Source organism: Drosophila serrata, unplaced genomic scaffold, assembly GCF_035046125.1.
Source record: "Drosophila serrata isolate PLE 108 unplaced genomic scaffold, ASM3504612v1 contig_276, whole genome shotgun sequence".
Taxonomy (NCBI): domain Eukaryota; kingdom Metazoa; phylum Arthropoda; class Insecta; order Diptera; family Drosophilidae; genus Drosophila; species Drosophila serrata.
In genome coordinates this window covers 4,738,377-4,994,838 of record NW_028257174.1, presented here as the reverse complement: position 1 = coordinate 4,994,838, position 256,462 = coordinate 4,738,377, and the positions used below count along the sequence as shown (strand labels likewise).

Here is a 256,462-nt window from a genome sequence, read left to right as displayed (position 1 = left end):
TAAGCAATAATTTAATTTTTTGTTAAAGGTTTGAAAAAATCCTATTTTTTTGGGGTTGTCATTTTAGGAACTTGTAAGTAAAGTATAAACAAATCCTATTGATCTCATATTTATAGACCTCTGTAAAGTTCTATAATATATTAATACTTAACTAACATAAACATAACTATTTTGTGTAGTTTTGTAATGTAAATTTTAATCAATATTAAATATATTTAAAATATTTGATATTCCCTATAATGAGTACTTTAATTACTAGAATTCACAAATGAAAGGCGATTAATTATTATTTTTTTTAACTCTAACTTGATTTCCGACGAAATCCAAATCAAAATCCGAATTAAAAACCAACAAATTTTAGTCCTAAACTCATTAGCTGCCCGACCCGAATCAAGTAGCGACAGGACGTGACCCCCGAGGTTGATTGGGATTATGATTATGATCCAATTTGTGACTGGGAAAAGCGGCGAATGCTAATCAACTGCCAATTAGCTGCCTGTTCTGCACAGTTTTTCCCCCCAAAATCCAAAGGATTCAGCGGATTCTCCAAGGAGGGCATTATGCAGGAGCCTCAATGGATGCAAATTCAATTTACGGCAAAAGGGTCGTCCTTTGCCGAGTGTGTGTGTGGAAAAGTCATAACTTTTTTAGGCCTTTTTTCAGGGAAATTTTGTCTGCTTTATGCTGATTACATTATTATCTATAATATATAAGATGCTAACAATAAAGGACTCCCTTTAACCGGGTTCTTGTAAATCTGAAATATTAATCTTAAATCATATTTAAAAAAAGAGTTTTATAAACAATACAAAGCACTCAATGGATTCATTCAACTTTTGGTAAGTAGAATGACCGTTGGCCATCCATCAGAGTTTGCCTCGATTCGCCAAATCCTTCCGTTCGGATTCATCTCCCTCCCCGCAACCATTTTCCGGATCTTATAAATCTCCATGGCTGTCGAATTAAGCACTCCTCTTTTATCCGATATTGTTGGCCATAATTTCTGGAAACTTTGCCATCCTGTCAATTAGAAGCAGTCAGCAATTGCAGTTATCTCCGAGTCCTGCCGCCCGACGCCCGCTTTTCCCCTTTTTCCTGCCACTGGACAAACTCATTTCACAGTAAATTAAAAGAAACTGTTAGCGGTGGCATTTGCAGTTGCACAAACCGGGCTAGTAGGGGGGAGGGGATGGAGGGGGATTGGCGGAAAAGGCTGAACTGAAAACCGGAAAATCGGAAAATCGGGTCAGATCGAAGGGCATTCGGAGACGCTGGACTTGGCATATGTTTATATTCCCTTTAACTGAAAAACTCTTTAGCAGTGAAAACAAAAATGGTTAGGAGAAGAGCAAAAATTAAGCCCAGCTTTAACTGATGTAATAAAATTTAACAATATTATTATATATTTTTATTAATTCAATATATTTAGGCTTATTTAAGTGAAACAATTGGGCTCACAAAGGTCTTTAATACTGAATAAATCAAGATCTGCTTGATATATCTAACCAAAAAAGCATATAATTAATTAAATAACGATAATAAACATTTTTTTGGTATCTAAAAACATCAATAAAAATGTTTTCTATAATTTTACCAACTCCTTTATCGTAATAAATTGCTTTAAAATACTAGTATTAAGGCTACCTAAATGAATATTATAAAATAGAATAAGTTTATTATTTTTACACATTTTCTCTAGTGCAAACTTGCGGTTTCCCCTCTCTTTCTCTTACACTCTCCCTCTCTATCTCTGTGTACAGTCCTGCCTGTGCATATATGTATATGCTATGTATATTCCCCACTGGCATAAATAATTCAGAAAACAAAAGCCAGGCGACAGCTGAAATACGAGCGGCAAAAAAGGACACCCAGGGCATTTTAACCATGTCCTTGCGGGAGTCCCTCCTTGGCAGCATCTACCTTCTGCTCCTGCCCCTGTTCCTGCTCCTGTTCCTGCTCCTCCATACCCTCCAACCCCCTCTCTTTTTCTCCTGTGCAAACTCTGCCCTGTCCTGACAAATGACAAATGCAGTCGACTTAATTACGGCAACGCAATCCCAGCAATCTCGGGCAGAACTTCAGTGTCCATTCCTCCCTACAGCATCCTTCCCCTTCCCCTCCCCCCTGCTACTGGCCATCATCAACAGGTTTTGGCATCCGCTTTCACTTTCAGGCCCAGGTGGAAAAAAAAGGAACTGCTGGTGGGATGGAAATGGAAATGGACGCTGGGAGGTGCAAGTGGAAGTGGACGTTGGCCACGTGTTGCATCTTGCATTTCCATTGGTTGCAGGACGCCTCTGACTAATTGCTGCTTGTTAGCAGGGCCCAGAAAAGGGGTAATTGCGGAAAATTGAGACTGGAAAGCAACCGAAGCGGCACCTGGAGGCCATGTTCCATGTTCTATTCGGCCTTGCACCATGGCATTCGATTTCTGACTATTGCCACAGAGCACCTTTCACTCTAAGAAATTGGTGGGGGGAAAATCTCTTCAAGAAAATCATGGAAAATGGTTTCCGGAATAGAAATATCAAGAGGAAGCGTTATACAACAATATGGCAATCAATGTTATATGGAAAGCATTATAAATTTCAATAAACCAACTTTAATAAATCAATAAAAATATCGCTACTCTATGAGTTTATTATTATTATTATTATTACCCAAAGATGTCACAATTATCGATACTTTCAGCATTGAATGGGTTAAATAAATGTTTCATAAATATTAAGTTGTTCATATAATTGGCCTTTAGATTCTTTAATTTAATAATTTCCCAAGAATCTTGCTAATATAATTTTCTTTCACATTTATTTAGCTATTTCTTTAAAATCCCTCTTCGAAACAAGGCATGATTTTCTCCCAGTGCATCACAAAGGCGACGAAACACGACGCCAAAGTTGCACCTTTACGCATCCAAATTACAGAGTTCCCCTCCAAAACTCAATCCCCGCAAGAACTTCCCTTTTCTGTGATTTTCCGGTTAATCAAAGACCGACTTTTGATTTGAATTACAGGAAAATGATCCTATGATTGTAGGCAGAAAACCTTAGGGGGAGGGGGGAAAACTAAGAGATTAGAAGGACTAAGGACAAGGGCTTGCTTTAAAAATCAATATACAGAGAGAGTGCCTTACAGCCTGTTGACTTCTGTCAACTGACCGCAGAAGTAATGGGCGAAAAGGTCACGCCCCACGGAGCGATGACCATCCCCATTTCTATTATTTTCTGTTTCTGTTTCTGTTTTTGTTTTTGCCATAGTAATGGATATACTGTCGCCGCAGCTGGAGCTGTGATGGTAAACAAAATGTATTCTAATTACGGAGCAGCAGCAGCAGCTGCAGTGAGTGTCCTTGGGCCACATTTCAAGCACATGGCAGTGGCAGTGGCAGTGGCAGTGGCACTCCCCATCAATTGGCATCCTGCAGCTTATTTATTTACGACGCACTAGCGTCACTTCACTTCAGGTGTCCGTGTTCCCCCAGTAACCTGTCCTGGCGGTATTCCATATCCCTGTATCCCTGTATCCTGTCCCTCTGGTTGTGTGGCTTTTCAAGTATCTCATCTTAAAAAAGGGAAATGCTTTTATCCTAGTTGGGGTTTGCCCTCAGAATATATATTTTTCTAGTTTTAATTAATAAATAAATTGCAAAATATATATTTTCCATGGTTTATATAATAAATAAACTCTAATAAACTCAATCTTCTCTCAAATAAAATGTTAATTTTAACGAAATAAATCTTTAAAAGGGAAGTGCTTTTATCCTAGTTAGGTTTTGCCTTGAGTATATATGTTTTACCTGGTTTAATTAATAAATAAATTGCAAAATATATATTTTCCATGGTTTATATAATAAATAAACTCTAATAAACTCAATCTTCTCTCAAATAAAATGTTAATTTTAATGAAATATATCTATAAAAGGAAAATGCTTTTATCCTAGTTAGGTTTTGCCTTGAGTATATATATTTTACTGGGTTTAATAAATAAATAAATAGTAAATATATATTTTTCTAGTTTTATATAGTTAATAACCCTTAATTTTCTGGCAAATTAAAAGTTCAGTTTAATGAGTTATATTTTTAAAAGAAAGTTAACTCAATGTCCTCCCGTCCCTTTCTCACCTTCTCCCTTTTTTTTATATCCTTGGGCCAGCCATAACTTTTGGTTTAATGCAGTACCGAATAAAATAAAAAAAAAAAAAAAACAAGAAAATCGAGAAAAGATTATCAGAATTAAGGTGTTGGCGTTGGGGCTTCAGGATAATGAAGATGAGTGCCTGGTGGTGCATGTTGGATTTTTTTTTATGACATGGCATCGGGTGGCGCCATAAAGCGGCAAGGACAACGGATGCGGATGCAGGATGCCAAGGATTCAAGGAGCTGCTCCTTTGACAATTTCGCTTCGGTTCTTCATGTTGAAATATTTAAGGGACTCGTGAATTTGCTCAATAAAAATTCAACTTACTTGCCACTTACGACACACACACGCACACTCGCACTCACACACACTCACTCAACCGGCAACATGGCGCATACGTAATGCGTATACGTAATGTCTGGATTGCAGGCAGCGCCGAAAAGTATGCTATAAATTTCGCAAAAATTCACCAGCACCGCCCGCTGTAATTATGGCCGCCACGCCCACAAAAATGGGCCCTATATGAAGGCGGGGGCGTGGCCAAAAAGGGGTGGGGAAATGGGGGCGTGGCCTGGCAGCTATCGTTTTGATCGAAATGAGTTAAATTCCATTTTCCCCCCAGCATGTGTGTGGCTATGTGTGTGAGTATGCAAATATCTCTCCCTCTATTTTCCGGACTTTTTGCCTCCGAGAAATGTGACCGCATTTTGTTGCTCAACTTGGTCCCCATCTCTATCTCTTTCCCTCCCTCTCTTGCTGTCTCCCTTTGTGTGTCTCGGGGCGACATTAAATCAATAGACAAAGACATTAAAGGGAATATTCAACAGATTGTTGAAGCGTTTGCCCGCTCGACAGCGTTTCATTTTTGTTTTTTTTTATGGTCACATAAACATATATATTATATGTATTATCCTGCGGAAAGTGAATACTGTTCACAAAAATTATTATTGAATTTTTTTATACAAGTACATTCTTATGTACATGTAAACATTTTGTTGATGTTTTCCCAAAGCTTTTGACATTTTCATGATTTCCTTTCTATAGTTTGATGTTTCGTTTTATCACAGATACATTTTCCATAGTTTCTTTGACAATAAATAATATACAATAATATCCTTGACTGCATTCCATTTAAAAAATGCATATTAAAATACAAAAAATGATTGTGCATAAAAGGGCTGAAAATATTCTCCTTGAATATTTGCAAAACTCAAATAAATGAGTCGTCCTTGCTCTGAGAGCTTCATTACCACTGCATATGTAAACAGATACAAATATATATGGAAAAATAAGAACATTTATATACATGTGTGTGTATATATATTCATCCTGTGCCTTTATTGAATAAGTTGCAGAGGCGCTGTCTTGGGGAATCCCCTTTTGCAAAGGGATTACTTCAAAACGAAGCTAAAAAATGCATTAAACATTTCTTAGAAAATCTTAAAATACATATACAAATTCCCCCTTCTTTATATAATTTTATATATTTATAACAAATTATGATTACACCTCTGTGCACATTACATATCATTGCTGAATAAGTTTCCAATGATTTCATTGTTCTCCCTTTTTTTGGGCGAAATCACTTAAAGTTCTGGGCTTCAGCGGGGACTCGGCGCAGCCATTAGGGTCAAGGCTATAGCCAGACATGACCCCTGACCCCCTGATCCTTGAACCCTGTTCTCTGTCCCCAAAAATATGGTGTGTGCTTGAGTGCGTTAGTCCAAAGGCGAAACACAAAACGCTTCTTAATTTCCTGCTTCGAAATTAATGCCAATGATTTGTTTGTGGGGCTACCCTCAACACAGAAAAAAAACAAGAGCTGGGACCCCAACTGATGGCCCGGCAATTATCCCTGCTCCTTTTTATGAGTGTGTGTGTGTGTGTGTGTGTGTGTATGTGAGGCATTTCCTCGGTTTGTTTAGCCACCTGCCAGGCAGGTAGGCACCAAACAGCAACAAAAACAATTAACATGCCCCCTTCATTAGCATGAAAAATTAACCTAGAAGGGGGGTTTCCCCCGAAAATAAAGCATACCGTTCACATGGAGAAATATTTAATATTATATATAATAATATACAAAAAATATAGTATTATATATACTAATAAATATATTAAAGGGTGCCTGATTTATTTGGGATCTTAAAAAAAATATTTATAATCGTACTTAAAATTTAATTTCTAAATACTATACAGCTTTTACGACACGTTTTCGATATTTTTTGCAAGTACTATTTCATTTTCTTACTTTTTAAAAAATAGATTAGTATTTAAGCAAAAACTCGATCGAATCTTTAAGCATGTTTGATACTTTTAGTCACTTTTAGCCTATCAATTGACCATTGTCTAACACTAGCTCGAAAAACTAGGCATAAACAAATATTAGGACCTTTTTAAGCACGAAAATAATTAAGAAATTCTTTAATTTTTTATACTATTTATTGATAAATACCTCTGGTAAATAATCCAAGAATGGCATTACTTATTTTATATTCTAGGTTTCAATATGAAACTCTAGAAGCGTATAAATCATAAGAAAATCTATCACTCTTCTATCGTAAATAATACTACAAATATTATGGAAGAACTGAAGAATATTAAAGAACTGCAAGGAATATTATTAATTTTATGTATTTTATTACCCCACTATTCGTTCAGTGCAACTATATAAACTGGACAAAAGGAAGAAAAAAAGGTAGTACAAGGAAAAAGGGGGCCAAAATGTGAGTAGGCTCTGGAATTCCAGTCGCAGTTCGACGCAATTTGAGGTCCCTCAATGACAATGCCATTGAATAGGTCCGGGCACGTAGCACCTGGACAGGTGGAAATGGTGTGGAGTTTTTAGTGGAGGTCGGAGGCCATCCAAAAGCACCAAAATGCGTGCGTGGCCACAAACGCTGGCTTAACATTTATTATGGACACCATCGCCTTTTTGTTTTGGCCAACGGTTTATTTTCCTCCAATCGCCGCATTGCTGAGTGATTGAGCATTTGATTGCTCCTCGCATGTAAATTGAGAAAAAAAAAATAATGATAATAAAAAGGACACACACACAAGCACACACAAAAGAGCCAGCCAAAGGATCAAGGAACATGGCTAAAACTGAGCAGAAAACGACTCTCAAATTGGTTGTCAAAGGCACTGGCCAAAAATTAAAATTGGAATGTATTTAAAATATTAAAATAATACATTTTCAGTAGGAATTTGTTTCAGGCTTAATTTGATATGTCTAATTTATATAAATAAATATACATTTCAAATATATATTTATGAAGTAAATATAAATTTCTTTACTCGCTGTGTGTATGTTTAAAAATTAAAATCCATTTGGACAGACTCAATCCAAGCAGAAACATCAAATTAACTTGTAAATTGAAATTTGTTTCACGGAAAACTGCCTTCGCACATTATTTAAATATTAAAATCCAATTCGGAACGATCAATCAAAGTAACCAAAATTAACTTGAAGCCAATGATTTGGAAATTAAAAATACTATTTTAAACGCTCAATCAAGATGGGAAAAAATCCAATTTACTTTTTGATCAAAGTTTCTATTTATATTTAAGACTATCTTTGGCTTTGAGAAACTATTTTAGGTAGCGCCAAAAATCACTAGAAGTATTAAGCCCCTTCAATGCAATTTTTTAATTACTGAATTCATTGTAAATTTATTGTTTTAAGTAAATTTTCTAGCACAATTTTGAACACCTTTTTAGGGTTAGTAGTTTCCCCTAATTTCACTAATAGTTCCATCTAAAATCCCACATTAATCCCTGCTCACGCAGCTTAAGCACAGAGGGTTTTTCCGACCACTTTTCACGGTGGATTAAGATAGCAAGTTTCGGAATATGGAATATGGCAATGGGACTGCCATTGGGACTAGAAAACAAATTAATTCCAATTCCAAAATCCAATCGAAACGCAGCGCACGCACATAACAACAACAAAAATCGCAACAAAATGAATCAAAACACAAAGAAGGGGCGGAAAAAAGGAGGATGCGGCATGTTGCAAGTTCAAGGTCACAAAGTGTTAAAGCCCCAACACCGCAACAACAGTGCACTACAGGGAGCTGCCACATATTTATATAAATATATTGTATATGAATATGTCTTTATATATAAGATGTATACACAAAGGCAGGCTAGAGACACGTTCGCCAGGGAGGAGCCAAGTCGAGAATTCTCTAATCCTCAGCACTTATTCACACGGATAGATCCCAATGACCATATGGCATTGATTTAAAGCCATATATTGGATCGATAATTAATATTAATCCTACCTATATATAACTCAGTGCCTGTCCCTCTCGCTCTCTCTCATTACCCCTATGGATCGGCATGTCCCTCACTCTCCCTCACTGTGCATCTCTAGAGAAACCGCTTACGCTCTATCTCTCTCTGCCTCACTCTGGAGGTACCGCTTGCTCTGTCGCTCTCACGTTCTCTCTTCTCTTGCCTCGCAGCCTATAAATAGCGGGCTCTGCCGCCTTGCGCACCTCATTCAGCCCGTGGCGTCTCCAGTGTTAACATCTAGAGTGATAGTGATAGTGCCTCCTCTTCGACTCGAAACTTATGACGTGGCCCATGGACAACATCTGGATGACGAGGAAGAAGCTTGACTTGAAGGCAACGGAAGCAATTAAGCAATGATGACAACGGATAGCCACGTGTCCTCCACTGGGGTAAGTCTTTACCATGACATATCATATTATTAACATAGATACTAATTAAGTGATTAAGCCTATGTTAAAAATCAACTGTGCAGATAGCTATGCATTTATTATCCCATTATTTCCATGGATCCCATTACTTTATATTAATTTAATGTGCCCAAGTTAATTATATTATAATAATTATATCCAAACTAATTATTAATTCTTCACGAATATTGAGTTTTTATCCTTATGATACTTTCAAAACTGACCCTGACTTTGGTACTATAATTCTGTATTATAATTTCAATCAGAAGCTTAAAACTCAGGGAAGGAGTCATTTCCGACCACATAAATCATATATATTCTTGATCAGCATGAACAGCCGAATCGATCTGGCCATGTCCGGAAAAAAAAATAATTTTTTTTTTAATTTTTTCACTTTTTTTTGGCAAAATATTATAAATTTAAATTGTTAAAATTTGAGAAAAATTTAAATATTTGTAATTTTAAAACTTAGTATGCAGATTTGTTGGCCTAACAAAAACTAACACAGAAATGCTTTCCGAGTTGAAATTAAGACATTTTTGACTTAGTTATGATATTTTGAAAAACTGTGATTTACCCAAAAAATTAGCATATAAAAATATCGATTTAAAATAATTAGAATAAAAATATTTAAGATTTTTTGGTAGGTATAACTAATGGCTGTCAAAAGTTATATATTTATATATTTACAATCAAAATCCTAATCAATAAAAAGTAAAATATTGGGGAATAACAGTGCACATATATATATATATATATATATATATAAAGGTAGGCTAGAGACACGGTCGCCAGGGAGGAGCCAAGTCGAGAAATCTCTAATCCTTAGCACTCAGTCACACAGATAGATCCTAATGACCATATGGCATTGATTTAAAACTATATGTCATATCGATAATAAATATAAAACCTATGTATATAGTTGGAGGGAAAAATATCAATGTTTCGGTCATAAAAATCTATGTTTCTCAAGCTCTAATGTATTATCCATACATTATACAGAAATTTGCATATTCTATCATAATAAGGTACATTTTTCCAGCTCTAATACCACTTTTCTGCTTGTTTTTGCAATATTTATTATTATTTATTAGATAATTTAATTGTGCATTTATTTAATTATTATTTACTTATTTGTTTTCCATACAAGTCCCTTAAATTCTATTCTACTGAAAATTAAATTTTGAAACGATATCCTTCTCTAAATTTGAATTGAAATCAATGCGTGTAACAATTTTAAATGATTTTAATCTAGGAATCAATTATTGTTAATGAATTGTTTCAAATACACTGAGTATTCTGTATTAATTTATGTCGTACTCCTTAATTGTCTTGGAATACCTATTTCTGTCACCTTTTTGAAGTGATTTTAAGTCGACTTTCTTTCTACTTCTTAAATTGCCCAATATTCCCGTGTCCAAAGTGCTACCCTGTCAGGAGACACTCGAAATGCAAACAGTTTCCTTCCAGAATTGGGGAATGGGCCAAGGTGGGCGGGGATAGCCGCGATAATGAAACACAAACTCTCGACTCAAAAGCCCAAAACTGAAACTGACAATCAAGTGAAATGTGCACGAAAATGGGAGGGCGACATTGGGGCGTTGGGTGTTGGTCAGTGGGGGCGTGGCTGAGATGGTGTGTGTGTGAGCTCAAGCAAACAAAAGTGTCGAAACAGAGACAGAGAAAGCCGCAACAAATGGCGGGGAGTATGAGTGCCAATAAATACGTACACAGTGAGAAATGCAAGGAATTTACTTTATTTTTGTATATGAAAATGTGCTTGAAACATATATTTCAAAAGAAAAGTCTTGTCGGGTTCTAAAATCCGGAAAAATAGGTGTCTCAGGTAATGAAAAACTTCTAAATAGTAGTTTTAAGCTCCTTTTCTTATGGACTTTAAATCTCTCATGTATTATGTATACATTATCTATTATATTATTATAAAAACAATGAAAGGTGTACCATTCTTCTTTCAGTACATAGCCAAAACAGCCATGGACAATTGAGAGACACGAGACAGGAGACTGGACAAAACTGAATCGAGGACTCGGAAAACCAAGTACCAGTAAAGGGGAGAAGGATGAAGAGGAGTAGGGGGAGCAGCGTGGATCCGAGGACGTGGGCAATCAAATTTCCACCAAGGCAACATAACACATAAAAAGCCAAGTGTTTGATGTCCTTTGTCCATTGTTGCCCGTCGACGTCGACCCATTTTTCGACCTGTCCGAAAAGTTGGTCCACTAGTTAAGGTTTATGCGGGGCAAATCAAGCAAAGAAACTTATAAAGTAATATAAAATATAGTACTGAATAAATTTCCCATAATTATTAAGGAGAAAAAACAACTAAATATTCAATAATTCATATTTCAAAGCTAAGAAAATAAAGAAAGTTGGTGAATTAATGAGACAATAGGTTCGGAAAGCAGAAGTTTATATGTCTTGCACTTCGCAATTGAATTATAAGATCGAATCTTTAGCTTAAAATATTCCCAGTTTTATATGACAATTTTTTCGACAAATACAAGTTTAAAAAATGCAAAACTCAGCCAAAAATGCATTAATTTTAATTCGGAAAGCTGTAATATGTTACTTTTTTATTGGTTAATAAATCTGCATACTCAGTTTATGATGTAAAAAAATTAAAATTTTTGTCGAAAATTTTAACGATGTGACCCCTTAAAAAATTTGAAAAAAATCGTAAAAAATTTTTTTCTCCGTGAGATGGCTAGATTGACTCGCCTGTTGATGCTGATCAAGAATATATATGATTTATAGGGTCGCAAATGATTCCTTCACTGCTTAACAAGCTTTTAACTAAATTTATAGTACCCATGAGGTACTTAGATTCCTTTATTAACACATTTATGCTTTAATTTTGTTATTTTTATTTATAAATTCCGTATTAATCAATAAATTAACATCATGAGTAGGCATAATTCCACTGAAATACCGAGTTATTTATAAACAAAACGCCTGAAAAGCAACCAACTCTCCATAGCTTCCTGTCATTAAGCTATTTGTATCAAAAGAAGTATAATTAAGCAATTTACTTCATATACATACATATGACTATGTGAAATATATACATATATATTTTTTTGCTGAATATTTAGTTGCATAAACCCAATTGAGGGCGAAGGACAACTGGACACGTATGCTTGGGATCCTGGGAGCCTGAAGGCTAGTCATTCTGCGTCGCAAAATACTATTTCACCCCCTGCCAGGAATGGAGTTCATTGCCGCCGCCTGTGTCTGCCTCCCTGCCTCCCTGCCTCCCTCCCCCTTTTCTCCGCCTGTCATTCGCTGCTTCATATTTCTTCATTGCCATAATGAAGACCAAAAACAGGAGGAAAAATCCCCCAATTCCAAAAAGGGAAAACTGTACAAAACAGGCCAAGTAACACGTAAATTAATCGCAATGGCAAAAGTTATTTGTTGCCTTTTCAGGGAAATGTCTCTTTCTCTGTCTCATCTAAATACTGTGTGAAAATGTATAAAACAAGAAAAACTAACTTTGCACAACGAAATGTTAATGCTCTTGCAAATTGTATTTTGAAAATGCATCATTGAGAATGCATTAAGAACTATCAGGAGACATATTTATATACATAAAATAATAAATTAATTTTGATTGAATTCAAAATATTATTACAAAACCGTTTAAAAATAAGAATTATATCTTAAATATTAATAGCCTGTAAGGGTATACTATTACTAGTAATACTATTATATAGTAAAATAAGGCTTGAAACAGATAATATTTACTTAATTTCCCCTTGCATTTAGTTATTATCATTATTTTTAATTTTTTTAATACACAAACTTAAAAATTGGCAAGAAAAACAAAAGGTAAACAACGGCAGCTTCCCCACTTGCCAAATGCTAAGAGTAAACAACCCCAAGAGAGGATCGTACTCTTTAAGCCGCTCTGCAATAAGGAGGCAATCTCAGCGAAATAGAGGATGCGGCTATGCCGCCATTATCAGCTGCTTTGGCCATTTGAATTTGTATCTGAAGGATTTTCTTGTATCTTATATTCCTAATTGGGTGAAATTAAGAATTAAAAAATAGAAAAATTAAAAAGAAACCAACTAAGAATAATTAATTACCTAGAAAATATTTAGAAACAAAATTACAACAAAATACTTCAAACAATTTTTGCTTTTGAAAAAAATAACCAGAAAAAGTTAGCTAAAGTTTATAATATTAGGATTTCTTTAATTTAATTATATGGAAAATTATTATGAACAGGATATGCCTTGGTTGAACTTCAACTTAAGTAACTTTAAAACTCGTTTTTAATATCGATTAAATTATTTTTTATTATATTTTTACTTTATATTAATTAATCAACCGATTTCCTTATAAAATCAATGAACAAAAGACCCGTAAAAATTAAAGGCATTAAGGATAATACGAACTATAGCCAAAAAAGTTTCTTTAATTGGTGGTAAGCCGGCAGCCTATGGCCCAAACCCCCATTAGCCAGGCCAAGAGGGCTATTTCCCCGTTTAATGTATTAAAATCGAATTAGTGTGTCGGAATAGGCCAAGAAATGAGCCGATTTAACCACTAGCCTGACCAGGAAAGGACATCTGCTGTTGGCCAGCCTCAAGCACCAAGGACAAAAGTCCATCTTCAGTCTGTTTCCCTCGATTAATTTCTATTTCGTGAGTGTGTTTATCCTGCCAAAACTATGATTTCAATCTGTTACGTTTCGATATGAAAACTTTATATTATATATAGTACATAAAATATATATAGTATATAGTGTTTACATTCAAAGCAGTTGCGAGTGGCCAATGGCTAGGAAATGAAATTATAACACGCAATTTGAGTGAAACAAATAGGCTGGGGAAATATCGTCCTGGGATGGCGATAAATTCAATTATCTGGCCGAGGATAAACAGATATACTATATATACAGATATTTATCCTTAGATGGCGGCAATGGCCTGCGGTTGGCTCCAAATTAATTTTCAAGTGGCCAACGCCCCCTCCAAAAAAAGAAAGACAAAAAGCTTGGGCGAAAAATCAAAGTCAACTTGCCCGGGGTAATCCCAGGGCCAAGGGGAGGGTGGAAAAGTGCCAGGAAAAACAGTGAGAAATAGAGAACCGACCAAAAAACAAAAACAAAAAAGAAGCTGACAATTTAATTTGCGAGTGGGACGAGTCCCCAGCCTCGAGAATGCGTCACAGGACGAAGGACAATGACCCCGGTGTCCCAGTGTCCGGATGTAACCGATACCAAGGATTTGTCTCAGTCCAAGTTCCATTTTCACTCTCAATCCCACTTTCCCTATCCTGTCCTTAAGGAGTCGCAACCAAAACACACTTTTGCCACAAAAATCTGCCAAAATATGCCATCATCCCAAAGCTCCGAAGAGTTTAATTGGAAAATTATTTGCAGGCACTCAGAGAAAATTTTGGGTATTTTTAATAGAAATTTATTTTAAAGGGAATCTTAAAATTTAATTTAAGTTTTGTATTCTTTTTGAAATATTTAAATGTAAATAAATAATAAATCCAAAACCAAAAGATACCAACAAAACATTAATTATTATTTTAATAATAATTTAAAATTTAAGTAATTTAATAATATTATAAAGTTAAAGTTTGCAATAATTTCCGAAAGTATTTAACTCTGTGCCTCTCCCTCCCTCTCCCTCTCATTACCCCTATGGATCGGCATGTCCCTCACTCTCCCTCACTGTGCATCTCTAGAGAAACCGCTTACGCTCTATCTCTCTCTGCCTCACTCTGGAGGCACTGCTTGCTCTCTCGCTCTCACGTTCTCTCTTCTCTTGCCTCGCAGCCTATAAATAGCGGGCTCTGCCGCCTTGCGCACCTCATTCAGTCCGTGGCGTCTCCAGTGTTAACATCTAGAGTGATAGTGATAGTGCCTCCTCTTCGACTCGATACTTATGACGTGGCCCACGCACAACATTTGTATGATCAGGAAGAAGCTTGACTTGAAGGCACCGGAAGCAATTAAGCAATGATGACAACGGATAGCCACGTGTCCTCCACTGGGGTAAGTGTTTACCATGACATATCATATTATTAACATAGATACTAATTAAGTGATTAGGCCTATGTTTAAAATCATCTGTGCAGCTAGCTATGCATTTATTTTCCCATTATTTCCATGGATCCCATTACTTTATATTAATTTAATGTGCCCAAGTTAATTATATTATAATAATTATAGCCAAACTAATTATTAATTCTTCACGAATATTGAGTTTTTATCCTTATGATACTTTCAAAACTGACCCTGACTTTGGTACTATAATTTTGTATTATAATTTTAATCACAAGCTTTAAAATCAGTGAAGAAGTCATTTCCGACCACATAAATCATATATATTCTTGATCAGCATGAACAGCCGAATCGATCTGGCCTTGTCCGGAAGAAATAATTTTTTTTTTAATTTTTTGCACTTTTTTTTGGCAAAATATTATAAATTTAAATTGTTAAAATTTGAGAAAAATTTAAATATTTGTAATTTTAAAACTTAGTATGCAGATTTGTTGGCCTGACAAAAACTAACACAGAAATGCTTTCCGAGTTGAAATTAAGGCATTTTCCAGTTAGTTATGATATTTTGAAAATCTTTGATTTACCCAAAAAATGAGCATTTAATAATATCGATTTAATATACTTAGAATACACAAATTATAACTTAAGAGGTGCGTACAAAGACCAAATAGCCAATGACAGTCAAAAGTCATATATATTTCTATATGCAATCGAAATCCTAATCGATAAAGAGTAAAATATTGGGGAACAAAGTCAAACAATATACTTCACAAACACTTTGCATTCACTTTTTTAACACCTGCCACTGTTTTCCCGACGTAGTTTTCCGGATTTTCCATTTTTTCCGACGATCCCGAGCGCAGAGACGCTTTAGAATAATCCCTAAAATATAGCTTTTATTGTTTATAACTTTTCGCCGAGTGCCAGGACAAAGCAAGGTAAGCTTAATTGGAAAAGCAGAATCACCTTAAAAGTCACCTCGAATCACCTCGAATCCTTAACAGCATTGTGCGAGGATCCGGCAAACGTCCTGTTTCCATTGACTTTCTACACTCCTCCCCTCCCCCTCCCCGAAGGAGACGGCAAATTATCCGGTTTCCTGCAAATGGGAAATGGGGGGAAAGGGAGGCGGGGAAGGAAAAGTGTGTGGAAATGGAGCCCATTGAATGGCATCCGTAAGCGGCAACAAAGGCGTCTCTTTGGCATCTCCGTCATCATTGTCGGTGTCTATCGCTGTCATTCTCATTATTATCCCGATGCCCATTCGTATTTATCCAGCTGCCCCTCAGGTGTGACCTTGATGGTCATTATTGGGATTTTCCACCTGCTGGTCAATCGGCCAAAGTGCAGCACATGGGACATATGTATCCCCCCATTAGTGGCCGTCATAGCCTACTTTTCAGCTGATGCGAGATTCCAGGAAACGGATATCCTGCGACATGAACTTACTTTGCTGATTTTAAGTGGAATTTTTTACAAGCAGAAAATTAATGAGTGTGGGAGGGTTTCCTAATAATTATTTATATCAAAACAGATTCAATTGCATTAATAACCCTTTATTTAGCGGCACAAATCTAATTAAACCACATTGAAAGTATATTTAAAATATAATAATAATAAATCCAGTAGAATTATGCATAGAACATTCTATAATTGCCAAGTCAAGGGGCATGCTTCAAGTGCATTCAAGTATTTATACGGATATTAATGATTAATCCGCATAATCGGTTCTCACAAGTGCCACTCTGTAAATCCTGCACACCTGTGCATCCGTCGGGCGTTTCACACCCAATTAGATTGATGGGGTCAAAAGGAGCCTGAACTCATAGTTCCTACCCCCCCTACCCCCCTACCCTATTCCTGTTCTTGTCACCACCCTTAACCCTTCAGTAGAGAGTTCAATGCGATTATGAGGAGCGAAAAATAATGATGATGATGATGATGGGGGTCAGGCGAGGACAACCCCTTTGGAAGGTACAAGGAATGGCTAACAATTTCTGACATTTTGATTTATAAATTCTCCCAAGGAACCCCCCCCCCTCCTCTCTCTCCAGTCTCAAGCTTTTCCTTTTGCTCCTGTGGCACAAAGTGAAATTTAGGTGGAAAAACCGTGTGGGGAAAACTGCCGAAATTGCTCCATCGAACTCTGGGGATAACAAAGAGCAGAAGCTATGAGTTCAACGGCATTAAATGTTATTACACACTCGAGACTCTGTGTGTGTTTGGGCCATGTGAGCCAGCTTCCAAGAATCTGGCTTCTATATAATCCTGTAATAGCGGAAAGCATCAAACTTAATCTGAGCCAAGGGGTATTAAGTTTCTTAATATAATGTTTCTTAACGAGATTTACGCTCTCAAATTAGTTTTTCTACATAAATCTTTTCAAATTGATTTTAGTTATAAAGAAACATATTTAATACATTTTAATATCATATCGAAATAATCTAAATAATTCGTATAGAGTTTAAAAAAATCATTTTAAAAAGGTCTACAAGTACGCAACGATATTTTTATATATATCATAAATATTTTTATAAATATAAATATGGAAATAGTGTAGATATGTCAATATTCTTATAAAATCTTCGCTCTTAATCTTCAATTCAAAATGTTGCACACTTTCAGGCGCCGCTTTAAATAGCAAGTCCTTCGAAGTCCTACAGCCGAAATCCCACTGAATGAAAACTTGGTAAATATTTTTGTTTTTCACATGTGTACGTGTGTCTATATATAAATATATATCTTAATTTCCGTTTTAATGAACTGCACTTTATGGTCACGTATTCGGTGAACCAATTGCTCATTGTTCGCGGCACCAGGACACCAGGCGGCGCCACCTCCGCCGCAACGACTACCAATGCCATGCGGTAGATGGCGGCGACGCCGTCACTCAATCAAGCCACAATTGCCGAGTGTTTTGATTAAACGTTTCGCTTTAATTGCTCCATCATCATGGTTGATATATATATCTGTGTGTGTGTTGTGCAGTGTATGTGTGTATTTGTATGATGTTTTTGTCCCATGACCCCACGGCTTACTGGTGCAGTGACGCGAACCCGCAAAGCCAATGAACTTTGGCATGCCACGGGGAATATATCAGGATGACTTTAACTACATATAGTCAGGAGTATAATGAAGATAATGATGACATGACCATTAGCTACAGAATTGTACGTTTTTAGTTGATTGATTTGGTAAAGGAATGAAATAGGATTGTATACAAAGTGTGAGTAAGGATCACAATTCTTTAAATTGATTTGTATTTTTATTTATTAAATCACAAGATAATAGTTTATTTTAGTTAAAAATTGCCAAGAAAAACAAAGATAAACAAAGCCAGCTTCCCCAGTTGCCAAATTCTAAAAGTTAAAAAACCCAAGAGAGGATCGTACTCTTTAAGCTGCTCTCTCTCTCTCTCGCTCTTAGATTCCACATGCACCGGCAAAAACAACCAAAGTCAGTAACGGCACTTGTTACGGTTTACCTCAAAACAAAAAAAATACTCGAGGAGAAAATGCGCGCGCAGAAACAGCGCACGATGAGGATAAGCCAAAAAAGAATATACGTTTGTTTCACTCACTCGCTTGCATTGCTTGCATTGTTGTTGCTAAAAGATCCCAACGGCGACCGAGCTGGATGAAAGCACACGAAAAACAGCAAAAAATTAGCCTCCTAATATTATAAAGGTAAAGCACACTCTTTTATGCCTAAACACACACTTAAATACATAAACGCACTTATGTATTCACACACTTGTGTCCATTTGCTGCACCACACAAAAAAAAAAAGCAACAAAAAGCCGCCATGATCTTGGCTGTGTAAGAAAAAACGTTTTTGGGGCTGTTCCCCCACTTCCCCCCACTTGCCTCCACTTGCCGGACTTCACAAACACTTTGCATTCACTTTTTTAACACCTGCCACTGTTTTCCCGACGTAGTTTTCCGGATTTTCCATTTTTTCCGACGATCCCGAGCGCAGAGACGCTTGCGCGCTTTTTTTTCGATTGCTTTTGCCTTCGTCCGTTATGTTATGTTAACACTCCTGGAATTTAACAGCCGCATGTTACACTAACATTTCGTCTCTTTGGCATCTCCACCTTTGGAGATCTTTGGCGCCACCTCTGCCGCAACGACTACCAATGCCATGCGGTAGGTGGCGGCGGCGCCGTCACTCAATCAAGCCACAATTGCCGAGTGTTTTGATTAAACGTTTCGCTTTAATTGCTCCATCATCATGGTTGATATATATATCTGTGTGTGTGTTGTGCAGTGTATGTGTGTATTTGTATGATGTTTTTGTCCCATGACCCCACGGCTTACTGGTGCAGTGACGCGAACCCGCAAAGCCAATGAACTTTGGCATGCCACGGGGAATATATCAGGATGACTTTAACTACATATAGTCAGGAGTATAATGAAGATAATGATGACATGACCATTAGCTACAGAATTGTACGTTTTTAGTTGATTGATTTGGTAAAGGAATGAAATAGGATTGTATACAAAGTGTGAGTAAGGATCACAATTCTTTAAATTGATTTGTATTTTTATTTATTAAATCACAAGATAATAGTTTATTTTAGTTAAAAATTGCCAAGAAAAACAAAGATAAACAAAGCCAGCTTCCCCAGTTGCCAAATTCTAAAAGTTAAAAAACCCAAGAGAGGATCGTACTCTTTAAGCTGCTCTCTCTCTCTCTCGCTCTTAGATTCCACATGCACCGGCAAAAACAACCAAAGTCAGTAACGGCACTTGTTACGGTTTACCTCAAAACAAAAAAAATACTCGAGGAGAAAATGCGCGCGCAGAAACAGCGCACGATGAGGATAAGCCAAAAAAGAATATACGTTTGTTTCACTCACTCGCTTGCATTGCTTGCATTGTTGTTGCTGAAAGATCCCAACGGCGACAGAGCTGGATGAAAGCACACGAAAAACAGCAAAAAATTAGCCTCCTAATATTATAAAGGTAAAGCACACTCTTTTATGCCTAAACACACACTTAAATACATAAACGCACTTATGTATTCACACACTTGTGTCCATTTGCTGCACCACAAAAAAAAAAAGCAACAAAAAGCCGCCATGATCTTGGCTGTGTAAGAAAAAACGTTTTTGGAGCTGTTCCCCCACTTCCCCCCACTTGCCTCCACTTGCCGGACTTCACAAACACTCTGCATTCACTTTTTTAACACCTGCCACTGTTTTCCCGACGTAGTTTTCCGGATTTTCCATTTTTTCCGACGATCCCGAGCGCAGAGACGCTTGCGCGCTTTTTTTTCGATTGCTTTTGCCTTCGTCCGTTATGTTATGTTAACACTCCTGGAATTTAACAGCCGCATGTTACACTAACATTTCGTCTCTTTGGCATCTCCACCTTTGGAGATCTTTGGCGCCACCTCTGCCGCAACGACTACCAATGCCATGCGGTAGGTGGCGGCGGCGCCGTCACTCAATCAAGCCACAATTGCCGAGTGTTTTGATTAAACGTTTCGCTTTAATTGCTCCATCATGGTTGATATATATATCTGTGTGTATGTGTGTGTGTTGTGCAGTGTATGTGTGTATTTGTATGATGTTTTTGTCCCATGACCCCACGGCTTACTGGTGCAGTGACGCGAACCCGCAAAGCCAATGAACTTTGGCATGCCACGGGGAATACATCAGGAGGACTTTAACTACATATAGTCAGGAATATAATGAAGATAATGATGACATGACCATTAGCTACAGAATTGTACGTTTTTAGTTGATTGATTTGGTAAAGGAATGAAATAGGATTGTATACAAAGTGTGAGTAAGGATCACAATTCTTTAAATTGATTTGATTTATTAAATCACAAGATAATAGTTTATTTTAGTTAAAAATTGCCAAGAAAAACAAAGATAAACAAAGCCAGCTTCCCCAGTTGCCAAATTCTAAGAGTTAAAAAACCCAAGAGAGGATCGTACTCTTTAAGCCGCTCCCCCTCTCTCGCTCTTAGATTCCACATGCACCGGCAAAAGCAACCAAAGTCAGTAACGGCACTTGTTACGGTTTACCTCAAAACAAAAAAAAAATACTCGAGGAGAAAATGCGCGCGCAGAAACAGCGCACGATGAGGATAAGCCAAAAAAGAATATACGTTTGTTTCACTCACTCGCTTGCATTGCTTGCATTGTTGTTGCTGAAAGATCCCAACGGCGACAGAGCTGGATGAAAGCACACGAAAAACAGCAAAAAATTAGCCTCCTAATATTATAAAGGTAAAGCACACTCTTTTATGCCTAAACACACACTTAAATACATAAACGCACTTATGTATTCACACACTTGTGTCCATTTGCTGCACCACAAAAAAAAAAAGCAACAAAAAGCCGCCATGATCTTGGCTGTGTAAGAAAAAACGTTTTTGGAGCTGTTCCCCCACTTCCCCCCACTTGCCTCCACTTGCCGGACTTCACAAACACTCTGCATTCACTTTTTTAACACCTGCCACTGTTTTCCCGACGTAGTTTTCCGGATTTTCCATTTTTTCCGACGATCCCGAGCGCAGAGACGCTTGCGCGCTTTTTTTTCGATTGCTTTTGCCTTCGTCCGTTATGTTATGTTAACACTCCTGGAATTTAACAGCCGCATGTTACACTAACATTTCGTCTCTTTGGCATCTCCACCTTTGGAGATCTTTGGCGCCACCTCTGCCGCAACGACTACCAATGCCATGCGGTAGGTGGCGGCGGCGCCGTCACTCAATCAAGCCACAATTGCCGAGTGTTTTGATTAAACGTTTCGCTTTAATTGCTCCATCATGGTTGATATATATATCTGTGTGTATGTGTGTGTGTTGTGCAGTGTATGTGTGTATTTGTATGATGTTTTGGTCCCATGACCCCACGGCTTACTGGTGCAGTGACGCGAACCTGCAAAGCCAATGAGTAAATCATATATATTCTTGATCAGCATAAACAGCCGAGTCGATCTAGCCATGTCCGGTAAAAATATAAAATTTTTTGAAATTTTTTCGAAATTTTATAAGGGGTTACATCGATAAAAATTTCCAAAAGATGTAAAAAAATTTAAAAATTTAAATTTTAAATGGAGTATGCAGATTTTTTAAACGGACAAAAACTAGCAAGGAACCGTTTTCCGAATTGAAATTAACACATTTTTGACTGAGTTATGATTTTTTGAAAATCTATAATTTACCCAAAAAAGGAGCATATAAAAACTTTGATTTAATATACCCAGAACTGATGTATTACCATAACTTTAAAATAAAATAATAAATGTATTAAAGGGAATACCCTCAATATCTGCCAGCTGTTTTTCCCTGAGCGGAATTCCAGAGTTTATAGCCAGGGATCTCCTCCCTATCCTGCCCCCACCTGTTCTCCTGAATCCCCTCATCCACAGCGATAACTCCCCTAAAGCCACATAGTATGCACAACCTCAAAACCCCATGAAATATACTGATTATTATTTATCACAGTGCATACAAAAACAAGAGCCCAGATATGCATGCAAAGTAATCATAATCATGTGAAGTCGCCGACCAAATACTCTATTAAATTGAATATAATTTTATAGAGTTTAATTTAAATACACAAAATTAATGCGGGGTAGAAGTTCTGGCTAATTAAAGAAGTTCCTTTCATTTAAATTTCATAAATTCTCCCTTTCCATATTAACTATATATATATAATTGAAATAACATCATTCACCAGCTAAGTGACTCCTTGGCAGGGCGTTATACCTTCACAAAGACAAAGAAGGGAGTATAAAACAAATCCCCAGCAGTCGGAGCACCAGACCTCACACTCTCAAGCTGCTGACAGACATCATTATCTAGAGTAAAAAGCTTCCTAAATTAAATTCAAATTAAAATTAAATTAAAAGAGACCTCGACCATGCCACGTCCTGTGCTACTCATTCACGGTGGAGCCGGCGACATTCCGGAATCGCGCATCATCGGCAAGTTCCTGGGCATCAAGCAGGCCCTCCGCTCCGCCTGGCATTTGCTGCAGCCGGAGGAGAATGGCGGCGCCGGTGGTAGCGCCTTGGATGCCGTGGAGGCAGCGGTGCGCAGCATGGAGCTGGACGAGAACTTTAATGCTGGCTACGGCTCCTGCCTGAACACCAACGGCCAGGTGGAGATGGAGGCCAGCCTCATGGAGGGTCGTGATTTGCGAGCCGGCTGTATCACCCTGCTACGTGATGTGATGCATCCCATTACGGTGGCTCGACGACTCATGGAGAAGCAGCGGCACACCTTCCTGGGCGGCGATGACGCTCAAGAGCTAGCCCTGGCCACAGGCAGTGAGCGTTTGCAGCCGGGAGCCCTTGTCACGGACGGTGCTCGCTATACGCTCAAGGAGTTCCAGGAGCAGGTGGCCCAGGGCAGGGATCCCTTCTTTGCACGCACAGAAATGGCCGCCAGAGAGGAGAAGACCGCAGCTCCAGCTCCAGAACCAGTTGCAGTGCCAGTTCCCAAAACCGATCCCAGTGGCGAGACCGTGGGTGCCGTGGCAATGGATGCACAGGGCCATATTGTGGCTGGCACCTCCACAGGCGGCATCACTGGCAAGTGGCCGGGTCGCATTGGAGACACACCCATTTTGGGCAGCGGCACCTATGCGGATAATGGACGTGGTGGTGTCTCAACGACAGGACACGGCGAGACCATCATGCGTTACAATCTGGCACAACGCATCCTGGCAGCCATCGAGTACAAGGGACTCTCCGCCCAGGCCGCAGTGGATCAGGAGTGCCGGGAGATGACCAAGCGACTGGGAGGCACCGGCGGTGCCATTGTGGTAGGCCATGACGGTGATCTGGGCATCGGCTTCACCTCTCAGCGCATGGCCTGGGGCTATGTCCAGGATGGCACCATATTCTATGGCATCGAGGGAAAGGTGGTGCACCAGGAGCCTTTTGAGGTCCAGGCTTAACTTGGTGGTAAGATCACAAAATTTCTATAAAAGCAAATACAAGAATTTTAAATTATGCGGCTCAATAAATACAGTTTTCTGTTAAGTAACTTACATTTCGTATTAAAACATCATTATTATTGGAAAAAAAGTACCTCTTTCAATTTCTCTAACTTATAGCAAACTTTGATATATTTACAATATTTTCTAAAAAAAATTACACTAGAACACCAACAAGATTAGGTCTAAAGCTTAGCTAAAGAGAGCTATTGGGCTTTGTTCGTCATTCCCTTAATTTCTTGATTTATATACAAAACAAATTCATAGTAATAGAGCAAGAAGTGGGGGCTTTGTTTTTGGTATTTCCCATATAACTCAAATACTTAAATATATACAAGAAAAAAAACATGCTTACATTAAAATTCGATCTCAAATTTGCTCAAATAGCTCAGAACTGTTACAACGTACACATATATGAATGGCTTGATGCCTTAGGGTTCCCCATAAAGCTTCGGTGGTTATCCCGGATTTTCATAGACATGTAACGCGCGATATCGACTATATACCTGAAGGTGCATATATTACAACAGTCTTGCAGTAATTGAACGATCTATGAGCCTATCTAGGCGATTCCTGACCTATTTACAGTATTGCCAACAAGGAAGCCTAAAAATAGGAAATCAAATTGCTAATGAGTTACTTTTTAGTTTGCGATCACCGATCAACGCTTTGGGATCAAGGATTAGCTGCCACTGGCTCCCTTGGGTGCCACATCCCGCTGCGACTCGTGGGCCTCTGTGAGGCCATAGCAGTGCTTGGCGGCTGGGTCGCGATATTTGTTCTCGTGCGCCACGGAGTGCGAGTTGGTGCGGCACTTGACAAGGCACAGCTCGAAATGGTCCTTTACGCTGGCGAAGATATACTTGGGCGTGTTGGGCGACCGTAGGACTCGCTCCAGCAGCGGCTGCTGGCCGGGATGGAGGCAGCACGAGACGCAGTACTCGTACAGACCGCAGCAGTGTGTAGTGGCATTGCAGGTGCGGCAGCTGTAGTAGCCGATATTGGGCAGCTCTGTGTTGCAGCAACCGTTGGGCAGCACCTCCTGCCTTCGGCATACGAAACCCCGCTCGTCGGCCAGCAGGCGATGGCCTTGCACCGAGTTCCGGCAGTGCGCCTCCGGAGTGCCGCGTGTACGATTAAGCTGCTCCTCCGGGGCCAGAAGCTGCTGCGTCCACAGCAGCGGCCGTGTACGCTGCACCATATACTCATCGCAGTGCAGACACGCAAAGGTGTCCTGTGACGAGAGAGATAGCACTTTAAGCTACCAACTATTGCGGCAACCATTCACTTACCTGGTCAAAGAGGTGCCCGAATCCGGTGATGAGCAGCAGCACCACCAGCACAATGTACACGATGCGGCGTCTGAATAGGCGGGAGAGGGCGGCTGGCCACATACTGGCCACCAGCTAGCGCTCCATCACAGCCACCGGCGGCGGGAATCCCTCACAACAGACGACGAGCCAGCAGTCATGGAAATGGGTGTTAATTCGCTTCCAAACTCTGGCTGCTCCCTCACAGCGCTCCCATTGGCCATACGGAGCTCGGGCATTGGATGCAGTGGCTCCTCCAGATGTGTTTCAGTGGCTTATCCTGCAACAAGGGCGTATCCTCTTAAACTTAAACGGAATTGCGAGTAAATTTCGTTAATTGCTTCTTTTGTTTTGCTGCAGGTCATAGAGGTGGCACTCGAGCTGTTATCGATTTCTTCTCTTTCTGCGATAATCAAAACAAATGCATAAGATTGTTAATTTATTGAACCGAATTTATTTGCAATCGAATATTAATTACATAAAATATGCAGTTTCTTACCTTTTCAAACTTGCGTTCCAAGAATTCGTTTGCTTCTCGTTCGATTATTTATGTTATCGATGTACCCACTGAAAACTTTACAACCAATTAACTTGAACTTACTTTTTGCTTGTGATTTCTTTTCACTTCGTTGCCTCCTTAGCACTCCGTAAGTAAGCTCAGTAAGCTCAGTTATTCCAGTTACAATTCTCTCAAGACAAGGCCTAGCTTTTTAGACATAAGTTTACCATCACGATAGTTTCGAATTCAACCATCGATCACATTACTGTCGACGTCGAGCTCTTCCACCTCTAACACTCTGCTGGGCAAGTTGAACCTGGCCAAAAAGCGGGCCATTTTAGCCGGACAGACGGAAGAGCGCCAACGCGACTACCACTAGTTGCTCGCACCCGACGCCACAACCCCTGCCAGCTGTGCCCAGTTAGCTCCGGTCGTAGAGCACCTTCCAGCACAGCAGCCGCTCCACGTGTCCCGATCCGAGCCGATCTATTGGAGGAGAAAGCGCCATCAACAATCAGCGATGCAGGTGCAGGGGCTTCTCCTAGTATTGGCACTGCTGCCAACACTGGCCCTCGGCCTGCTGGAGGGATTGTACTGCGGCAAGGAGAACTGCTACGATGTGCTGGGCGTTACCAGGGAGTCCTCCAAGTCGGAGATCGGCAAGGCCTACCGCCAGCTGGCCAGGCGCTATCATCCGGACTTGCATCGCGGCGAGGAGGCTAAGGCAACGGCGGAGACACAGTTTAAGCTGGTGGCCACCGCCTACGAGATCCTGAGGGACGAGGAGTCGCGCACGGACTACGACTACATGCTGGACAATCCGGATGCGTACTATGCGCATTACTATCGCTACTACCGTCGCCGCGTGGCCCCCAAGGTGGACGTGCGCGTTGTCATCGTGGTGGTGCTCACCATTGTCTCCGTGATCCAGTATTATTCCGGCTGGCAGCGTTACGATTCTGCCATCAAGTACTTCGCCACGGTGCCCAAGTACAGGAATCAGGCGCTGGACATAGCACGCGACGAGATCCAGGAGCGCATCCAGAAGAAGGGCAAGAACCGCATGTCGAAGACGGATCAACGCGAGGAGCTGGAACGCATCATCCGTCGGGTGATCGAGGAGAAGATGGACGTCAAGGGCGGCTACGCGAAGCCAACGCTCTGGGATGTCCTGTGGGTGCAGCTCATTATCTGCCCATACACGATACTCTCGTTCATCGTGTGGCATGCCCAGTGGTTCTGGCGCTATACGGTGTTGAAGCAGCCCTATGGCCGCGAGCAGAAGCTTCATCTTATACGCCGGAACCTGGGCATGGGCCAGCATCAGTTCGAGGCGCAGGAGGATAAGCTAATCGAGGAGTATCTGCATCTTGAGCTGTGGAAGCGTGACAATTTCGTGGCCTGGAAGGCGGAACAGGATGAAGAGATGAAGAAGAAGCTGGCGGAGAATCCGCGCTACAAGGCCTACCGGCGCTACATGAAGAACCATGGCCCCGGGCGCATCACCTTCGAGGATTAGGCAGCTAGCTGTTGTGAGTGTGAATGCGTTCAAGTTTTATTGTTCCATGTGGAGTTCTGGATGCAATTCCTTAGCCTCGCCCCTACCGTCTAAATTTTAATCATAATATTTAATATACACATATATATTTTTTGTACACCGACTTAAATATGAGAGAATATGTAAATGCCCCGGCATCCCCCAGCCGTAGGGCGAATCGTTGACCCCGTGCCGGAGTGCTCCGCCGAAACCGGTTCAAGAACGTGGCCAATCTCGGCGGTTCACTCCGCCACAGTGGTCGCCGGCTACCATGGACTATAAATCACCCTAGAACAATTGCCCCAAACTAAATAGTGTGTGTGTATATGCGTGCGTACAAAGAGCGAAATACTAACACATGATACTTGACTAACCCGAGCCTGTAATAAACTAGATAGAATTTACATGTCGTCGCTTCCAGTCTTCTTAATGGGGTCTCCACTGTGACCCCCAATTTGCACAGTTGGTTTTTGGTGAAGCCAAAAATTCGATTTCGTGGCATTAAGCTGGAGACCTCGCTGTTGCCAGCAGCATCTCTTCGTTCTTGTTCTATTTACACAGTTTGCTTGGAAACACAATTCGGAATTTTTATGAGGGGAACTCTTAACTTATAGCTAAGCTTGTCTCTGTACGTGCCTGCCGGAAGGTAAGGTGAGACAAAAGTCGGCCTTGAAGAGCCAGCTTATCTCAATGGAAAGTGATAATACCTGCAGGTTTTATTATAAATTATAAACAAATCTATTTGAGACTGAATAATCAGTTTAGTCTGCAAATATATATATTTATATTTACATTTAAAAATATTTTAAGCCGGGTGTAAGGCTTGAGCCACTAATAGGGAGTACGTTTCTATTTTATAAAGCTTTTTAGAAAGATATATATAGATATCTCCCTAATCAGCGGCTAGATCTAAGCAGCGTACGATTCAGGTACCATAATATCTCTCTCTTATTACATGCTGATATGGGAATTCATTTCTAAAGGCATGCCTTTTACACAAGGAATCTATAATAAGACTTTTATCCAAATATCTTTTCAATTTATTTACAAAGATTGCGGGGGCCTAGAATTCTAAGATCCTAAGCACATTAACTAGCATCTAACACCTACAGGGTGTGGGGGGTGGGGTTTGGTTTTAGTGTTTAGTATAGTGGAGAGACTCGTGTAAGGGGTAATACTAGTCGATCAGATATTTAGATTCGTCGTCGAACTCCTCCGAATCGAGCAGGTCGCCCACCAGCTCCTTGACGGATCGCACACTCTGGTAGCCATCGACGTCATCAAAGTCTGGCTGCGGCGGATACGATTCGTGATGATTGGTGTCCTCCGTCGCCTCCGCTTCCTCGTTCTCATCCACAACGGCCCGGCCGTCGTCATCGTCCTCCTCGTTGAACATAAAGTCATTAGTGACAATGCATTCCTCGAGGACCTTATTCTGCTCGCCCAGCACTACGGAGTCCAGGGAGAAGGTGTCCGGCTTGCGTCCGGACAGACGCAGACTGCCAGCGCCAGCGCTGAAGCCAGATCCCATTGCTTCTCCATCTTCTTCAGTTAACTCAGCAGATCCCGAGCCACGGTGCTGGTCCATATGCGCCGACAGGTAACTTTTCTTGGTGAATCCCTTGTCGCACTTAGTGCACTGAAATTGCTTCTTCCCGGTGTGTGTGCGTCGATGAACGGATAGGACATGGGCGTAGGCGAATCCCTTGTGGCACACCTCGCACACATACGGCCGCTCGCCGGTGTGGATCCGCTCGTGCTTCTTGCTGCTGCCAAAGTCCGAGAAGCGGCGCTCACAGAACTTGCAGCCGTAAGGCTTCTGGCCGGTGTGGACGCGCATGTGACGACGCAGCTCCACGTTCGAGATGAACGCCTTCTGGCACACCTCGCACGGATACGGCCGCTCGTTGTTATGGCGTCGCATATGGGCATTCAGGGCGTGCTGGTACTTGTACGTGTTCCCGCACACGTCACAGATCTTCGGCGAGCGCTCTGACTGACGGCGCTTCGAGCTGGTCACCACCACCGGCTGGAAATCCTTATCTAGGTCGGAACTTGCATCTCTCCCACTGTCTTGCTTGACAATGGGCGAAACGCGGCGATAGGTACGCTTTCTCAGCTTGCTGGTTGCCTGGGCAGGTGGTGGTGGCGGCGGTGGTGGCAGCGACTGCGTGGGCAGCTCTTCCTCCATTATCGGTGTCTCTATTTCGTACAGGTGCTCCGGCGTCTGGTCGTTATCCCAGGGTGCCAGGGCTAACAGCTTGTCTTCCGCCTCCTCGTCACTGGAGGCGAGACTTTCTGGTCTCATTTTGATGGGATCGGTCCCATCGAGATCTGCTAGCGACAGGACCATGGCTTCATCCGGCAACAGGGTGACGGCGTCCGCCGTCGGCACCGCCGGCACAGTCTCTTCCTGCGATTCTTCTTCATCCACCTCCTCTACTATTTCCTGGTAGTATGAGGACTCGGCGGCCGTGGCCAGTGTACTGCACAGCGTGTCGCCGGACGCGCCAAGGGGTTCCATCTCAAGGCGCTTGATCTTTAGCGTGGCTGGCAGGCGCACCTGGTGCTGCTCCAGTTCCATCTTTAGCTGCATCTGCTGCTGCTGCTGGAACAGTTTCTCCACAGCGGCGCACTTCTCCCGGAAGCGATAGGCAACCGTTAGCTCGATGTAGCACTGCTGGCAGATCTTGTCCGGCCAACCCTCCATATGTGTGTAGGCGCGGCACTCCAGCTTTAGGCCGGTGCAGCTACGGATCTTCTCCAGAATGACCATGTTTGGCGGCTCCAGGTCGTGGCTGTAAACAGAGGTGCTGCCGAGCTCCTCCGTTAGGCAGACCAAGCAGGCCAGACCCAGGTCCACGACCCGCGACTCCAGGTTGTTTGGCATTGCTCGGATCAGGGGCTGAAGGACTAGCTCCTTGCTTCCTCAAGCTTTTGCCAGTTTCCGCAGAAGACGCAGACGACCAGATAAAAATCAACAACTTGTGTTTTTCTTTGCGTTAGAGATGGGCGTTGCTTGTTTTTCGGTACCTGCCCCTCACGCGCTGCAATCGCAACTATCGGCTCGATCGTATTAGAAGTGTTTTAAAGTTCATATTCAAAGATTACCACAAACATGAACACCACAGACAAAATGTTTATTATTTAGAGATATTTAAAAATGGTAATATATAGTTCTTTTAAGAAGGGAAGCTGGAATATTTGCAATATCGATAAGAGAATATCGATGTCCGGAATGGCTCTGTCAAAAACATCGATAGGGCGATAAAGACATCGGTGGTTTGACAGCTTTTATCGAACTCGTTTTAATAATTTCTGCGGATAAGACCTGATTTTCTTTTGATTTCCCATATCTTTAAATATGGATCCATCTAGTCAATTGGACCAGGTTAGTCAGCACCTTTTAGACTTCTTCACCGTGCCGGCTGGCAGCGATGCACTGCCCCCGCTACGCGTGCGCCACTTCGGTGACACCATTCGCTACAACATCTTGGGTCTGACCGATAATGGAGACCTCAGCGTTTGCGCCAACGCTCGATTCTGGCAGACCGTTGTTGCCAAGCAGAGACGCCAGCTTCGCAGCGGCACGGATGACCTGCTGCCGGAGAACGAGGAGCTCCAGTCACTGATCGAGAACGCCGCCAAGTGGCGCTTTCCCCTCAAGGATGCCACTTCGTTGTCTACTGGGCGCTACACCCTGAGCTTTCAGCGACTTCCAATCATTGAATTCGTCCTTAAGAATGTGCTGTCTCAGGGCGGTGATTATGGACGGCGCCGCAAGACTGAGCAGTCGCCCACATTGACCTTGGTTCTTGAGAACGCTGGTGAAGGAGCAGGCGGGCTGCGCCACTACCGCTTGCAGGTAATCTATGATATTGTGCGTCGCCTGGTTGAGTACTCGCCTTGGCATCTGGTCGATTCAAAGGATGCGAAGAAGGACACACTCCATGTCCATGTAGAGCTTCAGAAATGCACCCAACAGGCGCTAAAAGATCACGTCTGCCTGGTCGCTGGACCCGTAGTGGAGCCCGTACAGAAGACGGGCACGAAGCTGGCCCTGGACAGTTATTTGGAGTGAGTATGGACAAGATACAACATGTTTAGCTCCTCTTGCCATCAATAATATCATCCCGCTCATTCACACTTTGCTTCCTCTCTTTCTTTTTTGCTGGCAGGCTGCGCACTACGCACATGCGCCAAGTGGCCATGCACCGCAATGGAATTCGTCCCTCGGGCATCAGCAACATGGATACCTTGATGAAGCGTTTGGGGGCAGCTGCCGTCATTGTGGACCTGATCAGTGTGCGCCACCAAAGCGCAGTCACTCTGGTGCGTAATGGACTGGGAAGCTCCAAGGGCGCTTCGTACATACTGTACAATTCGGCGCGCTTGGAGACTCTGCTGCGCACCTTTGACGACAAGGTGAAGGCCAACGTGTATGATCCATTGCCGCCACTGGAGGCGATTGATTTCAGCATTTTGGAGGACGATGTGAGCTTGCCGGTATTCCTTTTAAATTTATTTCTAAATTCATGTTCTCCTCTTACTCCTAGTTGGATTGGCAGCTAATTTACGGGTATTTGCTGCCCTTCCCCGATGTACTCGAATCCCTGCTGGAGCAACTGCCGCAGGGCTCCTGCGGTATCCACAAGTTTGTGCGCTACATTGAGAATCTGGCCGGCGTCACCAGTCGCTACTACCGCCACAAGAAGGTACTCGTCCAGAAGCGCGAACAACTGTCACCAATCCTGTACGCCAGAGTCTATCTCATCATGACCGTGCGCCAGGTCCTTAATGTGGTGCTGGCCGTGCTGGGCATCCAGCCAGTTGACTACATCTAAATGAGAGATGCTCGATCCTGCTCTTAGCTTGTAATTGACTCGTAATGAACCGAATACTGTCGATCAGTATGAGGGGGTTACAGAAACATGAATGAAACCAATGTGATCTAATGACTAAGAATTTATATAACAACTCACCCCAGTTAAAAAAGAAGGCCATCAATGTAAACTGGAGTTTTTATGTGTTTTTAACACGGATCTCTTCTGCAAACTCCTGGCCTTCAAGAACTTCAACCTTTGCTAAATAAATACCCTTACTATTTAAACATAAATATAATCAATGTGTGAATATATAACTAGAAAAGTATTTTTTGGGAGAAACAAAAAGAATATTTAGTTTCGGCCTCCCTATTTTGAATTTCTGTTTATTTTAACGATATGTGGAAACTGCTGGCAAGTTGACAGTCCACTATTGTAACTATCGAAACCAAAACACCGATGCATTCATTTTGTACAAACATGAATATAACAAAGCTTAATACGTTCCTACATGCAAATTAGTACACTCTTCCATTTAATATTTTAACTGTTTTAATTTATTTACCTACGATATTGGAAATTTTAAAAATATCGCCCTCCAGCGGTAGTATCGATACGTTTACGATGTTTTGAAAACAATATCCCATCATCGATAGTATCGATAGTGTTTCGATGTTGCCAGCTAATACACAGTTTTCTCGAGTAATTTTCCAAGTGCGTTTAAAATAAATAAATCCTGCTTTAAAGCAGACTCAATATCTTTGACGTGGTAAGTACGCGCAATTGAAGGTTGTGTGCTTAAAAACAAGAAGTAGTTGTGGCTGTGACTGAAAGCGAAGAAAACATGTAGAAAATATGGAAGGCTAGGGCAAACAAGCAGGTCGCGGGGGTGGGAGGGGCAAGTGTGCGTGTGTATGTGTGGTAAGCTGCCTGCCGTTGTGAGTGCGAGAGTGTGAGTTCGTTGGAGCTGGATACATACAAACGGCATTTTTATGTATTCCCCCAAATCGTAAGCTTGTTTTACTGCTTGCTGAAAGGTAAACAATGCCGCAGACAGGAAATCGTGTTTGTTCGAATTAAAGGCTCATTACCGGGAGCCCAGACTAGACACTTTATCTAATCTTTGGCTGCAGAATCCTTGCCTCTGCCTCGGTTATTGTGTGTGTATGCACTCTGCGCAGCAACCGCTGCATTTGTGTGCACTCGACTCTTTCTCTCCCTCGCACTCGAACTCACGCTGACCCGCTCTCCCTCTCTCGCGCTGGCGGTGTTGCAAGTGCCAGTGCTTCGTTCTCGTTCTTATGCTTCCTATGCTCATTCGCTCTGTTACGTTTTAGCTGTTCGGTCGCATTTTCCGCTGCGCCTTTTCCGAAGCTGCAAGTGAAGCACACAGCAATTGTTTTCTTTTTTTTTTTGTATTTGTAAAAGTGTATTAAGACGAAAGAAGTGCCAAGCATAGTAATTAAATCACTCAAGGTTCGTGGCTGGAGTCTTAGCCAGGTAGAGAGACACCGCCGACATACATTTCTACCTGCGTCTAGATATCTCTTTCTCTCCTTTTAAGTGCGAGTGTGTGTGTGCTGTGAATGTGTGTGTATTTGTTTGGTATACGCAGCATATTTCGTGTTATGCTGCGGCATCCCAAAGCGGAAATGAGAAGTTTAAAGTTGAACAAGGAAAAGAAAAGCAAATAAAATCTGTGACTAGTCAGCGATTACCAGCTAGTCTGTGAGATATCTAAAAAAAAAAATGGCGCTTCGCTTTGCCCGAACTCCGTTATGTTTTACCATACATAGTTTCTTCGTTCTCTCACACCAACACACGAACGGCGTTAACTGTTAAGCAAATTACTCATTTATGTACCCTCTGTCTCTTTCTTGCAGGTGTGGTGTAAAGCGCCTTAATCACCAAGATGAGTTACATGCCAGCCCAGAATCGGACAAGTAAGTATACTCCCACTCCAACTAAGCAACTAACAGTACTCCCCCGTCCCCCGCCCCGTATTGGATTTCACTTCCAAGAAGACTTGGCATCCATTTTGCACTCTAAACGGGAATAGCGGATGGAAAAATACTTTTACGTCAAACACAAGTTTCCAGTTGAATTCAGTGTGGGGTTTCGGCTTACCGCTCTCAAATACACACACGACTTGGAGAAATTATAAACAAAATCAAGCCATGAAATGTTGACAAAAAGGATAATATTCAGATATAGTAATATTTAAAAACATAACACTGGATAAAGATGTATTTCTGAGTTATCCAGTGCGAGCTGTATAAATTATGTGGGAGATATATTACAACAATCTCCCTTTTGAATGATAATTGAAAAGGGCGGATTTGTTTGACAAATACTGCGACATCAATTATGGCCTTTGTATTGTGTCATTTGTTCTCAGTTTCTTACCCCTGCTGGTAAATGTTAGGTATTTAGGGTAACTATCATCCATCATCCACCCTGAAGGAATAATTGATGAACATTTATGTATGTACATCCACTTCTTGCAAGGTCTGCCCACATTTACATACTTGTTAATGCCCGAGCATACGCCACTTGGATGATCTTTTTTACAGCCACCACCAACAAGCGAAGGCCAAGGGGGAAACGGACTCAAAACCATATCCTTATATCAGTCAGAATTGTTCCTGCTCCTTTTGATTTTGCAATTTAACATTTTGTGCTAGCGCTGCTGAACGAAATGGAAGTTCCAGCTACCTCCTCCCTCTCACTCACTCGCTTGCCAGCGTGCTCCTTTTTGCCACTTCATTTGCAGTACCGTTACTCGTTACGGGTACCCTTTTGAAAGTTGATGCCCACCCACTCCCACTCACGCACTCGTGTACTTGCACGTGGCCAGCCCACACACTCACTCGTCCCGGCCTCTCTCCCGCTGTCCCCGTATCCCAATCTCATTTTCAACTCGGCTGCACATTTCTTATGCTTGCTTTTTTTTTGTGTGTGCGCGAGTGTGTGCAGAATTTAATTAGTATGCGGCTGAGGCAGCAACTTCCACTTAAAGGCTCCTTGTTCCTTGTTCTTTCCTCTCCTCTGCCCTTATGCTCCTTAATCCCCAAGCCTCACTCCTTTTGAGTGCGTGGTCGCACTCGAGGGATAGGAACAGAGTCAAAGAGAAAGAGCGCTTAATCGATCTGGGAAATGAAACGAAATGGGATTTACAGTGCGGTTATACAGTAGAGTCTGCTTAAAAGGGAATACATGCTATAATTAGGAAATAATTACAAGGCTTAGTGGTTAATAGTTGCTGGTAATCCTCCTTCCCAGAGGGTATGAGGATACCGTAGCTTAATAATTAATAATTCATTATCATAGCCATATTCGTCTGTCCGGTCACCGAAGTCTTAGATACTAATAGAGGGCTAGGATACCTTGGGTTTAGTGTTTTATGATGTAGTCTTGAGTTTATGTATTGCATTTCTTGCTCCTTTAGATAATCTTTGTTACAAGTCTTTTATATTATGATTATTCTTTGTATTATTAGTTAGAAATAAAACCTATTCTTATCCATTCTTCAGTTTTATAGCTTGACTGTGGCATTCAAGCAAACTCTTGCTCTTGGAGGAGGCAGGACCTCTGGGGGAGTTGCGACTCGCGAGTGCTATTTGCGAATGCAAATGCGAAAAATGCAAGAGGAGGCGTGGGCGTGGCTGTCTGAAATGAACTGTGTCCGCGCATATATCAAACAACAAAGGCGCAGGGCGGAGATGCTGAAACGAGGTCGGGGCATAATTAAGACTGAAGTGGCAAACAAAACGCCCCGCAAATCCATTCGAATCCAAATCCTTTTGCCAGGATTCTGTCATGTGTGAGCGCAACCCCCTTTTCAGCTTTTCAGTAGCCGCCACCTTTCTCTCTCTCTCAGTCTCTGAACTTTGCGGGAATATCCTGCAGCGTTCAATTTGTCACGCTTCAAAGTTTTCTCTTAGCACATTTTTTATAAATGCTGCTCGGGATGCTGCGATACTCACTTGCTCACTTTGCTGTCAGTCGCTGTCGTTTCCCATTTGGCCATCCTTTTTAGCTGAAAAAAAACGAATGAAAGAAGAAAATATGGAAATGGGTTGTGCAGCGGGTTAAAGAAGAGGGAATCAAGACCTAAATCAAATGCTGCTGGGATGCTGGGCTGCTGCACTCAGTCTGATGGCCATGCTCTGTCTATTCTTTCGCTTCAAAGGGTCCACATACACACAAAACGTTGAATATTAAAGGAGATGTAAAAGGCACAAAGAACCGATGCTTGAAATATTTTGAAGCAGGAACGGAAGCAGGGAAAATGTAATCCATTACAGCATCAGCGTCATCATCCGCGTCTTTAATCCATTGATGGAAACTCCCCCTCACTGATATATCTTTTCTCCCAAACTCACCTGCTATTGCATTGCCAAAGCGAAACCATTGTTTGTTAAACCATCTATACTTGCAGTGTCCCATAATAATCAATACAATCCGCCGGATCTGCCACCAATGGTGTCCGCCAAGGAGCAGACTCTGATGTGGCAGCAGAACTCGTACCTGGGCGACTCCGGCATCCATTCGGGCGCTGTTACCCAGGTCCCATCGCTGTCTGGGAAGGAGGATGAGGAGATGGAGGGTGATCCGCTTATGTTCGATCTGGACACTGGTTTCCCACAGAACTTTACACAGGATCAGGTGGACGATATGAACCAGCAGCTGAGCCAGACACGCTCACAACGCGTTCGAGCTGCCATGTTCCCAGAGACGCTGGAGGAGGGCATCGAGATACCTTCCACCCAGTTTGATCCGCAGCAGCCAACGGCGGTGCAACGTCTGTCGGAGCCATCGCAGATGTTAAAGCACGCGGTGGTTAATCTAATCAACTACCAGGATGATGCCGAGTTGGCCACCAGGGCCATTCCCGAGTTGATTAAGCTGCTGAACGACGAGGATCAGGTGGTGGTGTCCCAGGCCGCCATGATGGTCCACCAGCTGTCAAAGAAGGAGGCCTCCCGGCATGCCATTATGAACAGCCCCCAGATGGTGGCCGCCCTGGTGCGTGCCATCTCGAACAGCAACGATCTGGAGAGCACCAAGGCAGCCGTTGGCACGCTGCACAACTTGTCGCACCATCGTCAAGGTCTGTTGGCCATCTTCAAGAGCGGCGGGATACCGGCTCTCGTCAAGCTGCTCTCCTCGCCAGTGGAGAGTGTGCTCTTCTATGCAATTACCACGCTGCACAACCTGCTGCTGCATCAGGATGGCTCCAAGATGGCCGTCCGTTTGGCGGGTGGACTCCAGAAAATGGTCACTTTGCTGCAGAGGAACAATGTCAAGTTCCTGGCCATTGTTACCGATTGTCTCCAAATTCTGGCCTACGGCAATCAGGAGAGCAAACTGATTATCCTCGCTTCCGGTGGACCGAACGAACTGGTGCGCATCATGCGCTCCTACGACTACGAGAAGCTGCTGTGGACCACCTCGCGTGTACTGAAGGTGCTGTCCGTCTGCTCCAGCAACAAGCCAGCCATCGTAGACGCCGGTGGCATGCAGGCGCTGGCCATGCACTTGGGCAACATGTCGCCCCGTCTTGTGCAGAACTGCCTGTGGACGCTGCGTAATCTGTCGGATGCGGCCACCAAGGTGGAGGGTCTCGAGGCCTTGCTCCAGTCGCTCGTCCAGGTGCTCGGCTCCACCGATGTCAACGTGGTCACCTGTGCCGCCGGCATCCTCTCGAATCTGACGTGCAACAATCAACGCAACAAGGCTACCGTTTGCCAGGTGGGCGGCGTGGATGCCCTCGTCCGTACGATCATCAATGCCGGCGATCGCGAGGAGATTACTGAGCCGGCTGTCTGCGCCCTGCGTCACTTGACCTCGCGTCACGTCGACTCTGAGCTGGCCCAGAATGCCGTGCGTCTAAACTACGGTCTATCGGTGATTGTGAAGCTCTTGCATCCCCCATCACGCTGGCCGTTGATCAAGGCCGTAATTGGGCTTATTCGCAATTTGGCCCTTTGTCCGGCCAACCATGCCCCGTTGCGTGAGCACGGGGCCATACATCACCTGGTGCGGCTGCTAATGCGTGCCTTCCAGGACACAGAGAGGGTGAGTTTTGTATAGGAGGCCCCTTTTTTTTTATCAATCATAAGCTAATGAAACGATGATTCAATTGCAGCAACGCTCATCGATTGCCACCACTGGCTCCCAGCAGCCATCTGCATACGCTGACGGTGTACGCATGGAGGAGATTGTCGAGGGCACGGTGGGGGCATTGCATATCCTGGCCCGGGAGTCGCACAACCGGGCACTCATCCGCCAGCAGTCGGTGATACCGATCTTTGTGCGTTTGCTTTTCAACGAAATTGAAAATATTCAGGTAAGTCGTCAGTATGATATGGAAGCGAGTGATGCAGTAGCTAAAGATATATTTCGATCCCATAGCGCGTGGCTGCCGGAGTTCTTTGTGAGCTGGCCGCCGACAAGGAGGGCGCCGAGATTATCGAGCAGGAGGGTGCCACCGGGCCACTGACCGATCTGCTGCACTCACGCAACGAGGGCGTGGCCACGTACGCCGCCGCCGTGCTCTTCCGGATGAGCGAGGACAAGCCGCAGGACTACAAGAAGCGGCTGTCCATCGAGCTGACCAACTCGCTACTGCGCGAGGACAACAACATTTGGGCCAACGCTGACCTGGGCATGGGTCCCGATCTGCAGGTGCGTGCTTAGGCTAAGAGGAGGAGGAGTCTGCCTCCTCCTCACCCCCGGTTCAATTCGATTCAATCCCTTTCTTTCTTCTTGTGTTTCCGATTCGAATTCTTCTGATAATTAATTATCCCGCGCGAAGCGAACTTGTACATAAAATTGTAAATTTGTAGAAAAACTTAATCTAGTCAAGCATTATGTACTGGTATCTCTCAACCGTATCCGTATTAAGTATCGAGCTATATATTATCGCTATTACTTGGACTTGCTTACAATTTCGATAACGATTTCTTGTGGATTCTTGATTTAGAAATCGACTTTTATGTTGTATCCCACGTTTTATGTTCTTTATCGCTTCTCATCCGTTATGTATCCCACAAACTTCGATAGATCGTAAATGTTAGTCGATAAGTAGGTAGCAAGAGCATTTGGCTGTAGATGACCATTGATTACGATAACAGTGCCGATACCGATTAGTTCTCATCGTATTTTATCCCCACACAACCACACCAATCGACAACCACACCCACACCCCCCTCCCAACCCTTCTTCCCCTTATACCCCACCACACCTCCCCAACCCCCCTCGTGCAAACAACCCCCACGAAATACAAACATATTTACATCAATATATGAATTTTAAAATTGATTTTTGTACATTCTTTGAATGTTCGCTACTGCGTTTGTTTTTAATTATGATTTTGTAATTAATTCACGTTTTTTTATTTACTTTTCGTTCTTTTCTTTTTTCCTTTATGTTTACTTTGTGTGTGTAAAACAAAAACCCAATCAAAACAAAACAAAAATCCCCACCACAACCAACACAACTGCAACGGTAAATGAACCGAAAACCAAAACCAATGACGGATAATCAATCACTGCACTCACCAACATCAACAACAACGCGACTCTCTCTCTCTTTCTGTCTCTCTCTACCTATGCCCCACCACTCGATCTCGCTCTCTCCCTCTCTCTTTCTCTTCCTGTCTACCACATTCACTTGCAAACAATCGTTTGCGCGTGTCTTCTCTTTCCTAACAACTTTTCACTTCTGATCCATCCCAACAACAACAACAACAACAATTAAATGTAAAAACGAAACTGTAAAAAATACATCACCTTAACACACTCACGTACGATCACACACACATTACGCACCTCAACACACACACACCGTACACCGACCAACCAACCAAACCAACCAAAACCGATAAACGAACACGATAAATCGATCGATCACAGGATATGCTTGGACCCGAAGAAGCATATGAGGGCCTGTACGGACAGGGTCCGCCCAGTGTGCACAGTTCGCACGGAGGTCGCGCATTCCATCAGCAAGGTATGTATGTTGTCATATGCATAAGAGAAGAGACCCCAAACCCCCCAGAAGAAGAACCCCGCATAACCCATCTCTAAAACAAGAACGAGCTTCAGACAATTCGATAAATCCTTGGGCGTCCTTGCCCCAGCCCCAGGCCCAACCCCCAGCCCGTGCCCGTGCCCGTTTCTCCCCCGCATACATTTAATCGTTATCGTGTCTCATCATTCAAATAAGCACCAATTAAAATCCAAGCAACAACAAAAATAAGAAATGTTAAGTTCACACCTAAATTTGCAGTGTGTGATAATTTCCCCGACCTGACCCCTCGCTAGAATCAACATCTTTATCTCTCCCTGCTCGTCAACCCGCCCCCCGGTTTTGTTAACCCCTACTTAATCTCGGAGTGCATGCAAAGGAAGTAAAAGAAAATGACTTAATTTAGTGTGATCTTGAAAAATCCTTTCACAGGTGGTGAGGGAAAAACCTTATTAGAAACCGAACAAGAATATTTATCCTGACAGGTCCGGTTTCTCTTTCAAACGGCAACCAGCTTTCATGTATTTAAAAAAAAATACAGCATTCGTTAAATCGATTTTAATATCGTACTATTAGGTCCCGATTGTCGTCCTTAGTGCAGCGCCGCAAGACCAAGCTTACAAGTTTTGAGAACTTCACACTCACACACAAATACACACTCCCACCCACACAAACGGGATCACGAAAACAATTAAAAAACACACACTCTTTTCACTACCCACACATAACAGTAAAATGGAATCCTGAAATGATATCCTTAATATCCGAAACCAGAAGACTTCCTGTCTCGGTCTATCCTTCTTTCTCTTTCATTCTCCTGCTAACCTCCAGCCAGGATAGCGATATCATCGATTGGACCGATAATGATGAAGCAACGACTACATTTTTTTTTGATTATTTCCAAATATTTATCCTTTCGTTTACAATATATATATTTCGTTTTGGTTTCTCACTAGAAGCGCATCCTAGAATTCACGTTATCTCATCAAAAAGCAACGAAGATTAAGTTTGCATGTCACGTAGCCAGCGATTATCGCATAGAACTATTTACTAGTTACTTTTATTCATATAGATCGTGTATATATATTGCATATATCTCAATATATAGTTTGTAAGACGTGAGTGCATGCAGATTCGAACTCGAAGGCGAACTCGAATTAAATTATGTGATTATAGTTTCTAGAATATATATTTAAGCGACATTCAAAGAATGGTTTATGTTGTTCGATATCCCTAGGTTATTGTGTGGACCAGAGCTTCTGCATAACTGGAACCAAAGATGACTAAATATTAAAATATATTTATTAATAAGAAGATTGTAGTACCCCTTCATAATTATCTTGTGTTGGTTCCACTTGTGCAGAGAGCTCCGTGACTCCGGATCATCATCTGTCGACGGCAGATACACATATGAGTGGAGCTGCTAGGAAACTAACGAATCCTTTTCAAACCCCGTTTACTAATCATCAATTTTTCGCCCTATTTTCTCCTCTCTTTTTGTTCCATTTTGTCCGCAGGATATGATACTCTACCAATAGATTCAATGCAGGGTCTAGAGATCAGCAGCCCGGTGGGCGGCGGCGGCGGCGCTGGCGGAAATGCTGGCAATGGCGGAGCGGTTGGTGGTGCTGGCAACGGCGGTGGTGCTCTCGGTGCCATCCCGCCCAGCGGCGCACCCACATCGCCCTATTCCATGGACATGGACGTTGGCGAGATTGATGCCGGTGCATTGAACTTTGATTTGGACGCCATGCCGACGCCACCCAATGACAACAACAACCTGGCTGCCTGGTACGATACCGACTGTTAGACGACACCGCTAAGGGTAAGGGAGCCCGAGATTCCATTCGGCTCCCCAAACACACACAAAAACACAGACACACATGCGAATATCCCAGTCCCCTACCCCGGCATTATAGCCCTCTTCCACCGGCTGCCTTCTGGACTGAAGCAAAAGGACGACGACGTGGGATGGATCACGGTTAAGGGATCCATCGATTTGATGAGATCAACGTCATGTGTTGATTTTACTTGGCAAAGACGAAGGGGACGCTGCTGTAACTGGATGGAGGATGAGGAGGCACAGAAGGCACTGCCAGCGGTGGAAGAAGGCTATTATTCACACAACACCCACCCCCAAGCACACACTCTTACACAACGCATACTTGCAAAATACATATATATTAATTATAATGCGAATGCAGCTGCAAAAAGAAAAATATTCTATGACTACATATTATCCTCATAAACGAAATGGAAAAATTAAACAAATGTTTGCAATAGAACTCGTACATTTCCTTCACATCGTGTCCGTATTTTTATTTATTGTGATGTGAACCTGAAAGTGGGAATAGTAGTAGCTACAAAGCAGGATAGTTTAATACAGTGTGTTTCATGCATCTGATATGTGACTTAAAGAACCCTGTCCTTGCATCCCACGGAGACTGGCCAGGACATACCCCAAGAGCTCATCTAACATGTGTGTAAAAGGTGGAGTCGAACCGTTTAACAGTTTAACAAAGATTTGTTTATTAATCAGTAAAGGTTAAGGGGAACAAATAAAATGAACATCCTACAAGTGCTTGCCAAACCACTTGTGATCGACGGGCGACAGCCACCTATGGCAGCCGTTGAGGTTGTTCTGGATGACGTACTTCATCGTAAAGGGATTCTCGTTGGTTCGCGCATGCTCCTCCTCCGCCGCCTTTTGCTCGTCGAGCATCTCCTGGGAAACGACAGCGGCCTGGAAGGGCAACTGATTGGCCACTTGCTGCAGGAAGTTCTTTACCTCCACGAATTCGCACTTGCCGGCGATTTCGACAATAACGCGGCCAGCCTTGATGGGAGTTACGTAGTGATCTATGGCGCCTTTGCCACCACCCATACGCTGGCCCTGTCCCTTTTTGGTGATCGGCTGCCAGGGAGCTGGTACGCGCCAGGTGGCAAACATGGTGTTAACATTCATTTTCCGGCCGATGGTCAGACGCATCATCTCGTAATGGCCCCAACGGAGGCGGCCTCCGCCCGTGGCCACGATGGCGTACTGCTTGTGAAGCAGGCTGTTGTGCACTGTTTCTGGGCCGCGCATGTAACGCAGTCGCTTCTGCATCTTAGGCGGACGGATGTTAGGCGGCAGTTGGGGCTGGCGCTCCATGATTCTTAGCTTCGGTCGCTCCGGCTGCTCCACATCTGTGGGTAAGATATTATTACTGCATCTACGAATATACATGATATATAACTTTACTTACTCTTGTATTTAATAGGCGGAGCAAAGTATTTGAGGCCGGCCGTATTGACCACAGCAATGTTGCCCGCTACAAACCAATGGAAAACGTGAAAATTTCAATATCCTCTATGCGGGGAAGAAAGAAAAGGCATTACTTACTTGCCAGAGTCTGCTTGAAAAGCTGTGTGGCAGTTTTCAGAGCCAACATCGCGGGTTTTTATTAAAAACTTGCAATATTTCCAAAATAGTTTAATAAAATGTGTTGCATCAACAATAAGCAGGGTTGCCAGCGTTGAGGAAGTTGCAGTGTGACCGTTTCGGCAACAAGTGCCACTTTAAGTTGTAACTATCGGATCAGTACTGGAAAATTACAGTTTATTTGTTTTTTAAAAATGTGTGGAATATGTATTAAAGCTTTGCTTCAAAATTATTCTTAATTCAATTTCATAAGATCTTAAATAAAGACGTTAAGGGAAAATCTAACTTATTTCATTCATACATTTAATAAATTGCTAGTTATTCAATGGTGTAATCAACTGAGTTTTAAATAATTGTTAAATAATTTTGACCAAGAGCTGCTCTGTATATAGTTCTTTGAGCTCTCGATGTATTTTAATATATGTATTTCGAAACGACTCACCAGTATTTTCAAAAATTGAGATTTAAAAGTATGGGTACTCATGGAAACAAAAATTTCATAAAAAATTAAAAATGAATTTTCTGCATCTCACTTAATGAGCAGAATTATAGATAATATACCAAATTATATGATTGTTGTGGTAAACACTCTACACATTGGTAATTTAATAATTTCTAGCTAAATTAAGGTTTTCCCTGTACCGATAATCGAAAGCAATCGATAGTGACAGGCAGGTTCATTTAATCGATATGTGATATTATCGATAGTGTCATCAATGTTTTTTCAGCTCTACTACCTACACGAAAATAAATTTTTTTTGACAAATCGTGCATGTTTTCGCTACTTAAACCTAATATTCGCCGTGTTCGTAGTCCCATAGTGGGACGCTCGTCCGCCCCGTCCCACGTAACGCATCGCTTCCAGCGCATAGCGTTCCCACTTGTCTGTTTGTTATGAATATATCGAAGGTGACAACATCGCTTGGTGCCGCCGAAAAGGCGAAACCCGAACGTGTGGCCTCTGCGGCGGTGGCCGCCTTCAGTGCGGTGAGCATCCAAAAGCGCGGCGGTGGCGCCGATGATCCTGCGGAGGATTCGACACGCAAGAAGGCCAAGACAGAGCTGCTGCTCGGAACGCCCAGTGCAGCGCCCAGTTTGCCCGCCAAAGCGGTGGCCCCGCCACCGTCGCAGCAGATTCTCTACCAGCGCGCTGGCCAGCAGGTAAAGGCCCAGCAGGTCCAGGTCCAGTCCCAGCCCAAAATTGCGCTCGACACGCAGGACGCGCAGGCGACAGGCGGCCAGGAGGATGGCGCCTGGGACGCACGCGAACAGCAGCAGCAGATAATAGTGTGCAATTTCGGCTCTGGTGCCGAGATGAGTGCAATTAAGACGACGGAGGATGCCACCGACAAGCACAGTAAGTGTTCTCACCTTACCCATCAGTCAGAAGTGCCAACCTCACATTAACCCTCTAAATCTCGCCCTGCACAGCCTTCGCCAGCTTTACCAAAAAGGAGGCCGCCTCATCCTCGTCCTCTTCCTCCTCATCCACCGCCTCCATCATCTCAATTGAGCCCAGTGGCTCTGGCCAGGATCATACAGAGAATCCAGGCAAGGCGGAAGATCTCGACTACGTGCTAATGCCAGCCGGCGGCGGAGATAATGCGGTGGCCACGGCCTCAGCCCCGGGCACAACAGTAACAGCTGTTAGTAATGCTCCAACTGGAGCTGGAACCACATCCACCATCATACTGAATGCCAATAACAATGGCGCCACAGGTGGCGGGACTGGAGGCGCCACTACCGCCACCACCACCATTCTCACGCAGAAGCCCGGCCAGAGCAACTACAACATATTCAACACAACAGTCACGGGCAGCCAGACGGGGCAGCCCACGACGACGCTACTAAATCGCGTGAACCTGCACAATAAGATGAAGACCACCCAACTGGTGGTCAATGCCAAGAAGCTGTCGGAGGTGACGCAGACCACGGCCAAGGTGTCCATTGGTAACAAGACCATATCAGTGCCGCTGCTCAAGCCGCTGATGAGCGGCGGGGCGGCCACAGCCGGCGGAGCGACAATTGTCGAGAGCAAGCAGCTTCTGCAGCCAGGCGGCCAAGTGACCACCGTTGTAAGTGCCGCTCCGACACTGGGAGGCGGCGGCGGCGGGCAGCAGGGCCATCCGCACGTCCACCCGCATGCGCATCCACATCAGCACCACAACTTCACCAAGCTGATCAAGCGGGTGCCCAAGAACACTGGCGGCACCATCGTTTCGTTCTCCGGCCTGCAAATCAAACCCGCCACCACCAAAATTGTGGCCGCCAAGGTGGTCAACAAGAAGATGGCCCTGCCGCTGCAGATGCAACACCAGCACCAACAGCAGCAGCAGACGCACCAGCTGCAGGTGACCAGCGGCGGGGGCCTGGCTCCAGCCACCGGCAGTATAGTAACCATCACAACCACCAATCCCAGCCAGACGTTTGCGATGGTCCAGGAGGCGTCGGCCACGGCATCGGTGTCGTCCGTAGCGGGAGCATCCTCGTCCGAGGACGATGCTGCGACTCCGCGCAAGATAACAGCGTACAGTGAGAACATCCAGAAGATCCTCAACAAAAGCAAGTCCCAGGAGGCCCAAGAAGAGTTCGCCAACATCAATAGCGTGGTGATTAAGCCGCTGGACAAGAACACACTCAACTGTCCGCCCGGCTTTAACATCTTCAAGCAGCAGCAGCAGCATCAGGTTCAGGCGGCTCAAGGACAAGCAAATGCCGCTGGAGGAGGCGGGACACCCGTGACGGTGACCATGACTAGTGCCTCAGATCTGGGAGCCACCTCTTCCACCGTCTCCGTGTCGGCGGGCACCATTTGCATCAACAGTCCGGTGATGGGCTCACGACCCATTCTCTCCATTCAGAACAAGAACATATCCCTGGTGCTGTCCAAGACTACGATGGCCCAGCAGAAGCCCAAGATGATCACCACCACCACCACTATGACCAGCCAGTCGGCGCTGCAGATGCACCATGCCCTCGTTCAGGATGTCAGTGCCGCGGACAAGACCGGGCAAGGAGGAGGATCATCGACCAGCGCGGGAGCTGTTTCCGTTGCTGCTGCTGGTACTCCTTCTGCGGGTGGTGCTCCTGCTCCCATGCAGCTGAAGCTAACAACGCTGGCCAACAATGCCGCGGCCACCAAGCTTAGCGTTGGCCTGGCCACCGAGGGCGGAGCCAAGCTGGAAGAGATTGTCGGCGGCGAGCCAAAGGTTAAGCTGGTCAAGCAAGAGGTAGCGGTGAAGGAGCCAGCAAGTGCAAGTGCCACGCCCAGTGACCAGGAGCGTACCGAGGAGATGGGCACGCCAGAGAAGCAACGCCTAAATGCCAACAGCACAATGACTACCATCAACCAGGCGCAAAATCAGACTCAGAATCAAGCTCAGGTAGCTGTAGCTTCCGCACCCACTCCTGCGCCTCATCCAGTTAATCCTCCAGTGGTCGTCAGTGCTAGTGCAACGCCAACAACTGTAAACAGCAACCAGCGCACGGGATCGGAGGATTCAAATAATGCCCTGCTCAAGCAGCTGCTGCAGAACAGCAGCAGCAGCCACAGCCTCAACCAGATAAGCATCACGTCTGCTCACGTCGCCGGTGCCTCCGCCTCGTCGGCTACCCTCTCCGCCCGCAAGGTGATCAATGTACGTGCGCCCAGCATGGGAAAGGTCAGCAGTCTGGAGGATCAGCTGGCACGTCCGGTCATACCGCCGGTGCCCACGGCCACTCCACCAAGTAACACTAATACCGGTGGATCTGTGGCCACGCCCACAACTACCACCACTGGACAACAGCAGGTGGCCACCGCTTCCCCGGTGGTTGGTACTGCAGTATCCACGGTTGTGATTGCGAATGCAAGCGGAAACTCAGGAAGCGGGACATCCAGCGGGAGCGAACCGAAGCTGGAGCAGAAGAACGAGCAGCCGCAACCGGTGGTGGTGGCCACCATTCAGAATCAGAACCAGGTGCCAGCGCAACACCCACATCCTCAGGCACAGTCACATCTACAGGCACCAGCACCTCCCCAGCAACAGCAGCAGCAATTGCAGGTGCAGCTGCAGCCACCGCCGCCACCACCACCGCATCAGGTCAAGCAGACCGTCCAGATTGTGTCCAAGGAGACGTCCTTCATCTCTGGACCTGTGACGGCCAACAAGCTGGTGATTCCGGATAATACAAGCAAGCCCGCAGAACAGCTCCTGGCCCCACCATCCTACGAACTGGCCACTGCGCCTGTATCCAATGTCACCATCTCGATATCCACCAAGCAGCCGGCGACCAAGGAGCTGCAGCAGATGAAGCCCAAAGCGGTGCCGATGGACCAGGGCGAGGAGTCGCTGTCAGCGGAGCAAGGAGAGCAGCTGCCGCATCCGGAACAGAGTGGCGGAGCAATCATGGCGGCGGCGGGAGGAGCGCTTGTGACGGCAGCGTGGACAAACAGCAATCATTTGGACACAACGAATGCCCTGGGAGCAGCCACCAAGATGTCCTTTAAGCCCGGCGAGGCCCAGAAACGCAAGCTGCCCATGCATCCGCAGCTCGACGAGAAGCAGCTTCAGATTCAGCAGCATCAGCAACAGCAGCAACAACAACAACAGCAGCAGCAGCAGCAGCAGCAGCAGCAACAAGTGGAGCTCAACTCATCTATGCAAGTAAACCAACCCACGGCAGGAGCAGAAAAGGTACAACTGGTTAGCTACGTGAAGAAGTCCGCTGGAGGAGCCGAGCAGATGCAGCTACAGCCCATGCAGAGCCAGGGTCAGGTGCAGATGCAGGCCCAAATGCAGGCGGCCATGCAGGGACAACTGACGGGGCAGATGCCAGGACAAATCCCAGGACACATTACCGGACAGATACCCGCCCAAATGCAGCTCCAAGTGCAGCAGCACCAGCTACAGGTCGCCGTGCATCCTCAGCAGCATCCCCAGCATCAGCAGCAGCATTCTCAGCAACAGCAGCAGCTCCAGCACCAGCACCAACATCAGAACCAGCTCCAGCACCAGCAGGCCGGCACGGTTTCGGTGCCAATTCCGATGCCCGGAACTGGTGCCGTGCCCACCATGGAGCCCAAGGCTGGGGATCAACGAAAGCGGCGCAAACGGGAAGTTCAGAAGCCGCGACGCACGAATCTAAACGCCGGCCAGGCAGCCGGAGCTCTCAAGGACCTAACCGGCACCCTGCCGGCTGGTGCCATGGTTCAGCTAGCCGGTATGCCACCGGGAACGCAGTACATCCAGGGCGGCGCTGCCGGCACGGGTCACGTAATCAGCGGCGGCGTCACGATTGGCGGCGGCGGTGGTGGTGGATCAGGAGCGGGAGCCGGCGCTTCACCGATGCTGAAGAAGCGAGTGCGCAAGTTCTCCAAAGTCGAGGAGGACCACGATGCATTTACTGAGAAGCTGCTCACGCACATCCGCCAGATGCAACCGCTGCAGGTCCTGGAGCCGCATCTCAACCGCAACTTTCACTTTCTTGTCGGCAGCAACGAGGCGGCCGCCAGTGGCGGAGGCTCACCCTCCACCAATTCCGGTGGAGCCAACTCTGGGTCAGCATCTGCCGCTAGCGGTACAGCGTCCTCATCATCATCTTCGTCGGCTGGCGGTGCTGGAAAATTAAAGAGCGCATCCCTCAACAACCGCGGCTGGGCGCTCGGACGACACTTGGAGGGCCTGGAGGACTGCGATGGAGCCATCCTTGGACGCTATGGCCGCGTGTGCCTGCCGGGGATACCTTCGCTTTACGACAGTGACCGCTTCGGTGGAAGCGGCGGCCTGGTGGGTGGATCGGCAGCCACCAGATCGCCCTCGCCATCGCTATGTACGGACGTGGAGAAGACGCTACCGCTGTCCAGCATACAGAATGACTTCTACGACCAGGAATTCTCCACGCACATCGAACGGAATCCTCGCGAGCGCCTGCAGCGTCACATTGGCGCCGTCAGGGACTGCAATATGGAGACCATTGAGCTGGTGGAGGGCGAAACTGTGGCAGCGTGGGCGGCCCTGCCCCGGCTCTCCCGCTACCCGGGTCTGATAATCCTTAATGGGAACAGCCGATGCCACGGCCGCATGTCGCCGGTGGCCCTGCCAGAAGATCCAATAACCATGCGCGTGCCCGTGTCGCCACTGCTCCGCTCCTGTGGCGAGGAGCTGCGCAAGGCCCAGCAACTGGAGCTGGGCATGTGCATGGGATCCTTGGGCAATAACAACAACAACAACTACCAGCAGAAGAACCAGAACGTGATACTCGCACTGCCCGCCTCCTCCACGGAGAACATAGCCGGTGTACTGCGGGATCTGGCCAATCTGCTCCACCTGACGCCCGCCCTTACCTGCAAGATTATCGAGGACAAGACGGGCAGTGGCAGCGCCGACAAACTGGGCGAGGATACGGCTATGGAGCAGTCGCAGGAGTTGGACGAGAAGCACAAGGACGACTTCAAGCGGCCACTGAACATCAGCCATGGCCACCTGCGCAAGATTCTCAACGGGCGCCGCAAGCTTTGCCGCAGTTGCGGCAATGTGGTTCATGCCTCCGGTCTGCGAGTGCCACGACACAGTGTTCCGCCGCTGGAGGAGCAGCTGCCGCGCCTCGCCCAACTGATGGCAATGCTACCGCGCAAGTCACCGCCACCGCCTTTCGCCTACTTCTGCGACCGCTCTTGCTTCGCCAAGTTCAAGTGGAGCGGTGGCAAAGAGGGCCAGGCGGCGGAGGCGGCCAGCCTGCTGCTTCAGCCGGCAGGCGGTGGCACCAACTCGTCCAGCAATGCCCCCTCCTCGATGGATTCGCCCAGCACCAACAGCAGCAGCGGTGGCAACGGGTTAGCGGCTGTCGCCGAGACGGTTGTCAAACAGGAGCCAGAGGATGAGTCGGACGTAAAGCAGGGAATGTCCGGCAACCCGCCACAGCGCAAGTGCATCGTCAAGTGCTTTAGTGCGGACTGCTTTGCTCCCGAAACCACGGCCATCAAGCTGGAGTTTGACGGAGCAGCGGGAACTGGCACGGGAGCAGTTAACAACACAGTGTGGGAAACGGAGGCTAGTGGACAGCAGCAGCAACAGCAGATGGAAGACACCAGGCAGTGTGTGTTCTGCAATCAGCGGGGTGATGGCAAGGCGGACGGACCCTCGCGACTGCTTAACTTCGATGTGGACAAATGGGTGAGTAACGAGAGTCGATGGTTCTTCTTGTTCATCATCTAATCAAATCTTCACCCTTCCTGCAGGTTCATCTCAATTGCGCTCTGTGGAGCAACGGCGTCTACGAGACGGTATCCGGGGCTTTGATGAACTTCCAGACAGCGCTGCAGTCAGGCTTGAACCAGGCCTGCAGTGCCTGCCACCAGCTGGGCGCCACCATCAAGTGCTTCAAGTCGCGCTGCAATAGCCTGTATCACCTGCCCTGTGCCATACGCGAGGAGTGTGTCTTCTACAAGAACAAGTCCGTCCACTGCAGTGCCCATGGTCATGCGCACTCAGGACTGGCTGGCGGAGCGGGCTCTGGAGCAGGGTCCGGTTCCACGGCTGCCAGCGTGGCTGCTACGGCGGCCGGAACCGAGAATGAACTCAGCTCCCTGGTTGTGCACCGGCGGGTGTTTGTCGATCGCGACGAGAACCGACAGGTGGCCACCGTCATGCACTACTCGGAGCTAAGCAATCTGCTACGTGTGGGCAATATGACCTTCCTCAACGTGGGCCAGCTTCTGCCTCATCAGCTGGAAGCCTTTCATACCCCCCATTACATCTATCCCATTGGCTACAAGGTGGTAAGTAGACCGTGCTCCAAACTGTTTAGTAGATCTCTGTCTCATATCCTTTGTTCCCCTTAAACAGAGCCGGTACTACTGGTGTGTGCGGCGACCGAATCGGCGGTGTCGCTATATTTGTAGCATTGCCGAGGCCGGCTGCAAGCCCGAGTTCCGCATCGTGGTGCAGGACGCCGGCGACAAGGAGCCGGAGCGCGAGTTCCGCGACAGTTCACCGTCAGCGGTGTGGCAGCAAATTCTCCAGCCAATCACGCGGCTACGCAAGGTGCACAAGTGGCTGCAGCTCTTTCCGCAGCACATTAGTGGCGAGGATCTCTTCGGCCTGACGGAGCCGACTATAGTCCGGATACTGGAGAGCCTGCCGGGGATCGAGACACTCACCGACTACCGCTTCAAATACGGACGCAATCCGCTACTGGAGTTCCCTCTGGCTATCAATCCATCGGGAGCGGCAAGAACGGAGCCCAAACAGCGGCAGCTACTCGTCTGGCGGAAGCCGCACACGCAGCGTACGGCCGGTAGCTGCAGCACCCAGCGGATGGCCAATTCGGCGGCCATTGCCGGCGAGGTGGCCTGTCCCTACAGCAAGCAGTTTGTCCATTCGAAGAGCTCGCAGTACAAGAAGATGAAGCAGGAGTGGCGCAACAACGTGTACCTGGCCAGGTAAGACCACTCAGACCCTCTTCTAGTACATAGTCCTAAGGTTCCCCTTTCCTTCGCAGATCCAAGATCCAGGGTTTGGGTTTGTATGCCGCCCGGGACATTGAGAAGCACACAATGATCATCGAGTACATAGGCGAGGTCATTCGCACTGAGGTTTCCGAGATACGCGAGAAGCAATATGAGTCAAAGGTAGAGTATTGCCATTAATGAACTATCTAACTCCTTATCTATCATTAACTTCTCCGTTCTTATAGAACCGTGGCATCTACATGTTCCGGCTGGACGAGGATCGGGTGGTGGATGCCACCTTGAGCGGCGGCTTGGCGCGCTACATCAACCATTCGTGCAATCCCAACTGCGTGACGGAGATCGTAGAGGTGGATCGGGATGTGCGCATCATTATATTCGCCAAGCGGAAGATCTATCGCGGCGAGGAGGTAAGATTACGGAGTGCTGGTGCAAAAATCTCTAATATATCGCGATAAATCGATATTATATTGATATATACATTTCTAACTGGTCCCTTCTTGTCTCTCAGCTCTCGTACGATTACAAGTTCGACATCGAGGACGAATCGCACAAGATCCCGTGCGCCTGCGGGGCACCCAACTGTTGCAAGTGGATGAACTAAGTAGAACTAAGGAGGAGCTATTCAAACTGGAGGAGGAGCATCGAAGCTCCGCGCCCAGTGAACACAGGAATTGTTATAATCTGATCGATTAGGTAGAATCACGCTAAGCAGTATAAAGTAGAGACCGTGTACATATATATATATATATATTCAGATCCAGGTGCTCATGCATATATATATTTATATATATGAGAGCCTAGAGCCTTGTAAGTTATGTATATCAACGATAAGAATGATGATGATGATGATGTGCCCACTGTAGCTAATTTTGTAATCCAAGGAAGGAGCGGAGTCAGAAAGAGAGTGTTTCATAGTTTCAATTGAACGATTGCCATCGTTGCCCCATCTACATAAAATATATATATACATATATAGAGAGAGAATATACATAAATGTTAATGCTAGGACATGACCGCCGCGCGCCCCCTTGTAATGTAATCCTCCTCGCAATCAAAAACTCCACAACCCTCATCCACATTTTCGAAATAATCGTGAGATAAACAGACCGATCGTTGGCCAACCCAAACTTGACTTTATGCGTGTGTGCCTTCCCCTCTCTGTTTATCATTATTTTTATTATTAATATCATTATCATAGTTATAGTTATTTTATTTTTTCCCCCATTTTTTTCACGTCTTTTCTTCTATCGACGCAAGGAGCAGACATTTAAGATGAAAGCTTGCTTTGTTTCTCAAGCGGCATAGTAGTATTTGAAAAGTGTACAATCTTCTTTCACAATATATATACATATATGTAAAGATATATATATGTATATATATATATACGCTGATTGGTAGATGCATATTTTTATTTTATATTATTATTTAACTAGTTTTGCAATTACGACGTACGTTTAAGCATTACAACTAACTCCAAGCAAGTGTATTTTTCATCCCCATTAATTTAAGTAAACTTTTATGCCACCATTTTAATTAAGTACCTTTTTTTATTCTATAGCATATGGGTTTTCTTTGCTAAATCTGCCTAAACACGAAGATAAATCCTATAAAGAGCGGTTTTCCAATGCAAGAACAAAACCTATACATTGCCGGGAACTAAAACCTTATGCTCTGGATTACAAAGACGAGAGATATGCAAACTTAACTCGGGGTTGTTTATGTTCTAGACTTCAATAACAATTAAACAAATGGGAGTCTACGGCTAGAGGCTACTGTCTATGATCGTGGCTTGGCACGCGCCACAAGGCGCTGAAGCTGTACACCGGCGGCCAAAGTGAGGATGTCGAAGTTCTTGAGGTACCAGGAGATGTTGTACATCAGGTGGATGCGCCAGTTCTTGTCCAGGAACGACTTGTAGAACTCACTCATCTGGTCCGCGGAGACGTCGTCGGTGCCGGTCTCCTTGTGCAGGCGCACAAAATCGTCCTTCTCCTGTGTACCAGCGAAAAAGAAAGAGACGGCATGCATTAGGAAGAATATACATTATGCGCTCATCCCTTCATACCTCATAGAAGCGCTTGTTGTGCCGCGTCCAAAAGTCCACGTTCCAGGCCTCAACCTCGGTGCGTTTGAGCCGCAAACTCCTCGCCAACGGCGTCTCGCTGTCATCATAGTGACGCACATATGGTCGCAGGTTGGACTGGGTATCCGGTGGACCAATGTAGTCACATTTTATGTCCTGCGGATCGGGCTTGTTAGCCAGCCCACCGCCACCGATGGCCGCCGCCTTCTCGGGTCCCGCAGGTGATGACTGCGCGGCGGCATAGCAGCGGGATAGCTGCTTGGATCCAAGTAGAATATTTCAATTAGATTCCCTGGTTGATCTGTTAAGACAGGCACTCACTTGTGTAAACAGTAGCCGGCGGTGGGGCTGGCTTTTAATGCATTTGTTCATTGTATCAAGTTAATTGGAGATTTGTCTTTGTTGTTACGTTATGTCAGCAGAGGGACCAAAGCTCAGTCCCAAAAATATACCAACAAGGGGACAACAAAATACTGAAAATATTGTGGCACGAGCTTTGATTCATCGATTCTGGCTGTCCCATCTCTAGCTGTCCCGTGACAATAGGAGTTTACAAATAAAAATATAAGAAAAACAGCTGAACTGGAAAATAACAAACAAAAAGCACAAGTGGCGACGGCAGACAGTCCAGCAGGCAATATGTCACCGAAGAACAACCACGATCCCACCTCATCGGGCGAATCAGGCAGCGCCAACATCCAGGAGGCGGATCTGCAGGGTGAGTTTAGTTCGTTTTTGGTCGAAACAAAGCTTGTCGAGATTGCCTCACTTATATGGTGCCTCTTGCAGAGATGGAGGATGTGAACCAAAGTCTGGACGAGCTCAGCTGCGCCCTAGATGCCGTGGAACAACGCACGGACGACATTATGTCGCAGCTCCGCGAGCTGCTCAACTCCAATAGGGAAATCCGCCGCTTGCTGGCCGAGGAGAAGGACAATGCGGCGCAACCCGAGGACGACAACATGGAAGGTCAGTCGGGCAACGAGAACGAGGCCAAGTAGTGGCCACCTGACCACCAGTTATTTGTTTGTTTTGAGCACCCATATCCCTTATAATTGTTTCGTTTTTTGTATCATGTATTATTGTTTCTTAATCTCTAAGTAAACGTAAATGAAAGCATCTCTAAGGACTAGTTCTGGCGCGGCTTCTTTCGCTTCGTCTTGATCGCAGGTGACTCCCTCGGCGACGTCGCCGAATCATTGTTGGAGACGTACTGGAAAATGATTTCAAACATTCGCTTGGACTCCTCCTTGAGCCGTTTATTCTCCTCCAGCAGCTTCTGTACATCAACGCCATTGGCTGTCGCAGCTGCGTCCTCCACGGCCTCGTCCGCATCCTCTTCCGCTTCGTCTGCATCCGCTTCCTCCTCCACGGCGTCCTCTTCCTCCTCTACGACAGCCTCCTCATCTTCATCTGCTGCTTCGGCTTCCATATCCTCTACTACTTCAGACTCTACTTCCTCCGCATCACACTCATCCTCTGCCTCATCCTTGTCGTCTTGGGACTTGCCCACATACATAGACGCTATCAGCTGGCGTAGTATTTCCGCATCTGTGCCCGGGTAACTTTTCGTCAGGTCCAGTTCAGGCGATTTTCGTCCTTTGGCGTACTCTTCGGTGACTAGCAGTTCGATGTAATCGTCCTTGGTGCGTGGGGTGATCATTCGCTTTAGAGTGTCGGCAAACGGTTGAGTGTGTTTGTGCTCCGGCAGAAACACTGCGGGAGTAAGCAGGCGGACGCACAGGTTCGTCACTGGGCCATTCTGGGGCAGGGTTTTAATAAGCTGGCGGCTGCCCACGTCCCAAACGCACACCTGGTTGTCCTCGCCGCCGGATACGAGCGATGTTGAGCTCATATTCAGAGCCAAATTGGTGATGGCCTTACCAGCGGTGTGGCCCACGAAGGCTTGCAGCTCATCCTCCTCCACATGGTATTCCTGCGAGAAACGGGAACGACAAGAGATTAATATTAACAGGATACAGCCGACATAGTTGCACTCACCTTCATGCGCGGCGCTTTCTCCATGTGGAAGACATACACCTTGCCGTCCCCGGAGCCTGCAAAGACTTGCGTCTCTATCCGATTGACGATTACGCTGTGTAGCGCCACGGGAAAGACCACGCTTAGCAACTGGGTGCCGTCGAGAAGGTCATATACGTTGCAGCAACGATCCAGTGAGACCGTGAAAAGGTGGGAGCGAATGCCTCCCACACCCGAATACAGATCCGTCACGGCCAGACCGTGATCATTGAAGCTGTACAGCGGCTCAGTGCTGTCCTGCCCGCTACCCGTGTCCAGGGGAGCGGCTGCAAAGGTCAGGTCCCATACGAGCACAGCGCCGTCCTTGCCCCCGCTTATGAAGTGCTCGCCGTTGTCGGTGAATCGCAAGCAGGTGATTGGCTGGTAGTGCTTGGACAACGTATTCAGCATACGCCCGGTGTTCATGTGCCATAAATAGATGTTTTCCTGGATTCCCGCAGCCAAGAAGCAGCCGTCGGGCGTTAGAGACAGGGCGTTAACCTTTCCCGGCACCACAAACCGAAGGCTTGCCATCTGCTCCTGCTTGTTGATTGGCCACACATGAATCAACGGCTTCGCTGAATTGGCGGCAAACACATAGCTGAGACTTATCATCGCCAGGCCGTGGTGTTGGGCCACGCCGCCGCCCTTGTACCGCATGAGATCGGTGCCGGTTCGCAGGTCCTGGACGCTGCATGTTGTGTTGTCCTCGCTGCCGGTGCTGATGAACAAGGCCTCAACGGCATCTGCCATTTTTGGCTATGGGTTTTCCTTGTTTTCAGTACTGACTTGTAAACTTCGATATCTTCACACGTGCGCGGCCGCAACAGTGTGACCAGTTGTCATAATCAATCGATAACACAATATTTTTATAGACCATTTTTATTTTGGATTATTACATTAAATTAATAAAAATTAACTACAAAAAATGATTGAAATCATAGATAAGCATATAATGTGCTCTGTTTGCCTGTTAACGTAAGCAAACAGACCACATACAGGTTCTACTGCCTAAAAGTATGCTAAAATTATACACAATACCAATATTTTGGACGTATGCTGTTAAAAATGCAATCGGCCCAATTATCTAGTTATCAATAGTTCCGTGATTTCTGGTATATTATGCATCCCGCACTAGTGTACCGAAAGGTTTTTCTTCCGCCATATGGCAACGCTAGGTATCTTCTTAGTATATTTTCCTCTCGTCATTGTACTCTTTCCAAGTGTAACGAGACCCGGTCACACTACTCCCAAACTTGTGCAACAGAAATAAAAATAAGTGATTATTTTAGTGTTTTTGTATGAATTAAGAATTAAAAAGCATAGCCAAGAGAAATGCGGGTGACGGTAATAAACTTCTTCAAGAAAACCGTGCCGGGCCACATTTTTCGTGGCAAGCGGCGCTTGGTTAAGCCGGTTAGCCAGCGGGCCATGGACACACTAACCCGCGAGTACGAGCGACAGGAGCAGGTGATGCTGCTGCTCCGGCATCCCTACCTGACACTGGTAAGTACTCTCTGCAAATGCAGGAACAAAATATATTATAATGTAATAATAACTCAAATATATGCCAATAGGAAGAATCCTCGGGACATGCCAAGGAGCTGCAGAAGCGCGAAAAGCTGGTGGCCAAGTGGACGGACGAGCAGACGCTGCGCAAAATGAAGCCGCACGTGACCATTGAGGAGCGACTGAACCAGCTTAAGATCAAGGAGGCCTGGGACTAGATTTGGGTCCATGAGAACTTTGTTAAATCCCGCATTATGTGTTAAATAAATATAAGTTTTTAATGGATATTACGTAATGGTTAGGAAATTGTAAGATTTGTAGGATAGTAAGAGGTCAGTAACGTCAGTGATCAGCTTCTCTGAACCTCCCTTAGTAATATTAGCATTATTTACCCCAGAAACCCTTTGTTTTTCAATTTGAAATATCTATTGTTCTCTCCACTTGTTTTGTGTTTAGCTTTCGCGCTCTCATCGCCTTTATTCGTTTAATTGCGGTTCTCTAAGTGTATATATGTGTGTATATATATTTTCGTATTTCATGTATATTATGTATATGTATATGAACTGTTATGTACATATGCAAGGCATGTAACATTGTAATTCGTCGCTCCATCAATCCAGAAGAACCTTCCCAGCATCGATTCGTTAGTATGTTATATAGACTAAAACTTTATTATTTAATGGGTGTGTTTTGTCTTGTTTTGTTTTTTCATGTGTGTAAGTTTAGCTTTTGTAGTCGTTTTTGCTGTTATCCGTATTTGAGTTTGTTTAGTTTAATGCACATTTTGATTTCAGGGTTTCTTCTCACTTTTAGAAAGCAATTTTAACATTTTTCAAATTGAAAAATCTAATTTTCCAAAAACGGGCCCGTACCCCCAGCAAGGGAAGAAGGTAAAGAGGGGAATGATGGTCAGGTCATCGGAATACATAGGGGGAGTTAACTAGTTTCGGACTGGATGATCTGTTCTCTGTCTCGTCTCCGCTTCCAACTCCTCTCGTGTCTGTCCCTGGTTTCTGTTCTAGTGGCCACTGTTTTCTCTCGCTTCTCATTTATCAATAATACCAAAATTGTATCTCTAACACTCTTAGAGATTGGATATACAATAGCTACGAGGTCTCCTCGCCTCGCCTCGTGTCTCTCTCATTTGTCCTAGGTTTCGATTTCGTTATTTCGTTACTATCATTTGCGTTATTTTGTTTGTTTGTGTTTGTTTTTTTGCTTTTGGTAGATGATGCGCATAACCTCAATAAAACAGTTTTTAACAACTTTAAATTAACTTTAAAAAAATAGATATATGCATATTTTGTTGCCGCTGCTGATGCTGCTGCTCCTGCTCCTGCTGCTGTATACGAATATTGTATGCGTAATAGTTCCATCTGCTCTGGCTACTGCCCCAGCTTCCCACTCAATCGGCGGCCAGTGGCGTGGCACTGACCTTTTTCGCAGTAGCCACTGAACCGTCCCCAACAGCCTCGTCGTCCTCCTCATCGTTTTGTGGCGCCTGCTCCGCCGAGTCGCCGTCGGAACGGGAGTGCGGAGATGCTGGCAGCAGTGGCGGCGGCGAACTGGAGAGCATGGCAACGGGCGAGACACTTGTGGTGGCCGCTGCGGCGCCATCGCCCATGCCCCGCTCGGGGGCCGGTTCTGGGACAGATGTTGCCGGCGTTGGAATCGAAGCGGAAACGGCAGAGGCTGTTGCAGGCGTTGGCTCCTCGTTGGCCGTTGTTGGCAGCTCGCTGGGCGTCAGCGGCGGGGAGTCTAGCTGCTGCTGGCTAAACTCCTGATTCGGACTCTCTCTTGTGAACAGGCCCATCTTGGACTCAGATCCGGAACCGGCTGTGCCCACCGAGGCTGGGGCGCCGCCCGCCTCGCCGCTGCTGGTGCTGATCAGGGAGTGGGCCACCGTGGGGGCGGCCGGTCCGCTGACCAGATGCGGCGGCGCGTGCAGCGGGACGTGCTGGTGCTGTTGATGCTGCTGCTGTTGCTGCTGGGCGCTGTGGTAACGCGGAATGTCCGCCTTGCGCCACAGCGTGATCTCCTGCTGCTTAAAGTAGCGCCGGTCCTCGGTGTCCATCAGCACCAGGTTGAGGAAATACTTGACCGAGAACTTCTTGTTGATGTCACGCATGGTGGGCGTTAGATTGTAGCCGGCAAGGAACACCCGGATGGGTATGCTCTCACCCTTCACCGGTGCCCCGTCCATGATTTCGTACTTGGCAATGGTCTCGTTCTCATTGATCATGGTGGGTCCGGTGCCGGTGCTCTCCCGCTTGATGATTGCGATCTCCATGTGCTTAATCTTGATGCGTACTAGCAGGAAGTAGATCTTGCCAATGATCGTGTCCCGCAGGTGATACTTGCTCTTGTTGTACTCGAACTCGATGTGCAGGCAGTCCTCAATGCCCACCTCCATCTTGATGGGATTGTTCATCTCCGGGTAGCTGCACAGCGTGTGCACTGCGATGTCCACTTCCTTGGTGATGTCGCTGATGCGACGGACAATGGTGGCGCGCAGGAAGTAGCGGAGCCGCACATTGGATCCCGCGTACACCTCGAACTGCTTCTCCACGTTCGGGAAGTCGAACGGATAGCTGTTGTTCTGGATGAGATCGCCGGGCCGGGCCAAGGCCTTGGCCAGGCACTTGAACTCGTGGTGGTTGCCGCGGTCATATAACAGCTCGATCTGTCCAATGAACTCGATCTTGATGCCCTGGTGCTCCAGCTTGTTGCCCGGCTTCTTCAGGGTCACGTTCACCTAGATAAGCCGCATTATCGGGGGGTTGCAGCCGAAAATTAGAGAAGAAACGAAAGAAAAGAATGAGAATGGAAAGCAGAAGCGGACGCTGGATATGTGCTGATAATAGAAATCTCAATTCCGGAGACTAAAGACTGCTAAAGGGGACTGTGGACGCACCTTGCCGGACACCGTTTCGCCGTCGTAAAAGAGCAGCATCTTCTCCACCTTGCCATCCTCGCCCTTGACCTCTGCTGTCTTGTGCTCGGCTCCATCGAAGACTATCTCAATGTCCGCTGACTGGCCAAAGCCCAGGAAATTCATAATTGATAATCTCGAATCGGCTTCTTCTTCCTCTTCTGCTTCTACTGCCCCGCCTCTCCACTTCTTCAGGCTTACTATTACTCCTTGGGTCGGCTGGAATGTCGCTGTGCTTGGTGGCGGTGGCCGCGGTTTGGCCGTCCTGTCCAATCCAGCTGGTGTCCGTCCGCTTTCCTAACCGCTTACGGTCCGCTCGAGAAATTGATGGGCGTTTTTCTGCGGCGTTTGCTGCGCTGCTGGCGTGTGTGTTGCGTCTGTGTGTGTGTGAAATGGAAAAAAATTGCAATTTTTCACACAGTCTCAGTTGCCACCTGGTCGAGAGTTGCCGCCGTTGCCACACTGTGGGCGCATGTAAAATACTAAAATACTGACCGCTGTTCACACTGTAATGTGGAAAATACTGAAATACTGGCCAACGGACAACGTTTTGATTGGCAGGAGAGACAGTCACATTTAAAACAAACAAACTAATTGAGCACATTTGCGAAATTCGGATTAAAATGGGAAGAAAAGTTGTATTTCACAACAGAACAACTTCGAAACATCAACAGTCGACAACATGTCCTTATTTGGAGCTGACGTAGATCGAGTTTGGCCTACCGTGGCCGAGGATTCCCAACCGCTGACGGATTTCGGGCGCAAACTGCTGAAAGATTGCCGGAAGGTGAAGAAGCCAGTTGCCGGACCGGAGGAGTCGGCTAAGTTGATTGCCAAATCCAGGACTTTTCCCCTGGAGGTAAGTAATTGTTAGATCAAGTATCACCCGCTTATTCCGTGCTCCAGTTTGGCGTAGAGAGTGTCCGGGTGAAGTGCCAGAGCTCCAATAGGCTGACTAGCATCAACGAGCAGATTGCCTCCGTCTATCCAGTAATACACGAGCGCACTCTGGGTCTCTACCTGCAGTATCTGGAGCACAAGTGCCAATGGGGTGAGTGAGAGGAATCTCGTGCTGATTCTCGTTTGTAAACTACGTCTTACTCGTTACATAGGCAATTCCGTGGAGAAGCCCATTTACCAGCCACTCTCCCTCTGCGGCTTCGTACAGCGACTCCTGGAAAAGCGCTGCGCCAGCTTCTTCGCCCGAAACGACAAGTACCTGCTACTGAGCGGCGAGAAGGGGGCCAGCGGCTTTGAGAGCGTTGGCACACCGGAGGAGAAGGCACCTCTAGTCCTGGCCGAAGTTCTCAGCTACGATGACATCAAACTGTCCGCCCTGCTGTCCGTTAGCTCTCTCACCGAGTTCATCAACGAGGGCGAACGAACCAATTGTGGGCGAGTCGCTAGGGGCTCCAAGACCTTGGAGCCGAGCGGTGTTATCGTCGGCATGATCGGAGCCCGCTTGTCGCGTCGTAATCTTATGGAGTTCCAGGACATTGTAATTGCACGCACGCAGAACACCCGAGAGAAAGGGTATGGCCTGGCGCTGGATGCACCGGCCAAAACACGAACCGAAGACTACCGGCGTTTGTGGCGCGGTTTCTACGACACCCGGGATCTGCTCCACGGCCAGGCCACCATTGATAACCAGCGCTTCGGACCGTCGGGCAACAAGTTGGACGTTTTCGACAATCTGGTGATGAAGCGGCGCTATGCCATAAGCTTCGATATGCTGCTTCTGGAAGCTCAGGCACGGGCGCAGTTGGCCAACAAGTCAGCCTACATCCATGTGGTGGGCTTTGGCCTAGGCGTGTGGAAGGTGGCCGCCCAGCAGGAGCGCATCTTTCTGGAGACATTCGAGCAGCGCATGCGCACGCTGGGCAAACGGCTAAGCCATGTGGGCATTGTGCATTTCTCCTGGTTCTCTATCACCGACTGTGGCGGTCTACGCAACGGCTCCCTGGTAAAGATAAAAGGGCATCCAGACAACGGCATACGAGTGTGCATATCAAAGCGCAATCCGGCAACGAAATTGACGGGTCCAGAGCTGGAGAACATGCTGCTGGTGGTGTCCTATGCCTGGGATGGCAATGCGTTGCCGGGCAACGAGTTCTGGATGGTGAGTAGACGGGAGTCAATGACTTGACCTACCTTAAAATTATTTCAGAGCTTATCTAGCTTCAGTAACTATCAAATCAAGTCTTAACCGCAGTGGCTACCGAAACCCTGCGGCTTGGCCACCATATATTTTATATTATCTTTGGCCAAACAGAAAATAGAAGATATGACACAGCTAAATGGAAAACTTCTACAGATGATACAGTCCAGTTGGGCTTTCTACCAATTTTGGGGAAACTTTGAATATATAACCTATCAAATGCTTGGCATAATTCGCTTGTGGTATTAATTTGGTCCTGTCTTTTCTTTCAGAAAATGCTCAAGTCTACGGGCGACTCCTCCACAGCTTGCCACACATTGGTGGCGGAGCTACACAACCCTTACATTAACACGGACTTTTGTAATGGCAACAACCTGCACATTGCCTCGCCAGAGCACGGCGTCATCCATGTCGCCGAGTACGCCAAGCGGGTGCTACGGAGCGAGAGTGACAGTCAGGGATCTAAGGCTATCTAATCTTATCTAATCGCTGAAGCATTCTGGCCGCCGTGTCTTTCAACGCCGGCTGTGTAGGTCAACTATATGACCTTTCCACGGGAGTTAAGCATGACAAGAGCTTGTAAGCCATAAGATTTAACCAACTTTATGTTTATAAAACGTGTATATACAACTTTTTTTAAAGTGAAATGCAATAATTCAGTGTAAAGATCAGATCACAGCGCATAGCCCAGCCTTGCTACCCAGCTAAGACCCTCGGTCGTCGTTGTCTTGGGCTTGTACTCGCATCCCACCCAGTCGCTGTAACCGAACTCCTGGAGGGCCTTGAACACATAGCCGTAGTCGAGCTCTCCGGCTACGTCCGGCTCGTGACGGTGCGGCACCTGGGCAATCTGGAAGTGGCCAATAAGGCTCTTGTACTCCTCAAGCGTCTTGGAGACATTACCGTGCAAGTGTTGCAGGTGGTAGATGTCGGCCAGCAGCTTCAGGTTGTCGGCACCAACAGCGCCCAGCACGTTGGCAGCCTTGGCGTACGAGTTCATGAAGTAGCCGGGCACGGCGTACTTGTTAATTGGCTCTATCACGCCAATCATCTCGCTCGCCTTCAGGCTATCGGCAGCAATCTTTAGATTGGACGTGTACGTCGCCGTGTAGTCGCTCTCCCGCCCACCAGGGGGCAAGAGGCCGGCGGTTAGGTGGATCTTGCCGCAGTTCACCTGCTTGGCGAAACCGATGGTGCTCTCTAGCTGCTTGCGGAACAAGCCCTCGGCCCCTGGCACACTGGTGGAGCCAAAGCGCAGCTGGTCGCTCGTCTTGTCGAAGGCCAGGTTCACCAGGCTGACCACAATACCCGTCTCCCGCACGGCGTCCACCACGGCGCCCGTCTCGCCCTCCGGATAGGGAATCTCTACGGCCCGGAATCCGTTCTGGTGGGCCAGCCGGACCCGCTCCGCAATCGTCGCCGCCCGCTCGGTGAACAGAAAGTTGAGGTTTGCTGCGAACTTCAGTGCTGTGGCCATCTTGTCTGGTATCTCCTCCTGCGTTCGCTTCAGAAACTGAATTGCGCTCCGACTGCGATTCTATAGTTCTATATAACGACTTTTTGTTAGTTTCAATGTCAACCAGTGTTGCCGGTTTAGCTTATTTCAGGCATATAAGAAACTGAAAAAGCCCATAAAGTTTCCAATTAGGGTTTACCCTTGCAGTTTGAATTGAATTATACGATCAATTCGTAAATCGATCATTTGTGAGCTTCATATTCTTTGAATAGAATCAGCGTTATAAGCTTTTAACTATAATTATAATACCCTGCAGAGTATAACAATAGCTTAAATAAATATTAATCTAACATATGTAATGATGCCAACTTAGCTTATTTTACGCCAAGACTTTTGAGCCAGCGTTGCCAAATCAGATTAATTTTAGTATATTTTGGTATTTTTTCATACAAATTTTTTCTGTGGATTATTGCAACGCTGCGCCACGGTCACACAGCAAATTAGTTTTTTTTTTGCGAAAATATCATTAACAAACATTTTAGCAAAACGGCCGGCTTATTGACAGCAGGAAAATCTCATGAGTGGGCGGACCTGAAGCAACAACGCGCATTCTCGCTCCGGCCCAGAACCGGAATCCAACAGCACGCACTCACAAAGAGGAGCCTTGCACGAGCATTAACCGGCAACGGCAGAGGCAACGGCAACCCGGAACGCTGCTCCCTGCGGGCCAAACCCATGCGAGTGACAGAGAGAGGGCTGGCGAGAAGAGCAGAGCAGCACAGAGCGAGTTCTGCGCTAATAGAAAATAGCGAAAAAGTCATCAATTATATTTAGGCCATGAAGAGCGTGCTGATGGTGGCTGAGAAGCCGTCGCTGGCTGCCTCGCTGGCGGGCATCCTCTCCAACGGTCGCTGCACAGCCAAGCGGGGTGAGTTGGTTGAACCTCCTGTTTGTCCTCCGAATCCCATAGTAATCCGTAATTCTTTCGTTAACCGAAAAACCAGGCACGGGCAACGGCTGCTCCACGCACGAGTGGACGGGCAGCTTCCGCAACGAAGGCAACGTCCATTTCCGGATGACGTCGGTGTGCGGGCACGTGATGAGTCTGGACTTCATCAGCAAGTACAACTCGTGGGATAAGGTCGATCCTGTCGAGCTGTTCGGCTGTCCAACGGAGAAGAAGGAGACGAACCCCAAGCAGCACATGCGAACCTTTCTGGCACAGGAGGCGCGCGGTTGCAATTATCTTGTCCTTTGGCTGGATTGCGACAAGGAGGGCGAAAATATCTGCTTCGAGGTAATGGATGCCGTGCAGCATGTCATCCACAATGTGTTCAGCCGCCAGGTTACCTATCGTGCCCACTTCTCCGCCATTACCGACAAGGACATCAAGGGCGCCATGGAGACATTGGGGCATCCAAACGAGAACGAGGCCAAGTCGGTGGATGCGCGACAGGAGCTGGACTTGCGGATTGGTTGTGCCTTCACCCGCTTCCAGACAAAGTTCTTTCAGGATCGATACGGCGACCTGGACTCGTCGCTTATCTCCTACGGCCCCTGCCAGACGCCCACGCTCGGTTTCTGTGTGAAGCGTCACGACGACATCCAGACCTTCAAGCCGGAGAGCTTCTGGTACCTGCAGCTCCTCGCCGGCCAGCCGGAGTTCACACTGGAATGGGCACGTGGACGCGTCTTCAAGAAGGATGTCGCCATCATGCTGCTGAATCGTGTCAAGGAGCAAAAGGAGGCCACGTAAGACAGTATTTTCTTGACAGAAATGTATCTGTCATGGGATTCCTGACTCCTAATCATTTTCCCTGCAGGGGCTAACTATTAATCATCACCATTTTCCTTTTTTTTTGCAGCGTTGAGAGCGTGGGCAGCAAGGAGGCATTCAAAAGCAAGCCACAAGCCCTGAACACTGTCGAACTGATGAGAATATGCAGCTCTGGCCTGGGTATCGGTCCTTATCAGGCGATGCAAATAGCAGAGCGTCTGTATACGCAAGGTTACATCAGTTATCCGCGAACGGAGACCAACCAGTATCCAACCAACTTCGACCTACCGGCCGTGCTGCGTGTGCTACAGCCATCAGGTGACTTTGGAGACGAGGCGCGTATCATTCTGGGCGACCTGCAGACGCCGCGTAAGGGAAAGGACGCCGGGGACCATCCACCAATCACGCCTATGAAGCTGGGCAACCGGAGTGACTTCGATCGGGATACCTGGCGCGTCTACGAGTTCATCTGCCGACACTTTATGGGCACTGTATCGCGCGACTTGAAGTACCGCGTCACAACGGCCAAGCTGAGCGTTGGCCTGGAGACGTTCACTTGCACGGCGAACGTGCTGCTCGATGCCGGATTTACCAAGGTGATGACCTGGCAGGCCTTTGGCCGGGATGAGCCGATGCCGCCGTTTGTCCAGGGCACCCAAGTCGCTATCAACGATGTCCGGCTAGCGGAGAGCCAGACAGGGCCGCCCGATTATCTCACCGAGGCAGAGCTTATTACGCTAATGGAGCAGCACGGAATCGGGACAGACGCCTCCATTCCGGTGCACATCAACAACATCTGCCAGCGGAACTACGTGCATATCGAGAACGGACGGAAACTGATACCCACTACGCTGGGCATTGTGCTGGTGCACGGCTATCAGAAGATCGATCCGGAACTGGTGCTGCCCACCATGCGGTCCGAAGTGGAACGGATGCTGACGCTGATCGCCCAGGGGTCTGCCGATTTCCAGGACGTGCTGCGACACGCTATCCAAATCTTCAAGCTCAAGTTCATGTACTTTGTGAAGAACATTGCCAATATGGACGCGCTCTTTGAAGTCTCCTTCTCGCCGCTGGCCGAATCGGGCAAGGCGCATTCGCGCTGCGGCAAGTGTCGGCGGTATATGAAGTACATACAGGTGGGTCACTCTCGCATCTGAGCCCGCCCAAAGCTAATCTCTGGCTATTTGTGTTATATTTCTCTTGCAGACCAAGCCCGCTCGACTGCACTGCTCGCACTGCGACGAAACCTACTCCCTGCCCATGGGCAATGTCAAGGTGTACCGCGAGTTCAAGTGCCCGCTGGACGACTTCGATCTGCTAGCCTTCTCCACGGGCGTCAAGGGACGATCCTATCCGTTCTGCCCCTATTGCTACAACCACCCGCCGTTCAGCGACATGCCGAATCTGGGCGGCTGCAACACCTGCACGCACTCCACCTGCCCGCATTCGCTGAACACGCTGGGCATCTCCGGCTGCGTCGAGTGCCCCACTGGAGTGCTAGTGCTGGACTGTACGCTGGCGCCCACCTGGAAGCTGGGCTGCAACCGGTGCGATGTGATCATCAACTGCTTCAAGGGCGCGACCAAGATCACAGTGGAAGGTGGGTTTTTGCCCCTTACTCTATCTCCTGGCTATAACCATTGTTTATCTCTGCAGAGGCCAAGTGCCAAGAGTGTGGCGCGCAGCAGGTGAACGTGGTGTATAAATCCGACAAGAGCAAATTCAAAGACGGCAGCGAGGAGAAGACTGGCTGCATCTTCTGCTCCACGGACTTCTCGCATCTAGTGGAAAAGCACCGGGCAGTGGCGTCACGACCAGTACGCAGTGGAGGATCCCGTGGCGGCAAGGTTGGACGCGGCGGTGGCGCTGCCGGCGGACCAGCTGCCGCTGGCCCAGGTGGAGTCGCTGCTGCCGGCGGCGCTGGCGCTCCTGGTGGCGGGGGACGTGGCGGACGCGGTGGGCGGCAGCCCAAGGATAAAATGGCTCAGCTGGCGGCGTATTTTGTTTGAGTGTGTGGTGTCATCGTCGTTGGCACGTCTGTGGCTTGCATTTACATACATACATACAACATCCACAAAGAACCCACAAAACCGAATAAAAGAAACAAATTGTATAAAGTGAGCGTTTACTGCGGCCATCAGGGGTTAAGGTTCATTGTAAGATTGAGTAAATTAAATATACCTCAATGGCACCGAATTATTGCGTAAATATTAATGAAATGCAGTAATAAATTGGTATTCCTAATTAATAGAAAAAAAGCGAATAACTTAATTTGCACTCTTATTATTTTATTTAAAGAAAGGATGTTAAATAAATAACGTGGTGTTGAAAATTAGTCAGTATATATATTTTGTTTAAAGATAATCTGGATCCAGTATTGTGGGTATAGTCATTGTTTTAACTTTTAATCTGATGAAGTGGTTAGTTACATCACTGCTCGAAAAGCTTACATCAGCCTACATCGCTTTGATTAGTTCCAGTAAACGAACTTTCCAGATGCAGTTAGTCACGAATCAGTGTGCACACACACAAATGCGCTTGCATGCAGGTGTGTACATATATGTATGTATGTATGTATGTATATGCTTTGGGGAAATGAAAATGGAATTGGGGTCTGCCCCAATATATCTATATACGTGTGCTTGTGGGGGTCTTGTCTGAGGCTGTTGACCAAAGCGAAGACAAATCTCTCATGCAGCGTCAAAACAAATAAAGGTCGTTTAACTCGCCAAACAAAGGAAAAAAAACAGCTAGAACATATACATACATACATAAGCAGATATAATACATAAACAGACATATATACATACATAAAATGCGGCAGTGTTGTAAAAGGCCACATCGAACTTATCGATAGTTCGACTATGATGCCCATGAGAGCGAGCGAGGCAACAAATTCACTACGCATTTTGTTTTCAATGCCTAATTTTGCCAATTGCTAATCAGAAAACAAATGGTTTTTGTACGGAACTTGCTCTCCGATATCCAGATTCCGAGTTTAGCTTATTTACCCAACCGATATCTGTTCACAAATCAGCTAACAAAGCAATCTGAGCAGAACTGTCGTCTGAGAGAGAGCGAGAGAGCAGACAACCGAACGTCGTCGCCACTCCGCCTATAAATACGAGTCGCTCGCCCAGCAGCTGGCATAACTGTGAGAAAATAGTGGAGAACGGACGGAAAGAAAATAAAGAAGAAAGCAAGTTTTTAAACATCGACCAAAGTGTATTGTTAAAAAGTGCAGACCAAAAATAAATACAATTAAATTAATTTATACGAGATCAAGCCAATAAGGTGAGTAGTGGAAAATGAGATATTTGTTCGTAGTTTTTTTTTTTTTTGAGCCCCCGCCTAAGCTGCATCCAAAATGGCGTCGTAGCAACAAAAGTGCAGCTAAGAATAAAGAAAATGGGGGTTGAGTGCGTACGTGTGTGTGTATTTGCAATTCCAGGGCCATTTTTTTTTTCTTTTATTAGAATCTAAATTACTGATTACTCATTGCCATAAGTTTGACGTTTCATGGTGAAATTATTCAGTTGTGAAAACATTCGCGGAAAAACCCATTAGTACACACCATTGTGTGTGTATGCCAGGGACTGTTACTGGGTCACGAGAACTGGGTCACTACGCAGAAAATCAATTGCGCACTTCCCTTCTACTTATACACACACAACAACACTGATTTCGTTTTTTTTTTGCGTCCACAGCTAACATGCAAATCTTCGTAAAGACTTTGACCGGCAAGACCATCACCCTTGAGGTCGAGCCCTCTGATACCATCGAGAACGTCAAGGCCAAGATCCAGGACAAGGAGGGCATTCCCCCAGACCAGCAGCGTCTGATCTTCGCCGGAAAGCAGCTGGAGGACGGACGTACCCTGTCCGATTACAACATCCAGAAGGAGTCCACCCTCCACTTGGTGCTCCGTCTCCGCGGTGGCATGCAGATCTTTGTCAAGACTTTGACCGGCAAGACTATCACCCTTGAGGTCGAGCCCTCGGACACCATCGAGAACGTCAAGGCCAAGATCCAGGACAAGGAGGGCATTCCCCCAGACCAGCAGCGTCTGATCTTCGCCGGAAAGCAGCTCGAGGATGGTCGCACTCTTTCTGACTACAACATCCAGAAGGAGTCCACCCTCCATTTGGTGCTCCGTCTCCGCGGTGGCATGCAGATCTTTGTCAAGACTTTGACCGGCAAGACCATCACCCTTGAGGTCGAGCCCTCTGATACCATCGAGAACGTCAAGGCCAAGATCCAGGACAAGGAGGGCATTCCCCCAGACCAGCAGCGTCTGATCTTCGCCGGAAAGCAGCTGGAGGACGGACGTACCCTGTCCGATTACAACATCCAGAAGGAGTCCACCCTCCACTTGGTGCTCCGTCTTCGCGGTGGCATGCAGATCTTTGTGAAGACTTTGACCGGCAAGACCATCACCCTTGAGGTCGAGCCCTCTGATACCATCGAGAACGTCAAGGCCAAGATCCAGGACAAGGAGGGCATTCCCCCAGACCAGCAGCGTCTGATCTTCGCCGGAAAGCAGCTGGAGGACGGACGTACCCTGTCCGATTACAACATCCAGAAGGAGTCCACCCTCCACTTGGTGCTCCGTCTTCGCGGTGGCATGCAGATCTTTGTCAAGACTTTGACCGGCAAGACCATCACCCTTGAGGTCGAGCCCTCTGATACCATCGAGAACGTCAAGGCCAAGATCCAGGACAAGGAGGGCATTCCCCCAGACCAGCAGCGTCTGATCTTCGCCGGAAAGCAGCTGGAGGACGGACGTACCCTGTCCGATTACAACATCCAGAAGGAGTCCACCCTCCACTTGGTGCTCCGTCTTCGCGGTGGCATGCAGATCTTTGTCAAGACTTTGACCGGCAAGACCATCACCCTTGAGGTCGAGCCCTCGGACACCATTGAGAACGTCAAGGCCAAGATCCAGGACAAGGAGGGCATTCCCCCAGACCAGCAGCGTCTGATCTTCGCCGGAAAGCAGCTGGAGGACGGACGTACCCTGTCCGATTACAACATCCAGAAGGAGTCCACCCTCCACTTGGTGCTCCGCCTCCGCGGTGGCATGCAGATCTTTGTCAAGACTTTGACCGGCAAGACTATCACCCTTGAGGTCGAGCCCTCGGACACCATCGAGAACGTCAAGGCCAAGATCCAGGACAAGGAGGGCATTCCCCCAGACCAGCAGCGTCTGATCTTCGCCGGAAAGCAGCTGGAGGACGGACGTACCCTGTCCGATTACAACATCCAGAAGGAGTCCACCCTCCACTTGGTGCTCCGTCTCCGCGGTGGCATGCAGATCTTTGTCAAGACTTTGACCGGCAAGACTATCACCCTTGAGGTCGAGCCCTCGGACACCATTGAGAACGTCAAGGCCAAGATCCAGGACAAGGAGGGCATTCCCCCAGACCAGCAGCGTCTGATCTTCGCCGGAAAGCAGCTGGAGGACGGACGTACCCTGTCCGATTACAACATCCAGAAGGAGTCCACCCTCCACTTGGTGCTCCGTCTCCGCGGTGGCATGCAGATCTTTGTCAAGACTTTGACCGGCAAGACCATCACCCTTGAGGTCGAGCCCTCGGACACCATTGAGAACGTCAAGGCCAAGATCCAGGACAAGGAGGGCATTCCCCCAGACCAGCAGCGTCTGATCTTCGCCGGAAAGCAGCTGGAGGACGGACGTACCCTGTCCGATTACAACATCCAGAAGGAGTCCACTCTGCATTTGGTTCTGCGTCTGCGCGGCGGCGCTCTCTAGATTTTCTCACCAAATACTAAATTCATACTCCAAATCTCATAAATTTGATCTTACCGCCATACGGCGTAGTTAAAACACAAGTATTTAAATAAACTAAAAATTCAATTAATTACATGTATTGAATATTCGGTTAAATAATAAACCTACAATTGGTGTGCTTAAAAATATCCTTCCCATGGAATTGTATTTGTAGTTTTATATAAAACTATTACTTAATTTTTAGCCTCTGCGCTCGTTGGGTAATATAGAAATTTGTACACCCCTACAGGGTATTAGTTTTCAGTTAGAAGCTTGTAATGGGAGTGATGGAATCATTACTGACCCTAAAAATCATATATTTTCTTGATCAGCAAGAACAGCCGAGTCGATCTAGCCATATCAGGAAGAAAAAAAAAAATATTAATTTTTGCAAAATTTTATAAGGGGTACATCGTCAAATTTTTCAAAATTTCATAAAATTTAAATTTATTTTTAAATTTTAAATTGAGTATGCAGATTTATTAACCTATTAAAGACTAACAAAGAAAAGCTCTTCGAATTAACATTTATGCGTGTTTGGCTTAGTTATAAGTTTTTTTTTTTTTAAATAAGCTCTGTCAAAAAAATTATATAAAAACAGAAGAAATAGATTGAAGGAACGCGAATATTTTAGATATTTTTGAGGGCATAATGATGATGAAAAACACAAAGATATCCTTTTATTTATTTTCCGATTGATTTTCTTAATTTTGTTTATTTTGAACAATTTTGTACAATATCTTTATACATATAAATTTATAAAATAATTTTTTAATACTAATAAGGCCCGAGTTTAGTATATTTGCGACGGGCAAAAAATCCTGATTTGGCGGGAAAAAAGCTGAAGTGGTAGCTAATTTTTTGCTTCCTATGCCTTCGGTAACACTTTTTTCATTTCACCCGCAAATTTCTGTTAACTCTCATACGTTAGTGTGGCCAGCCAGACAAATTACAAATATTTTTTAAAAATATCGCAACATCGATATTTGAGCAAACAAAATATCACGATATAAAGACATCATTTTGAGAAAAAATATCGATATATATATATATTTGTACAGCAACCTTAATGCAAATCCGAAATCCGAAAAATAAATAAATATAATAGTAGCAGAGCAGCAGGTAGGCACTGTCACAGTCACAAACATGAGCAAGGAAATCTCACTGGCCACTGTTAAGGAGCACAACACGCCCAATGACCTTTGGCTGATCATCGAAAACAAAGTGTACGATGTGACCAAGTTCCGCCTGGAGGTGAGTGTGCTCGTTTCGGCTAGGAGGGACTAATCACATCACCCTATCTATCTGTTGCAGCATCCCGGTGGCGAGGATTCCCTGTTGGACGTGGCTGGCCGCGATGGCACCAAGGAGTTTAACGACGTGGGCCACAGCTCGGAGGCGAGGTGCGTAGGGCACCTGTAGAGCTAAACCTGTATGATTAGCCAAACATTTGACTTTCTATCATTTCAGGGAGATCCTAAAGAAATACTACATTGGTAACTTGGCCGCCGCCGATATCGCAAAAAAAAAGGGTCCAATTAGGTGAGCATTGCATCCCATTTGACCCCTCAAGCCATCGTCCGCCATCCGCATGTTTATCCACCCATCATCAACTGCCATGTTTATGTAAATAAAAGAGACTGCCGTCTGCCTGGCCTGGATCGATCTTGTTGTCTCCGAGGAAAGCACACTCATTCCCGATAAGGGGTGAGCATCATTTATGTCACAACCGCCAAACCAAAAGCAACCTCGCATGAGCTTGACCTGGTCGCATGGCGTAATCAATAATGCATTGAGCATTAACCCATTACTCCCGCTGCCTGTTTATGCAACCAATTAATCGACTCGAAGCCCCAAAAGTGTTGCGCATGAAACCCCCTCCCCAAACCTTTATCATTCCATGCCCTATAAACTTAATATCAAAATTACAGTTCGTCCTCGTGCCATTTGTACACTTAGGCGCCCTGTAATACTTAATTGATAAAACTCCGTTTAATATATTAGACTTCCTATTAGTTCTTATTTCATTGTAAACAAATTGCTTGTATTTCCTAACCTATCGCATCCTCTTTCAAGCTTTAAATCATTCTCGAGTACCAAAGTAAGGTTCTACAAAAGCTAGTGCTGGGGCATCTTGAATAGGGATTGCTCGTAAGTTCCTGTAAAAAGCTATGTGTGTGTAAAGTGATATAATAATACGAAGAGCTCAATTAATTATTCTTACTAATACTGCACGCTGTAGTTTTCCACCATTTGACACGCATTTTCTTCCTTTTGCTTTGATTTTTTGACTCTTGGTTTTGTGCATCCCCCTTCCAAATCTAGTGCCACGCCCACTGAAGCGAGCAATGAGACCGCCGCCGCCCCCAAGCAATGCTGCATATTGCATTAATCTCCCAAAAGTCCCGTCCTGCTAACCAAACTAGAGAAGAAACCGTCTTGGTTGATGCGAAGTTCTCCATGTATTCCCATTTGATTCTCATCATCTGCTCTCTTTGCTTTTTTCTTTCTGTGTTTTCCATATGTTTGCATCCCAAAATTGCAGCTGCCGCCACATCGGAATGGCCTTGGTCGCCGCCGCCATCGGCATCACGCTGGTCTATGTGATCAGGCGCGGAGTTGCCCAGAAGTAATCATCTACGGTTTCGAGACCTTGGGACCTGAAACAGCTTCATTCCGTGATTCCAGAGATACGTTTCCACTACGAATTGTTAATAGTTCCACACTTTGATACGAAATAAACTGGCTCTCTTTTTGAGCTCCATTTGTTAAGTCTGCAAATAGATAGATGATGAATATTTAAAATAATAATGTTTAGAAAGCATCTAGTCAAAAGGACTTCCCCGAAATAAGAACTCAACTCTTCTGGTCAGAAAAAATTCAAATTTATTTTTTGTCCTTCGCCTTCGTCACAAACTTCAGTTCAGCTTCTGTTGCTGCTGCTGCCTTTTACCTTTTGACTTCTGATTTCCGACTTTCGACTCTCGACTCTCGACTTGTCGTGACTCCTGACAATTTCAGATTATAAGTATAGAGGTGTTTGTATATATATTTATATATAACGCGATTAGTTTCGATTTGCACTTAATATTAATTATCGTTGAGGATCAATGCCAAACGCACATCAACTTACTAAGATTAGGGTGCAGCTGCCTCTCCGCCAGCTGCATGTGTATTATTGTAGGGTTCTGTGTTCTGTTCTTTTCGGTTCTGTTCTCGTTCCGTACATGCTATATCTAGTTATATGTTAGTTAGTGTTCTTTATGGTAGTTAAAGTGTGTTTGCTGCCCGGATCGCGGTCTAGTTCTCGTCGTAGAGCGGCGTGGCATCGCCCAGATTCATCGAGTGCGGCGAGGTGTTGGTGCGCGGCGTACTTCGCACGGACACCTTCGAGGATAACGCCCCCGAGCCGTGGCCATGACCATGGCCATGCCCATGTCCATGGTTAACTCCCATGCCACGATTGTGCCCGCTGCTGCTGTGGTAATCGTTGCTGGGCGTAGAGTTATAACCACTTCCGCCGCCGCTGCCGCCACCGGAACCCATTCCCATGCCCATTCCCTGCTGCTGCTGTGTATGATGGTGCTGCTGCTGCTGTTGTTGTGGTCTGCGTCTTGCCCAGGAATCATTGGCCAGCTGCCAGTCGAGGTTCTCTTTTGCACGTTGCTGGTGATGGGGCTGCATATTGCCGCCCATGTTGTAGGCATTCGAACCACCACTGCCGCTGCTAGCTCCACCTATGTCATAGTAACTCCTGGGCGTGGTGCCCGTGCCTGAGCTGCCGTAGTGATGCAGCTGGCTGGACGACGACTGGGAGCTGGGGCTCGGTACATTGTGCCCGTAGCGTGGCGTCTGCGAGGCGTGCGGCGTGTAGGGCGTCATGAACGGTGTCTGCCCACTGGGTGTGTACGGCGTGTTGATGATGGCTCCAAACGACGGCGTGGATGTCAGGCCCCCGTAGTGGGAGGAGGCGCTCGCTGACGCTGCAGCCGCCGCCAGCGAGGCGTTCGTTGTGGCGCCGTAGCTCACAATGGAATGCGATACGGAGTAGGCGCTGGAACCGCCACCACCGCCGCCGCCGCCGCTGGAGCTGCCTACACCGCCGGAGCTGCTGATGGCACTACGCGGCGTGCCGCTCATATTAGTGTTGAGGCTGTACGGCGGCTGGGATGAGGAGAGTAAAGAGGCCGAGACCGCCGGCGGAGGACGCATACTGTGCAGACCGTGACCATGCAGCGGCGTGGCACTCGAGCCCGACGAGGTGAAGGCTGGCGATGCGGTCGGGTCCAACCAGTGCTCCTTGAACCAGCGCAGGAGACTGTTGATCGAGTCAAATATCTGACCCCGGAAGCGATATCCCTCGGGCATCACAGTCACATACTCATGGCGCACCTTGGTCTTGGGCAAGTAGGATAGCAGGAACTTGCCGGGCATGCTGCGCGACGCCGTGAAGAAGTAGTGGATCTTCTTGGGGTCACGCGTCTTCTCGTCACGCAGCACCTGCTCCATGAAATCGCGCTCGTTGACGTTAGCCGGCGCCGTGTTCGGCTTGTAGTACTTGTACTGGATGAGCTCACGGGCTGCCACTGCCATCGGATTGATGTGCCGCGCTATGATCTCGTCTAGATCCTCGAACTCCTCCGTGCCAATCCAGAGGCTGCGTCCGAGACTGTACTCATTCTCCTTGCCCTCCTCGCGCACATCGATGTGCTGGAAGATATCGTCGGCCACCTTCCACGTGGCGGTCAGATGATCCTTGGACTTGCTGCTCGGTCGCATTGCTACCTCGCCCTGGTCGGCCTCCGCCAGCATGGCCACCACTTCAGCGTACGACTTGTTAAAGAAGCTCGGATGGGCAATTACCCGACGCGCGTACGTCTTGCGTTTTAGCGCCTTCGCCTTGGCGTCGCTGGCCTTGCGGTTGTCCAGCTCCTCGGTGACAAAGTCGTAGAAGGCGTCCCTGCGTGGCCGCCACTCGTTGTTCACATCCTTGAGATCCGCCGTCTTCGAGGAGCAGTCGACCGAGAACCGATCAATGTCGATCTTGATGATGCGCACGTGAATCATCTGGGAGACGCGAACGCGCTCCTCCGGATTGCGCACCTGTTTGTCGGACAAATTTTTGATGTGTATGAAGCCGGGCAGACCGTTCTCCAGCCGCACTCGCACTCCGGACGCCTGACCGGGACAGGCGTTGGCGTCAAAGTGATTCCACACCTCTGATAGCTCGGGGAAGTCGTCCTTGTGACAGAAGGGACACTGCCAGCTGTCGCTGGTATCGATCCGCACGGGATTTGCGTTGTCTAACTGTTCGCCTTGCGGCCGGCGGTAAGTGAAGCCCGTGACCATGGCTGTCACACACTTACCCACGTAAAAGGAGTCTGGTGTCTCCTTGGTCAGCATGTCGAAGAGCTCCTCGGCGCTGGGCTTGGTGTACTCGGTGCGGTAGTCCTTGTACAGACAGCTCAGCTCGTTGCGGATGTCGTACAGTGTGATGCTTTTGCTGCCGAAGCCCTGGCGCTCCAGCTCCACGGCAAAGGCGTCCAGATCGAGATCCTTGAGGCGTTCCGGCGACTCCAAAATCTCCTCCAGTGCGCCGGCCGGATTGGTCTCCTCGTCATCATACTCCATTGCATCAATGGCCATCTTTCGGGCCCACTCGTACGTCTCGGGATGCACACGCGACCCGTCGAGCACCTCCACGTACGCCTCGGTGCTGTCCCCCAGTGATGAGGTGTCGATCTTGATAAAGCCGCTGCAGTTGATGAAGACCTTCGGCCCCAGGTGGCACACGGTGACCAGCTGGGTGCGGTTCTCCAGGCGCTGGTTACTCTGCTTGAGCAGCTTCAGCAGCGCCTGGCCCTTGCGCGGACCCAGACCGCAGGTGTACTGAAGGAGGTTGGTGGTGCGCGCGTTCTGCACCATCAGGTTGATGTCCAGGCCCACCTCACTGGTCCGGTTGATGAACTCGAGGCTGAGCTGCTCCAGCAGCTGTTCGCGTGGCACCCGCTCCTGCAGCGGATGGTAGCGCAGGCAGAGAATCTCGTCGTCCGCATCGCACAGCTGCGAATACTCCACGAGCGGATCCTGCATCTTTCGGGCGAGGGAGACGGCCTGTTTGAGCAGTGCCGGATACTCCTTGAAGTCCGACTCGCCCTTCTTCGAGTTGGCATAGATTTTGGCCAGCTCGTTGTCGATAATCTCCACCTCGATCGGCGGAAACTGCTCGGACGTCTCCAACTCCTTGAGTATCTCCTTAATGTCAGCCTGGATGGTCTGGGCGTCGCGTGACTCCGCCCCGATTACCACTATGTGTGGTTTTTTCATTTTGATAAAGTCGCTCAGCTTGCGCAGATCGGTCAGCTTCTGGGCCTTCTCCTCGGCGTTGTGCGAGTTCTTACGCTTGAGGATGTTCGGGAGGCGCAGATAGTCAGATATGTCGCCTTCGACGGTGGTCACCGCACAGAAGGCGGCTACCGACTGGTCCGGGTCGTAGGCCAGGGCCAGCACCCGGATGCCGCGCAGCGTGCTCCAATCATCGTAGTTAAAGTCGGCGGGCAGCTGGGGCTTGTAGGGAGCCACCTTGAGCCACTTGTACAGCTTGGCGGTGCAGGAGCGCAGGACGAACTGCTGCGCCTCCTCATGCAACGTGGCGCGCAGCTCCTTAATCAGGTCGGGGATGACCCACTTCTGCAGCGCCAGCTTCACACAGTCCGCGCGCAGTGCATTCCACTCAAGGACGTGCTTGGAGAACTGATCGAGGTGATACAAGGCCTTGGCCTCCTCCACGTAGTCGCCGGGCGGTCCATTGGCATTGGCATTACCCTCGAACTCCTCAAGGAACGTGATCTCCAGCAGCTTCTCCTCCTCGGCCATCATCAGCTTGATAAACTGGTCGCCGAACAGGTCACCCACCGGCTTCTTGGCTACATACTTCATTGGATACACCGGCGAGTTCTCGTCAATCAGCACCATGCCGTTCTTGGTGGGCCGGATGTTGATTCGTGCCCTGTCAAAGTACACTTCCCGCATGGTCTTCCGGAGCAGGGGCTCTTGCGCCAGCTGGCGGGCCACCACATACTTGGCGGCGTGCAGCACCTCGTCAACGGTCATGAAGCGCGGTGAGAGATACTGCTTGGCCAGCTCCGTGGGGCCGAGGCTTTCCTGTGTGACCTCGTTGCGCTGGTAATTGTCACGCAGGTTCTCCGCAAACTGTTCCGGCGTGAGACCGAAGTGTTTAGCGAAGCCACAGATGCCCGCCTTGCGGAACACCGCATACGGACTGCTGTTGGGCGCCTGCTTCAGCTGATCGTCCACAAGATCCGGCTCGTCGTCTTCATTCTCTGGCTCGGGTATTGTGGCTGGCGCTCCGTCTGCCGCCGCATCCTCGCCGTTCTCAGCAGCTGCCGCCTGGCGTCGTGCCTTGGCCTCTCGACGCTCCTGGAGCTGCTTGCGTCGCTGCTCCGCCTGCATGCGCGGCAGTTCATGGGAATAGTTAAGCAAGAAGTACATGTGCACGTCCTTCAGCTCCTCCATGGACTGGACGTCCGCCAGACGCTCGAAGTCACTATCCGGCATCAAACGGACGTCGTCCGGCAGCGGCTTCTCCGGGTCTGCGCACAGCGTGTCCAGCTGGAACTGTCGCATCTTCTCGAAGAGAGCCTTGAGCTTTCGCTTCCGTTCGGTCAGCTGGCACCAGCGCTCGTCGTAGTAGTAGATCTTCCACAGATCGTCGATGTTCAACTCTGGCTTGACATATTCCTTGCGGTAGAAGGCAATGAAGGGCACTTCCAGCTGCTGGTTGCGTATAAACTCTAGGGTCTGCTTGATCTTGTTGACCGCCGTCGGTGGCTTGCGCAGCTTCTCACGATTGTCTGCCTTCTCCTGCTCGGAAACAGTCTGTTTGCAGAATGCAAACCTATAGATCCAGTCGGCCTCGTCATCCAGCTCGTGGGAGCCCTCAAAGACCGGGGTGACGGGCACCTGGCGCAGTTGCATCCGCTCGGGGATGTCTGTCTGGCGAATCTCATTGTCCAAATCGGTAAAGTGTCCGCGCTTCAGTTCACTTGGCTCGTAAATATCAAATATCGTCTTCTTCGCCACCTTTTTCTTGAGCGCCTTTTTCTTTTTGACGCGTGATTCTTCGCCAGCGCCCAGGTCCTCGTCGTACTCGTCACCCTCGGAATCATCCTCGTACTCGTCCTCCTCGTATTTGGAAAAGTCGTCGTAGTCAAAGTCCACGCCGAAGATGTCCTGGCCTTCCTGCAGCGATCTGTTATGGATATTGGATATACAAAAAAATATATATTATAACAAAAGTAAGAGCTATGTAGATAGGGTTAATGGGAACTTACGCATCTGTAAAGATGGGTCTTCTCTTCTTTTTCTTCTCGGCTATGGGGCGTCCATTGTCGTCCACAATGAAATCATCCGCATCCGACTCAGATTCGTCTTCGCCAAAATCATCCGCTTCTCTGGGACTCCTTTCGCTGCGATGTTCAACGCTCTGCCGGATTGGGTTGGTTAATATACGATTTGAAAGGCTACATTTGTTTGGACAACTACCTCGTCATTCTCGTCAAACAGCTGCTCAGCGATCTGTTCGCGGGCCAGACCTTCGTCCACATGCTGCTCCTCGCCATCACTCTCATTGTCGTGGATGCGACGCAGACGCTTAAACCGCTTCTGCGAAAAGAAAGGGAATACAATGACGGTGATTAAAGAGGATGCTTAAGGTAAGTCAAGATCATTTTCCACGTAACTCTGATTTCTGATGAAGGTGACACTTACCCTCCTCTCGACTTTAACACCCAGATTCTCCTCAATCAAATCGTAGTCATCATCCTCGAGCCGGTCGTCCAGATCGTCGTCCTCATGCTTTTTCCGCTTCTTGCCACTACCGCCGCCGCCTTCGTCGTCGCCACCGCTACCGGTGTCTGAGTCGTCGCCACTGCCGTCATCCTCCTCGATGGGATTGTCGTCAATTAGATCCTTGAGCTCTTCGCGCAGCCGCTCCTCGTCATCTGTTTTCGGTAAATTGTAAAGAACTGATTAAGCAAAAGGCGAATGCATTATGTAAGGAAGAAGGATCTTGACAATTCAAGAGTGTTGGAGTATGCCAAGTGCATTAATCTTTGGCTCAACCTTAACACTGCTTTCTTTTTATCTGCCAAGTTGTCACATTTCTATAGCTTTTCTTCGACAGCTAGTAAGCCTTCTTCCTTCGGCAGCTGTCATACATTTCGCAAGCTGCGGAAAAATAATGTTTTCCAAGAAACTGGAAGAAGTTCTAGAATAGAAGAAAGTCAGAGTAGAGATTGGAGTTCTTGGAAGCCCCCTTTTTGGTTGAGGTGTGATTCTGTTTTTATCATTTTAAACCACACTACGGCCTGTAGTAAGGATTGGACAAGTACAGAACACTCCTGGCGCATACCCGCCGATCGGTACGTGAAAATCATTAAGATTAGGGAAATTTAAAAACAAAATTGGATCCTAAAATGAAATTGCAAATTTAATTCGTGCAGAGTGCAGAGACTGTGATACATCCATTGTTGGCTGCCACATTGCGTCCATTGATTATTCCAACAGTCTTGAGACCGAGATTTCGATTGCAACTTCTGGAAGAAGCCGCGCTCGCTGCTCCTCCAATTCGCCGCATTTCGCATACATCGAAACAAAGGCACATACACTAGCGGTGCGCTGGACTAATTGTTGTTGGCTGGCCCATGGCCACGGTAGCACGGTAAAAACACAAGACATAACCTCAAAGTTGTAAACAAAAAAAAAAAATAGAAAGGGGCATAGCGGGCTGCCCTTTCCCGCGCTCCCTAAAGGCATTCGGACATTGTCCGCCACAATAGTTTGGCACATGTGTACAGCCCACCGGGAGAGCCCAGCAAGATCGTTGGAAAAGAACGATGCGGCGCGGCTGCACAATTTGTTATTGTCGGCGGCGCGGCCTCAGCTCGCCGCGCTAAACAGAAACGTACCTTCTTCCTCCTCGCTGCTGTCGGAGACTGCGGCCTTCAACTTCTTAAGTTTCTTGCGCTCGTGCACGTCCAATTCTTCCTCCTCCTGCAAAAAGAAAAGTCCAAAGAAAATGCAATATATATATATTTATATGTGTGTATATTTATCGCGCACAGATATACACACATATACACATAGTACGTACGCGCGCCTACAACAGAACGCAACGCAACGCGAAAAGTCAGCATTTGAGCGGCGAGTGTGGTCTTACCTCCGATTCCTCGGCCTCCGAGTCTAGAAATTCGGCCATCGTAATAAATTAAATAATTAAACTATATGCTTAAAAACGAATTTAACTAAAATTAATGCACAATAAACGTCTCTTTCAGTGTCACAATAAAAAAAAACGCGAAGATGAAGAAGCAGAAGTGTCAAAGTTGTGGGTGGCTTGCCAGTGTTGGATACCGCGCGGACCAGCGTCAGTCGATATCGTCAAGATGGGCTTTGGTGTGACCAGAGTTATCTAATTACTTCACGACAGTCTACTCGCAACGATGTCATCGGCGTTATCGATAGTGCTGCCATCGATGTTTTGTCATCTCTAGCGAAAATTTCATGCGCCAAAAACGTAAACTAAAGACGAGCTCGTCAAATTATAACCCATTAAGTGCTACGGACTGGCTTACTGGCCCTTTTAAGTGAATAATAAAGGTCGGGGCAGCTGGAGAAATTGAGAGCTGCCCATAAAGTGAGAAAAAGAGAGAAGAGGCAACTCATAGTACAGCCGATGCTGCGCTGCGGCAGCGGAGCAAGAAGAAGAGCGGCAACGCTGCACTGTCCACGGCTTATAAACAACAAAAGGAATAAAGTCGCAGTTCAGAATTCAATTAATAAGTGCAACGTAATAGGCATGTTCAGAAAAAGTGCATAGTTCGTGGCAATAGCAAAAGGGAACGCATAAACTCCCAAAAGATGCAGGTAAGCAGTGTGTGAGGAATCAAAACAAAACGTCAACTCGTGAAATATTAAAGCCGTGCTTTTCGTCGCAAGAAGGCTAATTACTGTTTCTCTCCCATCCCCAGCAAATGGACGATCCGCCATCGCTGCCCGTGGGCACAGAGGTGAGTGCCAAGTATAAAGGCGCCTTTTGCGAGGCCAAGGTCAGCAAGGTGGTGCGCAACATCAAGGTGAAGGTGGCTTACAAGCAGGGTCTGGGCTCTGGCATCGTCTCCGACGACGCCATCAAGGCACCCACCGGCCAGTTGCGTGTGGGCGCCGTCGTGGAGGTGCGTCATCCGGATCGCAAGGAGATTGTGGAGGCAACCATAACCAAGATCCAGGATTGCTCCCAATACACGGTTGTCTTCGATGACGGCGACATTACAACGCTTAGAAGAACGGCTCTGTGCCTGAAGAGTGGGCGGCATTTCAACGAGAGTGAGACGTTGGACCAGCTGCCATTGACGCATCCGGAGCACTTTGGCAATCCCGTGGTGGGCGGACGCCGCGGACGGCGGCGGGGTCAGCTAAACGAGGATAGTTCCGATGACGATGACGAAAGCGATGCCAAGGAAGTGGTCAACGAGAAGGAGGAGAATATTGGCAAGGTGGTGTGCGTGGAGACCGAGTCCAAGAAGAAGGACAAGGAGAAATGGTTCCCCGCTCTCGTTGTGGCTCCCACAGCTCAGGTAAGTCGTTAATTTGTCGAATATTTCAATACAGAAACTAATAAAGTTGATTGCTATCCCACACACAGGCCACCGTTCGCATCCGCGTGAAGGACGAGTACCTGGTGCGCTCGTTTAAAGACGGCCGCTACTATACGGTCCCGAAGAAGGAGGCCACCGAGTTCACCCGCGAAGTGGCAAGCAAACAGGACGTGCCTGCTGTGCAGGCGGCCCTCGAGTTCCTCGACAGCAGTATCCTGCCGCCCCACTGGGATCGCGACTCACTGTTCGGCCTTTCGAATCTATCCAGCGACGACGAGGGAGAGATCGACTCGGACTCCTCCGACGACGAGCCGCACGAGGAGAAGGATCGTTTTGTGGCGCAGCTGTACAAGTATATGGATGACAGGGGGACGCCGCTCAACAAGGTGCCGTCCATTCAAAGTCGGGACGTGGACCTCTATCGACTCTTTCGCGCGGTGCAAAAGCGTGGCGGCTACAACCGTGTGACTTCCCAGAACCAGTGGAAGCTCATAGCCGTCCGCCTGGGCTTCACGCCGTGCACTGTTAGTGTGATGAACCTAGTGAAGCAGGCGTACAAGAAGTTCCTGCAGCCGTACGGCGACTTCCACCGCAAGCTCGGCTGCTCCATGCTGATGACCTCCCGGAACTCTAACCGCAGCAAGGGTAGGAGTCTGGTGCGCGCCAATTCTGTGGCCTCGCCCAAACCCACAGAAACAACGAAGACGGAAACCATCAGCAAATTGGCCCAGCCAAATCAAACAAACGTGGTTGCGGCGTCGTCCTCAAGTACAGCTTCAAGCTCGGCAGCAGCGACATCGGCGGCCACCCCAGTCAGAGCTGCGTCCACCGCCTCCCAATCAGCGGTCGAGGTAGAGTCCGAGGACACCAGCGAGTCCAGTGTTGTGGTTGATTTGCCAGCCAAGAAGCAGAGGAAAGGCTCGGCGGCCAGTAGCAATCAGCAAGGCAAGGTCAAGACCCTGGTGGAGAAGTACGAGGAGAAATCAACCGCAGCACAAGCTTCGTCATCCGCTGCAGGAGGCGGAAGCGGAGGAGCAGCTGCTACAGCGGGCTCGGGAACCAGCGGTTCGACTGCAGCCACAACAACACCAGCTGCGACGGGAGTAGCCTCGTCCTCATCCTCCACCACCAATTCAGCGACCCCATCGTTTTCCGCCGCCACACCTGGCGGTGGCGTCTCAGCCTCTGCAGCATTCGGCAAGGACACCGAATCGGATATGCCATTAGCCAAAATCAAGGCAGCTGCAGTAGCGGCGGCTGCCGCAACCAGAAACAACAGCATGGAGAAGGAGACGAACGTCAGCTCGGGCAGTAGCGCATCCGCCTCCAGCAAGGCCAATTCAGCTGAGATGCAACGCAGTCGGGATGCCTCGCCATCAGGTGAGTGAAAATGAGAATCTTAACTTTAGTTATTTGGTTAGATAGGAGTTGGTTGGATAGGAGTAACTCAAAGGATTGAATATTCTGTCTTTTATTTCTTAAGAGTTAGAAGAATCCTCAACCAAATCTGTCTCAGCAGGAGGAGTCTTGGCTATAGAGCTAGATCTAGACAACCTTAACCTTAACCTTGTGATAGGCATTAGCCAACACACCACGCAGATTCCAGATGTGTTCAAACTTCTCCGGCTGCACGTTGTACGCCGAGTCGACGGCCTTAGCCCAGATCTCCACGTCACCGCCTCCGGCCTTGCGCTGCGCCTCGGAGATGGGCAGGCGAGCGGTCCACAAGGACCAACCGTAGTGTCGGCCATCAGGACTGTCTTCCTGCTCCAATTCGGCAACATGCCAGCTCTTACCCTCGTCACTGGTTAGGTCCACTCGAACTATTTTCCTTCCACCGCCGCTCCACGCGTATCCCCTGACCGTGATGTGCCCATCGTCATCGTCCGGCCTTACCCTCGCTCCCGGTTGTGGTGTACAGATGGCAGAGGTGACCGGCATCGCCTGAATGGCATCCGACTTCCTAAAGTCCACGGTATCCCAGTCCGTGCTCGGACTGAAGCCCTTGTAGTCGTTTTGCTGCCAGTGGGAGTCCGATTCCTTATCAGCCACCACTATCCTCGTCAGCCACTTGACATTGCGCGCTCCCACGGTTCCGGGCACAATTACCCGAATGGGATACCCATGATCCCGGCTTAGCGGTTCGCCGTTCATTTCATAAGCCAGTATTACATCTCCGCGGGGATCCAGGGCTTTAGACAGGGGTATCGATGCCCCATAGGGATGGGAAGTGGGATCCAAGTCGGCGCCCTCGAATATGACGTGCTTGGACTCATCTGGCTGCACACCCTGCTTCCGCAGGACGTCGCAGAGTCGAGCTCCGGACCACTTGGCGTTGCCCACGGCTCCGGCACCCCAAGAAAGACCTGAAGAGTTTAGAATTCATAGGATTAAGTTGCAGAGTCTTTCACTCGACCATCTTACCCTTCACCGCCTTGACCTTGGTCATCTCGGACCGTCGATTTCCGCCGCACATTATGGCCGCCGTAACCGAGTGCTTGGGCAGAGCCTTGATCCCGTCAAGATTTAATGTCAGTGTACCCTTTTCCGACGACCCACTTTCGATTTCCAGCTCATAGTCCTTCGCACTAATCAGCGGCACCGGCAGATGGTTGCGCACATAGAAGAGCTCGTTGGGCGTGAGGAACTGGTCGGCCAGGAGTCCAATCGGTGGCTCAGCGTTGAAGGGTCGCTTCGAGGCGGGCTTCAATAGGACATGGCGCTCCGGCTCATTAGCCCATGGTGAGCCCAGCTCATTCTCTACTGCACTGACTCCAGGTGTCAGCTCCGCACCCTCCAGGTTGCCAATGCGAAAGCCCTCGAGCAACTCCAGCACCTCCAGGGTGTTGTGCTGCTGATAGATGGCCCAGAACGGGTCGATGGCACTGCCGGCGGCCATCAGAATCTTGTCGCCGCCCGGATGGTTGTCGGCAAAGTCTGTGACATCATATACTCCCAGGCCGTAAGTGATCCAGATTCCCTTTTCGGCACAATTGTAATGCTCCACCTGGTCGGTCTTGTAGTTGGGCAGATCCTTTCTGTGGGTTACATGCCAGAGACGAGCCCGAGCTTCCTGTTCATCCTCGCTCAATTCCCCCTTTGGCTCGGCCAGCACGGGTGTGCGTCCGTCGCTTAGCCAGTGGAAGCCCAAGGCAAGGCCTCCAGCCCAGTAGGCGGCATATAGCAATTTTTCTGTCCTACTGCCCGGTGAGCTCCATTTGTGACTATTCTGCTTCCACTGCTGCTCTTGGTGGTCATTGTTCCTGCTGCCGCCGCCGCTGGTGGTGGTGGTTGCCAAAAAGCGTCGGTGTGGCCGGTGGTGGGGCACCAGTCCCCTCAAGCTGCGCCACAGTAACCGCATGGTTATGTAACAGCCAAAAATCCAAGAACACTTTTCGCTTCGCCAAGCGAAATCTGAATTCCTAAGCTGCCGGTGCTGTGCCTCTTGTGCGTCTGCTTTGGCCCGGCTGTGATTGTTGTGGCGCAAGTCTGGATTTCGTGGCTTTCTATTGATATAAGTGCTATTTGTTTAGTGGCGACATTGGCCCCGGCACCCTCTGGCCCCCCAGTGAGCTCAGCGTTGGTTTAATTGATAAGCAATCTGCGAAAGCGCTAATTCTGGGCTGTTTTTATGTTTTCCTCTTCCTCCTCTTCTTTCGGCACGCACGCAAGTCACACCTGTTTTGCCGGACCACCATCGATAAAGCTATCGATAACTGCCGATTTATGTACATATACATATACATATATGCGTATATGTTTCGTGTAGGAGTCGTCGTCCAAAGTAAATTTCTAAAAATGAAAGTTAATCAAAGCATTAAAGTTAATGTAATAACGCACAAAAAGTGGGTTGATATGTGTATATATAGAAGATCGATGTATATTGAGACACTGCCAAACAAACACTTGTTGCTACGTGTTTTTGTTTTGTGTATTTATTGTGATAAGGAAAATGTAGTACGGTATCTTCTCTCTCGCTCTAATTCATTTATTTACATATAGAAATAATTATATGTGAAAATATGTAAACAAATCAATTTATCAGAAGATTAGTAGATTTTCCATATACTATATCCAATACTAATTATCTCCTGTCCTTTGCTTCCGCAGTCTCTGGTGGACCGCCTTCAGTTGCGGGTAGCACCTCCATTGCACCAGCTTCCAGCGCCCAGCCGCCGTCTACGAAGAAGGAGAAGCACCAGCGTACCAAGCAGACCGACAAGGATAAGGACAAGGAAAAGGACAAGGACAACAACAAGGACAAGGATAAAGACAAGGACAAGGAGGAGAAGCAGCCGGGCAGCGGTAAGCGTAAGAAGGAGAAAATTAGCGTGGAGAAGATCGATACGGGTGACTTTGTGGTCGGGATCGGCGACAAGCTGAAGGTAAACTACCATGAGAAGAAGTCACCGAGCTCACATGGCAGCACGTACGAGGCGAAGGTCATCGAGATCAGTGTCCAGCGTGGCGTGCCGATGTATCTGGTCCACTACACCGGCTGGAACAATCGGTACGATGAGTGGGTGCCTCGTGAGCGGATTGCCGAGAACTTAACCAAGGGCTCCAAGCAGAAGACCCGCACCATTAGCACGAGCAGTGCCAACAGTGGCAGCGGTGGAGGAGGTGGCTCCCTCTCTGTGCAGGGCTCCCTGCCACCCGGAGTAGCAGAGAAGCAGCAACAGCAGCAGCAGACCGCCAAGGAGGGTGGCTCAAAGATTCCGCCCTCGTCGGGACTTTCCTCTGGACCAGGAGTTTCCCCGTTGCCCGGATCCCTAGGTGGGGCCACCTCCACTCCCTCGCTGCTCTCCTCCACTGCGGTGAAGACCCCCACATCGGCTGGCGTCAAGCGTGGACGCGGTCGTAGCGACTCAATGCCGCCGCGCTCCACGACGCCCTCATCGGTGGTGGTCTCTGGCGGGGGTCGCACCAAATCTCCAGCTGCCTCGCAACAGCACCAGCAGCAGGGGATGAAGAAGCGGCCGACGCGCGTCTTGCCGGGAACCACCACGTCCCGCCGCACCTCAGACGCCTCGATGGCCACCGAGTCGGATTCGGACTCCGATGAGCCAGTGCGCCGACCAAAGAGGCAACAGTTAGCCAAAGAGAAGGCGCAAGTGGGAAAGCAGCAGCAGGGCAAGGGCCGCGCGGCCAGCAGTGCCTCCTCTACGGCCCCACCTAGGGAAGATCCCAGCGATGATTCCGAAGAGGACGACGAGGAAGAGGAGCCGCCGAAGCAGCAGCAGCAGTCAGTTTCCGCACGAGGAGGATCCCGAGCTGGCGGCAACCGAGCCATGAGCAGTGGCGCTGCCTCCGCCAAGGGGCGTGACTACGATCTCAGCGAGATTCGATCGGAACTGAAGGGATTCCAGCCGCAGCTCCTCACAAATACCCTGCCCAACGAAGAGCGCAAGAAGGATGCCGCCATTAAGACCGAGTCGTCGTCGTCATCGTCCGCCGCCGAGCCAGCCGCTCTGCTGCAGGACGTCGTCAAGAAGGAGCCAGGAAAGCTGGAGTCCTCGGCTAAGAGTCGCAGTTCCACCGAAATGTCTTCTGAAACAGAATCGTATGCGGACGAGGACTCACAGTCCTCTGACTACCGCAAGCAACCGAAGGGAGCCGGCAAGCGGGAGCCCATAATGGGCACCACTCCCTCGAAATTGCAGCAAGATCAGCTCATGCCCAAGCGCGAACTGTCGGCTGTCAAGGAGGAGCCAGCGCTAAAAGTGGAGCCGAAAGCGGAGCCAAAAACCGAGGACGAGCCGACACCAAAGAACAAGCCACCCTTCCTATCGGGGGCGGACATTAAACCCACCACCCTGATAGCTCCAGCTAGATTTGGGAACACCTCCGCTCCCTCGGTCCAAGCTCCGGCCGCCACTGGCTCTTCCACAGCCAAATACACGTCGGTGATTGTGGAGAAACTACTGACATTCGGCGGCAAGAAGTCGGCAGGCACGGAGCAGCAGCATCTGTCTATGAAGAAGACGGCCGTGGCAGCGGGCGGCAGTCAGGAATCGAAGAAGTTCGCCGAACCGGTAGCAAGCCTGAAAGTGGAGCTACCGGCAGCCTGTTCGCCTTCATCCTCCTCCTCGTCGTCCAGTTCGTTCTGCTCGAGCGGATCGGGGAGCGGTAGCTCCAGCTCGGCCACTCGCTCCTTGCCGGACATGAGTAAGCTGGAGATCAGCAGTGGAACAACTGCGTCGGCTGTAGCAGCAGGAGCACCCTCAACGAGTACTCCGGCCAGTGCATGCGGCAGCTCCTCGGGCCCCAGCACCGGCCCCTCCGTCAAGGAAAGCAAGTACAGCAGTAGCAGTGGCGGAGCTGCAGCAGCGGCAGCAGCAGGATCGGGACTAAACATGCGCAAGCTACTGTCCTCGGACGTCTATGAGTTTAAGGACACGGAACCGTTTGAGTTTGAGAAGCGCATCTCGCCCATGGCCTCGGTGGGGGCAACAGGAACTGGTACAGCTGGAGCGGGAGCAGCTGCCCCCGGAGCAGTAGTTGCCTCGGTAATCACCGCTGTGTTGCCGCCAACAGCGGGCGCAGGAGCAGGAGCATCCGCACCGGGATCAGCCACAGCTACGGCCACATCCTCTGGCGGCGCTGCTGTTGTGGTCAGCTCGGCAGCCAGGAAGCAAGCCCTGAAGGCCAGCGCCATGCAGCATAGCCTAGAAGTGCACCAGCTACACCAGCCCTCTTCCTCCGCCGGTTATGGTCCCATTTCGAGCGGAGCGTTAACCGGATTGACAGCTGCCGCCAAGCCGAAGAAGAGAGGATCACCGCTTAAGGAAGCTTCTCTGGGTCTGGAAAAGAGCAAGACCCCAAAGCTAGACAGGGACCAAGTCCAACAGATGGACTCGAAGCCGCAACAGCTGACGCCACCCACCTTAAAGGTGCCCCAGTCGGGGGGTGGACAACTAACGCCCTCTGGTGTGGCAAATCCAGTCAAGATGCACACGCCACCAGGAGTGGGAGCAGGGTCTGCTGCATTGAGTACAACGCCGACGGCCACGAGCGCCGCCAACACTTCGTCGTCTATGGCCATTCCCGTCCAGCTGACCCCACATCATGCGACGCCCTTCGATGCCCTGAGAAAGTCGCCCAGCTTCAACCTCAACATCACCGCCCTGAACGAGGAGTTGGCGCAGACGGTCCAGGAAACCACGCGAGCACTCACGGATGCCCTGCAGCCACCGCCAACGACGCCCGTGGCTATACCAGTACCTGTGCCCGGGATTCCGACGATTGTGCCCACGGCCTCAGCCGCCCTCAGCTGTCCTGGCACACCGCCAACAGGACCTAGTTCCGCCGCCGCTGTGGCCGCCTCCCCCAAGCTGAGCACTCCACCGCAGGCGCCCAAGCAGCCTGCCGCTCCCCACATCGTGGGCAGTCCCTTCATTGAGACGCGCAACGTGTTTGAGCTGAGTACCTCCAACGAAGGCAGTGGCTATAGTTCCGGAGAGTCCAAGGACAACAAATTCGAGAAGCTGGAGAATGTGAAGATCCTTCTGGCCGGCGCAGCCGGACCCTTTGATCTCGACGCCGGCAGCTACGAGCAGAAAACAAGCTCCATTGCGGACAAGGTCCTCAAGGCTATCAGTCAGAAGAAGGAGGAAGTGGAGAACAGCAAGAGCAAACCGGCCGCGGCATCATCGGTGGTGGAAGCCACAGTTACCGCTAAGCCAGCGGCGACGGAGGATATACCTCCGCCCAAGCTGGAGCCGAGCAGCAGCCAGTCCATTAAGCTGGTTACCTTGAAGCTGTTGAGCGAGCCACTCAAGATCCAGACGGGTCCACTGTTAGGCGAGCTGTATCGACCCGGGCCGGCTACCAGTAGTCCGGAGACTAAGTCCATACTGGAATCCTCGTTGCCGGCGAAGAACAGTGAGCTGAGCGAAACTATTCAGAAGCTGGAATGCGCCATACAGCAGCGAAAGACCCCGGTAGGTGGAGCTCACTCGCTGGCCAGCTCCAACGCCGGCACACCGCCCACCGCACACACGCCTAACTCGACGGCCACCGCGGGACCGGGATTCTCCGACGACGAGTCCATAGACAGCACCGATTCCGAGCAGAGGTTGGTCATCGAGGATGTGATAGCAGAGGAGCACACCACCACCACGACGACCGGAGAACAGAAGAGCCCGGGTTCGGGGCAGGAGGAGGGTCAGACCACGGCTACTATGGTGACAGCGGGCACTTCCGCTGAGACGGAGGCCACCAGCAGCAGCAATGCCACGCCACCGGTCTCTGCACCCGTGAAGCTGGAACTTGGCGCCGCTGGGAAAGCCCTGCCCGGTATTCAGGCGCCGATTCCCCTGAAGCTCACCGATGGCGGCAGCTCCTTTGCAGGCAAGCTGACTGCTGTTGTGACTCAACCCCCGCCACTGGCCAAGCTTCAGCAATCGGAGGACTCAACCAAGACGACCCTCAGTTCTTTCGGTATTCCCATCGTCGTACCCGAGATCCCCGCCTCCGTGGTGGTGGCCACTCCAGCTCTTATGGTTGCCTCTGTCCCAAGCTCCGCGTCCTCTTCATCGGTGATGCGTCCAAGTCCCGGTTCTACTTCAAGCTCACCCGCAGCTGCAGCCGGCACACCCGTCTTGATCTCACCCAAGGCCTTCCAGTCGGCCTCGAAAGTGGGTGCCGCTGATGTGTCCGGCGGTGGACTGCTCTTAAAAACCTATACGGGCGTCGGCGGTAGTGGAGTGGTAACGACTACCGTAGTGGCACCCGTTGTGCCCTCGAATTTTGCCCAACATCAGGGACAGCAGCAGCAACAGCAGGCCACCGGTGTGCTCCAAGCAGCGCCAGAGATCCCCAGCGGCTACATAATCGATCCGGAGAGTGGAGCAGAGGTCCCTATCAACTCGCCCGTGGTGGCCCGTCCGTTTGTAATGCATGCCGTCGGCAAGGAGATCTTCAATGTGGCGGCACCGGCTGGCTCCCCCCTGATCAGTGATCCCCACAACGATCAGTCCATCAACTTGCTCTGCGAAGAGACTATTCCCGGCAGTCCGGCGCCAAACTACGGTGGCAAAGAGGACCAGTTACTGCCCGCCTCCATTGGCCCCACGTTGGCCATCGTCTCTGGGGTTACTCCGCTGCCGTCGGATGCCCCGCCAGCAGCAGGAGCTATGGCTACTGCTCTCCAGCAGCAGCCACAAACACAGCAAATGCAGCAACAGTCGGCCTCGGAGGTGGTGAACCCCTCGGCCACCAATAGTTCCCCGGACTCGGCCAGCCAGGAGGATGAGAGTGGCGAGGAGACGCAGAAAAAGAACCCAGAGCACGGACACGAGCTCGAAGACCCCACGGGACTGAGCAAGCGCAAGCGCACCCGGAAACAGGTGCCCATGAGCGCCCAGGCAACGGCTGCCGTTGCCGCTCAGCTGCAGTCCCTGGGCAAGCGGCGTCGCCAGGTGTCCGGGATGCGTAGCCAGAAGACAACCACAACGACAGGTGAGTGTAGGTGGGTTAGAAGTGAAATGGAAGAAATATTAATGGAATCTCTGTTCCCCGACCCTCTGCAGCTGGCTCCGATACGGACGACAACTCGGACAATATTATGCCCATCGCAGGACAGCAACAGCAGCAGCAGGTGCAGCAACGACAGAGTGCCCGCCACCAGCTGATGTTGCCCCAGGCCAGCACCCAGTTGCAGCAGCAGCAGCAACAGCAACTGCAGCAACAATTGCAGCAGTCGATCGTGGGCAACCAGCCCGGAGTGCGTCCCTGTCCCTACAACTTCCTCGTGGAGCTGGGTAAGTTCTTCAACTTTGCTTCTCCCATCCGTATCCTTAATATTTTCCTTTTCTTTTCAATCGTAGATCCCGCTCTTAGCTCCGACGAGTGCATCACGATCCTGCGCAAGCAGATCCAGGACCTACGAAAGGCTTACAACACCATCAAGGGTGAACTGGCCGTCATCGATCGGCGTCGCAAGAAGCTGCGGCGTCGCGAGCGCGAGAAAAAGCAACAGCAGATGCAGAGCCAGCAGCAGCAGGGCAAGCTGTGTGCCTAAAATTGGTCTCCCACCCACCACACACACACCCAGGATAAGTGCAAATAAGAAGGCAAAAGGTTAAAGCAAGCAAACAAGTGAGAGGGAGCATATACAATTGTACAATATCTTTTAACTTTTATTTTTTTTTCGCTCCTCTTGCTAATTAGTTTATAAAACAGTGATTAAGTAAACGTCGAAATTTATGTAGGGTTTTATAAAAATACATTTAACAAGATGTATACACTGTCTAAGCAGAAATAACCGAAGAGATTTTATTTATGGGACGTAACTGGTGATATTAATACATTGAGAGAAGTCCAATTGAAATCTCGAAAGTAATGTAATGTCGAAACTATAAAGCTTATTTAAAAAGAAGAACCCCCATTTACAATTAACGAAACTAATGCTAAAACCTTTTAAAATTTTTAAACTGCTTTATTTTTCATTGTAACAATTTTTGTAATCAGTTTTCGAGTTTTCAGATTTACGAAACGGAATAGCCTCCCTCGAGCAGAATGTGATGGCCATTGACGAAGGTGGACTTGCTGCTCAGCAGATAACCGGTAGCGTCCACCACCTCGTGCACCTCGCAGAAACGATTCAGCGGTATGTGGGCCAACAGGGGACCGCTTTTGGCCGGATCCGTCCAGTTGTCGCGTCCCATTTTGGTCAGCACCACAGTGGGATTGACCGAGTTAACGCGGATCTTGCGAGGACCGAGTTCGAGGGCCAGTGACTTGGTCAGCGAATCGAGAGCCGCCTTGGTGGCACTGTAGGCGGTGTGGCCGGCAAAGGATCGCGAAGATGCAATCGAGGACACGTTGACAATGGAGGCACCATCCCGCAGGCGTGGCAGAAGGGCCTGGGTTACATTGAACACGGCCTTGATGTTGACATCAAAGTGGCTGCAAAGAGAACATCATTATTCCTTTAACTAAGCTGACATGTTAATCCTGAAACTTACGTGTCAAAGTCCTGCTCAGTGAGCTCCTCAAACGGTTTGATTATGGCCACTCCGGCATTGTTCACCAATCCGTCCAGCAGTGGGACCTTGGCCAAGACCTCACGCACCTTCTGCCACTCGCTAAGGTCCAGCTGCAGCGGCTGGATGTGTTTCGGATCAAAGGAAACCAATTCCTTGAGCTGCTCCTCCTTCCTGGCCACCGCAATGACGCTGACGCCAGAGCTGGCCAGCTGCTTAACTAGAGCCTGGCCAATGCCGGCCCCAGCACCGGTCACCAGGATTACCTTGCCAGCGAGATCGGTCCACATGCTGCTTCTTTAAAATATATATATTATATATGTTGCTCCGAGTTGATTGGGATCGCTAGCAGAACTGGAAATGTACTGTTTACCTCTTATCAAAGCACTAATCTCCAGCCGGTCGGTCGGGAGCTTTCCTCGGAGATCAGAGAATTGTAGAGTCCGAGCTTTGGCTCTCCCGACTAGGGCGTTTAAGGTCGTTTCTCGATCGTGGAGGCAGGGAGGGAGGTGCCCCCCTAAAGCTATAAATACATCTGGATCCGGATTTGAGAGCACTCCTCATCTGAGCTAAACTGGATTCTTGGCTGATTAGAGGTTTAATTAAAACAATGGAAAAGTTTCAAGATGGAGACTTTAACAAATAATAAGTAATTAGCAACTTTATATTGTCCTATATAGTCTGACCGGCAATATGCTGAATGCAATGTATTGAAAGTGTTATATTACTCAAATACTTTATAGGCGCGCCATATGTGCTATCGATAACGATAAATTAATCAGTCTGGCAGCACCATGGTCATTCAATGTGACCAGTCCCATGAAAGTAATATCCTCTCTTTTTAGACTAGTTTTGGTTTTATAACTGGAAAGCCAGGCGGGCACACTGCATCTTTCGCATCAATGTTTTGCCGACAACAAATTAGTTTTTCAATGATTTACTAACTTAAAAAGTGAAAGAAATGGCGCAAACGCAACCCACAGGTACGTTCTGGCCCAGTTAGTAGTTGCTGCCATTGGAGTAATCAAAATCCCTAACTCTCTCCCCGATTAGCAGCCAAACGCGTGAAGCTGGAGAAGCCGGCTCATTCGGTAGAGGAAGATGGTAAATATAAGTGAAAATTCCGAATTAAATGAAGGAGGGGGAAACTAATCGTGTCTTCCCGCGACAGAGACGCCCTCCGTCTTCAATCCCAAGTACAGGGTATGCCCCTACCTGGACACCATCAACCGGAACATGCTGGACTTTGATTTCGAGAAGCTGTGCTCCATCTCGCTGACCAGGATCAATGTGTACGCTTGCCTGGTGTGCGGTAAGTACTTCCAGGGGCGCGGCACCAACACCCACGCGTACACGCACTCAGTGGGTGAGGCACACCACGTGTTCCTCAACCTGCACACCCTGCGGTTCTACTGCCTGCCCGACAATTACGAGATTATCGACTCCTCGCTGGACGACATCAAGTATGTGCTTAACCCGACGTTCCTGCGGCAAGAAATAGCCCAGCTAGACCAACAGCAGCCAAAGCACTCGCGCACCGTGGACGGAGTGCTCTATTTGCCAGGCATTGTCGGCTTGAACAACATCAAGGCTAACGACTACTGCAACGTGGTGCTGCACGCCCTCTCCCACGTGGGCCCGCTGCGGGATTACTTCTTGCGGGAGCAGAACTATGCGCACATCAAGAGACCACCAGGTGACTCCATGTTCACGCTCGTCCAGCGCTTCGGCGAGCTAATGCGAAAGATGTGGAATCCGCGCAACTTCAAGGCGCACGTCTCGCCCCACGAGATGCTCCAAGCGGTGGTGCTATGGTCCAGCAAGCGATTCCAAATCACCGAGCAGGGCGACCCCATCGATTTCCTCTCCTGGTTCCTCAACACCCTGCACCGTGCCATGAAGGGGACCAAGCAACCGAATTCGTCCATACTCTACAAGATCTTTCTGGGCGAAATGCAGATATACACGCGCAAGATACCGCCCGTGGAGCTGGATGACAAGGCCAAGGCGGAGCTGCTGGCCACCGACGAGTACAAGGACCAGGTGGAGCATACTAACTTCATCTATCTCACCTGCGATCTGCCACCGCCGCCGCTGTTCATCGACGAGTTCCGCGAGAACATCATTCCACAGGTGAATCTCTACCAGCTGCTGGGCAAGTTCAACGGCAGCGCGGAGAAGGAGTACAAGACATACAAGGACAACTTTATGAAGCGCTTCGAGATCACCCGCCTGCCGCAGTTCATCATTCTGTACATTAAGCGGTTCACCAAGAACACCTTCTTCCTAGAGAAGAATCCCACCATTGTCAACTTCCCGATCAAGTGAGCCATTTTTGCTAAATATTTACTGTAACGAACTAATCCAATCTGCGTTTCAGGAACGTGGACTTTGGCGACATTCTGGGCATGCGGAAACGGGACACAAACGTGAAAGATACGAAATACAATCTGGTGGCTAACATTGTCCACGATGGCGACCCGAAGAAGGGCACCTATCGTGCTCACATCCTGCACAAGGCCAACGGGCAGTGGTACGAGATGCAGGATCTGCATGTCACCGAAATTCTACCCCAGATGATCACACTCACCGAGTCCTACATACAGATTTACGAGCGATGTGCGGACACCTCCTGATCCCTCCGCCATTCAACGTACTTTAAGCTGGGTGTGTGTATGGTTTTTATTAGTAATTATAATATGATCCCGACCAGCATCCAAATAAATAAGTAGGCAAAAAGTGAAGTGAACTAGAGACGTGTGCTGCAGATTTTAATTGGTTTAGTGGCGGACCCATCCAAGGACCCAGCATCAGCTGAAGCTGAAGCTCTAAGATGCGCATGCGCCACGAAACGGGGCCACGAACATGGAAAAAAAAATCGATGCCCGTCGAATGTCAGTCGCCAGAACGGACGGACGCTAGAAGGAAGCAGCATGTCGGAGCAGCCGGAGATAAGCAACAGCTACGAGACGGAGTGCCAGCGGGCGGAGCTCCTTGGCCTCCAGCCGCCGGATCGGGCCGAGTTCGAGCGGAAGCGCCAGGCGAGGCTGGAGCACGAGCTGGCCGAACAGGAGGCCGCCGAGGCAGTGGTAAGCATCTCATCAGTTACCCATATTTATCTCCCACTACTGTCTCTCGGTATTAGATGCTGGAACAGCAGGACGAAACGCTGGGCGGTGTTGGCGGCAAGCTGGGCGAGCTCAACAGCATCCTGTCCAGCACACAGCAGAAGCTAAATCGCTTCAAGCAGACGGCCTGTGGTAGTCTGACCAATATATTTTCACGAGCCAGCTCCGGGTCAGTGGATCTAACGGCGGGTGGCTCAGGGACGGCAGGAGCAGCCAGCCAGGAGGAGCGTCCTTCGATGCCGACGCCTCAAGTGCTGGCCGCCAAGCCACCGCCGACGGCGGCCGAGGTGAGTGCTGCCAAGGCGGCCAAACAGAAGCGAATGGATTCGCAGCTGGACAAGCTGGATGCGCTGATAAATCAGGCGGACAACGCTCAGATTGCCATGAGCGAGCAGACCCAGCAGATGCGACGTATGGCCAAGTAAGGGGGTCGTGGTTTTCTAGCGGATTCAAAGCCAGGTATTCTAATTTCATTCTTTATTCGTTTCTCACTCTCATTATTGTTATCTTTCCCCCACAGTCGATCGCCGTCGCCTGATCCTGGCCAGCCTTCTGTCCTCAGAACACATGAGTTTCGCTTAAAACTAAACACACAAGTTGAGAATTACACCCACAGCGCGTCTTCAATCACATTTGTCGAGGGTACAGGACATATATAGCTCTCTCTAACTGTCCTCCCTCACACTCATCCCGTTGACTTTATCTAATATATAGTTATTATAGATATATACATATACATATATATGTGCAGTTTATGATTAACATTCGAGTTTTCAAAAGTAACCCGCTATTAAATAAGATTTCCCTCCACGTTGTCCTCGTTTAGAATTACATTGCAACTGAATTGAACTCGAAAATGTTTGACAATAATGTTCTTCCGTTTAAATAACTAATTTATCTTGATTCTTCTTCGTATCAACTAATTTAAATATGTTTTTCTTTACATTTTTATATTAATATTAGTTATTTTAATTCCTACTTAGGAAAGCTCCTTATTTTTCGTTCTTTCAAACTTTAACACTTCAAATGTTTGAAAACTAGTTTCTCTCATTCGTTTCTCTTTTCTAATTTAACCAAATGAAAGGAAAAACATAAGCAAGTGTACAAAAGCAATACATATTAATTACATACAGTGCCCATCGAGTAATCTTTGTGCTAGAAGGTAGCATTTCAGCTAATACTTGTTGCTTACTTATATCGAAAACGCCATTTCAATTCTCAGGCGATTTATGTTCGTGGCACGCCCCGTACAAAACGTAGGAAACGATTTTGAGTCAAGAAATAAAAGAAATCAAAATTTTCTTCACAATAAATAAAGATAAATAGCTTTCCATTGGAGGGAAATCGATCGACAAACTATAAACAAAGGCGTAGATATATAAATAAACTAGAAAATCCATCAGGGAAACTACAGAAATCGTTGGATACTTCAAAACTATAACAAACGGTATCCAAAGGTAAGCTACAAACGAGGACCACCACATATTAATCTTATATTTTCATTTGAAATCCGTAGCTATTTCTGTGGCTGCCCTGATGGATGACGTAGGACAGCAGGACTGTAGCTTTTTACAGCGAATAAGTTTTAAAACTAAGGCGACTACTTATCCTCTGAGGAAGCGGACGAGGTTGACGTGGAGAGGTGTAGAGAGTGACGCGGAGGTGTGGGACAACGCTTAATGACCGTTCGTCTTTCGATCGAGTGCCCCGTCGCAGCCGCCGCCGTTGCATCCTCGTCGGAATCCGAATGTTCATCGTCGCTCTCACTCTCGCTGCTGGCATGTCCGGCATCCGTTTCGTACTGATCATCCAGCTGTATCTTGCCCAGACATGTGACGCCATCACCTGCAGCCTCCGCCGCCAGCATCACGCCTTCCGGCTGTGCCTCGTCCTCGTAAAAGAAGTACGACAGCTGCAGGCCCTCCGATGCAGAGTTCAGGCGCCAGGCGTCCGGTATTAGCTGGGTATTTAACTCGAACCGCTCCTGCAGGGTTTGAAACATGCCCGGCGAGATCTCCATCTGGGGCACCGACTGCTGCGTCTGCCACTGCTGTAGCAGCGGCGGCTCCTGCTCCTGATCGCTAGCCCCAAAGACGCCGTAGTAGAGCTTGCAGGCTCGGTAGCAACGCAGCTGCTGAGAGTCCGGCTGGATGCGACGCAGCACGCGTAGCTGCGACTCTACCACGTGGATGAACATGTACTGGTGGCGGCGTCGACTAGGCAGCGAAGTAACCAGCACCGCGCGACTTGTGCTCAGGCAGAGCTGTGGCAGGGGCTGTGGCCACAGCGAGTATAGCAGTCGCTTAACCAGCTGCGTCATCGAGGAGCTCTGGAAGAAGTGACGTGGCTGGGCAACCGTGGCTCCTCCTCCTCCTCCACCGCCTTCATTGCTTGGCAGCCAGCGCACTGCATCGGCCCACAGACGGGCCGCCGCTCCATTGAACATGGCCACGCCGAGGTAACGCATGCAGCGCTTGCAGTACAAGTGATCGTCACGGTTTAGGATGCTGGGACTTGGGCCCCGATTCATACTCACCACCACATAGTTGAGGCCGTAGAAGAGGTCTGTCATACCGGGCACCAGGCTCGGCAGCAGCGGCATCTTGCTGTCGCCCTCGCATCCAGTCGGACCGCCGTGATTGTGGCAGAAGAACTCGCTGGGGTCCACCACGCAGCTGGGGAACTCGCGCAGCCTGCGGTAACTCCGTTCCTCCACCAATGTTGCCCTGCAGTCGCGGCAAGTCACCGAGATGGGCTCGTTTTCGCGGCAAGATAGGAGTAGGGGCGCCATGGCCACCTGTACGGCGCCGCCGTCCAAGGCGTCCAGATCGATTTGGGTATAGTTAAAACGGAAGCTGATGTGGTTGCCGGTGACCACGAATATGGAAATGCAGCCAATGTCCATGCCGAAGCAGTCGTGCCGGATGACCAGCGACTCCACCTCGCCTTCATCACCGTCCTCTTCATCCGTCTCGCTGTCACTGTCACTGGAGGAGCTGGCACGGCTGGCGGTACTGCCCGGCGACTTTGCGGCTATATAGACATTGTGCTCCCGGATGACGAGGCGCGTTTCGTTGCGATCGGCAATGTTGTGGTCGAACTGCAGGAAGACCACGCCGCTGCGCAGGTTCGGGCGCAGCTCAATGCACAGCCCGGTCAGCGACATCCTGGCCAGTCAGCGGGTCCTGGAGCAAGCCGGTCGTTCCAAGTCCGGAAAGTGGCCTGAAAACGTGATTTGAAGCACGGTTTAATCCAAAATCAAAGAAAAATCAACGGAAAAAAGGAAAACAAACTTTGACATAGATATGGTACTATCGATAATAAATATCGATAATTTGTCGCTGGTCGATTAAGCCTGGTGTGACCAGCTGCGGCGGTGACGGAAATCCACAATCTGGCTAATTTTAGGGAAATAAACCGAAAAGGCCGGCGGGCACACTGCACAAACAGGCATAAACGCGATAAAATGCGAAAAACAAAGCCCCGTGTAAAACTCGTCGAAAATCGCGTATAAAGTCAAGGAAATAGCTTCTCGGGCTCCTATTAACGGTTCCGGAGCTTGGGTGACGGGCGTGCAATTGTGGATGAGTAGGGAGATCGACGAAAAGTTCTTTTTCGACGTTCGCCTTAAACGCATTTCGTTCGTGCAGTACACACACACATACATAGATTCAAATACAAACAAATACACGCAACGCGCAGCGCATATACACAAAGAAAGAAGGCAAAAAGGCAGCAGTGAAAATCGACAAGCAAGCGCACGCATGCACACACAAACACACACGCGAAAAAGTGTGGATATATATCCAATATATTGATGTTGTGTGCGCCGTTGTTGCTGCTGCTGCTCAGTGTGTGAGTGGAGTGAGTGAGTAAGTGAAAGAAAGAAAGAAAGAGAGGGCGGCAGAGAACAGAGAATAGAGCCCGCGCAGGCAGGATAAAGCAGGAGCGATGACGAAGATGAGCCAAAGCATAGAAGTGAAAAAATAATTAAAGGTTGCCCAGCGGCGGCACCAGCAGGCGAAAGGAAAAGACGACCGAAGAGCGAGAAGACGGGCTGAGCGGAGCGGACAGGCGCAAAGGCAAACGGAACGGCAAAGCGGAGCAGTTGCAGCAACAACATTAGCAGAAGCAGTAGCAGCAGCAGAAGCTGAAAATCCAAAAGCAAACGCCAGAGTCGTCCCCTACACAAATTGGCCATCCCGGTGTCCCTCGCCAACGACATTCCCCAACGCCATCGCCCTCCCGCTCTTATTTTTGGCAGTCGTCGCATCTCGCTCTCTCTTATTCGGTGGGGGGTACGAAAAGTTCACATGCAACAACAACGACAACAAACAATAGCAGTCGCAGTCGCAGTCGACGCAGGCAGAGGCAGAAGCAGTGGCAGTGGCAGAGACCGAGGCAGTGGCGCACTGAACGTATTTTGTACATAAACATAAAAATAGTTTTTAAATCAATTTAAAAGAAACCCTTAAGCATAATTATACAGTAATAACTAATTTAACGAAAGCAAATCAAGAAGACAACGGGAGATAACAGAAAGGCGAAGAACCGAGAACCGAGAACCGAGAACCGAGAACCGAGAACGGAGAACTGAGAACGTAGAGGAACATAGAGAGACAGAAGAGTACGCTACGCAAGAGAGAAATTCGCGAAACGCTCAACGAAATTCGCCTTTTACACGATTTTAAATTGAGCGTTGGCACATCCAGAGATCCGTTATACATCCATCCAAAACGAAAAGAGAGGGAGAGTGAGCAGAGAAAATAAACAAAACACACGGCGGAGGAGAGCAGAAGTGGAAGCAGAAGAAGAAGCAGCTGAAGGAGCAACTGTAAACACGGTCCCACACACAGCCAGGCGACACACATACCCGCAGTCACTCACTCGCACTTCACACAACAACATACACACACACAGCGGACACATATAATCTCAGCCTCACGCTGGCGAATCGCAACGGCAGCAACAACAGCAGAGGAGGCGACGCAGGTGGAGCTGGCGGCGGAGGGGGCGGGGCAGTGGCCGCCGCTGCCCGTAATAACAACAACAACAACAGCAACAATCCTGGCGGAGGCGGAGGAGCGGCTGCTGTCGGCGCTGGCGCCGAAGGAGCTGGAGGTGGAGGAGGAGGAGGTGGCGGCGGTGGCAATAACAATGCTGGCGGAGCGGCAGCCAACGAATGGAATCAGGAGGAGATGGACCGCTTCAGCTTCGACGACTCGATCCGCTTCGAGGAGGACTCGCTGTGCAGCTGGAGCTCTGAGCCGGAGTCGTTGTGCAACAACTGGCGGGGCTGGAAGAAACCAAGCAACGCTGCGGGCAGCGCTGCCGGCGGCGGAATAGGCGGTACTGGACCCGGCGCCGGTGTCGGATCTGGAGCCAATGGCCTGGGCATCGCAGCGTCATATGGAGCGGCGGGCCTGAACGGAGCAGGTGCCACCGGATCGTGTACGGCGGGCGGCAGTGCAGCGGCTATGGGAACACTCTCCACCTGCGGACGATATTATGGTGAGTGCTAGAATCTAGAATCTTATTCTACTCTTAATTAAGAATTTAGATGAAAAGGACTATGTATTTCGATTTTTTATGAGTAAGCATACGATATCCTAGTTTGTTTTTCCAAATCTTGCTTAGAATTTGTTTTTTAACTAATATTTTTCTTCTTTTTTTTTGCGAATTTCGAACTTCTTAAAACATTTCTAAACAGTAGATCTTTATTTCAAAATACTTTACTGTGGTGGAGGATATTTTTATGATGATAGGTGTAGATTTTTAATAATGAAATGTATTGGAATTCGCTTTTAATCTAAAGTAGTTACTTTGTCTGATATCCAAGTTTCGAATGGTTCTTCTCTTCTAAAAGATTCCTACCTTATAACTAATCATTTGTTTCTCTGTAAGCAGCTGATATACCTTAAGAGGTTTCAGTGTTTGCAAGCTGTTTAAGCCTTGTTTTTAAGTTTCTTTAAGCCTTGTTTGTGTTGGTAATTTTTTCAAAGATTGAATATCTTTCAAATCTATATCTATTAAACCAGGGATGCTATTGCGTTTTGGATCCCTTAGGTCTTTTTGTATCTCTTTATTATTTCATTGCGTGTAAATAGGCCTTAAGTGCACTGCAGTCTGGCAACACTGTGCTGCCTGAAATTATACGCATGACCTTTTCGCTGTTGGTAAATTCTGTAAAATTGGCTTAAGGGCAGTGCAACAACAGTGCTGTAATTGTTGTTGCTTTGTCTGCAATTGTCTTTTCTTGTCTTTTACTTTTTGCCTTGCATTGCCCTGCTTTGCCTTGTCTTTCCTCGATATCCTCTGCTTATCGTTAAAGTCAAAATCACGACTTTTTAGCCTGGCTACGTTCTCGTTTTCCTTCTTTTTTTTGTTTGTCTGTTTTTTAGTTATTTTTTGTGTTGCTTCTCCTTTGTCTTTTTGTGGCTTATTACTCGTGTCTTTCTGCGTTTTGTTTTTTTGTCTGTATGTGCCTGTAAATGCATTGTTTTTGGGCCCGCTGAAGGAAACGTTTTTTACACGTCCTCAGGTCGGCGGTCCGGTCGGGGGTTTTCGGTCGGTATCCTGTTCTCCGACAATGACGCGTCGCAGCATTATCGTGTTGTAATATCTGGCTGCGACTGCGCAGTTTATCGTCCTTCTCTCCTGCTCGTTTTTCTCCCTTTTCCCTCGTTTGCCCCATCTATACAGCATTCGTTTAGTCTCTGCTTCGTTGCCTTGAAGGCAATGGAAAATACACATGTATATATATCCACATACATATGTAGGTGGAAAGGGGCGGCAAAAGGAAGGAAGGACAATGTACAATGAGACGTTGTGCAGCACTGTTTTGAAGTTAGAAAGAAGAATTAGTCAATTGATGTATATTTTTAAACATTTTCTTTATACTAAAGGGTTTTAGTATATTAAATCTATTAGATCTATGCTTTATATAGAAACTAGTTGATGAGAAAATAGCTAAAATTACAACCCTGTTTGTGTAAGATTGTGTGCAAGGGCAAAGCCAGCTGCATTTTCATGCTCAAAAGACATAATAACCGCAACGAACAAAAAATATATACATATATAGCCTTAAAACGATGTCGCTGCCAGCTGAACGACGCAGACATCGTCTTCTAGAGCCCCGTTTTGTTGTGTGTCGAAGAACCTTTTCAAGGATACCTCCACCATGCCACCATGCCACCATGCCACCATGCCACCACAACCTGCCTGAAGGGGGATGTAATAAAACTGAAGCCACCGACATGGACGACAGTCCATTATTTTCTTCGCACCTTGCGGCCGTCTATCAGCTAGCACTCACTGTACAAATGTATGTCCTGGTTAAATGTATGAATTAGGGCAATATTTAATACAATTCCTGTCACTGACGAATTTGTGAGAGTTAACTAGAGAGCTGGGAACCGCCTGAGGAGACTAAGAAAACACTTATCAGGCTGGTTTCATCAGAACAACCCCAGAAATCACTTATCCCTTGGTTAAATATACCCTAGATTGGAGAGATTCAATTGTATACAGCAATCAAACCCATTCTTGGACCAACAAATATCATTTATAATATTACTTTTTAGAGTTATAGAACCCCTACCCCTAGATGGGAAGTACGAACGGCATGCAATGACCCCGAATAAACTGTAACCGTGGAATGTTCACGCTGAATGGCTGACAATGCAATTAAGCGGTACAGGTGCACTGGTATGTGTGTGTGTGTGTGTGTTTTTGTGTGTATGCTTGCTTTTAATGCCCGGCAGCTTTGGCGTTGCCACATGTCATCATCTAATTAGTGGGTCGAGGCTCGCTCGATGTCAATATTCGAACTGAAGCTGCGACCAGTCGCGGCAACAAGCCGAGCGAACAATTTAATTTAGCATTTGCCCTGCATATCAGTTTCATGCACTTCCGCAGTAGCACTAGAGCATATGCAACACACACCATACACACATACGGGGGGCAGAACTGCTTGTTGGCATTTCGACCCCTTTTCTGTGTCAGTTTATTTCGCTTTTGAGCGAACTTTTTGTGCCGACCAACCTGAAATATGAGGCATAATATAAATATAAATTTCTGCACATTAACACTTGCAAAAGGTTGACAAAAGTTAATGGAAAGTAAGATGTACTTATAAGATATAAGGTATTAGTTTGGAAGTCAGGATCTGTTTAATCCTTATGGTACAAACACTTAACAGACAAATTTCGTTGTTTAGTTCTGCTTTAATGAAAAACCTTTAATCTAACAAGGCGAAAGGATCAAGAAAATGTTGCTAGAAACATGTTGAGCAACACAACATCCACCATTAGCCGGAGACCAACTGGGGATTCGCTTGAGGGCAAATTGTCGCCATCAGGGGGCTCTTAACACATGGTACCCATGTTGGTAAGGCCATAAAGCATATTTTACCAGTTAAAACAAAGCAGTATGTTAGAGTGTGACGAATGCAGTTACCGAGGAAAAGTTCGGCAACTCGACAGCTCGTCAACTCCGGCACCTCTTGCTCAACTCAACGCAACTCAACTGAACTCAACGCAACGCAAAGCGAGTTTGCTCAGTAATAACAAAAATAACTGGAGCATGAGGCTTTGGGTTATATATATTCTCATCTTTATTGTTACAAGCTCAGGTAGTGCGCTGCATGGAAATGGAAAACAAATTGAAATGCAAACAAAATGTGTCGAAAGGAGAGAGGGGGAAAATGGGAATGCCAGGGAGGCAGGCTCAAGCTCAAAGCAAACGAGCAAAATGGCCAACAAACAAAGCTAAACGTGAACCTGTTTGAAGGGGAAGCAATAGCCTTGAATATACACACGGATCGGTTATTAAACCTTCCTCTTCTCCGATCAAATCAATCTGACTCATTCAGCGACGATCTGGGGATGTGGGGATCAATGCCCATCACTCTGTTATCAACGTCAGCTAAATAGGATATAAGATACTTTAACTACGACTATAGCAATTATCAGAAAATAAGCATTTTGGGGTTTCTTAAAAACAAAACAAAAAAATAAACAAACATTGGGTTCCTGAGTCCTCCCTAAATCTAATCTCTCAAGTCTTGAGCTATCTGATTTCAAATTTCCACATACCTAGCATTATTTATGGTGTAGGGAGGTATGGTACTATATCTAGTTGCTTTCATTTAAATTATATTGAATTAATAGTTAATTAATTACACTTGCCAGTGGACCTAACTAGGCAACCTCTGCTGTATTTGTGTGTATATGCATATAGGACAGGCATGAGCAATAAGTTAACGCTTGCGGAAAATGACTTTGAATAAAATGGTGCCAAAGTGTCTGAAAATTAAGCGACGGCAACAGTGAGAGAGAGAGAGACATCGTCGATGGGGAAAGAAAGAGAGACCCAACGGAAGAGTGGAGCATGTGGGGGGACGGGAGGGGGCGACGAATGAGAGCAAGCAAACGGGCCGACGAACGAGCGAAAGAAAACAAACAAACAAACAAAACAATGAGAGCTTCCCCTTAGTTCACTGTTAAAAATTTCACTCTTTGTGGGTTATTTTAGTTTGCAAATTATTCGATACAAGAATATATTAAAAATATATATAATTAAATAATTATATATTATTAAAATCAATCTAAAATTAAGTTTAAGAGCTGTTTTCCTTCATGCTTTTTTATTCCCTTCCGGGGTATTATAATTTCAGTCAGAAGTCTAAAATGCAGTGAAGGAGTCATTTCCGATCCTATATTTCATATATATTCTTGATCAGTATCAACAGGCGAATCTTTCTAGCCATCTTCGGCAGGAATTTTTTTTTTTTTTAAATGTTCAATTTTTTGAAAAAATAGGAAAGGGGTTACATCGTTAAAATTGTCAAAAATTGGCAAACAATTTCATTTTAAACTAAGTATGCAGATTTAATAAGGAATTAAAAACTAGCACAGAACAGCTTTCCGATTTAAAATTAATGACTTTTTGGCTGAGTTATGAGATATTGAACATTCGAATCCATGATCCTATGGGTAGAACAGGCAGAAAGAAAACCAGTTTCAAGTTTGACTTCTAGGAAATCCCAATAATTTCCAAAAAATGTTTATTAATTTGCTTCTTACGCTTTTAAATGTTCTGCGAAATATATATATTTAAAGCTGGGATTCCCCTTTTGGATTCTACTTAATTGATAAAATATCGATTCAAAACGATAAGGAAACCTGTAATTAAATTGTAACAACTAAAACTGGAACTCTTTAGTTCTTGTCGTAATGCAATTATATGACTCACATCACGTCCAGGTTGATTCTACAATTGAAATCGAAATCTCCGATATCTGGTTGTGGCGAATATTTGATTCTGCAAACAAAAATTCGCGTGGGCGAACTTGAACCTTTTGTTCCGCGACTGCAACATCATCATCATCATCATCATCGGCCAGGAGGAATACTATACACAGCCGTATACACCATATAAAATAATAACGCCCGATGTTCTTTGTTTTGCTTTGACTTTGGTTTGTTTGTTTGTTTTTTTGCGTTTTGCGTTTAAAAGGCAATGGGAACGAGACCTTTAAAATGCAGGCCACTGCTCTGGCTGGTCTTGGTCTCTTGGTCCTCACCCCTTTGGTCTTTGCCGCCATGGCCATTTGTTTATTTGCAAGCCAATTCGATGGATTTTTGTTTATCTACAACTCAATGGTGCTGCAAAGAAGATAGTGACAGGCAGCAGCAGCAGCAGCAGCAATGGGAACATCAGTTTACGCAGATATAAATTGCTTACTCCCAGGCTTCAGCCTTAATCTATTTATTTTTTTATTTTATAACTTTACTGATTGATCTGGCCATGTCTCATGTTTCTGTGGGAACCGTGTTTATCTCTGAGGTTTTTTGGGGAATAAACTAAAAAAACGCTGATAAAGGGATTGAGTTTAAAAGGAGAAGGGTATCCCAGTGAGCTAGAGCTTAAGGCAGACTGTTGAAAATGGATAGAATTGAAGGTACTTGAAAGCTAGTACTCATGATATTCCCCTATTACAGATATATCTCTGTGTGCACCGAGAACGAACAGCAAACAAGTTGTAAAAACATAGCTGGGTGACCTCTCTTCTCTGGTCATTGGCCCTTCGTTCCTTATTCGCTCGGTTGTCGCACGAAAAAGTTCTTTAATTAACGAAATGCCCATGTGGTGTATCTTGTGGCTGTGCGAGTGTGTAATGAGTGTGATGTGGTGGTGTTGTCCCCTCCTACCGTGCATCGTTTGTGTTTAATTATTGTACTAGAATTATGGAATTAGTCACTTGGCTTTGACTTTTTGAATAAATCATGGTGTTTATGGCTTGAATTCAAGGAAATTCCAATCGATCACTTACATTATAACCTTCTTCAGTAATCATTTGTCTAATGTGTTGCCCTTTTTATTTCCCAGAAGTTTCCACATTGGCCGAACTGGCCGCTCGCTGTGTGGCCTCTTACATACCGTTCGAACTGGTGGAGCATGTGTATCCCCCGGTGCCCGAGCAGCTGCAGCTGCGCATTGCGTTCTGGAGTTTTCCGGACAACGAGGAGGACATCCGGCTATACTCATGCCTGGCCAATAGCTCGGCAGATGAGTTCAACCGCGGTGATCAACTGTTTCGGATGCGGGCTGTCAAGGATCCGCTGCAAATAGGTAAAGTTAAATTAACTTGGCTTCGAAAGGAGGATATTAATGTTGATGCCATCAATTTCAGGCTTTCATCTGTCGGCCAGCGTGGTTAATCAGACGCCAAGAGCCTACTTCAATGTGGCCGTGACCTTTGACCGAAGGCGCATCTCATCCTGCAACTGCACCTGCACCTCGTCCGCCTACTGGTGCTCCCACGTAGTCGCCGTTTGTCTGCATCGCATTCATTGCGTGAGTACCTTGTCGTAGATAGAGGAACTCAATTAATAGCACACTCTTCCCTTACTCCTGCACAGCCCCAGGAAGTGTGCCTGCGAGCACCGGTCTCCGAGTCGCTGACTCGCCTCCAACGCGACCAGCTGCAAAAGTTCGCCCAGTATCTGATTAGCGAGTTGCCACAGCAGATCCTGCCAACGGCCCAGCGTCTACTGGACGAGCTGCTCAGTGCCCAGCCGACGGCAATTAATACCGTGTGCGGTGCACCCGATCCTACGGCCGGGGCCTCGATCAATGATCAGACCAGCTGGTATCTGGACGAGAAAACGCTGCACAACAACATCAAGCGGATCCTCATTAAGTTCTGTTTGCCCGCTCCGATAGTTTTTAGGTAAGAAACTCTTATTCTTAATATATAAATGAGTATACTTTAACTAGATTTGAAGCGAGAAATCTATATACTGTTTGATGAAACGAATTTAAATAATCGGAAAGAGTAGCAAATAATATTTGTATACCCTTGCGGGGTATTATATTCCTCTATTTTTGACGACAGGTATATGATACAACAGTCCGATTTTCATTAAATTTAACACAAAATTCTAGATTAATATCTAATGGCTACATATTCAATTTTATGAAAATCTGTTAAAAACTGGAAAAGCTAAACATTTTTTTTCTTAAAATTTTCAAATCGTTCCTATGGCAGCAATATATATGTATATATATATTTCACACATTCGGTTCTTAAATTTGTGCCAAAACAAATTTCGCACATCTGTGCATATGATTCCCAACTCGTTCTAACATCCCCGGAACGAAGTGACTGCTGCCGACCAAGTCTTAGATACGTGTTGTGTTACAAAAGTTGCAAGTCATTGTTTATTAGTGTTCAAAGTTAATTAGTATCGAAGGTAACCTGCTGATCAAAGTTAATTACAGATCATAGTTAATAAGTGTTCAGAGTTACTTAATTTGCATTGATACTTCCTGGTCAAAGTTACTTTATATAGAGACTTACTGTTGAAAGATACTTCTGATTATAGATACTTACTGTTCAGAGTTAATTACTGATCAGAGTTACTCACTGGTCATAGTTACTTGCTGGTCATAGATACGTACTGTTCAGAGTAACGTTTTGTTCTTAGAAGCTTACTGAGCGTAGTTAATTACTGGTCATAGTTAATTACTGATCATAGTTCTATAAATCGTCCGATTGTTCCTAGGGCAGCTATATATATGTATATATATAGTCCACCGATTCGGCATGCTCCGATTTATTTACCAGTAAAATTATATAGAAGAAAAACTCCATAGTTTCGTTCAAATAGCTTGCTCTTAAATGTGCTCCAAAACAAATGCCGCACATCTGTGCATATGATTCCCAACTCGTTCTAACATCCCCGGAACGAAGTGACTGCTGCCGACCAAGTCTTAGATACGTGTTGTGTTACAAAAGTTGCAAGTCATTGTTTATTAGTGTTCAAAGTTAATTAGTGTCGAAGGTAACCTGCTGATCAAAGTTAATTACAGATCATAGTTAATAAGTGTTCAGAGTTACTTAATTTGCATTGATACTTCCTGGTCAAAGTTACTTTATATAGAGACTTACTGTTGAAAGATACTTCTGATTATAGATACTTACTGTTCAGAGTTAATTACTGATCAGAGTTACTCACTGGTCATAGTTACTTGCTGGTCATAGATACTTACTGTTCAGAGTAACGTTTTGTTCTTAGAAGCTTACTGAGTGTAGTTAATTACTGGTCATAGTTAATTACTGATCATAGTTCTATAAATCGTCCGATTGTTCCTAGGGCAGCTATATATATGTATATATATAGTCCACCGATTCGGCATGCTCCGATTTATTTACCAGTAAAATTATATAGAAGAAAAACTCCATAGTTTCGTTCAAATAGCTTGCTCTTAAATGTGCTCCAAAACAAATGCCGCACATCTGTGCATATGATTCCCAACTCGTTCTAACATCCCCGGAACGAAGTGACTGCTGCCGACCAAGTCTTAGATACGTGTTGTTTTACAAAAGTTGCAAGTCATTGTTTATTAGTGTTCAAAGTTAATTAGTGTCCAAAGTAACCTACTGATCAAAGTTAATTACAGATCATAGTTAATAAGTGTTCAGAGTTACTTAATTTGCATTGATACTTCCTGGACAAAGGTACTATCTAAAGAGACTTACTGTTGAAAGATACTTCTGATTATAGATACTTACTGTTGAGAGTTAATTACTGATCAGAGTTACTCACTGGTCATAGTTACTTGCTGGTCATAGATACTTACTGTTCAGAGAAACTTAATGTTCTTAGAAACTTACTGATCATAGTTAATAACTGGTCATAGTTCTATAAATCGTCCGATTGTTCCTATGGCAGCTATATATATGTATATATATAGTCCACCGATTCGGCATGCTCCGATTTATTTACCAGTAAAATTATATAGAAGAAAAACTCCATAGTTTCGTTCAAATAGCTTGCTCTTAAATGTGCTCCAAAACAAATGCCGCACATCTGTGCATATGATTCCCAACTCGTTCTAACATCCCCGGAACGAAGTGACTGCTGCCTACCAAGTCTTAGATACGTGTTGTGTTACAAAAGTTGCAAGTCATTGTTTATTATTGTTCAAAGTTAATTAGTGTCGAAGGTAACCTACTGATCAAAATTAATTACTGATCATAGTTAATAAGTGTTCAGAGTTACTTAATTTGCATTGATACTTCCTGGTCAAAGGTACTATCTAAAGAGACTTACTGTTGAAAGATACTTCTGATTATAGATACTTACTGTTCAGAGTTAATTACTGATCAGAGTTACTCACTGGTCAAAGTTACTTGCTGGTCATAGATACTTACTGTTCAGAGTAACTTAATGTTCTTAGAAACTTACTGATCACAGTTAATAACTGATCATAGTTCTATAAATCGTCCGATTGTTCCTATGGCAGCTATATATATGTATATATATAGTCCACCGATTCGGCATGCTCCGATTTATTTACCAGTAAAATTATATAGAAGTAAAGTTCCATAGTTTCGTTCAAAAAGCTTGCTCTTAAATGTGTTTCAAAACAAATGGCGCACATCTGTGCATATGATTCCCAACTCGTTCTAACATCCCCGGAACGAAGTGACTGCTGCCGACCAAGTCTTAGATACGTGTTGTGTTACAAAAGTTGCAAGTCATTGTTTATTAGTGTTCAAAGTTAATTAGTGTCGAAGGTAACCTACTGATCAAAATTAATTACTGATCATAGTTAATAAGTGTTCAGAGTTACTTAATTTGCATTGATACTTCCTGGTCAAAGGTACTATCTAAAGAGACTTACTGTTGAAAGATACTTCTGATTATAGATACTTACTGTTCAGAGTTAATTACTGATCAGAGTTACTCACTGGTCATAGTTACTTGCTGGTCATAGTTACTTGCTGGTCATAGTTACTTGCTGGTCATAGATACTTACTGTTCAGAGAAACTTAATGTTCTTAGAAACTTTCTGATCATAGTTCTATAAATCGTCCGATTTTTCCTATGGCAGCTATATATATGTATATATATAGTCCACCGATTCGGCATGCTCCGATTTATTTACCAGTAAAATTATATAGAAGAAAAACTCCATAGTTTCGTTCAAATAGCTTGCTCTTAAATGTGCTCCAAAACAAATGCCGCACATCTGTGCATATGATTCCCAACTCGTTCTAACATCCCCGGAACGAAGTGACTGCTGCCGACCAAGTCTTAGATACGTGTTGTGTTACAAAAGTTGCAAGTCATTGTTTATTAGTGTTCAAAGTTGATTAGTGTCCAAAGTAACCTACTGATTAAAGTTAATTACTGATCATAGTTAATAAGTGTTCAGAGTTACTTAATTTGCATTGATACTTCCTGGTCAAAGTTTCTTTATATAGAGACTTACTGTTGAAAGATACTTCTGATTATAGATACTTACTGTTCAGAGTTAATTACTGATCAGAGTTACTCACTGGTCATAGATACTTGCTGGTCATAGATACTTACTGTTCAGAGAAACTTAATGTTCTTAGAAACTTTCTGATCATAGTTCTATAAATCGTCCGATTGTTCCTATGGCAGCTATATATATGTATATATATAGTCCACCGATTCGGCATGCTCCGATTTATTTACCAGTAAAATTATATAGAAGAAAAACTCCATAGTTTCGTTCAAATAGCTTGCTCTTAAATGTGCTCCAAAACAAATGCCGCACATCTGTGCATATGATTCCCAACTCGTTCTAACATCCCCGGAACGAAGTGACTGCTGCCGACCAAGTCTTAGATACGTGTTGTTTTACAAAAGTTGCAAGTCATTGTTTATTAGTGTTCAAAGTTAATTAGTGTCCAAAGTAACCTACTGATCAAAGTTAATTACTGATCATAGTTAATAAGTGTTCAGAGTTACTTAATTTGCATTGATACTTCCTGGTCAAAGTTTCTTTATATAGAGACTTACTGTTGAAAGATACTTCTGATTATAGATACTTTCTGTTGAGAGTTAATTACTGATCAGAGTTACTCACTGGTCATAGTTACTTGCTGGTCATAGATACTTACTGTTCAGAGTAACTTAATGTTCTTAGAAACTTTCTGATCATAGTTCTATAAATCGTCCGATTGTTCCTATGGCAGCTATATATATGTATATATATAGTCCACCGATTCGGCATGCTCCGATTTATTTACCAGTAAAATTATATAGAAGAAAAACTCCATAGTTTCGTTCAAATAGCTTGCTCTTAAATGTGCTCCAAAACAAATGCCGCACATCTGTGCATATGATTCCCAACTCGTTCTAACATCCCCGGAACGAAGTGACTGCTGCCGACCAAGTCTTAGATACGTGTTGTGTTACAAAAGTTGCAAGTCATTGTTTATTAGTGTTCAAAGTTGATTAGTGTCCAAAGTAACCTGCTGATCAAAGTTAATTACAGATCATAGTTAATAAGTGTTCAGAGTTACTTAATTTGCATTGATACTTCCTGGTCAAAGTTTCTTTATATAGAGACTTACTATTGAAAGATACTTCTGATTATAGATACTTACTGTTCAGAGTAACTTAATGTTCATAGAAACATACTGATTGTAGTTAATTACTGGTCATAGTTAATTACTGATCATAGTTCTATAAATCGTCCGATTTTTCCTATGGCAGCTATATATATGTATATATATAGTCCACCGATTCGGCATGCTCCGATTTATTTACCAGTAAAATTATATAGAAGAAAAACTCCATAGTTTCGTTCAAATAGCTTGCTCTTAAATGTGCTCCAAAACAAATGCCGCACATCTGTGCATATGATTCCCAACTCGTTCTAACATCCCCGGAACGAAGTGACTGCTGCCGACCAAGTCTTAGATACGTGTTGTGTTACAAAAGTTGCAAGTCATTGTTTATTAGTGTTCAAAGTTGATTAGTGTCCAAAGTAACCTGCTGATCAAAGTTAATTACAGATCATAGTTAATAAGTGTTCAGAGTTACTTAATTTGCATTGATACTTTCTGGTCAAAGTTACTTTATATAGAGACTTACTGTTGAAAGATACTTCTGATTATAGATACTTACTGTTGAGAGTTAATTACTGATCAGAGTTACTCACTGGTCATAGTTACTTGCTGGTCATAGATACTTACTGTTCAGAGTAACGTTTTGTTCTTAGAAGCTTACTGAGCGTAGTTAATTACTGGTCATAGTTAATTACTGATCATAGTTCTATAAATCGTCCGATTGTTCCTATGGCAGCTATATATATGAATATATATAGTCCACCGATTCGGCATGTTCCGATTTATATACCAGTAAAATTATATAGAAGAAAAACTCCATAGTGTCGTTCAAATAGCTTGCTCTTAAATGTGCTCCAAAACAAATGCCGCACATCTGTGCATATGATTCCCAACTCGTTCTAACATCCCCGGAACGAAGTGACTGCTGCCGACCAAGTCTTAGATACGTGTTGTTTTACAAAAGTTGCAAGTCATTGTTTATTAGTGTTCAAAGTTAATTAGTGTCCAAAGTAACCTACTGATCAAAGTTAATTACTGATCATAGTTAATAAGTGTTCAGAGTTACTTAATTTGCATTGATACTTCCTGGTCAAAGTTTCTTTATATAGAGACTTACTGTTGAAAGATTCTTCTGATTATAGATACTTTCTGTTGAGAGTTAATTACTGATCAGAGTTACTCACTGGTCATAGTTACTTGCTGGTCATAGATACTTACTGTTCAGAGTAACTTAATGTTCTTAGAAACTTTCTGATCATAGTTCTATAAATCGTCCGATTGTTCCTATGGCAGCTATATATATGTATATATATAGTCCACCGATTCGGCATGCTCCGATTTATTTACCAGTAAAATTATATAGAAGAAAAACTCCATAGTTTCGTTCAAATAGCTTGCTCTTAAATGTGCTCCAAAACAAATGCCGCACATCTGTGCATATGATTCCCAACTCGTTCTAACATCCCCGGAACGAAGTGACTGCTGCCGACCAAGTCTTAGATACGTGTTGTGTTACAAAAGTTGCAAGTCATTGTTTATTAGTGTTCAAAGTTGATTAGTGTCCAAAGTAACCTGCTGATCAAAGTTAATTACAGATCATAGTTAATAAGTGTTCAGAGTTACTTAATTTGCATTGATACTTCCTGGTCAAAGTTTCTTTATATAGAGACTTACTATTGAAAGATACTTCTGATTATAGATACTTACTGTTCAGAGTAACTTAATGTTCATAGAAACATACTGATTGTAGTTAATTACTGGTCATAGTTAATTACTGATCATAGTTCTATAAATCGTCCGATTTTTCCTATGGCAGCTATATATATGTATATATATAGTCCACCGATTCGGCATGCTCCGATTTATTTACCAGTAAAATTATATAGAAGAAAAACTCCATAGTGTCGTTCAAATAGCTTGCTCTTAAATGTGCTCCAAAACAAATTCCGCACATCTGTGCATATGATTCCCAACTCGTTCTAACATCCCCGGAACGAAGTGACTGCTGCCGACCAAGTCTTAGATACGTGTTGTTTTACAAAAGTTGCAAGTCATTGTTTATTAGTGTTCAAAGTTAATTAGTGTCCAAAGTAACCTACTGATCAAAGTTAATTACAGATCATAGTTAATAAGTGTTCAGAGTTACTTAATTTGCATTGATACTTCCTGGTCAAAGGTACTATCTAAAGAGACTTACTGTTGAAAGATACTTCTGATTATAGATACTTACTGTTGAGAGTTAATTACTGATCAGAGTTACTCACTGGTCATAGTTACTTGCTGGTCATAGATACTTACTGTTCAGAGAAACTTAATGTTCTTAGAAACTTTCTGATCATAGTTCTATAAATCGTCCGATTTTTCCTATGGCAGCTATATATATGTATATATATAGTCCACCGATTCGGCATGCTCCGATTTATTTACCAGTAAAATTATATAGAAGAAAAACTCCATAGTTTCGTTCAAATAGCTTGCTCTTAAATGTGCTCCAAAACAAATGCCGCACATCTGTGCATATGATTCCCAACTCGTTCTAACATCCCCGGAACGAAGTGACTGCTGCCGACCAAGTCTTAGATACGTGTTGTTTTACAAAAGTTGCAAGTCATTGTTTATTAGTGTTCAAAGTTAATTAGTGTCCAAAGTAACCTACTGATCAAAGTTAATTACAGATCATAGTTAATAAGTGTTCAGAGTTACTTAATTTGCATTGATACTTCCTGGTCAAAGGTACTATCTAAAGAGACTTACTGTTGAAAGATACTTCTGATTATAGATACTTACTGTTCAGAGTAACTTAATGTTCTTAGAAACTTTCTGATCATAGTTCTATAAATCGTCCGATTTTTCCTATGGCAGCTATATATATGTATATATATAGTCCACCGATTCGGCATGCTCCGATTTATTTACCAGTAAAATTATATAGAAGAAAAACTCCATAGTTTCGTTCAAATAGCTTGCTCTTAAATGTGCTCCAAAACAAATGCCGCACATCTGTGCATATGATTCCCAACTCGTTCTAACATCCCCGGAACGAAGTGACTGCTGCCGACCAAGTCTTAGATACGTGTTGTGTTACAAAAGTTGCAAGTCATTGTTTATTAGTGTTCAAAGTTGATTAGTGTCCAAAGTAACCTGCTGATCAAAGTTAATTACAGATCATAGTTAATAAGTGTTCAGAGTTACTTAATTTGCATTGATACTTCCTGGTCAAAGTTTCTTTATATAGAGACTTACTGTTGAAAGATACTTCTGATTATAGATACTTACTGTTCAGAGTAACTTAATGTTCATAGAAGCATACTGATTGTAGTTAATTACTGGTCATAGTTAATTATTGATCATAGTTCTATAAATCGTCCGATTTTTCCTATGGCAGCTATATATATGAATATATATAGTCCACCGATTCGGCATGTTCCGATTTATATACCAGTAAAATTATATAGAAGAAAAACTCCATAGTGTCGTTCAAATAGCTTGCTCTTAAATGTGCTCCAAAACAAATGCCGCACATCTGTGCATATGATTCCCAACTCGTTCTAACATCCCCGGAACGAAGTGACTGCTGCCGACCAAGTCTTAGATACGTGTTGTGTTACAAAAGTTGCAAGTCATTGTTTATTAGTGTCCAAAGTAACCTGCTGATCAAAGTTAATTACAGAACATAGTTATTAAGTGTTCAGAGTTACTTAATTTGCTTTGATACTTTCTGGTCAAAGTTACTTTATAAAGAGACTTACTGTTGAAAGATACTTCTGATTATAGATACTTACTGTTCAGAGTTAATTACTGATCAGAGTTACTCACTGGTCATAGTTACTTGCTGGTCATAGATACTTACTGTTCAGAGCAACGTTTTGTTCTTAGAAACTTACTGAGCGTAGTTAATTACTGGTCATAGTTAATTACTGATCATAGTTCTATAAATCGTCCGATTGTTCCTATGGCAGTTATATATATGTATATATATAGTCCACCGATTCGGCATGCTCCGATTTATTTACCAGTAAAATTATATAGAAGAAAAACTCCATAGTGTCGTTCAAATAGCTTGCTCTTAAATGTGCTCCAAAACAAATGCCGCACATCTGTGCATATGATTCCCAACTCGTTCTAACATCCCCGGAACGAAGTGACTGCTGCCGACCAAGTCTTAGATACGTGTTGTGTTACAAAAGTTGCAAGTCATTGTTTATTAGTGTTCAAAGTCGATTAGTGTCCAAAGTAACCTGCTGATCAAAGTTAATTACAGATCATAGTTAATAAGTGTTCAGAGTTACTTAATTTGCATTGATACTTCCTGGTCAAAGTTTCTTTATATAGAGACTTACTGTTGAAAGATACTTCTGATTATAGATACTTACTGTTCAGAGTAACTTAATGTTCATAGAAACATACTGATTGTAGTTAATTACTGGTCATAGTTAATTATTGATCATAGTTCTATAAATCGTCCGATTTTTCCTATGGCAGCTATATATATGAATATATATAGTCCACCGATTCGGCATGTTCCGATTTATATACCAGTAAAATTATATAGAAGAAAAACTCCATAGTGTCGTTCAAATAGCTTGCTCTTAAATGTGCTCCAAAACAAATGCCGCACATCTGTGCATATGATTCCCAACTCGTTCTAACATCCCCGGAACGAAGTGACTGCTGCCGACCAAGTCTTAGATACGTGTTGTGTTACAAAAGTTGCAAGTCATTGTTTATTAGTGTTCAAAGTTGATTAGTGTCCAAAGTAACCTGCTGATCAAAGTTAATTACAGATCATAGTTAATAAGTGTTCAGAGTTACTTAATTTGCATTGATACTTCCTGGTCAAAGTTTCTTTATATAGAGACTTACTGTTGAAAGATACTTCTGATTATAGATACTTACTGTTCAGAGTAACTTAATGTTCATAGAAACATACTGATTGTAGTTAATTACTGGTCATAGTTAATTATTGATCATAGTTCTATAAATCGTCCGATTTTTCCTATGGCAGCTATATATATGAATATATATAGTCCACCGATTCGGCATGTTCCGATTTATATACCAGTAAAATTATATAGAAGAAAAACTCCATAGTGTCGTTCAAATAGCTTGCTCTTAAATGTGCTCCAAAACAAATGCCGCACATCTGTGCATATGATTCCCAACTCGTTCTAACATCCCCGGAACGAAGTGACTGCTGCCGACCAAGTCTTAGATACGTGTTGTGTTACAAAAGTTGCAAGTCATTGTTTATTAGTGTCCAAAGTAACCTGCTGATCAAAGTTAATTACAGAACATAGTTATTAAGTGTTCAGAGTTACTTAATTTGCTTTGATACTTTCTGGTCAAAGTTACTTTATATAGAGACTTACTGTTGAAAGATACTTCTGATTATAGATACTTACTGTTCAGAGTTAATTACTGATCAGAGTTACTCACTGGTCATAGTTACTTGCTGGTCATAGATACTTACTGTTCAGAGCAACGTTTTGTTCTTAGAAACTTACTGAGCGTAGTTAATTACTGGTCATAGTTAATTACTGATCATAGTTCTATAAATCGTCCGATTGTTCCTATGGCAGTTATATATATGTATATATATAGTCCACCGATTCGGCATGCTCCGATTTATTTACCAGTAAAATTATATAGAAGAAAAACTCCATAGTGTCGTTCAAATAGCTTGCTCTTAAATGTGCTCCAAAACAAATGCCGCACATCTGTGCATATGATTCCCAACTCGTTCTAACATCCCCGGAACGAAGTGACTGCTGCCGACCAAGTCTTAGATACGTGTTGTGTTACAAAAGTTGCAAGTCATTGTTTATTAGTGTTCAAAGTTGATTAGTGTCCAAAGTAACCTGCTGATCAAAGTTAATTACAGATCATAGTTAATAAGTGTTCAGAGTTACTTAATTTGCATTGATACTTCCTGGTCAAAGTTTCTTTATATAGAGACTTACTGTTGAAAGATACTTCTGATTATAGATACGTACTGTTCAGAGTAACTTAATGTTCATAGAAACATACTGATTGTAGTTAATTACTGGTCATAGTTAATTACTGATCATAGTTCTATAAATCGTCCGATTTTTCCTATGGCAGCTATATATATGTATATATATAGTCCACCGATTCGGCATGCTCCGATTTATTTACCAGTAAAATTATATAGAAGAAAAACTCCATAGTTTCGTTCAAATAGCTTGCTCTTAAATGTGCTCCAAAACAAATGCCGCACATCTGTGCATATGATTCCCAACTCGTTCTAACATCCCCGGAACGAAGTGACTGCTGCCGACCAAGTCTTAGATACGTGTTGTGTTACAAAAGTTGCAAGTCATTGTTTATTAGTGTTCAAAGTCGATTAGTGTCCAAAGTAACCTGCTGATCAAAGTTAATTACAGATCATAGTTAATAAGTGTTCAGAGTTACTTAATTTGCATTGATACTTCCTGGTCAAAGGTACTATCTAAAGAGACTTACTGTTGAAAGATACTTCTGATTATAGATACTTACTGTTCAGGGTAACTTAATGTTCTTAGAAACTTTCTGATCATAGTTCTATAAATCGTCCGATTGTTCCTATGGCAGTTATATATATGTATATATATAGTCCACCGATTCGGCATGCTCCGATTTATTTACCAGTAAAATTATATAGAAGAAAAACTCCATAGTTTCGTTCAAATAGCTTGCTCTTAAATGTGCTCCAAAACAAATGCCGCACATCTGTGCATATGATTCCCAACTCGTTCTAACATCCCCGGAACGAAGTGACTGCTGCCGACCAAGTCTTAGATACGTGTTGTTTTACAAAAGTTGCAAGTCATTGTTTATTAGTGTTCAAAGTTAATTAGTCTCCAAAGTAACCTACTGATCAAAGTTAATTACAGATCATAGTTAATAAGTGTTCAGAGTTACTTAATTTGCATTGATACTTCCTGGTCAAAGTTTCTTTATATAGAGACTTACTGTTGAAAGATACTTCTGATTATAGATACTTACTGTTCAGAGTAACTTAATGTTCTTAGAAACTTTCTGATCATAGTTCTATAAATCGTCCGATTGTTCCTATGGCAGTTATATATATGTATATATATAGTCCACCGATTCGGCATGCTCCGATTTATTTACCAGTAAAATTATATAGAAGAAAAACTCCATAGTTTCGTTCAAATAGCTTGCTCTTAAATGTGCTCCAAAACAAATGCCGCACATCTGTGCATATGATTCCCAACTCGTTCTAACATCCCCGGAACGAAGTGACTGCTGCCGACCAAGTCTTAGATACGTGTTGTGTTACAAAAGTTGCAAGTCATTGTTTATTAGTGTTCAAAGTTGATTAGTGTCCAAAGTAACCTGCTGATCAAAGTTAATTACAGATCATAGTTAATAAGTGTTCAGAGTTACTTAATTTGCATTGATACTTCCTGGTCAAAGTTTCTTTATATAGAGACTTACTATTGAAAGATACTTCTGATTATAGATACTTACTGTTCAGAGTAACTTAATGTTCATAGAAACATACTGATTGTAGTTAATTACTGGTCATAGTTAATTACTGATCATAGTTCTATAAATCGTCCGATTTTTCCTATGGCAGCTATATATATGTATATATATAGTCCACCGATTCGGCATGCTCCGATTTATTTACCAGTAAAATTATATAGAAGAAAAACTCCATAGTGTCGTTCAAATAGCTTGCTCTTAAATGTGCTCCAAAACAAATTCCGCACATCTGTGCATATGATTCCCAACTCGTTCTAACATCCCCGGAACGAAGTGACTGCTGCCGACCAAGTCTTAGATACGTGTTGTTTTACAAAAGTTGCAAGTCATTGTTTATTAGTGTTCAAAGTTAATTAGTGTCCAAAGTAACCTACTGATCAAAGTTAATTACAGATCATAGTTAATAAGTGTTCAGAGTTACTTAATTTGCATTGATACTTCCTGGTCAAAGGTACTATCTAAAGAGACTTACTGTTGAAAGATACTTCTGATTATAGATACTTACTGTTGAGAGTTAATTACTGATCAGAGTTACTCACTGGTCATAGTTACTTGCTGGTCATAGATACTTACTGTTCAGAGAAACTTAATGTTCTTAGAAACTTTCTGATCATAGTTCTATAAATCGTCCGATTTTTCCTATGGCAGCTATATATATGTATATATATAGTCCACCGATTCGGCATGCTCCGATTTATTTACCAGTAAAATTATATAGAAGAAAAACTCCATAGTTTCGTTCAAATAGCTTGCTCTTAAATGTGCTCCAAAACAAATGCCGCACATCTGTGCATATGATTCCCAACTCGTTCTAACATCCCCGGAACGAAGTGACTGCTGCCGACCAAGTCTTAGATACGTGTTGTTTTACAAAAGTTGCAAGTCATTGTTTATTAGTGTTCAAAGTTAATTAGTGTCCAAAGTAACCTACTGATCAAAGTTAATTACAGATCATAGTTAATAAGTGTTCAGAGTTACTTAATTTGCATTGATACTTCCTGGTCAAAGGTACTATCTAAAGAGACTTACTGTTGAAAGATACTTCTGATTATAGATACTTACTGTTCAGAGTAACTTAATGTTCTTAGAAACTTTCTGATCATAGTTCTATAAATCGTCCGATTTTTCCTATGGCAGCTATATATATGTATATATATAGTCCACCGATTCGGCATGCTCCGATTTATTTACCAGTAAAATTATATAGAAGAAAAACTCCATAGTTTCGTTCAAATAGCTTGCTCTTAAATGTGCTCCAAAACAAATGCCGCACATCTGTGCATATGATTCCCAACTCGTTCTAACATCCCCGGAACGAAGTGACTGCTGCCGACCAAGTCTTAGATACGTGTTGTGTTACAAAAGTTGCAAGTCATTGTTTATTAGTGTTCAAAGTTGATTAGTGTCCAAAGTAACCTGCTGATCAAAGTTAATTACAGATCATAGTTAATAAGTGTTCAGAGTTACTTAATTTGCATTGATACTTCCTGGTCAAAGTTTCTTTATATAGAGACTTACTGTTGAAAGATACTTCTGATTATAGATACTTACTGTTCAGAGTAACTTAATGTTCATAGAAGCATACTGATTGTAGTTAATTACTGGTCATAGTTAATTATTGATCATAGTTCTATAAATCGTCCGATTTTTCCTATGGCAGCTATATATATGAATATATATAGTCCACCGATTCGGCATGTTCCGATTTATATACCAGTAAAATTATATAGAAGAAAAACTCCATAGTGTCGTTCAAATAGCTTGCTCTTAAATGTGCTCCAAAACAAATGCCGCACATCTGTGCATATGATTCCCAACTCGTTCTAACATCCCCGGAACGAAGTGACTGCTGCCGACCAAGTCTTAGATACGTGTTGTGTTACAAAAGTTGCAAGTCATTGTTTATTAGTGTCCAAAGTAACCTGCTGATCAAAGTTAATTACAGAACATAGTTATTAAGTGTTCAGAGTTACTTAATTTGCTTTGATACTTTCTGGTCAAAGTTACTTTATAAAGAGACTTACTGTTGAAAGATACTTCTGATTATAGATACTTACTGTTCAGAGTTAATTACTGATCAGAGTTACTCACTGGTCATAGTTACTTGCTGGTCATAGATACTTACTGTTCAGAGCAACGTTTTGTTCTTAGAAACTTACTGAGCGTAGTTAATTACTGGTCATAGTTAATTACTGATCATAGTTCTATAAATCGTCCGATTGTTCCTATGGCAGTTATATATATGTATATATATAGTCCACCGATTCGGCATGCTCCGATTTATTTACCAGTAAAATTATATAGAAGAAAAACTCCATAGTGTCGTTCAAATAGCTTGCTCTTAAATGTGCTCCAAAACAAATGCCGCACATCTGTGCATATGATTCCCAACTCGTTCTAACATCCCCGGAACGAAGTGACTGCTGCCGACCAAGTCTTAGATACGTGTTGTGTTACAAAAGTTGCAAGTCATTGTTTATTAGTGTTCAAAGTTGATTAGTGTCCAAAGTAACCTGCTGATCAAAGTTAATTACAGATCATAGTTAATAAGTGTTCAGAGTTACTTAATTTGCATTGATACTTCCTGGTCAAAGTTTCTTTATATAGAGACTTACTGTTGAAAGATACTTCTGATTATAGATACGTACTGTTCAGAGTAACTTAATGTTCATAGAAACATACTGATTGTAGTTAATTACTGGTCATAGTTAATTACTGATCATAGTTCTATAAATCGTCCGATTTTTCCTATGGCAGCTATATATATGTATATATATAGTCCACCGATTCGGCATGCTCCGATTTATTTACCAGTAAAATTATATAGAAGAAAAACTCCATAGTTTCGTTCAAATAGCTTGCTCTTAAATGTGCTCCAAAACAAATGCCGCACATCTGTGCATATGATTCCCAACTCGTTCTAACATCCCCGGAACGAAGTGACTGCTGCCGACCAAGTCTTAGATACGTGTTGTGTTACAAAAGTTGCAAGTCATTGTTTATTAGTGTTCAAAGTCGATTAGTGTCCAAAGTAACCTGCTGATCAAAGTTAATTACAGATCATAGTTAATAAGTGTTCAGAGTTACTTAATTTGCATTGATACTTCCTGGTCAAAGGTACTATCTAAAGAGACTTACTGTTGAAAGATACTTCTGATTATAGATACTTACTGTTCAGGGTAACTTAATGTTCTTAGAAACTTTCTGATCATAGTTCTATAAATCGTCCGATTGTTCCTATGGCAGTTATATATATGTATATATATAGTCCACCGATTCGGCATGCTCCGATTTATTTACCAGTAAAATTATATAGAAGAAAAACTCCATAGTTTCGTTCAAATAGCTTGCTCTTAAATGTGCTCCAAAACAAATGCCGCACATCTGTGCATATGATTCCCAACTCGTTCTAACATCCCCGGAACGAAGTGACTGCTGCCGACCAAGTCTTAGATACGTGTTGTTTTACAAAAGTTGCAAGTCATTGTTTATTAGTGTTCAAAGTTAATTAGTCTCCAAAGTAACCTACTGATCAAAGTTAATTACAGATCATAGTTAATAAGTGTTCAGAGTTACTTAATTTGCATTGATACTTCCTGGTCAAAGTTTCTTTATATAGAGACTTACTGTTGAAAGATACTTCTGATTATAGATACTTACTGTTCAGAGTAACTTAATGTTCTTAGAAACTTTCTGATCATAGTTCTATAAATCGTCCGATTGTTCCTATGGCAGTTATATATATGTATATATATAGTCCACCGATTCGGCATGCTCCGATTTATTTACCAGTAAAATTATATAGAAGAAAAACTCCATAGTTTCGTTCAAATAGCTTGCTCTTAAATGTGCTCCAAAACAAATGCCGCACATCTGTGCATATGATTCCCAACTCGTTCTAACATCCCCGGAACGAAGTGACTGCTGCCGACCAAGTCTTATATACGTGTTGTGTTACAAAAGTTGCAAGTCATTGTTTATTATTGTTCAAAGTTAATTAGTGTCGAAGGTAACCTACTGATCAAAATTAATTACTGATCATAGTTAATAAGTGTTCAGAGTTACTTAATTTGCATTGATACTTCCTGGTCAAAGGTACTATCTAAAGAGACTTACTGTTGAAAGATACTTCTGATTATAGATACTTACTGTTCAGGGTAACTTAATGTTCTTAGAAACTTTCTGATCATAGTTCTATAAATCGTCCGATTGTTCCTATGGCAGTTATATATATGTATATATATAGTCCACCGATTCGGCATGCTCCGATTTATTTACCAGTAAAATTATATAGAAGAAAAACTCCATAGTTTCGTTCAAATAGCTTGCTCTTAAATGTGCTCCAAAACAAATGCCGCACATCTGTGCATATGATTCCCAACTCGTTCTAACATCCCCGGAACGAAGTGACTGCTGCCGACCAAGTCTTAGATACGTGTTGTTTTACAAAAGTTGCAAGTCATTGTTTATTAGTGTTCAAAGTTAATTAGTCTCCAAAGTAACCTACTGATCAAAGTTAATTACAGATCATAGTTAATAAGTGTTCAGAGTTACTTAATTTGCATTGATACTTCCTGGTCAAAGTTTCTTTATATAGAGACTTACTGTTGAAAGATACTTCTGATTATAGATACTTACTGTTCAGAGTAACTTAATGTTCTTAGAAACTTTCTGATCATAGTTCTATAAATCGTCCGATTGTTCCTATGGCAGTTATATATATGTATATATATAGTCCACCGATTCGGCATGCTCCGATTTATTTACCAGTAAAATTATATAGAAGAAAAACTCCATAGTTTCGTTCAAATAGCTTGCTCTTAAATGTGCTCCAAAACAAATGCCGCACATCTGTGCATATGATTCCCAACTCGTTCTAACATCCCCGGAACGAAGTGACTGCTGCCGACCAAGTCTTATATACGTGTTGTGTTACAAAAGTTGCAAGTCATTGTTTATTATTGTTCAAAGTTAATTAGTGTCGAAGGTAACCTACTGATCAAAATTAATTACTGATCATAGTTAATAAGTGTTCAGAGTTACTTAATTTGCATTGATACTTCCTGGTCAAAGGTACTATCTAAAGAGACTTACTGTTGAAAGATACTTCTGATTATAGATACTTACTGTTCAGAGTTAATTACTGATCAGAGTTACTCACTGGTCAAAGTTACTGGCTGGTCATAGATACTTACTGTTCAGAGTAACTTAATGTTCTTAGAAACTTACTGATCATAGTTAATAACTGATCATAGTTCTATAAATCGTCCGATTGTTCCTATGGCAGCTATATATATGTATATATATAGTCCACCGATTCGGCATGCTCCGATTTATTTACCAGTAAAATTATATAGAAGTAAAGTTCCATAGTTTCGTTCAAAAAGCTTGCTCTTAAATGTGTTTCAAAACAAATGGCGCACATCTGTGCATATGATTCCCAACTCGTTCTAACATCCCCGGAACGAAGTGACTGCTGCCGACCAAGTCTTAGATACGTGTTGTGTTACAAAAGTTGCAAGTCATTGTTTATTAGTGTTCAAAGTTAATTAGTGTCGAAGGTAACCTACTGATCAAAATTAATTACAGATCATAGTTAATAAGTGTTCAGAGTTACTTAATTTGCATTGATACTTCCTGGTCAAAGGTACTATCTAAAGAGACTTACTGTTGAAAGATACTTCTGATTATAGATACTTACTGTTCAGAGTTAATTACTGATCAGAGTTACTCACTGGTCATAGATACTTGCTGGTCATAGATACTTACTGTTCAGAGAAACTTAATGTTCTTAGAAACTTTCTGATCATAGTTCTATAAATCGTCCGATTGTTCCTATGGCAGCTATATATATGTATATATATAGTCCACCGATTCGGCATGCTCCGATTTATTTACCAGTAAAATTATATAGAAGTAAAGTTCCATAGTTTCGTTCAAAAAGCTTGCTCTTAAATGTGTTTCAAAACAAATGGCGCACATCTGTGCATATGATTCCCAACTCGTTCTAACATCCCCGGAACGAAGTGACTGCTGCCGACCAAGTCTTAGATACGTGTTGTTTTACAAAAGTTGCAAGTCATTGTTTATTAGTGTTCAAAGTTAATTAGTGTCCAAAGTAACCTACTGATCAAAGTTAATTACTGATCATAGTTAATAAGTGTTCAGAGTTACTTAATTTGCATTGATACTTTCTGGTCAAAGTTTCTTTATATAGAGACTTACTGTTGAAAGATACTTCTGATTATAGATACTTTCTGTTGAGAGTTAATTACTGATCAGAGTTACTCACTGGTCATAGTTACTTGCTGGTCATAGATACTTACTGTTCAGAGTAACTTAATGTTCTTAGAAACTTTCTGATCATAGTTCTATAAATCGTCCGATTGTTCCTATGGCAGCTATATATATGTATATATATAGTCCACCGATTCGGCATGCTCCGATTTATTTACCAGTAAAATTATATAGAAGAAAAACTCCATAGTTTCGTTCAAATAGCTTGCTCTTAAATGTGCTCCAAAACAAATGCCGCACATCTGTGCATATGATTCCCAACTCGTTCTAACATCCCCGGAACGAAGTGACTGCTGCCGACCAAGTCTTAGATACGTGTTGTGTTACAAAAGTTGCAAGTCATTGTTTATTAGTGTCCAAAGTAACCTGCTGATCAAAGTTAATTACAGATCATAGTTATTAAGTGTTCAGAGTTACTTAATTTGCATTGATACTTTCTGGTCAAAGTTACTTTATATAGAGACTTACTGTTGAAAGATACTTCTGATTATAGATACTTACTGTTCAGAGTTAATTACTGATCAGAGTTACTCACTGGTCATAGTTACTTGCTGGTCATAGATACTTACTGTTCAGAGTAACGTTTTGTTCTTAGAAGCTTACTGAGCGTAGTTAATTACTGGTCATAGGTAATTACTGATCATAGTTCTATAAATCGTCCGATTGTTCCTATGGCAGTTATATATATGTATATATATAGTCCACCGATTCGGCATGCTCCGATTTATTTACCAGTAAAATTATATAGAAGAAAAACTCCATAGTGTCGTTCAAATAGCTTGCTCTTAAATGTGCTCCAAAACAAATGCCGCACATCTGTGCATATGATTCCCAACTCGTTCTAACATCCCCGGAACGAAGTGACTGCTGCCGACCAAGTCTTAGATACGTGTTGTTACAAAAGTTGCAAGTCATTGTTTATTAGTGTCCAAAGTAACCTGCTGATCAAAGTTAATTACAGATCATAGTTATTAAGTGTTCAGAGTTACTTAATTTGCATTGATACTTTCTGGTCAAAGTTACTTTATATAGAGACTTACTGTTGAAAGATACTTCTGATTATAGATACTTACTGTTCAGAGTAACTTAATGTTCTTAGAAACTTTCTGATCATAGTTCTATAAATCGTCCGATTGTTCCTATGGCAGTTATATATATGTATATATATAGTCCACCGATTCGGCATGCTCCGATTTATTTACCAGTAAAATTATATAGAAGAAAAACTCCATAGTTTCGTTCAAATAGCTTGCTCTTAAATGTGCTCCAAAACAAATGCCGCACATCTGTGCATATGATTCCCAACTCGTTCTAACATCCCCGGAACGAAGTGACTGCTGCCGACCAAGTCTTAGATACGTGTTGTTTTACAAAAGTTGCAAGTCATTGTTTATTAGTGTTCAAAGTTAATTAGTCTCCAAAGTAACCTACTGATCAAAGTTAATTACAGATCATAGTTAATAAGTGTTCAGAGTTACTTAATTTGCATTGATACTTCCTGGTCAAAGTTTCTTTATATAGAGACTTACTGTTGAAAGATACTTCTGATTATAGATACTTACTGTTCAGAGTTAATTACTGATCAGAGTTACTCACTGGTCATAGATACTTGCTGGTCATAGATACTTACTGTTCAGAGAAACTTTCTGATCATAGTTCTATAAATCGTCCGATTGTTCCTATGGCAGCTATATATATGTATATATATAGTCCACCGATTCGGCATGCTCCGATTTATTTACCAGTAAAATTATATAGAAGAAAAACTCCATAGTTTCGTTCAAATAGCTTGCTCTTAAATGTGCTCCAAAACAAATGCCGCACATCTGTGCATATGATTCCCAACTCGTTCTAACATCCCCGGAACGAAGTGACTGCTGCCGACCAAGTCTTAGATACGTGTTGTGTTACAAAAGTTGCAAGTCATTGTTTATTTGTGTTCAAAGTTAATTAGTGTCGAAGGTAACCTACTGATCAAAATTAATTACTGATCATAGTTAATAAGTGTTCAGAGTTACTTAATTTGCATTGATACTTCCTGGTCAAAGTTACTTTATATAGAGACTTACTGTTGAAAGATACTTCTGATTATAGATACTTACTGTTCAGAGTTAATTACTGATCAGAGTTACTCACTGGTCATAGTTACTTGCTGGTCATAGATACTTACTGTTCAGAGTAACTTAATGTTCTTAGAAACTTACTGATCATAGTTCTATAAATCGTCCGATTGTTCCTATGGCAGCTATATATATGTATCTATATAGTCCACCGATTCGGCATGCTCCGATTTATTTACCAGTAAAATTATATAGAAGAAAAACTCCATAGTTTCGTTCAAATAGCTTGCTCTTAAATGTGCTCCAAAACAAATGCCGCACATCTGTGCATATGATTCCCAACTCGTTCTAACATCCCCGGAACGAAGTGACTGCTGCCGACCAAGTCTTAGATACGTGTTGTGTTACAAAAGTTGCAAGTCATTGTTTATTAGTGTCCAAAGTAACCTACTGATCAAAGTTAATTACAGATCATAGTTAATAAGTGTTCAGAGTTACTTAATTTGCATTGATACTTCCTGGTCAAAGGTACTATCTAAAGAGACTTACTGTTGAAAGATACTTCTGATTATAGATACTTACTGTTGAGAGTTAATTACTGATCAGAGTTACTCACTGGTCATAGTTACTTGCTGGTCATAGATACTTACTGTTCAGAGTAACTTAATGTTCTTAGAAACTTTCTGATCATAGTTCTATAAATCGTCCGATTGTTCCTATGGCAGCTATATATATGTATATATATAGTCCACCGATTCGGCATTCTCCGATTTATTTACCAGTAAAATTATATAGAAGAAAAACTCCATAGTTTCGTTCAAATAGCTTGCTCTTAAATGTGCTCCAAAACAAATGCCGCACATCTGTGCATATGATTCCCAACTCGTTCTAACATCCCCGGAACGAAGTGACTGCTGCCGACCAAGTCTTAGATACGTGTTGTGTTACAAAAGTTGCAAGTCATTGTTTATTTGTGTTCAAATTTAGTGGGTGATCATACATTCTTATTGGTCATAGAAACATACTTTAATATAAATCTTTATATAATTATTTATCGTTCCGCTTACAGTGATGTCAACTATTTGACGAATTCTGCACCGCCGGCGGCTGCCGAGTGGACGTCGTTGCTGAGACCGCTGAGGGGACGCGAACCGGAGGGCATGTGGAACCTGCTATCGATCGTGCGAGAGATGTACAGGCGCTGCGACCGGAATGCAGTCCGATTGCTGGAGATAATCACGGAGGAGTGCATGTCCTGCGACCAGATCCTAATCTGGTGGTTCCAGACCAAGCTGGCGCTAATGATGGGCTCCCACGGACACTCTGGCGGTAAGCACTCGAACACGCACTCCAACTCCACAGCACTGCAGCATGCCTGCAGTTCGCTGTGCGACGAGATCGTGGCCCTGTGGCGTCTAGCGGCCCTGAATCCTGGCCTGGCGCCGGATGAACGCGACATGCTGCACGCCCAGTTCACGGCCTGGCATCTGAAGATCCTCGATCGAGTGGTCAAGAGCCGGATGATGCCGTCGTCGTACACCAATAAGCACCAGCAGAACTCACGCTCCGACACGGAACTCTTCATCGGCTTCAAGCCGGCCATTGAGGCGTGCTACCTGGACTGGGAGGACTATCCCATTGCGGGCGTGACGCACACCCACGACACGAATCCCATCTACTACTCACCCTTCACCTGCTTCAAGCACACGGACCCCAAGTCCGGCGAGTCGGTTAATCCCGGCCAGCTGAACGCAACCCAAGCGGTGATGACAAACAACAAGCACTACAACTACTTCAGCTCCTCCAGCGACCATGGCCTTCATCCGGGCGCCTTTAAGCAGCGTTTGGAGCGACCATTCCGGGAGTCACGCTTCTACAACAATCTCGGCGACCTCGAGGGACCGGGTATGTTGTCCGGAGCAGGAGCATACAGCAGCAGACAGCTTCCTTCGGGGCTGGGCAGCAGCGGCGGAGGCTCTGTGGGTGGAGGCCACGCCACTTCCGGAACTGGAGGCATCGGCCAAATGACCGGCGGAGTTGGAGTAGCTGTCGGAGCGGCATCTGGATCCGGCGACGTGAATCATTCCGCACAGCAGCAGCTGCTGCCCAGTATCTTGTCCGGAGTCAGCGCGTCAGTGGCCAATTCCAAGGGAGGAGGCGGTGGAGGAGGAGGAGGTGGTGCTGGAGTAGTCACTGGCGGCGGCGTCGGCGGAGCCGGAGCTGATGGCAATCGGTCGAGTGCCAGCAGCGAGGGATTTTGTGAGAACGACGATTTCGGCGGAGATACCAGCAGCAGCCACAACTACTGTCCGCCCGGACAGGCGGCGACATCGTCTGTGCCTGGCCAGAAATCCTCCGCGCTCACCGAATCGGACTCGCAGAGCAGCTTCGATGCCGTCTCGCAGCAGAGCAAGGACGACCAGCCAGTGGGAGTCGGCGCAGCAGTTGGCGTAGAGCAGGCATGCTCCACCTCCGACACTTCGTCCGCCTCCTCAGCATCCTCGTCCGCTTCGACGGCATCCGGGAGCTCCAACAGTTCCACGTCATCGATGCTGATGGCCGGACAAGAACTAGCCGCTAGTGCAAGTGTCGGTGGCGGTGTCGGTTCCGTGCAGCAAACGCCGCGTCGCCTGAGCAAGGATGAATCCTTCAGCAGTAGCAGCGATGAGTTCAACCAAGGATCTGGCAGCGGAGCGAGAGGAGAAAGCGCAGCTGACGGCGCAGGAATAGACGGAATGGCTGGCGCAGGAGGAGGAGGAGCAGGCTCATCGGCTGGCGGAGACCTCACGCCAGTGCCCAGCACATCTGCGGCAGCACGAGCTGCCCTGGCAGCCGGATCCTCTGCTGCGATGCCGGCAATGATGCCTGGTACACCACACCACCATCACCATCATCACCACATGTCGTCAGCCGGCGCCGCTGGAGCATTATCGGTGCTGGGACTGGCTGCTGCTCCATCGCTGGATCAGCCCAGCGGTAGCGCCTCGTCGTCATCGTTGGCAGCAGCCCGGGCAGCCGCTGTGGCCGCTTGCAGCGACAAGCCACACGTCTTCTCCAATGTCCGACCGACGGAGGATGCCTGGGACATACTCCTGGCCCGAGCCGAGGGCCTGCATGCCCATGGCCATGGAAGCGAGGCCTGCATCCTGGCCGTGCGCCTGGCCGAGCAAATGCTGGCCAATCCGCCCAATCTGCTTCTGGAACTGCCGCCCGCACCGAAGCGCAAGGGCAAGAAACAGAACGTGAATCCCATCTCGCACCAGTTGACCGTGGTGGCCTCCGCTACGCTGTCCAAATGCGCCTTCCTCTGCACGGTGCTGTCGGAGAACTCGGAGCATTATCACATCGGCTTCCGGATATGCCTGTTCGCCCTAGAGATGCCACGGCCGCCGGCTAGCACCAAGCCGCTGGAGGTGAAGCTGGCAAACCAGGAGGCGGATATACTGGCGCTGCTCAAGCGCCTGCCCCTCGGCTCGGCGGAACTGCAGGTGATTCGCGAACGTGCCGAGCAGCTGCGCAGTGGAACCTTCAAGACGCGCGGAGAAGCCCTGCTGCCGATTAACCTGGCCACATTCATATTCGACGCCCTCGTTCTCCTCAGTCCCGTGGGTGGAGGAGGAGGATCTGCTGCAGCCATGCCGGGTTCAGGAGGACTAGGAGCTGCATCAGGAGCCGGTTCTGGAGCGTCTGGCAAATCCCTGGTCACATCCGGCGGCCGGCTGCTCTTCTACAAACCGCACAGCGATGAGAATCTAGGATTTGATGCTGCTGTGGCCGCCTTGGGACTCAAGGCGAATGTCTCGGAGGCAGAGCATCCATTGCTCTGCGAAGGCACACGGCGGCAGCGCGGAGATCTCGCGCTGACCCTGCTCTCCCACTACAAGGACGAGCCACGCAAGATAGCCAAGATCATGGAGAAGCTGCTGGACAGGGATATACACACGCTGCTCAAGGCACCGCTCCTGCCCGCCTACTACTCGAGCAACCCGCCGGTGAGGACGCCGAGCAACCAGCCTACGCGCAGGGAGGAGCATCACGAGTACGGTGGCAGCGGTAGCTCCGCCGGATGTCCCTCATCCAACTGCAATCCCGTGGCCAATCTGTGCGAGCTCCTGCCGGCGGACTACGGCAGTGTCGGTGGCAACAGTCGACCCCACAGCTCTACGAGCGCCGAACTGGAGCTGAGCATGTGCGCCCTGAGCATGGCCAGCAGTGGCAGCCAGTCGGGGCAGGGCATGGTGCCCACACCGAATGCGGCCGGAGGCGGAACCACTGGGACACCCAACTCTGGCAGCACCACGGCCATTGGAGGCCAGAATCCGAGCGGTAATAATCCGAGTGGCAATGGCGCAGGAGGAGGAGGCAGCGGCGGCGGCGGAAACGGTGGAAATGGAGGCGGTGCCAATGGCGGCAGCTCCAGCAGCAGTCGCAGCAAGGAGAGCCGGTACAAGGGCAAGAGGGCATACCCCTCGATACCCAACCAGCCGTCGGAGGCCAGTGCCCACTTCATGTTCGAGCTGGCGAAGACCGTGCTGAACAAGGCCGGTGGCAACAGCTCCACGTCGCTATTCACGCAGGCGAGCACCAGCCAGAATCACCACGGACCGCACCGAGCCCTCCACATGTGCGCCTTCCAGCTGGGCCTATATGCCCTCGGCCTGCACAACTGCGTCAGTCCCAACTGGCTGTCGCGGACGTACTCATCGCATGTCTCCTGGATCCTGGGCCAGGCGATGGAGATTGGAGCGCCGGCTATTAGTTTCCTGATCGACACCTGGGAGGCGCATCTGACGCCACCGGAAGCAGCTGGCATGGCGGATCGTGCGTCTCGCGGCTGGGACAGCAACATGGTATACCCGGCGGCGGAACTAGCCCTCTCCGTTCTGCCCCATGCCGCCGCCCTGAATCCGAACGAAATCCAGCGCGCAATCCTGCAGTGCAAGGAGCAGAGCGATCTAATGCTGGAACGGGCCTGTCTCACGGTGGAAACGGCCGCCAAGGGCGGCGGCGTCTATCCAGAGGTGCTGTTCCAGGTGGCCCGCTACTGGTACGAGCTGTACATGCGGAATACGCCGAACAACAGTGAGCACGAGCCCCACGACGACGCCATGGATCACTCCGCGGTGAGTCTAAGCGCGTTGATCGAGTCGCAGCAACAGCACGAACTCCAGCAGCAGCAACAGCAGCAGCAGCAGGCGGTGCAGCAGCAGGTGCAGCAACAGCAGCAGCAGATGGGTATGCCGAATCCGGGTGTGCCTGGCGGAGGCGGTGGTCCCGGCGGACCCGGACTTCCAGTGGCCGTGCCACCGCCCGTTGGCGTTGGCTCCGCCCTGCCCAATCCGCAGGGCCAGTTCCAGCCCGTGGGCGTAGCCGCACTGGCTCCTCTCGGCCTGGCCCCGTATCCGCCATACAGCTTCTGCCAGGGCCTGTATGCCCACGCCCACCACAACCTGAGCTATCCGCCCGGACAGATGCAGATGTACATCTCGGCTGGACCGCCGCCGCCGCCACAGGCCTACGGTGGCTACCAGCAGGCGCCGCCACAGCAGCCGCCCAATCCGCAGCAGCAGCAGCAGCAGGTTGTGCAGCAGCAGGTCGTGCAGCAGCAGGTTCAGCAGGTGCAGCAACAGCAGGTCGTGCAGCAGCAGGTCCAGATGGCGGGACAGCCGCCGCCGGGGCACCCCGGTCAGCCGGGGCATCCGGGACAGCCGCCATCCGCCTTCCAGCCACAGCCGCCGCCGGGAGCCTTCCAGCCGATGCCACCGCAGGCCTACCAAGCGCTCCAAGCAGGTCCTCCTGGACCGCCGATGGGTCCGCCTCAAGGATACTACGGTCCACCGCCTCCACCACCGCCAAACGGACCACCCGGAGTGGGCGTCGGTGTTGGTGTAGGTGTGGGCGTGGGCGTCGGCGTGATGCCCATGCGGCAGCACCAGCACCAACATCCCGTGTATCCGTTCATGCAGCAGGCGCCGCCGCCTCCAGTGCAGCAACAGCAGCAGCAGGCGCCGCCCTCGCAGCCACCAGTTCGACAGCGACAGCCACACCAGTTCACGTGAGTAAATCCAGAATTAGTGATCCTTTCGTCAGCTTCCCTTGGTTAATAACTCTTTTCCTATAGACCAACCCAGCTGAGGTATCTGCTGGCGGCCTATAATGTGGGCATGCTGGCCATGGAGACGCTGGCTCGCCGCGTCCACGACGACCGGCCGCAGGCCAAGTATGCCCGGAATCCGCCGTACGGCGAGGACGTCAAATGGCTGCTCCGGATCAGCAAGAAGCTGGGCACTCAGTATCTGCATCAGTTCTGCATTTGCGCGGTCAACTCGATCGTGAGTCCGTTCGTCCTCCACGACGTGGCCATCGAGTCTGCCCACTATCTGGGCAGGAACAACCACCAGCTGGTGATGCAGCATCTCCGCTCCGCCCTGACTCCGCTCGTCCAGAAGTGCCAGCAAATGTGAGTATTTCCAGAAGGAGCCGAGATCGAGTTCCCAACGAGACTAATGAGATGGCATTCCATGAAACAGGTACATCCAGTGCATCCACCAGAAGCTGTATCATCTGACGCAGGGCGATTACGAGGAATTCGCTAGCATTGTGGTGGCCGCCCGCGCCGCCTTCCAGATTACGCCCGAGGGCAGTGCCCAGTTTAAGGACTGGCTGCAGTCCATCAAGCGGTAAGTGTCGTTAGAAGGTATTGTATTGTATCCAGCTTACAAGCATCCTTGTCTTGATTTGTAGGTCGAAATCCTGCAAGAAAGAGCTGTGGACACAGATTAATGCGGCTCTGCAGAGCAACTCCAAATGACAAAGACTTGACTCCTGCAATCTGATGACGGCAGTGGCAGCAGCAGCAGCAGCAGCAACGACGAGTGACGCAGCGACGGCGGCGGCTGAGTGCAAATCCACGACAGCGTCGGTGAACGGCAGCGGCGGCATCAGCAACAGCAGCCTCATCATCCCGCTGAATGGCAACAACCACAACAGCATTGCCAGCAGCAATACCAAGAACGGCAGCATCGGCATGAGCAGCTTGGGCGACAACCATCATCATCACCATCATCACCACAGGCATCATCATCTGCTGGAAACACCAGCAGGTAGCACGGGGGCATCTGTAGCAGCAGCAGCAGCAGCAGCTTGTCAGCCAGCAACAGGAGGTGGAGGCGGAGGAGCATCATCATCAGCTGCAATAGCATCAGTTGCTGCAACAGCTACTAGCTACGATCGAACGGAGCGTGGAGAGCGACGTCCACCGCTGCTGGGGGCACCGCCGCTTTTTGCAATAAGTAACATCACCAACAACAACAGCAGCAGCAGCACTAGCGGCAACAGCAATGGCAGCAACGACAACAGCAACGTCAACAATCGATCGGCAGGAGCAACAACAGCAGCGATTGCTTTTCATCACTCGCTTATGCCGAACTACTATCCCAGCACGACGCGTCAGTTGCATATGCACAGCCATGCCCGGACACATGCCTCACATCCTCACCAGCATCAGCCACATCCTCAGTCACAACTACATCCTCAGCCACATCCACACGCACACTCACACCCACACCCGCATCCGCACCCGCATCCACATCCACATCAGTACCAGCTGCAGGCCCTGAGCCATTACCATCAGCAACTTTAACAACGTGTCGGGCCCAGCCCAGCAGCGACTGGTGCGTTTATTGCTGCAGCTCCTGCAACGTCGTCGTCGCTGTCGTCTGAGGAGATTGCCTGGCGGCGACGACGACGCTGTCCCAGCTGCGAGTAATAATCGGCCAGCTGGTCCTGGCACTGGCTTCTGGCTTTGGCTCTGGTTGATGGTGTTGCTGATGCTGTTGCTGGTTCTGGGCCTGCCGCTGTTGCTGCTGATGCTCCTTTGAGCCACCCATACCCATTTTATGCCCCATTTACGAACCTCTATGGATGAGAACCACCGCCACCGCACTTAGTTCATGTTAAATTTACAAATTTCGAGTTTCATTTGGAAAACTTTTGATTATTTCTAAGATTTTTTTTTTTAATTAAGATAATTTTAATTTTATTTTTAATCCTCTTTGTGTATGTGTGTGTGAGTGAATGTGAGTGTGCGTGTGTACTTCTTTAGACTGATATATCTGCCAACAACAGCTGCAACAACAACAACTGATCCACACACACACACACTCTCATCCGCACTAGATCTTGGTTAATCGATAAATTTCGATAGTTTTCCAGCTAGCCCACACACACATGCATACATACATACACTCTCATACCCAGACAGCATATATATATATATATATATATATATATATATATATATAGAGCACAGAGGGAGAAGGAGGAGGCTCTGGTGACTCTGTTTGATCATTTTTTCAGAAATATAATGTGTTCAGTTAAATTAACGTATTTATATAGGCGATCTATCAAATAGTTATCTTCAGCTACATCTCTATGCATAAATATCAACTTTGACCCACTAAATATTTGCTTAAAACTAATACCCTTACCCTTACCCTACCCTAACCTTACTTACATTATTGTAAAATTTTTTTTTACTTCAACCTTTTATAGTTTTAAGTTTTAAACTAACTGCTTTTGATTATATTCATTGTTTCTATGCATATTTATATTATTTAGTCTAAGCGAAAACCGATTTATACATAAAATTTTACTTATTTAGTAATTCTTACGGGTTAAGTGAATTTTTTAGGATTTTCAAATTTAAACAAACACAAAAAATTATAAAAATGTAATCGACAATCGAGAGACGAAGAAGTTCTCACCGTAAGGTAGAGCAGTTTGTTTCAAATATTTTAAGCTAGCAAAAGATCTCAAAAACAATTCGTAATCGAAAATTGTTAATCAATATTTCAATTGCATTGGCGAAAAAGCGACTGGAACTGTTTCTTCTTCCAGAGAAATTCCAAAAAAAGAAATTTCTTGTGGAAAGCCTAAACGGTTTCCTTCCAAGTGTTATCCCCTCGTGGAAATGATCCATTCCCGGCTGGAAAGAACTTCCTGGCCTGGTTAGTATGGATCATTCCCCGGGGGATTCCAGCCTGGAAGGGACTGAGCGGGAAATGTCTGAACAAGCTTAATATCATCTCTTGACTGACTTAAGAAATTGATTCAGCAAGAAATAGTAACTTTTTCGTAAATATTCCAATTGGAGAATAATTTCGAAATGGTTTTCTTCGATGGAAACCTGAGGGATATGTGTGCGTGGATCCAGGAAGCTGACTAAGCTTCAACGGATACTCACCCACATGGATAGCAAAAATATTTCGGACAAACTGTTGGAATTTCTTCGGCTTCGACTTCTACTTTGTATTGTTGACACACCCAAACACTTTTTATTAATATGTAAAGAGCTATGAGAAATAGTTTTTCAAAACAGAGTTTCTATTTTTACAATGAAATACAAAAAACAATTGCAAAAAATATTTTATTTCTAAATTGTATTCTTATTTTGAATACTTTTTTCGAATTAATTTTTTTTTGTTTGTATCTACTTTTATGAAACATAAACATATTTTAAAAAACCATAAATTCTTTATATTTATACACACAACAAAAAAAAAAGAAAAGATGAAAATGAAAAAAATATGAACAAAATAATTTTTTTTATATACACACAGAAAAAATGATGCTGTTTTGAATAAATATGGTTTTTTGGATTTATATCAAAACGCAAATGAAAAGAACAAAAAAAGACAAAAAAATGAGAAAAAACTAAACAAAAACACTCAAAATAATTAATGCTTGTTTTAATTTTCTTCTGTTGGTTTTCTTTTCCAGAATATTTGTGTCAACATTATTTCCGTTTTGCATAATTTAAGATGTATATTTGTGAACCCTTCAACCGATTCCTCCCACAACACTCACGCCCAATTGAAACTAAAAAAGGAAACTGCCACTTTCTTGAGGATTCATTAAATACGTTACATATTATAATATAAATATGATATAATTGAATAGTTTTTACACGATCGCGGATCCCGGAAGCACCTCAGTCTCAGTCTTAGTCCCCGCTTGGAGGTTGTAAATATACGCATTGGATTGACGATAATGTCTTATATATATAAATATTGTAACTATTTGTGTTTTTGTACTATCACCGACGTATGTACATCGAGTCCAGAGATCGGATTCGAGTTCTGTAAGCAATCGCGTAATTTGTAAACTTTTAGTAGCCAGTTTTATACAAAAGAGAAATCCCAAACAAAAAAAAATCGAAAACTAAATCTATATATATTTATAAATATACATAGTTAACGAAACGCATTCTGTAAATTACACTTAACGAGAGAAATGTTTTTAAATTACATTATAGTTGACTTTTTCCATGAAAAACAAGAAACTTAGCAAAGATTTCACGCTTTGTTCACGAAAACAATTTTTGTAAAATATGAAATACCGTATAAAATAATAACCCATTTAGTAGCAACCATTTACCCATTGACTTGAGCCACACTCAACAATAAAAACAATAACTGAAGAGCAAAACGAATCGAAACGAAAGCGGGAATGCAAGAAACAAGAAAATTATACAATTAAAAAAATAATAATAAATGCAAACATAATGTTAACGTAGCCGATTTAGCCTTTAGATCACATTTAGCGCATATTTTACACAAGCGTAGTGAACCAATTCCAAAAACTAAACTTAGAGAAGAACGCCGCACAAGCCAACCCAAGACCCAAGAGTCCAATCCACACAGCTAACAATATAGCAAAAGGTAAAATTTTTAATAAATTTCAACACATATATGTATATTTCAATCGGGGCGAGATCAACAGTGTGTTTTATAAAACTCTTGAACTTTTCCCAACCGGAAGTCATGTTTGTAATCGAAACAAGTTTAAACACGGAGCGAGCTCCTTGATATCGATGACAAAAGATATCCTGTCAGAGTTCCAGAGGTTAATCGACTGGATCCTCTGGAGTTAAAACTACAATTTCAAGTTATTTACGATTCTTGATCTCTAAACCAAACATGTTCCATGATCTTTAAGGAAATACAACCCTATATCATTTAACTGCCACTGATATTCTTTCGAAACTCCAAGCCTAGAGTTATTTTTCCAACCGAATCAGAATCAGTATCAAGATATAGAACACACCCACTATAGAGACGTGTATATAGTCATACGCACGGCGGAGAGGCGAGATCTGGTTGCTTGCCGTATATATTTACAGATTTACAGATAGAATTAGACTATTGACGCGGACATAATATAATGTTAATTGTAAGTCGGAAATAAAGCATTACCTCATACTTTAAATACTTATGATGACAACAGTTACCAGTAGAACGACAAAAACTCTGAATATATAAATATATATATATATATATATATACAATATATACACACACACGATATATGTATATTCAAATATTTATATACATATATAGGACATTTTTTTGTAGCAATCGAACTTAGGCTTTATGAAATTCTATCATTTACGAAACGAATTCCCAGTGCTGCAAAGCGATATCCTCGCTGTGCCAGAAGAGATCCTCCTCTCCACGCGGTGGCCTGGCAACCCTGGAATCTATGAGTTGTTCGCTCTTTGTACATTTTTGCACTGTATAAAAATAAAACCAAAAACTATAAACTAAACTAATAAATATATATTAATTATATATATATATATATATATACATATAAAAATTGCTTGCTAAAAAAACAAAAAAAAAAAACCGTTTAAACGAACGAAACGGAAAACGCGCAAAAAAGTTTATCATAAAAAATATAGTCATACATATACATAAATATATGTATATAATATATATATATATATATATACAATGGAGCGTTATTTATATATATGCCTACAGAAAAAAACCAAAACAAGCGAAAAACAAAAACTATTATATACAAAAAAAATATATATACATACATATATATATATATATATATATAATATATATATTTATATATATATTTATAAATATATATATCTATATATATATATATATATATATTATATATATATACAATACTTATTTACATTGCGTATTTTAGCGTTTTATTCGACATCGGAAAATAAAAACAACAGAAAATAAAAACCAATTGTAGAAACGCTACAAAAGTGTTCTTTTTAACGAAAAAATGAGAAAAATAAAACAAAAAAAAAAAATATATATATATATAAAAAACATAAATAAATTCGGAGAGCGAAAAAATAGTAAAAAAAATGAAAGTAAGAGGGCGACAGAAAAAATATTTATACACTGAGAAGATGCAACGTGGCATGTTGAAGGCTTAAATATAAATCAGAGATAAATCGACAGGAAAAAAGAACGATATAAATATTTAATTCAATAATTATTGAATAATAAAAATGTTTTTTTTTTTACCAATCGCTGTAAATAAAAAGCAAAGAATAAAAAAAAACCCAGACACACTTCTCACGCGTTTCCTTTCCGTTTTCAATGATTTGTGATTTTTCTCGGTCGCAAAAATCCCCAAAAAACAATGCAAAGCTTTAATTCATTGCCACACACACCACACACACTCACACACAGCGATGCTAAAGTGCTTTAAACACGTAAATAAATACATTTCTCTTAAGTAAAAAGTGCTAACAACTTTTTAAAAAACAAAAACATAAACAGATGACGATGAAGAACAGAAACTCTGCCAAAAACAAGCTACTCTTAATAACTAACAACATATAAATGAAAACCAAGAATAATAATATTAATAAAATAAAAAAATAAAACAGAAGAAAAGCGAGAATATTCTTTACAAAAATAGCAACAAATTGTAAACAACAAATAATACGGCAAACTAAATAAATAATTATAATTATACAGGCATAAACTCAAAGCAAAGCAGAATGAATTAAGAGACAAAACGGAAATTAAATAAAAAAGCTTATTTTATATATTCGAACATACAACAATAATATAACAGAAAACAATGACCATTAAATGAATTAAATTATATATGAACAGAACTATGCATACACACATATGTATATAGTATATATATATATATATGAATATGAATGATTTTTAACCATGAGATGTAAAGAGAAATTGAAGAAATCATTTTCGAATTTTAATAGTTTTCACGAAGCGGAAAAGCGGAAACGGAAAAGCAGCAGGCAGGCTTGAGTTGTGGTGGTTGCGAGGAGAGAGAGAGAAAGCTAGAGACGCGCATTATTATTAACTAATTTAATATGCAATATATCTACTATATTAAAAGGAAACAAAAAAAAAAAACAAGAAAAACCAAAAACTTCAATACGAATAAAATGAGAAAGAGAAAAATTAAAGTATACACAGCAAAAAGAAGAATATAAAAATGAACACATTTTAAAACAATGAAAATAAAACGGGGAAAAAAATACAACAAAAAAAAAACACAAATAAAAACCAACAAAAAAAAAAAACAAAAGAAAACAGAAAAAACATAAAAGCCAACGATTTTCCTTAATATCGGGGGAGTACTAGTATATATTTTTCTCACCGCTAATCGATTAATCACGATGCCGATGCGATAGCCCACCACCGAAACATCGATAGGCGAGCGAGCATTTTCGATACGAAACATCGATAGGCGAGCGAGCATATTCGATACTGTGTGTTTATAAGCGAGAAGGAAACTTGCTTCGGCGACAATTTCAAAGCGCCCAAAAGACGAGCAAGGCGTCCGTGCCTGCCAGCGTCCAGCGTCCAGCAAATCCTTGCCGGAAATCCAGTTACAACAACAGCCACAGATCCCTATTCTGAGCAGCAGGACACGCAACCAGTTTCAAAAGTTGAAAAGTGCGCGCCTCCTTAAACGCCGTTTGTTTCCAGTTTAAAACCAAGTTTTGTTCAAGTTCGAGTTAAAGTTGAGTCGAAATGCCTTTCGCCCACGAATCGCAACTGAAGTCGGTGGCCAGCGAACAGCTGACCAAGACGGAGACCATCAAGCTGCGCAACCAACACATCGGGTGAGCATAATCCTTTCCTTTCCTTCCTTACTTTCTTGATTGATTAAAAATATTTCAAAAAATATATAAAACTTCTAAAATGTAAACTGCCATATTAAGTATACGTCACATTACGTATACGTATCCCAAGCCTCCAACAATCCGCCCAACTGGGTCGAGTGAGCCTGCGACCTTGCCTTGAATTCGCTTTGGCTGTCAAGGTCAAGTGCGGCGGCGGCATCCCCAAAACACAGCCCACTCATCGCCTGCCGCCCTGCCCCTCTGCCTCCTCTTTATTCTTGGCACTGTTGCCACCTGCAGTCGCTGCCTCCCAAAAAGAATGATGAAAGAGCGACAAAGAGAGAGAGAACAAGAGAGAGAAAGTGCGAGCGCCAAAAATTGGCTATTTATTTTCGTTTTTTTATTGATTATTCAGTTTTGAAGCGGAAATGTAACTTACATTAGCCTGGTTTCAAATATCTAAATGTCTCTCTCGTCCTAGTTACTTTACTTTGAAAATCATTTGAATACTATATATAATCTCTATAGGCTTTCTGTTGAATTATAATTAAATTATATAGATAATATATATCTATATTCTAAATTCATTTATCAATAGCAATAGAACACATGACATATATTCCCATTTTTTGGTTTGTTTTAAAAATAGCTGCCACGGGTTTGCTCTAATTTCTAAATAGTTAAATTAGTCAGCTTGCTTTTGTTGATTGTTTTATGTACTATATATTTTATTTTAATTGAAATAATATAAACACTTTCTCACCTAGTTCAAATCAATCTTTGTCCCCTTTCATTAAAATTGAAGAAGAAAACAAGAGTTTCCTTGAAAAAAGTTCCCCTAAACATCAATTTCAAAGGTTAAAATTCATGATAAATTGCTTTACTTAAAGAAAACCCCATTGCTTCTTATTTAAATCATATTTCTTGTTTCGAAAGTATGCCTTAAATATATTTAAAAACGTATTTCTTTGTCAACACACCTTCCAAATCGTCAAGAATCTATATATATATTTAGAAAATATATACATAAACGATCAAAGTGCATTAATTTGTGCACTCTCCCGCTCCTCCTCCTCCTCCTCCTCCCATTAAATGTTTATCAAACATTCGCCGCCTTGTTTTTGTCTGGCAAACAACAAATGCAATAACCATTAGATTGGGAGTGTGGAGTGGGTTGGATGGATCGGACGTAATCGGAGCGGTTAGGCCCCGGTTTATAGAGTCCCTCCCCGGAGTACGTCATTGCCGTCGCCTGGCCTTACCTTACATTGTAACCCAACTATCTAGCTTTATGGGCGGTGTGCTTTCTTTTTATTATATGTTATTTTCACTAATTATTTAATGCTCTCTTACAGGCAAGCCTGTCAGCTGTTCTACCGCTCTGATCCCCTGAAAATCGTACGGGGCCAAGGTCAGTACATGTTCGACGAGGAGGGAACCCGGTACTTGGACTGCATCAACAATGTGGCCCACGGTAAGTCCATCTAACATATTTTGTAATACTAGAATTTTAGTCAGAAGCTTGTAAAGCAGTGAAGAAATCATTTCCGACCCTATAAATCGTATATATTCTTGATCAGCATTAACAGGGGAATCTTTCTGGCAGAAAAACAAATTTTCAAAAATTTGAAATTTTTTGAAGAAAAAGGAAAGGGGTTACATCGTTAAAATTGTTGAAATTTGACAAAAATTTACCTTTTTTATTGAGTATGCAGATTTGTTAACAAATTAAAAACTAGCACAGAACAGCTTTCCGAATTGAAATTAAGGGATTTTTAACAAAGTTATGAGTTTTTAAAGTTTGATTAGTTGAACATATAATGCCCTGTAACCAATTATATGAGTTGTTTTTCCCTTTTAACATCATCTATTGCGACTTTTTATTTAAATTAATAATTAGGTAAATACGCAAAAAGGAATGGTATAGTCTTTAATTATAAAAATATACCTAAAAAGCGACTAGAAATGCTATAATGTGAAAATATATAGATTTCTAAAAGAGGTATGGATGTAGAATAGATAGCATAACAATGAAACTTTTCTAAAATCTCTTAAGAACTATATAAATATTTGAATATATTTAAGAATATATTTTATGAGAGTTGTAGGATTTGAAATTTGTATAGAAATAATAAAATTAATATGAGTACAATGATAGGAAACCTGCAATTGTCATAATGATTTGCATTTCACTAGGAAACATATTAAAAATTGAATAGAACTAATTAAAAACTAACTAAAAATTCGATAAAGCGACCTCTGTTAACGATAGAGGTTCAATTTTTCAATATTTGTTGGTTAGTTAATGAAATATATATATATTTATATATAAAGCCAAGGCCAGTTGTCAAGTTCAATTCGCTAAGGCGGCAATTCTGGAACCGGGGCCTGATGACGACAAACGCTGGACCCCCGTCCGGCCAGTCGGACGTCGACACCTATCCCAGATCCTATATTTCTATTTCTATTTCGGTTACTGTTTCTGTTTCTGTTTCTGTTTCTGATTATGCTGATTAGCAAAGGCAAATGGCACACGCCGGATGCAAAGTGCACTCTGGCCGAGAGAAGGGAGGGGTGCGGGGAGAGGGGGCCCGACAGTTTGGCAACAAGTTCAAGGCCCATATAGATACAAGTGGCAACCAGCGGGGAGCAGTTAGCAGTCAGCAGCCAACAGACGGCGGCGGCGGCATGTTCAGGCCCCGATTGGGGAACCAGCTGCGCCGGCTGGCGACTGAGTCAGCCTTATCACACATCGCCCACCGACGGACCGACCTGTGGGTAATTTTTTTTTTTTAGATGCTGCCTGACGGAATCGGATGACGGGGCGGCGGGCCCGGGCCCGGGTCCGGGTCCGGGAGTGGCCAGTTGGATCTGATTTCAGATTTCAGATTTCGGATTTCGGATTTCGGGCCCCGACTCGACACAGACGCCCAGAGCAATAACTGACGATTAAAACAACAGTCGTCCCATCAAGACAATCACTCATAATAACAATAACAATAACAATAACAGCATTTGCGTATAAAATGTACACCGAGTACACACACCGGGTATTACGTGCATAACAAAACATATATCATCGCCGGACATCGAGGGGGGTCGCCTAAAACCATATCAACTTATCAGCTGAATAACATCAACAACATCAACAACAGGGAGGAGGAACTGACGTTGTCTGGGTTCCAATTTGCCAATTTGCTGGGATTTATATACATACATATATATATTTTTTCCTAAATGCTTCCTACAACGGAATTTTCCATTTACAATAATCTGTGTAAGGAAAATATATTAAATTTTATGATTCTGATGGGTTCAGAGTTACGTTTTGGGTAGCTCTAAAAAGATATGATATAGGTCTAAGGATCCCACAGTTCAGTGAAAGATAAGGAGTATGCCTTATAGTTGCCTTGATTAGTTAATTAATTAAGTACTACTATATTAAGGCATATTTATAGATCCAAATTCTATATTAAACAAACTTCTTGATTTGTTTACTTTTTGCAAATTCCAATCATTAACAAATTAGTTGGACATTTAAAGTTGACCTTTCTAAATTTAATTTTAAATTCTAGTGATTTATATGTTGTTTTTAATGTTGTTCTTGCTCCGGTTTTATGCTGATAAGCTGAGGCCATTGGCATTGCGAATCTAATGAGAAATCATGGAATAGAAATGGAAATCCAATGGGGACGGACGGATGAGTGATAACGTTGTGCTCTATTAATTTGTTCGTATTTATTTATAAATAAGTTTTAGTGCCTAAAACAAGGGGGGGTCAATCCTAGAAACACGTACTAAAGGGGCCTGATAGTCATTTCCACGGGGACAAGTGGTGAAATTGTTGTCGGGGCCCGACTATTAATAGTTTGCAACTCACTCTTTGTAGGGGCTATCAGGGAAGGTACCCTTTTTTCAGTGCGATCTATAATCGAGATTATTATGTATTAATTGGAAATAATTCCAGCTTATTTAAGTGCACTAGAAGCTACATAATATATTGAATAATATATAGATCCTAAGATCAATTCAAATGGGGGGTTCTTGAAAAGCTTCTTTAAGCTATCATAGGTAACTCTTCCGCCTTCTGTCCTTACTTCCTTGGTATTAATTCTAAATAAATCTTAAAAATATCTTAAATTACAGATCATAAGCATTACTAATGATCAAATCAAGATGCCGTCTTTAGGCCCTCTCATAAAATGTTATAGAAATGAGATCGTCTTCAATGGTGACCTATATAGGCATTTGCAACGCTCTATTTTCGATCACGCCATCGATTGATACTACCCAGAGACCTTTATGTAATGCCCTCTGACCATATATATTGACACTATATAATCAATAACAATGTAGGAATTAATAACAAAAAACTACCCCATTGCAAACGTGATAAGGCAGTGCACGTGTTGAACGATCGTTGGAACTGAACAACATGTTATTTCTATTGCTGCGACGCTTTATTATTATGAAATGGAAATGGAAATGGAACCACGTTCCGTGTAATCTCGTGCTACTTTTTCCACTCCACTCCAGGGCAGTCCACAAACCTTATCGGTGCTCTGGAGGAGAGGGGGTACAACATGTGAACGTCTCGTGCCGAATGGAAATGTACTCGAGATAGCTCCTAAGCATGATCCCGTCCAGCGTACAGTCTAGCGTCCGATCTAGTTCCAATAGAGGAGGAGGAGGAGGCGGAGGAGGCGGAGGAGGTCCAGGGTTCTGAGGGATCTGAGCAATCAGCTGTGCCACACATTGCGAGTGGAAAATTCTGTTGAGATAAGGGGAAAAACAAACGGGCGGTTGGACAAAACAGAGGGAAAACCATGGGGTGCGGCAGTGGAAGTGAGAAAAATCATGTCAACTTGCCAAGATGTTGCGAAAAATAGGAAACTCAATTCACATGTTTTGTTTCGAGGGAAACTCTACCTCTTTGTTTTCTTTCATGGGTGATTCCCCCTTGTCGTTGAGCAACTATTTACAACTCAACTGTACTTTTGTGGCACTTGAATCAAGTTACAAATATAATAAATACTACTGAATAGACGGAGACTACCCCATGGTCATGCCCCAGTGCAAAGTGCCTAATCAGTGGCCACCACCACCACTACTCATTACCCACTGGACTCGAGACTCGACTCGAGACTCTCTGCCCTATCAGAAACTACAAACGTGAAGGCATCGCGTGTACTTCACGTGATCCCATGGCAGACGCTTATCAAGGGGCGTGAATCCGAAACCAAATACGAATCCGTGACAGAATTAGAGGCACAATCGGAACGAGTAGTTGACCCCCAAAGCGACGCAATCTTGCCTCGGAACGGGACGGTACGGGAGCGGAGTGCTCTAAAGCCGGGTGCCGCCAGCCCCGTTTTGCTTATCGCCCATCCGCCGGGGCCTACTGCTCTGGATGGGCTGATGATGGGTGCTTGGAGCACTTGGACCCGGGCCTGTCTGGACACACAGCAAATAAATGGATGAGTGGAATGGGTGTGTGTGTGTGTGCAAGCCCTGTGATAACGCCCCCAAAGGTGGGATTTTTGGAGGAGCTGAACCGAGGCTAAACCGAGAGGAGGGAGAGATCACGTGCGGGTTCCAATTTATTTTTGGGGGTAAAGTTTTCCCCCGGTTCTAATCGGAACTTTGCCTGATCTATAAATAAGAATTAGAAGCTAATCTTTCACCGATATGGTCAAGTGTGGGGGCTGCGAACAAAGGTTCTATTTTTGGGGCCAGTGAGTCTTAATAATCTACCCAGATCTACTTTTTTTTCCCCTAATCTTTAATCGAAATTCAATTAATAATGATCTTAGCCTCATTCGTTCTCATTGCTATAAATCTCAGTATTTTGAATCGAAAACTAACAAGTGGACTTTTACTTTCCAGTTGGCCACTGCCATCCGGAGGTGGTGCGAGCTGGTGCCCTGCAAATGGCCACCATATCCACAAACAATCGCTTCCTACACGACGAACTGGTGCAGTGCGCCCGGACACTGACCAGCAAGATGCCGGAGCCGCTGTCCGTGTGCTTCTTCGTCAACTCCGGCTCGGAGGCCAATGATTTGGCTTTGCGACTGGCCCGGAACTTTACCAAGCGCCAGGATGTGATCACCCTGGACCAGTGAGTGCCACCTAAAACTCTCTACCTAAATCCCATCTCTAATCCCTGCCCCTCTCTCTGCTTGCAGCGCCTACCATGGCCATTTGCAGTCCGTGATGGAAGTGTCGCCCTACAAGTTCAACCAGCCGGGCGGAGAGACAAAACCCGACTATGTCCATGTGGCCCCCTGTCCGGATATCTATGGTGGTCAGTTCACGGACAAAATGTATCCCGATGCCGACATGGGCGCCCTGTATGCCCGGCCCATTGAGGAGATATGCCAACGTCAGTTGGCCAAGGGTCATGGCCATGGTGTGGCCGCCTTTATAGCCGAGAGCCTGCAGAGCTGCGGTGGCCAGATCCTGCCGCCGGCTGGTTACTTCCAGGCCGTGTACGAGGCCGTGCGTTCCGCCGGTGGCGTTTGCATTGCCGACGAGGTTCAGGTGGGATTCGGACGTGTTGGTAGCCATTACTGGGCCTTCGAGACCCAGAATGTCATACCCGATATTGTGTGCGTGGCCAAGCCCATGGGCAATGGACATCCCGTGGGTGCGGTGGTCACCACACCGGAGATTGCCCAGGCCTTCCATGCCACCGGAGTGGCCTACTTCAATACGTACGGAGGCAATCCGGTTTCGTGTGCGATTGCCAATGCCGTGATGCGGGTGATCGAGCAGGAGGGCCTGCAGCAGAATGCCCTTGTCCTGGGTGACTATCTGCTCCGCGAGTGCAATCGTCTCAAGCAGGACTTTGAGTGCATCGGCGATGTGCGTGGCGCCGGACTTTTTGTGGGCATCGAGCTGGTCCGGGACCGGGCGGAGCGCAGTCCGGACAAGAAGGCCGCCCATTGGGTGGTCAACCGGATGAAGCAGCTGCACCGCGTCCTCGTCTCCTCCGACGGACCCAACGACAACGTGATCAAGCTAAAGCCGCCGATGTGCTTCAGCCGGGAGAATGCCGATGAGTTCCTGCTCGCCTTCCGCGAGTGCCTCACCACCCTGATGCAGGATCGTTTGACCAGTGCCACCAGCAGCGCCGCCGCTGTGGCTGCCACCAGTGGCGTCATTGCCACCGCCGCCGAGACGCTGGCCAACAAGACGAAGCTCTTCGAGCGGCAGGATCGCCTCATCAAGTCCGTCTGAGGCAGTGCCTGCTGGTTGGCCAGCAGCAGCTCCACCAATGCCTCTCCGCCCGGGCACAAAATAGCTTTAGCCTTAGCCGCCAAGGATATTTAAATTATTCCATGATCCCCATGTCCCCATGTCCCCATGTCCCCCTACCCACCCCCTCTCCAAAAATATATATTTTTTGATTAGTTCTTAGTGTCATTTGTAGCACATGCATATGTAACCATTGTAACCATTAATCTGTTCGTCAGATATCTTCTAGTATCTAGAAAAATGTAGGGCGCCCAACGCGAATTTCTTCCATTGTTATGTGTACCTTTTCCCCATTATTACAAATATTATTATTCCTTTTTTTTTATGTATTTTAAGCACAAAATTAAAAAAAATGTTATTAAAATGTTAAATACATATATTTTTTTAACCGCAAAAGCGCGTAACGTTTTATTTTTGGATTTCCATTTCGGAAATAAATCATACTAGGGCTCTTAAATCAACAAAAAATGTACACATTCGTCGATTTCTCAATTTTAAAAATTTAACATTTTAAATTTAAAATTTTGAAAAAATTGTATTTTCTGCCGAAGTAGGGTAGAAAGATTCGCCTGTTGATACTGATCAAAAATATAAAAGATATAAAGGGTCGGAAATCCCTCCTTCTAATTGAAATTATTGCATTTTTAAACTTTGACTGTCCCAAAAAATATTTAAAAAATTATCAATTATAAATTTAGATTTCAGGAATCATTCAGAGGAAAATGTAATTTTAATCAGTGAAGCAGCCATTTCCGACCCTATAAATCATATATATTATTGATCAGCATAAGCAGGCGAATCTTTCTAGCCATCCCAGGTACCAAAACAAACTTTTCCAATTTTTCAAAAAAAATGAAAATTTATAAAATAAAATTTTCAAAAATTTCAACAAAAAATTGAATTTCCTAAAAAGTTAAATTTGGTATGCAGATTTTTTAAGAGCCAAGCATCTAACACAGGAACGCTTTCCGAATTGAAATTTATGCATTTTTGACAAAGTTATGCGATTTTTTAACTTTGACTGTCCAAAACGAATGATATAAAAAATTCGTTGGAAAAAAAAATTATCAAATAAAAATTATTAACCTTCAAAAAACTAACAAAAGAACAAATTAAACGTAAGAAGATATTTTTATATTCAATTATTAATATATAAAGATCCCCAAATCCCCTAGCAAGAAAGGCAGCTGAATTCCTCAACCCGAAGGTGTTTATACCCTTCCAATTTTCACCTTAAATCGTTGAGAATTGATTCCCTTTCCTCAAGTAAAAACAAAAACTAACTAAAAGCTCTTAATATAACGGCTTGGATAAAATGTAAACATTCGAACATTCTCGATTGAGGACAGTTATCAGAAATGCAAAACGAAGAAGGGAATAAGAAAAAATAAGATGAAATGATCTTCACTCACTCTGTTCGTAGTTGTAACTCTGTTCGTAGTTGTAAAAAGTTCCCACGCTGGTAACGTTTGCCTCTTCTCTTTGCCGTTAAAATCCACGCAAATACACCGGGCGAAAAATTGTTAGTCAGGCAAAATATGTGTGCTAGAACCAAAAAAATATTATAGAAAATACAGAAAATAAAATAAATGCGAAGCCAAAAATAAATAACTTTGTAATAAAATATAATTAAATAATAAATAAAAAATAAATCAGAAGAATAAAATAAATATAATAATAATATATAATACCACAAAAATAATATACATCAAAAATAAAAATACACAGAAAACACACAAAACAACACTCATAAATTCTCAGTGTACACTACCTAGTCGTAAATGTTCCAATTTCAACACACAAATATTCACACTTTTACCTGTTTCCGAACACTCCGATGTGCTGATTTTTCACAACAGAGCACAAAATCGGCGAATATGTACATTTTCCTGCCGTTTTCCGAACTTTCCTAACTTTCCAAACTTTTCTGATTGAGCTGCAACCGACCTTCGACCGACCTTTTCAACCGAACAATGCGAAATGCAAAAATGCAAAGAGGAGAGGGAAGAACTTGAGAGGGGAGAGCTTGAGGGGGGAGGGAGGGGCAGTTCAAAGAGCGACACCTTCTCTCACCTGATATTAGAAGCTGATAACGAAAAAATAGCTCTCTCTCAATTTTCGAGGGCTCGTCTGGAACCACGATCTATTTTATTTCTTTGGTTTTGTCTTATAAAGTAAGGTAAAGTAAACAGTATATACTCTATAAGGTTGGAAATTAAACTATGCAACATTTTTGACAAAGTGATGCGATTTTTAAATTTTGACTGTCCTAAAAAAATCGTTGGAAAAAATAATTATCAAACAAAAACGTTAGAAGATATTTTTATATACAATTGTTAATATATAAAGATCCCCAAAACCCCTAGCAAGAAAGGCAGCTGAATTTCTCACCCCGAAGGTGTTTATACCCTTCCAATTTTCACCTTAAATCGTTGAGAATTGATTCCCTTTCCTCAAGTAAAAACAAAAACTAACTAAAAGCTCTTAATATAACGGCTTGGATAAAATGTAAACATTCGAACATTCTCGATTGAGGACAGTTATCAGAAATGCAAAACGAAGAAGGGAATAAGAAAAAATAAGATGAAATGATCTTCACTCACTCTGTTCGTAGTTGTAACTCTGTTCGTAATTGTAAAAGTTCCCACGCTGGTAACGTTTGCCTCTTCTCTTCACCGTTAAAATCCACGCAAATACACCGGGCGAAAAATTGTTAGTCAGGCAAACTATGTGTGCTAGACCCAAAAAAATATTATAGAAAATAAAGAAAATAAAATAAATAACTTTGTAATAAAATATAATTAAATAATAAATAAAAAATAAATCAGAAGAATAAAATAAATATAATAATAATATATAATAACACAAAAATAATATACATTAAAAATCAAAAATAAAAATACACAGAAAATACATAAAACAGCACACATAAATTCTCAGTGTACGCTACCTAGTCGTAAATGTTCCAATTTCAACACACAAATATTCACACTTTTACCTGTTTCCGAAAACTCCGATGTGCTGATTTTTCACAACAGAGCACAATATCCGCGAATATGTACATTTTCCTGCCGTTTTCCGAACTTTCCTAACTTTCCAAACTTTTCTGATTGAGCTGCAACCAACCTTCGACCGATCTTTTCAACCGAACAATGTGAAATGCAAAAATGCAAAGAGGAGAGGGAAGAACTTGAGAGGGGAGAGCTTGAGAGGGGTGAACTTGAGAGGGGAGAACTTGAGAGGGGAGAACTTGAGGGGGGAAGGAGGGGCAGTTCAAAGAGCGACACCTTCTCTCACCAGATATTAGAAGCTGATAACGAAAAAATAGCTCTCTCAATTTTCGAGGGCTCGTCTGGAACCACGATCTATATTATTATAAAGTAAGGTAAAGTACAGAGTATATACTCTATAAGGTTGGAAATTAAACCATGCAACTTCTGACTTGGATTATAATTCGATTCGTTCGTTGATACTGATCAAGAATATATATGATTTACAGGGGCGGAAATGATTAGTTCACAGCGTAACAAGCTTTGATGCCTCCAAGGGTATCGATGTTTTGAAAAAAAAGGGATACGCCGATAGTATCGTTATCGCTAGTATGTTTTTGCATCACTAGTTCTTACCTGTTTTGGGAATTTCTTTTGTTTTGTAACCAGTTGGCGCTTCATTTGTGTGTTTCCCAAAGTTTAGATGAAAGTTTCCCCTGGCAAAGCGTAAATCTGAAGCACCTCTCAGTATGTTGCATATGCCGCCTAGACAACAAAAGAGCCTGGTTGGGCCTACCTACGCAGTGACCATCGGTATGCTGGTCATTGGACAGATCCAGGTCTCGGCGGTCATGGAGATGTGAGTAGCGCAGACATTGTCGCACACGCTGGGATCTTTAATGAATTGAATTGAATCCCTCTGGCCGGCAGCAAGTCCATGAAGGATTACCTTGCGAAGCGCTACTTTGTCAGCCTGATCCAGTTCTTCATCAGCTTCCTGTCCATCCAGCTGTACGGTTTCTTCTATCGCATGATTGTGGAGAAGTCAATATGGGTGCGCATTCTGGCTGGCCTGTGGACGGTAAGAACTGGGATTGTGAGCCACGAGTAATTACTTGCATTATCAATTACAGTACCAAGTGAATACGTTGTCCATCATGAAGCCCGCCCAACAAGCGCCGTACTTCTGCCTCGCCATATCCTTGGGCGTCACCTATATGATGATGGGGCTCGGTGCGATTTATGGCCACGCAGCGAGGCGTCACGAGCGAGGTCTCTTTGTATGTACATAACAGTGCTCTCCTCTCCTAATTGGGCCTCCTCCTTGTTACCCATTGATCCACAGATTTCGCGGCACAAGGTGATCCTTTGGAGCGAAAGGCTATTTGTGGTGACATGCTTCGGGATCATTGTCAGTGCCGAATTGAACAACGTTTACATCGAGTTTCCCACCTTGGTCGTGTACACGCTCATGTCTAATGTGGTAAAAAAAAGATATATGTACGTATCTATCTGATAAATGTGTCTCATAATACTCGCATTCTACAGTTCGTCATCATGTTTGGCGCCTCCCTGCGAAGACCGAACTTTTATCACCGCAACGGCCCCGGCGACTATATATTGATCGGTCAGCTCTACTATTTGAATTTTTTCGCTTTGTATATGAGTATTGTGTGGACGACAGCGTCGTTCTTGGAAATCATGGATTTTGACATTGACATCAAGAGATACATTAAGGATTCTAACAAAAATGCCACCGTAAAGGTGATTATCTTGTAAGATCCATGTGAATTGCTGCTGTTATATTTTATTTGCATATGTTTAAAGTAAATAAAAAATTATGTTCATGACTTCTGGTAAGCCAATTAATAGTACCTGAAATGGGAGATAAATTCAAATCAAAGCAGATTTTATTGTATATTTCAATTGATATTGTAAATAATAATTTGATAATTTGAACTCAATGGAAGAGAATACCGTCAAGCTTGAAGATCAGGAAATGTTATTATTTTTGATGTCGCTATTCATTCAACCAGGCCAGGAGACGGGCGGTACGGTAGGTCTCCCTGTGTTCCGGCGACAGCATGCTCACATATCCATTAGGTTCGCACAGATCCAAATGTGTTCCATGGAATGAGTTATAGCCCTTGTGCAGCAAATAGAGCTCAGGATAGTTCAGTTTCGGATAGTTTCGATAATGATGGCTTCGATCATGGTTGCGCAGGTAGCGCATTATTCTGGATCCCCTCATCGCGGAGAACTCGCAGTAGAAGATATAAATGAGACGCTGAGCAGCCTTCTCCTGATTCTCCTCTATTATGCTAGGAAAAGTCTTCCGGATTTGGTCGAATGAATAGATATTCCAGGCACCACGAATGTGACCGGCATCAAATTCGAATGGATACCGGCAGTCGATGATCTGATAACCACCGCCAGGACCCAACTCCTTGGCGAATTCGCCCTGCATGAGGCGGGCCAGGGTATCGCTCGAAATGGTCTTCAAATCACGATGACGAGTGCCTTCCAGCAGGAAGGGCAGAGCATAGGGCTTGCTCAGATCCCCGATCAGGTGGGATTCCAGTATATTCAGCTTGCTATACATCTGCAAAAGGTTACGAGGGGTATTATTTATGGTATATACTTGGTTCAACTCTAATTGGTTACTTTTTCTAATTTATTTTTGGTAAAGAAACTTACTGTGGCTTTTTTTTTCTTAACGATTCGTTTCGGTCAGAAGAAAAATCTGTAGTCAACGTTGGACAATCAATGACCCAAAAGTCAAGGCAACAGGATGGGACAATGGTTTGGCGTGGCAAAAAATTGTAAAGCACACTTGAAAAACAACACTTTCCAACACAGACAAGTTCTGAGCAATCGTGTGTGCCTAGGGAAATCCCCATTACTCGTATTGGAATGGAAAATCTTAGTTGGCGAGGATCTTATTGACCTTCTAGAAGCTGTCTCCTCATAATTTTGCCAATTTTAACGATGTAAAGGGGTTAAATAATTTTTTTTTAAATAGATGGACGATTTTTTAATTTTTTGTGTACCCCGGAGTCGGCTAGAAAATTCGCCTGTTTATGCTGATCAAGATTATATGACTCCTTTACTGTGTTTTAAGTTTTTGACTGAAATTATAACATAAAAGGGTATACAATTAATAAGTATTATTTAATACAATTATAATATGGGGAAAATTCCATTTAAAATGCATGTAACTGGGGTGTTTAGTGTTGGGGTTTATTAATATTTGGTGTTTTTGATCTGTTTATCAACGATGAACAAAATATATATAGAGTACCTTGAAAGTGTAAGCATGTGAGAAGCACAGGAACATTAGGAGCATCTCTCATAATAAAAAATATAGTGATGAAGATCAAATTTAGTTGGGGGTGTAGCCTTCGCCGGGAGTCTTGTCCATGTAGAAGGTACCCTGGTAGGTCGGCATGTCCTCGGTGGTTCCCGACATTCTGCGCTCCCGTCCTGCCCTCTGCCTGGCCTCCTGGGCGGCGCTGGCCGCCTTCTCTACGGCGGCTTTGGTGCTCTTGTAGTCCGCACGGGCCACCTCTGCCTGACGAATGAGTAGCTGCAGGCGCCCTTTGGCCTCGGCCACCGCCTGCTTCTGTTCGGCCACCGCCTTTTGGGACCCAGCAATCACGCTCTCCGCACGGGTGACACCCTCCTGGGCCTTCTTTATCACCTCCGTGAGAGACTTGATCTCCTCCACCACCTGGTTGACTCCCTGGCGGGCGTCGGCAGCAGTGGCCTTGGTGAACTGCAGGCGGGCTCGCTCCTTCTGCACCACCAGCCTGCCCTCGCGCAGTTCCGACTCGATCTGCTCCACCAGCTGCTGCTTGCCCACGCAGGCCGCCTCCGCCGCCTTGGCAGCACAGGCAGCCTTCTCGGCCAGCAGCCTCTGCACCTGGCGGGCAGCTGCTGCGCCGGCCTCTACCTGGGCATCGGAGGCCTCCTTGGCAGCCTTGGCCGCCTTTTGGGCAAAGCTATTTGGCTTGGGTCGCACCATTGTGGGGCATCTATCGTCTTGGCAGTTACCACCCGATTGTCCCTGATTGTCCGACACTAGGCCGTTGTAATCATCGGCATCGGCAATCGGCATCTGCCAAGTAATGTATTTTAAGTTATTGGATATTTGTTAAAAAGAATTTGTTTAATTTATTACCGTTTGCCAGCCATCACCAAAAACGAGAGTTATGGAAATAATAAAGAGCACCAAGCGTAGGATCTCCATGACGAACGATACTATACTGAATTGAACTAGGGGGTTTCAGGGGCTCGTAACTGTGATGTGAAAGTTAAGGCCTACTTGGGATTCCGTTCGGACTAACTCTCTTACATTCTTTGTTTATTATTTTAGGTAATTCGGTTTACAAAGACAAACACCGGAGGACACTCAAAAGGAGCATGGATAAGATGGTTAATAAATACAATTAGCTATATAAATATTTTGATTAATAACAATAATACTTGCGCCCTATTTACGACACAAGTCGTGCATGCGCATCATCGCTGCCGTTACATCCGCCGAATTGTCCTCGCGCGGCATCATTGTCAATGTCTGCCACCAGGATGCGCGGCACCTGCCGTCCGTCTCCGCCTCCGTTTCTGCCGTCCATTGAGTGTAGGTCGGTGCTTGCCTGTGGACAAAAGTTTATTTAAAAGTGTTTCCTGAAGAAATATCGTGCATTCCACTCTTACTCTGGGGCTTTCGAGCAGCATCTGGGTAGCCATCGGGTCGTTGGACGACTGACGTGTACGGAGTAGTCTTTGGAGAACAGTCGGCACACCAAACTGCGTCGATGAGGCGCTGGCTGTTTCTTGGCTGGACGATATCGATTCCGTGGTGAATGCCACTCCGGATTCGTCCCGTTCGTGCTCCAGAAAGGCTTTGGTCGATGAGGCGCCGTCACCACCGAGCGTCGCCAGTGGATTCTGGAAATGCAGGTTTATGTTGAGATCCGTGTGACCCCGCTGGCGGTACTTGTAGTACTTGTAGCCCATTCCGGCGACCAGCAATACGGTGGCCAAAACAACAAGTGCCATTAGCCAGTGATTGCCCGACTGTTGCTGTTCGAGCTCTAGGCTGTTGGATGATCCCAAAGCCACCTCGTTGCCGGATCCATGGGGACACGGTTCGCCTTCGGACACCAGCCGATGGCCGCACATGCACTCGTATCCAAAGTCGGCCTGCAGGCATAGTCCCTGGCAATGGGCATGGACGCAGGCGTGGGCCGCCGGCTGGGGCTGACGCGATGCGGCTGCCACCACAATGTCCTCGGCATTCATCACGTTCAGATTGATGTTCCTACAGATCCGGGATCCGTACAGGGCGCACTGATGCGCCTCCTTGGCGCCCAGGTTAACGATGTACGCATTATTCTCGAACACACTTAGCCCGGAGGGTTGAATGAGGGCATTGGACTTTTGCAGCATTATCTCTGGACGCCGTTGGGGTCCCGACGACGACTTGGGTTTATAGGCCATCCGCTCAAGCGTGCGCCGGTGCAGGTCGACATAGTAAAGCTGCTGCTGGTGAGGATCAGTGGTCAGGGCCGTTAGGTAACTGTCGCTTCGCTGCAAGAGTATTTCCCGACGACTGCCGTCCAGCCGGGCCATGTGCAACTCCGACGTGGAATGGCCAAAGCCCTCCGTGCGTATGGCTATGTAGAAGATCCTGGCGTGATAACCATCCACTGCCACGTGCTTGAGACGCTTGTGGTTCTTCGCCAGCACAATCCGGCCGCACATGCGCACCTCGAAGCTGCATGCCTGGATTTCCTGCTGGGCAGACACCACGTACACATTGCCGGTGGCCCAGTCCACCGAGAGCTTTGTGGGTCGGGGTAGGGTTAGTGCCCGGGTTACCTGCTTCTTTTGCAAATCAATCTGGTAGATAACGTCCTCTTCCTCCACGGAGAAGTAACCCATTTGCCGGTGAACATCCACATCGAAGCCCGATATCCGTGAGTCGTTTGCCGACCAGGCCACCGTTAGCATTACAGGATGTTCGCTCAGATTCCTCACCTGGTTAAAGCTGCTGAAGAGAATGGCGGCTCCGGACTCGAGGCTCTTGCAGCTGACCCGATCCTGGCGGAGCATAAAGTCTGCGTGGCACTGGCACTGATAGCCGCCCAGCGTATTCTCGCAGAGCTGGGCGCATGGCTGCTGCTCCTGTTGGCACTCGTCCACGTCCACACAGCTCGATTGGTCAGTATCCAGGCGGTAGCCATCTCGGCAGGAGCACACGGCGCCGGCGGGTGTGGCCCGGCACTTGTGCTGGCACAGCTTACGACCATCCGCCGGTCGGCAGGCTGTCGCACATTGCGGACCCTCATCCTGTCCGTTGGCACAGTCCGGGAAGTTATTGCAGACGCGCGACATGTCCACGCACTCTCCATCATGGCAGTCGAAGAGATGGGGGCGACATGCCCTCCTCGCAGTACTCCACAACTGAGGGTGCATACCGGTCTGCGTTTGGTTGCGATTTTTCTCCTCCTCGCAGCTCAACTCGTCACTGCCATCCAGGCAATCTCTTTCGCCATCGCAGCGGAACTCCTGGCGGATGCACTGTCGGCCCGAGCGGCACTGGAACTCGGAAATGCTGCACATGTCTCCACAGTCTGCCTCGTCCTCACCGCGGGAACATTCGGCGGTGCCGTTGCACCTGGCTGACGCTGGTATGCACTTTCGTCCGGGGCTTGTGCACTTGAACTCGTCATGGGCACAGGATATGTTCACCTTGGCCAACTCCTGGTCGCAGTTCAGCTCGTCTGACCTATCACCACAATCGTTGTGTCCGTCACAGACCAGACTACGGTCCAGACACTGACCCAGAAGGCAACGGTGCATGTCAGGTGGACAGGTGCGCTGTCCGCACTTGTCGTGCTCGTCGGAGGCATCGCTGCAATCAATCCGGCCATCGCACTCCCAGCTTCCCGCAATGCATGATCCGGTGCTGCACTGGAACATACCCTTGTCGCAACCGGCAAGCTTCTTGCACTCCACCTCGTCCGAGTTGTCGCCGCAATCGTTGGTTCCGTCGCAGAGCAGGCTTGAGTCCACACACTTGCCGTTGTCGCACGCATGCTGGTGGGCATGGCACATCTTGGTCTTATCTGCGGGTATGGAAAGAGTTGGATTAATATTGCTGGTTTTACAAGTGACTTGTGTTGCCTTCTCTTACCAAACTTCTCGCAGTGCTGCTCATCGGTATGATCCAGACAGTCCTTGATGCCGTCGCAGCGTCGTTCGATATCCACGCACTGGTCTCCGCTGTGGCAGGCGAATTTCTTGTGCGAGCACATAACCTTCGGCTTCCGGCGGTGCTCCTCATCACAGCCCGTCTCGTCCGAGTTGTCAACGCAATCCCGATGTCCGTTGCAACGGTGTGCCATCGTCAGACACTCACCGCTGCCGCAACGGAATTCGCAATCCAGGGCCTCCATGCAGGTTCGATTGCCCGCATCGCGGTACACGAATCCGGCTGGGCACAGGCAGATGGCATGGATGGGTCCCTCGCCCACACAGATGTGCGAGCAGCCGCCGTTCTGCTGCTGGCAGGGATGCGAGTCGAGACTGGCGGGCAAGCTGCCGGCCAGCGGAATTCTTCGGGGTGGGGCGATGGGCACAAAGGGCATAATGGCATCAGGATCACCTCTGGCCTCGATATCGATTCGTTTACGGGGTCCCATGTTGCTCTTGTGCGTCCAGTATATGGCCGACGAGCCCAATTCGCTCCAGAACAAATCCTGCTGCACCAGGGCCAGGCTATAGGGTCGCCGCAACTTGCCGCGGAAAGTCTGGGCCAACGGTTGCCGGTAGTCCGAGTAGCTGATCCTGCCCAGGTCGCTGTCTGACCAGAATATATTGTGTGTCTCTTGATCGGCAGCCAGTTTGATGTCGTCATCCCCTAGATCATCTTCGAAGACATGCACTTGATCACCTTTGCCGCTCAGCGGAATCCGGTCGATATGCGTATGCCTCCTGGCCTTAAGCACCACGTACAGGTAGCCCTCGCTGGGCATCACACTGAGTCCAATTGGCCACTCCTGGCCCGGGAAGAAGCGAATCAAGGCCCTGTGCTGGGTCTGCAGGGAGATCAGTTCCACTACGCCCCGCTCGGCGTCGGCCCAATAAAGATTCCGGCTAAGATGGTCGAAGGCCAGGGCACTAACGTTGCCCAAATTCGCGCGAACCAGGATGCTTGTCTCGCGCGTATCCGGCTGGTATTCTAGAATCAGTCGCTGGTCGTTGTCCGCTATGATTAGGCTGCCATTTATCCGATTGTAGACCATCTCGTCGATGGAGCATGGCAGCGTGTACGACTTGCTCACCACGTGGCGTCCGAATGCGGTGTGCTCGATCTCCAGGAGCACCTGCCGCAATCCAACGAACAGCCGCTGACGCTTCTCCGTCAGCATGCAGCGTTGCTGATCCGGTGCCAGTCGCATCCCGTCGGGACAGGCGCAGCTATGGCCGCCAGACTCTGGTTCAGCGAGGAGGCACAGGTGCGAGCACCTGGCGGTTCGGCAGCCGTGGTTAGGGTCGTCTGGCTGCTTGGCCGGATGGTAGATGTGAACGGCATATATAGTGCGATCACGGGCCAAAACGCGGTGATCCTTGCCCGAGAACTTGTGACACGCATGGATACTCTTAGTGGCCCAGTCCGACCAATACAGCTGATCCTCAAATATGGCCAGGCCGTACGGATGCTTCAGCATCCCATCCAGCACAGTTCGCCGGTCACTGCCATCGGGTTTGACGGTCTGCACACTTCCCAGCTTGGCGTCCACCCAGTAGATCCTCTGCTGATGCATGTCCAGGGCAATGCCGTTTGGCCAGTGGATATTATCGCTCACAATGGATCGGGATCGACTGCCGTCCATTGAGGCACGTCCGATCATGGGCTTGGCTCCCCAATCCGTCCAGAACATGAGGCCACGCTGCGGCCACAGGGCCAGGGATCGGGGCTGGTGCACGTCCTGGGTGACCAGCACCGCACAGTTCAAGCCGTCGTTGGAGCACACTGCTATGTGGCGCATTATGTTGTCCGAGAAGTAAATGTTCTGCGTCAGCCAGTCCACGGCCAGATCCTCGGGGGCATCCAGCCCGGAGGTCAGCAGAATTTCGGAATGCGATCCATCGTTCTTGGCTTTGACAATGCTTTCCGCTTCATTCTGGATGTTTGTCCAATAGATGTGGCTGCCATCGTAGGCCACGCCTATCACCTTGCTCAGATTCCCTGCCACTTGGTAGACGTGATTCCGTATATTGTCCTCCTGCAGGTGCATTCCCATCACCGTCACCTGTGTGGTGTACAAGAGCAGAGGCTGGTCATCAGCGGAGCCGTGGCCTGTCTTGGAGGCGCGACAGGTGCGGTTGTCATTGGCCAGCAGGTGATAACCCTGATCACAGACGCATCGGTAGCTGCCCGAGGTGTTCTCACATCCCTGGCTACACAGATCCTTCCGCTCTTGACACTCGTCAATGTCCTCGCACTTGTCCGCGAACTTGGCCAGCCTAAATCCAGCGGGGCAGTGGCATTCGGCTCCGCCGAAGGGCATCATGTGACAGGTGGCGCTGGGTGCACATTTCTTGGTTTCACAGTCCGGTTTGAAGTGACAGCTGTCTGACTCATCGCTGCCATCGGTACAGTCGTTGTGGCCATTGCAGACTTCGCTTAGCAGGATGCAGTTCTCATGATTGTGGCACAGGAACTTGCCCATCTCTGGTTGGCAGAAATTCGCTGAAAGTGGGAGTGAAGGAGGAACTTTAATTAATGAAAAGCCTTTTTAAATTCATGGAAAAGGTGTACAAAAGTAGGCAATGATTAATTTTAACATATTCTGAAGCATACTTATGGTCCAACATGTCTTACGGATTTCTTATTGGTCTTATCGAGCTTAAATTTAACAAATTGGGCAATTAGGAGGCTTGGTTTAACTGCCACAAGCCAGTCTTTGACAAGATCTTGAAGGGTTTTTAGAAATTCGATACCTTTCCTAAGATTACAATGTGTTTTGGGAAGGAGTATTGACTCACCGCATCCTTTCTCATCGCTACCATCTCCGCAATCATCAACGCCGTCGCATACCCATTGCTTTCGCCGCAAGCAGCGTCCATTCGCGCACAGATGACCCTCGCTGGACGAGCAGGTGGCCTCCGCTTGCTTGCATCCGTCCAGCTCGTCCGATCGGTCCGGACAGTCGGCCCGTCCGTTGCACATGAAATCTATGGGAATGCATGAGCGGTCCACCTGGCACATGTACTCCTGATCAGTGCAGTTCCGTCGCTTCTGTCCAAATTCGCCAAATCGGAAGCCAGAGAGGCCTGGGCAATTGCGCTCATCTTCGCCGCCGGGACAGTTATCAATGCCGTTGCACATTAGTTCAGCTGCCAGGCAGGCACCGTGTGGCTGGGCACACGGGAACCAATGTGGCGGCCGGCACAGTCGGTAGTCTGGTAGATGGAAGATGGCTTAGTAATCTTAACCCATAAAAGGGATCTATTGCCTCTTACCGCAGTGTAATTCATCCGAGCCGTCCTTGCAGTCTCCGCGTCCGTCGCACATCTTCGCCTGTAAGATGCAGCCGCCGTCTCCGCACTGGAATTGTCCTGCATCGCACCGCGTGTCCTCTGATCCCGACGTGGCGGCGCAAATCGGACCGCAAAGGCCCAGGAGCAGCAGCAGCAGCAGCAGCGCTGCCACATGCCACAGCCCAGGTCGGCATCCATTTTGAGGTCCCACCTTTCGCTGAAGGGAAGCGCGTGTCTGGGAGGTTAGGTTGAATTCCTGCCGGCCGACGATCATCATCGTCTCCTTTTGACGGCTATTTCGGCTCTCACGCACACTGGTGGGCTGAAGCGAATGCTCCGCCTCGCACATTCAACACAAATCAGTTATTAATTAGACGACAATTAACATATATGGTACGGTTCAAGTACAGAGAACAAAAATTGCACCTTGCAACTTGAAAAGCTGAAGACGAATTGATCGAGAAACGTGGCGGCAAAAGCGCCGTTACTTCGCATTGGTGTGACCGAGTGCAGGAGCTGAGGGCATGCTGCCTAACGCGTCAAGTTTTTTTATAGCTTATTTTTTATTTTACATTCTATTTACTTTATAATTCATATAATGTTCATATGTATGTATGTTTGCATGTAACATGTAATGTTTGGATAGCATTGAATAGCTACTATGGAAGCTCATTGAGAGGCTGCAGAGTTCTGAAAGCCCGTGAGCTTGTAGGCTTATCTCTGGCCGGAATCAAGGGATTCTTCTTGACCACCTCGTCCGCAAACTTTTGGAAGAAGACCGTGCCGCTGGCAGGGTCCATCGCCATGAGCTTGTCCAGCATCTCCCAGGTGATGTTCTTCTCCAGTATCTGGCGCTTGAAAATGTACGCCGGCAGGTTGATCATGAACTTGGTCAGCTTCCAGTGCGGACGCAGGCGCGGTATTCCCAATTTATGCGGCACCACCTGGTGGTCCGGCAGAGTATCGATATCTACGTAATTAAATTTGACCACCGCAGGATTGTTCCGCTTCCGTGGAGCCCACTTGCGTGGCTTCTGGGCTGGCGGCGGTGTTAGCGGACGTGGATTGGGTTCCGGACGATGGGCCTCCGCGTTGAACTTCCTCGACCACAGGCTCTCAAGGCGAACGAGTGACTTGCGGTCCTTACGGGTCAGATTGTCGGTGTCCGAATACAGATGCTGCAGTATGTCATCCATTACGGACGTGGAAAATAGGCGAGACTCCGGAATCCATGTTGGCAGATGCGACAGCTGGGGCTTATTGAGTTTCGACTTCGGCTTGGGGTGCGACTTTGGCGGCACAATCTTGGTTTTTGGACACATTGCCATTGTTTCGGAGAAGTTGTGCTGCTACTAAAACTAAACTGTGCGACCGCCAAAGAGAAGCTTTTTAAGGTGGCCATATTTTGAGTTCAAGTCAATGGTGGGGACACACTGTTTTATGCGCCCGGGTGGCAGCGCTATGTGGACTACGTTAGGAACTTGAAAGTTTTTTTATATTTAATTTGAACAAAGCTTTTAATGTTTAGAATTTATGATCGTTATTTTTCGTTTGCTTTAAAAAGAATGAGGTATTATAGGAGGTTTTAAATTATAAGACGTATCCCAACTATTAAAGGACTTTAAATATTTATTAATTTCTACAAGTGTATGCTGATCAACTAAACAGAAAAGGCTAATCGAAAAAAAGTCAACCACAAAAAACATCGAAATTCAAATCTCTGAACGAATATCGCAAAAGGACTGCACCAAATACAGAGTGATTAATTGGCGGACCATCATGATGTCAGCACACTAGAAATTCCAATATTAAACCAAAACAGTGCAGTGTGAAACAGAAACTGAAAGCCGAAAGCTGAAGCGCAAACATCTAAGCCGCCAGTTTTGAGTGAGCCATTGCAACAATTAATAACGGTTGTGCCGCGAGATTTATGAGCGACGACATATAAACAAGACCAAAGCGCTGTAGCCGTCGACCGCGAAATGTCATAAAACAGTCTCGTCTCTCGGACTGGGCGTCCGGTTAGAGCCAAAACCCGACGAATTGCTTAGAAACCAGAAGAGGGCACTCACAAATTGGATAATTAGGGGAAGGAGCGCGAGAGGGCGACTTCACACGCCGTAGGGGGCGTGCCGCAATCGTAAAAATAAAACTAAACTGACTAAACTAAATTCAAACACCTGGGAATGCACTGGGAGAAAAGAAGCATGATTCAATTAGCAATTATTCAAGGGAGAACCATAGATTAGAAGGATATTATAGCTGCAAATAAAGCTAATCTTTTACATATTTTTGTTATAAACCCTATTCTTTCCCATTTTATAAAAATAATAACCTATACATACGCTTGCAGTCTACAATTGGATACAACGATCGAATGGGAAACCGATCTAATAAACTTAAAATATTCTCATTCTTTGAATTAATATTTATAGACAATTTTATAAAAATGACATTTTTGTCGAAGTTTAAAAATCTCATAGCTAAGCCAAAAAGACTTAAATTTTAAATCGGAAAGCTGTTCTGTGCTAGTTTTTGATCCATTAATAAATCTGCATATTCAGTTTAAAATAAAATAAATAAAAAAAAATTTAGCGAATTTTTGACAATTTTAACGATGTAACCCCTTTCCTAATTTTCAAAAAATTGAACATTTTTGAAAAAAATAATTTTTCTGCCGGAGATGGCTAGAAAGATTCACCTGTTGATGCTGATCAAGAATATATATGATTTTTAGGGTAGGAAATGACTGCTTCACAGCGTAACAAGCTCCTGACTAAAATTATGATACCAGTTATTACTCCAACTAAAATCTTCAGATTTTCTTCGAGTGTATATGTCATATATATACAATATATCGGCGAACGTGGTTTTTCCACGACCATACAATTTCGGGGTTCCTCTGCCAGATGAGTCGTGGGATATCGAACGACTCTGCTGCCGCCGTGACAACCAAACACAAGCTCGGCTTGGGAGTCTTCTTCTCCGCACTGTCCGGTTCCCTGCCCCGTTCCGTTGAGTAATGGGCCCTGTCCGGCGACATGTCCGCGCCAAGGCGTTAACTTGGCTTGTAGTTGTAAAGTAGCTCGGGTGCGCTAAGAAGCGTATAAAACCTAGAGTCGGCAGCTTAATCCGCAACAGTTGATCGTCAGCGTCCAGTCGGTGCATATACCAGCCAAAAAACGAATCCTTAATCCTGCCTAGGACCACACAGAACTTGATAAAAAATATACTAAAAATGGTGAGTTGAAAGATCTATGCTATGTATCGCATAAAATATTATTTTTTAAGTGTATGTATGTAGAATGGTTTTCTGTTTTATGTATTATTTTTCAAATGCGATGTTCTATAAGTTTTTAACGTACAGTTTGATCCTTTTGCAGTAGTGTGGCAACGCCAAAGTCGTGTACAGTTTACACAAAATATTGAAATCTATGTATAAGATACTTGTTTTAAATACTTGAATATAATAAAAACAAATGATTAAGTTTTAAGAATACTACGGCAAGGTTATAATAAAATAGTGCAATTAATAAATTATATGTTAATTAATATTAATTTTTTCTAGAACTCAATCACTGTGCTCGCTATCTTCGCTGCCTCCCTGGCCTTCTGCGCCGCCGATGTTTCTCACCTGTCGCGCACTTACCTGCCTCCTGTGAGCGGCGGATATGGCGGCTACTCCTCCGGATATCCCTCGTATCCATCGTACTCGAGTGGAGCTGGTTATTATTCTGGTGGCCTTGCCGGCAGCTATGCATCGCCAGTGATCTCGTCCAGCTATCGAAGCTATGCGGTGCCACAGTACACATCCTATGCCGCACCCTCGAGCACCTACTTGCCGGCGAATACGGGTTACTCTGGTTACTCCGGATACTCGGGCTACTCCGGCCTGGACACCAAGTATGGCAGCAATGGAGGCTATGTCTATTAGGCGCGGGACACACAACCTAGAAGCAATGGAGCAAGCAGACATCTTTATATATAACTATATATATCTATCTCTTTTTTGTTTTGCTTAAGAATTTTTTTGTTCATCTTACGGATATTAAAATATTGTACTTCGAATGCTTTATTAAAATAATTAACAAAGTTGATTGTGACTTTTAAATGGGAAAGGGGAGTCAATATGGAGAAATACTTTATATATTATTATATAATACGCCTGAAAGTCAGCTACAAATAACAAAGGCATTATTGCCAGTTGGATGTGCGGTTTGCAGCATTAACAGATTTGTATAATTTATATGTAATCCATTTTTCCCAGTCTCAAACTTTTATAAAAAGAAAAGGAAGCTAATTTCGAGAAGCCTTGCCATTTGAATGTGCAATCGGATCATAACAAAGCCAAAAAGGCATTAATTTTAAATCGAAAAGCTTTTCTGTGCTAGTTTTGAAGTAAAGGTTATAAAACTACCAAGTATTTATTAATGCAATTACAATTACAATTGCAGAAATTCGATTTAAAATAATGTTTGTTATTTTTGAACTATTCTTTCGCATCACTACATCCCGGCTTGGAGGCGGCCGAGAAGGTAGTCATGCTCGTAACCCGGAGAGAGCATTTTCACATATCCCTTGGGTTCGCACAGATCTAAATAGGAGCCCTGGAAGGCGTTATATCCCTTGTGCAACAAATATAGCTCCGGATAATCCTCATTGAGATCATGGTTGCGCAGGAAGCGCATTATCTTGGCTGCCCTCATGGCGGAGAACTCGCAGTAGAAGACATAAATGACACGTTGAGCCACCCTCTCCTGCTTCAACTCCTCTGTTAAGTCAGGAAAAGCCTTCCGGACATGGTACAATGAATAGACATTCCAGGCATAACGAATGTGACCTCCCTTATACTCGTAGGGGTACCTACAATCGATGATGTTATATCTACCACCAGGTCCTAGTTCCTTGGCGAATTCGCCCTGCATGAGACGGGCCAGTGTATCGCTCGAAATGGTCTTTAGATCACGATGACGAGTTCCTTCCAGAAGGAAGGGAAGAGCATAGGGCTTGCCCAGATCCCCGATCAGTTGCGATTCATTGATAAGAGGAGTCTTGATGTCGGAGGAGGAGGAAGATGTCTCCACCTTGGAGATGGACGACGATGGGTCGATGGAGGATGTTTCTACCTGACTGTCCTCCTGCTCCACCTTGGCATTCAGTTCCTCTGGTGTGACTATATTCAGCTTGCTACACATCTGCAAAAGGTTTCGAGGTGTATTATGTATGGTTTATACTTGTTTCATTCTAGTTGGTTGTTTTTTCAATTTTTATTTATTTTTTGTAAAGAAACTTACTGTGGCTGTTTTTTCTCAACAATTCGTTTTTCACTTTGGTAGAGCTAATATCTGTAATGAACGTTGGGCAATGAATGACCCAAAAGTCAAGGCAACTAGATGGGACAATGGTTTGGACTGTTGGTTTTAATTATATATTTGATTTATAGCTCTCTTTTATTATTATAGAATTTCATTTTTATTTTTATGAAAATCGGAATACTATATAAAATAACTGCCTAAGAAACGGTTATTAAATGTAGAGGATCAGAAAGTATCTTTTAACGGTAAGTAATTAAGTATGAGCAGTAAGTCTCTTCGAACATTAATTAACTAGGATCAGTAATCAACTATGATCCCTCAGTATCAATTAACATTAAGTAACTCTGATTAGTAAGTAACTATGACCAGTAAGTATCTCTGACCAGTAAGCATGTATGATCAGTTACTAACTTTGAACACTAGTAAACAATGACTTGCAACTTTTGTAACACAACACATATCTGGGACTTGGCCGGCAGCAGTCACTTCGTTCCGGGGATGTTAGAACGAGTTGGGAATCATATGCAAGGATGTGCGAGATTTGTTTTGGAACAAATTTAAGCTATTTGAATGAAAATACGGAGTTTTTCTTCTATATAATTTTACTGGTATATAAATCGGAGCATGTCAGATCGGTGGACTATATATATACATAAATATAGCTGCCATAGGAACAATCGGAAAATGATAGGCAAATATTATAACTTTTCCAGTTTTCAACAGATTTTCATTAAATTTGATATATGGCCATTATATATTGTGTACATTTTTATGAAAATCGGACTACTATATCACATAGCTGCCATACATACGATCGTTAAAAAGAGAAACTGAATAGAACATTTTAGCCAATTTTGACAATTTTAACGATTTAACCCCTTTTCTTTTTTCAAAAATGTTCAAGTTTTGTGTTTTCTGTCGGAGGTGTATAAAAAAACTCTCCTGTTAATACTGATCAAGAATATATATGATTTTATAGGGTCGGAAATGACTCTTTCACTGCTTTAAAAGCTTCTGATTAAAATTATAACACCCTGCAAGGGTATAATAATTCCTTTCCAATCTGGCTTTACATTCTTAATTTTATTTCCATTGATTACAAAAAAAAAAGGTATTGTACAAAGTGTCGTTAATTCGTTGTTTTTTTTTTTGTGTTGCTTGTTTTTGCTTGCATTAGAGATCTTTTTTAGTGCTTCAGGCGGTACTCATAGCCGCCGTTGGAAGCATATCCACCGGACTTGTGTCCTGATCCGTAGCCAGATCGCAGGCCGGATCCTTGGAGAGAACCATGACCGGATGCAGATCCATAGCCATGGCTAGAGCCCTGGCTAGCAGCGTAGCCGGAGCCATGGTTGGAGCCGGAATAGCTCACATGAGAGACGGCTGCTGGAGAGGCATAGGTCTTCCTGGAGGCAGCTGGGGCAGAGTACGAGCTGTGGGAGACACTTGGGGCAGAGTAAGAGCCATGAGAGGCAGCTGGAGCGGAATAGGATGATCCTCCGACAGCACTGTAACTATTCTGGGAAGCAGCTGGAGCTAAATACTGCCTGGAAGGAGCGGCCACAGGTGCCGAGTAGCTGGTATGAGAGGCGGCTGGGGCAGAATACGATCCATGGGAGGCACCTCCAGCCGATGAGGAGTACGAGCCATGAGCTGGGGCAGCATAGCTCTTGTGGGAAGCAGCAGGAGCAGAGTAACTACCATGAGAAGCGGCAGCTGGAGCCAGATACTTCCTGGAAGGAGCAGCCACAGGAGCCGAGTAGCTGGTATGAGAAGCAGCAGGAGCAGCATAGCTGCTGCTAGAGGAAACGCCAGAGGAGTACGATCCATGGGATGCAGCTGGAGCCGAGTAGGATCTGTGAGATGCAGCCGGAGCCGAGTAGGATCCATGAGATGCACCCGAGGAGTACGATCCATGGGATGCAGCTGGAGCCGAGTAGGATCTGTGAGATGCAGCCGGAGCCGAGTAGGATCCATGAGATACACCCGAGGAGTACGATCCATGAGATGCTCCCGAGGAGTACGAGGACCCACCCGATGAGGTATAAGTATTCTGAGAGGCAGCTGGGGCCAGATACTGCCTGGAAGGAGCTGGAGCTGCAGCTACCGAGTGACTTTTCCTGGCATAGGAAGCAGTCGCCGGAGCAGTTGCATACGAACCCGAGGAGCTAGAGGCTGCCGCATTGTAACTACTTGTGGCACCCACCTTGGGCGGCAAGTAGGAGTTGCTCAGCGGAGTGGCCACCGCCACAGAGGCCAAGGCCAGAATCACAACACCAAAGGAGCGCTGAATTAGGAAAAGTAAATTGATTAAAATGGAATCTACAAAGCAGTTGCCATTTGAGTTGAATGAATAAATAATAGATCAATTAAGGTAGCAAATAGAAAGGTAGCACTCGCAGATGCATTAATCAATAAAAGAGCATCTTAAATCAATTCGAAAATAAATCTTAATCAGGGATTAAACCTGAAACACTCACCATTTCAATAGATTTTTCGTTTCTAGCTGCTGTTTCGGCCTTTGGGGGTTCTTGGGAACTGATGCTCTAGCCGATGCTGGCCAAGACTTTTATAGGAGACTCCGGACAATGGCTGTGCCGGTGAGTCTTCCAATCTACCAATTCTCCCATCTACCAAATCCCCCCAAGACGCACACATAAAGCAAAAAATAAAAAAGAATTTAAGCAAAAAATAAAAATAAAGCCAAAACAACAATATTAGAAACGCATAGGAATGGTGGGGAGGCAAAGAGTTTTGCTTAAAGCTGATCGTCATCATCGTACATAGTTTCAGCTTACACTGAGCTACACGATTGGGGTTTGGGGGAGATAAACGCTTTGGAATAATAAATTATAATTAAATAATAAAATAATAAAATATTATTGAGGGTTTTTAATAAAGTTGAAGTTCTATTCTATTCCTATAACTCTTGAGAACGTTCTTGGTTTCATTAGGAATATAACAAATATTGGTATGCTGGGTATTATAATTTCTGTATAAAACTCTTTAAAAGCTTCGTTTTCTATTGAAAACTAGGACTAGATCGAATGACTATATCACATAGCTTTCATAACAAAGATTGATAAAATAAAATGGAAGGTTAATAACATTTGCTGCCTCTCTCTTTCCTTACACTCTCAAGCATCCTGTATCTCTGTATCTCTCTATCTCTGTATCTCTCTATCTCTGTATCTCTATATCTCTGTATCTCTATATTCTGTATATTCTGTATCTCTCTATCTCTCTATCTCTGTGTCTCTGTATCTATGTTACTCTCTTACTCTGTTAATCTGTAAATCTGTTACTCTGTTACTCTGAGTAACAACTCTGTAACTCTGTTACTATGTTACTCTGTATCTCTATTTATCTGTATTCCAGCATCTCTGTATATCAGTATCTCAAGGTCTGTATCTCAGCATCTCTGTATCTTTGCATCTTCGTATTTCTGTATCTCTGTTACACTGTTACTCTGTATCTCTGTATCTCTGTATCTCTGTATCTCTGTATCTCTGTATCTCTGTATCTCTGTATCTCTGTATCTCTGTATCTCTGTATCTCTGTATCTCTGTATCTCTGTATCTCTGTATCTCTGTATCTCTGTATCTCTGTATCTCTGTATCTCTGTATCTCAGCATCTCTGTATCTTTGCATCTTTGTATCTCTGTATCTCTGTATCTCTGTATTTCAGTATCTCAGTAACTCTGTAATGATATATTTATATCTTTATCATACATAGCTGAAACTTTGTTTATCAGTGTGCCTAGTGCCATGGCTAAGAATGGCGCGTTTGGTGTGGAATATGTCGTAGACTCTATTTATTTGGCCGTCTTTATTTTTAGCCCTGTCCATTTCGGAAGTCGCCGAGAGTCGAGAGTAATTAATGATGTGCCAGTGCCTTAGCCAGTGCCTTAGCCTGTTAAGAGGGTGCGAAGTTCGCGGATAATCCAAGCTCACGCCGTTGCTAACGGTTTGAGAGCGACCCGGGATCGCTTTATTGGATTTGTATAGGATCAAGTCCGGACCGAAAGAGACCACCCTCGCCCGAGCCCGCATCTAAAAGCAACCATTACTCACCACACACATTAATTATAATCCACACAGCCACAGATATCGGGCTTAATGGTTGCGGCCCCTCGAGTGTTTATATCTTTTTGCGTGCGTTTATATAATTAAAACGAAATGCTAAGGGAAGAGGAATTAACAACAAACAAAAAAAATATATACATAAAAACTGCAAAAAACAATACACAAAAAAGAGGGAATAAATGATTGTGGAAGTTAAAAATACTCTTGCAAAGACCATAGAGTTTAGCGATTTGCATAAAAATGATAAAAGTCATTGCGGGGAATTTACTAATGAGAAATATTTATGGTCATAACTGTTATAGAAGCCAAGTTAGTTATCATAACCTCTCGATAGCTTCTTTCTTTTCTAAAGAAAACAAGTATAATGGAATTTTTAAAACAGAAGAACATACAGCCAATAAATACATCCATCTTTAAGTAATAATTCTATCACTTTCATTTGTTTAAAGATGTTATTATTTATATTCTATTATTAAGCTATAATGGATTGCCTTTTAAAGCTGATATACCCGCTCCTTCAAGAGTTAAAGACAAGATCAGAGAGAAGACAAAGCAATTTATTTTTCGAGGTGCGTAGTTTGGGATTGGTCTGGAATGAGTTTTTGGGAATGGATGAGTTAGCTTTACAACAATCAGTTTGAGTTTAGCTTTCAACAGCAAAGGAAGTAAGTCAGGATTTAAGAAAGATTCATTTAGAGTTCACTTAGGGTTCACTTAAGGTTCACTTGGGAGTGCTAGAACATTTTAAATATGTTATAGAAGAGGTTTTAAAGGTATAGAATATTAAACTAAATGGAAATAAATTCAAAAATTTGAAAAAGTTGAAACACCACTGAACACTTAATAACAAAAAACCAAAAGGAAATTCAATACCAAATTCTCTAATGAATAAATGATTCAATATTAATTTGGAAATTCAAAAGAATCAAAGAGAAAGGAAAGGTTTTAAATGATATATTATTGTAATAATTTATATATATAAATTATATATTGAAATTACTATTTAAATCCTTTGCAGTATATCCTGGTCGCACCTATTTCCTTCGGAGTCGTGTCTTCTCGGCCATATCCTTGGCAATGGCCACAAAGAGAATATTGTGCTTGCTGACCACCGGCTTGGTCATGGGATTCTCCTCATCATGCCGCACTTGCAGGGTATCAGAATCCAGGGTAATGCTACCAACCACCTGGCCGGGCTTTAAATAATAATTCTGGCCCAGTGAAGTGGGTCTATGTTCGGTGATGAAGTGATATCTCATCGGTTCCAGCTCCTCAATGATTAGCTTGGGACGGGTGGTGCTTGGTTGAGCGACACATGAAGCTATCAACGCCACCATGATGATGATGAGTATCCACTGGTAGGGCATTCTTGAGTCTAAATCTGAATCTTATTCCTTCTGCTGGTGCATTCACAATGCCATCCGGATGCATCTTGGATCATTCTTTTATATCCTCAGCTGGGATTCTTGATTCTGGATGCTGGACATTCATGAGGAACACAAGGAGAGTGCGAAAGAGAGCTCTCTCCTCTCGAAATCCGCTCTTGATTGGTGGATTTTTACCTGTCCCGTTTTGGGCATAACAAGTTTTTTTCTTTAATTTTTTTTGGACATTAACCCGATTTCGATTTCGCACTAAGCGATACAATTTATAAATGTATGCATGCTTGTGTGTACATATCGAAGATATATATATATTATGCATATATTGGGGTGTATATAATGGTCCATTCACAACACAACAGAAATGCAAATTTCAGTTGTGTTTTCTGTTTTGGATATATCATCCAAAAAACCGACTATATATGCACATTATATCCGTATGGAACTTGGACTTGCCTGACAACGGTGGCTAGATTTTGGGATTGGTTTGTTTTTAATGGCAAATAAATGTTTGCTCGGATTCGTTTATTTATCATTCTGCTCGATATATACTTATTTATGACTTGTTCAAGTATTTATGGGTAGATTTGGGGGTATAGCATTTTTCTAGCAACTTTTCAAGGGGTTTTTGTGGAAAGCCATATAGAAAAAGTGGTTTATTAGCTGTGATCTTGCTATTTGTTTGAGAATATAGTATTAAAAGAATTAAAATCTTTGTTTAAGGTGCCTTTAAAGTTAACTAACAAGTGTATTTTGTGGTATATATATGATACCAACTCATTATCTCTGCCAGATTGATACCTATCTGGGAAACAGACATAACAAAAGTCTCTCTGAGTATCTCAGGAACAATAGCTGGCAATCAGCCTTAATTTCAACAGAGTTCCGGATTGATTCGACAGTGATTAATGGTGTTCCACAGGACAGAAACAAAGATGTGCAAAATATAGTGCTCCTGCATGCAGGAAGCTCTTTCTAGAGATTACAAAGAATATATACTTAAGGCTACATATGTACCAAAGTCAGGGTCAGCTTTGAAAGTATCATAAGAATAAGAAATCAATATTTGTTGATAATTTATAATGAAGTTAAGCTGTTAAAATATTATTTAAATTAAAATTCAGTAATGAGATCCATGGAAATAAGGAAATAAATAAGAAAATATATGCATAGATATCAGCACAGCTTAATTTTAAACATAGGCCTAATCACTTAATTAGTATCTATATACATAATATAATTGTCATTGTAAAGACTTACCCCAGTGGAGGACACGTCGCTATCCGCCTACGTCATTGATTACTTCCTTCCAGTGTTGATTTCCATTTCCGGTGCCTTCAAGTTAAGCTTCTTGCTGGTCATCCAGATGTTATCCATGGGCCACGTCATAAGTTTCGAGTCGAAGGGGAGGAACTTGCACTATCACTCTAGATGTTAACACTGGAGACGCCACCGACGGAATGAGGTGCGCAAGGCGGCCGAGCCCGCTATTTATAGGCTGCGAGGCAAGAGAACAGAGAATATGAGAGCGGGAGAGAAATAGAGAATCTAGAGTTAGGCAGAGCCACATAGAGTGTAAGGCGTATCTCTAGAGATGCACAGAGAGGGAGAGGCACAGAGAGTGGGAGCGAGTGGGAGTCCGAGAAACAGAGGCATATTGATATTTTATTCAGGAACTTAGTTAATTTTAATTTAAATCATTTAATAGGCTTTTAATGTTTAAATTTTTATTGCTAAAGTATTGTTTTTACATCTTTTATTTGCAAAATACTTAAATTTTTATGTTTTTTTTATTTTCATTTTTTATTTTATAATTAATTAAGCTACAGATAAGTTTCAAATGCAATTCCTACTCCCATTGCATTTCGGAAATGACTCTTTCACTGCCTTACAAGCTTCTGACTAAAATGAAAATATCCAAAAAAGGTATAAATTTAGCAATTATTTTTATATGCCAATCGAAGTTTAAAAATCTCATAACTAAGCCAAAAATGCATTAATTTTAAATCGGAAAGCTGTTCTGTGCTAGTTTTTAATTCGTTAACAAAACTGCGTACTCAGTTTAAAATGTAAAAAATTGAGTTTTTCGCAAATTTTTATGATGTAACCCCTTTGATTTTTTTCAGAAAATTGCAAATTTTCAAAAAATTTATTTTTCTGCCGGAGATGGCTAGAAAGATTCGCCTGTTGATACTGATCAAGAATATATATGAAATATAGGGTCGGAAATGCCACCTTCACTGTGTAGCATGCTCCTGACTAAAATGAAATTACCCTAAAAGGTATACAAATAGGTATAAATTTAGCAATTATTTTTATATGCCTATAGAAATTTAAAAATCTTATTGCTAAGCCAAAAATGCATTAATTTTAAATCGGAAAGCGCTCCTAATTTAGTTTGTATTAGATTAATAAATCTGCAGGGTCGGAAATAACCTATTCACTATTTGGAAAGCGTCTGACAACAATGAAAATACCCTTAAAGATATAAAAATAGGTATAAATTTAGCAATTATTTTTATATGCCAATCGAAGTTTAAAAATCTCATAACTAAGCCAAAAATGCAATAATTTTAAATCGGAAAGCTGTTCTGTGCTAGTTTTTAATTCGTTAACAAAACTGCGTACTCAGTTTAAAATGTAAAAAAATTGAGCTTTTCGCAAATTTTAATGATGTAACCCCTTTGATTTTTTTCAGAAAATTTCAAATTTTCAAAAATTTTATTTTTCTGCCGGAGATGGCTAGAAAGATTCGCCTGTTGATACTAATCAAGAATATATATGAAATATAGGGTCGGAAATGCCTCCTTCACTGTGTAGCATGCTCCTGACTAAAATGAAATTACCCTAAAAGGTATACAAATAGGTATAAATTTAGCAATTATTTTTATATGCCTATAGAAATTTAAAAATCTTATTGCTAAGCGAAAAATGCATTAATTTTAAATCGGAAAGCGCTCCTAATTAAGTTTGTATTAGATTAATAAATCTGCAGGGTCGGAAATAACCTATTCACTATTTGAAAAGCGTCTGACAACAATGAAAATACCCTTAAAGATATAAAAATAGGTATAAATTTAGAAATTATTTTTATATGCCAATCGAAGTTTAAAAATCTCATAACTAAGCCAAAAATGCAATAATTTTAAATCGGAAAGCTGTTCTGTGCTAGTTTTTAATTCGTTAACAAAACTGCGTACTCAGTTTAAAATGTAAAAAAATTGAGTTTTTCGCAAATTTTAATGAAAATTGCAAATTTTCAAAAAATTTATTTTTCTGCCGGAGATGGCTAGAAAGATTCGCCTGTTGATACTGATCAAGAATATATATGAAATATAGGGTCGGAAATGCCTCCTTCACTGTGTAGCATGCTCCTGACTAAAATGAAATTACCCTAAAAGGTATACAAATAGGTATAAATTTAGCAATTATTTTTATATGCCTATAGAAATTTAAAATTCTTATTGCTAAGCGAAAAATGCATTAATTTTAAATCGGAAACCTGTCCTATGTTAGTTATTTTTAGTTTAATAAATCTGCATACTTAGTTTTAAATTTTAAAAAATTTAAATTGTTCTTGTCAATTTTTGAAAGTTTTAACGCCTTTCCTTTTTTGCAAAAAATTTAAGATTTCGACAATAAAAATTTTTTTCGGCCGGAGATAGCTAGAAAAATTTGCCTGTTGATGCTGATCAAGAATATATATGATTTGTAGGGACGGAAATAATTTCTTCACTTTAGTTTTATGCTTATGACTGGAATTATAATACAATTTTTAAACCAATCTTTATCTATATTTTTATATGAAAATTTGTTTACCAATCAATGTTTAAAAATTGCATAACTCACCCAATAATGCATTAATTTTAATTTGAAAAGCTGTTTTGTGCTAGTTTTTATAAGACTAATAAATCTGCATACTCAATTTCAAATGGAAAAGAAATCGAATTTTTGATGAAATTGTTGATAATTTTAAGGATGTAACCCCTTGAAAAATTTTGAAAAAATTTTAAAATTTTATTTTTCTTCTTGAGATAGCTAGATCGACTCGGCTGTTGATGCTGATCAAGAATATATATGATTTATAGGGTCGGAAATGTCTCCTTCTATGAGTTTTAAGCTTCTGGCTGAAATTATAATACCTTGAAGGGTTATAATAATTTTGCAAAATATTTCGTCAATGTCTGGGTTAGTTTTAAAATTATTGTAAGGGTAAGAAATCACTATATGTGTATAATTTATAGTTAAGTTATGCTGTTGATACATTACTTTAAATTAAAATTCAAGAATGGGATCCACGGAAATAAGAAAATTAATGGGAACATACGTGCATAGCTAGCAGCAGAGCTTAATTTTAAACTTAGGCTTAATCACTTAATTAGTATCAATGTTAATAATATTATATGTCATGGGAAAGACTTACCCCAGTGGAGGACACGTGGCTATCCGCTGATCCCAGAGTAGATTGATCCCAGAGTAAATTTACATTTCCGGTGCCTTCAAGTTAAGCTTCTTGCTGGTCATCCAGATGTTATCCATGGGCCACGTCATATTTTCCGGTTCGAAGGGAAGGCACTATCACTATCACTCTAGATGTTAACACTAGGTACCCCTAGGACAGACTGAGGCGCGCGGGCCGCTAGCGCCTCTATTTATAGTTCCCGAGTGAAGAGAGGAGCAGAGAAAGTGAGCGAGAGAGCGCTAGAGAGTAAGCGATGCTGTTAATACATTACTTTAAATTATAATTCAAGAATGAAATCCATGGAAATAAGTAAGTAAATTGGGAAAATAAATGCAAAGCAAGAAGCAGAGTTGATTTTAACCCTAGGCCTAATCACTTAATTAGTATCTACATATATACATAATATAATTATCATGGTCAAAACTTACCCCAGTGGAGGACACGTGGCTATCCGCTTTCGTCATTGCTCAATTGCTTCCAGTGTAGATTTCCATTTCCGGTGACTTCAATCTTCTTGCTGGTCATCCTGGGCCACGTCATATTTTTCGGCTCGGAGGGGAGGAACTTGCACTATCACTCTAGATGTTAACACTGGAGACGCCACCGACGGAATGAGGTGCGCAAGGCGGCCGAGCCCGCTATTTATAGGCTGCGAGGCAAGAGAACAGAGAATATGAGAGCGGGAGAGCAAGAGGTACCTCCAGAGTGAGGCAGAGCCATATAGAGTGTAAGGCGTATCTCTAGAGATGCACAGAGAGGGAGAGGCACAGAGAGTGGGAGTCCGAGAAATAGAGGCATATTCATATTTTTTTAAGAAAATTAGTTAATTTTAATTTAAATCATTTAATACGATTTTAATATTTAAATTTGCATTGCTAAAGTATTGTTTTTACATCTTTAATTTTAAAAATACTTCAGTTTTTTTGTTGTTATTTTTTAATGTTGTTATTAATTAAGTTACTGATAAGTTTTAAATGCATGTCCTACTCCCATTGCTTTTCACCAAGGAAAAAAATAAATTCATGCATAAAAATATAATTACATATTGTTAAATAAAATATATATTTATTAGAAATATTGCAAATATCGGCGTTTGCTATATCTAAATATATATCATAAAAAATATCTTAAAGCAAAATAGTTTATACATTTAGAAATATTAAATAATGTTATGAATTTTTTACAATTTCCCCTTATGAAACATTATTAAATTCAGTTAAATATTTTGTAACTTTCTTCCAAAATATTTTACTTTTTATTGATTAGGATTTTAATTGCAAATATAAATATATCTGACTTCTGACAGTCATAAATTATTTAATCTTTTTATACCTACCAAAAAACCTTAAACCTTATTTTTATATGCTCATTTTTTGGGTAAATCAAAGTTTTACAAAATAGCATAACTCAGTCAAAAGTGCCTAAATTTCAATTCGGATAGCTTTTCTGTGCTAGTTTTTATTTGGTTAAAAAAACTGCATACTTCGTTTTAAAATTAAAAAAATTACAATTTGTACCAAATTTTTAAAATTTTAATTTAAAAAATTACGACAAAAAAATTTGAAAAAAAAATTAAAAATAATGTATTTCTCCCGGACATGGCTAGATCGATTTGCCTGATTATGCCGATCAAGAATTTATATGATTTATACGGTCGAAAACGACTCCTTCACTGAGTTTTAAGCTTCCGACTAAAATTATATTACCAAATTATACATATATTCAACGAATATTAATCAATATTCTGTTTAATCTTTATTCATAGAACTACTTGTATTTATTAACCACCTTATCCACGCTCCTTTTGAGTGTCCTCCGGTGTTTGTCTTTGTAAACCGAATTACCTAAAATAATAAACAAAGAATGTAAGAGAGTTAGTCCGAACGGAATCCCAAGTAGGCCTTAACTTTCACATCACAGTTACGAGCCCCTGAAACCCCCTAGTTCAATTCAGTATAGTATCGTTCGTCATGGAGATCCTACGCTTGGTGCTCTTTATTATTTCCATAACTCTCGTTTTTGGTGATGGCTGGCAAACGGTAAACAAAATCATAAAATTTCTTTTTAATTAATATCCAATAACTTAAAATACATTACTTGGCAGATGCCGATTGCCGATGCCGATGATTACAACGGCCTAGTGTCGGACAATCAGGGACCATCGGGTGGTAACTGCCAAGACGATAGATGCCCCACAATGGTGCGACCCAAGCCAAATAGCTTTGCCCAAAAGGCGGCCAAGGCTGCCAAGGAGGCCTCCGATGCCCAGGTGGAGGCCGGCGCAGCAGCTGCCCGCCAGGTGCAGAGGCTGCTGGCCGAGAAGGCTGCCTGTGCTGCCAAGGCGGCGGAGGCGGCCTGCGTGGGCAAGCAGCAGCTGGTGGAGCAGATCGAGTCGGAGCTGCGCGAGGGCAGGCTGGTGGTGCAGAAGGAGCGAGCCCGCCTGCAGTTCACCAAGGCCACTGCTGCCGACGCCCGCCAGGGAGTCAACCAGGTGGTGGAGGAGATCAAGTCTCTCACGGAGGTGATAAAGAAGGCCCAGGAGGGTGTCACCCGTGCGGAGAGCGTGATTGCTGGGTCCCAAAAGGCGGTGGCCGAGCAGAAGCAGGCGGTGGCCGAGGCCAAAGGGCGCCTGCAGCTACTCATTCGTCAGGCAGAGGTGGCCCGTGCGGACTACAAGAGCACCAAAACCGCCGTAGAGAAGGCGGCCAGCGCCGCCCAGGAGGCCAGGCAGAGGGCAGGACGGGAGCGCAGAATGTCGGGAACCACCGAGGACATGCCGACCTACCAGGGTACCTTCTACATGGACAAGACTCCCGGCGAAGGCTACACCCCCAACTAAATTTGATCTTCATCACTATATTTTTTATTATGAGATGCTCCTAATGTTCCTGTGCTTCTCACATGCTTACACTTCCAAGGTACTCTATATATATTTTGTTCATCGTTGATAAACAGTTCAAAAACACCAAAAATTAATAAACCCCAACACTAAACACCCCAGTTACATGCATTTTAAATGGAATTATCCCCATATTATAATTGTATTAATTAATACTTATTAATTTTATACTCTTTTATGTTATAATTTCAGTCAAAAACTTAAAACACAGTAAAGGAGTCATATAATCTTGATCAGCATAAACAGGCGAATTTTCTAGCCGACTCCGGGGTAAAAAAAAATTAAAAAATGGTCCATCTATTTTAAAAATATTATGTAACCCCTTTACATCGTTAAAATTGACAAAATTCTAGGTCAATTAGAACCTCGCCAACTAAGATTTTCCATTCCAATACGAGTAATGGGGATTTCCCTAGGCACACACGATTGCTCAGAACTTGTCTGTGTTGGAAAGTGTTGTTTTTCAAGTGTGCTTTACAATTGTCCCATCCTGTTGCCTTGACTTTTGGGTCATTCATTGCCCAACGTTCATTACAGATATTAGCTCTACCAAAGTGAAAAACGAATTGTTGAGAAAAAACAGCCACAGTAAGTTTCTTTACAAAAAATAAATAAAAATTGAAAAAACAACCAACTAGAATGAAACAAGTATAAACCATACGCAATACATCTCGAAACCTTTTGCAGATGTGTAGCAAGCTGAATATAGTCACACCAGAGGAACTGAATGCCAAGGTGGAGCAGGAGGACAGTCAGGTAGAAACATCCTCCATCGACCCATCGTCGTCCGTCTCCAAGGTGGAGACATCCTCCTCCTCCGACATCAAGACTCCTCTTATCAATGAATCCCAACTGATCGGGGATCTGGGCAAGCCCTATGCTCTTCCCTTCCTTCTGGAAGGAACTCGTCATCGTGATCTAAAGACCATTTCGAGCGATACACTGGCCCGTCTCATGCAGGGCGAATTCGCGAAGGAACTGGGACCTGGTGGTAGATATAACATCATCGATTGTAGGTACCCCTACGAGTATAAGGGAGGTCACATTCGTTATGCCTGGAATGTCTATTCATTGTACCATGTCCGGAAGGCTTTTCCTGACTTAACAGAGGAGTTGAGGCAGGAGAGGGTGGCTCAACGTGTCATTTATGTCTTCTACTGCGAGTTCTCCGCCATGAGGGCAGCCAAGATAATGCGCTTCCTGCGCAACCATGATCTCAATGAGGATTATCCGGAGCTATATTTGTTGCACAAGGGATACAACGCCTTCCATGGCTCCTATTTAGATCTGTGCGAACCCAAGGGATATGTGAAAATGCTCTCCCCGGGTTACGAGCATGACTACCTTCTCGGCCGCCTCCAAGCCGGGATGTAGTGATGCGAAAGAATAGTTCAAAAATAACAAACATTATTTTAAATCGGATTCCCGCAATTGTAATTGTAATTGTATTAATACATACTTCTTGTTACTCTTCGCAGGGTATTATAATTTTAGTTAACTCTGAACAGTAAGTATCTATGAACATTAACTAATTATGATCAGTAGATAACTATTATCAGTAATTCACTATGATCAGTAAGTAACTCTGATCCATAAGATAACTCAGGAAAAACCAAAAACTTAATTTTCTTTAGCACATTATTATCGATTTATTAAAAAAAAAAAAGGTTTCGTTCTATGATTAGCATCGATTTAGAATCCCAGTCTCTCTAGTAGACGTATCCACCATTGGAACCGTACACGGTGCCGGAGGAGGATCCAGAGTAGCTGGACACAGCCGGGGCCGAGTAGGTCTTGGCCACCACGGGAGCAGAGTAGCTGGACACAGCAGGAGCGGAGTAGTGGGACACAGCTGGAGCGGAGTAGTGGGACACAGCTGGAGCGGAGTAGGTCTTGACCACAGCAGGAGCGGTGTAGGTCTTGGTCACCACGGGAGCGGTGTAATGGGACACAGCTGGAGCGGTGTAGGTAGAGACAGCTGGGGCAGAGTAGGACTTGACCACAGCTGGGGCAGAGTAGGAGACGGCAGGAGCAGAGTAGGTCTTCACAACAGCCGGGGCAGTGTAGGTCTTGGCCACCACGGGTGCGGTATAGGTGGAGACAGCAGGAGCGGTGTAGTGGGACACAGCAGGAGCGGAGTAAGTCTTCACCACAGCGGGAGCAGAGTAGCTGGACACAGCTGGGGCGGAGTAGCTCTTGACCACAGCTGGGGCGGAGTAGCTCTTGACCACAGCTGGGGCGGAGTAGCTCTTGACCACAGCGGGAGCAGTGTAGTGGGACACAGCCGGGGCAGTGTAGGTGGTCTTCACCACGGGAGCCACATAGGAAGCAGCAGGCTGGGCATAGGTCTCCTCGGCAGCGGTCTCGGCATACGAGGTGGTATCCACAGCAGCAGCAGCAGCTGGAGCGGCATAGGACTCGCTGGTGTAGGAGGCAGCTGGAGCAGAGTAGGACTCAGCCTCATAGGTGGACGCAGCGGGTGCCTCATAGGTCTCCGAGGCGGCGGCAACGGGGGCAGCCTGGTAGGATTCGTAGCTGCTGGAGGCGGCACCAGTGCGAGGAGGCAGATAGGTGTTGGCCAGGTGACTCACATCGGCCGAGGCCACAGCCAGAAGGGCGAGCGAAAGGACAGCGAAGAATTTCTAGGGAAAAGAAAGGGATTAAATGGGGTTGAGTGGAGTGGGATCTCTTTGGGGAATGTGTGGAAGGAATGCGGATCTCTTGTTCTGGAAGTTTGAAACTCTCTGAAGGAGGAATTGAACTCGGGAGGAGGAAGAATTCTCCAGAGTGAAGGAGGAACTGAACTTTGGAAGAGGAGGAAAGGTATTCCGAAGGAGGAGGAACTCAACTCTGAAGAAGTAGGAACTCTACTCTCAAAAAGCAAGAACTCTTCTCTGGAGAAGGAAGGAATTTAATAGGAAACTCCTCTCCTGAGAATTCCTCAGCGAGAGGGTGAATCTCCTCTCTGTCCCAAAAGGAACTCTCTTAATGTCTCAAATCTTACCATGTTGCTGGGTTCGAGGTTGGAAGAACACTAGTACCTTTTGGACGTCTGTCCAACCTATTTATAGCCGCCGAAAAATGTCTACCCAACTTGATACACGAATGTCAAAAGGCGCTACAATAAATAAATAAAAAAAAAAAACAAAAACCAGAACAAGCTCACAATCTCTGAAAGCCACACGAACTATATTTCCATCGAGTATAAAAGCGACATAATAATAATGAAGCATCTCGTCCGCGAAACTCATTAAGTCGCCCATAATATTCCGACTTTTCTTCATTCTCTTCCCCCGATTCCCGGATTCTAAAAGTCTCTCTCATTCTACATATATATCCAAATCTGATACCCATGGAGATCTCGTCGATAGGTTAGAAATGCTATCTACATGAAACTCGTTATTGGAGGAGAGATCCATTCATAAGTCGGTTGGTTCCGTCATTTACTCAGTTCATCCATCAAAGCTTTTGGACGAGACAAAGAGGAGCTCCGTCTCTGATCGAATTCTAAGCGGTTACCTCATTAATCATTAAGACGGAGGGGTTTTACCCGGGAAAACAAAAGGCTTTACAAGGAGGGGAAAATTTGCTTACCGCACGGATATCCGTTAATTGGGAATTCGTATTGATGAACTTTTTACTTAAGTCAAGAAATCACTTTACAAAATAAAACGAACTCTTAAACTTTTTGAGGATTCGAAAAGAATCACTTTGAAGACAGTAATTTTTATATAATATTATAATATACTGACAATAGCGTACGGCTCTATATCATATCAAAAGTATTAAATATATAAAAATCTATCGCATTACCTATTAACGTTAAGAAAATATAGATTTTTGGGCAAATTAAAATTTTTCAAATCTCATAACTAAGCCAAAAAGGCATTAATTTTAAAACGGAAAGCTGTTCTGTGCCAGTTTTTAATTCGTTTATAAATCTGCATACGCAGTTTAAAATGTAAAAAAAATTCACATTTTTGAAAATTTTAACGATGTAACCCCTTTCCATTAAAAAAAAGCTTACAATTTTAGAACATTTTTTTCTTACGGAGATGGCCAGAAAGTTTCTTCTGTTGATACTGATAAAGAATATATATTTAATATAGTATCGGAAATGACTCCACTGCATTTAGACTTCTAACTTATATCATAATACCCTGGAAATTAAAATTAAAGTTAATCTAAGAAAATACAAAGAACAATTTCGAAATGCCAAGGAGGAGCATAGCCTCTCCTCAGATCAATGACTCTTGATTTGTGTTTCAACAAAATCTATAAATTTCCAAAAGCCAAGAAATGCAATTGTATCTTATTTATAATTTATTATAACGTGGTAGTAAAACCACTTTCAAATGACTTGAGAATGAATTTATTATTGTTATGCTGAGATGGGGAGATTGATGATGGTTTTAATTTCAATTTATTGCATTTTAGTTTACTAATATATTTTCTAGTAGTAAAAGTGCACTTTGTAACTTTGTAATAATTGTTTCAACTTCCTTTTAAACCAATTAAATCGATAAATTCAAACAAATATAGATAGATTTATTGGCCTGTCAGTGGCGCGTGAGGAGATGCGCTTCTCAAAAATCAACTTTCCTTCCTCGTTAATTAAGTATTTAAATGAAGACACGTTTGCTTTATATGTATGTATATATTTTTTATGGGTTAACAAGAGCGTAACAAAAATTGTATAACAAAAAAAAATGGTGCTAAAAATTGGCTAAGTAACATTAAGTTCAAATGAACCGGGATTGGGTCCCCAACTCGATGCGAGTTCGAACCTCTGCCGGGGTTCGTTCACGGGCATCCTCCCGTTCCTAGTAGAGGTAACCACCATTGGCGGCATAGTTGGTTCCCACCTCAACGGGAGCGGGAGCGGGAGCGGGAATGGAGACGGGAATGGGAGCTGGAGCGGGAGCAGCCACCACCTCAGTCTGGTGGACAATGGGAGCGGGCTGGGTGTAGGTCACCTGCTGCTGCACCGCTGGCTGACTGTACTGGACAATGGGTTGGGGTTGGACCTGCTGGACTTGGTGGATCTGCTGGGTCTGCTGCTGCACCTGATGGACCTCCTGAACGTGCTGCACCTGCTGGACTTGCTGGACCTGGACAGGAGCAGGTGGAGCAGGCACAAAGGACTGCTGTTGCACTGCCGGCTGGGAGTACTGGACAATGGGTTGGGGCTGGACGTGCTGCACCTGCTGGACCTCTTGAACCTGCTGCACTTGCTGCACTTGATGGACCTCCTGGACCTGCTGGGTCTGCTGCTGCACTTGGTGAACCTCCTGCACCTGAACTGGAGCTGGTGGAGCGGGCACAAACGATTGCTGGAGCTGAATGGGAGCGGGAGCAGGAATGGAAACGGGCACAGGGGCAGGAGCTGAGATGATAATGGGAGCTGGGGCAGGAGCTGGTGCCTGAACTGGAGCTGGCTGCGGAGCAGGAACGGGAGCTTGAACTGGAGCTGGAGCCTGGTAGGCATAGCCACTGTACTGAGGCTGCTGGACAGGCTCTGGGATCGAGATGGGCTGAGCCACTGGAGCTGGAACGGAGTAGGTCTGTTGGACAACTGGAGCTGGAGCGGAGTAAGTTTGCTGGACAACTGGAGCTGGAGCAGAGTAGGTTTGCTGAACCGCAGGGGCTTGATGGACCACTTCCTGGACAACAGGAGCTTGGTGAACGACTTCTTGGACCACAGGAGCCTGTTGCTGAACAACTTCCTGAACCACTGGAGCCTGATGGACCACAGGAGCAGGCGCTGTGTAAGTCTGTTGGACCACAGGGGCCTGATGAACCACTTCCTGGACTACGGGAGTTTGTTGGACAACTTCCTGGACCACCGGAGCGGGTGCCGAGTAGGTCTGCTGAACCACTGGAGCCTGCTGGATCACTTCCTGAACCACTGGAGCTTGCTGGACGACAGGAGCAGGAGCTGGGTAGGAGTACGACTGCTGCACCTGAACAGGAGCAGGGGCGGAGTAAGTCTGTTGAGCCACCGGTGCAGGAGCAGTGTAGGTCTGCTGTTCCTGGATCTGAACAGGAGCAGGAGCAGGAGCTGAGTAGGTCTGTTGGACCTGGACAGGAGCAGGAGCGGTGTAAGTCTGCTGTTCTTGAACCTGAACGGGAGCAGGAGCGGTGTAAGTCTGCTGAACCTGGATAGGAGCAGGAGCCGGAGCACTGTAAGTCTGCTGAACCTGGACAGGAGCTGGGGCTGAGTAAGTCTGCTGCACCACCTGATGCTGCTCATGGACCACAGGCACAGGAACTGCCACTGGAGCAGGGGCAGGAATGTGAACAGGAGCAGGAGCCGGAGCCGGAGCAGGAGCAGAGTAAGTGGTGGTCACGGTTTGCGTCTCCTGCTGCGGGGCAATGGTCTCCACGACAGGCGCAGGAGCGGGCACGAACTGCTGGACAGGAGTGGGTGGCAGATAGGAATTCCTCACCGCCGTCTGAGTGGCAACAATGGGCTTGGGCGCTTCATAGATCACCTGAGGAGCTGGCTGGGAGATCTCCACGGATGCAGGAGCTGGTGCGGGAACGGGAGCAATAACAGGAGCTGGAGCAGAAATGGCAACAGGAGTAGAAACAGCAACTGGAGCGGGAGCAGAGATCACCACAGGTGCCGGAGCAGGGGCAGCTTGGTACTGCTGCTGCTGTTGCTGATGTCCACCGGAATGAATGGTGAAACTGGCCAGCGGAATCGAAGCCTGAATGGACTCCACATGAGCCTGGATCTGTGGCTGCAACTGATGGAGCACCTGCTGCAATTGTGGCTGCAGCACCTGCTTGAAAGTCGGTGCCTGCGACACCTGCGACACCTCCTTCACCGGCAACGGGGGCAGATACTGACCACCGGGACGAGCTTGGGCCACGGCCAGGCACACGGCCAGTACAACAAGGGAAAAGGGTTTCTGGAATGGCACAATCACTGGGTTTTAGACAAAAGGTCACTCGAAAAAAATAAGAGTAAGCTTCCCTGCGATGGTCACTTACCATCTTCACGAGGGGTCACAAAGCAAAACTGAAGGCAGTGGTGCACCCGGCGAACGTAAGCGATTAACTGATGACCAACTTGGCAGACGACTCTGCATTTATAGTTGGCCAAAAGCTTAAACCCCTTAATTGGTGCGATCCGCCAGATGTCCACGCCGGCCACGGAATGCTAATGCAGAGGGCCAACAATGAAATCATGCAAAACACATCTCATTTCGCTGCGGATTCGGATTTAGATTCGGTATCCGGACTATGTCTTCGGATTCGGATTTGCTTTATTAACCAGCAGCAGCAAATACATGGAAATTGTTTATGTGCATTTTTAATTTGCTTAGAGGACTTTATAAATATGCAATTTTGATGGAAATCCTATTAAATTTGTCATTCATAACGTTATTAAGGGTTTTTTTAAGAAGTATCTGTATTTATTTCTTAGAGAAAACTATATCCCTCAGATCCTTGTTATATCTTTGAGGCTTAATTCTGAATACCTTGTAAACCTCATTAAATAAATTAATACAAATATTTCATATAACTTGATGCTTTCTTTCAGTGTTTGTCTCTGCTCGTGGCCAAAGTTAAACAAAACTCAAAGACAAATCACTGAGGGTTTGAAAACTGATCAAATATTTATCATTCGCTTGTTGCATGGTCTTGTGTTCACCTGACCAATTGACACCTTGGCCACTTGGCCACCGGAAATCCAAAATTGTAAAGAGCCTGAGAGTACATTGATCCCTTTGAGATCTCCATTATATTATATCATATTGAACCATTTAATTAAGAGAACAATATAGACTGAAATTATAGAGGTATACGTGTTTTCTTCAGTAATTCTCTTCATTGTTAAAAATATTTCAAAAATACTTTAAACGTATACTTGATATTTTTTTACGTATACCTTATAATTTGTATAAATACGTATACGTAATATTTTTGTAACAATTGTTTAGCCCTTCTTTCAATGCATTAAATACTAAAAAACACAAAGGGAAACTAACATCGGGATTCTAAAACACAACCATGCAATTATATGTATTAGTAAAAATATTAAAAAAAAGTACTTGAACGTATACTTAATATTTTGTGTATCAATACGTATTCGTAATAAATTACGTATTAAATTACGCATTCGTATTGATAAACGCATATCTTTCGGCTCTTTTTTAAATTTAAAAAACATTCAACAATTGCTAAATATTATGAAAAGCTGCTCTCACACTTCAACAAACAATATATAAATTAGGTATCAATAAATTACAAATAAGGTAATAAATTAATATTAAAAAAAAACATATTAAAATATAATAAAACATAAGTTTAATTAGATGTTTAGGGAGTAGTTTCTTTTTTGAAATTCCTTCCATTTAAAAATATATATTGTTCTTTATATACTTGAACGTATACTTAATATTTGCACATCCATACTGGAACGTATACTTAATATTTTGATTTCAGTCCCTAATTTAATATATATAACACAAACATAGATAAAGAGAGCTTATAAAAGAAACAATTAGATTTTTATTTATTATATGCATTAGTACAAATATTTAAAAAATACTTGAACGCATACTTAATATTTTCAATACGTATACTTAATATTTTTTATACCAATACGTATACGTATTGATATAAAATTACGTATACGTATTGATATACCTAAAATTGTTTTAATAAATCTTTCATCTCTTCTTAAATAAAAATAAAATACAACACTTTGCTAAATATTATGAAAAGCTGCTCTCACACCTCAACAATCAATGTATAAATTAGGTATCAATAAATTACAAATGAGTAATAAATTAATATGAAATAAATCATATTAAATATATAATAAAAAATAAGCTTAATCAAGTGTTTAGCCAAGAGCTTAATCTTGAAACTGATGTTGACTTTCGCCCATTGTTTTAGTTCGAAAATAAGAAAAACAAGAAATAAGAAAGCAAGATATCTTCGAGAAGTCGACGTTTTTATACCCTTTGCAGTTATATTCTTCCTGGTCAGGTGATATTTTTGAAGGGCGAGTGGAGAGAGCAGAGAAAGTGAGAACGAGAGCGAGAGAGACAGAGTTCCCGCTGGAAATGGGGAGGGAGTTACAGAGAGCAAGAGATGTCTCTAGAGATATGGAGCGAGAAAGAGACTTCCCGAAGTGGAGTCTGAGTTAGAGAGGGGGGAAGAGAAAAGGGGAGTCTGATTTAGAAAAGGGAAAAGAGAGAGAAAGGAAGTCTGAGTTAGAGAGGGGGAGAGAGAGAAAAGAAGTCTGAGTTAGAGAGGAAGAGAGAGAGAGAGAGAGAGAGAAAGGGAGTCTGATTTAGAGAAAGGGAGAGAGAGAAAGTTATTCACTGCTTTTACAATATTTTATAATAATAATAACGTAAGCTAACACTCCCAGTTTTGCATTTCCCCCTGATCAAGAATATATATACATTATAAGATCGGAAATGACTTCCTTTAGTGCGTTACCAACTTTTTACTAAAATATAATACCCTGTAAGGGTATACAAAGTGGGAAATTTACAGACTGATGCTTATCGGTGCGACCAAGATGATTTCCCAACGAGGAGGAGCTCTTTAGAGATCACAGACGGTGGCAGACATGTGTCCAACCTTCATCCAAACTCAATGGGCCATAAGTTATGGTCAATCAAGGGCCAACGATTGTTTGCCGGGAGATCGTGATCTTAGATATTCATATTTTTCTTTTTGGTACAGAGAAAAGAAAATATCTGTCAATTATAACAAATAAAAAATTACTTAATGGACAAGTTATATAAATTAAAGATCATCAAAATCTTATGAGTACAATATATATTTGTTTTAGTTACAAAATTATATAAAAAATATATAAGATTCATATTTTTCTCCAAGTGTATGACACATTTCGTAGGCGTGTGTCGCATGGCTTATGATAAGCGTGTTATAGGCTCAAGATTGGAGATAATACCAGCCCATTATGCCGGATAATACGAATCTTCGGAGGTCGAATGCAAACTTCATTCTGCACCTGACACACGCGCTCCCAAAACAAAGCAAAAAACAATAATAAAAAATAAAAAATAAAATACAAGTGAAATAGTGTAAAAAAAAGAAGAGTGACAAATCGAAAAACGAGGCTCACAAAAGAAAATGTCAAGTTGAGGGCCTCTGACGACCGGCGGGCACAGTGTGGCTTAATTATGACTAATTGCTGTGCGAACACCACGATCGTCTGAATATTCAACTATATAGCTAAAATATATATGTATAGCTTCCCTTGGAGTAAAAAATCACTCAAAAAATAAAATAAAGAAAACTGCAACAAGCTTGTGAATCGAGCAAAACGGGAGGCAGTCAGCCAACTTTGCTTCATTTGCATAAATGGCCAAAAAAGGTTAAAAGCGGTTAAAAAATGTGGAAAGGTGTCAGCGGTACAAGATTTACAGCTTAAAATATAGCTAGATCATTTTAATTAAAGCAAAGCATAGAGAAATATACATTTTATGTAACTAAAGAAGTCAGTCAGTCGCTCTATGAAATAATATTTAAGTAATCCCCAAAAGATATACCAAAAAGTGAGTGGGTGAGCCCCAGATTGTTGGTGGATCTTCGCCCTTCTCAGACTACAAAAGAGCATAGTTTTTGTATCTTTCGTATATATTTTTTTAGTTTTTGCAGACATAAAAGACATGTCATAAAAGTTTGTAAACGCGTTAACTGATTTTAAGGCAACAAAACCAAAAGCAGACAATAAATAATTCAGTGAGGAGACATACAAAAAGATGAATAGAAATCAATTCCAAATCTCGTTTAAGCCCAAGACCGAAACATATTTATTTTGTTTTGTTACAATTCCCCACTAACTAACATATCTTTTTTAGTTTTTTCTTTTTTCAAATGAAACAAACGCCCAAAGATGGAACTTGAATAGGTCTGGAATTAATCGATGGAAAAATCCCCTCGTTAATACCGATTCCCATGCATAAGAAAAAATGTATGTCTATATGCTTAGAATTAGCATAAAAGTTCTTTAAAGGAAACTCTCTTTGACGTCAGCAGCGGGTTTTGTGAAAAAAAGAGAAAGAATAGAAACCAAAAACTAAAAATAACCAAGATTATTCTGTTGCTTTTATATGAAATTGATGTTTCTTTTGGTTTCGAATATTTAGTTAGAAGCTAAAAAGAAATTAAATTAAATATATAATTAGTATATATTAAAATTCATTCAGAGAGACACTTGATCTTGTAATAGGATCGAATCGGAAGTCGATCGAAAGCAAAACTTATGCACAATCTTTGAATCGATATTTTTATGTTAATTTAAAAAAAAAAGCAAAGTTTTTTAAAACTCATAACAAAGCTAAAAAGGCATTGAATTTAAATCGGAAAAAAAATGTAGCTTTTATAGAAGAAATTTGTTTCTTGCCGGAGATGGCTAGAAAGATTTGCCTTTTGATACTGATTAGGAATATTTATGAAATATAGGGTCGGAAATGACTCCTTCACTGATTTTCAGGCTTTTGACTAAAATGAAAATACCCGAAAAGGTATAAAAATAGGTATAAATTTATGCAATTATTTTTATATGACATCGAAGTTTAAAAATCTCATAGCTAAGCCAAAAATAAATTAATTTTAAATCGGAAAACTGTTCTGTGCTAGTTTTTAAGTCACTAATAAATCTGCATACTCAGTTTAAGCTAAAAGAAGTTTAAAATTTTTGACCATTTTTGAAAATATGAATATATGAAAAAATTGGATAAAATTTTCAAAAAAAATTAAAAAAAAAAAAATTTATTTCTAAGATGGCTGGATCGATTCGGCTCTTGATACTGATCAAGAATATATATGAAATATAGGGTCGGAAATGGCTCCTTTATGCCTTTTCAAGCTTCTGCCTGAAATGAGAATACCCTAAAAGGTATAAAAATAAGTATAAATTTATGCAATTATTTTTATATGACTATCGAAATTTAAAAATCTCATAACTAAGCCAAAAATGCATTAATTTTAAATCGGAAAGCTGTTCTGTGCTAGTTTTCAATTCGTTAACAAAACTGCGTACTCAGTTTAAAATGTAAAAAAATTGAGTTTTTCGCAAATTTTAATGATGTAACCCCTTTGATTTTTTTCAGAAAATTGCAAATTTTCAAAAATTTTATTTTTCTGACGGAGATGGTTAGAAAGATCCGCCTGTTTTTGCTGAGCAAGAATATATATGATTTATAGGGTCGGAAATGGCTCCTTCACATTGTTATAAGCTTCTGACTAAAATTGTGATACACAACTAATTACAATACAATAATTATAATTTATTGATTATATGTATTTACTTAATGAATCCCATCTTCTCCAATAAATCACAAGTAATTTAAAAAGTTGAATAAACTTTTAAGGATGCCCACCCATGCTATGATCTCATAAACAATATCTACTTTTGGTCCCAGTTTTATCGCCTTGTCACAGACAGGCAGACATCATAATTTATGAAACCGATTGGATATGTAGTATATACATATATATGCATAAAACATATATAGCCACCAAGATGTGTATCAATCTCGGCGATCGATTCTCTCGTTTATGGTTATCAGTCAGTTTTATGCGATTTGCATAAAGACAATCGTGGTGTCTGTCCACGGTTTTATCACCGCTAACAAAACAAAATATAAATAAAATACAAACATAAAAAAAAAACACACACTTGGTTAATATTTATAAACAAAAAAATGAATGATAATTTATAATGAACTTGTTGATCGTCGATCTGCCAAATTGGGGCTATAAAACCATGGGTTCACTTGGCCCTCTGATAGACATAGCCACCATTCGATGCGTACACGGTATCCGCTCCGCTCTTGGCATCCTCAGCCACAGCCGCGGGCACTGGAGGTGGCTCAACCTTCTCCTGGTCACGCACCTGCTCCTGTTCCGGCTGTGGCTCTGGTTCATCGGAGTAACCAGGTGGCGCTGGTCCTCCGAATCCAGGTCCAAATTGCTGATACGGATTCTGGCCAGGCAGGGGTCCACCAAAGCCCACGGGCACATTGAAGCCCGCTGGGTTGGGTCCCTGGAACGGACCCTGGGAGTTGGCCAAGGGTAGTCCTTGGTTGGTTAGGAAGTCTGGGAATTGACCACCTGGGAAATTAGCTCCTGGGAATGCATCTACGGGTCCTCCATGTGGGGGGAAGGGTCCTCCCTGAGGTGGAAAAGGTCCATTTTGGGGAGGGAAGGCACCTTGTGGAGGGAAACCAGCTCCCTGTGGAGGGAATCCTGCTCCCTGGGGAGGGAATCCTGGTCCCTGAGGAGGGAAACCTGATCCCTGAGGGGGGAAACCAGCTCCCTGGGGAGGAAATCCTGCTCCCTGAGGGGGGAAACCAGCTCCCTGGGGAGGAAATCCTGCTCCCTGGGGAGGAAATCCTGCTCCTTGAGGAGGGAAACTAGGTCCTTGTTGCGGGAAACCTGCTCCCTGAGGTGGGAAACCAGCTCCCTGAGGAGGGAATCCCGCTCCCTGAGGTGGAAAACCTGCTCCTCCTCCGCTAGGAAAAGCACCAGGTGGACCAGGAGGTTGCTGTATAGCTGCGCTGGGAGGACCCGCACCCGGAAAGGCTCCCCCACCATTGGGATAGGCTGAGGGCACAGGACCTATGCCTGGTCCCTGCTCGCCAGGACCTCCGCCAAAGCCAAAGAAGGGCGGATAGATGGGCAGCGGAAAGTTGGGCGGTTGGGCAGGTGGCGGCGGTACATTGCCTCCCGTGGGAATGGCATAACCCGGTGGCAGGGCCAAGCCAGGTCCCACAGATGGATAGAAGCCCGACGATGAAGGATCCTTCTGAATGTCCTGGGAGTCAGCCTCGGACTCGGTGTGAAGGTGACTGACATCGCCAGTGGCAAGTGGCAGAAGCAGGACTAGAATGACCCACGGCTGCATCTTAATCCGGATTTTGGCTAGTGAATATAGTGAATGGGACTGTAACTATGAGGCCACGGGCCTCGAAGCCGGCACTTATAAGTCACCTAAGTCCAAAGATTACATAAAAACCCGGCCGGCTCTCATTTCACTTTCCCGCTTTCGTCGAACGGAAATTGCTTTGCATCACACTCCACAAAAGGTTCCATAAATAGTCGCAAATTCGAATCTGAATCCGAATCCGCTATGAAGTGCCACCTGAGAGCGTTTGGGAAGTTGGAAGCTGCGAGGAGAAGTGCCAAAACTGAACTATAAAAATTAATTAGTCGGTCAGATTTTACATAAATAAACTCACGTCGAAATCGAAAGACCAATTTGGCAAAAAGATATGAGGGAAAGAGATATGAGGCTCTCAAGAGAGAAAAGTAGAGGCTCAAAAGTAGTCAGAAATATAACAATATTAAAATTCCAAAAGTTCTGGTAACTTATATTTAAATCTATATAATTAAAAATAAAATATTATGAGAAGTGCTATATATTCAAAAAGTGAAACTCAGTCAAAACATTGACTAAACATTGCTTAAATAAAAAATTTAAATAAAGTACAGTGTTGCATAGTTTGCCTTGCAAGAAAAGCAGTGTTGGTCAGCGTAAAGAGGGCTAAAAAAATACAAACAATTGGAAAAAAACACAATTTAACCTGCATTTGTTTAATTAATCCAGAAAATTAAAAATGTTTGTAATAGAAATATCTTTTTAAGCCAAGATTCAGTCCAGGCAGTATTGGTTAGTTAATATTCAAACAAAAGCCTTTTTGGAGGTACAAAATGAAACATAAACTTTATGTAAACTACATAAATACATAAACTTTTTATATATATATAAAGCTGTTTGATAAAACACTGAACTTTCACTAAATAAAAGCTTATAAACCGCCACAGCTTCCAAGCTTAATCAAAAGGGGTTTATAAAAAGCTTAAGTGCTAAACAAAAGCCTTATGTTAATAGCGCCAAGCTTAAATATAAATATTTACACTCTTAGCTAAATTTTAAAACATAAATAATATGACAACAAGCAGGCAAACTAGCTTCGGGAAACCAAAGTCTGTATACTCTGACAACAAAAGTTGTACACAAGTTTATCAGACTCCCAACTTAAATTATAATACCTTTAGGAAGGGTATGAAAAATGCCAGACAATATTAAAGGCTTTAAAAGACATTAATGTGGACGGAAAATGTATGTTTTTGTTTGTTTTTTTATTTTTTGGTAATAGTTTAAATAGTGTCAGAACCAAGATATTATCAGATGTGATTAAAATTCTATGGATTGATTCAGTTATTAAGATTAAAAGTTTAATCCTAAATCATGCTATGAACATTTTGCAGAAAACTATATATCTCGGCTGCTACTTAATTTAATTTAACCTATCCCAAAGCATTTTCAAATAATATATCTATAATATTTTAATTATGATATTTATTTGCCTACATATATATGTACATATATACACCTAGATTTTTATATTAAAAAGTGTTAATATCTTAAACTAGATAAATTACTAATAGATCAAGTTTTTTTTAACCAAACCCAAATGTATTGATTAAATTAGAAAATTAGCATTAGGCGAGAATATTCCTTTATACGTTTTTCTTGTAAAATTTAGTGCTGATAGAGAAACAACCAGTTTAAAGTCAAATGAATAATATAATTTACATCCATTAACAATAACAATAACCATTCATTAGCATGTTTGCTTTGGTTTCTTATTCGATTTATAGATTCGATTGAAAGGTTTTGCCCTTTTGATACAAATATTAGTTACCGGTTTTTCCATTAAAGCCAATAGGCTTCTGGTTAATGGTGTTATTTGTATAATTTTATTTATGATAAATCAATCAATTTCCTGATTTGTTTTAGGAATTTAATTAAAATTGTTGGAAATCAAAAGAAATATATATATCTATATAAAAAGATATATACCACGCAGACCTTAAATATATTTTTAAATTGATTATTTCTTTCATAATTATAATGTATTAAAATAATATTTCTAGGAAGGACTTTAAGAGCAGATATTAAATAAATCTATCTTATATAATATTTAATAATATATAGATACCAAAATATAGATCTTATTAAAATAATCTATCCAAATTTTAGTCTAAATTTTTTTATAATTAAAAAATTAGAATAACAAACGTATTCCCTTTACGTTTTTGGGGTTTCTTTAACCCCTTAAATCCCCTTCAAAACCTAAATCCCATTAAAAATCCACATATCTTCGGGTTATTGTTTTCTTTTCGTTTACTTTTCGTTGTTTACAAAGTTTACAATACAAAAAAAAAAAATATATGTATTACATATGGTAATTTAGGGCAGTTTGCTTGTTATTTACACTGGGATCAGATGCTGAGACCCCATTTACTTCCTGTAGACATAGCCACCGTTGGAGGCATACTGAGTGCCCACATCCACGGCGGGGGCGGAGTACGTCTGCTGGACGGGAGCGGAGTAGCTCACCGAGGGAGCAGCATAGGTCTGCTGAATGGGAGCAGAGTAGCTCTGGACAGGAGCGGAGTAACTCACCGAGGGAGCCGAGTACGACTGCTGGACAGGAGCGGAGTAGCTGACCGAGGGAGCAGAGTAGCTGTGCTGGACAGGAGCGGAGTAGCTGACCGAGGGAGCAGAGTAAGTCCTCTGAGCCACAGGGGCGGAGTAGGTTTGCTGAACGGGGGGCAGGTACTCATTGCTGGGAGCAACATAGCTCTGCTGGACAGCAGGGGCGGAATAGCTCACCGAGGGAGCAGAGTAGCTCTGCACAGGGGCGGAGTAGCTCTGCACAGGGGCGGAGTAGCTCTGCACAGGGGCGGAGTAGCTCTGCACAGGGGCGGAATAGCTCACCGAGGGAGCAGAGTAGGTATTCTGGACAGGAGGCAGATACTCATTGTTGGGGGGCAGATACTTGGTCAGGTGGCTAACATCGGCGGCCGCGCAGGCGATCAGGGCGAACACAATCAGGAATTTCTGTAAGAAGGATACGAATCACGGCACATTAATAAAACCAAATCACTTGATAAAAAAAATTAAGAAAAATTTAAAAATATATAAAATAACTTCTTTGCACTGTACACTTCTTTCAAGCACTGTTTTGTTATTTTAATTGCAATATTTATATAGTTTTTGTAACTAGAATCCTTCACTGACCATTTTGACTTGGTTGTTGGGGGGCGGCTGTGACTGAGCTGGATGAGCTTGGGGCTGCGACTGATGCCGGTCCCTTGGAGCGGCTCTCAATTTATAGCCGGCCGGCCGGGTGAATCCGAAGATTCAAAGATTCGAAGATTCGAAGATTCCGAAGATCCGAAGAAAAGCTTCAACTGCAGCGGCTTCAAAGCCGGCCAAAAGCCACAAGCCGTTGAACATAATAAATGCGAGGTAAACAGTAATGGACAACGGACTAGGGCTAGGGTAGGGTTAGTGGTGAGAAGATGGAGGTATTAAAATTAAAACTAAAATTATAAATTGTATTTTTAATATATAAATCAATATTTAGATCTATTTAATGTGTAGATCCATATGCAGAAGATATAATATAGTAGTAAAAGTAATTGTAAGCAAACATAGTTATGGGTAGAAAGTGGTGCTTATGGCTTTGTGGTTTTATTTTTATACCTTATTTTATAATCTATTGTCCTTTCCTGTATTTAAAAAGATATTTTTTTATTTATATTTTTTTTTAATATTTTAATGTATTTATGAATTTACATATATGAGATTGCCTTCAATCACATATCGATCTCAATCGAGAAAAACTTAGCTTAAATATTGTAATTTTTTGAACCAATATTTTAAATTTTTTGATGGGCCAATTTTTTCAATTAATCAAAGTTTAAAAATCTCATAACGAAGACAAAATGGCATTAATTTTGAATCGAAAAGCTGTTCTGTGCTAGTTTTAAATTCGTTAATAAATCTGCATACTTAGTTAAAAATGTAAAGAAGTACAATTTTTCAAAAATTTTAACGATGTAACCCCTTTCAAAAAAAATTAACAATTCTGAAAAAAAAAAAATTTCTGCCGGGGATAGCTGGAAAGATTCGCCTGTTGATACTGATCAAAAATCTATATAAAATATATAGTAGGAAATGCCTCCTTCATTGTGTTGCAAGCTCCTGATTAAAATGAAAATACCCTAAAAGGTATAAAAATAGGTATAAATTTATGAAGTTATTTTTATATGACGAATCGAAGTTTAAAAATCTCATAACAAAGCCAAAAAGGCATTAATTTTAAATCGGAAAGCTGTTCTGTGCCAGTTTTTAATTCGTTAATAAATCTGCATACTCAGTTTAAAATGTAACAAAATTATAATTTTTGAAGATTTTAACGATGTAACCCCTTATAAAATTTTGAAATTTAAAAAAAAAAAATAATTTTAGCTGGACATAGCTAGATCGATTCGGCTTTTCATGCTGATCAAGAATATATATGATTTATTGGGTCGGAAATTACTTTTTCACTGATTTACAAGCTTCTGACTGAAATTATATTACCCTAAAAGGGTAAAATTAATATAAAATTTAACACAAACAAATATTGTTGTAGACTTCCAATAACCTTGCCAAATATTATTCTTTAGTTTTCAAGTCAATGAAAATGATAGTTGTATTAATTTATACCTCTTTATGCACTCCCCACGTAACATAGCTACTTAAAACAATAAAAATCTAAATCTAAATACTATTTTAGATTAAAATTTAGTATCTTTACCACCTTCATCATTTTATTACATTTTTATTTTTTGCGTTCAGAAATTAAAAGGCTAAAAAGGCAACACTAACCTGGGCGGGGGGTGATAAATAAATATATAGCGAAACTACCAAATGGAAAATCACATAATAATTAAATTTAACATAAGCCGAACTAAACGGGTTTTCGCTCATTTACAATATTTCTTCTTTTTTTTTTGTTTCTTGTATTAATTCCTCTTTTCTTTTTATTTTTTGTTGTTTTCTGGTTTCAGTTTCGGTTATCGAACTACTTTGGGACACCTTTGGTGGGGTCGTCAATCAAACTGCGAGGGGGTTCCACTAATTAACATTCAATTTAACACAATACACGCGGCTTTTTTTTCTCGTTTTAGCCGCATTTCGTTGGTTATCTTTCGGCCAGCTTAAGATTTATTTCCAGATCTGGCCTCGTTTCCCCTCTGGCTAGATTGATGGCCCCACCATAGAATGTCGGATATGTGAATATATATATATATATAGGTATACAGATGCATACTCGCACTTTCTAAAAAGCCATAAAACCATCAGAGGAGTCATCCGACGGCCTTGAGAATACGATGGCCCACAGAGTTACGACTTCCACAGCGGGTTTTACATAATAAGTAACAGCATGTGTGCAGGTCCCAGGCCAGATCAACTTTTACCCGTTGAAACCGCATCATGTCCCTGAACTTGAAATGCAGTAGACATTTCAAGGGATGCACAGAGAGAAAATTACCCTACTACATATATATATATGAGAGTGTATTTTGACGGTTTTACAAAAAGAACAAGCTAAGTAAGCAAAAGAATGAGCTTTGAATCTATTTTTTTATCATTGTTAAACCCTACTTAAAAGTATATAAAAATTTTAGTAAAGTTTCATTTAAATACACATGTAATTCCCGCTCTTAAATACTCCCCTATTTCCCCCAGTGTAACTCTGAACACAGGTTGAAACAGGACAAGTTGCTGTAACCAGTGGAGGCTTAAGGGTTCAGGGACTCACAACCATTCTAGGAATCACAATTGGGCAACAGTGAATGGGAAATGCTTAAGCCCATAACCGGTTTCTCTCCTCACACTCATGAGGAAATAAAATCAAAATTAAATATAATTATTAAGCACACACATATAATATTTAAATAAAAAAAAAGGTAATTATATTTATTAGACTTTCGGGGGGCTCTTAAAGACTATGCTTAGTAGACATAACCACCATTGGCGGCATACTGGGTTCCTTGACCACCGGTCCTCAGGTGGGCTGGTGTAATGGTGTCCGCTCCAATGACCACTGGCACATGGGTCTCCGGATTGAACTCCTCGATGCCATTCGAGGAGGGTTCCTCGTACACACGGCTGGCAACAGCAGCGATGGGAGCCTGCAATTGGTTGCTGATCGCAGCGTGTCCCTGGACATAGGAGTGAACCTGGTTGACTGTGGGCACAATGGCCTTTGCCTGGCTCTGAACGTAGGTGGTTTGCACCACAGTGGAGGTCTTCAGGTTCTGGGGAGTGTATTCAGCTGGCTGATAAGAGCTGGAATCACCTCCAGGCACAACAGTTTGCTCCTGCTGAATATACCTATAGTGAGCTTCACGATCAGCTTGGGGAATAAACTGCTCTGGGGTGTAAGTGTCAGCACCAATAGGAGCGGGAACAGAAGTCTTCAGGTGAGCTGGGGTATATTCAGCAGGCTGGTAGGAACTAGAATCTCCACCAGGGATGACCTCAGTGGCCACAGCAGCAAAAGATGCCTTCTTCAGGTGAGCTGGGGTATATTCAGCGGGCTGGTAAGAGCTGGAATCACCACCAGGAACCACCTCAGCAGTCCTTAGGTGTGCAGGAGTGTATTCAGCGGGCTGGTAGGAGCTGGAATCACCACCAGGAACTACCTCAGCAGTCTTGAGGTGTGCGGGAGTGTATTCAGCGGGCTGGTAAGAGCTGGAATCACCACCAGGAACCACCTCAGCAGTCCTTAGGTGTGCAGGAGTGTATTCAGCGGGCTGGTAAGAGCTGGTATCACCACCTGGAACGACCTCAGCAGTCTTGAGGTGTGCGGGAGTGTATTCAGCGGGCTTGTAAGAGCTGGAATCACCACCAGGAACCACCTCAGCAGTCTTAAGGTGCTCAGGAGTATATTCAGCTGGCTGGTAAGAGCTGGAATCACCACCAGGAACCACCTCAGCAGTCTTGAGGTGTGCGGGAGTGTATTCAGCGGGCTGGTAAGAGCTGGAATCACCACCAGGAACCACCTCAGCAGTCCTTAGGTGTGCGGGAGTATATTCAGCGGGCTGATAAGAGCTGGAATCACCACCAGGAACCACCTCAGCTGTCTTAAGATGCTCAGGAGTATATTCAGCGGGCTGGTAGGAGCTAGAATCACCACCAGGAACCACCTCAGCAGTCTTCAAGTGCTCGGGAGTATATTCAGCGGGCTGGTAGGAGCTGGAATCACCACCAGGAACCACCTCAGCTGTCTTAAGATGCTCAGGAGTATATTCAGCGGGCTGGTAGGAGCTAGAATCACCACCAGGAACCACCTCAGCAGTCTTCAAGTGCTCGGGAGTATATTCAGCGGGTTGGTAAGAGCTGGAATCGCCACCAGGAACCACCTCAGCAGTCTTAAGGTGCTCAGGAGTATATTCAGCTGGCTGGTAAGAGCTGGAATCACCACCAGGAACCACCTCAGCAGTCTTGAGTTGTGCGGGAGTGTATTCAGCGGGCTGGTAAGAGCTGGAATCACCACCAGGAACCACCTCAGCAGTCCTCAGGTGTGCGGGAGTATATTCAGCGGGCTGATAAGAGCTGGAATCACCGCCAGGAACCACCTCAGCAGTCTTCAGGTGTGCGGAAGTGTGTTCAGGGGGCAGATATGAGCTGGATAAGGATGAGGAGGAGGACGCTGAAAGTCCATAGCCTCCATCGACGGACTGGCCCAACTTCAGGTGACTGACATCGGCGGCAACAAGGCCGACAAAGGCCAGAGCAATGACGTAGAACTTCTAAAACCAGAGCAAAGACTTAGAAGGAGAGTCGATGGGAGTGGAATGGACCAAAGAAAGGTCCGCGGTGGTTCCCCCTAGAACCGAAACTCACCATGTTTGGGCCGAATCTGTTGATGTGAGGAGGGGTCTTTCAGGTTTTTATACCCCCAAAAATATTATGGGCCTATGCTAATTGGAGTTTTGTTTTGATCTTCGATCGAGTTGGTTCCTACAACATTTCTGTTTGACTATTTTTTATTTTATTTTGTTTTGATGCCGAATTTGCATAGACAACATAACAAAAGCAAAGATCTTATCGAGTTGATTAGAACCTCTACGGGCTTCGACCGCCATAGACTTTTCGTCAATTAAACTGTCATTTGGGAATTTCACAGTGAGAAATAGCAATAAAGATTTGTGTTTGATTTGTTATAAAATTATTATGGTATAATTATATATGTAGAAGTATGAAAACAAGAATTTATATTATGGTTTTTAACAGGTTCTTGCTTTAAAAGCATTTCAAAATATATAAATTTATGGGAATACTTATAATGAAATGTTTTTCCTACTATTTAAAGTTTGTTATATGATTTCTCTCTGTGTCTAAACCCATCCTTCCGATGGGTCGCTAAATGGAGTCACTGATTAGCGCCTGCCAAGTTCAGCCGGGTGTCATAATCGGCTTGCTTCGACAACCAGTTCCCTCGTCTTTGGCCAACAATCTTAGATCTGCCAATGTGTCCGCTAATTGGGCCCAAAGAAATCAATCGATGGATGTTTAAAGCCCACATCTATGCTGCTTACTACCCAAAATTATATATATATTTTATATATTTCTATATCGGGACAGAACGCCCTAACTTTATACCCTGTCCAAGTAATAAAATAATTCAATATAAACCATTTAAGCTGAAGTGATTCAGTGTGCCAACTTATATGTTGTGCCAATATGGCCTGCTGCATCTATTATTAATCCAAACTTTACATAAAGATAAAATTTATACGCTTAACAAATAGTTTAAGCCATTTTGTTGAAATTAGCTTAAATTAATACATTTTTGCTGAATGTTCATAATGAACGATGAAGGCGTTCAGCATTTCATTTCATTATAAACATATATAGGGTATATATATTTAATGATTGCTGATTTATAATAAATCTTTCTGATAGAATCAACGATCATTGAACTGGGCAGGGAGAATTCCGAAACTGGAAATTTTCTTTATTGATTTGTTAAAGCTTTAATTGTTTGAAAAATGAGTAAATAAATGCGAGTATCTGTCGTATTATTAATGAGGATTTTATGATGCTGCCTTAGATGATCATAATTTGTGTTCTTTAAATGTTCTTTTTCTAAATATAGCAGCTTTTTTTTGAATTTCTTTTATTTAAATGTTATTCTTATTTATTTATTCATAGAAAATATTCCTCTTATGGCTCAAATTAAACCCAATTCCATTTTATATATTTTTCCAAATGCAAATTTATTCTCTGCTTTTTTTCTATCCCAATTCCCAGTGACGTCAATTCAATATATTTTTAGCCAATTCTCGCATCTGAAACTGGCCAAGATTTTGTCTGTCTGGGTCTCCTCATTTGGCTGAATCACTCTTGGCCACATCTTAAACTGGTTTCTGGCCCATAAACTCTAGGCCTGCAAAATTTTTGCTGTCTTGCTTTTTGTTTTGCTCTTTTGCGCTGATTAAATTATGAAAATTTATGCTTTGTGTTCTGTAATTAAAAAAAAAAAAAAAATCATATCTAAAAAAAAAGAAAACACAATAAAAGACAAGCAAAATATTGGCCATTAAAATATTTATGGACTGGACTTTATGTAAAACAAATGTCCAAGTCTGGCTCAAAATTCAGGTTGGGCGACAAAGGCTTCTATAATTATGGTTAAAAGTGTTTCTATATATTTGTATATGTATATATATTGTATTTGTTTTCATTCTTTCTCTTTTGTGGTCAAACAATAGATCAAGCCTGGTACACAAGTGTCTATAGTATATAGATTTGTTGATATTGATTGTGCGTTTTGTATGGCAAACTTGTTGATGACTTAACAGAGGTGTGGACTACTCCCCAGATGCCATTTAAGTCCTCGATTTATTTTAGTTTCACAGAGAGAAAAAATCTGGTTATTGTTATTTGATTAAATCATTAATTTTTAATGTTTTCTAATAGGTTTTTAAGCTGGAATTTTGCCTAAAAATGTTTGTTTTAAATATTAAATTTCTAACGAAATATTTCTTACACTTTACACATTTATTTAATCAAATATATATCTTGGATTATTATTATTGTTTCCCAATAGCTTTACAATTTTGTTAAGATTTTTTATACTTTGATAAAGATGATAGCGTCGGTGGCTTCTTTCAATATTTAAACCGCCTCCAAGACGAGCTTGTGTGTTTGCGTTTGGCAAATGTTTGTCCGGGGTCTCGGCCCTCGGCAGCATTTGGCCATAAAACAATTGCGGAACAACGCCACAAACGCGACAAATTGTTTTGCCCAACAGCACAAGTTCCCCCCTTTAAATGGCCGCCTTTTTGAGACCCCCTTTTTCGGCACGCCTTTGGCGATAGACGACGCATGCATGTTGGACACAGTTTTTTTTTTGGCCAAATGTACGTGTATCTTGGCCACGTTTTGAGGAATACAATGCTTAAATAAGACAAGACACGGCAATGGTGTCGGTGAGCTCTTAAATAACGTTTGCCAAATTGCATTTCTGTTTAACATTTTTGCAAAAAACAAAACCTACAAAACGTTGTTTGCATGTTGCAGATGCTCCTCGGTACTCTTGGGCAACTTTTTCCATCTGGCGATCTTGAGATCTTGGGCTCTTTGTGGAAGTTTAAGTTAGATATGTACTATATGCTTTTATTATCATATTGAAAATATTCAAAAATATGAAATTTAATGATAAAAAAAAATGAATATTATTCATAATATAAACATAAACCTTAGATATGGTATTTATTTCATATATAATTTGAATCGATCTTATTTATAAGATATTTAAAATTATGATATATAAAATAAAATCTTAATTTTATTGATTTTATTAATAAGATCTTAATAATTAAATAATTGATCAGCTATTTATTTAGTTTTTTCCAACCGTAATAGTTATAAGAAAGTTTAGACTCTCTTTTAAGTCATTTCGATATACCAAACAGAAAGAAAAACTTATCGCAACCTAAAAATATCGTTTTAAGTATCGATATATCGAAATCTTGTGCCATCCCTAATGTAAGCCCGCATCTGAGCCAAGAATCCTCAACTGCGGTCAACGGATCATAAATTTGATGAGTGGAAAATCCCAAATTGATCTCATAACCCGTAAGGTTACTCGTTGACTCAACTTATTTATGACCACAAAAAAAGAGATGTTAATTGAATTATTAAGACTAGCTATATATATTTTTTTAGGATTCATTTGGTTAATTTTTATATTGCTAAACACACTTATTTTTTACTATTGTAAAAAAACATAGACCTCGTTGCAGTTCTTTTATTTGATTTTTACGGCCTTGTTTGATGTTTTTTATGGGACTTAAATCAATTGCATAGACTTAAAGCTTTAAAAATCGATTTCTTAAAGGTTAATAAGCCATGAATATATGAAAAGAAGCTACTGCATTTGTTACCTCATATTTAACTAGATTCTGGCCGCAAATATATGCTCAGATCTCAATGCTAAATCGGCATGAATGCGAAAATGCATTGACTCGACCGCATATTTGTTCCGTAAATTCCCCCAGAGATGCTATGCCAAAAGGTAAACATTTTCACGGCCTAATCGGCAAGGTAAACTCGGAATTTGTGTAATATATTGCAACGATGAGAAAAGCCAAGAAAAAAACTGGAAAAATCCATTACACATGCAAAGCGGGGGAAGCTCTCTTGAATATAAATATATATACATAGTGAAGAGCGGTACATTTCCCTGCTAATTTGTTAAAAACGAAATCAAATCAATCAATCGAAGGCTGTGCTATATCTGGCATTTCACGTTTTCAGCAGAAAAATAAGAGTAAGTGAGCTAAATTCAGAGCAACGGCCTTGACCTTCTCCAAAAACCAAGTGCGAAAGACGAAATGTTATTAAATTTAATCATTGTTTTACGGCCATAATCCGGCAAAAAACAAAAATAAAAGTGAAGGGCAATCGAAGCTGAAGATGTGGTAGCTTAATGGCTTCATTAAAAAATGTTATTATTTAGCGAAATTAATTTGCTTTCGAGCCAAAGGAATAGACAGTAAAGGCCTCACCTGTGCTGTGACAACTTCCATAAATTCCAACAAAACTAGTTTCCAAAAGGTAACAACATCACGTAAGAGCGATCTTTTCCTCTCTGTCACTGTCTCGTTTATTACAAAATCAAGTTTGAAGTGCAATCAATATCGATATAGGTAGATCGAACGAGTCTCAATCCCCTCTGATTGGCATAATTAGCGCCATTTCAGCTGTCATCGCCAATTGTGCCGCAAAATGTCATCCCAATTTGTCAAATGATTTTACGATCGGCGCAATTGGGTGAAGCAAATCGGGAAGTGAATGACAAACTATATAGCAGACTATAGCCAAGACTCTGGCAGGTGTGGGAAACCGTAGCGAATCTGGTGGCAGCTTCTTCTCTAATGGTTTCAGATTCATTTTCAATAAGATTCATTTTCAATAGATGACAACAGAAGCTTATTATGGCTTTTCCATTTCAGTTAGTGCGGGGGTTTTTTGTTCGATTTTTGTTTATTCTTTGATTATTTTTAAGGTGTAAAAACTACAAAAGGCTTATTATGGCTTAAGACTCGTGCTGATAGTTTGGTCACAAAGGCACGCAGTGATATAATAAATATAAAAGAAGCCTATTAATATAAAAAGGTGAGAAAAATAAACAAAAGTAAATTCTTGGGACTACATTCTGATTTGTATTTATTTTAAAAGAATAGGAAGGAATAGTTTTAAAATTAAACATAACTCTATAATAATCATGGTAAATATTATAAGAGTATATATGTATATATTACAAAAATTCAAGAAAACACACCATATTTTGTACGTTTTCTATGTATTCTAATTTTAGTCAAAGGCCAGCAAATCGGTGAAGGAGTCATTTCCGACCCTATATTTCATATATATTCTTGATCAGCAATAACCGGCGAATCTCTTTAGCCATCTCCGGCAGAAAAAATTTTTTTGAAATTTTTTGTTGAAAATTTTATCAAATTTTTTCATATATTCAAATTTTCAAAAATGGTCAAAATTTTAAATTCTCCTTTAGCTTAAACTGAGTATACAGATTTATTAGTGAACTAAAAACTAGCACAGAACAGCTTTCCGATTTAAAATAAATTTATTTTTGGCTTAGCTATGAGATTTTTAAACTTCGATGTCATAAAAAAATAATTGCATAAATTTATACCTATTTTTATATCTTTTCGGGTATTTTCATTTTAGTCAAAAGCCTGAAAATCAGTGAAGGAGTCATTTTCGACCCTATATTTCATATATATTCTTGATCAGTATTAACAGGCGCATCTCTTTAGCCATCTCCGGCAGCAAAAATTTTTTTTGAAATTTTTTGTTGAAAATGTTATAAAATTTTTCATGTATTCAAAATTTTAAAAATGGTCAAAAAATTTAAATTTCTTTTATCTTAAACTGAGTATGCAGATTTATTAGTGAATTAAAAACTAGCACAGAACAGCTTTCCGATTGAAAATTAATGCCATTTTGGTTGAGTTATGGTATTTTTAAACTCTACTAATTTCCAAAAAATTATCGATAAATATTGTTATTATTTAAGTCCTCTAAAATTCGTCTGCTGGACAATAATAAAAAAAATCTTACGTCATATTTATTTGGATTCATCGTAAAAATTTTATTATTTAAGAAATAATAAAAAAAAAAGTTTGTACAATTTTTAATAAGGGAAACATCCTCAAAATTTTAGAACAAAGTTTTGTTTGAGAAATTTTAAGTTTATTATGCAGATTTATTAATTCAATAAAAACGAATATAGAAAAGTTTTCCGAATGAAAAATTGTAAGCTTAGTTCTGAACGTTTTCGAATATGAATCAATTTATTCAATTGCTAACTTGAAGGGTATACAAATTTCTGCTTTCCTACTTTAACTTTTCTTGTTTTGTTTAATTTTTTGTACCTTTATTTTTTGTGGTTACTTGTGTTCACACTTGAGTTCTCTTTTTTCGCGTAGTTATAATGATTTATGATTTATTTATATTATGACTATGAGTTGGTCACTTGTTCGCTTTACGGTTGGGGAATCCCATTGACGTAACCTCTAAACCCGCGTTCTTGTACTCCCAACGGAGATTAGCATAATTTGGCCATAATTATGTATATAGTTTTTGACTATGAATCGATGGGTTTTTAGTTAGTTAGTTCTTGGAAAATGATTTAAATAAATGACCTCAAATTTAAAAAAGATTAATGAATTTGTAAGTAGAGCGAGTATAGAAGAGTGTTAGCCCCAAATAATGCTTACAATTCTGTATAATTTGAAATGCGAGGTGATTAATTGATTTGGCATTATAATTTATTGATTTTTTGTCTGGGTTTTTATCAGTTTTTTTTTTTTGGGTTATAAATGATTAAAAATTGTTTATTGATAAGATTTGATTTTTATTGAAGTAAAACATATACAATATTTTTGAAAACGCTAAATATATCAATAAAGTATATGTAATACGATCTATTTTGAAGAATATTTGTTCTAAAATGGACGTAAATCTATTAAAAAGTCTGCTGAAAGCAGCTGAATTTTCTCCGCCAACTAAAATTTAAAACAGGAAATGTGAAAACCCAAGTAGACCTGACGATAATCTATAAAATTTATATATTAAATCCCCAATATAGTATGCCATGACTTTAAATTCCCTCTCATCTGTCAATTACAACTAGTCCCAGCCAAATTCTCAATAGTCAGTTCATACCTACACCCGAAACGGTAAACATCTAAATATTTTGTATATTTTCCAAAGCCGATAAAAATTGTATTTTTCAAACATTAAGTGAAAACCAAATTTAAAGTGTACAACTTTTTGAACCCTATTTTCTTTTTTTTTTTCTTTTTCTGATTTGATTTAATTTTGTACCTAAATCGCGATGTCGTTCAGAAGGGTTCCGCTGGGTTCCGCTCTTGGCCCGGATCAGAAGCTTTTACAACACAAATTGATCCACAATATGGACCGCTTTAAGCCCTCTGATGCCAATCCGATACAGTTTTATAATTGTGTCCGGGAGTTGTGCCTCACGACAAGCTGTAGCATCGATGATGGCTTGGAGGCGGCCCAATTCCATTGGCCGAGTATGGAAATTGGCCTGAAGGATTATTACAACTCGGTAAGGGTTTTTAAAAAGATTGCGAATGGTTTGTAGAAGATTTTCGTTGTGATTGTGATTGTCAATTCTAGCAACATCTTTCTGAGCTGTTGGATTCCTTTCCCATTCCGGTGACTGCGAGCAATTTGCCAGAAGCCACCTTGCGCAAGGATGGTTCCAGCAATTTATCCTTGAACTTCTCTTCCGCCGTTGGCGGCAGGCAACTTCCCACCGCCGAGTCGCACAATTGGATGCCAAGTCCTGGGAGGCTTTCGGAGAATCACTCCAAGGATGACAATCATCAGGTGGTGTGGCCTTCCGCCACGGTGGCACAGCAACCACCTAGGCTATGTGGCAGGCACATGCCCACATTTGAGTCTCACTATTCGATGCCAATACCAACGAAATATTTGGAGAACCTCTTCAAGGACGACAGTCGTCCGCTGGTTTGGCCTTCCCCGTTGGCACAGCTACCATCTAGGCTGGAACCCATTTCGAATCAGGATGTCATATCTCAAGGTATGCGTATGGCTCAATCTGTTAACGATAGCATTTCGGGGTCCAATGCTGGAATCCTTGGTGGTAGAGCAACCAATAATCGAGTAGCGGCCATGATCCTATTTTCCGATCAAGAGCGAAGTGCCGCCATGGCGCCAAAGGTGTCAAAGGTGTCCAAGGTGTCGAAGGTGGCAAAATTACCCAAGAAAGGAAAGCCACTGTTTAAGAGAAACAATCAAAGGGCTATCAGGAAAATTAAACTAGCTACAGGTGCCCCTTGTCGTCGTCCCGTTCGTCCTGTTCGTCCTGTTCGTAAACTCTAAAATCAAATGGAAAATTCAAAACACCGATTTACATATAATTCAATTCATTTCGCATCTTAAGATTATAAAATTTGTAGTTAGATACAAAATTATTGTACAAATTCCATATAGTACTGTCCTCAATGTATTTTTTTTAAGACAACTAGCCATAATTTCTACATGAGGACATTTTTGTAATAAATTTTTGAAACGGAAGAAAAAGAGATTTGAAAACGTAATGTGTGGGGAAAAATGTAATTGTAAAAATTTTCAGTTACAGTGTATATTTTAATTTATATTTAGAAATATATATTGGTAGCTTAGGTTTGGTTAAAGGTAAATTTTAAATCAAATAAATGGAAGAAAAATATGGCATTACAAATATTTTCAGACTTATATTTATTACAAAAATATAAAGTTCCTTTATTTAAAGGTTTTTAAAATAATTCAAAAAGGTATTCCCATCTATTTGATTTAAATATAAGAGTGAACTTACAGAGCCCCAAAAATAGTAAGCCTAGAAGTAGGCATCATTTTGAGACTTTTCATATTTTTGAGAGTCGCCCCTAAAAGCAGGCGAAATCCCCTTCATCTTAACTTGGATTTTCCTCGTAAATTAGCAAAACTACAGAAAAAATAAAACAAAAAAAGAAATTACTTAGTGCCTTTTGGAGACGCCTTTCAATTAAGCCAAGTGGTGCCTCCTGGCCTGAGGTTTTGTGCAGACCGTAAAAAAAAACAGTATGGCTGCCCATTAAAAATGAAGCAGATATCGAAGGAGATGGCAGGAGCAGAAAGGATGCCTTAAAACTGATAGAGCATAAGTAAAAGGACACTAAAATATTACATGCACATGTGACAGCTCCGGAGACGAGACGATGGAAGCCAGGCTCTAAGATGACGATGACGATGAGCACAAATAAAAAATCAACTTGGCCAAAAGCCTCGAGCCCAAAGCAATCAAGCAAAAATGAGGTGCACTTGCCACGCCCCCCTCCCACGCCTGAAAGCTGGTTGTTTTTTTTGGGGAGGCCCAAAAAATAATCACAAGGCGACAGAATGTTGCATATAATGCGGCTGCTTAGGAAGGACCATAAATAAATGCCCCAAAGGCACAAGGATACAGGATAAGGATGAGGTCGTATAGTAGAGATGTTGGAAAATTAAAAGCAAAAATATATACAAATATTAAATATTAATTAAATATTAAAATACTAATAAAATATTAAAATTAAATTCTAGAAATAATTAACCATAATCAAAAAAAGTAACTCTAATATCATTCGAAATATTCTTTTAAAAATACAAACAAACATTTTTAAACCTAAATAAATGTAGCATAAGCCTTTAAAATATTATAAATCTTATATAAGTATTAAATACCATTAATTTACTTAATTTATTTAGTCAGTAGAATTTATGAAATAAATATTTTTCATTAAAAATAAATGAAAATGATTAATTTAGTCAAGAAAAGTGGCCAGCACTGAGACCCAATATGTCCTGGAGTCCTGACCGAGGCCAGGATCAGCAGGCAGACTCCCAGAATGTCAGACTGACTGAATGTTGGACTGATGGATGGATGAATGGATGGATGGATGGTTCGTGTTAATTATTTTGCTAAAATAATGCAACAACAACGCCACCAAATTTGACAAAATTTAATGCGCTGCAATCCCCTCTCCTCTCTCTCTACCACTCTCTGGAGCCTTCTCTGTGCTGGCTTTTTCCCGAAAATAAAAAGGAAAACACCGAAATGAAAAATCGCAATTTCCTGGGCCCCAGATAACCGCCGGCTACGAACATTTTCTATATAGAAATATATAAACAACAATAAAGAGCGGACGACAGCGACGGCTTAATGAGTGACGGGCGGTCATATTAGATGCGATGCTATGCGATGTGTGTGTGTGTGTGTGTGTGTGTTAGTGGGGGGTGTGTGTGTTGGTGGGAGGTGTGTGTGTGTTGGTGGGTGTGTGCTCCTGCATTAGAGTTATGGCGCATTAAGCCCAGCTGCGACTACACCAAGAGAAATTATGCTTAAAATACAGATTTATTCAAAATAAATATAGAAAGAAATAATATTAAAGCAAGAAACTAAATAATGAAATTTGAAAAAAATATTTTAATATTTATTAAACTATATACAAAAATGTATATTTTCTTTATTTAATTATGTAGAAATTTAAGAACTTGTAATGGTAATTCATTTTATAATAATTTAATTGTTTTATTTGTAATGTAGTTGATTTTAATAGGTTCTATATTTGAATGATTTATTTATTTAAATATATATTTATTGTTACATATATGTATTATTAATTATATTTATATTTATACCATATTTAATATTAGTATATTTAATTTTACTATATTTTTTTTTGTGGAAAAAAGAGCAAGTACTTTATAGCTAAGATCAGAGAAATTATTATGAATTATAGTTAGATAATAGTATATTTAGTTTAACTATATTTATTTATGTGGGAAAAATAGCAGATATTTTATTGGTGAGATCCAAAAAAGCGATCAACAATCATATAATTATTATTTGGAAAGAGAAATTAAGTTCCATAAGGTTTTTTTTTGAGAAAGGTTATCAAATATATCGAAAAACGGATCATTTTCAAATAAAGCCTCATGATTATTATATTTAAAATAATAAGCTTTCTATTTATGATTATTATATTTATAATAATTAGCTTCCTATTTATATAATTTTTTTCAAATCATACAGTTTATAAGAAAACTCCTGATACTCCTGATAAAATGATATCATTTCTTCATGAGAAATAATTATTTAAAATATATATACGAACTATAATTCAAGCATTTACATATATCACAATATGTAAAAATAACTTTTAATATTTAATAAGAACAAACTGTGATTAATTTTCAGTGCATGTGTGCGAAGAGTACATATACATCTACCCATTTTTTGGGCGCCTCTCTGCACTCTTCTCGCCTTCTCCGGCCATTTGCATTATTCATGTGCGAGTGAGATGGATAAATGAAATGGGGGGGGGGGGGGGGTGGCAAGAGAGAGGGGGCTAAGAGAAAGGGGGTGATGGGGAGGGAAGGTTATAGGAGAAAGTCGCGGTAGTTTTATTTTAAAGCCCAAACGTTCATCAAAACCAAGCCCCAGACAAGTGCAGTTCGCTGTCGCAGGAGGCTTTTATGGCGGGGGAGGCAAAGAGGCAAAAAGCGGAATATATATATTTATAGATATAGGAGAAGAATCTGAAAAAAAGTCGCTAAATAAATACACTATAAATTAAGACATCATAGAAACATAAAGTCAGGATTAAGGAATTATTTGAATTAAAATAATGTTTCATCGGTATCTCACATTATCTTATTATATTATTCTTATATTTTGTAATATATCTCTATAAGAAATGTATCTATTTTTCTTAGGGCATTTCCCGGAAGTGAAAGCCTCTTTTCTCTATAGGAAAACATCATTCCCATGAACCCATTCTTGTTGCATTTTACGTTCGTTGGCTGAACGCTTTTGATGGCTTTTTTCGGGGTCCATTCACGTCCTGCGTCCATGGATTGTCCTCCTCCTCATCCAGGTCCACATCCAATCGTGTGTTGATGCTGATGACAGCAGCTGAGGAGAGAGTCGAGAGTCGAGAACCGATGGAGAGACCACGTCCTCCTCATCGTCATCGTCATCATGATGAAGTTGTCGTCGTTCGTCGGGGGGCTGCTCGTTAACTTGCCTTCAAGTCAAGTTGTTTGACAATCTTCGCGGCAAGAGTAGAGCCCTGGCCAGAGCTCTGGAGCTCTGGAGCTCAGAACCCAGGACAAAAAATAAAAAAAAGTGTTATAAATTGCATTTAGTGTCGGGCCACGTCACTGCTGATTTGTTACGGCTGCCAAGGGCCAACGGGATGGATGAGAATCGACGCAAATCACGGTATGGGTTCGGGCCAAAAGGTCAGGCCTTAGGCCACAACAATGGCTTCTGGATGGGATTTCTTCACACACACCACACTACACCCATTCCCCGATCCATACCGAATCGAGAGATCCCAGTGGACAGCGTCCCATATGCAAATGGCGATGGCCTGGCAATGATGCGTTCTGGAATTCCGAATTGTTTACAAATTTCCAAACAAAATGCTAGCGGGAGGAGCCTAGATATGCTAAAATAAAACTCCAAGTCATAAACTAAAGACTTTGTTTACAAATTAAATGCAGCATGCAACAAGCGACATCTTCATCGGGGTCCACAAGGAACCCCCAACACCGCACAGAACCCGGACAGAGCCGAGGAGCCGAGGAAGCCAAGAAAACCAAAACCCAAATCCAAAACCCATGGCTAAATCCCGGCCAGATATGCGACTCCAGATACAGTCCGAGGACGAGGCTGAGGCTTCTTTTTGCTTATGAATTCGATTGGGAGAGGGAGGACGGACCCCTCCTCCTGCATTGGCCCCTTCTCTAGATCCCTTCTGGCGCTTGGGTGTGATGTGTTCATGGGTCTGTCCACATGTCCCAATGTCCATACACAGAGAGGAATTACCAGGAAGTTTTTAGGGAAATTTTATTTAGTCACAAGTCTAAAATGCATTTAAGAAATCATTTCCGACCCTATAAATCATATATATTCTTGATCAGCATCAACAAGCGAATCTTTCTAGCCATCTCCGGAGGAAAACATTTTTTTTTTCCAAAATTTTAAATTTTTTTAAAGGGGTTACATCGTTAAAATTGTCAAAAAAAATGTTAATTTTTTACATTTTAAACTGAGTATGTAGATTTATAAACATATTAAAAACTAGCAAAAAACAGCTTTCCGATTTAAAATTAATGCTTTTTTGGCTGAGCTATGAGATTTTTAAACTTCGATTGTCATACAAAAATAATTCCTTCAATTTATACCTATTTTGATACCTTTTAGGGTATTTCCATTTCTTCAGAAGCTTGTAAAGCATTGAAGGAGTTATTTCCGACCCTATATTTCATATATATTCTTGATCAGTATCAACAGGCAAATCAATTTAGCCATGTTTTGAAGAAAAAGAAAATTGAAAATTTTTTTTCGAAATTTTTTAAGGGATAACATCATTAAAATTGCAAAAAAAAAAAAAATTTTTTAAATTGATATTTTGAAATTTAAAAACTGAGTACGCAGATTTGTTAGTCCTTAAAAAATTAGCACAGACAAGCAAACCAATTTAAAATCAATGCACTTTTGGCTTAGTTATGATATTTGAAAAACTTGAATTTTCCCAAAAAATTGCCATATAACATTAATTATTAATATACCTTGAATACACATATTATAGAGTTTATTGGTGTTATCAAAGTTTGATTTCAAAAAGTTATATATATATTAAAATTTGCAATCAAAATTTTAAGCTATAATGAGTAACACATTCGAAAAACAATTCGACATAATATTTAACCATATTTTTCAAAGTTTTGTAAGGGGTCACATTATTAAAATTGTTCAAAATAAATTTCTATTCAACTTTCTAGTTTTTTTTTCGCTCAGTGCACGAGCTGTGTGCCTGGCCCGTTTTGTCCGCTGGCTCTTACTTTATGCCCACCGTATGCAAAGCAGTCCGCAGACCAGCTACATGTGTTTTACATGAATTTTAAATGATATGTTAAATAAAAATGCGCAGCTAAACAGCCCTAGGCACCGCACCGCACTGCACAGCCAGCAACAAAAATAAAAAAAAAACCAACAACAAAATAAATAAATAAAAACAAAAAGAGAGAAATAAGTTAGAGAACAAAAACAGGAACAACATACAGTGACGGCCAAGAGTGCGTGGACCAAACAGCGCACGCAGTCGCATAAACAGTGGTTGCGAATGGGAGTTAAATGCTTAATTTGCTTTCTTTAAAAATAAATTAAGTGCCATAAAATTGTGATGATGCAGCCAATTAAATAAGGCAAGAAAAAATCACAAAGAGAAAGGCTATGAGAAAATATTTTAATTGGAACTTATATTACTTATAATATTAAAATGAATTAGAAGTAACAATTTCTCACGAAGCGTCTTCTTCGTATTCGGCAATAAAAATGTGTACATAACAGTGGTTTTATTTGTACTCATTATTATTTAAACCCATAAAAAGGTACCTAAGAATATAGGTACATCTAATTTCATATGGGAATTAGTAATTAAAATAAATAAATATGTATATATCTATTTTCTTTATTAATTGTAAAGTTTAGTGATGAGAACTTAATTTTTTTTAAAGGAAATTAGATTAGCTATAATAGAGATAAAGTTAAAATTAACTTACTTATGGCAAAATAATAATAAAAATTAAAAAATTATTTCTATACGTTCTGCTTTTATGATTTTTAAAAATGGTTTGAAAAACCATTTTAGAAGACATTCAAACATTTTAGACCCCATAAAATGTATAGAAAAAAAGAGATTTCTGACAAGCTTACAATAAAATTATATTTATTTTTTAATATACCAATTAAATCCCCTTAAATTCCCTATACCCAACCCACCGTGCTGGTGAGAGAAGCTGAGCAAAAACTATGCAAAGTTTATGCGAATCTAAAATATTTGCACTCGGCAAGCGCATGCGCAGCAAACTCAATTGTTCAAATACATTTATATATCTTAAATGCAGGCAAAAAAAAAAAATAAATAAATAAAACAAAAAAGAAAAGGCAGAATCCACGCAGGCAGGGAGCAAGACTTGGATGCTGCCTGATGCTATCAATTCAAAGTCAAATGGGGGGACAACAAAACAAATCGGCGCTGCATCTATAATGAGCTCGGGCATCCACCAACAGAACCAGGCTCTTACTACAACTCTGACTTTGGCTAAGAAAATACAGGAAAAAAATTCTAAAAGGGGGAAAAAGGGATATAAAAAACAGGCCCCGCAGTCGGAATTGATGAGAGCGGGCCAAGAGCTCGCGACCAGGTCCAGTGCAGTCTCTGGCCTGATGTTTTGACTTGCATTTGCCTCATTGAGTTGTACTCAGAGGAGGATACCCTCTGCACCCGATCCTAGTCCCCTCCCATTGGAGGGGCACGATCGGCCCAAGGGACACCCACCCAACGCATAGATAAACACACATGAGGTCAAGGAAATATAAAAGGGGGTTTCCTAGTAAACTATAATATTTTATATAAATATATAAGAAATTAAACATTGATTATCAAGGAGTATAAATATCAAATAATTGTATTTATATAAAAGTTAAATATACAATATTATCATATCAATATTATCATATTATATTTAAATATGTAGATAATATCGAACAACTATTAAGCTAAAGAGAACAAGGGATGTATTGCTACCTCAAAAAATAGTTAGTTTTTTCATCTAAACTTAGCAGTAAAGTTATATTGTATATTAGTGTATAAATATACAATATTTTATATACATATAATTCCAGTAAAAAGCTTAAAACGCAGTAAAGGAGCCATTTCCGACCGTATAAATCATATATATTCATGATCAGTATCAACAGGCGAATCTTTTTAGCCATCTTTGGAAGAAAAAAATTATTTTCAAAAATTTTCAATTTTTTGAAAGGGGTTACATCGTTAAAATTTAAAAAAAATGTAATTTTTGTACATTTTTAACTGAGTATGCAGATTTGTTGGCCTACTAAAAGCTGGCACAAAACAGTTTTCCGATTTAAAATTAATGCCTTTTTGGCTTAGTTATGAGTTTTTAAAAACTTGGATATTTCAAAAAAATGATCGTATTCCATGAAAACAAATATTTCAAGATTAGTTATATAAAAAATACTATTAAACCAAACAGAATCTTCGAAGTATTACTACTTTATCGATCTGTTTTGTAATCCCTATTAATAATTTATTGTTCATTTGATTTTTTTAAAACTCTTTATTGAATCTGTTTTTTTATTTGGTCCCTATTTAACCGAACTCTGGTGTATTGATGCCTTTGGGCCATCCGCGTTATTCCCGTTTGTAGTCGGAATCGCATTGATTGCAAAAATCGTTGAAGGCCGCACAATTGAATCCGGTCGCGGGTCCATAAATGTCTTTATTATGATCTTGAGTAGTTTGGCCAATTTGCTGAGGACCAAATCAAGGTATATTGAAGTGAGTTTTAGAGAGACTTTTTTGCTATTCTCACAGGAATAATACTTGGAAATTCGAACAGAATTGTTAAATAAATATATAAACCTATAAGGAAATCAGGCAATTGGGAATATTCTAGATTATTTCTATTTTATATTCCTTTTTAAAAATTGAAACTCAAAGAAAATAGATGTATAAAATGAACATCATGTTCTGTGATATCTCTAGTTGAGTTCCCTAATTTATTTTTCCCACTTGGAAAAAAAGAAAAACTGTGCCAACACCCTGGGATCGAGGAAACACCTACGTTAAGAGGGGGGAAAAACCACCGAAAAAACCTGGCCAGAAAACTGCAAAAGGCAAAAAAGGCAAATCAGGCATTAAATTGCTCATGAGGCCGACAATTTCTTTAAACATAGAGCCAACCCAACGTCTGAGTTGGTAATAGAAAAGGATTTGACTCGATTGAACACCCGAATTTGCAATTTTCGAGTTAGGCTTCGTTGCGCCCCCCAAAAAGAAAGAAAAAAAAAAAACACCTAGGATAACACTGCACAAAAATCGGTAAAGGGGGAGAGAAAAAATAATTCAAATGGTGGGCGGTGAGTTGAAATTATAGCCCAGAACCAGGCTCAGGCAAGTGGAAGAAACCCAAGCAGACGGGCAGCCTTTTCTATTTTTTTGCAATTGCAGTGGGGCATCTCTTCTGGCCAAAAGCACTTAACACGTCAACACGGTCGCCGGCACTGTTTTCCCAAGCAGTTTTCCGATTATGTAGGCTCCAAAAGCCGACTCTGTTCACGGGAAATACCCTTTAAAAAGGGAGATTTATATTGTTTTTAGATAATATTTCTGAGGCAAAATTAGATTTTAGGTACTTAACCTAAGTTATATTTAATGATTCAACTTCAAAGAATCATTTTATAAGAATTAAACATACTTTAATTTATCCTAAACATTAAATCCACTTTATTTTACCTTAGTTTCATAAATTTCCTAGGACTTTTCCTAGTCTGCCTGCTCAATGAACCTCTTTTCTTGCTCCTGGTGTACCCTTAAAACTCTTTTTTATCTCAATTTTTCACCAAAGTCTGGGCCATATCGATGGAAAACAATGTTGCCTGTATATTCTGCATTTTGCTGACATGATTACCTGGCTAAGCAGCTGCCGAGCTGAAGCTAAAACCAAAGACCAAAGACGATAGGATAATGGTAGGTGTCAGTTAAAGTGCACTGAAAAAAAAGTAAAAACCTTTTACAGGAAAATAATCAAAGAAATTCAAGTACTACATATGCTAATAACTTGAAATATAATCACGTTATTTCTCAGTGTAAAAAAATATACCTAAAAACCCTAGGATTAATGGGATTTAAGTATTAAGAGAGCATAAAGGTTGCCAAAAAACCGTTCGTGCTCGATTATAGACACTCCAAAAGTCTTAGTTGGAAATTATGAGGCCACAGTGGCAGCTGTTAATGTGGCAACAGGGTTTGGCCCAAGGGAAATGATTTAAGTAAAAGAAACATAACAAGTTGGAAAGGCAAAAGTTGACCAACTTTTAACCCATACCCAAAAGGCAGCCAAATCAGTTTGAGAACTAAGTCATCTTGGCCTAGAGATTCCTGTCTATATATCACTTATTATCACAATCTCATTTAGAAACCCAGTAAGCTATAACTTTCTGTCGTTGCCTGTCGTTGTTCGTTTTGAGCCTTTTTCGATACACAAAACCATCCCGGCAGTAAAAAATAAATTCAAAAACCTTAAAATAATAATAAAAATATAACTTAGAAGTAGCAGCAGCAGCAGCAGCAGCAGCAGCAGTTAGTAGCAGCAAAAGATAAAGCCAATCGCTAGGCGGTGGACAAGACGGACCTAGATATGGTGGACAAATCATCATCGTCACCACCGCCGGCGGTGGCTCCTGAGGATCGCCTGAAGGAGAATATTAATCGCTGTCTATCCAATGCCCTGGTTAAGGGATTTGGTGGCCTGGTTATTGGCTCTGTGGTGACCCTGCTCTTCTTCCGGCGACGCATTTGGCCAGTCTGGCTGGGCACCGGATTTGGCGTTGGCATGGCCTATCGTGGCTGCGAAAAGGAGCTCAATGAGATCAATTTCAACTCCCGGAAGTAGGGACAGACGGACAGAACTGGAACTGGAACTGGATCTGGACCTTGGCATACTTTACTTAAAGCATTTGCATCATTTATGTTTCTTTGGAATGTGAAACGATTTAACAATGTGAACAATGAAGCACTAGGACAAAATTGCTGTAAGGTTTATTATTAATGAGGGGATTTAGAGATACTCAAGTAGACCAAGTTAGATCTTTAATTAGAGATTTATGAAGGCCTTCAAGGGCCGTTGTTGCCTGGTGCTAATGCGACAAGTCCACCGGTATTCCCAAGGCTCTTTTCTTCTCTTTTGGCTAAGATTAAGATTAGCAATCTATTGGCCATGATATGGCTTGGCGAATTTAGCTTGCTTCTGCGGAGAAACTGGACTCCAAACTGGACTCCAAAAGGAGATTGTGTAGCACGGTCGGCAATTATAATATATACAGAGTCCATTCCGGTTCATAGGTCAAATGTAGAAATTGAGATAGATCCGCGGGCCCCAGGCTGGATGTGGTTCATTGGCAGCTTTTCACGTTGCAACCTCAGCTCCCTCAGTTCCCTGTTCCCTGTTCCCTGTTCCCTGTTCCCTGTTCCCTGTTCCCTGTTCCCTGTTCCCTGTCCCCTGTCCCCTGTCCCCTGTCCACATCGTCATCGTCATCGTCGATCAATGCTCAATCCCGTCCAAGTTGAGCCTGTAGCGCCGCATCGCATCGCATCCCAGGCCCATCAAGATAGCCACAGAGAGACCCAATGCTCCACTGCTCGATCCACCTCAATCCTCCTCGATACTCCTCGATCCTCCTCGATCCACCTCGATCCTTGCAATCGTGATCTCGAGAGAGGAACTCAGCTGGATGCTAAGTGCTAGCTTAGCTAGCTAGGCTGCTGGACTCTATCTTTTGGCCAGAATTCGGCAGCCCGAATTTTCTCCCTTGGCCTGGCCAATATATATATATATGTATATATATATAGACGATACACACGATATCCGATGCGGCGACAGATTCGTTTTGGCAGCTCTACGCAAAAAGCAGAAGAGATGTCCAAGTTCATTCATCAATCTAGTGGTTCTTTTACAGGGAAATGTATACAAGAACTTATGATAAATATATAAAATAAATATATAACCTAACCTATGATAAATATAATAAATATATATAATAAATACAAATAAATATATATACAATATATATATATTAAATGTTTAAAAACATATTATAAATAGGGAAGGTTTCTGCCGAGATTCAAGGTAAACATTTTCAGTAAAAATATAAGTTGTAAATCTTAGTTTCTTGTTATTTAGGAAACTAAAGTTAGGTAAAATGCTTTGGGATGTGTTATATTTAAAACTTGCTTATAAATGAAAATAATACTTATTTATTATTATTTGATATACAATATAAAGAACCTCTATTTAGTTAAAATAAAATAACGTTAATATATATATCTAACATATATATTATATATATTTATTTAGAAACTCTTTTACTTAAATTCGTACTTTAAGAACTAGTTCCCATAGGCCTTTCTGGCTAATCAAATAATCTGCACCACCACCAGCACTAGAAATGCGAAAGCCTAGACAAAAAAAATGCTAAAAAATATATATATACACATATATATATATAAAAAAAAGCCATGACCATGGCCAAAACCCTGGGCTCTGCACTCTCCACGTTTAATAAGCAATTTTGATTTGGAGCAGATTATGTGACGACCGAACGAGCTGCAAGTTCAGGTTGCATGGCATACAGCGGCGGCAACGGCTACCGATGCACTGAGAGAAACTACATTAATTAAATTTAATATTTAATATAATTTTAATGTTAAAAGATTTTAAAATCTAAAACTTTCTAATCTGAAAATAAAATTGTGAAATTGAGGCCCTAATGTTATGCTTGAATAAAAGTTAACCCTTCAACCCTTTTGTATCAGTTAAAATTTGATATTTATATATATATATATTTTGGGGAGTTTTGTATGAGAAGTTTATAGATATATATTCCTTAAATATATAAAGCAAGATATCACATTTAATATTATATTAACAAACATGGTAAGTTTTGATATATTGATTTTTTAAATATAATAAATATATTGCACTTACCCCCAAAATGTGGAAAAAGCTGAAAAGTATAAAAAAGAGTTTATAAATTATTTGTTTTGCGTTTTGTTTATAATAATTTCATATATCAAACATAAGATTTATATATCTAAAGCTTTAAATTTAGATTTTTATATAGGTATATGCTTTAAATATGAACAAAGTATAGATATATTCCTATAACCTTTTATGATCTCATATATTAATCATGATGTATAATCTTAGAAAACGAAATATATCATTTATACCAATTAAATTTACTATTATACATCAAGAGTGTAAATTTCATGCCTTGTTACTAGTGTCTAAGTTACCCAATTATTTCTCTGAGTGCATAAGAGCCGAAGGAGCCGCCTTGCCTGAAGCTTTTGGCCATCGACTTGCACTTGACTTTGTCGCTGACCCGGCAAAAGATTTTTAACTCGGACTTGTTGCCTTGGTTAAGCTTGGTGGTTGGCTTGGTGGCTCAGTGGCTCGGTGGCTCGGTGGCTCGGTGGCTCCGGCTTCCTGATGCCGATACTGTTTACATGGAACTTGTACTGATTGCTTCTAGTCATGCCCCCGATTTGGTGAGAGATTCGCAATCCTGTGATAAGCTCACTCCCCAAGCTCATTTTCATTGGAATTGTCTGAATTTTTATTGAATTTTAATTGGTCACCAAGAAGTTGTGACTTCCTCACAATGAAAATATATATATTTCGAGAACATGTGCCTTTTTCCAGCTGACGAAAGGCCAAACCCTTGGCCAGGCTTCAACTGAAGTTGGATTCTAGCAAAGGTTCCCAAGAAAATTTAGATCAATTTTCCTAATTTACTCTCGGCCGCGGCGATTGCGTGTCGTGGCGTGAAAAACGGCACTTGAGGAAAATCCACATAGAAATCCAGGGACCAGGGAAAAGTCAAGTCAAACCGGGGGGAGAGCAGGAACAGTATCAGGAGGCACTGGCATTCCTCTAGAGGTGGAGAATAAATCACGACTCGGGTTTCGAAAGCGCGAAACTGTTACCAAAGCACTTAAACTTAAATTGGCCAAAGCGACGAGCCCCAAGAGCTGTGAGCACTGTGAGCTCTCCAAGCTCCAAGCTCCAAGCTAATCCCAGTCAAGATCCCACAAAGCCATTGGAACAGGAGGTGGAGATGGGAGGTTGGAAAAGGGGGCAGAGTTAGGTTAGGTTAGTCCCAAATTAGAAATAGTGTAGATAGATACGCCAATAGAATTTATAGCAAGCCTCGGACTGCGTTCCTTTTTCTGCCTTTTTCCAACTGCTGCCTGCTGCCTGCTGCCTGCTGCTGTTGCTCCTCATGATCATGCCCTGGTCAGGTTAATTTTGGGCACGACCAAGCCAGGCCAAGCCATGTGGATGACGACGATGATGACGATGATGATGGCAACGCACGAAGGAAGCCGCAGTCCTTACACTTGAAGAAAATGCAAGGAATTTATGGTGCCAACTAGGTCTAAAGTATACTCCTTTTAGAAGCAACGATTATATTTTAATCAAAACTTTTCTCTGAGTGCCCTGATAATCATGGAGCCGGGATAGAAACGTGCTCAGGGATCGCAGCTTAAGTTTAATGGAACCAATTGAAGATATTTTGTGGGCAAGTGATAAAGTTGTATGCCCAGTTGGTGGGTGCCTTTTCCTCCTCTCTCTCTCTTCCTCATTTTCCACTCTACTCAGCTCTTTGGGCCAAAACTTTTCCATCAACAAGTCGAAGGAAGCCTCCACGAAACCATTAAATGATGCGTAAGACTCCGACGTGATCATGCGTTGCGTCATGGTTATATGTACAGGGTTTGGGGCAGATCACACGATCCTGATACGCAGAAAGCGAGGAGCGGAAAATGTTGAGGTGAAATCAGCGTGAAAATTGCCAACTCCCCCTTTTCTTTTCTCTCCACAAAGACAGACAGACAGACAGAGAGAGAGAGATAGAGTTATGCGAAAATTGCGGAAGAATTTCGTGAGGCGGCTTGTTAGTAGAGATGGAAGGCTGGCAATTCAGCAAACTTGAACTCGAACTGGAAAACTGTAAGAAAACTAAACTAAAGTAAACCAAACAGGGCCAGGTCCAAAGGCAATTGGCCAGTAATCACTATACGAGTGTGTGTGGGTTTGGAAAAAGGTGCTGTAGGCAAAGCTGGGAAGTAGGTTAAGGTAATTCCCCTTGGAAATAACACACAAATTTCAATATGTGTTTATAAATTTCTATTTGAAATACGTTTGTGAAGATCTGAAAGGGTTTTCGATAAGAAAAAATGGCATTTATCGATAACTTTCAACAGGAAAAAATCGACAGAGCGATAATTTATACTTGAAATTGTCAAATTTATTTTTATTAATATATTCAGATTTTTGAAAGCACAATTTTCGCCTTAATTTAGAAAAATATTGAATTTATCGATAACTTTTAACAGAAAAAAATCGATAGAGCGATAATTTATACTTAAAATTGTCAAATTTATCCCTTTTAATATAAATACATTTCTGAAAGCACAATTTTCGCCTTAATTAAGATAAATATTCATTTATCGATAACTTTTAACAAGAAAAAAATCGATAGAGCAATAATTTATACTTTTAAAATGATCCCTTTTAATCTAAATATTTCTAAAAGCACAATTCTCGCCATAATTTCTTGCAAGTATTTTTTTGTATAAGCTCTTAACTTGTGACGTCACACTTCCGGTAAGCAACTAATCAATCAAAAGGGGAACCCCACACTTCTGTTAACTTTATTTGCTCTTCTCTCTCTTTTCAATGCTAACCCTTCTTCTTTCGACCACATTTTGGCGGCTTTCTTATTTATTTTGGCTGATTTTTTACGCTTTATGCACTCACTCTTCTTCGTTCTGCTTCTCCCTCTTGTCTTTCTTTATTTTTTTTTTTTTTGTGCTCTTTATTCTACCCCCTCTCTCCATAAGTCGCTTCCTTTGTTTCGCTCTCTTCGCTCTGTTGGCCATTAAATTTGATACCCACTTATTTGGCCAATAAAATTAACCTACCTCAACTTGTTTGGCCTTCATCATAAAAGGTGGAGGAGAAGTCACAGACAGAACAGGAGGTGAAGGAGGTGAAGGAGGAGAAGGAGAAGGAGGAGCAGGAGGGTGGAAAAGCAACTTTGTGCCATCATGGCACTTGGCCTTAATGTCCAGACATGCGAGTGGTTAATGTGTGCTATAATGCCCATCACAGAAATGGTGGCAATTCTTGTCAAAGATACAAAAGAATATAAGTTTTGGAGACAAAAAACTCATCTTAATCTTATATTTTTGTTTATGGAAAATGTCTGGAAAACTCTTGTTAAAAATCTCTCTAACCCTTCACCAGTAGCAGGATCACCCGAGATGCCATTAAATCGATCTGCTGATCCTCCAATCCTTCCGATCCTCCCAATCTGAGGACATTCTCCCGCGGTAACCGCATCGACGGTGCAAATAAATTAGCGGTCGCCAAGTGTTGACATTTATTGTCAGACCAAGCCCCAAAATAAGCAAAAAAATAAACGAAAAAGTAAAGGTAAGGTGGCGCAGGTTCCAAGTCGACACATTCCCAAAAACGAAACGAGCAAAAAAACACTTGCAACGAGATACGCGTCGCACGTTGCACGTTGCCAGTTGCACGTTGCACGTTGCACATTGCGCATTGCCGCACGCTTTTGGTCAATTTCAATTTATTGCAACAAGTGACAATCGGTTTAAATGCGATCAGGGTAACTGGGGATATACTGGGGAATGTGAATGGGTCTCTTTGCCAGTCTTTTCTTCTCTTTTTTTGTACTACTTTGGATTGGATTGGAACAACTTGGCCAGGATCCAAAATGTGTCCTCTTTAATTGGTGACCTCAACATGGTTGCAATTGTCGCACCTTTTATAGGTTTTTTTTCCCCATTTCCATTTCGAATTCGTATTCGAATTTGTTTTGGTTCGAATTTGCTTTGAATTTTGTTGAAGTTTGGTTAATTTTTTGGTTATTTTGTTTGTATTTATTGATGGGTAAAGTTAATATAAGGTATTAATTTTTGATAATAATATTGATATTTACTTTATATGACTAATTTTGTAGAGTCTATTAAACAAATACATCATTTATACCTATCATTTGTTACTAATTTCTGTACCTTGTATACTTTTATTGATACAAAATATTTATAACTCTTATAAATTATTATAAAAATTTGATAATTATTTACTATTATGTAAGTATTTTATTTTTGCGTAAAAATTTACCGGGTAAAGTCTAAAATTGCATTTTATTTTAATATTTAACAAGAAACTCCAAATGAAAATCAATGATTTATCGAAATTAGAACTTCTGTTGATCGTTGTTAAATTCTTTATTTATGAATTTCCGATAATTCTATTTAGCTTGAACTTCTATTAATTTTCTTTGATTTTCGAATGGATAATATTATATATATATAGTATATCTTTCCTTTTCATATAATATCTATATCTTTCTTTCGGAGCAACGAAGCGCAGCGGTCAGCAAACAAAATGTAACCAAATTTAGACCGAACGCGTTGCAAGTTGCAAGTTGCCAGTTGCAAGGCAATTAAAAAAGGGGTTCTCTAGCTCTCTACCTCTCTTTCTCCCTACCTATCTCTCTCTCTTTCTCCCTCTCTCTCTCTCTCTCTCTCTCTTTCTTGGCCTGTCTGCGTCTCTGTCTCAAGACATTCCTCCCTCCAGTCTTGACCAAAAAAAAGTCAAGTGTTGCACTTGCAACGGAAAGGAACAGCCGAACCTCAAAGTGGCAGCCCAAAGGGGCGTATGAAATGCAATTAAATTAAATTTGCTGTTTTCAAGCGTCCGAAAAGGGGGCGTGGCACAAAGGCCAAAAAGGGGAGGGGCCCAGCAAGGGAAGAAGGGAAGAATATGTACACATATAACCTGCTGCCAAAATGGTCAATGTCAATTTCACATAATTAACATTTAATTGAAAAGTTTAAGCCAAATAAAAGCGCAACATCAGGATAGGGGGAAAAAAAGACCGGAAAAGGGTTCGTGTTAGTGCGTGACAGTGCGTGTCCTTTGAGCAGGATCTGCCTATTAATTTAGCTCCGAACAAAATGCGAGCCAAGTGTGAACACAAATTAAAGTAGATAAAAAGTTAATCGATGAGAAAGAGATATAAAAAAGGTGTGTTTTTATTTTTGGAAGATAAAGAAATAATCCTTACTCATGTTACATGTTTACTTTATTTTTTTGGTAGCTATTTAAGTTAACCAAAATAAGCGTTAATCCCATTTTCTACCTCCTTTTAGTATTTGTCTGCTATTTTTGGGGTTTCGTTGGTTTTTCTGGCTATTTGCTCGATTTCCTCAGTCTCTTTCCTATTGAAATGTCAGTCAACGGCCCTCGAAAATGTTTTATAGCCAATTATAGTTGTCAATGTGTGTGTTAGAGTGTGTGTGTGAGTGTGTGTGTTTGACAGGAGGAAAGCCTCCTTTTTGGCCACGAGAAGAGCACATGAGCATTTCCTGCCTCAGTTTCGAGCGGATTCAGTTTTGCTGTCGCTTCAGAGTCGGGCCTATCGATAACAATTGATAAGCGAGAGGCTCAGGCTTTCAGCCCACACACATCAGCCACCCACCGACAAGGTATGTGTGTGTATGTGGCTATACAGTGAAAGAAAAATTGAGTTCATATTTGATTTTAAGTAAATTATTAAATTTATACAATAAACAAAGTCAGGGAAAGATGGTCTCTATAAGATTAAGCATATTTTCAATTAGATTTTTTCAAAATTTTGATAGTATTGGAACTAAATATAATATAATTTAAGAAATGTACAACAAATCAACGTTTATTTAGTGCATTTTATGAAATTTATAATAAGTATAAATCAAATACTATAAATAATATTAAAATATATACGTATAGTTTCAAAATTGTAGCTTGTTTATCACACTTTTGAACTTTATCGTGGAAAGAACAGACTTTCCAAAAGATTTAAGTATAATAATTATATTTTTCCCAGTGCCTGACCTTTTCCACCCACCCCCTCTGCCCACAAATTTCCCTCCCGTTTTCGCAGTATGTGCAATTTTAAAAGGTTTTCCATGTTGAAGCGATAAAATGGCAAAAATTGAATAACTGGCAGTGTCAAGGGAAAGAGTGAGAGAGAGGGAGAGAGAGAAAGAGGGAGAGGGAGAGGGAGAAGGCCCTCTTCGCATGGCTTTCCAGTTTCCAGTTGGCGGAGGGTCTTTTTGCTGATTTGGTAAATCGATAGGCAGAGTCAGAGGCAGTAGGAAAAGCCAAAATCTAAACCAGCGAAGCTTAAACAAAGCAAAAGTCAGTGGCAGCGGATTAATTCGCATTTTCGCGCGTTTCTTGGCAGCTTAAGGTGATCCCGAAAACCCCCTTTCCAGAAAGAAAACCCTAGAAAATCACCTTAACCCTCTCACCTCGCTAGTTTACCCTTTATTTCCTTTTCGCTTCACCACTTTGTTTACAAAAATTATGCAAAGCATGCAATTGTTTTAATTCCCCAACTTCTGTGTTTTTACTTTTTTGTTTTTTTGGGTCACCTTTCCTTTTTTTTTTGTGTAATAAATTTAACGCTAGGCTTGAGTAGGAGGGTCTGCGGTCTGCTCCAGACTAACTGTTTGGCCCCCAGGGCCCATTGGCAATGCCTCACTGACCCACGAGGAAAGTGGAGGGGAAAACCTTGACTTTGTCGGTTTTTTACAAGCGGAAAAACTTGCAGGAATTTTTTCAAGACATTTTTAAAGTAATTTATTTGTAGGGAATATTAAAGACTTAAAGACTTGAAGTTTGTCTTAAAGTTTTAATGTTTCAATTAAAGTTGTTTGACAATTAGAAATGTGGTTAAGGGAAAAGAGGGGGATTCCCAGCCCAAAAAGAGGCTCTGTGTGTGTGTGTGTGCCACTTGAATCGATTGCACAGGAACAACAAAAGTTATGCTACAATTCATGCATGAAACATGACTCTTGTTGATACCCCTCACCAAATATACCCCCTTTTTAAACCGCCGCCTCTGTTCCAAACCTGGAAAACCTCAAGCGGGAGGAGAGAGAGAGAGAGAAAGCAGGATGACGTTTAACCAAGGACCAAGTCAGGCAAGAGGATGCACTGTGGGCAAGGTCATCAAACTAAATTTATTACAACTTAAATATTATAAAGGAAAACAATCAAATTTGCATTAAATTATATAAAATTCCCTCTGTACTTTTCTCTATTTATTCAATTATTTAATTCGAATTTTTTTCTGAAATTAGCCCCCTTTTTTTGCAGTGCCTTTTTGGGCCGTTAAGCTTTGTGTCGTCACCGCCGTCGGCCTCAAATCAAACGCACGCAGGCGAAAAGCTCTTCAAGCTTTTCTAATGAGCACCGCCTTGCTTGCTGCGTTAACCCCCTACATCACCATCATCATCCTTCTCCTGTCCCCTTAGAGACTGCCTTAACCCTCTGTTGCCGCTGGCGCAATTATTGCAACTTCAATAAATTTTCGACTTGATTACGCACTGAGCGAAATTAATCGAAGGCATACGTCATCCGCCGTTCTGGCAATTGCAATTCCAATTAAGACCTGCGCCTGCCTATCGACTATCGACAATCGAGTGGCAGGAAATTCTAGGAAATTACTCACACTCATTAACATATTTACACCTAAAAGCGAACTCTGACAAATGACAGAGAGGCGTAGAGGCGTAGAGGCCTTCCAACCGCTCTGCCACTTCCAGCACACACACACACTCACACACACACACACTCTCTCTTTCTCTCTCTCTCGGTGTTTATCCTGTTTGCAATTAGACAAACGAGGTACCCGACCCTCTCTACACCCTTCTACCACCTTTGTCCGAAAATGCAAAAGGCTTAAAGGAACAGCTACAAAAAAAACGGGAACTTAAGGAACCATTCCCAAATGCAGATTCCAGAAATCGTTAAAAAAAAACTCACTTACTGGAATGGTTTTTATGGGAAGGAGAAATATGTAACATCTTTTTTCCAGGGTATTATAATTTCAGTCAGAAGTCTAACATAAAGTGAAGGAGTCATTTACGACCCCATAAATTATATATATTTTTGATCAGCATAAACAGGCGAATCTTTCTAGCAAACTCTTGCAAAATTAAACATTTTGTCAAAAATGTTCAATTTTTTAAAGAATAGGAAAGGGGTAACATCGTTAAAATTGAAAAAAATTTGAATTTTTTTACATTTTTAATTGAGTATTTAGATTTATTATCGAATTAAAAACTAGCACAAGCCAGCTTTCCGATTTAAAATTAATGTATTTTTGGCTTAGTTATGAGATTTTTAAATTTCGATTTGTGATATAAATATATCGATAAATATAAGTTTGAAAAATGCTAATATTTTAGGTGTTTCTGAGGGCACATTAGCCAAAATATCCGAAAAACTATGTGTTCTGCGATTTGTAATTAAATCCATAATAGTTTATACAAATATTTATAGAAATTTGGTTTTAATTTTACCCAGTTTTTTTAAATTTTAAATTAAAAAATATATAATATACAAATTTTTCATTTATAAAATTGTACACTCTGCATGCAGATTCGGCTTCCTGATGAAAGCTTCCTTTCTTGAAATAATTTAAAACATAAAAAAAAATATTATTTTCTATAATATGTAACTCTCTCCTAAATATTTATTTAAGTAAATTAAAATCTCTTATTTTCTCCGAAAAATGTCTCTTCAATTTCCACGATTTTCGGAACACTTCCCGCTGACAAGACAGAGCGGCAGCCGTCAAAGGAGCAATGCTCAGAGCGGGACTGCCACTATATGGGTTAAAAAAACGAAAGAGATAGACAGAGAGAGAGTGAGAGAGAGGGATAGAGCTCTGGAGCAGGGACACAAGCTGCCGTCTGGAGTCCAAGATGAAGATGGCGGGGTCAGGGCCTCAGACGATTACGATTAATGAGCAGGCACTTAAAAAATTGTACACGGCACGCGCTCTACGCAGCAGCTCCTCCACCTGGAGGCACCACTGACCAAGGCTGTGGCAATGGTTCGCATTAAGTTGTCCAACACCTGCCCAGTGGGCAAAGCGATGGACAGCGGGCCTGATTGCCAATTTGTTGTTGGCCAAGTTTAGCATTCACATTTGTCTCGCTAAATCCTACACGGCAAAGAAATATTTAAGATCGGTTTCTATATCACAAAATAAATTTAAAAAATCACTTAGCAAGTATTAATTAATATTACTTAAAACTCTGTTTATATTTTTTGAAAATCCCCCTTTTAAAACTCTTTCTTTCAGTGTCTAGAATACGTAATAAAATGTAACCAAGTCTGAGAACAGAGCAATGCACCTTGCACCAATTAAGATGCATTCTGAGGTCCCACTAACTAATAGCTTAACTTGCTAAGTCCCAGCTTCCAGTTCCAGTTCCACTTCCAGTTCCAGTCCTACTTCCAGCCTCATTCCCATCCCATTCCCGCCTCTGTTGTGACAGATTTGTCCATTGACAGCGCCTTAATGGATTAACATTTGTCAGTGTCGTGTTAGGCCAGCAGCGGGCAGGTAACATAAAATCGAAAAATAAAATAAAAATCACAAAATCCACTGGCCACAACAATGCCCGGCAGGTGAAAAAGCCGTGGACAGTTTCTGATTTGCATAGCCAACGATGATCATCGCCTGGAGTCAAGTTTTGTCCAATGGCTTCTCCAAATGGAGTTGTCCGGGGATCAAATAAGCCATCTTTACAGGGCACAGAAAATTAGTGTCGATTTATGAAGATAAAAAATGTTGGCAGATTAATAAACCAAAGATTGAGACATCAGCAGCTCCGATTAAAAAAATCAGGTGAGCTTAAATCCAGAATAAATAGATCCTTTTGGGAAAGTTATATATATTTCTTTCCAGCTTTTAGTTTTATGAAAATCAGAATTCTATATAACTGCTAGAGAAACGGTTGTTAAATAAGGAGGATAAGTAAGTATTTTTCAACGCTAAATATCAATGAACATTAAGTTACTATGATCAGTAATTAACTATGATCAGTAAGTAACTCTGATCAGTAAGTAACTCTGAACATTAAGTAACTATGATCAGCAAGAAACTCTGAACAGTAAGTATCAATTAACATTAGGTAACTATGATCAATAGATAACTATGATCAGTAGATAACTATGATCAATAATTATCCATGATCACTAAATATCTATGACCACTAAGTATCTATAACCAGTAAGTATGTATGTATGATCAGTTACTAACTTTGAACACTGATAAACAATGACTTGCAACTTTTGTAACACAACACTCTTCTAAGACTTGGCTGATAGAAGTCACTTCGTTCCAGGGATGTTAGAACCAGTTGGGAATCATATGCACAGATGTGCGAGATTTGTTTTGGAACAAATTTAAGCTATTTGAATGAAACTATGGAGTTATTCTTCTATATAATTTTACTAGTATGTCGGACCATGTCGGATCGGTGGACTATATACATATATACATATATATAGTTGCCATCGGAACAATCGGAAAATGTTAAGAAAAGATATTATAAGTTTTCCCCGGTTTCAACAGATTTTCATCAAATTTAGGATATAACCATTTTATATTCTTCTAAAATGTCGTGTTAAATGTTATGAAAATCGGACTACTATATATAGACTTTCAGCTCTTCTGGATACTCAATGTTTTCGATGTTTTTTTATAAAAAAAATTCGATTTTACATTTTTAAAGAAATTTGTAAAATCTTTATTTTTTACCTTTTCTGCAAACTCAAACATCTTGATGTCTTTGCAAGCTAAAAGCAATTTAAAATCGATTAAAAACATTATTATGCTTATTTTGTTAACCTCAAAAGTGTGACTCTATTCCCCTTCATTTAATAAAGATATGTTATCCTTGGATCTGAAGCCTTTTCCCTACGGTTTGAATAATCGGCGTGTTAATACCCTCGATCTTGATCGTTGTCCGGTGCAATCAACGATTTGGCCACAGTTTGTCCCATTAGTTAAGCGACACGCAGCGATGCTCGAGAAGAATGGGGCCCCTTGGAAGGTGTCAGGAGAGAAGGGTTTTAAGACAGACCTGGAATTTAATGAATTCGGATCGCATTGGTAGACGCACTTTGACAGCGGCCCAAAGTGAACAACTCGCGGCACGCTAAACTCGTATTAATTTTAATGATATAATATGAAGAGACACGCTAAATTGTTTACAAGCCGCGCCAGAGGCGGCGATCCCAAAAAGGGGGGACGCACAGCTCCCCTGGAGATGCGTTCCAAGAGATCCGAGGAGCTACAAAGCCACCAAGATGATTATAGACCGGGACTTGCTCTCTCTCTCTCTAGACTCCTCTTCGTTCTCATTAACATTTTTAATTTTATTTTATTTAATTATACAGAAGTTTATTGCTTCCGTCGGCGTTCCGATGCGTTTTTTTTTCTTCTTTCCCCCCCTATTTCCCCCCATTTTCTTTTGCGTTAAACTGCGAACTAAGCCGAGGGTAAACCTAAAAGGGGGGTTTCCCGGGTAGGGGGAACCGGGCGCAAGAAATGCAGTTTTATAAATTATAGTTAAGAGCTGATTACACGCACTATAAACGTTTACTCTTCGCACCACGCGAGCCTCGAGGGGGCCGTCCGGCGGTGCTTAGGTCCTCTAATTGATTGGCCAAGACACTGAGAGAAAAACTATATATAATAATAAAAGAATAATAATAAAGTTCCAGCCAATTTTTGCTATAAAAGATAGGAGAATATCCTTTCTAAAAACAGTTTTAATAACAGAGTTGCTGAGGTTTGTAAAGACTTCGATCGGGGGATCGAGTTTAAAATCGACTATATATAATTTTTTAACAAATGCAATCAATTAATTTCTCAAAATTTTTTTTCGAATATAGTAAGTTTTATATAGTAACTACCAAACACAGTTTTTTATGCATCTTATACTCCCGAGAAGACCTGAAATATTCACATTTCTCTAATCAATACTTATCAATAAGTTGTAAAAAAAAGTAATTCTTTTTATCAATTTTTGTGAATATTAACCATGTAACACCTTTTTTTTTAATTTAACATTTAATAAAAATTTACGGAGATAGCTAAAAAGATTCGCCTGTTGGAACTGATCAAGAATATATATGAAATATAGTATCGAAAATTAACTGCTTTAGTAGCTTCTAACTAAAATGAAGATACAATAAAAGGTATAAAAATAGGTATAAATTTATGCAATTATTTTTATATAAAAATCGAAGGTTAAAAATCTCATAGCTAAGCTAAAAAGGCATTAATTTTAAATCGGAAAGCTGTTCTGTGCTATAAATAAAACACAATTTTTGCCAATTTTAACGATGTAACCCCTGATAAAATTATGAAATTTATTGAAAAAAATTATTTTTGCTGAACATAGCTAGATCGATTCGGCTTTTCATGCTGATCAAGAATATATATAATTTATAGGGTCGGAAATGACTCCTTCACTTTGTTTTAAGCTTCTGACTGGAATTATAATACCCTGAAAATGTATAAAAACTGGAACTTTAAGATTAAGTTTAGGATTTTTCCTTATATCATAATACTTTGTTTAAGTTCTTTTTGAAACCCAAGAAATCAAATTAAAAGATTTTCCTTTTAATTACTATAATCCTTTTCAATTTAAATACAAAATTTAACTAATACACAAATATTTCTCTCTGTGCATCTCTCGCTTGGAGATAAGATGTGGAAAGGAAGTGGGGCGTGATGGGAGTGTGGTGATCGTACACATACATAACAGACATACATACATATGCCTTTGTATGTTTACGGCCACTTATCAGTCGTCGTCTCTCAAGTCAGCACATTATACAAATTAATTAGCACCGGCTCATTACAAGTCAAACCACCCCACACACCCAAGGCTCCCTTTAGAGGCTCCCTGCCTCCCCTCTGCTAATTTTCCCCCCTCTAAAGTTTGCATTTTGCATTTTGCACACACATATTTTACAATCAAGTTGGCAACAATTTGCCGAATGCCGTTGTTCAACAAGACAATGTCTCATAAATCCATCATCGTCAACAGCCTTTTTCCTGCTAGAAGAGTGTGGGGTGGAAAATCGTGGCAAAGTGTATGTGTGTGGAAAGTGTGGAAAATTGAGTTGAAAATTGTAATAAATGCTAAAGGTAAGATGGAACAATACTGGTTATTTTTCTATTAATTCGATGTATAGGAGAAAAGTATATGGGATAATATATGTTTTTAAATTTTAACTTTATGAATATGAAAAGTTCTTGGAGAATTCACTTAAAATTTACTCAAATTTTCACAGAATTTGAGAGAGCTTCTTTCTTCATATTCTTCTGCCATTAAAAATGTATCTTTGTTATTAATAAAGGAGTTTAATCCTTATCGTGATAGTAAACTTTCAATTAAAACAACATTTTCAATTATTTTCATTAATTTCATTTAATTTAACAATTTAAAATAGTTGAATTTATATTGTCAATAACATATATTACTGACAAATTTTAATTACTAATGTTGTAGTTTTCCACCAGCACTTCTCTTGAAATCAATTTCCGTTCAATAAAATTTGGTTAAATGAATGTTGAAGTTGTAAAATACGAATGTGTCTGGGATCCTTAAATAGTTGCTATTTTTTCTCTCCTATTGATGACTTAAAGCCTGGATCTGGGGGGAGGGTTTTTTGACCAAAATTGTGAAACACAAAGGCACATTTCGAGTGAGGGCGATAGTATTTGAGTCAAAGGACTCACTCCTCTGCTGCCACTTGACTCCAGACAGCCGACATATGTACATATGTGATGTCTGTATATATAAATCTATATATATATATATGTATATATATATATTCTCGTACAGGTTAGCCTGCGTAGCCAGACGGGTAACAGGGACTTTGCAGTGAGAGCTGGTGAATATCTATCAATGTGCTTTCGGTTATTCATCAACGAAAATGTCTAAATTATTCAAATGGAAATGTGGAAATGTCGTTCGTCCTCCATGTCACCCACCGCCCCTCTCCTCCCCTCTCCGGGGCTCCTGTCAAAAGCCCGATCCTTGGGCCACTCCTGTTTTGTTTCTGTCGGTTGGACATGGTCGGAATTGATGAAGCGCCAGTAGACCGACAAACCGTTGGAGGAGAGAATTGCCTCACAGGCGGGGTTAAGTGCGATGCGATGCGGCAACCGCTAACAATGGTCCTGAGTCCTGCGTCCTTCGTCCTGCGTTTCTGTTCCTGCTGCTGCTGCCTTCCATCAAGTGCCCCCCAAAAATGGTCTCGTCCTGTCTGCCGCTCTCTCTCTTTGTATAAATGTTGACTGGATTTTATGTCTAGTCAGGGATTGCCATAAACACACACTCCGGGAATCAAAGTAAAGTATCCTTATGTGACTGAAACTTGTATATTAACAAATCGTCCTGGTTTAATTGCTACTTTTCGGGGGTCTTTTCCTATATTTTTATCTTGCTCAGTTCTTTGTAAAAGACTTCATTTGAAATAATTACACAGCTAATAAAAATATAAAAAAAAACATACAAAATTAGGTAATAATTTACTTAAATTAAGCAATATACTCACAATATATATATTCTAGCAAATTATAGCTATATTGATATCAATAAGAGATTCTTTTCCTTGATTAAGTGTCTTAATTTGGAAACCATTTCTTTGTGGCTTAAAGTTCTTAACTTAATCATTCTTGTGTTATATTAACTAAATACTTATATTGTTTGCTTGTCGTTTTGTTGCCTACTTTCATATAGTTTTATATAAATAGCTATATATTTTTTGTACTTTCCTATGTTTCAGTTTGAACTTGAATTGGTCTCACATTATGGTCGTACACTTCGATAACACATCCATTTGACAAATTCAACATCTTGGGCGTATCGGCATCCAATATCAAGTGGTCGTCAATATAGAAATCCAAATTTGTCCGATCGATATCAAAACAATTGGCATATGCCAACATTAGCTTACGAAGCGGCATCTTTTCACCAAAAACAATATCCACGCGTTCCCTCACCGATGATTGTACAACTAAATTGATACGACGCATTCTTAATATTATTACTTATATATTATGTTGAAATCTTATTAAACCAGTATTGTTTTTGAAAGAAATAGTATCTGACTTGACTGACGAATGAATTTAGAGTGACAGATGGAACAAGGCTACATAGGATTTTCAGTAATTTATGATATATTTTACTTGATTAATTTCAGAAAATAACTAGCTTGTTAATTTCAATAGGAAGTACTATTATTTCTCTAATTATAACTTAAATCTTACAGTAAATTATACTAATATTATAATAAATATTGATGTAATAACTTAAATATTTCTTTTATCTTTTTTTTATTCTCTATTTATAATTATAACTATTACTTAAATGTTATAGTAAATATTAGTAATCTTATAATAAATATTGATGTAATAACTTAAATATAGCTCTTCTTTTTTTAATTTTATAATTTATATCTATAAACATACCAAATTTTTACTCTATTTATATTTATATTTATACATAATAATTACCTAAATTTTATAGTAAATATAAAAATATAAAGTATATATTAACTTAAACTTTACTTTTATCTTGGTCTTGAATTTCCCTCTCACTAAATGTATCCTTATAGGACTCTACCTGCTTATTTATTGTTATGACGTCAGAAGTCTTGTCTTGTTTTGTGTATTTTTTTTTTTTTTTTGTTGTTTTTTGTACATTTAGTAATGTCTGAGGTTAAGCCGAAGGTTAAGGTGGAAGCCAGAATTGCTTGTAATTGTTTTTGTTGCTGCACAGCGCCTGTTTAAATGTTTGTCAAAGGAAAAAAAGACGTGTCAACTGGCGCCGTTGTTGCTGTCTTACCCCATCAGTGTCCCCTGCTGTCCTTGTCCCCTGAACATCTCCCTGTCCTTGTCTCCCATACCTCTCCCTGTCCTTGTCCCCCTTCTCCATCTCTTTCGCATCTCTTCGGACAGGTCCCCAGGCTCAGACAAAGAAAAATGGTCCACGTTTCATTGAAGCTATCTATGTTCGTCTAGCAGTTACGAATGTATTCAGAAAGATAGTTACTAATTTATAATATTAGTTATTAAAAAAATATAATAAAATATATACCCAAACTTATGCAACAAATATATTTAAAGAAGAGGTAATTTATTTTAAAGAAATTAAGAAAATATGACCTCATTTTAGCACTTTTTAACTAATGTGCTTTTCTTTTGCTCTATTAAGACATTCTCTCTTCTTGTTGCTTACACTTTCCCATTTAAATATTTAATCATAATTCTTAAATATTATAAATTTAACCTCTGCTGTTTTTATGGGCTTTTTGTTGTTGTTTGTGTTTTTTTTTTGCTGAGGGCAAGGCAGCGAACAGGATAAAATTCGCTGTTTACATTCTCTAATTTCGCTTGTTCATTGTCCAGCGAAGCGTTTCGCGTGCATCACACACCCCCGCCCCCTCATCCGCACACCACCCCCTCCTTCCTCCTTCCATGGCACCTTAACCCCACTTTAGTCCCCCATCGAAGGCCAGAGAGAGAGAGAGAAAAAAAAAGAAAAGAGAAGCAAACTTTGTTTGGCTGACCGCTGGTTGAAATTAAGCCGAGTATCCATATCCGTTGTCTCAACAGCAGTTAACACACACCTCCTCCTCTCGGAAGCTAACCCGCCTGGAAACCCGCCTGGAAATCTCCTCTTCCCCTGGAAGTTCACTTTGGGAAGGCCCCATCTTAACCCTTAAGGTGTTGGGGTATTGAAAATGGTAATAATTAACTTAAGCTTAGGAGGGAAAATATTTTTAAATACCAAGAATATATAACTTATAAGTTCAAGTTTCTTGGTATGTAATATTTTGTTTAATAAATAATTAATACTATTTAATGGAATTTTTCTTTAATTTTTTTTTACCTTTTTCTTTGGTATTAATTTTTATAAATGTAATAAAAATGAAATCCAGTTCATACAATATTTACAAGTAATATATAGTGTTTACAAAAAGTCTCCCTCATGGGTTAATTTGCGGGGTTTTTTTGGGGGCCCCCGCTTAACCCCCTGATGGCCCCACATTCGTAGCTTCTTTTGCTTCTTTTAGGCAGAGGCATTGGCGGCGTTGAACATCTTCTCTTTGCTTTTCATTTGGCTGCCTGGCAAAAGATTTCAAAGTAATGTTACATCAACTGGAAAACACTTGCACACACACACTCACACACACACACATACCGAGTAAGGCATACAGTGGAGCCTCGCTTAACCCATGCTGGCACCTGCCTGCCTGGACATCTCCTGACAGGATGCGCCTTTGTTCTTCTGCCTCAGTCAGCATTTTCGTCTCTAATTTTTCAGTGTGTTTTTTTCTTTCTTGTATCTTGCTTTTGTTTCCCCTTTACGCTCTCACCTCCCCCCTCCAGTGCACACTGTACAGTGTTCACATATCGATGTACTCGCAGAAGGAGCCACCTTAATGTGTGTGTCCATAGGAGCCTAATTCGATTAAAGTGGACCCAAAATCGAATGGAAAACTCATTGGAAGGGCAATTGTTTGGTCTTCAAAATGTGTTGGTTTTTGTATTTATGGAGCTGCGGTTTTTTTCTTCTTATATCTAAAAAAACCTATTAAAAGGAATAACTAAATAAACTTTTTATAGAAAAATTAAGTTGACTATTTTTACCGCTAGCATGTTATGTGGGAATTCACCAATCCAGGTCCTAGTATGCTTTTGTTTTATAGCTTAAATTCTAAGGGGAATAAAATAATTGAAATACACATTTAAAAATATTAAAAAAAAGTAATAAATAATAATGCTTACAAGGCTTCCAATGATGTTTTCCAGGCTTAATTATTTTCTTGGCTAAATGGTTATATTTCTAAACCATTTTCTTATAATCTATATTTGTTGCTTATATTCCCTGCATACAGCTTGTTTCCTGTATCAAATAAATTGTAATAATTTTTTCTATATACCTAAATTCAAATACCTTTATAATATTGTATAACTGGATTCCTTGCTTATGTTTTAGTCTTGAATGGTTCTTAATATCTCTCAGTAACTTCGATAATACCTCCCGTCTTGATATGCAAGTGATAAGCCGTATCGGTGTCCACAATCAAGAGGCCGCGAGTGCGAAAGTAAAGTTCATTGCGATCGAGCCCGAAATGGGCGCAATAGACCGTCATCATTCTGATGAGGTGCATGTGGATAGGAATGGTAAACTGCAAGTCACTCCTGTCCGGGGATACCAACGTAATGGTTATGTGGATATCCGGGTCAAATTGATTATTAAGATCAACAATATTCATTTTGGAAAAACGAGTTTACTGATTCACAGACAAATGGAAAGTGGCACTAGAGAACCTGGTTGTTTAGTTATGTCAAAGCAAATTTAAGAAAAGGCTACTATGTTAAATATTTATTCAAACTTGCACTTATCAGACAAAAAAAAAGGGATATTTTAGGTGAAAATGTTTAACATTTCAATGTTTGTCAATTAAAAATGAATATTCGCTTATACATAAATGAAGTGATTTCATCTCTAATTAGAATATTTGGTTTGATTTACTTCACTTATTTTAAGATCTTCTTATTTAATCATCCATAAACCTATTTTAAATGATAATTCATAGAACTTTTTTATACTTTCAATTCAAAATCTATTTTTCCATACAAAAACATCATAAACTTTCATACCTAATTATAATATATGTTCTGTTTGTATACTATTTTAATATCTGATCTTAATTTAGAGGCCAAAAAGCCTCTTAAAACAAAACTTTGAAAGATGATATCGTTGTTAATTGATTTGTTATCGATTTTTGCATATAAAACTGCCATCTCTAATAGGAAAATTCGGTTTTGTTTGAAAACATTTGTTTTGTTTTCAGAGAGAGGCAAAGTAAACTCCAAAATTACCTGAGACGAAGGAGCTTTTGGTGTAAAGAAATACCGTTGACAAGTGCATGTTGTTCAAGTCATTGTTGTTGTTATTGGTGTTGGTGTTGTTGTTGTTGGAGTCGCTGTTGTTGAAAGTGTTGTTGCTGCTGCTGTTGTCGTTGGAGTTGTTGTTGGAGTTGTAGCCCATGTTGTTATCCAGTTAGTTGGCAGCAGTAATAAAAGTACAGAAGCTCAGCTGCCTTGTCGCCCTGTCTCTAATTCGCACAAATGGCAAAAATGTAAACGAATTTCGTATGTTCATTGCAGCAACAGCAGCAGCAGCAACATCCATTGCAACTGCAACAGCAACATCAGCAACATGATGCTATTTTTATTAGCCTGACTGACACACAGGTTCTGTCTTCTCAAATTCTAGGTGCTGTTTACCGGAGTGTGTGTGGTGTGTGTGTTGGGTTTTATTTTTGTTTCTGGGTTCTCAATTCCCAAACTCTGGGTTCATTTTCTCTATGTCAGCGAAAGGTTAAAGCCGCTGGTCAAGTTCAAGGCGTGAGAAATAAAACAAAGTGGAGGCCAGGTAAAACCAAAGTAAAGGTAATTTAGCTGAGACTTGAGAGGTACGAAGATGTACTATTATATATAAGAGTTATAATATATTGAACAGAATTTTAATGAATAAAATACAATGCTTAAAACAAAGGGAAAACTAAGCTAATGTCTCCAGTTAACTTTACTTAAGTTTTCTATGATTTATAATAATATTTCTAGCTCCAAGTAAATACTAGTATATATATTAAACTACCTGTTTTGCTGCATTAATATGGTAATTGATTCTCAGCTTCTTTTTTCCCACTTTTTTGGAAGTGTGCCAGCCGCAGTCGCAGTTCAAATTACAGAACCAATTTGGTGGCTCTCGTTTCTGTTTATTTTTTTTCTCTTTTTTTTTGGTCTTTAAACTGTCAAAAGGCCCCAAAAAGGTGGCAGCCAGTTGTGCTCAAGAGGAGTGTGAATCGGGGATCTTGGACTGGAATTTGGACTTGGACTTGGGCCGGGAACAGGTCGCAGGCCCAGGACCAACTCGAGTTCTGATCATGCTCTCAGCTCACGCAAAATAGTCGTGCACGATCCGCTTCGTGATTTTGTGTAACGAAGCGCCCAAAAAAAAAAAAAACAAAAAACAAAATCTTTCTATATATATTATATATATATATATATATACAAATATATATATATAGAGATATCTGACTATCCCATGACCGAAATGAAACCAAAAAGTAACAAAAGCGAAATACGCTGGAAATTCATCTTGTCGCTGGCCATTCGGCATAGCCGGTGCAGTGCCCTTGACTGGATTTTGTCCAGGCTTTGGGTTAGGCTCCAGCTTCATCTATATTTCCCCTGGATCCCTAATCCCCCTCTAGACCATTACCATCGGAGCACTGCCCTCGATCTTTCGTTCTGGGTTCTGGGGCGACACTTGTGCATCATTTTGGTGACTTTTGCTTTTTTGCTCTTACAAAATCAAAGAGAGTTGATAGGGAAAAGCATGTAGTTTGGCTTAACTTGAAGTTAAGTTTATAATTTTAAGAATTATTTAAGTTTTTTATACTTCTTTGTAGTGTTTAATATTTTTTTAAATATTTTTAATAAATCAATTTAATAAAATTAAGAGTATAACCCATTCAGACTTTTAGTTAAAGAATATTAATACAAAATAAATGAATACAACATTTGCTTTTGTGTATAAATAATATTTCTCAGCACTTAAATATTATTTTTAATTTAATTAAAAATACATTTTATCACATATATTTAATCATTAGAATTAATTTTTAACTATGCAAGTCTGATATAAACATGCAAATCCTTCAATATCTTTGCGATTAACTCCTACAACCCGCTCCCTAGCCACTTCTAACCCTCTGTAGTGTATCCAGAGCTCGTCTTGTTCCATTGATTAAAGGGACTACCTACACTCTCCATTCCTTCCACTTCCTTCCTGTCCTCACCTGAACCGCTTTTGTCTTACCTTGAAAATCGGCTGACTACTCGAAGCAAACTGCTGCTGCTGCTGCTGCTGCTTCGGTGGTCGATGGATGTGGCTCCTTTTGCTTCGTGTTTCATCGCTGGGAGACTCATCTGGAGACCATCTATGTCTATGTCCACGTCTATGTTGTACTCCACCTCCTCCTCCTCCTCCATGGATTTTGAACTGTGACTGTGGCTGTGCGACTGCGAAATGCCTGCCAGTTATTTGCTCCCATTGTTCGCAGTTCGTGGCTCAATATTGCGTTGTACAAGAAGCCCCCTTTGCTACACCCCTGTCTCCTTCTAGGACCCTGCTGCAAAGGCACTGGAAAAAACTAGGCAGTCTTCTAGCTAAATGTTTTAGTTAAGGATTTTCAACTGTAATTACTTATTTTTCAAACTTCTACATAGATTTAAGACTTTCTCTAGTAGTCTAGAAAGGTGGTTTGAAGTTTTCTTCAATTTTCTCTCAGTGTATGCAGGGCTGGGCGTCTGAGGGAAGTGGCTGCCTGCGACGCACGCCAGCTTTCGGTTTTTTTTTCGTGTCCTGCGTTCGCCTCGAGTCTTTTGTCTCATTTGATTTATGAGTTTTATTGTTGGCTCTCGGGATCTCTTTGGGATCTCTGCTCTCCGCCAGTCTACAGTCTACAGTCCTTCCAGTCTACAGTCTCCAGTCTCTTCTGTTTTTCCAGGGAGAGTGGGAGGTGGCCTCATTGCTTTCCCTGCTCATTTTTGGCCAAAATGTAGCGTGCTTTGATTTACCCCAGCAATTGGCATGATGTTCGATGTTAGCCTTATTCCCTGTTACCAAATTTGGTCTGGCCATGGATCAGGATTCTATCCTCCCTCTCTCTCTCACTCATTCTCTGTATTTCTCTCTCTCTCTTTTTCTCTGTTTCTCTCTCTCTTCTTCTCTGCCTGACCATAGATCAAGACAAGTGCCTGCCTGAGCTTCGACTTCAAGTTGCGTGGGCGTGGGAAAAATGTTGCCAACTAATTAGGCAATTGACAGGAGTAGCCAAAAGGATGGCCAAGATGAGGCCAAAAAGGGGGGAAGGTGGAAAATGGTGATAAAAGAAGAGGCAAGAAAGAAGCTAAAGATCATCGCTGAATTGGCTTCTGCGGAAAAGTTAAGAGTCTGTGGAGGCTGAGAAACATAAATACCTTTATTTCCAGGTGTTCTTTTATTAAAGATTAACTTTAATTTTATAGCTAATTAAATAATTAAGGTATAAATAATGTATATATATAATAATTTAAATATATATACCCAACTGTCTTAAAGAAAAACCCCCGATACCAACTCTGACTGTCAGTTGGCAATTTGGCCGCGAAAAAGGTTGACAGGCTTGGGTCATTTGACCAATTTCCCATTTTACCCCGCAACCCCTCTCTGACCTGAGCTTTATGGCCAGGAAAACAATTTGACGATCGCCAAAGAAACCAAAAAAAAACAACAAGAAATGGCCACAAAATCCACTCACAAATTGCCAACGTTGCCTTCGTTCATGGGCAGCAACAAAAGAACACTGAGAGAAATGAATAAACTAAAAAAATTAGGTATCTTTTTTACTAAAATAATGATAATTAAATTTTAAGTATTCTGGTGGTGGTGCTACTGTCGAAACCATCACTATTTCCTTTCTTATTAACTATTTAAGTGAATTTCTTCTCAAAAAATGTGTTTAAAAAGCATAATAATACCATATTTGTTTTAGTATAAAGGATATTTAAATTTTAAAAATTCTAGTAGAGTTTTCAGAGTGATAATTTAATAAATAATGAAGTGCTTCCGTTGGTTTAAAAAGCATAATAATCCCATATTTGTTTTAGTATAAAGGATATTTAAATTTTAAAAATTCTACTAGAGTTTTTAGGGTGATAATTTAATAAATAATGAAGTGCTTCTGTCGAAACCATCACTATTTCATTACTTATTAACTATTAAAGCTGATTTCTTCTTTAAAAATCTTTTTAAAAATCATAGTTATCTTCAATATAATGTGAATAATCATTTATATAAATTTCTTATCAAATTAATTGGATTTTTTGTCAAGTGTTGGGCTTGCAACATGGCATCACAGCACGGCGACAACATGCGGCAAGATGTGCCAAAAGCTTTTCGCCCAACTCGCTGAGAGCCCGCCCGCTGTTCTCTCGCCATGGTGCCGTCGTGTTGCTCCGGGGACAAAGCAACAGCAACCTCCAGCTGCCACAGCTAACTTGCAACTTGCAACAGGCAACAGGCAACATGGTCACAGCCAGCAACACACACACACACACACACAACACACAACCTGCGATCATGGGGCTCATGTTGCGCGCGCGTTTCCACTCACCTGGCGAGATTTGTGCCAGCAGACAAGTGCGACATGATGTTATGTGTCAACAGCTTAATTCGCAGCGAGACGAAAGAAAAGTGCCAAGATTCAGACTTTCAGGATCCATAGTATCCACAGAATCGAGAACGCCGTTGTCCGATCTCAATCTGAAAGCTGAAACGCTTCAGCCCCAAAACGCACAACAAACACACACACAATTATTTATTATGCTCGGATCCTCAAGGTGACAGAGATGCAACAGTCTCCAGGTAACGCTGAGGAGAAGATTCCAGGAGAGAGAGAGGTGAACATGGTGCAACAAGGAGGTTCTCCAAAAAGGTGACACTCGCTTTTTGTGGCAGTCAAAGACAAAACAACAAAGTTGGCAAAGTTTGAACCCAAAAGTTAAGAGGAATTTAATTGGAAATTAAATTGAAACGAAGGTTAAGGCATTTATTAATTTGTATTAAAATATATATAAATATTATATACTTTATCTAGAAGAAGCTTTTGTTATCACAGAACCTTCTAAAGTAAATATTATATATATTTAATCCCCACTTAAAGCTAGTGAAAACAGTTATCAAAATCAAAGAAGGCAACGATTAATTAAAGTCTTTGCTTCATCGGCTGTGGATGACATTATGCGACCAGGACTAAGGACCAAGATGAAAAGGAGTTTAAGGTTTTGGGTTTTGGGTCTTGGATTTTAAGTCTTTGGGCTTTGGATTGGATGCATCACTCATACGCCACGTGGCCGAGATGGGAATGAGGGAAGGCTCTCGCCCTCGCTCTCTCTCTCTCCTGCAGGAAGCTGGTCCTGCTGCTCCTGCTGCCGCCATTTTTGTTTTCTGGCCAGCCCCAGCATCATCAATTCCCACTGACACGTCATCCATCTTGGACGGAGGATGCACGATGCAGCACGAAGGACGACGCAGAACGAACGAAGGACGACAAGGCTGAGGCACGCACACACAAACACACACAAAGACACACCAAAAAGCGGGAAGCAAAGGAGGTGCATAAGGCCTGCGGCAAAAGTCCTTTAAACGACCTCTGGCGCCAAAATGCTGCGCGACCCCCGAACCAGCAGAAGCAACAACAACAACAAGACCATTGAAGCCGCCACAAGGAGCCAGGACGCAGGACGCAGGACGCAGGACGCTGGCAGCAGGCAGCAGGCAGCAACTGGGGAGCCGTAGTCCGCACAAGATTAGAAAATTCGACGTTGTGCAGCAGGCAAAATTAAAATGGCGACGAGGAGTCAACACTGAGAGAAATAAAGGGGTTCTCAGAAGGAGATTTTGAGACTATAAAGCTTACAAAATATATATAGAGACTTGATAAAGAATAGGAATATAATATAGTTTTATGAACACCGAAATACTATATAATATAACTACTTGAGAAACGGTTGTAAAATGTAGAGCATCAGTAAAGATCTTTCAAAGGTAAGTTACTATGATAAGTAATTAAGTAAGTAATTAAGTAAGTAAGTAAGTCAGTAAGTATCTATGTATGACCAATAAGTATTAATGGACATTGAGTAAGTATGATCAGTAGATAACTATGATCAGTCGATAACAATGATCAGTAGATAACTATGACCAGTGAATAACTATGATCAGTAATTAATTATGAGCAGTAAATAAGTATCAATAAGTATAAGTAAACATTAAGTAACTCCGATTAGTAAGTATCAATGAACTTTAAGTAACTATGAGCAGAAGTATCTATGACCAATAAATATCTATGATCAGCAAGTATCTATGACCAGTAAGTATGTATGATCAGTTACTAACTTTGAACACTAATAAACGATGACTTGCAACTTTTGTAACACAACACGTATCTGAGACTTGGCCGGCAGCAGTCACTTCGTTCCGGGGATGTTAGAACCAGTTGGGAATCATATGCACAGATGTGCGAGAATAGTTTTGGAACAAATTTAAGAGCAAGCTATGAAACTATGCAGTTATTCTTCGATATAATTTTACTACTATATAAATCGGAGCATGGCGAATCGGTGGACTATATATATATACGTATATATAGCTGCCATAGGAACGATCGGAAAATTTTAAGAAATAATATAAATTGTCTAGTTTTCAACCAGTTTTCATCAAATTTGATATATAGCCATTGTATATTAATCTAGAATTTTGTGTAAAATGTTGATCCAAATTGAACTACTATATTATATAGCTGCCATACCGACGATCGTTAAAAATAGAGGAAAATGCAAAACGGTGAACGAAATGAAAGCAGACATTAATTTATTGTTTTTTAACATAAATATATCTAATTTATATATTATTAATTCCTAGTGATCGAATTTTAATCTGCAAGGGTATACAAGCTTCGGCTTGCCGAAATAAGCTTCCTTTCTTGTTTTGTTTTAAATATGTCATTTAAAATGCTTTTATAAATTCAAAATGTTTAGGCTTAACAATACGTAATGTGTTTGTACTATAAAATATAATATCCAAATAATTTAAAGGATATATTAACCTTAATTTTTCCTTGTGTGTTTAGGGAGGTTTGGGACAAAGGATGGACGTAGCCGGCCGCATCACGAATGCAAGGATGTGGATGTGGATGTGGATGCACTGCACACTGCACACTGCGGGGACTCCCCGAGGGCTGCAGCAGCCATTAAAATCCACAGGCCAGCGCAGTGCCAGGGACAGGGGAAAGGGGAGGGGTGAGGGGTGAGGGATATAGTGGAGGTGGCATAGGAAAAGGGCGTTCGTGGCACGTAAAATGGTCGTCGGCGTTTGCAACGCACGCAAGGACATTTGAAGGATAAAGTCGCGTGCAACAACAGCTGCACCGAGCTGCCGTTACTTGGCATACGAAATAAACTTGGGCCGTCCCCCAACGCCCCCTCTCTTCCAACCGCCTCCCCCTCGAGCCCCCTCTCTCTGTGCGCGACTAAAGTAGTAGAAAAATTGAGTAGTAAATAAATGATAAACGAAAATAAAATGCAAGGACTTGGAGCTAGCTTTTTTTAAGAGAGAAAAGTAGCAGGAGAGGAAGGGAGTGAGGAAGATAGGGAGAGAGGAGGAGTATTCGAGTGGGAGTGGGTGGCAGAGGGATGCACACGTGCTCTGACAGGATTACAAGAATGCTCGAAGGACCAACAATGAATGCACAGAGAATAAAATTTAAAAGTCTCCATTTTAGTGCCTGAAAAACTATTTTGTTTAACTAATTCCATAAAGTAAGTATCAAAATTGAAGCTATCTAGTCTTTTTTAACTTAGAAACCTTTTGGACATTGCTGGGTATTATGCCAATCAGCAGTTTGCAACGTGATGGTGCAATGAAGGTAGGATTCCTGACCATTTAATCAATATTTATATTTATATATATCAATATTTTTGATCAACACCAACATACAAAAATGTAAGTGCGAAACTATCTTTCTATTTCACTTACATTTCTTTCTAACTCTCTCTCACTTACTCTCTCTCTCATCATCTCTTTATTTTTGTATCTCCAGAGAATCTCTATCTCTCTCTCTGTCTCTCCCTCGCTCTGCCGATCTTAGGAGATATCACTTTCACCCTCACTCTTTCTCTCCCTCTCTATCTCTCTCTGTCTTCATCTCTATATTTGTGTATCTCTAGAGATACTCTATCTCTCTCTTTTTGCCTCTTGCTCTGCCGATCTCTGGAGATATCACTTTCTTCCTAACTCTTACTCTCCCTCTCACTCTCTCTTCATCTCTATAATTGCGTCTCCAGAAATATCTACATGTCTCTCTGTCTACCTTTCGCTCACACTCTCTCTGCCTATCTGTTTATCTCTATCTATCTCTGTTTACATCTATGGTGATAGTGATAATGTTAGTGATAGTGATTGCTCTTCGACCCTATAAATCACACCTGGCTAATGCAATATATATATATTTCAAAACTAGCTCAGAAAAGTTTTCCAAATTCAAATTAATGTATATTTTCCCAAGTTATAACCAATTTCACAATAAAAACTAAGATTCTATGGGTAACTACACACACTTCCGCTTTTTAAAGTTAGCTTTCTTTCCTTTTTATTAAATTTTAATTTGAAAGTAAAGCTTATTTTTTCCTGTGCTCTGTGGGTTACTGAAAGAGCTCTCTTTCTCTGTGTGTGTTTGTGTGAAATGACTGCAATGACGTTGTCCTGTTGCGAGTCCTGCCGCCTTTCGCCTCCATACCGGCTTATTGCAGTTTTTGGTGGCAACTAAATTCACATTTGTTGTACTGTCGTATAGCCCCCAGATACCGACACTGAAACGGCCCATTCACACAAGCACACACACACCAAAAACACACACAATCCCCTCTACGTCCCTGGATAGTACTTTTGCTTATACAGGAGCCACTAGCTAAAACAAATTCTAAGCCAAGTGACAAGTTGTGGGGGGAAACTATTAGTTTGGTGTCGAAGAGAACATGATTTCTTAGTTATAATGGGTTTTAAATCTCTATAAATTGTTGAAAATCTCTGAAAATATAAAGACATCCCTACAAATCTTTACAAACCTTCATAAGTTCCTACAAATCTCTAAAAATTTGTAATAATCTCTAAAACCTTATACAATTATCTACAATTCACAAAACCACAATTGTGTAAAGCCTTAATTGTACTAAATACTTTACAATAGTTTTATGCTTAACTTAAACATACAGTTACTGTTAAAGGCACTTCTCTGTATGATAATTGTTTTATAAAGAAACTAATTATTTTTATAATTAATTCGTTTGTAAAATTTTCTAATCGTTCAATTTATAAATTCAACATTAATCTTCTTTGAGAATATCCCATTTTTTAAATAATTCCAAAATTTCGGTATAATTTTATGAGAAGATAAAAGTCATATGAACATTAAAGAAATCAATAAAATAAAAATTGTAACTATATTGCTCTGCAAAATATCTTAATCTACTCTTAGTTATGGTCAACTTTTATGACTAATTAATTCTTGATTAAATTGTTTACTGCGTTTTCATATTCCTATACACTAACAGGTAGGTTATATGGGAGCTATATTATATTATATATTATATTATACTATAGAGCCGATCCTTTAATTTATAGTAAAAAGTAAAACAGCAAAGGTAGAGTTAAATTAAATAGGAAAATACGAAATAAATAAGTTAATAAAATAAAAATTAATATATTTCGCTTACATTTTAATATAAAACCCTGAGATATAATTATATCAAACAATTTTAAGTATTTTAAGTCTTATCAATATTGAAATTTTATCCAATATAGCTGTCATGGGAACTATAATATCATAGAAATATGCTCTCCCTGCTTAACGCAATAGTTAAATCTTTATACTCCACCAATTTGTAGGATATATCCCATTGGACCCAGCTCACTCCTGACTATATTCCTAGTGCTGCCAGCGTTGACTGCCAAATAAATTAAATTCAATTTTCGTAGCCAATGCCCGGGAAAAAAGAAGGCATTTTAGTTTTCCCAACTTTGCTGACCTTTTGGTCGCCGAACGAACGAGCGAAGGAACTAAGCGAACAGCCAACGGTAATCAGTGCCACATAACGCACATTGGAGTGGGGTTAGGGGAAGGGGAAGGGGCAGGGGCAGGGGGTAGGGGTAGGGGGTACTGGAAGTACTGGAAGGCTAAGAGCAGCGATTTAGACTGGAACCAGGCCCAAAACGCGCCACGCAAAAATCACAAAAAATCGTGCGTGCCCTTAAGACGCTCATAAAAAACGGCAAAACAGCAAATCGCAGAGGGGGTGGCAGCGGGTGGTGGGGGCGTGGGCGGTAGGTGGGGGGTATGGGGCAGTCATGGCCACTAAAAATGTTTTTTTTTTTTGTATTTTTGCTTAGGCAACCGAAAAGTGCATCATAGATAAAAGGCAAGTAGTAACGACTAAACAATATCCTGTAACAAAAAGTTTCTTGAAATTAAGGTATAAAGTAGTGTAAGCTAAGGTTACTAAGGAAAAAATATAAAATAGCTTAATATTTCAAAGACTTAATATAAAAAATTATGAACTTAAATAATTTAAAATAAGAAATTAATTATTTATATATAAAATATTTAATTTTTAAACCAAAGGTTGAGAATTCTTTGCCAGTGTAGGTACCTATATACCCCAATTGCTACCTCTTACAGCAAATGCTTGCAGGTCGCTGTGGGTGGAGGAGGAGGCAGAGAAGGAAGAGGAAAAGGGGAAGAAGGAGTAGGAAGGGGAAAAAGATGAGGAAAAGGAGTAGAAGGAGGAGCAGGAGAGGCTAAAGCTAAGGCTAAGGAGTAGGAGAGTTTTTTTTTTGGGATCCCAACTGCTGCACGTAAGGCACGACTTTTTATTATGCTTTACGTTCTTGGCTCTCGCGATGGGGCCAACGGCGCCCACCCGCCTGCGCTTTTCCTCCACCCCCTCCCCCCTACTCCACCCCCTTTAACCACTACAGCCCCCCGCCCCTGGCCACCACCTCCACCAAAAATCCAAAACGAAAAAAATCTGCACATTTTTCGACCGATCCCCAGTTGCCAGTTGGAATGCATAACAACACAACGAAGAAGAGCACACAGCAAAAAGTGCCATTTATGTTAAAGATCAATGCAAAAAATAAGACATTTTTTTATATAAAATATTAAGTAACATATGTTTAAAATATTTTTAAATATTTAAAAATATTAAGAAAGGTTTCAAGCCCATAAAAATATAAAGCAAAATGCTGCTTTATATTATAAATGCAAGACAATAATTCATCAGTATTCCCATCATTATAAATAATATTTAATAATATTATAATAAATATTATAAATTTAATTTTTGTGGATTGATAGAAAGTGAGGTATGAATCCTAGTTATTAACTTTTTTTCTCAGTGATAAATAGAAAATAGTGTAGCGAATGACATTTGCATTGCCCGCCGCCGATCTTTTTGCAGTTTATGGCGCCCGCAACTTGCAGAAAGACGAACAAAAACATATATACAAACATAATATATGTATATAGAACGATATATATATATATATAAATGAAAAATTGTAAATTGAATAAGCTTCACTTACCACCCATCCACATTTTTTTCATATCTTAATAGTAATGGTAAAAAATATTTAGATGTTGTGCTGCTTATCTGAAATAAAAATGATATATAAATAAAATATAACACCATATAATAATAATAATAATATATAAATATAAAAACAAATATAAATTTTTAAACCATTTTAACGGACTAATATACAGTCTGAAGCATAAAAGTCAGGAAAGGAGTCATTTCAGACCCTATAAATCATATATATTCTTGATCAGCATGAACAGCCGAGTCGATCTAGACATATTCGGATGAGAAAAAATTTTTGTAAATTTTTTTCAAAATTTTATAAGGGGTTTCATCGTAAAAATTGTAAAAATTTGACAAAAAATTTAAATTTTTTGAAATTTTAAACTGAGTATGCAGATTTATAAACCTAATAAAAATTAACATGGGAAACTTTTCCGAATTAAAATTTATGCATTTTTGACATAGTTATGAGATTTGAAAAATATTGATTTACCCCAAAAAAATAACCATATAAAAATATCACTTTAATATGACTAAAGTACACTTTTTTTTTTTTTTTTCTTAATGGTATATATGATATTTTGCGATACATCGAATTTCAATAAATGAAATATAAAAATAAAAATCGATGATATTGGGAGCTTATTGTATCGATATAACATATTGAGAAGAAAACTATATATAAAACCCTGTGAATTTATACAGAATATCGATGAAATCCAACTAAATTATACCCCCAAAGACTTTCTATAGATTAATTTCACTCTGATCTTTACCAAAAACCATCTAAAGTAACCTTTCACCAAGATGCTTTTTGAGGAACACCTTTTGATTATAATCTCCAATTAAGGCAAAGTGACCAATACATGTGTGGTTCTGGGAACCTGTCAGGTTCAAATACATATGATATATATATAGATATATACAGGTAGATATATCTGCCGCAATCTCTGACCGGGGGTTGAAATCAAACAACGAAATCAACGAAATATGTAATTGGAATTAGCGTTAATTAAAAAGAACTTCGCCGT

General features: G+C 42.6%; 41 protein-coding genes, 3 long non-coding RNA genes and 3 pseudogenes across 68 annotated transcripts; 22 read left to right on the top strand and 25 right to left on the bottom strand.

Annotated features, from left to right (window-relative positions):
• Nucleotides 1-22,041: 22,041 nt before the first annotated feature.
• LOC110179448 (putative isoaspartyl peptidase/L-asparaginase CG7860) lies at nucleotides 22,042-23,902 on the top strand. The gene has a single exon (XM_020946996.2). It carries the CDS (start codon nucleotides 22,769-22,771, stop codon nucleotides 23,807-23,809), a length of 1,041 nt encoding a protein of 346 aa, XP_020802655.2. The 5' UTR covers nucleotides 22,042-22,768; the 3' UTR covers nucleotides 23,810-23,902.
• Nucleotides 23,903-23,952: 50 nt separating this feature from the next.
• LOC110179449 (SREBP regulating gene protein) lies at nucleotides 23,953-25,563 on the bottom strand. Its single transcript, XM_020946997.2, has 2 exons — nucleotides 25,141-25,563; nucleotides 23,953-25,082 (listed from the first exon to the last, which is right to left on the bottom strand). Exons 1-2 carry the CDS (start codon nucleotides 25,240-25,242, stop codon nucleotides 24,531-24,533), a joined length of 654 nt encoding a protein of 217 aa, XP_020802656.1. The 5' UTR covers nucleotides 25,243-25,563; the 3' UTR covers nucleotides 23,953-24,530.
• Nucleotides 25,564-25,938: 375 nt separating this feature from the next.
• On the top strand, nucleotides 25,939-27,598 carry LOC110179477 (dnaJ homolog subfamily C member 25 homolog). The gene has a single exon (XM_020947050.2). The coding sequence runs from the start codon at nucleotides 26,178-26,180 to the stop codon at nucleotides 27,174-27,176; it is 999 nt and encodes a 332-aa protein (XP_020802709.1). The 5' UTR covers nucleotides 25,939-26,177; the 3' UTR covers nucleotides 27,177-27,598.
• Nucleotides 27,599-28,211: 613 nt separating this feature from the next.
• On the bottom strand, nucleotides 28,212-30,327 carry LOC110179501 (uncharacterized). The gene has a single exon (XM_020947077.2). The coding sequence runs from the start codon at nucleotides 30,082-30,084 to the stop codon at nucleotides 28,372-28,374; it is 1,713 nt and encodes a 570-aa protein (XP_020802736.2). The 5' UTR covers nucleotides 30,085-30,327; the 3' UTR covers nucleotides 28,212-28,371.
• Nucleotides 30,328-30,454: 127 nt separating this feature from the next.
• LOC110179478 (DALR anticodon-binding domain-containing protein 3) lies at nucleotides 30,455-32,310 on the top strand. The gene is made up of 3 exons (XM_020947051.2): nucleotides 30,455-31,271; nucleotides 31,373-31,688; nucleotides 31,751-32,310. The coding sequence occupies exons 1-3, from the start codon at nucleotides 30,559-30,561 to the stop codon at nucleotides 32,036-32,038; spliced, it is 1,317 nt and encodes a 438-aa protein (XP_020802710.2). The 5' UTR covers nucleotides 30,455-30,558; the 3' UTR covers nucleotides 32,039-32,310.
• A 313-nt stretch (nucleotides 32,311-32,623) lies between these two features.
• On the top strand, nucleotides 32,624-42,353 carry arm (armadillo). Of its 8 annotated transcripts, none has more exons than XM_020946966.2 (7): nucleotides 32,624-32,786; nucleotides 33,901-33,960; nucleotides 36,459-38,098; nucleotides 38,169-38,369; nucleotides 38,435-38,707; nucleotides 39,937-40,033; nucleotides 41,569-42,353. In XM_020946966.2, the coding sequence occupies exons 2-7, from the start codon at nucleotides 33,930-33,932 to the stop codon at nucleotides 41,859-41,861; spliced, it is 2,535 nt and encodes an 844-aa protein (XP_020802625.1). In that variant the 5' UTR covers nucleotides 32,624-32,786; nucleotides 33,901-33,929; the 3' UTR covers nucleotides 41,862-42,353. The 8 variants fall into 8 exon arrangements, with proteins under 8 accessions (XP_020802625.1, XP_086691794.1, XP_020802629.1 ...); XM_020946970.2 differs by lacking the exon at nucleotides 32,624-32,786 and adding an exon at nucleotides 32,930-33,054; XM_020946968.2 differs by lacking the exon at nucleotides 32,624-32,786 and adding an exon at nucleotides 33,143-33,493.
• Nucleotides 42,354-42,555: 202 nt separating this feature from the next.
• mRpL16 (mitochondrial ribosomal protein L16) lies at nucleotides 42,556-43,713 on the bottom strand. Its single transcript, XM_020947099.2, has 3 exons — nucleotides 43,437-43,713; nucleotides 43,300-43,365; nucleotides 42,556-43,240 (listed from the first exon to the last, which is right to left on the bottom strand). Exons 1-3 carry the CDS (start codon nucleotides 43,483-43,485, stop codon nucleotides 42,624-42,626), a joined length of 732 nt encoding a protein of 243 aa, XP_020802758.1. The 5' UTR covers nucleotides 43,486-43,713; the 3' UTR covers nucleotides 42,556-42,623.
• A 444-nt stretch (nucleotides 43,714-44,157) lies between these two features.
• trr (trithorax-related) lies at nucleotides 44,158-52,668 on the top strand. Its single transcript, XM_020947229.2, has 7 exons — nucleotides 44,158-44,832; nucleotides 44,907-50,629; nucleotides 50,695-51,234; nucleotides 51,302-51,897; nucleotides 51,957-52,086; nucleotides 52,152-52,334; nucleotides 52,436-52,668. The coding sequence occupies exons 1-7, from the start codon at nucleotides 44,370-44,372 to the stop codon at nucleotides 52,526-52,528; spliced, it is 7,728 nt and encodes a 2,575-aa protein (XP_020802888.2). The 5' UTR covers nucleotides 44,158-44,369; the 3' UTR covers nucleotides 52,529-52,668.
• A 786-nt stretch (nucleotides 52,669-53,454) lies between these two features.
• On the bottom strand, nucleotides 53,455-54,518 carry Coa8 (Cytochrome c oxidase assembly factor 8). Its single transcript, XM_020947231.2, has 3 exons — nucleotides 54,332-54,518; nucleotides 53,993-54,265; nucleotides 53,455-53,919 (listed from the first exon to the last, which is right to left on the bottom strand). The coding sequence occupies exons 1-3, from the start codon at nucleotides 54,380-54,382 to the stop codon at nucleotides 53,704-53,706; spliced, it is 540 nt and encodes a 179-aa protein (XP_020802890.2). The 5' UTR covers nucleotides 54,383-54,518; the 3' UTR covers nucleotides 53,455-53,703.
• Nucleotides 54,519-54,529: 11 nt separating this feature from the next.
• On the top strand, nucleotides 54,530-55,129 carry LOC110179626 (UPF0184 protein CG14818). The gene is made up of 2 exons (XM_020947234.2): nucleotides 54,530-54,728; nucleotides 54,800-55,129. Exons 1-2 carry the CDS (start codon nucleotides 54,650-54,652, stop codon nucleotides 55,009-55,011), a joined length of 291 nt encoding a protein of 96 aa, XP_020802893.2. The 5' UTR covers nucleotides 54,530-54,649; the 3' UTR covers nucleotides 55,012-55,129.
• On the bottom strand, nucleotides 55,069-56,875 carry LOC110179624 (WD repeat-containing protein 18). Its single transcript, XM_020947230.2, has 2 exons — nucleotides 56,012-56,875; nucleotides 55,069-55,946 (listed from the first exon to the last, which is right to left on the bottom strand). The coding sequence occupies exons 1-2, from the start codon at nucleotides 56,780-56,782 to the stop codon at nucleotides 55,140-55,142; spliced, it is 1,578 nt and encodes a 525-aa protein (XP_020802889.2). The 5' UTR covers nucleotides 56,783-56,875; the 3' UTR covers nucleotides 55,069-55,139.
• A 342-nt stretch (nucleotides 56,876-57,217) lies between these two features.
• On the top strand, nucleotides 57,218-57,823 carry LOC110179536 (uncharacterized). Its single transcript, XM_020947115.2, has 2 exons — nucleotides 57,218-57,535; nucleotides 57,607-57,823. Exons 1-2 carry the CDS (start codon nucleotides 57,365-57,367, stop codon nucleotides 57,754-57,756), a joined length of 321 nt encoding a protein of 106 aa, XP_020802774.1. The 5' UTR covers nucleotides 57,218-57,364; the 3' UTR covers nucleotides 57,757-57,823.
• Nucleotides 57,824-57,982: 159 nt separating this feature from the next.
• Vps26 (vacuolar protein sorting 26) lies at nucleotides 57,983-60,950 on the bottom strand. Its single transcript, XM_020947114.2, has 2 exons — nucleotides 60,453-60,950; nucleotides 57,983-60,293 (listed from the first exon to the last, which is right to left on the bottom strand). The coding sequence occupies exons 1-2, from the start codon at nucleotides 60,594-60,596 to the stop codon at nucleotides 58,944-58,946; spliced, it is 1,494 nt and encodes a 497-aa protein (XP_020802773.2). The 5' UTR covers nucleotides 60,597-60,950; the 3' UTR covers nucleotides 57,983-58,943.
• A 60-nt stretch (nucleotides 60,951-61,010) lies between these two features.
• On the top strand, nucleotides 61,011-63,299 carry LOC110179458 (ADP-ribosylarginine hydrolase CG2909). The gene is made up of 4 exons (XM_020947017.2): nucleotides 61,011-61,329; nucleotides 61,377-61,521; nucleotides 61,583-62,589; nucleotides 62,901-63,299. The coding sequence occupies exons 1-4, from the start codon at nucleotides 61,153-61,155 to the stop codon at nucleotides 63,102-63,104; spliced, it is 1,533 nt and encodes a 510-aa protein (XP_020802676.2). The 5' UTR covers nucleotides 61,011-61,152; the 3' UTR covers nucleotides 63,105-63,299.
• Nucleotides 63,216-64,105, bottom strand: Gip (hydroxypyruvate isomerase-like protein Gip). The gene has a single exon (XM_020947018.2). The coding sequence runs from the start codon at nucleotides 64,103-64,105 to the stop codon at nucleotides 63,302-63,304; it is 804 nt and encodes a 267-aa protein (XP_020802677.2). The 3' UTR covers nucleotides 63,216-63,301.
• A 483-nt stretch (nucleotides 64,106-64,588) lies between these two features.
• On the top strand, nucleotides 64,589-68,135 carry Top3beta (DNA topoisomerase 3-beta). Its single transcript, XM_020946965.2, has 5 exons — nucleotides 64,589-65,012; nucleotides 65,089-65,836; nucleotides 65,950-67,000; nucleotides 67,071-67,464; nucleotides 67,521-68,135. The coding sequence occupies exons 1-5, from the start codon at nucleotides 64,922-64,924 to the stop codon at nucleotides 67,871-67,873; spliced, it is 2,637 nt and encodes an 878-aa protein (XP_020802624.2). The 5' UTR covers nucleotides 64,589-64,921; the 3' UTR covers nucleotides 67,874-68,135.
• An 871-nt stretch (nucleotides 68,136-69,006) lies between these two features.
• Nucleotides 69,007-71,804, top strand: LOC110179621 (polyubiquitin-C). Its single transcript, XM_020947228.2, has 2 exons — nucleotides 69,007-69,158; nucleotides 69,572-71,804. The coding sequence occupies exon 2, from the start codon at nucleotides 69,577-69,579 to the stop codon at nucleotides 71,635-71,637; it is 2,061 nt and encodes a 686-aa protein (XP_020802887.2). The 5' UTR covers nucleotides 69,007-69,158; nucleotides 69,572-69,576; the 3' UTR covers nucleotides 71,638-71,804.
• Nucleotides 71,805-72,478: 674 nt separating this feature from the next.
• On the top strand, nucleotides 72,479-74,436 carry LOC110179464 (cytochrome b5). Of its 2 annotated transcripts, none has more exons than XM_020947026.2 (4): nucleotides 72,479-72,909; nucleotides 72,970-73,058; nucleotides 73,126-73,197; nucleotides 74,201-74,436. In XM_020947026.2, the coding sequence occupies exons 1-4, from the start codon at nucleotides 72,802-72,804 to the stop codon at nucleotides 74,286-74,288; spliced, it is 357 nt and encodes a 118-aa protein (XP_020802685.2). In that variant the 5' UTR covers nucleotides 72,479-72,801; the 3' UTR covers nucleotides 74,289-74,436. The 2 variants fall into 2 exon arrangements, with proteins under 2 accessions (XP_020802685.2, XP_020802684.2); XM_020947025.2 differs by having other exon boundaries at nucleotides 72,537-72,909; nucleotides 73,981-74,436.
• An 82-nt stretch (nucleotides 74,437-74,518) lies between these two features.
• Nucleotides 74,519-82,123, bottom strand: Spt6 (transcription elongation factor Spt6). The gene is made up of 6 exons (XM_020947020.2): nucleotides 81,896-82,123; nucleotides 81,645-81,729; nucleotides 80,446-80,678; nucleotides 80,221-80,340; nucleotides 80,010-80,161; nucleotides 74,519-79,927 (listed from the first exon to the last, which is right to left on the bottom strand). The coding sequence occupies exons 1-6, from the start codon at nucleotides 81,932-81,934 to the stop codon at nucleotides 74,956-74,958; spliced, it is 5,601 nt and encodes a 1,866-aa protein (XP_020802679.2). The 5' UTR covers nucleotides 81,935-82,123; the 3' UTR covers nucleotides 74,519-74,955.
• Nucleotides 82,124-82,126: 3 nt separating this feature from the next.
• htk (AT-rich interaction domain hat-trick) lies at nucleotides 82,127-93,597 on the top strand. 2 transcript variants are annotated; one of them, XM_020947019.2, is made up of 6 exons: nucleotides 82,127-82,602; nucleotides 82,707-83,312; nucleotides 83,381-84,713; nucleotides 87,444-92,795; nucleotides 92,867-93,097; nucleotides 93,164-93,597. In XM_020947019.2, exons 1-6 carry the CDS (start codon nucleotides 82,597-82,599, stop codon nucleotides 93,355-93,357), a joined length of 7,722 nt encoding a protein of 2,573 aa, XP_020802678.2. In that variant the 5' UTR covers nucleotides 82,127-82,596; the 3' UTR covers nucleotides 93,358-93,597. The 2 variants fall into 2 exon arrangements, with proteins under 2 accessions (XP_020802678.2, XP_086691789.1); XM_086835663.1 differs by lacking the exons at nucleotides 82,127-82,602; nucleotides 82,707-83,312; nucleotides 83,381-84,713 and adding an exon at nucleotides 87,064-87,178.
• On the bottom strand, nucleotides 84,789-87,055 carry shop (sulfite oxidase). Its single transcript, XM_020947021.2, has 2 exons — nucleotides 85,758-87,055; nucleotides 84,789-85,699 (listed from the first exon to the last, which is right to left on the bottom strand). Exons 1-2 carry the CDS (start codon nucleotides 86,692-86,694, stop codon nucleotides 84,879-84,881), a joined length of 1,758 nt encoding a protein of 585 aa, XP_020802680.2. The 5' UTR covers nucleotides 86,695-87,055; the 3' UTR covers nucleotides 84,789-84,878.
• A 156-nt stretch (nucleotides 93,598-93,753) lies between the features above and the next one.
• Nucleotides 93,754-94,688, bottom strand: LOC110179463 (L-xylulose reductase). The gene is made up of 2 exons (XM_020947022.2): nucleotides 94,304-94,688; nucleotides 93,754-94,244 (listed from the first exon to the last, which is right to left on the bottom strand). Exons 1-2 carry the CDS (start codon nucleotides 94,609-94,611, stop codon nucleotides 93,824-93,826), a joined length of 729 nt encoding a protein of 242 aa, XP_020802681.1. The 5' UTR covers nucleotides 94,612-94,688; the 3' UTR covers nucleotides 93,754-93,823.
• Nucleotides 94,689-94,856: 168 nt separating this feature from the next.
• On the top strand, nucleotides 94,857-97,077 carry Usp39 (ubiquitin specific protease 39). Of its 2 annotated transcripts, XM_086835666.1 has the most exons (6): nucleotides 94,857-94,970; nucleotides 95,167-95,304; nucleotides 95,375-95,425; nucleotides 95,493-96,645; nucleotides 96,702-96,990; nucleotides 97,051-97,077. In XM_086835666.1, the coding sequence occupies exons 2-5, from the start codon at nucleotides 95,283-95,285 to the stop codon at nucleotides 96,955-96,957; spliced, it is 1,482 nt and encodes a 493-aa protein (XP_086691792.1). In that variant the 5' UTR covers nucleotides 94,857-94,970; nucleotides 95,167-95,282; the 3' UTR covers nucleotides 96,958-96,990; nucleotides 97,051-97,077. The 2 variants fall into 2 exon arrangements, with proteins under 2 accessions (XP_086691792.1, XP_086691793.1); XM_086835667.1 differs by having other exon boundaries at nucleotides 95,378-95,425; nucleotides 96,702-97,070.
• Nucleotides 97,078-97,171: 94 nt separating this feature from the next.
• Nucleotides 97,172-98,766, top strand: LOC110179564 (uncharacterized). The gene is made up of 3 exons (XM_020947146.2): nucleotides 97,172-97,410; nucleotides 97,467-97,908; nucleotides 97,970-98,766. The coding sequence occupies exons 1-2, from the start codon at nucleotides 97,255-97,257 to the stop codon at nucleotides 97,872-97,874; spliced, it is 564 nt and encodes a 187-aa protein (XP_020802805.2). The 5' UTR covers nucleotides 97,172-97,254; the 3' UTR covers nucleotides 97,875-97,908; nucleotides 97,970-98,766.
• Nucleotides 97,912-102,044, bottom strand: LOC110179562 (uncharacterized). 2 transcript variants are annotated; one of them, XM_086835665.1, is made up of 3 exons: nucleotides 100,743-100,810; nucleotides 99,986-100,671; nucleotides 97,912-99,922 (listed from the first exon to the last, which is right to left on the bottom strand). In XM_086835665.1, exons 2-3 carry the CDS (start codon nucleotides 100,613-100,615, stop codon nucleotides 99,050-99,052), a joined length of 1,503 nt encoding a protein of 500 aa, XP_086691791.1. In that variant the 5' UTR covers nucleotides 100,616-100,671; nucleotides 100,743-100,810; the 3' UTR covers nucleotides 97,912-99,049. The 2 variants fall into 2 exon arrangements, with proteins under 2 accessions (XP_086691791.1, XP_020802802.2); XM_020947143.2 differs by having other exon boundaries at nucleotides 97,912-100,671; nucleotides 100,743-102,044.
• Nucleotides 100,890-139,952, top strand: Dora (zinc finger SWIM domain-containing dorado). The gene is made up of 8 exons (XM_086835664.1): nucleotides 100,890-102,960; nucleotides 108,841-109,083; nucleotides 109,145-109,308; nucleotides 109,374-109,684; nucleotides 131,285-136,270; nucleotides 136,337-136,675; nucleotides 136,746-136,895; nucleotides 136,960-139,952. The coding sequence occupies exons 1-8, from the start codon at nucleotides 102,648-102,650 to the stop codon at nucleotides 137,024-137,026; spliced, it is 6,573 nt and encodes a 2,190-aa protein (XP_086691790.1). The 5' UTR covers nucleotides 100,890-102,647; the 3' UTR covers nucleotides 137,027-139,952.
• A 3,260-nt stretch (nucleotides 139,953-143,212) lies between these two features.
• Nucleotides 143,213-151,804, top strand: LOC110179541 (alanine--glyoxylate aminotransferase 2-like). Its single transcript, XM_020947121.2, has 4 exons — nucleotides 143,213-144,148; nucleotides 145,504-145,622; nucleotides 150,035-150,269; nucleotides 150,337-151,804. The coding sequence occupies exons 1-4, from the start codon at nucleotides 144,057-144,059 to the stop codon at nucleotides 151,388-151,390; spliced, it is 1,500 nt and encodes a 499-aa protein (XP_020802780.2). The 5' UTR covers nucleotides 143,213-144,056; the 3' UTR covers nucleotides 151,391-151,804.
• Nucleotides 151,805-152,790: 986 nt separating this feature from the next.
• On the bottom strand, nucleotides 152,791-155,108 carry LOC147643214 (uncharacterized). 2 transcript variants are annotated; one of them, XR_015272298.1, is made up of 2 exons: nucleotides 155,035-155,108; nucleotides 152,791-152,953 (listed from the first exon to the last, which is right to left on the bottom strand). It is a non-coding gene; the product is annotated as an uncharacterized LOC147643214 (long non-coding RNA). The 2 variants fall into 2 exon arrangements; XR_015272299.1 differs by lacking the exon at nucleotides 155,035-155,108 and adding an exon at nucleotides 154,012-154,077.
• Nucleotides 155,004-156,248, top strand: LOC110179571 (uncharacterized). Of its 4 annotated transcripts, none has more exons than XM_020947159.2 (5): nucleotides 155,004-155,257; nucleotides 155,329-155,479; nucleotides 155,532-155,670; nucleotides 155,744-155,881; nucleotides 155,947-156,248. In XM_020947159.2, exons 1-4 carry the CDS (start codon nucleotides 155,148-155,150, stop codon nucleotides 155,875-155,877), a joined length of 534 nt encoding a protein of 177 aa, XP_020802818.2. In that variant the 5' UTR covers nucleotides 155,004-155,147; the 3' UTR covers nucleotides 155,878-155,881; nucleotides 155,947-156,248. The 4 variants fall into 4 exon arrangements, with proteins under 4 accessions (XP_020802818.2, XP_020802815.2, XP_020802817.2 ...); XM_020947156.2 differs by having other exon boundaries at nucleotides 155,007-155,257; nucleotides 155,532-155,678; XM_020947158.2 differs by having other exon boundaries at nucleotides 155,023-155,257; nucleotides 155,532-155,678; nucleotides 155,744-155,898.
• Nucleotides 156,249-156,250: 2 nt separating this feature from the next.
• LOC110179573 (cdc25-like protein phosphatase twine pseudogene) lies at nucleotides 156,251-157,157 on the bottom strand (annotated as a pseudogene). The gene is made up of 3 exons (XR_015272297.1): nucleotides 157,096-157,157; nucleotides 156,376-157,000; nucleotides 156,251-156,273 (listed from the first exon to the last, which is right to left on the bottom strand). The product of XR_015272297.1 is annotated as a cdc25-like protein phosphatase twine pseudogene (transcript).
• Nucleotides 157,158-157,468: 311 nt separating this feature from the next.
• LOC110179570 (uncharacterized) lies at nucleotides 157,469-158,778 on the bottom strand. Of its 2 annotated transcripts, XR_015272296.1 has the most exons (3): nucleotides 158,579-158,778; nucleotides 157,700-158,515; nucleotides 157,469-157,526 (listed from the first exon to the last, which is right to left on the bottom strand). XR_015272296.1 is itself a non-coding variant. In XM_020947155.2 (2 exons), exons 1-2 carry the CDS (start codon nucleotides 158,645-158,647, stop codon nucleotides 157,781-157,783), a joined length of 804 nt encoding a protein of 267 aa, XP_020802814.2. In that variant the 5' UTR covers nucleotides 158,648-158,778; the 3' UTR covers nucleotides 157,618-157,780. The 2 variants fall into 2 exon arrangements, 1 of the variants encoding a protein (XP_020802814.2); XM_020947155.2 differs by lacking the exon at nucleotides 157,469-157,526 and having other exon boundaries at nucleotides 157,618-158,515.
• Nucleotides 158,682-165,398, bottom strand: yl (Putative vitellogenin receptor yl). 2 transcript variants are annotated; one of them, XM_020947154.2, is made up of 6 exons: nucleotides 164,935-165,398; nucleotides 164,458-164,874; nucleotides 161,600-164,161; nucleotides 159,407-161,531; nucleotides 159,115-159,348; nucleotides 158,682-159,053 (listed from the first exon to the last, which is right to left on the bottom strand). In XM_020947154.2, the coding sequence occupies exons 1-6, from the start codon at nucleotides 165,299-165,301 to the stop codon at nucleotides 158,891-158,893; spliced, it is 5,868 nt and encodes a 1,955-aa protein (XP_020802813.2). In that variant the 5' UTR covers nucleotides 165,302-165,398; the 3' UTR covers nucleotides 158,682-158,890. The 2 variants fall into 2 exon arrangements, with proteins under 2 accessions (XP_020802813.2, XP_020802812.2); XM_020947153.2 differs by having other exon boundaries at nucleotides 159,115-161,531.
• A 96-nt stretch (nucleotides 165,399-165,494) lies between these two features.
• moon (moonshiner) lies at nucleotides 165,495-166,795 on the bottom strand. The gene has a single exon (XM_020947161.2). It carries the CDS (start codon nucleotides 166,278-166,280, stop codon nucleotides 165,612-165,614), a length of 669 nt encoding a protein of 222 aa, XP_020802820.2. The 5' UTR covers nucleotides 166,281-166,795; the 3' UTR covers nucleotides 165,495-165,611.
• Nucleotides 166,796-168,086: 1,291 nt separating this feature from the next.
• Nucleotides 168,087-169,047, top strand: LOC110179555 (uncharacterized). The gene is made up of 2 exons (XM_020947137.2): nucleotides 168,087-168,193; nucleotides 168,521-169,047. The coding sequence occupies exons 1-2, from the start codon at nucleotides 168,191-168,193 to the stop codon at nucleotides 168,884-168,886; spliced, it is 369 nt and encodes a 122-aa protein (XP_020802796.2). The 5' UTR covers nucleotides 168,087-168,190; the 3' UTR covers nucleotides 168,887-169,047.
• A 296-nt stretch (nucleotides 169,048-169,343) lies between these two features.
• LOC110179558 (cdc25-like protein phosphatase twine pseudogene) lies at nucleotides 169,344-170,593 on the bottom strand (annotated as a pseudogene). Its single transcript, XR_015272295.1, has 2 exons — nucleotides 170,247-170,593; nucleotides 169,344-170,147 (listed from the first exon to the last, which is right to left on the bottom strand). The product of XR_015272295.1 is annotated as a cdc25-like protein phosphatase twine pseudogene (transcript).
• Nucleotides 170,594-171,329: 736 nt separating this feature from the next.
• Nucleotides 171,330-180,661, bottom strand: LOC110179600 (uncharacterized). Its single transcript, XM_086835206.1, has 3 exons — nucleotides 180,626-180,661; nucleotides 176,996-177,022; nucleotides 171,330-172,554 (listed from the first exon to the last, which is right to left on the bottom strand). The coding sequence occupies exons 1-3, from the start codon at nucleotides 180,659-180,661 to the stop codon at nucleotides 171,454-171,456; spliced, it is 1,164 nt and encodes a 387-aa protein (XP_086691332.1). The 3' UTR covers nucleotides 171,330-171,453.
• Nucleotides 175,387-176,126, bottom strand: LOC110179601 (uncharacterized). The gene has a single exon (XM_020947199.2). The coding sequence runs from the start codon at nucleotides 175,718-175,720 to the stop codon at nucleotides 175,388-175,390; it is 333 nt and encodes a 110-aa protein (XP_020802858.2). The 5' UTR covers nucleotides 175,721-176,126; the 3' UTR covers nucleotide 175,387.
• Nucleotides 180,662-181,993: 1,332 nt separating the features above from the next.
• On the top strand, nucleotides 181,994-183,418 carry LOC110179513 (uncharacterized). Of its 2 annotated transcripts, XR_015272293.1 has the most exons (3): nucleotides 181,994-182,236; nucleotides 182,302-183,115; nucleotides 183,289-183,418. XR_015272293.1 is itself a non-coding variant. In XM_020947091.2 (2 exons), the coding sequence occupies exons 1-2, from the start codon at nucleotides 182,168-182,170 to the stop codon at nucleotides 183,034-183,036; spliced, it is 804 nt and encodes a 267-aa protein (XP_020802750.1). In that variant the 5' UTR covers nucleotides 181,994-182,167; the 3' UTR covers nucleotides 183,037-183,197. The 2 variants fall into 2 exon arrangements, 1 of the variants encoding a protein (XP_020802750.1); XM_020947091.2 differs by lacking the exon at nucleotides 183,289-183,418 and having other exon boundaries at nucleotides 182,302-183,197.
• A 31-nt stretch (nucleotides 183,419-183,449) lies between these two features.
• LOC110179552 (cdc25-like protein phosphatase twine pseudogene) lies at nucleotides 183,450-184,564 on the top strand (annotated as a pseudogene). Its single transcript, XR_015272294.1, has 2 exons — nucleotides 183,450-183,684; nucleotides 183,784-184,564. The product of XR_015272294.1 is annotated as a cdc25-like protein phosphatase twine pseudogene (transcript).
• A 213-nt stretch (nucleotides 184,565-184,777) lies between these two features.
• Nucleotides 184,778-190,848, bottom strand: LOC110179602 (uncharacterized). The gene is made up of 5 exons (XM_086835204.1): nucleotides 190,765-190,848; nucleotides 190,096-190,264; nucleotides 188,385-190,030; nucleotides 187,962-188,126; nucleotides 184,778-185,738 (listed from the first exon to the last, which is right to left on the bottom strand). Exons 1-5 carry the CDS (start codon nucleotides 190,846-190,848, stop codon nucleotides 184,806-184,808), a joined length of 2,997 nt encoding a protein of 998 aa, XP_086691330.1. The 3' UTR covers nucleotides 184,778-184,805.
• Nucleotides 190,849-195,871: 5,023 nt separating this feature from the next.
• LOC110179603 (uncharacterized) lies at nucleotides 195,872-197,005 on the bottom strand. The gene is made up of 2 exons (XM_086835190.1): nucleotides 196,558-197,005; nucleotides 195,872-196,494 (listed from the first exon to the last, which is right to left on the bottom strand). Exons 1-2 carry the CDS (start codon nucleotides 197,003-197,005, stop codon nucleotides 195,872-195,874), a joined length of 1,071 nt encoding a protein of 356 aa, XP_086691316.1.
• A 2,265-nt stretch (nucleotides 197,006-199,270) lies between these two features.
• LOC110179540 (uncharacterized) lies at nucleotides 199,271-200,410 on the bottom strand. Its single transcript, XM_020947120.2, has 2 exons — nucleotides 200,192-200,410; nucleotides 199,271-200,011 (listed from the first exon to the last, which is right to left on the bottom strand). The coding sequence occupies exons 1-2, from the start codon at nucleotides 200,192-200,194 to the stop codon at nucleotides 199,409-199,411; spliced, it is 606 nt and encodes a 201-aa protein (XP_020802779.2). The 5' UTR covers nucleotides 200,195-200,410; the 3' UTR covers nucleotides 199,271-199,408.
• Nucleotides 200,411-202,959: 2,549 nt separating this feature from the next.
• On the bottom strand, nucleotides 202,960-209,413 carry LOC110179604 (uncharacterized). The gene is made up of 2 exons (XM_086835203.1): nucleotides 209,324-209,413; nucleotides 202,960-204,762 (listed from the first exon to the last, which is right to left on the bottom strand). Exons 1-2 carry the CDS (start codon nucleotides 209,411-209,413, stop codon nucleotides 202,960-202,962), a joined length of 1,893 nt encoding a protein of 630 aa, XP_086691329.1.
• Nucleotides 209,414-211,699: 2,286 nt separating this feature from the next.
• On the top strand, nucleotides 211,700-213,124 carry LOC110179520 (uncharacterized). Its single transcript, XM_020947097.2, has 2 exons — nucleotides 211,700-212,123; nucleotides 212,195-213,124. The coding sequence occupies exons 1-2, from the start codon at nucleotides 211,887-211,889 to the stop codon at nucleotides 212,921-212,923; spliced, it is 966 nt and encodes a 321-aa protein (XP_020802756.2). The 5' UTR covers nucleotides 211,700-211,886; the 3' UTR covers nucleotides 212,924-213,124.
• Nucleotides 213,125-222,601: 9,477 nt separating this feature from the next.
• LOC110179559 (MICOS complex subunit Mic10) lies at nucleotides 222,602-223,230 on the top strand. Its single transcript, XM_020947141.2, has one exon. It carries the CDS (start codon nucleotides 222,842-222,844, stop codon nucleotides 223,094-223,096), a length of 255 nt encoding a protein of 84 aa, XP_020802800.1. The 5' UTR covers nucleotides 222,602-222,841; the 3' UTR covers nucleotides 223,097-223,230.
• A 16,216-nt stretch (nucleotides 223,231-239,446) lies between these two features.
• LOC147643213 (uncharacterized) lies at nucleotides 239,447-239,814 on the bottom strand. The gene is made up of 2 exons (XR_015272223.1): nucleotides 239,723-239,814; nucleotides 239,447-239,630 (listed from the first exon to the last, which is right to left on the bottom strand). It is a non-coding gene; the product is annotated as an uncharacterized LOC147643213 (long non-coding RNA).
• Nucleotides 239,815-242,024: 2,210 nt separating this feature from the next.
• On the bottom strand, nucleotides 242,025-243,517 carry LOC147643212 (uncharacterized). 4 transcript variants are annotated; one of them, XR_015272231.1, is made up of 5 exons: nucleotides 243,130-243,517; nucleotides 242,961-243,078; nucleotides 242,823-242,889; nucleotides 242,362-242,753; nucleotides 242,025-242,297 (listed from the first exon to the last, which is right to left on the bottom strand). It is a non-coding gene; the product is annotated as an uncharacterized LOC147643212 (long non-coding RNA). The 4 variants fall into 4 exon arrangements; XR_015272232.1 differs by having other exon boundaries at nucleotides 242,138-242,293; XR_015272229.1 differs by having other exon boundaries at nucleotides 242,138-242,297; nucleotides 242,374-242,753.
• Between the last annotated feature and the right edge of the window lie 12,945 nt (nucleotides 243,518-256,462).

What these genes read in the sequence shown, in the direction of transcription:
- LOC110179448 (XM_020946996.2), top strand. Translation starts at nt 22,769, where the DNA reads ATGCCACGTCCTGTGCTACTCATTCACGGTGGAGCCGGCGACATTCCG.
- LOC110179449 (XM_020946997.2), bottom strand. Translation starts at nt 25,242, where the DNA reads ATGTGGCCAGCCGCCCTCTCCCGCCTATTCAGACGCCGCATCGTGTAC. An exon ending in TCGGGCACCTCTTTGACCAG is followed by an intron (nt 25,083 to 25,140) that starts GTAAGTGAATGG and finishes CTCTCGTCACAG; the next exon opens with GACACCTTTGCGTGTCTGCA.
- LOC110179477 (XM_020947050.2), top strand. Translation starts at nt 26,178, where the DNA reads ATGCAGGTGCAGGGGCTTCTCCTAGTATTGGCACTGCTGCCAACACTG.
- LOC110179501 (XM_020947077.2), bottom strand. Translation starts at nt 30,084, where the DNA reads ATGCCAAACAACCTGGAGTCGCGGGTCGTGGACCTGGGTCTGGCCTGC.
- LOC110179478 (XM_020947051.2), top strand. Translation starts at nt 30,559, where the DNA reads ATGGATCCATCTAGTCAATTGGACCAGGTTAGTCAGCACCTTTTAGAC. An exon ending in GCCCTGGACAGTTATTTGGA is followed by an intron (nt 31,272 to 31,372) that starts GTGAGTATGGAC and finishes TTTTGCTGGCAG; the next exon opens with GCTGCGCACTACGCACATGC. An exon ending in TCAGCATTTTGGAGGACGAT is followed by an intron (nt 31,689 to 31,750) that starts GTGAGCTTGCCG and finishes TCTTACTCCTAG; the next exon opens with TTGGATTGGCAGCTAATTTA.
- arm (XM_020946966.2), top strand. Translation starts at nt 33,930, where the DNA reads ATGAGTTACATGCCAGCCCAGAATCGGACAA. An exon ending in CCTTCCAGGACACAGAGAGG is followed by an intron (nt 38,099 to 38,168) that starts GTGAGTTTTGTA and finishes ATTCAATTGCAG; the next exon opens with CAACGCTCATCGATTGCCAC. An exon ending in GCATGGGTCCCGATCTGCAG is followed by an intron (nt 38,708 to 39,936) that starts GTGCGTGCTTAG and finishes GATCGATCACAG; the next exon opens with GATATGCTTGGACCCGAAGA.
- mRpL16 (XM_020947099.2), bottom strand. Translation starts at nt 43,485, where the DNA reads ATGTTGGCTCTGAAAACTGCCACACAGCTTTTCAAGCAGACTCTGGCA. An exon ending in TTTCAAGCAGACTCTGGCAA is followed by an intron (nt 43,366 to 43,436) that starts GTAAGTAATGCC and finishes ATTGGTTTGTAG; the next exon opens with CGGGCAACATTGCTGTGGTC. An exon ending in TCCGCCTATTAAATACAAGA is followed by an intron (nt 43,241 to 43,299) that starts GTAAGTAAAGTT and finishes TCTTACCCACAG; the next exon opens with ATGTGGAGCAGCCGGAGCGA.
- trr (XM_020947229.2), top strand. Translation starts at nt 44,370, where the DNA reads ATGAATATATCGAAGGTGACAACATCGCTTGGTGCCGCCGAAAAGGCG. An exon ending in ATCCCATTGGCTACAAGGTG is followed by an intron (nt 51,235 to 51,301) that starts GTAAGTAGACCG and finishes CCCCTTAAACAG; the next exon opens with AGCCGGTACTACTGGTGTGT. An exon ending in AGATCTATCGCGGCGAGGAG is followed by an intron (nt 52,335 to 52,435) that starts GTAAGATTACGG and finishes CTTGTCTCTCAG; the next exon opens with CTCTCGTACGATTACAAGTT.
- Coa8 (XM_020947231.2), bottom strand. Translation starts at nt 54,382, where the DNA reads ATGAACAAATGCATTAAAAGCCAGCCCCACCGCCGGCTACTGTTTACA. An exon ending in GCCGGCTACTGTTTACACAA is followed by an intron (nt 54,266 to 54,331) that starts GTGAGTGCCTGT and finishes GGATCCAAGCAG; the next exon opens with CTATCCCGCTGCTATGCCGC. An exon ending in ACAACAAGCGCTTCTATGAG is followed by an intron (nt 53,920 to 53,992) that starts GTATGAAGGGAT and finishes GCTGGTACACAG; the next exon opens with GAGAAGGACGATTTTGTGCG.
- LOC110179626 (XM_020947234.2), top strand. Translation starts at nt 54,650, where the DNA reads ATGTCACCGAAGAACAACCACGATCCCACCTCATCGGGCGAATCAGGC. An exon ending in CCAGGAGGCGGATCTGCAGG is followed by an intron (nt 54,729 to 54,799) that starts GTGAGTTTAGTT and finishes TGCCTCTTGCAG; the next exon opens with AGATGGAGGATGTGAACCAA.
- LOC110179624 (XM_020947230.2), bottom strand. Translation starts at nt 56,782, where the DNA reads ATGGCAGATGCCGTTGAGGCCTTGTTCATCAGCACCGGCAGCGAGGAC. An exon ending in AGAAAGCGCCGCGCATGAAG is followed by an intron (nt 55,947 to 56,011) that starts GTGAGTGCAACT and finishes CGTTTCTCGCAG; the next exon opens with GAATACCATGTGGAGGAGGA.
- LOC110179536 (XM_020947115.2), top strand. Translation starts at nt 57,365, where the DNA reads ATGCGGGTGACGGTAATAAACTTCTTCAAGAAAACCGTGCCGGGCCAC. An exon ending in GGCATCCCTACCTGACACTG is followed by an intron (nt 57,536 to 57,606) that starts GTAAGTACTCTC and finishes ATATGCCAATAG; the next exon opens with GAAGAATCCTCGGGACATGC.
- Vps26 (XM_020947114.2), bottom strand. Translation starts at nt 60,596, where the DNA reads ATGAATTTCCTGGGCTTTGGCCAGTCAGCGGACATTGAGATAGTCTTC. An exon ending in GCGAAACGGTGTCCGGCAAG is followed by an intron (nt 60,294 to 60,452) that starts GTGCGTCCACAG and finishes CGGCTTATCTAG; the next exon opens with GTGAACGTGACCCTGAAGAA.
- LOC110179458 (XM_020947017.2), top strand. Translation starts at nt 61,153, where the DNA reads ATGTCCTTATTTGGAGCTGACGTAGATCGAGTTTGGCCTACCGTGGCC. An exon ending in CCAGGACTTTTCCCCTGGAG is followed by an intron (nt 61,330 to 61,376) that starts GTAAGTAATTGT and finishes TCCGTGCTCCAG; the next exon opens with TTTGGCGTAGAGAGTGTCCG. An exon ending in CGGGCAACGAGTTCTGGATG is followed by an intron (nt 62,590 to 62,900) that starts GTGAGTAGACGG and finishes CTTTTCTTTCAG; the next exon opens with AAAATGCTCAAGTCTACGGG.
- Gip (XM_020947018.2), bottom strand. Translation starts at nt 64,105, where the DNA reads ATGGCCACAGCACTGAAGTTCGCAGCAAACCTCAACTTTCTGTTCACC.
- Top3beta (XM_020946965.2), top strand. Translation starts at nt 64,922, where the DNA reads ATGAAGAGCGTGCTGATGGTGGCTGAGAAGCCGTCGCTGGCTGCCTCG. An exon ending in TCGCTGCACAGCCAAGCGGG is followed by an intron (nt 65,013 to 65,088) that starts GTGAGTTGGTTG and finishes CCGAAAAACCAG; the next exon opens with GCACGGGCAACGGCTGCTCC. An exon ending in AAGGAGCAAAAGGAGGCCAC is followed by an intron (nt 65,837 to 65,949) that starts GTAAGACAGTAT and finishes TTTTTTTTGCAG; the next exon opens with CGTTGAGAGCGTGGGCAGCA.
- LOC110179621 (XM_020947228.2), top strand. Translation starts at nt 69,577, where the DNA reads ATGCAAATCTTCGTAAAGACTTTGACCGGCAAGACCATCACCCTTGAG.
- LOC110179464 (XM_020947026.2), top strand. Translation starts at nt 72,802, where the DNA reads ATGAGCAAGGAAATCTCACTGGCCACTGTTAAGGAGCACAACACGCCC. An exon ending in GGCCACAGCTCGGAGGCGAG is followed by an intron (nt 73,059 to 73,125) that starts GTGCGTAGGGCA and finishes CTATCATTTCAG; the next exon opens with GGAGATCCTAAAGAAATACT. An exon ending in AAAAAAAAGGGTCCAATTAG is followed by an intron (nt 73,198 to 74,200) that starts GTGAGCATTGCA and finishes CCAAAATTGCAG; the next exon opens with CTGCCGCCACATCGGAATGG.
- Spt6 (XM_020947020.2), bottom strand. Translation starts at nt 81,934, where the DNA reads ATGGCCGAATTTCTAGACTCGGAGGCCGAGGAATCGGAG. An exon ending in CGGAGGCCGAGGAATCGGAG is followed by an intron (nt 81,730 to 81,895) that starts GTAAGACCACAC and finishes TTCTTTTTGCAG; the next exon opens with GAGGAGGAAGAATTGGACGT. An exon ending in GTGTTAAAGTCGAGAGGAGG is followed by an intron (nt 80,341 to 80,445) that starts GTAAGTGTCACC and finishes TTCTTTTCGCAG; the next exon opens with AAGCGGTTTAAGCGTCTGCG.
- htk (XM_020947019.2), top strand. An exon ending in TTGTGGCTCCCACAGCTCAG is followed by an intron (nt 83,313 to 83,380) that starts GTAAGTCGTTAA and finishes TCCCACACACAG; the next exon opens with GCCACCGTTCGCATCCGCGT. An exon ending in GAAGACAACCACAACGACAG is followed by an intron (nt 92,796 to 92,866) that starts GTGAGTGTAGGT and finishes GACCCTCTGCAG; the next exon opens with CTGGCTCCGATACGGACGAC.
- shop (XM_020947021.2), bottom strand. Translation starts at nt 86,694, where the DNA reads ATGCGGTTACTGTGGCGCAGCTTGAGGGGACTGGTGCCCCACCACCGG. An exon ending in CAAGGTCAAGGCGGTGAAGG is followed by an intron (nt 85,700 to 85,757) that starts GTAAGATGGTCG and finishes TAAACTCTTCAG; the next exon opens with GTCTTTCTTGGGGTGCCGGA.
- LOC110179463 (XM_020947022.2), bottom strand. Translation starts at nt 94,611, where the DNA reads ATGTGGACCGATCTCGCTGGCAAGGTAATCCTGGTGACCGGTGCTGGG. An exon ending in ACTGAGCAGGACTTTGACAC is followed by an intron (nt 94,245 to 94,303) that starts GTAAGTTTCAGG and finishes TTCTCTTTGCAG; the next exon opens with CCACTTTGATGTCAACATCA.
- Usp39 (XM_086835666.1), top strand. Translation starts at nt 95,283, where the DNA reads ATGGCGCAAACGCAACCCACAG. An exon ending in TCATTCGGTAGAGGAAGATG is followed by an intron (nt 95,426 to 95,492) that starts GTAAATATAAGT and finishes TTCCCGCGACAG; the next exon opens with AGACGCCCTCCGTCTTCAAT. An exon ending in ATTGTCAACTTCCCGATCAA is followed by an intron (nt 96,646 to 96,701) that starts GTGAGCCATTTT and finishes TCTGCGTTTCAG; the next exon opens with GAACGTGGACTTTGGCGACA.
- LOC110179564 (XM_020947146.2), top strand. Translation starts at nt 97,255, where the DNA reads ATGTCGGAGCAGCCGGAGATAAGCAACAGCTACGAGACGGAGTGCCAG. An exon ending in AGGAGGCCGCCGAGGCAGTG is followed by an intron (nt 97,411 to 97,466) that starts GTAAGCATCTCA and finishes TCTCGGTATTAG; the next exon opens with ATGCTGGAACAGCAGGACGA.
- LOC110179562 (XM_020947143.2), bottom strand. Translation starts at nt 100,615, where the DNA reads ATGTCGCTGACCGGGCTGTGCATTGAGCTGCGCCCGAACCTGCGCAGC.
- Dora (XM_086835664.1), top strand. Translation starts at nt 102,648, where the DNA reads ATGGACCGCTTCAGCTTCGACGACTCGATCCGCTTCGAGGAGGACTCG. An exon ending in CAAGGATCCGCTGCAAATAG is followed by an intron (nt 109,084 to 109,144) that starts GTAAAGTTAAAT and finishes CATCAATTTCAG; the next exon opens with GCTTTCATCTGTCGGCCAGC. An exon ending in CGACAGCCACACCAGTTCAC is followed by an intron (nt 136,271 to 136,336) that starts GTGAGTAAATCC and finishes CTTTTCCTATAG; the next exon opens with ACCAACCCAGCTGAGGTATC.
- LOC110179541 (XM_020947121.2), top strand. Translation starts at nt 144,057, where the DNA reads ATGCCTTTCGCCCACGAATCGCAACTGAAGTCGGTGGCCAGCGAACAG. An exon ending in CTGCGCAACCAACACATCGG is followed by an intron (nt 144,149 to 145,503) that starts GTGAGCATAATC and finishes GCTCTCTTACAG; the next exon opens with GCAAGCCTGTCAGCTGTTCT. An exon ending in GATGTGATCACCCTGGACCA is followed by an intron (nt 150,270 to 150,336) that starts GTGAGTGCCACC and finishes CTCTGCTTGCAG; the next exon opens with CGCCTACCATGGCCATTTGC.
- LOC110179571 (XM_020947156.2), top strand. Translation starts at nt 155,148, where the DNA reads ATGTTGCATATGCCGCCTAGACAACAAAAGAGCCTGGTTGGGCCTACC. An exon ending in GTCACGAGCGAGGTCTCTTT is followed by an intron (nt 155,679 to 155,743) that starts GTATGTACATAA and finishes ATTGATCCACAG; the next exon opens with ATTTCGCGGCACAAGGTGAT. An exon ending in ACACGCTCATGTCTAATGTG is followed by an intron (nt 155,882 to 155,946) that starts GTAAAAAAAAGA and finishes CGCATTCTACAG; the next exon opens with TTCGTCATCATGTTTGGCGC.
- LOC110179570 (XM_020947155.2), bottom strand. Translation starts at nt 158,647, where the DNA reads ATGGAGATCCTACGCTTGGTGCTCTTTATTATTTCCATAACTCTCGTT. An exon ending in TTGGTGATGGCTGGCAAACG is followed by an intron (nt 158,516 to 158,578) that starts GTAATAAATTAA and finishes ATTACTTGGCAG; the next exon opens with ATGCCGATTGCCGATGCCGA.
- yl (XM_020947153.2), bottom strand. Translation starts at nt 165,301, where the DNA reads ATGTGCGAGGCGGAGCATTCGCTTCAGCCCACCAGTGTGCGTGAGAGC. An exon ending in CTCGGATGAATTACACTGCG is followed by an intron (nt 164,875 to 164,934) that starts GTAAGAGGCAAT and finishes TCCATCTACCAG; the next exon opens with ACTACCGACTGTGCCGGCCG. An exon ending in TAGCGATGAGAAAGGATGCG is followed by an intron (nt 164,162 to 164,457) that starts GTGAGTCAATAC and finishes TCCCACTTTCAG; the next exon opens with CGAATTTCTGCCAACCAGAG.
- moon (XM_020947161.2), bottom strand. Translation starts at nt 166,280, where the DNA reads ATGGCAATGTGTCCAAAAACCAAGATTGTGCCGCCAAAGTCGCACCCC.
- LOC110179601 (XM_020947199.2), bottom strand. Translation starts at nt 175,720, where the DNA reads ATGCCCTACCAGTGGATACTCATCATCATCATGGTGGCGTTGATAGCT.
- LOC110179600 (XM_086835206.1), bottom strand. Translation starts at nt 180,661, where the DNA reads ATGACGAAAGCGGATAGCCACGTGTCCTCCACTGGG. An exon ending in GCCACGTGTCCTCCACTGGG is followed by an intron (nt 177,023 to 180,625) that starts GTAAGTTTTGAC and finishes TCAATGACGTAG; the next exon opens with GCGGATAGCGACGTGTCCTC. An exon ending in GCGACGTGTCCTCCACTGGG is followed by an intron (nt 172,555 to 176,995) that starts GTAAGTCTTTAC and finishes TTCCTAATTCAG; the next exon opens with CGCTCCTTTGGTGTTGTGAT.
- LOC110179513 (XM_020947091.2), top strand. Translation starts at nt 182,168, where the DNA reads ATGGAGATCCTACGCTTGGTGCTCTTTATTATTTCCATAACTCTCGTT. An exon ending in TTGGTGATGGCTGGCAAACG is followed by an intron (nt 182,237 to 182,301) that starts GTAAACAAAATC and finishes ATTACTTGGCAG; the next exon opens with ATGCCGATTGCCGATGCCGA.
- LOC110179602 (XM_086835204.1), bottom strand. Translation starts at nt 190,848, where the DNA reads ATGGAGATCTCAAAGGGATCAATGTACTCTCAGGCTCTTTACAATTTT. An exon ending in TGTGACCCCTCGTGAAGATG is followed by an intron (nt 190,031 to 190,095) that starts GTAAGTGACCAT and finishes TCTAAAACCCAG; the next exon opens with TGATTGTGCCATTCCAGAAA. An exon ending in CCGCTCCCGCTCCCGTTGAG is followed by an intron (nt 185,739 to 187,961) that starts GTGGGAACCAAC and finishes TCTTTTCCCTAG; the next exon opens with AAATTCTTCGCTGTCCTTTC.
- LOC110179603 (XM_086835190.1), bottom strand. Translation starts at nt 197,005, where the DNA reads ATGCAGCCGTGGGTCATTCTAGTCCTGCTTCTGCCACTTGCCACTGGC. An exon ending in ATTCCCTCCTCAGGGAGCTG is followed by an intron (nt 196,495 to 196,557) that starts GTTTCCCACCTC and finishes CTCAAGGAGCAG; the next exon opens with GATTTCCTCCCCAGGGAGCA.
- LOC110179604 (XM_086835203.1), bottom strand. Translation starts at nt 209,413, where the DNA reads ATGAATCTGAAACCATTAGAGAAGAAGCTGCCACCAGATTCGCTACGG. An exon ending in TGGCTATAGTCTGCTATATA is followed by an intron (nt 204,763 to 209,323) that starts GTTTGTCATTCA and finishes CTCTGGTTTTAG; the next exon opens with AAGTTCTACGTCATTGCTCT.
- LOC110179520 (XM_020947097.2), top strand. Translation starts at nt 211,887, where the DNA reads ATGTCGTTCAGAAGGGTTCCGCTGGGTTCCGCTCTTGGCCCGGATCAG. An exon ending in TGAAGGATTATTACAACTCG is followed by an intron (nt 212,124 to 212,194) that starts GTAAGGGTTTTT and finishes TGTCAATTCTAG; the next exon opens with CAACATCTTTCTGAGCTGTT.
- LOC110179559 (XM_020947141.2), top strand. Translation starts at nt 222,842, where the DNA reads ATGGTGGACAAATCATCATCGTCACCACCGCCGGCGGTGGCTCCTGAG.